This window comes from Cyanistes caeruleus, chromosome 15 (assembly GCF_971803275.1).
Source record: "Cyanistes caeruleus chromosome 15, bCyaCae1.hap1.1, whole genome shotgun sequence".
Lineage (NCBI taxonomy): Eukaryota > Metazoa > Chordata > Aves > Passeriformes > Paridae > Cyanistes > Cyanistes caeruleus.
In genome coordinates this window covers 9,636,797-9,925,154 of record NC_141715.1, presented here as the reverse complement: position 1 = coordinate 9,925,154, position 288,358 = coordinate 9,636,797, and the positions used below count along the sequence as shown (strand labels likewise).

The 288,358-nt window shown below is 43.0% G+C and overlaps 6 protein-coding genes and 6 long non-coding RNA genes across 22 annotated transcripts; 4 read left to right on the top strand and 8 right to left on the bottom strand.

The window, feature by feature from the left end:
* Nucleotides 1–11,695: 11,695 nt before the first annotated feature.
* Nucleotides 11,696–12,910, bottom strand: LOC147650369 (uncharacterized). The gene is made up of 2 exons (XR_015276643.1): nt 12,653–12,910; nt 11,696–12,575 (listed from the first exon to the last, which is right to left on the bottom strand). It is a non-coding gene; the product is annotated as an uncharacterized LOC147650369 (long non-coding RNA).
* A 21,695-nt stretch (nt 12,911–34,605) lies between these two features.
* Nucleotides 34,606–41,608, bottom strand: C15H5orf15 (chromosome 15 C5orf15 homolog). Its single transcript, XM_023936080.2, has 3 exons — nt 40,549–41,608; nt 37,253–37,836; nt 34,606–36,196 (listed from the first exon to the last, which is right to left on the bottom strand). The coding sequence occupies exons 1-3, from the start codon at nt 40,796–40,798 to the stop codon at nt 36,065–36,067; spliced, it is 966 nt and encodes a 321-aa protein (XP_023791848.2). The 5' UTR covers nt 40,799–41,608; the 3' UTR covers nt 34,606–36,064.
* On the top strand, nt 40,872–50,920 carry LOC147650368 (uncharacterized). Its single transcript, XR_015276642.1, has 2 exons — nt 40,872–40,959; nt 48,327–50,920. It is a non-coding gene; the product is annotated as an uncharacterized LOC147650368 (long non-coding RNA).
* Nucleotides 41,679–50,644, bottom strand: VDAC1 (voltage dependent anion channel 1). 2 transcript variants are annotated; one of them, XM_023936065.2, is made up of 8 exons: nt 50,575–50,644; nt 49,970–50,019; nt 49,602–49,754; nt 49,459–49,511; nt 47,075–47,302; nt 43,995–44,145; nt 43,457–43,514; nt 41,679–42,619 (listed from the first exon to the last, which is right to left on the bottom strand). In XM_023936065.2, exons 1-8 carry the CDS (start codon nt 50,639–50,641, stop codon nt 42,528–42,530), a joined length of 852 nt encoding a protein of 283 aa, XP_023791833.1. In that variant the 5' UTR covers nt 50,642–50,644; the 3' UTR covers nt 41,679–42,527. The 2 variants fall into 2 exon arrangements, with proteins under 2 accessions (XP_023791833.1, XP_086707665.1); XM_086851539.1 differs by having other exon boundaries at nt 43,453–43,514; nt 50,575–50,641.
* Nucleotides 50,921–60,343: 9,423 nt separating the features above from the next.
* LOC147650367 (uncharacterized) lies at nt 60,344–79,225 on the bottom strand. Its single transcript, XR_015276768.1, has 7 exons — nt 78,893–79,225; nt 75,982–76,350; nt 72,840–74,193; nt 71,718–71,869; nt 66,822–66,957; nt 66,513–66,631; nt 60,344–61,576 (listed from the first exon to the last, which is right to left on the bottom strand). It is a non-coding gene; the product is annotated as an uncharacterized LOC147650367 (long non-coding RNA).
* A 46,043-nt stretch (nt 79,226–125,268) lies between these two features.
* TCF7 (transcription factor 7) lies at nt 125,269–197,374 on the top strand. 7 transcript variants are annotated; one of them, XM_086852158.1, is made up of 12 exons: nt 125,539–125,806; nt 125,912–125,978; nt 126,351–126,457; nt 175,245–175,377; nt 178,384–178,474; nt 182,994–183,080; nt 184,760–184,870; nt 185,088–185,250; nt 185,458–185,565; nt 188,130–188,178; nt 189,661–189,733; nt 193,633–197,374. In XM_086852158.1, exons 1-12 carry the CDS (start codon nt 125,615–125,617, stop codon nt 193,931–193,933), a joined length of 1,482 nt encoding a protein of 493 aa, XP_086708284.1. In that variant the 5' UTR covers nt 125,539–125,614; the 3' UTR covers nt 193,934–197,374. The 7 variants fall into 7 exon arrangements, with proteins under 7 accessions (XP_086708287.1, XP_086708289.1, XP_086708288.1 ...); XM_086852157.1 differs by having other exon boundaries at nt 126,348–126,457; XM_086852161.1 differs by lacking the exon at nt 189,661–189,733 and having other exon boundaries at nt 125,269–125,806; nt 126,348–126,457.
* LOC147650366 (uncharacterized) lies at nt 187,357–194,022 on the bottom strand. Its single transcript, XR_015276822.1, has 6 exons — nt 193,910–194,022; nt 193,609–193,657; nt 191,708–191,829; nt 189,476–189,883; nt 189,202–189,381; nt 187,357–188,125 (listed from the first exon to the last, which is right to left on the bottom strand). It is a non-coding gene; the product is annotated as an uncharacterized LOC147650366 (long non-coding RNA).
* Nucleotides 197,375–199,051: 1,677 nt separating the features above from the next.
* On the bottom strand, nt 199,052–213,981 carry SKP1 (S-phase kinase associated protein 1). 4 transcript variants are annotated; one of them, XM_023936073.2, is made up of 6 exons: nt 213,873–213,981; nt 205,458–205,554; nt 203,141–203,214; nt 201,886–202,029; nt 201,106–201,246; nt 199,052–200,324 (listed from the first exon to the last, which is right to left on the bottom strand). In XM_023936073.2, the coding sequence occupies exons 2-6, from the start codon at nt 205,552–205,554 to the stop codon at nt 200,289–200,291; spliced, it is 492 nt and encodes a 163-aa protein (XP_023791841.1). In that variant the 5' UTR covers nt 213,873–213,981; the 3' UTR covers nt 199,052–200,288. The 4 variants fall into 4 exon arrangements, with proteins under 4 accessions (XP_023791841.1, XP_023791840.1, XP_023791839.1 ...); XM_023936072.2 differs by lacking the exon at nt 213,873–213,981 and adding an exon at nt 213,455–213,745; XM_023936071.2 differs by lacking the exon at nt 213,873–213,981 and adding an exon at nt 208,170–208,540.
* On the top strand, nt 208,509–212,378 carry LOC147650365 (uncharacterized). Its single transcript, XR_015276823.1, has 2 exons — nt 208,509–208,801; nt 210,539–212,378. It is a non-coding gene; the product is annotated as an uncharacterized LOC147650365 (long non-coding RNA).
* A 4,494-nt stretch (nt 213,982–218,475) lies between the features above and the next one.
* Nucleotides 218,476–234,002, bottom strand: PPP2CA (protein phosphatase 2 catalytic subunit alpha). Its single transcript, XM_086852164.1, has 7 exons — nt 233,464–234,002; nt 222,404–222,613; nt 221,724–221,897; nt 221,454–221,543; nt 221,003–221,164; nt 220,269–220,387; nt 218,476–219,525 (listed from the first exon to the last, which is right to left on the bottom strand). The coding sequence occupies exons 1-7, from the start codon at nt 233,563–233,565 to the stop codon at nt 219,453–219,455; spliced, it is 930 nt and encodes a 309-aa protein (XP_086708290.1). The 5' UTR covers nt 233,566–234,002; the 3' UTR covers nt 218,476–219,452.
* A 1,616-nt stretch (nt 234,003–235,618) lies between these two features.
* On the bottom strand, nt 235,619–239,171 carry LOC147650364 (uncharacterized). Its single transcript, XR_015276824.1, has 2 exons — nt 239,001–239,171; nt 235,619–238,895 (listed from the first exon to the last, which is right to left on the bottom strand). It is a non-coding gene; the product is annotated as an uncharacterized LOC147650364 (long non-coding RNA).
* Nucleotides 239,172–258,444: 19,273 nt separating this feature from the next.
* UBE2B (ubiquitin conjugating enzyme E2 B) lies at nt 258,445–267,460 on the top strand. The gene is made up of 6 exons (XM_086851537.1): nt 258,445–258,598; nt 261,598–261,678; nt 262,398–262,423; nt 263,478–263,567; nt 264,752–264,840; nt 265,617–267,460. The coding sequence occupies exons 1-6, from the start codon at nt 258,555–258,557 to the stop codon at nt 265,743–265,745; spliced, it is 459 nt and encodes a 152-aa protein (XP_086707663.1). The 5' UTR covers nt 258,445–258,554; the 3' UTR covers nt 265,746–267,460.
* The last annotated feature ends 20,898 nt before the right edge of the window (nt 267,461–288,358 follow it).

The following is a 288,358-nucleotide window of genomic DNA, read 5'->3' as shown; positions in this document are numbered from 1 at the left end:
GCACATGGCTCGACTTTGGCTCCCAAAACAATCATTAGTAATGATCCATCAAAAAGTTTTTTGATGAGTGAATGATAAAAGTAAACAGGACATGGTAATAATCAGACTTTATTTATAGCCAGGTAAAACACCGCTGTTGTCAATTTTACAAAGTGACTTTGAAGGAACTTTCTAAAGGGGATATTGGGAATGTTTCTCCCCCACACCTGCAAACAACCATAACCATTATTGATAGTGTTTCTGGAATGGCAGGTACAGGGAAACAGAGACTGTTATTTTGTGTCAAAATTGGTTTATGGTGCCATATTTTTCCCTTGTTTAAGGCAGCACCACTCATTCACAACATTAAACAATGTTATTTATGGACTTTAGCAGAGCTTACTACATTTAAATGTTTTAGGCATTTCATTTTTACAACATACCTTGTTCCAATATAATCAATGTGCTTTTTTCTCAGGCTGTGATAGGAATGCAGTTTGTGTTTTATAGCAAAATCAATATAAGAATTAATGGGTGACGAACAAAGTAAATTGTAAAAAGTGCAGCGAGGTTGTGAAATCTCTTTCGCTGTATTGATTCCATTAGCATGAGGTTACCCAGTTGTACACAGTTTCATATTTGATAAGCAAGCAGCAGACCTCATATTCTGTGGAAGACAAAATGGGTGAAGTTCAGCACTGGAATAACTATGCCAAAGTCATTGAGGTTAAAGCAAGAATGGAGACGAGCCAAGGTGGATGCTGAAACACAATGAACTTCAGAGGCAGCAGCCGTAAACATCAGATGGTCACAAATGGTGCCACTGACTTTTATTAAAGACTGTGATACTTGAGAGAGGACATTCTTGGCTGTTTTATTTTGCTGGGTTATATGTCTTTTAATTAATTCCAAAAAATTATGAGAGGGGAATGCTACTCCCAGGGGTCTTTTTGCTAGTAGATTAAAAGCAACATTTTTTTTTTTAATGCATGCAACCTAGATTTCTTGTCAGAGACAAGCAGGGAGGAGCTGTAGCAAGCTACTAGCACTGTAACCTGGAACAGATTATTTCTTCCATTTGATGTCTTTTCACTTCTGAATTTAATTCTTATTCTTGACAAGGGTACATGTGCTAAGGACTGGAAAGACTTCCCCTGAAATATCTCAAGAGTCTATCTCCCCACTCATAGCAAAGCTCATTCCATGCTCTCCTGTGAGCCAGGAGACAGAAAGCATCACAGCACCTCGTATCCCACGAGGACAGCAGCAGCACCCATGGCACAAGTGATGTGCCAGCCCCATCCCCGCTTTCCCTCTGCTCTCCATTGCCAGCAGCACAGGCACACTCCTACCAGGGCTTCCACCTCTGCAAAATACACTCAGGTCTGTGGAAAACTAACAGGGTGGGACCAAACATCTTTCCAAAGTGTCCGGTTGTCCTGGTTTCAGCTGGAGAAAAATTACTTCAATCCCAGCCAAGACCAGAACACAGTTAAGTCTGATTAGTACTTCACACTCCAAATCATATTTCTGTTTCACAATGTGTATCAACAAATTGAAGTGATGCCCTTCCACCCTGAAAAGCATCTATAATCATTCTTATTCCAAATAACAGATTAGATGCATCTGTTCATGTTGCTACATTACTTTTCAAAGCTGTGACCAAACAAAGCAATTACTGTTCAAATCAGACTTTGGATACCTTCCATAACAAACAGTAATGCATTCTGGGGTGCTGTAGCATCTGTTTCTATTCTCATCTTCTCCCTTTCCTTTGGGGAACCTCCTTTTCATTTCCATAACCATCAACAGGTTTTTATAGAGCCCAGCAAACAGGTCCAAGAATTGTAGCCATGACAAACATATTCTGCAAGAATATTATCCTCCAAATGTTCCAAATCATCCTTACATGACAAATTTTGTTCCCTCTTTGTCGTGAAAGTCTGAAAGTTTATTGCTCTTGGGGATGTACTTCGAGCAAAATAATTTAATTATATTCTATTTCAAAAGAAATTGTTGATACAGGCTTGAAGTGTCAGTAATTAGATAATTTCACAGTGCACATTCCATTGTCACTGTCATACCTAGTGACTGTTTATTTGAAGAGTCCTTCTAGCATTGCAGCTACCCCAGTATTAAATATAATACATGGTGTGATTGGGAAGGTTCACCCATTGCTCTCATATTTAAAGTAATGAGCTCTGCTACTCAGACATGGAGATTTAGATGGCAAGGAATAAAATGCTGACCTTAATGGAACTGGTAGAAATATACTCATTGGCTTCCCAGGGCTTAAATATAATCAGTTCCTTACAAATAAAGATGATTGGTAACATAAATTAAATATTAAATAGACAATTTTTATGAGCTCTATCCTGACTTTGAGTGTCAAGAAGGCTAATGTAGGAAGACCCTGTTTATTCACTCATGGACCCCTTAACCCAATTAAAAGCATGTTCTACACACACCAAATCTGCATGACAGCCCCTATTGAAAAGCTTAAACCAACACTCTCAGATCTCTGTGAGTCTTGACCACTCACACATGCCTGGAGATGGGATAAGATCCCTCAGCAGGGAATGGGAGCACAAGTCTTCAACCACATGCACCACATCTTCCTCGAATTCTGTAACAGGGAGAGGGAAAACCCTGGCACTGCTGTGGGAAGGGTGCTGATATCCCAACAAAACCTTCTGAAGGGATGCAGAGGGGTTGGGAAGGGGCCCCTCTTCTTGCTCCTGAGCTTACCACCTGCTGGGGTGCTAAAGTCACTGAGATTTTGTGTTGTTATGCCATGAACTTCCTCTGGGCCATTTCTGGAGCAAAGCACAGAAAAGTCTGCAGCACTTTCTAATTTAACAGAAGTCGCATTTTTAGAAACTTTCATTTTTTGTTTTGTTTTTTTTTTTTTTAAGAGAGCAAGATAGGCAGAAAATAGATTTTTTTTTTTAAAATTATTCAATTAAAATAATGAAAATTAACCATCTGTATTTTTGCCGTACCTGATTCTGGTTCCTTCTCAAGCTGTTGATTTTAAATACACAGTACTGCTTAAACCACACACAACCAAGCATAGTGATTGCCAATCTCATGGCATAGGATCTTGCAAGTCTAATGTTATTCAACAAGACATGGACTAAATTTAGGCTCACTTAGTGAGGCTGCTTTGAGGAAGCACCAGCTGAAGGATCTGTCAGAATGTGGTGATCTCAGCCTCGAGGAGCTGGAGCTTTCAAAGGAAAACACAAGCATCATTATGGGCTGGATATTAAAGATGGTTTATTTTCAACAGCCTTAGCTTAGCAAAGTGTTGGGTAAATAGAATTATCTATTTATAAAAAAGGCCCTGTTCTCTTGCTGAAGTCGTGCACTGCATCTGGAAATTAGAGGGAGCTCCATAAAAAGCTTTAGCTTGAGTCCACTTACCCTAATGGAGAAGGAGCCAAAGTCTTTATCTGAAATAGAGTGCTTCAAGAAATGTGTCACTGTTTATTAAAAGAAAGTTGCCTTTAATGACCACAAAGAAACACAAGCAAGGAAAACACACTCCATTTTCAGACACAGTTCTTCAAAATCCATTGGGAGATGTTTATGCCCTACATGCCTACAAGATTTATCCTTTTTATTTTAACTTAGGCATTCATTTGAGCAACTGAGCTAACTTGCTTATATTTCTGGTCAGCAAAATAATCTAATGCCAAGTTCTAGTGGCATGGGGGATAGAGGCTCAGCTCCTTAATATAGAGGTAAGCATTCACCAAACACAACCTCAGCATCACAACATGTTCAGAAATGTCCTTGCATTTTCCATGGCTTTTGGTTTTGCTTTGGTTTGCTGCATCAGAAAATTTCACAATAACCAAATTCACCCTGTTTTTACCTGAGCCAAATTTTCCTTCACTGCTTATTGGTGCAGCACTGTCAGAGATTTAATATCTCTGAGCCTTCAGCTTGTGATCGAATTCAGGTAAGGCTGGTCAAGGGATTCAGAAGGGCTTGGGTAGGAGGTGATGCAGGAAGGTACAAAACACACTCTCATAACTCTCATTTGTATTTAAAAAATAGGCCTGCAAGGGAAAAGAAATCAAAATATAAAATTCACCAATGTAGGTTACAATAACAGCTATCTGAATATGCAGGATGTCTCTGCAGCCTCTTTTTCCCTTAAAGTGAGTAAAGGAACTGTCAGATAATGGCCAGATAAATCAGTCAGTACTATCAGCCACAGCTGCTGCCCGTGCCTGTGAAGTGCAGCGTAAGCTCTGCTCCAAGACTTAAGAAGCACTCCAAAATTCAGATTGTTCTCCACGAGGCATGCTGAGATCTGGATATCATATTTCACTTTTTAATTAAAATATAATTTTCACTCCCTATCTGCATAAGGAAAAACAACATAAAAGTAATTGAGACTTCACATTTCACATGTCAAATCAAGATAGCTTTTCGTATTCACTGGCATGCCAAATAAATACTTATAAAAAGATTCACCATCAAAAAGCAAGCAACCTCCTTTCCAAGGATGACGGAATCAGGCTTAGCTAAAATAGGAATCAGATCATGCTCAAAATGAATCCTTATGTCAGGCTTCTGCACCTTTGCAAAGTCCTTCATCTCTCTAAAACCTGCCATACTTCATTATAATATATGGGAAAATGCAACAGCTTCTCCAGGCAGGTCACAAAAATTACTTACCAAAGCAGACAGTATTCAGAAATTAATGCCTTTAGTACCAATGAGCAGGACTGAGCCATATATTACAGGCTGTAATTTCAAGGTCTCATTTATCCCTCCTGGGTGTCAAGTATTTTGTTGTAGCCTTTTTGTGGAAAGCTTTTATTTCCGGGGCTTTTCTGACACTAATACACTGTTAAAAGGAAAAGCATAAAAAGGAAAGAAAATCATTTCCTGCACTTGGAAGACACTGCAGGTCAGAAGGGATATGAAACCTTGGAACAGTTGTTTGAGAGAGCTGGGGTTGTTCAGCCTGGAGAAGGCTCCTGGGGGACCTGAGAGCCCCGTCCTGTGCCCAAACAGGTTCCAAGAATGATGGAGAGGGACTTTGCACAGGGGTCTGAAGTGGCAGGGCGAGGAACAATGGCTTCACACTGACAGAGGCCAGGGTTAGATGGGGTATTAGAAAGAAATTCTTCACTGTGAGGCCCTGGCACAGGTTATCCAGAGAAGCTGTGGATGCCCCATCCCTGGAAGGCCAGCTTGGATGGAGCTCTGAGCAACCTGTGTTTCTGTCCTTGGCAGAAAGGTGGAACTGGATGAGATGATCTTTAAGGTCCCTTCCAACCCAAGGCATTCTGTGATGCTTCTGTGATGACACAGAAATGGTTCAGAGCTGAGAGGGTCTGACAGCACAGGGACTGTTCCTGCAGCACAGCAGGGGTGTGGTCCTCTAAGGGATGGATTTCACAGGGGTCTAGCCCAAAAACAAGCTTACTTTTTACACACATAAGTATGAAAAATATTAAAAATGAAGTTTCAACACGTGTTTATTCTTATGGGGATTTTTAACACCCCCTCTAGTGCTGAGGGTGGTGACTCCACTGCCCTAAGACAGTGATTTCTTTTAAACCAGTAAATGCAAAACTTACTATAATTTAAAATATACCTGCCTCTGCCATGATGCCTTGTCAACTGCAGAGGTAATTTGGCAATTTATGCTATGCAAACTTAGAAAATGCGGGCCTGAATGGTGCAGAAATAATTATTAGTGTAGTAAGATTTTGAAGAAAACCAATATCACTGTTGAGGAATGCTGAATCTGCCCATTACCTCAGCTTAATGGAGTGCTTTCAAGTCTAAACAATTAATTTTCTGGAGATTTTCCACAGCTTCCTGAAGATCAGAGCACAATCACAAACTCCCAACACCAACCCAATTTCCTCTCTGCAGCAGCTTTTCAATTAGTCTAGGTAGAGTAAGTGTAGAAAATATAGCACTTATATCAATCTATATACCTTTACAAAACTTCCCAAAAGCAAATGAGTGGTGTCAAGGTTGGATAAATCATAAAGGAGAGTTATTGTACTGGATCTAAGACATTAGAAACCTTTTCAATTACTGACATTTAATTTCCTTATTATTTTCATTTGTTAGTTCCACCTCATTTTGGATATATTCTTTTATTTCACCATTAAATCTGTTTGGTTCAGAGCCATGATCAGATCACATTTAAGGTCTGTGGATAACTGAGACATCAGACACAAAAGAAAAGTGATTAGAAACCCCATACTTAGCATGCTCTTTCTCATATCTTCTGACAGGTTGTTACCGTAAATGTAAAACCAATGTGGCCTGACACTGGTGAAAGTTGGAAGAGTAGGAGACATAAAATGCATGAGTTACTTTTTACATTAGGTAGCAAACTGAGTTCTTCTTTAACCACTTAATTACCTTTGCCTGTCAGGATAAAACATTGCTATGAAAATTAGTGTTATCTTTATTATGGACATGTCCCTGAAGATGTTGATGCACTGACATATCTCCACATATGAGGCCTGCAAGCAATGAAATAATTCTACCTTGTGAGCAGATGCAGGTTTTTCACTATCTCCAAGGATTTATTGTGTAGTTTAATGGTCGTTACTTAGCATCATCTGCTCTTTTTATATATTCTCTATCAGCACACCCATTTTCATCTTTCAGCCTTATTATCTTATGTATATGAACAAAGAATATGTGATGGGTAGTGGGAATATAAACCAGACCTAACTGGCCACAGGCAAGTCAAGCTCAGTTTCCCTGACTCAGGTAGAGCAGACTCAGCATAATGTGTATTGGGTACATGACAATGTTAGCACAGTGCCCAAGGGAAGGACAGCCTGATACTTTGAGCAGAACCTGCCTTATCTTACCAAGTTGTGGAGACTTTCAGACACCTGTATGCTTTTTGCAGTGCCTCAGTTCTCTCCTCAGTGAATAAGGACATTCAAAGAATCACAGAATGGTTTGAGTTGGAAGAGACCCTAGAGACCAGCTTGTCCCACCCTGTCCTCCACCAAGGGCAGGACATCTGGCACTAGACCATCCAAGCCCCATCCAGCCTGCCCTTGAACACTTCCAGGGATGGGGCAGCCACAGCTTCTCTGGGAAACCTGTGCCACCACCCTCACAGGGAAGAATGTCTTCCTCAGATCCAATTTAAGTGTACCCTCTTTCAGCTCTCTCCTTTCCTGAAAGCTCCACACTCCAGAGCTGACACTGCCAGACAGGAGTATGAAAAAACTTCAAACTTCCTTATTGCTGCTGAGACTGGAGATGCTCTGTGAGAGCTGAGTATGGCATGCAGGACATCTGCACCCAACAGGTTGTGTGCTCCAGCACCAAGATAAAGAAATGGTCAGAACCATCTCTGGTACCATCTGCTGCCATGCTACATAGAATAAATCATTCCTGTTTCAGAGGAGAAGAATATGTATCGCAGTGTTAGCAGCTACCTATACACACACAATATTTCCTCTTTCAATACTATTTTTTCCAGCATCCCCCTCCATCAAACACTGTGCAGTTAGTTCTAAAAGATTTGTTGCATTTTTCTATATATTTCAAGCTCCTACTCCAGATGGACTGTAATTTTTCCTTTGTGTAGATCAAAAGTACAAAGAAGATTCAGCTGAACTTCTTAAAAAATTTGGGGAGTTAGGGCAGCAGAAATAAAGACTCATTGTGAATTATCTATCACCAGGAGGGCTGAAATACAGAGAAGAGCTGCTGGACAGAGATGCCTCCACTCTCCCAAGTACATGGGAGATCTTACTCTGCCTTTTAGGCTCGGGTTCTCCAATTTCTGACCCAGGCCCTTCCTGCACTCCCTAAATCTTCTTAAATTCCCCTTTAAATCCCACATGGAGCAGCAACAGCTCTCCAGTAGCACAGCCTAAAAGCCTTCACATTACCCTTCCTCTGAAAAATATGTGGCTGTACACAGGACACCTTTTCCTTTTGCAATCCATTTGAATTCTTGAACCAGATGCTATTGTGGAAAAGCAAATGCAACCTCAGTTACCTATGGTGGCATTCCTATATTGCTTTTAGGATCCCTGGGACCTCCAAGTTTGTTTCTTTGTTACACCAGGTGCTGGTGCTCCTGTGAGCTGGTTGTTTCCCTGGCTCTGCCAGGCATCCTCCTCTCCAAAACCCGCAGGGACAGTCCCAGCTGAAGTTCAGCCTGTGACAGCAAGTTCTCTCACTGTGACCTGGGTCACTTTTGAGCCTATTGCATTATAGGCTCATGAAATGAAATAAAATTAGGAAATAAAAAAGGAAAAAAACAGAGATAATCTGAAATAAAAGCATAACTAAATGATGTGTGAAAACTAAATTGCCGTATCACAGCTTAGTGCCCAGCCCAGATCTGGGTATTATGGCACTTATGGTACAACAAGCCATTGACTCATCAGCAGCATGACAGTTAACTGCTCTGCTGACAAGCATAAATCTATTCCACCGCTATTTTGTGTTATTAATTAGGAGATGGGGGAGCAGTATTTGTAGCATATACTGGTGGCTCATCTACTGCCTAATGTGATAGGTTTTATTTGGCTTGAAAAATCATCTATTTAAATTGTGCATCAAGGTCATAACACAGGGGTAGTTTCACTCACCGTGGCACTTTGATGGTGGCTGTGCTAGGTGGGAGCTCATGTGCCATATCATTATTTCCCACACATCAACTGGAGAGGCAAATAAACTTTTGATTCATAATGGGAACACAATGGAGGCAAGCTGAAAGCCTGCCTCCAACAGCTTCAGTTAAAGGTATTAGGAGTTAAGGTATGAGCTTGCAGAAGGATAACAAGATAAATCTACTCACACTCTACAGAAATATCTATCACTATTCCCCAATATTGCTACCTGTGTTTGGATCTGATCAATATTCAGTATCACCTCCACTTTACCCAGAGGCTGTGCAATATGCTAAATTAGCTTTTTCTATTACCATATCAAAGGTATGCTTGAAATTGAACATCACTGTAATTTAACTGAAATTACAGGCAGACCAGGTCTGTCTTGATCAGTTTGCAAACCCTTCCACATTAATCATATTAAAGACACTGCAGATGAACAAATCAGCAATGCAGGCAGAAAACTGGCTTCCTTGAAGAAATGCCCTCAAATGCCCCTGACACTAGAGACACAGGGAGACCTGAATGTCACTGCAGATGTCTGTGGACCATGCCAGCACCATGGTGACCATGATGGTCCCACTCCCAGTCTCACATCAGTCAGCAGTGTTCCAGCATCATCACATTTCCCATCACCAAATCCTCACCCCAATGCTGGTTGCAGATACTCACTTGGGATGCATTGGCCCTATCAGAAAACACATCATTTCCCTCAGCTGCAGAAATCAATTTTTTCAATACTGCCCACAGCTGAAGATGATGGCACTGTGCAGGTGGCTTCAGCCATGCAGAGGGACTGGCTGGCTCAGACCATGCACCAGTGTCCCCAGCACAGGGGTGAGGGTAGCTGGAAGAGCAAGGGCAGGAGATCCCCTGCACCCAGTTGAGTTCAAGCAGCACCCACCCCTGAAGGATGAAGCAGACACATCTGGTGCCCTCCATGACCACAACAGGTGTTTGGCTCCTGGTTCTGTCCATTTCTAAGAACAGAGCTCCTGCCTTTAGCTTCTCCAGCCTTTGCTTCCCATCTCTTGCTTGGCCTCAGCCACTTCTTTTTTGGTAGAAATTTCTTTTTTCTTTCAGTGACTTTCATATGCTCGGGACCTCTCTGATTTTGACAATCTTCAAATTATGTCCTTAAAATAAACCTGACAATCAGCAATATATAAATTATAATTTCCTTCTCCCCATGCTTCAACTATTATCTTAATCAAGCAATCATGTCACTTCACTTATAGCCCCCAATTATCCAAGTCGTGCCCTGTTTGTATTATATCATCCTTATCTGATGGCACACCAAGCCATCTGCAAATCCTCTGGGGTAATGCAATCCTGAGTCATTTAAGATTTTCCCATTCTTTTGTGCTGCAAGGACTGATTTCTATGTAGGGCAATGACTATTAAATGATATGCAGGTCATGAGAGGGCTTTCTTTACACATCTACCATTTTATCTGACCTGTTAAACAAGACCTAACAGAAGGAAAGCACCACTCTGCTAAATACAAGTGGCCCAGGGTACCACTTAACCTTTAAAAGGAAACTCTCTCAAATGTCCTTTCTGGAATTACTTGTCCAAGTGAAGCTGACAACAGTCACATGCTTTTGGAGACATTTTAAAATGAAGATTTCTCTGTGGGATGGCCATATATTTGCCTGGGACATGATCCTTCAGCTCCTCAGTCCCCCTGCTCTTCATGGTCCTCAGCTTATCGAACTGCCCATGGGATGGACATGCATTTTCCTGGTCCTCAGTTTAGCTCCCCAGTACTCTGAGCACCAGGAACTTATCAATGAACACTTACTCCTGATTCTGCAATCACAGCTGACCACTCAGACCTGTAATTTCTCCATGATCTCTGCACAGGGAGAGAATTTCTAGCATGGAAAGATCCCATTTGTGTGATCAGAGCCAGCCTACTGCTCACCCAGCACCAGCCTCCCTCTATGCATTATTAATGAGCAATATCAGTCTCCAGTTTTCAGTCAGCTAATTTGTTCTCACAGTCATGATTACAAATATCACACAAGTAATTCATCAAGTTATTTTAACTGTAGTTAGATAATCCTGTTAGCCACCATGAATTTAAATAAATTATCCTTTTCTCACCCACTGAGGTGCAAGAGGCAGAACACCTTGGCAGGTGAGATATACCCCTCTGCATTTTTGGTGACATGTACAGTACTGGGTGACTCAAATCTGTGTGGAAGTGTGCCCCAAAGAGCCCCTCTCTGCTCTGCAGCAGGGAACAGGAGAGCCAGCCCTGGCCACTAGCCCTGGGTCACCATGTGCTCGCCAGATGGGAGCTCCCAGCCATGAGATCTCAGTATCAAAAATTTCCAGAGTTGAATGATGAACACACCCCAAAATGGAGAGGCTTTGCTTAGTCCTAACCCTCAGGAACTCTTGGTTTTCACTCAGACACCTTATTTCATTTACTGAAGCCAAACATCCTCTTCCCATACTTGCTCAAGTCCTTTGAAAGAGTGATTTTACAGCAGCTCAAGATTTTAGGTATACATCATCCCTTGGGCTTTGCATTGCAGGATCCCATTCAGTGCTTTGAAAGTCTTTCTTTTTCCCCCTATCTTTGAGAAACAAGGTTTATCAATGCCAGAGCCCTGGGCTACAAAGGAAGAGGTACAGCCAGGCAGTATCTGTCACCACCAGCACTTGCTTTGATCATGGGGACTCACTTTGCTCTAGGGAAGAGGAATATCTCCATGTGACCCCAAATTCCTCTGAGGCTTAGCCTCCCCCAGAAATCAACAGAAGGGGTAAGACACAGCAAAAAACCCAGCATGTCAGTTAAAAGCACTGATTTTCTTATATTTTCATGCAATCTGTGACATTTCACAGGTGTAAATCATTCCTGACTTTGAACACACCACGTGAGGAGCACTCTGTGCTGCCACATGGTTGTGTGAGGAGTTGTCACCAGAAGTTAGCAACTTCTGATTTTTGCTGAAAAGCCACAAAAGTATTGTATTTATTGCAGCAGGATGATGGTAAACAACTGTACATAATATAAAGGGAACCTAATTTTAGCAGGCAAAGAAATGAAATGACACTAGTCTTAGTTTAAGTTGCTGGGATGAGTTTTTTTTCCAAGGATTTTAGATGCAGGTGCAGAAAACCAAGAGAACTGACTGAGGTTTACAATTAAAAACAGGAGGAAACATTACAAAGAATATCAGACCTTGGGGTTTCAGATCTAAGACATCCACTGTCTGTCAGGGGTTAGGATCAGGTACCCAGAGGTAGAGGTAGATGATCTAACATCTACTTATTATAAGACTCTTTCAGCATTTAATATCCACCACCATGAAAGAGAGTTAACACAGCCTGGAGTGGAGTCACTCAGGCAATTTTTAACATCCTTGATTCTGCAAGGATGCTACTACCTATGTGGGAAAGGTGTTTCATTTCTTAATATCACAGATCTACACAAACAGTTTTAAATTAAATTCATGCAAGTACAGAAGGAGCTTACTTCCAAATATTGCTTAGGAAGCATAGAGAATAAAAAGGTCCTTTTCAGTCTAATTGTCCAATTTATTTTAAAAAATTTAAAAAAGGCAACAAAACATATGAAAACTCTGTGAAAGTGAATTAGCCTGTGGGTTTGTATTTTTCCCATTTCTGAAGCAAATGGAATTTTGGCTTTCTCGTATCTGTAGGCTACCCAGACAGATGCAATAATCTGAAATATTATGGAGCTCTTCCTTCCCATTCATCACATAATAGGCTGCAGATATGTATGGCAGTGATGTTCTTCAGCACATCTTTTCGGGAGGACAGTGAAGGACCTGCTTCTCATCACAGGAATTGATAGGGTCACTCTGTTGTCTTGGCTGGAGCTCCAAATGCCAAAGCAGGAGAGAACAGTCCTGGTGTTGGGTGATCTCAGACAGAGCCACCACCACACTTAATCTGTGTTGGAAAAACATCTACACCCCCCTAAAAATATGAAATGTTCAGGGACTGACTCAGCCACAATCACCCTGCAGACAAAGCAGCAGCACACGGGTACTTACAGGTGCTTTCTCATCCCTTCTGGTAACTCTCATTCTCTCAGGTCATTCTTTTTGTTAGCCTTCAAAAGTTTTTTTCCTGTGCCTCCTTCTTGTCACCTTCCAGGTCCTGCTTTTGCCATTCCCTTCTCACTTAGGTCTGTCCTTCCCTAAACTTTCCTGCTTAATCTCCTGTTCTCTTTCATCCATAACTTTCTGTCCCAGGATACTTCAGCTCCATCTGCCCCAGAAGAGCTGAGAAATAGGGCACAATTTTTGACCTTGTCCTCCATTTCTGCCCCTTTTATCCTTCCACCTGCACCAATCTCTGCTCACAGCTGTGTTTAATACTGCTTCCCCCTCCTTAGGGGTTGGATCCAGCTCTCCTTTCATTCCCACAGTGCTGGAGACTCCCAGAGGTGCTAGGAACTCTGTCAGCAAAACCCATAGCACCCTAAGGAGAGAAGTGGGGGTGAGATGTCCAAAACAGGGAACCTGTGTCCTTGCACAGCAATTAGCAGTGGAAACAGGAGCTGTCTGTGCCCACCCTGGCACAGACTCACTGCACAGCAACAGCCCCCCCAGATCTGAAATTAATGTCAGACCTCACCAGACTATCACAAGACTCAGTTAATAAATATTAGTGAAATGCAGAGATCACTGGATGAAAACTGGAGTAGAGTTGTAGACTGCCACGTTTCATTAATTTCTTATTATCTTATAAGGGCTTCACTGGAGCCCAGAGGACTGCATGAATAGTGCATGTATCTGAAGAGTTTTGTTGTCATCCTCACCTTCAGCTTGAAAATGTAGCTTGTGGGAAGCCAGACCTAAAGCATGCGTTGGCTGAGGATAGAAAACGTGCTCAGGAGCTGATCCTGGCTGTTGGGAGAGGGCTGGGCTCTCAAGTCTTTTGAAGTTCAGCACAGTGTAAAGAAAACACATTAAATTGAGTGGCAAACCCTTCCTGAAGTTGGAGTGAGCATGCTGGAGTGACACAGGAAAGTGTTGGGCTATGCAGATAAAGCAGGAATGGTCATGGACAAGATAGGAGGTGGCAGGAGTGGAAGAATGGTGGTTTTTAGAAGATCACACAATCATAGAATCATTAAGGTTGGAAAAGACCATCAAGAGGACATTCCAGTAGTCAGCAGAGCAGCCTCACCCAGCACCTCCAGTCATCCCAACTCCCATAAAAAATTTCTTCTCTCTTCTCACTGAGAAAGACAAGGTCCCAGCTACCACACAAAAACACTGAGGCTGGGATTTGCCTCTTCTAGGGAATCTGCTCTGCCTCCAGATCAGGTGGGATCTGGTAGGAAAGCAGCACTGCCACAACTGGCAGTGCATCACACTGAGAAAATAAGTCATCTCTTATTGCATTACAGGGGCTTCACAACTACTCCTCTAATCAGCACAAGGTAACTCTCATTCATTTATAAGCACTTTACCATGTTATTTTAAAGGAAAATTATCTCCCTCTCGTTTAGCTCAGCAGTCTGAAAGTTCATTTGCCTGAAAGATGGGAACATCTCTCACCAGGAGAGATAGCAGCAACCAAGTTCTGAAAACAGCATTTTAAATCACCACTGGCATTTATTTTCTACATATAATAGTACTGGTATCAGTTAATCTGCTTAAAACCACAGTGCTACTGCAACATTCACATGAAGAGTGTGAGGAGACAGCCAATAACTCTCACTTTCCTGTCAAATCCAGCATAGCTCTGGTACCCAAACCCACACTTACACACATTCTGTACTCTGTGTGTTTTACAGCTGAATCCCAACTACCTGGAGAGTGCTGGGTTCCAGCTGACCCAAGCAGGAATGCTGGGCAGTGTGAAAAACACCAAGTTACAGATCCTGGCTTTGGCTGTTCATGGCACTATATATTTTATCACCTGTATTCTTAAAACTTACTTTATTTCTAAATACAATCTGATTCTTACCCCTCTCTGTTCTCCGTCAGTGATCTCAGAGTCATGGGAACATAGAACTGTAGAATGGTTTGGCTTTGAATGGACCTTAAAGAGCATCTCACTTCAACCCCCTGCCATGGGCAGGAACAGCTTCCACCAGACCAGGCTGCTCCATGCCCCATCCAGCCTGGCCTTGAGCACTTCCAGGGATGGGGCAGCCACAGCTTCTCTGTGCAGGTTGTGTCAACACCTTCGTGCACAGTGAAAATCTTCCTAATATACAGTCTAACCCTGCCCTCTGTTAGTCTGAAGCCATTCCCTTCCCTTGCAGCTGCTGGGCTGCACAACCCACAGCTCATCTCCAGCTGCTTCCTGCTAAAACATACAACAGGAGATGAAAGCAAATACCAGCAACACAGACTCAGGGTCTGAAAGTATTTTTGAGGTTCTGGTGGCACTGGGTGGCACAGGGTGGCACTGACATCTCAGCTGGAGGTTTGGAGCAGGATCTGGGCACAAGGGTACAGCTGGAGGAGCAGGAGGTGCTGCCTCCTCGACAGATATCAATATGCTCTTTGTGTGCAATGTGCTAATTCCAGGCAGAAATACATGTATATCCTGATACACAAAGCCCTTTCAGATGTTAATGACTCAAGCATTCCAGGGCTGGTCTTGGTTAAGTCTTTTGATATTGCCTTCCCTCATTTCACTGCCTGTTCCTGCTCAGCATTGGGTTTTGTCTTGGCCCCCTATTTCAGGACAAAGCTTTTGCATTTTAATAAATACAGATGCTCTTCAGACTACAGCAATCCGTGAAATGCAGACTTTGATGAACTTAATATTAGTGACAAGGATAAACCTTTCATTTTTTTACAAGACCAGGGGATTTTACAACCCTAAAAGACCTGCTTGGAGTCAGCAGAGCAGGGCCAACAGCACACAGAAGAGCTGCTCCTCTTCCAGCTGGCAGAGAGCAGAAAACCCAAAAGAAAGCATCCCCTGACATCACTCATGAGCCTGGCTCTGATGCCACACAGAGGCCTGAGCCCACCTCAGTGACTTTGCAGTGACTTTGGCAATTGGCACAGTTTGCTTTCCCAGCTGACATTGAAATAACTTTGCAGCAAGCAACCCATAGACACCCCGTGCTCCATTTACCTCCCCCGAAACAGAAAGACTGTGCAAAGCACTTTTCTCCATCCAAACATATCATGGAGATGCAGTAAGCATCTTTGCTTCCTAATTGAAATCATACATCACTTACTTAAGTGATACTAAATCAGACGCAAACATCACTGGCAGTTCAAGCATTAATAACCAGTTCCCTGCTCCAAAGACAACAGGTCCTCTGCCAACATAACCCTCACAGCTTCCCACAAAGCCAGCCCCTACTCTGCTCCTGCCAACCTCTCCCCACACTGCTGCTGTGCACATTGACCCCACAGATGAGTCTTTCCCTCTGAAGTCATGTATTTTAATTTTAGATGCCAGGAGAAGGCTGCAGCTGAGCTGTGCCTCCTGTGGGACCAGGGAGATGGGCAATGACACATCCCTGATTACTCTTCCCAGGGCTGGAGGTTGCAAGACATTCTCCTGTCAGTCCCACAGTGGGGCAGGCTGAGGCCACCCCAGCCACTCATTTGGTAGAAGCAAACCACAGCCTGCCCCAACAACCTCTCACATGGGGGTCAGGGCCATCCCAACTCCCTGTCCTGTGCAAATCCCCATCCCACAAGTCACTGAATGGTTTGGATTGGCACTTTAAAGCTTATCTACTTCCAACCACCCTGCCATGGGCAGGGACACTTTCCATTAGACCAGGTCACATCACTGTAAGGTAACTTTGACTTGTGGAAGCCATCCAAGAGATTTTTTTCCAGGCTGTTCTGACCCACAGCTCTCAGAAACTGACTTTATTTCATTTTTTTAAAGTACTCCGAGAGATTTTATAATGGATTTTTAACTTCACTTGTGAAAGTATTCTTTTGTGAGAAGCAGAAACAAATTCTAATTCACCTTTTAATGTGTGGCTTTTGTGCACCTCATGGATCTCTCCCTTAATGATTCTCCCTCAATTCTGCTTTTGACAGATCATATTGTATCATATAGAATACATAGAATATAGATCATACAAAATATAGACCCTATAAAATCATAGAATGGTTTGGATTGAAAGGGACCTTAGAGATCACCTAGTTCCAGCCCATCTGCCATGGACAGGGATGCCATCCACTAGATAAAATTTCTCAGGCTCCCATCCAAAGCTCCATAGCTTTAAACATGGAGGAAATATCATCTCGTTCCCACAAGAAGATTTTGCATTGCTTTTTCCTTTAATCTGACTTTTTGTACCCCAGCAAAAAGGAAAGACCTACACATGGTTAAGAGCACAGCTGAGTTAATGTGCAGTTAGCAACTAATTTAACAAACTTTTCCTCTTCAAAGAGGTGCAGTCCCCTGCCCAGCCAGCCTCCTCTGACTGAAGCTGATGGAAGAGCTGCCAGTTGTATCAGCACAGCTGGTCTACAGCTAGGCAAATAAATTTGGCCATAAATGAGAAACCAAGTTGGCTCTCCTAGGTCAATAAACAAGTCCCTTGGTGGGCAATGATAGGATAGATCTGAACTCGAACAGAGCACCCCAACCAATCCTTTGCAACCCTGAATGCAAAACATATCACTGGTCAGGGAGCTGGACGTGCTGAGACCTCAACCCATCAGTTGTCCAGACATGGGAATTTTGAATCCTCTTTATAAGGGGGCAGCCATAACAAATCTTTGCTGTTTGTCTCATGATCATTGGACTCCAGTCACGAATCTGTCTCTGACCTATGACTGCATGTAAATGGGAAATGGAGAGCTGACATCACTCTCTCCTCCCCTACCTCTCTCTCTGCTAATAGAGTTTTACTATTTTACTATTTGCTATTTAGTTTACCTTTCCTGTGTCATTCTCCTCAGCTCAAGCCTCATATCAATAATATTAATAAAAGCTATTATGAATAATCTCTGTCAATTAACTAATTTACAAGACTATTCAAATGGTCTTTGAGCTGAAATGTAATTTGCTTGTTATTGAGCCCTCTTGACTGTCTTGTCCCTGTGCCAGAGGAAAACCACTGTCCAACTTCATCTGTGCTGCAGAGACAAAGCAGTTTTCCCCTAACTTTGATTTTCATTTCCCATTCAACTATTAGAAGAAATCCATTCATCACAGCTATAGGCTTTCCCTCTGAAAACCTTCAGCAATTTAAAGCTTTTGACTGAAATACAACATTAATGGAAGCCGTGATTACACAGCCCTCTGCTGACCTTCCATAGGCTGAAATTGCTTATTTTGCTAAATTTATTTGCTACCCATTTATCAGTCTAAATCTAAGGTGGTTTTAAAGGTCATAAACGAAACAGCTACTGAAATATGATTAAGGAATATGGAAATAAATTACAAACTCACAATGTTATCCCTTCCTGTGATTTAGTGGCAGAAACTTGGATAAAGTGTGGGAACTTTTTTAACATCTTTTGTATTTGAGGATTCATCTGCCTCCAGAGAGTTGCTCGATCTCTGTTAATTCATGATGTGGTGCTTTGTGCCTACTGAAAGGAGGATTAGAGGGGGCAAGCTCCAGGTCAGGAGCAGACTAAGAAAAGGCTTTAACTTTCCTTAGAGGGGAAAGTCTCTCCTTGATGACCAGACACATTGTGCTGAGAACTTCCTTCCCACTGAATGAGTAGTGCAGTTGTTACCATGTGCAGTTCCCAGACTGCCTCCAAAATAATTAATGGAGCATTAAACTGCCTTAACACTGCAGGATTAGCATGAAACATGCTGAAGGTTATAGGAAAAATGAGGAATTTTTTTCTGTCTGCACAACAGAAGTAAAGGGAAATCTTCACAGGAAGCTTTGAGGAATGCTGAGCAAAGTTGGTAATGGTAAAATAGCCAAAACAATTCAGTGGTGAGCACCAGGAGGTGCTGTGCAATTTAAGCTAGGGAGAAACAGCATGATCAAACTGCCCTGCATGAGCTGCCAGAGGAGCACTGGAGACAGCACTGGTGCCCAGACAGCACTTATTTGGAAGTAATTAGATATGAGCACAACAGCAGTGGTCTCACACCCTTGTCCAGCTGCCATCCAGCTGCTTTCCCTTGGGTGTTCCACAGCCCAGTGCCCTGGTTCTGCCCTGCCATTGGGTAGAGCTTCTTGAGAAGCTGTGAATGTCCTGTCCCTGGAGGTGCTCAAGCCTGGGTTGGGTGGGTGTTGGGCCAACCTGGTCTATGGAAGGTGTCCCTGCCCATGGGAGAGGGTCAGAACTGGATGATCCTTAAGGTTCCTTCCAACCCACACCATTCTGTGATTCCTCAGAGTGAGCTGGACCAAGGAAGCCTGTGCTCTCTCCAACATGTATCAAAAGCAACTGGTAAATCATACAGGCTAAAAGCAAACTGCCTGCTCAGAATTAGGCATTAATTCCTGCATGTCATAGAAACAATTTTGATTTCATTACCAGAAACTTCAGTGATATGAGTGTTCAGGCACTGGTGAATTTTAATTCTTGATGAACCTCTAATTCCCTATCCCAGCAGATATGGGTAAGCAAACACAATTATCTGCATCCCTACAAAAATCAAACACCGCCTCCAGAAACACAATGCCAATTTTGCTCAATACCACTTGATTTCTCAGAGAGCATAATTCCATGTGGCAGGAAAGAACTTTTGAGGGTTTTCTAAGCAGATCTACAAAGACAGAGCCCCAGTGCTATCTGGCAAGAGTATTGCAGGTAGCACTAGCAGCCTGAGGTGCAAAATAAGCACAGTGTTGTTCCTGAGCTGTGATCACTTTTAGCTGTTGGTTTTAGTGCCTTTTCTTTTCCCTCTAGTCTAAATTGTTTAATGAATTATTAATAAAAGAGACATGCATAGCAGACAGACACTGTTTCATAAAGACCTCTTTAGAGAACTATGGGGAATAAAATAGAGAGTACAATGGAACTGAAAGAAGAGCCTGGTATCTTAGGCCTGATTGAGCAGAAACTGAGAGACAGACACAGGTGACTCCCAATAAGTGACCAAGAAACATGTTGTGAAACTTTGTGGTAAGATAATACTACCAGGTGAAGTGATGTCATGAAGAATGTATACCCAAAGGGAAATTGTTATCAAAAGTAGAACCCTATATGAGTGCCATACAAGTAGCACCCTATATAAATGCCTTGTATACTCAATAAAATCGGCTTCTGATCTCTATTTGGATGTCCCCATCTCTCAATTGCTGATAGAGAACAGTGGGATGAAGACAAAAATAAGCAAAGCAGTAAAAAGGCAAGATGAAAGCAAGCAGCAGCAGCCTTGTGAATGTATTATATGTAACCATAAACCCAACAGAGGAACAGGAAGGCAAGTGTTGCCTGACACAGTCCCTGCAAGGGGCTGCTTAAATGGATTGTTGAAAGAAATTAGATGTACCAACGTACTACAGCAGCCAGAAATACAGCCTTGCACATCAGACCAGTAATATTAAGATTACACACAGCAAATCTTTCTGGTTGCTTTATTTCTGGATTGACAACAAGGCAAAGAACACAAAGATAACATAGACAGTATGAAAGATGTCTTACAGAAGTCAAGAAAAATAACAGGGCTTGTGACTGACTTGGAAAATCCAGCTGTTCTCCTATTGATCTAACAAAGCAGTTCTGCAAGAGCCAGGGCAGGTCCTGCTTGCATTTAAAAGCCTGGGCTTTGGGGAAGATTTCTGTTCACCTGCAGCACCCCAGCGAGAGGATCCCCGTCCTCTACTGATTCCCCACTGCTCAGCAAGGACTTGAGGTAATACTTTACCCTTTCCTTAGCCTCAATCTCTGAAAAGGATTTTCTCTGCTGCCTGTTTGTTTTACTAAATTTGCAGAAATATCGTCACTTCAAAGCCTCTACTATCAGAAAATAGGGTTAAAATGTATTAATTGGTCCAAGAGTGGCAAGAAGAAATTATACACCCCCCCACAAGCATGGACACTGCAAGTCTGATACCACAAATGTTGTTTCCTTAGGAAACCAAGCTGAGAAACTAAACTGGTGCTTTCTATGACCTGTATCACTTCTGTCACTTTTTGCCAGTTTTTATTCTGCTCTCTGCAGATCCAGACTATGTGGGGGCTATTCTGGGCAGAAGGAACTGGAAAGGGACCAGATGTCAGAAAATTGATTGCATTGGCACAGATCCAGAAGAATGTTTCTGTGGATCAGCCCCAACTTTCATACAATATTTTTAGTAATTTCTCCAAGTCCAATTAGCAACTGATGTGTAATGCATTGAGAAGCCTGTGGTTAAAGAGTGTATTCCTATTAACACACTTATTACCTGCAGAGTTTGACATGTTGTCAGCTTAAAATGAATCATAAAAAACTACATTTTAAATAAGGGTCAAGAAAATAAATGGATAGGCATAAACAGAATTTTACAGGTATCCATAACAGAGTTGCAGCAATAAAAGATGAGTTAAAAAGAATACGTAGCCATTCTGAATTATATGATCACAAAATTATGACTTGATTGACTCTTAGCTTTAATGCTTGCATTGGCTGGCACAGTTGGATCACAGAATTTCCTTTGCATATATTAACATTTATTTCAAAAATTATCAATTTTGAAGTTATGAAATGCCTTTCTAATTTACTACACTGCCATTTACTGCTAGGGAGCTGACCATTTTTCCAGACAAATGCCCTGGGAGTTCATTTTGGACTGTTATTCGTTTGAAGAAAATTAGTTGATTGAGTTTTAGACTAATGCTGCTGGAGGGCAGCTGGGGGAGATGGTACAAGTTGGGTAGCAACATCACACTGGCTGTTAAGGACAGCTTTGTTTCTTAACAGCACCTCTATTATGAAAATAAAGAGATTACTCCACTGTGAAAGTTGCAAATCAGAGAGAAAATATTCCCCAGAGAATCTGTGGATTCCTCATCCCTAGAAGTGTCCAAGGCCAGGTTGGATGGGGCTTAGAACAACCTGGTCCAGTGGAAGATATCCCTGCCCATGGAAGGGGTTTGGAATGAGATGAGCTTTAAAGACCCTTCCAACCCAAACTATTCTGTGATTCCATGAAATCAGAATGGAACAATTTTGAGACAAGCAGCCAGAAACTAGGGCTTAATCCTGACCTCATAGACATGAGTCAGTGAGACATCCAAAATAACCATGTTTTCATTTTGCTAAGCACCTGCTCATAAGCTGCACTGGACATGGAGCACACTGGGCCTCTGAGTCCTGTCCAACTTGCATAAAATAAATTAAAACCTATAGGTCTCCACCCTACCAGTCACCTGAGCCTCATCCTGTCACCAAGGAGATAAAGAGCTGGCCTCACATCCAAGACACCATTGGATGAACTATAAATCTCATAATGGTCCAGGAAGAATGGTCCCCATTCCCTGTGAGGCTGATGGACCTGAAGTAAGCATCACCACCATGAGTAGATGGAGACCCAGCTCACCCCTGCACCACAAGCACTTTGGGAATAACTTCCCTCCAGCACCAGAAGAAACTCAGGTTTGAATAAGCTGCTCCTAAAGCCCAGCCAAAGCCAGCAGTGCCCAACAGAACTGCCTAACCTGGCTTTTTTCCACCCAAAGCCTGCACACAGGCAGGTAGCTGGTCTGCAGAGAAGCAGCCCTCAAATGTGGGTTTGGGGCTTACCTCAATGAAAGATGCTTGTAAGTAAAGATCCACACAGTCCATGTTTCTTTTTACTTTTTAAGACTGGGGTTACAGGAATTCATAATGCTCCTGACTAAAGTGTGTTTATTTGATAATTCACCTTCCTCCAGGTGAAATAATAGCCACATCAATTAAACATAGAACTTCAGATAATACATGGTTCCAAGGCAAGAGGTCTCCTACCTCACTGCTGAGATTTTCCAGGCTGCCAGCAATTTGATTGCCAAGATCTCAGTCGGACATGAAATAATCAATTATTTACATTGCAATCCAGTGCCTACAACAAAGCTGTTCACTTTTCTGGAAATCTGGCAGTAGGAGAAAGCACTCAACAGCTCTGTAAAACATCTGAACAGGGAGCTCAGCCCACAGCACCCTGATTCCAAGAGCTGCTGTTCTGGGAGGCTCAACTCTTCCGAGTGGGAGGAACAGGGCATTTATAAGGGAGATATTCCAAACCACATGGTTTCAGTTTAATAATAGCAAGCAACTTGACACACATTTGGCTCCAAAATATGTATATCCTTTTTGTCTCAGGAAACATTTTGTGTAAGTTTGGAGACTGGGCTTTAGTGTATGTTATTACTAATTGCCTTACTCCTCAGCTGTGCAACAAACCACCCTGAAACACAGTTTTATATTAGCACCAGACAGGGATTAACTAATTAGCAAAAAAAAAACCCAAAAAAATCTTGATATAACATTCTAGATATATATTAGCTAATTAAAACTCAAAAGCTATGTCCAAGAACAACAACTTTTTTATTTGCTTTTTTTATCTTGGGTATTCCCCAGTCACACATTTTCTTTTCCTCTGCCATGTCTCAGGCGTAATAAATCACTAAAACTGGACATGTGTCCAATCAAGTAATGAGATATTATTTAGTCTCATCTTCAGGGGTCAAAAAGAAAACTTACCTAGTCCATTTACTGCTGAACAACAGCAGTTCAGTGATCACAAAATAGGACATGAGGCCATTTCTGTATCTGTTGGTTAAACTCAAGCAAAGGGCTTGAAAGCTTTGACCTGGGAGGGACCCATTGAGTTTGCCCAACAATAATTCCACAGTTCAATAACTCAGAGGTGAGAAGGGGGAAGGAAAAGGAGGAGGGGTGACAAGTGTGGTCCAGACAGGCACAAGCCATGAAGGAGGCAGCAATCCTGTCCTGGGGGAGAGCAGGATGGTTTAATGAGGCATGAAGGCATCCCTCCAAACATGGGAGCAAAAGGAGCCAGGAAAAGCCAAGGAGTTACACTCCAACCTAAAGGGGATTAGTCCACAGTGAATGAGAGTATGACTGGGTAGGACAATTAATAAGCATCAGTGAGTCTGAAACTGTCAGACCGCAAAGCCTGAAATCCTTGAGTGACTGTTCCCATACTCTGAGACCATTTGGGATTAGGCATGGCCTCTTCATGCATCCTTTCACATTGTTGAGCTGTGAATCCAATTTCACAGACCACACTGACTTTTTGAAAGGAACTTGTCCATATTTTCTTTACATCAACCTCTGCACAGATCCACTTGCAACAGCTGTCATTTTGTCTCCCAGATTCATGAGGTTCAGAAACTAGAGCTCAGGAAACAAACTAATCCAAATCAAATGTAAAGTCAGCTGGGTCAGTGGGGGCTACAGCAACCTCTGGCACCTCCACAGCCACTTTTGTGATTTCCACTCTTTATCCCTGAAAAGGACTGGTTGAGTGAAATCAGCTCTTCAGATGACACAGAAGAGATGGAGCCCTGTTGGAGTTCTCTTTGGGATGTTTTAATTCAGCTCTTTTCTCCCAGAGAACCCAGAAACAAGAGCTCCTGGGGTCAGGGAGAGCCAGCCTTTTATACACTGCAGGTCAAGGCGGGGCAAAGGAGTAACCAACGAGCAACACAGAATCTACATAAACTGAGAGGCACACTGGGCAGGCAGCTTTTTTACCTCAGCACACCTGCACAGGTGGCTAGCTAAGGTTTCTCCCCTAAGGAGAGGGTGACAAGCTACATCTTAAAGGCTGTCTTCTCTCTAAGGGAGAACAGCCACATTTCTGGCTAGATCCCCAGTACTACACAAATGGACCTAAAATGTCCTCCCAAATAGAAGATTTGTATCTTTTTCCTCCATGGAAATCACCAGTGCACATAAGTCCATAAGGACTGAACATCACACTTCCTTCACAGGAAGACAATTGAAAAGTTCTCCTGGCTGGCAGCAAACTCACCTCTTTGCTGTATTTGATAATACCTGTTCTTTATGCACAGACAGGAGAAGGGTAAAGAATGGTATTATCTCATTACTGACACCGATCACAGTTCAGGCACTAAATCCTACCTAAGAAAATATGCCTCCAAATATTCATAACTTATCCTTGCATGAAAAGAAACTATGATTAATCAGCAGCATAGAGAGCCACTGTCCTGTGACATACTGGAGGAGATCAGAGCATACCCTTCTGAACGAGACCAAAATTTTCCAGAATTTCACTGTGATCTTATTAACATTACGAGACCACAGGAAGTACATGGAAACAGACAGATTATTATTATTTTTATTATTGTTGTTGTTATTAATATTTCCATTATTATTATTTATTCAATGTACCCACAACAAATCAGCTCTCTGACATCCCAGAGCTTTCCCTTCCATTTCCTAATCTCATCATGAGTACACACTTGAGTCCTGTTCTTCTGGGAAGAGCACCAAACCAGTAAAACATACTGCACCTGTAAACTGAACCAGCAGACAACAGCAGCTTCTGTGGGACACATTCCTGAGATTCCTAATGTTTGGAAATCTGGTAGTTTGGGGGTGCATTTCCCCTAGGATTCAGTTCTCCATTGCTCTGTAACAATGTGCATCCATCTATATGCATGTCAAACACATGCAAGACAGAAGTGAGGAGTTGCTACTGCAGCAGCAAAGCCCCAAGATGAATTCAGTCCTTTGAAAGGTCCTTTGAGTGCTCACTAATATTCAAGTACCTGTTTAGCACCTGGATTTTGTTAAGTTTTCTGGTAGCATGGCTTTTGAAACTGTATTACTAGATGCTGGGGTATGATTAAAATGCTGGGCTTTCCATGGTAACATTACCCATCTATAATCTTGTTTCTTAGTGAGATCTGAGCCAACCATACCAGTAATTTCCTTTAATAGTCAGTCTTCAGTAATAATTCTGCCCTTTAAATGCAAAATCTGAGGCAACACATGATTGACAGAGATCATGGCTTTCAGCTAATTAAGTATTCTGAAGACTCAGTCACGGGAGATTTTTTAAATTGAAATAATTTTAGTTGCCAGACTCCCTGTGGCAGCTCTGCCATTACCAAAACCCCTGGCACAGCCCTGGGGTGATGCTGCCAAGCAGTGGAGCTCCTCTCCCTCTCTACAGTGGGGACTCACCAGGCTCCCTCCACCTATCTGGATGTAAATGGAACTCCACCCTCAATTGCACAAAGCACTTAAACGTGCTGGGTTAATTAGTTACAGCAAGGATGATCTAGGCAAGCAATGTGCCTTGTAAATGATGCTGCCACTGAAGTGTTAATTCCCTTTGAGGATTAAGCTGCCTTGGTATAAATCAGGTGCTGAAACTGCCCCAAAATACCAATTGCTGTGCAAAGATCATGGTCAAAAGAAGGAGAGCGAGGTGCTGAATGCTTTGCACAACCTGGATAGGCTTGGAACACTTGTGAGATGCATCACATGGATGGGCTAAGAGCAGTTTAACTTCGTTTTTTTTACAGTGCAACAGCACGTTCAGTTCATCACAGTTCTGAGTGGGGTTTGGGTCTTTGAACAGCACTGCAATAAAATTATTTGTAGTAAATTCTAGAGTAGCAAAGGCAAGGCACATGGCCACTTTGCAGGTGTCAGAAAGGATGAGCTCTGCTGGAGTTTGTCACAGCCTCAGCCCCACTGCTGTGACTGCTGCTCTTACACCACAAACACTTTTGTACACTTTCTCACATATCTGAGTGTTTGAAAGCCCCCTTCAGCAGAGATGATTTGCTATGATAAATCTCAACCAAATCAAGCATTTTGCCAACAGCAGTTGGAAAGTGTCCATCTTTTTATTGCCTGTACATTCTACATAACCCATTACTATTGTTCTGTAATAAATGTATTCATAGCTCATACCAGCTTCCTACCTCAGATTAAGAGTGCTGCAGCTGGAAAAGACACCTGGGTGGACTGGAAAACACATACCTAATTTAACAGTCTCCATCTCTAATACAGAACAAGTCAGGTGCAGTTCACAATTTAGCTGCAAAGCATTTCATCTAGAGCCTCCAGGATATCTGTAACCTGGAGTAGCCTAGGGCTCTGGAAATCCTTGGGCTGAGCTTTGAACAAAAGGCTCCCTGGATAGAGAAGTGAACAAAAGGGAAAAACCAAAACCAAAACAAATAAAACAAAACAAACAAACAAAAGAAAGGGACAAAAGCTGCATTGTTGGGGAAAAAAGGCTTTACAGCCTCTGCAAAACTAAAACTGCTCACTTGGCTATTGAGCTTCAGGAAAGTTTTAGCTGCTCTGAGTGCAGAAGTATTTAAATCCTTTAGTCACAGGATGCAGGAGGTGATATTCTGGAGACTACAAACAGATTGTAGGCATCTTACAGTTTTATTGCTCTGTTATTGCAAGGAGATGTAGGTACACAACAGCATACCTGAGCCCAGCTGGGGCACAGGAATCAGAAACAATCCCTGAAGGCAGCAGCAGCAGCAGCACTGTCAGGATGGAGCTGTGGTCCCAACCCCCCCAGGGATCAGGACAGGCTATGGCACATGCAGGGATCCTGCTGCTTCGTGAGGATGTGTGGATCAGCTGCACAGGCAAGGAAAGGCTCATCTTGAAGCTTGGCATCAAATAAAATACGTGTAGGATCATGCTGTTAATGAACACACATCACTGACAGGGCTGCTGAATAATTTATCACCACAAAACCCATCTTTCTCCAGAGTTTTCATAATTCTCATATCTTTTTTTTATAAAGCAGGAATCTGTCTAAAATAAGAAAAAAGGAAAAAGCAAAATTTCAAATGTAAGCCCTAAAATGTGGTGAAATAGTGAAAACTCTAAGTGGAGAAGAAGGGATTCAGCTACTTAATTTTGCAACTTTCAGATGCCAAGTATTCCTGAAATTCTGAGTTTGGGGCAGTTATACTCTGCACATGAAGTCTAAACCATGGCCTGAGCTTCAGTGATGTAGAAGAGCATGAGGATGCTCTGCTAGAAGCAACAGGCTTTCGGTGTTTTCAAAAGCAGAAAATATTTGAGGGCTTTGTTCTTTCTTTCTTTTTTTATTTTTAAGAGGATTGATGGTAATAGGAGGTACATTATGTAAATAATTTCTGTAGTGAAGACCTTTATCCAATCAGCAATTTCCACAATAAATTGCTGGTATAAAAACCTGTAAATGCCCCATGTAGGAAGTAGAAGAAATTGTGACATTCAAATATTTTCACCTGAAGCATAAAGACAATCTTTATTGTCTTTATTGCAGACCAGAAATGCAACAAGCAGATTATGTCCCCGGAGATAGAAGAATATATTTGGAAAAGCTTTTAAGTATCTCAAGAGCAAAGGGCTATTTGAAAACTAACATGTCCATCAGACATTTTAACATGAACATACTGGTTCCATCAGCCCCTCTATAGTAAATATTTCAAGATAATCTGTCCTGAAATAGAAAACTGTCTGCTTGGTTTGAATGCCCTGATCTCTGCTGGCCTCCTCACAGCAAACTAAGGCTCAGCAAGACCAAGCTGGTTGAGCTGTGCATTCCTGGGACTGGGGAGAGCATAACCAGGCTGAGGGAGCTGATGGCAGTGTGGAGTGGTTTGCTGGTACAGCAGAGAAACCCTCAGAGCCAAAGGCTTGTTAAGTGCCTTGTGCCTATTTCCAGCCCTGAACACTGATGTGGCTCCACCTTCCCAAGAAGATTTCCCTAATTTGACAGGGAATGTAGGCAACCCGTTTCCTCAATCAGCAGGGCATTTTGAGACATGCTTTGCAGCAAGTGCCATGAATAGAGGAAAAAGAACTGTTTAGTTTTAGAGAAGTGGCAGCTCCCACCCCCAGCAGGACATCCTTCCTCGAGCCAAGGTGTCAGCAGAGAGAGGAAGAAATCACATTCCCCCTGCTCTCAACCCAGGGCCGAGCAGCCAAACCTCCCCGTGATTTTCTACATTTGCTTTTCTTTACTTTCCTCACTCAGACAGAATGTTGCCCCTCTGCTCCTCACTCTCTGAGGAGCCTCCTGCAGAAACCACTGACATTAATCACAGAAGCAATTCAGACAGAGGGGGGAACAGCTCTGTAAACCCAAACAAGATTGAAACCATCTGGCAAAAAGAAGCAAACCCGTTAAGAGACCAGTTTGTCCTTCCTGCAACTTCAGCACAAGCTGTCAGAGGCATTTCAATAGGAAGTTTTCCTTTACAGCACAGCACACAGTGCTCAGTTTAGTTTAGGCTCTTTTTTCCCTTCAATATTGTTTCATTTATTGTACCAAAACTGGTGGATTGCTTTTGAAGTAGCTGTAATCCAGCCTAACAGCATCAGAGCCTGGACCATCATCTCTAAAGCCTCAGCCCTCAATTACCTAAACATCTGTTTGCAATTCATTGTAGGGAGGGAATTAAACAGCATTCAAACAAACAAACTGGAGAGAAATACATAGAAATTTTTTATCATTATCTCTGCTGATGCTGTTTCCACCTCTAGACCATGTTTTATGTTCTAGGACTGGCAAGTTACTGAGAAATAAAGCAGGAAGTTAACCTGAAGGCTTGGTGGGTGCTACCATGATAGTTTTCTTTTTCTTTTAGCGATTCTGATTAACATTTGTTAGGAAATCTATCACCTTAATCTTGGGTAAAGAGGTATGCTAATAGCTGTACCAATTTTAGTGACTGTTTTGGCTTTTATATTTTTTTTATTTTTTTTTTTGGAATGGAGCATAAAGAGGAATAGTATGAAGAACTACCAGACTTCAGAAGCACATCAGAGTCCTCTGAACGTTAGCAGAACTCTGCTCTGAGTGCTCCCTGGTGGGAGTTGTAATCAATTTTAACAGAAGTTAATTGCTGCTGTGAACATGAAAATGAATGAGCAATGCAGGATTGACTTGAGTTGCTCTGGGACTGGGGTTTCTGAGGACAGGGACAGGAGACCCTCTCCTGCTCTCAGCTGTTAGGCACACAATAACTCACCTGTGCATCTTCCACGGACCTCAGAGGGGTTCCCTTGACCCTTGGTGGCTTCAAGAGCCATTGCAGGACCCCTGTAGAGCATGTCAAGACTTCAAGGAGGGTGACAAATGGATACTGCAGATGATGCACTATTCCCAGTGTTGCTTGTTGGACTGGAGCCTTTTTCAGCACTGAGCACTTTCCCTTTAGCACTGGGGACGGAAGGAGACCTTTACTGGAGATCACCCAGATACAGCAGCTGCTGCAGAGCTGAGAATTTTTATTTTTCTCCCAAATTAAGAAATTCCTTCCCTGAGTTTCTAAGACATCTTTGCCCTTCACTGCAGCTCCACAAGCATTAGCAATTCCCATACAACAACTGCACATGTATGTAATTGGATGAAGAAATGGTTAAGCAAGTAATTAGGCAGGCAAACTATTTACAGACATAAAATAACTGATTTTCAGACAATGAGTTCAACAAGAACTAGGTATTATCAGTGTCCACGTAATTAATCTATTAACTGGTGTTTTGGTGATGTATTTCTAAATGTGTATTTACTCAAGCACGTAGCAATCATTTGTATGTTGCTCTGGAAAAGGTTAGGTGCTGTCAGGTAAAATTCATCATATTACAATTCTATAAATAGCAACATTTTTTCTTTCTAATAATTTCTGCTCCCATGCAGTAACATTTAGGGAGATTAGTGTCTTTGTTTTCCAATGTTTTCCTCTTGCACAACAATAGAAATTTATGTTAGATTGAGGAAACAGATTTATTTTTTCCCTGAGTTAGAGAAGAACTGTATGATTTCAAAGCTGTAGAATATTTTGCTGAGCCCCCCCCCGGAGTAAGGACAGTTTTTATTCTTATAAAATTACTGCAGCTGAGATGGATTAATACATAAGAGCTTCTGATGTTAGAGACATGCACTTTTCAGGACAAAACTAAAAAATAAAGGCCCAGGAATACAGTGCAAGAAGAAGATAGAATCATTTAGATTGGAAAATTGGAAAAGACAATGTAAGATCATTGAGGTCATTACTCCAAGGTAAAAAACTCTGTTTCTTGAAGATTTTTTTAATAAAATAAACTGGGGGTTTTTAGAAAGTAGGTAAACACCCCTTAAGATTCCTCCACATCTCAGTTGCTCTATGGACTCATGCTGTCTGTCTCACAGTGTCAGTTTTGTCCGAAGGAATTTATCCTAACTCATTCTTGGGAGTTTATTTTGCACTTTTCCAGCCCCTTGCTGCCTGCCAGGTGTCTTCTATGGCGCAGCCACACTCCCCCCTGCTGGCTGCTCCAAGGGCTGGTCAGCACCGGGGAAAGCTGTGAAAAATAAATTAATTTATTATCTAAAGTGAGTATTATTTTTCTTCTGGGTATTAAAGAAGTTGACCTCAGCAATGATGGTTTCACAGCCCCAGCAAGGTAAGCTTGCTTCCCAGATAAAATACCTTCCTCTACCTCACCACTGAGTTCTTTTTGCAATACAACTTCTATTTAATAGTTCTAATGCCTTCTTGCCCAGGCTCAGGCAGGAGCAGGCAGCACCCCAGGCAAGTGCCAGAGATGACAGAAGGATCCTTTTAATCTTACAGCCACTGCCCACCAGCAGCAAAATACATCTTGTTTGTGCTGTGATACCCAAAATATTCACACTGAAGGAAGAAAGGGTGAGCGTAGGGTTTTTCTGGGGTTGGAAGATAAAGAAACTGCCCAGTTTGCTGTCCTGGTTCTCTTTAACAAGCTTTTCCTGCTGATCAGTTCTATGCAGACCAAGGATGACAGCTCAGGAGAGGAGCTCTGCTGGGACACCCTACTACTTCCAGAGCAAGAATAGCTGCCAGGTAACAAGTCCCTCCTATCCTCCAACCCCAGGAGGCTTCACTGCCTCCAAATTTAGGCAGAAAATTGAAGCCTGAGCAAGTACCTGCTGCCAGCCAGGTTTCTCTTTGCTCAGCATGTCAGGTTTCCACCAACAATAAAAGCAAATAAAATCTCCCCCACTGTGGCTCATCACAGGTTTCCTAAACTGACCAATTCAATTTTCAACTTTCAATTTCCTAAACTGACCGATTTTCCACTTGGAAAACCCCTGACCAATGTTTTTTTTTTAATAAGAGTCTGTGTTAGAGACACAGAACTCTCTCTTTTCCCTTTCTATTATCTTTATAGCATTGAAATTCATTTAAGACATATGACATTTTTCATCTCCACCTTGCAAATTAATTTCCCGTAACTCAAAGCACCCTGCTCAGATAAACCCTTCTCTCTTCACCTTGTACACAAATGAGCAATAGCCAAGGACAGTTGACTTAGAGCTGAATAATATGCACTGGTGCTAAATGAAAATTAAACCATTAATATTTTAAAATACCTGATTTCCTGGATAGTAAAAGTGAAATGTATCATTTGTTTAAACTATCCTATTCATTATTTCTTTCCTCATTTCATAAACCCCAGCCACTAACAAGAACCTACATAAATAGAGCTTGAACTTTCATCTCGGAAACTTTAATCAGGAAGCTCTTCAGGAATATTTTATTCCTTTTATCAGAATATTGATGGAAGTCATAATTCACCTTAATGTGAGAAAGTTTCCTTTCTTCACTAAAGAAATTCATCACGACATTTCTTGTTGGTAAGACGTGACATAAATCCGATTGCTTTTTCCTCTGTTTGATCTCAGCACTTTATGAGTTTTTGATTGCCTGCTCTTAATTTTCCACAAGCAAATTCAGTTGAAGAAATTAAAACCCAGTAGTTCAACCCTGATCACCCCATCCACAAATGGCTCTTTTATTGCACAGCAGATGACATATGTCACGCTATCCTGGTGCTGCTGGAGCCCTTGTAAAACTGGATCAGGAAAAACCTGTTCCCTCTTTATTAGTGCTATTAGGCAACAGCTATTGACCACCCAAGCCAATTCAGCAAGCACTTCCCTTGCTCAGGCAATAGTCCAAAGGCTACTGAGGATGAAAAAATAGCCTTGGAAAAAAAAAAGTCAAAGTCACTGTGTGTATGAAACCTTTCACCAGCGGAAGGGCGAGGTCCCATCTCCAGGGGAGAATGACAGGTAAGTGTGCCACAGAAATAACCCGGCACAGCCCTGGCCACGGTGGAGCTGAGAGATCACCTTGCTACAAATGAAGTACACTTTTACACTGGCACACAGCAGGGACTGCAGGGCAGGGTGTCTCTCTGAGGATACAAATCACCGCTGCTAATTGGCACTGCAGCCTCTGTCACTGAACGCCGGGCATCAGCTGTGGACAGGGTTCAAGAAGACTGGCATTACCATGACTATCATTTGCTGTGATGCATCCACAAACATTGCTGACCAAACCATCTCCTGAGGCACCGTGCTGCAGTAACTGTCAACCTAACAGAGACACACTCACCACAAGTCCTTCAAATAAATCTGTATCCAAAAAGAGCACCTGTTTAGGTAACCCCCCAAACTAAACCCACTGTTTGAAGAACTTCAGTGATTTCAAATTCATATTCATTCCCTTTGAATTTAAAATGATTCTTATAAGCTGCCCTTATTATCATTAGTGAAGAACATAATTTTTAAAAATATATTTTTTAAGTTTTTCTTACTTCTGTGACAGAGGATGTGCACCACAGTAGAGCAAACAAAGAATAATTGCTCCTCTTGAGTGATTAAAGTACTTGAGTGAGGCAAAGCTGTACTTTGCTAGAGAAGACACATCATTTCATGATCTCAAACATCACTTACCCAACTCAAAAGGTTTCAGTCCTGGTATGCCTTCATGAGCAAAAGGCTCATAATGTGATTTTCTCCTCTAAGGTAACCTCATGAAGAGCATTTCAGAGGACAGCCACATGGGCAATTCAGCAGAGGATTGATTTAACAACTGCAGTCCAGTCCAGGGGAGCTGCAGGTCATTAGGCCTAAATACCTAATGAATATCCCACATCTGTGGGACAGGTATCGTCATGGCACAGCTAAACCTAGAAACATTTTTAAATGTGCTGACTGCAAAACAACCTGGTTTACTGAGCTAAACCAGGCCTTTGTCTTCTGTGAGCTTTTCAGGGAAAGCTGTCAATCATGCCATTAGCTGTGTGCATTCCTCCTCCAGAAGTTGGTTGGTTGTAAGGAACAGCTTAAAAGCTGTAAAGATTAATAAATATCTCTCCTTAGAGACAGCCTATCCACAAGGACAACTTGAAGAAAGCAGGACAAGGAAATGCAAGATTATTCCTCAAACATATATTCTTAAAGGAGACACTGTTAGTTGTTCAGAAAGCTGAAAGAACACATTTACATTGGTTTTATCCCACCAGTTGAACTGTGCTTCAAGAGCTTGGAAGACAGCCAACACGGATGAAGTTTATATCTATGAAGTCCAGAAAATAACAGAATATGCCTTATTTCTATTAATTTAGACTGATGTTAATTTTCTGTATTTTTAAACAGTATTGTATCTACTATAGTGAGGGAAGTGGCTACAAATGTAACATGTCTCAATGGCCTAATTCACTTTGTGGTTTGAGGAGAAAAATGAAACTTCTCACTGTACTTCTGCACAGTCAGGTTGTTCACTGTGGGTTCTGTGTAAGGCCTGTGGTACCAAGCTGAAAGGAACACAAGTTTCTGCCAAGGGTGAACGTACTATTTTCTACTGTCAAAATCACTACACTTTATAATCAGTAACTTTTTTTAAGGACAAAGTTACTGAATTTCTTGGGTGCAAAAAAATTAGCCACCTCCTCAAATTCCAATATTTAAAAATCCTAAAGATGCTTTGAGAAGTAACTTTTCCCTTTAGATACTGAGCACAGCAGTGTTACACTTCAAAGTAGGTATGCTCAGGTAAGAATTTGAAGTATCTTCCACAAGAATTATTTCACAAGACTAAACAACTTAAGCTAAACAAATCATGTTAAAGAATGAATTCATTCCCATAGCTTAAAATATTTACTGTAAGCCTTGCTATTTACCCTATACACCATTTAATAGATGCATATAACAAACCTGCATACACCCAGTATGGGCAACTGAGGAGATAGTTTTGAAATGGTTTCCAATTCCAAGCATAAGCAAGTTCTTTATTGGAAGTTACTGTATAAAAACAGTGAAACAGTTGAGATAAGAAACACAGGCTTATTACTGTAATTTATTTTAAAAACCTTATTCAAAATATTACGTGATACAAGTCCAAATACAATAAAAATTACTGCAAGAGAAGTGTTTTTGGATATTTTGTTTGTGCTTCACTTCCTGTGGTTATGAAAAGAATGAATTTAACAGTAGGATACAGATGTTTTAGCATTTCATTCTTAAGACAGTATCATGCCTTCAGACTCCTTATGCCAACAGGCATGAAGTTGATTTGTTTCCAAATGTTACATAACTACTTGAATACCAAGTCATTAATTATGGGGTTCTGATTCACCATTATTTACAAATGTATCAATCTGAAAACTAAATCACAAACAGAATGTACAGAAAACTAAAATTTTGTATTTTACAACTCAGGAAAACATAAATAATGGACATACAAAAGACAAAATAAAAAAAAACAACTAAACAAATAAAAATAAACAAAAAACCTACTGTAGCAGTAACTTGATTTACACTAATGCATAAATGTTTGTCAAAAATCAGAGTACCCTGTCCACAGACTGGTGGACCCCACACCCTTACTTTCACCTGTCTGTTACCTGGGTCAAAAAAACAACCAATAAATTATTCTTAGAGTTTCTCCCATTTATAATATAACAAATCACATAGCCATTTCCCAACTGTCTTAAAATTCAACAGAAAGCTTTGATGTATTGAAAGCCTGTCAGCTATCTATATTTTAGTAAGATTATTCAACAAGGTTTGTTTTCCACTCATTAATTACAAAGACAATGAAGTAGTCATAAATAGCCTCAGAGAAAAGGACAGTCAAGGAGCTGCCTTCACAAACACCTTAAATGTTTTAGGAAATATACAGTATAAAACTTCTGAAATCAAATGGGTTATACATTATTCTTTTTAAATTATTTACGGCATGAACACATACAGAAATTATTAAATTGCCATTCTAGCTATTTTGCCAAAATAGGATCAACTTATGCAACAAGAAAACAGAATCAGAAAAAAAAAAAAACGAGATGAAAGACTTGCAGCATCAGAATTTAAGCACAGAAAAAAGTAATTATATTCTAAGTTTGCAATACAGTGGAATTTATGAGCCAGGTAAGTGATTAGCAAAGAGATCATTAACTTGATTTAGTGATGCCAAAGTCATTAATTTATTAGACCTAAAATATTTTATGCTCTTTTTTTGTAGTATGACTATTAAGACTACTCCAGACAGAAGGGAATGATGCTTCTTGAATGGAAAGAGTGCTAATTTATTTAGCTATCTTTACAGTTGATATAAAACCCAACCAAAGCAGCAAACAGATGGATCATGCCCTTGATCTTCCACGAGATTTCATCTCCAAAACATCCAGGTCAAAGAGAGTACATCTTATTTCCATACAAGCAGCTTATTTAGAATACCTGAATATCATTACATGACTGGACAGGCAAAGAGTGATAAGTTCAGCAAACTCAAATCACGGTGCTTTCAAAACACGTAGTCATTGGTTATTTTCAGGGAAGGCATCGCTTCATTAACGTTTTGATCTAAGCGATGATATTCCACTGTCCTGGAGCACAGGCCATCCCTCCATCTTCGGCTCTGCACCAGTAAAAAGATCTGAAAGAAAAATGGGACAACTTACAGATGCTGTGCAGACACTTTCTGGGTTTGATAGACAGCTTCACAGTGCTACTGTCATCATGGTTTTACCTGCCATGCTGGCAAGGGCATTACTGTGGCAAAGACAACTCAGTCTTTAATCACTTACTTAACTGCTCTCAGATAAATTTTCAAAATGCAACAGCCTTCACATCTTCCCCTATAAGGAACTAGCAATGCACATTACAAATAGGCCACTGCACAGTAAAAAAGGTTTTGGGTTTTTTGCTGCTTTCTTTTCAGAGTCCTGCAAATCCTCACCCAAATTAATGTTCTCCCCCAAAGATAAACACCAAAACTTCACTCATATCTAAAAAGTAATCTGTGGTTCAATGCAAATTTGTGCATGCACCTCTATTGCGTGTGGTTGGGCTGAAGGTAATTTTTAATGCTAACAATGTATTTTGGAATAACAACAATCAGGCTATTTTTGAGACACAGAGAGTTACTTTGTACTGAAGAAACATTTACCTGAAAATAGTAACTTAGTAGCTTCTTTATGTAAAATTGGAAGCAGCATTAAACATTTTCTAAAAATTTGTAGTTACACTCTTAGAATGTCTATGATATAAAGACCATATTGAAGTGACTTTTAGAAGGATTATCACAATCATAACAAGAACATTCCCACACCATTTGAAATTAAAGCTCCCTTAATTTGTTGTTTTCCTGTGCAGAAAAAAAAATGAATCATTCACCCCCACTTGACTTGGCTCAGGCGTCCTTTACAGAACTTACATTGTGCACTGCAAGTGTCCATTACTGTACTGACTGATAACTGATGTTACCAATTAACTCATTTCCTTATAGTAAATGTATGACTCAAGCTCATTTTCATTGTGCAGATAAAAATGACACTAATGATCTGAATATTAGTATCACCACAAGACTACGTGGTCAAAGATTTCATTCTTCAAAAAGCTAAGTTCCTCTTCTTAAAAAACCTGTACAAGAGAATGCAACTCTATTTTGAACACTGCAGCTGTTTCTCTCAACCTTTCAGAGCACACCTACCTTCCTCTTATTGTGATAGGTGACATAAATAACAGCTACTAAGAAGGCAACTACAACCAGATGAAAAAAAAAATGGCTGTCTTCTTCCTCCTCCAGCCCTGAGACAGAAACAGCTTTTATCTTCTCATCAAGGGTCTTGATCTCCTCATTGTAATTACTGATGGTGTCAGAGTTGTCATCTGACATCTCTAGAAGGTCTGGATTGTATCTGGAATTCGGTGTCATTTCGTAAGCATAGTCATCTCCATCTGACTCCATAGCTTCTTTTATGATGGTTGGGGAACTACTTAGTGTATCTTTCAAATCTGTTAGAAGATCATCTTCCTCAATTTTAGTGTCTTCAGAACCATCAACATCCACCTGTGATACTGGACTAGCAGGGACAACAGGCGACAAAGAGTCACCATTTGCTGTAGGTGGCTTTCCTGCAGTCACCGAATTGATTTTGGCTGTTGTTAGGAATGCCTTCTTTCTTGCTGAGGTTAAACTCTGCAAGCTGTCTGTCAAATTTTGGGATTCACTTAGTGTTTCATTCTCACTTGTAGAAGAAATATTTCTTGTAAGCAGATCTGCTTCCACAGCACCTGAGAAAAGGATGAGAAACAATCAGCACTACGCACAAGGCACTGACTTCTCTTCTGACAGAAAACTACTGCCACAAGTTTCCTTCACAGACAAGAAATCACATGAAGAACACAGCATATGTCACTCAGCAAACATTTTAGCATTCATATGCAGAAATACACACTCCTGCACTTTGGCAAATTCCAAAGAGAAGCCTTGAGTGGGACAGGAACTAAAGGTTGGAAGCATATGCCTTCTACATTAGTGTGGCAAAGTGTCCCTGAAAAACTTAGCACACCGGTTTTCCAGAACTTCATAGAGATGTCATCCTTCCCTCTGTGGATTCATGACGTCTTGCAGAAACATACATACATGATTACCATTTTCTCCATCATCAAATTCTTCCACAGAATGATCTGAGGTCTACAAAGGAGGATGTTCTCAGCAAAGTGTTTCCTGCAGTTAAGTTTTTCATCCTTCACCACTGCATGTTTTACCAACAAAAAATGAGAAGACTCTGAGGTTCCCTTCAGTCAGGACACATGGTCCCAGCACCTCTTCCTAAGGACTAATTTTTATTGACTCTGTAGACCCTGAAACAGATTTCCAACCCTATATTAACTCAAATGAAACTACTGAACCATGGGTTAAATATAAATACTGCCCATGCTCCTGGAGGAAAGCCTTTTGTTGGCAGCAGTTATTGTAATGAAGTAAGTCAGAAAGAGCACTGTAACAATGCATACTCACACAAATTCAGCACCTCTCCAATGCTGGGAGAGCTTTGAAGAACTACATAAAAAACAAGGTGAGCATTAAATCCAGATGCAGAGACTGCTGTCTCTTTTCTCTATCCAAAGGACAGTAAAAGAAAGATGCAGAGTTTAATAGCCATTTTTTTTTTGAACCTAAAAATTAGCAAACTATTTATGTTTGCAGTACATCACTACCAGATTGAAATCCAGAGGCACCTTAAAAAAAATAGAACAAATTTTAGACTTTCAGCCTGCATTTTCATTTAAACTGGGAAACCATACCTGCCTTATATTCTGGCATGTCAAACTAATTTTTCATTTTACAAAAGCAAAAATACTTTCATTAAACACTTTTACAGGAAAGCTACAGACTCTAGAAATGAAGCATTCAACCAACTGCCTCTGTCAGTTACAGAGTAAGTAAAATATTATAGAGGGGACACCGAATCACGTTATTCATGGAACTTGTATATTTGCAGAGGTTGAGTTACAACAGAACTCTTGTTTACATGGCACACTTCTTGCTGCTGAAAAAACTACTTATCTGAATTATCTCATCAACATTAACTTGTTCAGTTCTTATCCAGGACAAGTTCAGGGAATTCTGATCTCAGGTTTAAGCCAGTTAGTTGCATATGCAGAGATAAATATGAGGAAAGGCAGTTGCAAGATAATTTCATATTTACAGCTAGCTGGCACATTGTCAGTGAGGTCAACCGTACTGCTACCCTCCCCAAACAGACAAAAACTATCAGAGAGTAATAGCTAAACTGTTTGAAATACAAACAAGCATATTTTGCCTATAAAACTACATTGCATCTGGCCTCACACATCAAATTATTCTTTAATTCATTTTAACACGGAAGTTTTAGAAGGATATATGCTCAAATGCAAGGGACTTCCAGTGGCTATTGCTGTTCCTTCAGACAAAGAGCAATTTCCTATTATTCCTACAATATGCTTGGGTTTTTTTGTTTTAATAGCAGTTGGAAGTACAGCAGCTAAACCACAAATGATTTAGGATATTTACACAATACTATTTGGCATTATAAAGAGTGGTTGCACTGTTTACAATTACACAACACTGTCAGATGATTTTAGATCCAGAGGTGCCTCAGTTTCAGGAATAGATACTAATGTTCAATCATGGTGACAGAATTAGCAAACACAAACACTGCATATAAAAAACACATCATGGTTTAAACTCACTTCCAGGAAAACTGCGTTTAGAAAGCAAGTTGTTTCATGATTCCTGAAGTTAAAAACTCTGTTTCCTACAGGTTTATATCCCAAATTCTTACTGCCTACCCATCAGAGCAGGTGAGGTACAACACAAATAGAACTGGTGTGGAGATACTGACTGACAAACACGGAAGGAACTGATGGATCAAACAGTTCCCTTTTTTTTCTTCACTAACTCCTTTTTCTTCATTGCCCAGCCAGTACTCCATCCAAAACAAAGAAACATGCCCCTGAAGCATGCCTTTAAAAAAGGCTTTTTTTATTAGCCTTTGATTACAGCTATCTGTAGGTAGGTTTAAGGGGGAGAAAGAAAACACTTAACGAGGAGTCAACTTGCAGAATAACATAAACTTAATTTCTAGGGGAGAGGAGACTAAAACCAGTACCAGCAGCCAGAGTACTTCCAAAAAAAATCTCAAGTCTGATGAACGAAGTAACCAGTTAAACTGCTCTTCACAGCAACAAAAGCGGTGTACACCTCGCAGCCCACCTCCTGCCCCCTACCCGGGCACTGCCCTTCCCCTGCGCCCGCTGACCCCAACCCACTCCCAAACTCGGGAGGCCGAGGCCAGGCCAGGCCCGGGGCCCGGTCACCTCAAGGCATGACCCGCGCCGGCCGAGGCCGCATAGCGCCCCAGGCCCAACCGAAAAGACCGGTAAGAGAGACCGGCGGGGCAGCCACGCAGCAGCCACAGCCCGCAGCCAGCCCCCCGCTCCTGGGCCCGCGGCGCTCACCGGGGGATTGCTGCCCGCGGGCCGCCAGGGCCCAGCCGCAGAGCAGCAGCAAGCACAGAGCGCGGCCCACCGGCCCCCGCCGCTCCCCGCCGCTCGCCGCCATCTTGGCGCTCTCCGCGGACGTGGCGATGGCTCCGCCCCTCGCGAGGCGGCCGCGCACGCGCACGCGCGGGAAGGCGCGGGGCGCGCGCAGGGGCTGAGGGCGGCGCGGCGGTGTCACAGAACGGGGGAACTGTGGAACGGTCGGCATGGAATCGTGGGTCACTGACTCGTGATACAGTCATGGAATCATCAGGGCTGAGGGACCTTTTAGAGCGTCCAGTCCAGCCCTGCACCAGCACCGCCACTGGAACCCCTAAACCGCCTCACCCAGCGCCAGATCCGGGCGCCTCTTACATCCCTCCAGGGATGGTGAGTGCACCACCGCCCTGGGCCGCGGGGCAGTGCTGACCACCCGGACAGTAAAAAGGTTTTTCCTAAAATCTCATCTGAATCCTCCAATCTCAGCTTTACGCCAGTTGTGATCCTCTCATTGCTTGCATCTGCCATGCTTCTGGGAGCTGCCTGCACCTGGTTCTTTGGGATCGGTGATGTCTGGAAGGGGTCCATTTGTCCCAGGAGTGCTGGGTTAAGTGTCTGAGATAGGAAATATTCGGGAATGGCTCTCGATAAGAGGGAAGTCAGCATTGCCCAATTCGTGCTCTGCAATGGCCTTGCCTCATCGGGCACATCCTCCTGCCCCGCAGCCCTTGCCATCTGCAGCCACCCACCACAATGGCCTAAAACGTGAAAAAATACAGATTTATACAATACAAAATACAAAAAAGCTAATGAACAGCCACTGAACATGATCCGAGCTCATATCTGTTCGTTGCCCACACTTACTTGCTTATAGAGAGGTAATTCACTCACTGAATTCTTTAATAAAAGATGAGTAATGTTATCTTCTTTTATCCATGGGATAAACACATGTAATGTGCAGTTGTCAGAGCTTAGACAGCACTAAGAACTATGCCACACCTAGAATTTAATTCTGCTAAGTACTTTTGGTTTGTGTTGCCAGTCTTCTGCTGGAGCCACAAATGTGGATGAAATTGTTTTCACAATTAATACAAAGACAGAGTAAAAGATGCCATTTCAGTATTTTATTCAAGTCAGGTTTAGAGTTTTTATCCATTTTTAGTAGTGTCAAGTACAGCATTTTGAGGTCTAGTTCCACACAAAATGGAAGACTCTCTAAAAATGTACCCACTTAGTCGCTAAAAAAAAGTGGTAATAAAAGAAAACTCCATTTTAGGATTAGTGATGCAACTATGTGATTGCAGTTGCAAAGACTCTTCCCTGATTATGTCCATTTTACAAGATTTTCCATCAGTGCAAGGGGGAGGAATCACAACACAGGACAGGCAGTATTCGCTGATTCACATCAAATCTCCTCCACAAAAACTTGGACAAGGTGAACAACCTAAAGCATTCTGGAGACAGCAGTAGGTGTGGGATAACCAAGTAAGACAAATCATTGATGAAACACATATCTAAAATAATTAATTTTAAAATCCCTTTTTCAGACAAGTGTGCACATTCCCTCATTGACTGAAACCTTCGATGACTGAACATTTTGCTTACACAATGAACAGTACAACACAGTGGTCTGCAATTCCCATGTTTTATAATACATTAACACATTCCTTTGTGCCATCAATATATTAGTAGAGGTAATCAACACCTTCCTTCTTCTTATCACATGGCAGTTGACAGATGTAATGAGCAATTACATAAAGGAAAAAAAGCTAGGATTTTTCATTTGTGATTTTGTCTCCACTTCTTTAACATCATTTTTAAAGCTTAGCTGTCTTTAACCAGGACTAGCAGGACAGATACGTAGCAACACTTGCACCCCAGACAAAACACTGAAAGGTACACTATTTTCTGAAGGTAGCTATGCTGTATTTTCAGATTAGCAATTGTGAAATCACTCCTTATGCTTCAAATTCCAATCCTAGACCAAGTTTGTGACCTCCTGCATTGACATTCTTGCCATCCAGCAAAGCTGACAACGTCAGTTTGATACCTGCAAAATAGAGAAAAGGGAGAGAAAAGTTAACTTAAAACTTGGAATGAGCTTTATGTTCACTAAGTGCCATGTCTGTTACTGCTTTAATTTATTTGGTAGCCAAGTTAAGGGGATTTGGCAGCTGGCCTTGGAAGGACTGGGCATCTTAAAACAATTTGCAGAAAAGAAATCTTTCTGAATTATGAACTTTATAATAAACCATGATGATAGATTCTGCTTTTTATCACTCCCAACTAATTAAAAACCTCTGAGCCAATTTGCTGCTGATGGTCTACTGATTAATCTAATTTTAGAGTTCAGAATTATAAAAACCTGGGACCTTGACACATACTCACCTTTCTAAACCAGTTTAAAATCTGGGTATGAAAAAGCCAAAGCCCCATCTGCTGTAAATATCTCATGTCTCAATCTGCTCAGTATTCTGGCAGCAGATTTATTACACTACATTAAAACCAATTTTGCAGCAGTAAGATTGTCCTCCTCCTGGACCAGGGGACCTTAAGAAAGTCACATTTTTAAGAAGAATAAACTCAGTAATAAGACCCACTGAAATATTAAAAATCTAGTTACTTATCTGTGACACAAATAATTATAGACATATTTTATATCAACATGAAAGACTATTTGACTGGTCAGTGGACAATGGTCTCTAATAATTCTGCTTCCAACAGATAGCCAAAATTAATAGAACAGTCCCTAGAAAAGTTCATCACTGGCTTGCCAAGCAAGAACAAGCTTACCAAAATCCATCATCCTTTATAACCAAAAAACTTCTGATATTTTAAGATTAAAGTATCACTTTATTGATTCTGACCTTTTTCTGCATAAACTTACCTGGCTTTAAAGTCTGAGTGTATCCTAACCCAATCAGACTGGAGTTGTTCACTTTAGCCTTAAAGGGAAACAATAAAGCATTCTTTAATAATAAAAAATAAATTTAGTAAATAATTTAGTATCTTTCTTCAAAGCCCTCTGTGCCTTAGAATTGTGCAACACCCTTTAAGCATTTAAAGATTTCAAGTTTTAAAATCAAAATAAATCTAGAGTTAATTTTTCTGTAACTTAAATCCAAAATCTCAAAGAATCTACAGTCACTGTAGAAAATAATGGGTTTATTAACATAATTTTGAATTTTTTCCAGACTGACACAAAAACAGTCTCAAAATAGTGCCTAGTAATACAATAAAACATTCTGTGTCTCTTTTAAGGAAAATCCAATAGCTGTGCTCTCAGGCTGCCAAAACCAAAACAAACAGATCCATGTGCCAACGACACAGCGCAGACCGTGCTCTGCTGATAGAAAGGCTACCTTCCATTTCCATTACAAGCACTTATTTTCAAATGCATATAAATGTACATGCACAGGACTCACAGAAAAAGAGGCATCTGAGTCAATCTGATACTTGGCTGCTATTCCAAAGCGAGTGTTGCTATTTCCAGCTGTCCAAGCAAGATTCACAGCAGTTTCCAGTTTATCATTCACCTTCTGGTAAATGGAGCCACCGAATTCTGTTCCATCATTCCTGGAAGGAATGCATTAGTGGACTTTTAAAAAGCAACCCAAAACAATCATCTTTTATTTTTCCAGTAAGTGCTGTATTTGCACAACATCCACTTACACCTCATTAACTATCCCTGTAGCAAGTAAGATAGAGACATTAGGCCAGATTGGTTAAGAAGGTATTTTTAGATGCTTCAATTCATTGCAGATTATTATATTTCAATAAGTTCTGAACCAAGAAAAACCCATGACAAACTATCAAAAATTAGGCCAACAATCACAGCTTCCAATTTTCCCCTCTCCTGTAGATGGGAATCTCTGTAGTAGAGATTTATTTTTCCCTGCATGTCTCTGAAATAATTCTTTTCCCTGGCAAATGTCTCCTTTTGCCCTGAGAGGGCTGTACCCCGGTCACAGAGCCCGAATCACCCCAAAACTGCCATGTCAGCAGGCTTTAGGAACTGTATCACAGGTGAAGATGCCAATTTACTGTGCAAGTCTATGGGCTTTTGCAAATGAATTCCATTTGCAACAGTCCTTATGGTACATCTGTGCTATGGTCTATGGACTAGAAACAGAAATTGAACTCATTTGGCTTTGCAGAGAGCACTGGCCCACAGCTGAAAGATGAGTAGCATAACTTCCAATTACTATTGCTCCCAATGTCACACAGGAATAAAGTTTGGTAAATAAAACACAAAACGTTAGAGCATGCAGATCATAAAAACAAGACCAAAAGACTCCTAAAGGCCTTGCACTCCTTATAAACCAGTGAGCATCTGAATTTCCATTTTTGCTTATTTTCTTAAATACAAACATATTGTAGAAAACAGTCTTTAAACCCCAGGAAGATCTGGGGTTATTTCTAAACTGTGAAATCATCTGGTTCCAATTATTAGAGTACACCAGACCTTTAGTGATTACAAAAAGGGGTAGATTTAGGATCTTTTCCCTTTTACCCCTTTGGTCTGATATTCTTCAGTTTGTAACAGTTGCACAAACAGCGGTGATAGGCCTATTTAAAAGTTCAAGCAATAGCAACAGCCTTTTAAATTGTTAGAGCAATTCTTCCAGAAAAACACTACAATACTTACTTCAGATAAGACTGAAGCTCACATTAACTGCATGTGCTTGGCTCTCAAGAAAAGGAGGGATTAAAAAGGACTGAGGAGAGCTGGTTATACAGGCAGATTTTGTGCAAGGTTCCCACACAGCTCTGTCTTGACCTGCAACATTAGGGGGGGGCGGTCTGAGCTATGCTTAAAAAATGAGGAAAGTCATATTTAAAACTAGAAATTATCCAGCCCTACCTCCCTTGTTTTTATTAGTAAAGAATAATAATAATAATAAAGTCTCTTTTAAACTCTAATAGTAATAATAGAACTTTTTAATGCAGATAACAGCGCCTTTTATGTAGATTAAAAAAACCCAAAACACTAACCCCCTATGAAAATCAATATATTAAGGCACCTTTAAGGCAAGTAACTTGTCAGAGTCGTCAGCTGGTTTGTGTAATGCCAGGAACAAAAAAAAACACGCTTCAAGCCCCACCTAGTTACATTATCTGCTCTGCCACAACATCCCAGTGAAATAGACCTGTGTAGATGTAAAAACCGAGCAGCCTAGTGAGGGGAGTTCCACACACAACTCTTTCTGGGATTATATAAAAGCTTTGACACCTTTTCAAAGATGAAATACATCAATCACCTAAATAATCTATTATTAACAATAAGTAAGATTTCTATTCTTACCATACATCTGTGGTTTTGTACAGTAACAGCAACCTGAGAAACAGACCCTCAGGAATAGCAGAAGGAGATCTGAGCCCCCGCTGCTGTTATGAGTTTCTGCTGTTGCTTTAATTAAGAGTAATAATAACCACAGCATTTTATAGCAAAAACCAATACAATGTTTAGAACTGCTACAGCACAACTAAGTTGAAAGTCATTGCACTTGAAGGAGTAACTTCTAACTCCTGAGTGGAAGGGGACCTCACATATTATTTTGATGGAAGTTTTCTGCCCACATTTTTGAGCTTTGGCAATCCTTCAAACACACTGTCTGGGCTGTGGGGGTTTGATTGTTCTGTGAGGCAGCAGAAGTTTCCTAAACCAGATCACTGCAAAACAGCATGAAACAGAACAGAAGGTCTTTGAAGATGTAGCTACAGGAAGGCAGAATGGTTGTTCAGCCCCCAGATGAAAACAGCCTGGAATAGCTCTGCTACATGCAAAATATCCAATTACCCAAGGGCACAGAAAGGGCGGGCCAGGAGAACGGATTAGGGATTGCCTAATCTCAAAAAACTGACTTCCCCAATGGTATAAATTGCCTTTTTAGGAGGAACAGGAGACAGAGAAATTAAGGTTTTCATGGAATTTGATCCTGGCTTCCCATTGTTGATACATTCAGAACGGACAAATATTTGTGTAAAAATTAGAAGTTGCAATACCAAATAAACTTTTACACCATATCCCTTCCAGTAGTAAAACAAACCCAGTTCCTGCCTCTTCCAGTCACTCCCTTTTTTCCTGCTTGTTCATCCTCTGATTAACTTTTTCATCTACACATCAAACCACCATTTTGTTTGATGCTGACAGGTGTAAAAGGAAAGCATTGCTTTTATTTCAGCTTTGACAAAGAGTATTTTTATAACTTACATTTTTTATTGTATCACTAATGGATTCTAATAGTCCTTATCTGCTAGACAGACACTGGACCCTTGGGTGCTCAGTGAGCTCCAGTTCCTTCCATCATGCACTCCCTCACCCACACAATTCAAAGAAAAGGTAATGCAGCTGAAAAAATACAGCTTGACATCTTTAATGAAGAATTAATTTCAAATTCACCATTCCTTTGTTCACCATTGCTGAACCTTTGACCCTTTCACTGTTTAGTAAGCGGCAAAATCCTTTCAAATTCCTTTTTAGTGCCTGTCTGACAGTACTTACACATTAGTATGAAGCTGGAATTCATCAGTCTTATAGCCAACAGCAAAGTTGCTCTGGGTTACTCTAGACTTTGCTGTCTCAAAAGTCATTTGGTAGCCTGCCAGCCACCCCTCGTAGCCAAGCACAAGAGCTCCACGTATTGAAGGACCCGCAATGTCAAAATCCATGTCGCAGCCAATGTTGATGTGTTCCCTTTTGTACCCCGACTTAATTTTAGCACTCTTTTTCCTAAAGAAAAAAGAAAGATATCATAACTTTGCAAAGATACATTGTAGGAAGCAATTCCATCATATCACTTTAAGTCAGTGTAATAGTTCCTGAAGTACAATGTGTACATCCCTGGAGAGCCACATGGTATGTCACCTTCTTAGTGTTCACCTTTACAAAATCTGAAGTCAGCTACAGTGAATTTGTAAAGGAGCAATAAAATGTGGTGTGGTACCCCACAAAGCACTTCTGGACTGTTTTCTGAAAAGCAGCTGCACACAGATGGGAAATGACAAAACCATATCCTCATCTCCAACTGATATGATGGTTTTGGAAATTTGGTACATAAAGGGAAGGAATGGAAACTGTAGAAGATTACAGGTTTGCCACCAGAAGTCCACAATAGTGGACTTGCTTGCCTGTCCCAAGCAAGTAACTTTTGCCTGTTCCAGGCAAACAATTTTTAGACAGTCCTAGTGAATTGGGTAATTTTATTTACTGTGACAGACATTAGGAAATCACTACTTTGCCGTTTCCTGAGGGAAAGTCTCTGCTGTGAAGCAAGCATGCTGTTTCAGTGGCCTTGATATCCCCATTTCTCCTTATGGTACTTTGTGAACATCAATGGCTGAAGCCATTTACAACCACCAGAAAGCTGCCAGGTCAAGGCAGAAATAAACTTTCCTGAGTCACCTGTTTATTTTTATACTATTGGCCAGAACAGTATTTTCTCATGTGTCCTAAGGTTGATTTACTTCAAGGGTGCAGACCTTCTCAAGGCAAGAGAGTTATGTCTAATATATTCAGCTACTCTTATTTAAGATTTTTTTCTTCTCTTTTCACAAGTGTCTTCTGTTTTTGACAAAATCTTTACTGAAATATTTCTGGAAAAATCAGGCTAATTTGAAATTTCAAATCAACTTTTCATGTCAGCTAACAAAAACAACCTCCAAGAACAGTATCGGTGCTGTATCAGACCCACACATAGACTCCTCTCTCTTTTATTATTATTAGGTCAGACACAGGAATTTCTTGTGTTTTGCAGAATCAGAAATAAAGTGCAGGAGTGCCAAAAGCACTCATCTACCACTTCTGTAAAAGTCAGCGGTACCTCTCCCACCAATGTCACAGGGAAAGAAGTAAGAACACAGAGTGCTCCAAAAAATTACTTTACCTGCTGAAAGATTCATCACAGTCAGTAAGTAATAAGGAGGGGGAGAAGAAGTCTCATATTCAGACATGGTGCATCACTGTCAAACTAAGCCAGGATTGAATCTCACCCCATATACCCATATTTAATAGTCCTCTCAAGGCACTGTGTCTGTGAAGTGCCCAAGAAATAGTTCTAGACCTGTAACATCATTCTCGAACAAGTTTTTCTTTTTAATTTCTCTAAGAATCATAGCAGTTAAGAAATAATTATCAAAAGCTACTTGCAATTATTCTGATTAACAAAAATGTCTTGTTAATCTAGAATTAGGAGTGGACTGAAAGTAGTCAACAAGGCAGAACACTAAATCTAAAACACAGGGTGCAAGCTCCCCTGGGACTATAGCCCTGAGAGCCTGCAGTGCAGTGTGCTGCTCTGGGAAACTGATGTGCAGAGTATTTTGACTCACTGACAGCACTGCTTGCACAAAGATAATCAGGGGAAAAAAATAAACCAACATTTAGACCTACAGCTGCTGCTTAATCCCTCTGGCCCACATAAAACATAGCATCCAATCACCATGTCAGAAATACCCATCCACCACCAAGGCACACTGTGGCCTGAAAGAATTCAGATGACAAATTCTGCTCGGGACAAGAGCCCAGTTCTGTGTCAGCCTATCAGAGCTGTGGCCAACTGGCCCCTGGAGCTTGTTAAGCTTTGCATTATAGCTGACATGTTTAGTGCTTTTATTAAGGCAGCAGCTCATCCTCTGACATGGCCAGAAATACAATATGGAGCAAAACCACAACTTTTTCTTCACTCTCTAATTCAAAGTATAATTTTCAAGCTATTGTGTTTAAGTTTGCTTGCTATAGTTAAGGATTAAAAAGGGATTATTAATACTGAGATTTAAGTGAGATGTAGATGATTTCATCCTATAAAGGCTGATTATTACCTGTCTCGAAATCTCAGGACAAAAAATTAAAAATGCCTTTTTTGTCATTTTAGCCTACTCACTTCTTACCCAGTGTTAGGAGAGAAGGTGGAGTCAAAGGTCAGCTTCAGGCCCCGTGCAAGCTGAACAGAAAAGAAATTCACTGGTTGGATTGCTAATTAGAGAGCAGTGTAGGGGAATTTGCAAATTGCTTTTTTGGAGCCAAAAATTACCTGATCTTCAAGAGTAATCTCAGTGCCTAGTGTGTTGTCAGTGTTCCACTTTTCTGTGAACATCAGTCCATATTCCACCCATTTGTATTTTGTTTCCAAACTACCACTGACTTTGCTTGTTTCCGAGTTTGCTGAACCGGAACTTGTAAATTCCTAAAAGAAAATAATTTATACATATAATATATGTACTTGTTGATATCTAATATATGCAATCAGGCAACTGCTTATACTTGTAGAACATATTAGTCATTATACTCTGTTAAATATTAGCTCATATAAATACAAATATATTTATTTTAAAAATAAATGTATAATAATCACAAAACCACCACATTTTTTTTTGGATTTCAATGTGCTTCCAAACTCACCAGTCCATTTTCAGATCTTGTTTTCAAATCAAGCTTTATTAACCCAAAACCTACAGAGTAAGTAAAAAATATGAATCACATATATGTTGATTTGAAAATAATTTCTGATTTATTTTTTAAAACTCTTTTCTAAACCACCAGTGAACTATTAAATGGTTAAACCAAGGACACAGTTATCAAATCATGTGTATTAAGAAGCAGCTCGTACTCACTTCAGATAGCACTTGACTGATGAATCCTATTAACCTCAGCTATATAATTGGGATGAAATTAAGTAATAATACTTTTACTCACAGTGAGCAACATTCTGTTCACAAGCAAACTACTGCCACCAGTGATCCTATTTATCAATACAAGGGTGCAGCCAAAATACAGCACACAATTTCCTCTCAAACAACAACAGTTCTATGGGGAACAGGAAGAACTTTATAAAAAGAAAAGTAAGTTGCCCTCCTTTTCCAAACAGCTAGGGCAATGTGAAGCTGTGATTCTGTGGGTTCTAATGGAAGTAACTGAAGTATTTCTCAGGGAAAAGTAATAAAATCCTAACAATTTCAGGAATCAGATAGACAGTAAAAGACCAAACTTATTTTGGCTTTATTTACCATATCCCTTGGTGAAAATATCTCTGGCAGATTTTCCCAGGTCAGCATAAGCAGGTGGAACAGCCATTTTCTGGAAAGGAAAATTTAAGAAATAAAAAAAGGAAACTACAGTGTTCAGAAACGTACTTAGTTAATTTAAGCAAGAAGAAACTTAAGCCCATTTCAGCCCCTTTCATTTTGTATCCTCCCACCCACCAATTAAACACAGCCTGAAGAAAAGGGCTGTTGCAAACAGTGTGATTTCATCTTGCTCAGGAGCCAGCAGCAGCAATGACCATGCAGTTGCCACTGAGGATGTGAAACAGGCTGCAGAGCAAATAGATATTAAAAGAAAAGGAACATTCTATGCCTTTCCAAAGAGTTAACTGTTGTTTTCTTATCAGTGTAACTGCATGAATGAACTTATGTTTTTTTCAGGAAAAGATTCCTGTTTCTCACATTGATCTCTGCATTCTGATGTAAAGCATTAGGGCCCCAGCTCATTCACTAAGGAAATGTAAACAGAACAAGCATCTACCATAAGGAACATCTCTCTTCCCCTAATTCAGAACAGCAAATGGATAACATTCATGTCAGCAAAATGAATAAGTGGTCATTCTTATGCTTCCGTTTTCTTTGACTTTGCTATCTCTATTAATGGGTTAAGGTGCCTCCTTAGACATTGACTTTCAAGGTTTTTTTCTGTGCACCTGATAAAAAATGAGCTTGCTGAGAAAAATTCAGGCTGCAGGGAGGCCACCTTGTGAAGTCAGGCCATCAGAAGGGCCCACAACCCTACTTCAGCAGCAAAATACAGACTGGAGCTCCCTGCAAAGGCACAGCCCAGTGGTGGGGACACTGCAGGGGCAGCTTTCTCCACTGTGTTTCGTTTCTTAGGGGTTCCCACACTGCCATGGAGCTCCTCACTTTCCCATCCTCAGCAGGCCCTGACATTCTTAGTTCAGCGGCCTCCTGCAAAAGAGATAAATACATCCCATTTTCTCAGCCACTGGGAAAACTGTCTCACCATACATGGAGGAGAAAATAGGATCCTGAGGGGAACAAACCAAGCAAATCTCCTTTCTTATTCAAGTACAATAATTTCTACTCCCTTATTCAAATAAAGTAATTTCTTTAGGGGAAACAAAATTAAGCTATCTGAAATGGTGCACATCTTCTGTCTTTGTAGACAAGATTTCCAAATTCTACACAGCAAAGGAGATAAATCGTACTTATAAAGCTATCAATATAAGATGTTCCACTAAATTCCACATTCACAAATGTTTTGGCTATTCAAAAGTAATTAGCAGTTTACTACATATGCATGCAAATGCTTAAAAAACTTCCAGACATTCTCACTCCAGATTATTCAATGTTAGCAGAAACTACACCTTTAAATCCCACACAAACTCACTAGCTCTGAACACGAGGGTGCTTTAATATCTCTGGCTGCAGACTGGGATGCAGTTCTCAGACAAGCTCACCACCCCATCAAGATCAGATAGGGACTTTCAGCAGTCACTCAGCACCTCAAGCACTCCAGACAACAAGCTGGTGCCTGTTAAAGCAGGATATTGCTATTGCATAAAGGAAGAATCCCTATCCTAGAGGGAACAAAACAGGGAGAAAAAGGGAAAAAAAAAAAAACCAAACCAAAAAACATAAGCAGAAAAAAACCCTAAGAAAGTATTACCATATTCATGTGAGTAATTCCTCTGCTCCTCATTGAAGTCAGTGGAAGCAGATACAATGCCCTGCTTGGAAATCACCCCCTAAAGTCAGGTACCACTCAGGAGAGGGACGTCAGGAGTCACTAAGAGCTGTCTGTGTACAGCAAATGCTTCTGCCTTGCAAGAGCAGCCCAGCCCCATGAGAACCCTCTGATGGATATTGCCATTTGGCATCATCAAAAATTAAAAATATTGCAAATCTCTATACTTGAAAAAGCAAATAAGGATTGCTTTGAAAGATAATGCACCGCTCTGCCAGCTGCATCTCGGAATCTATCAGATCTATTTTATCAACAGTCCCTTTGAGTCACTTCATAAAATCAAAATATTTTCTTCATAAACAAATGCTGTATGCTTTTGGGTTAGATTTTCTCAGTCATGTTTTTCCCTCCTCCAAACCCACAAAGCCAAGTTTTATTCCCTAACAAAACTGTGTATCCCCTGGATGTGGCCAGGTTTGTCAGGTGCACGAGCTGTGCCAGGCTGCTCCACTGCTGCAGTCTGTGCCCAGAACACTGGGAGACATGAGAGCTCCACTTAGACAATTACTATAATTAGGGGACAATACTGAAAGCCAAATCCCTGCTGGTTGTAAGGCAAACCATATATCACACACAGAGCAAGGTGTTTAAAATTGCTGAGTGTGGAAAACGCTAGGAGCTGTGTACTTGCTGGTTAACCTTGCTGTTGTCAGCAAGAACAAAACAAAAATAATTATTTCTGTTTGCACTGGCTAATAAGAAGCCTCTTGTTTAACAGATGGAAAACAAAACTGATTACATCCTATGAGAGTACAGGTTGTAAGACAAGCATGCTTAGCAGGGATTCAAACTCTTAAAGGATCAAGGAATGGCCATGGCCAAGTGCCCTTGCTTTTCACCAGCGGGATCCCTGCACATTAACTCAGATTAGGTTTGGACTGAAATGAATTCATTGCTTTTATCCTTGTCCAACAGTGCAAATAGCTCAGTGTGACTATGGACCTCAACGCCCCCACATAGCAGGCCAAGTAGAGCATCTGTAACGTGTTCTACATGGGAAAATATTTTGATTTTCTGGAGTAAGAAACACCATTGCACAAGTGATGACTGAAGAAAACCAGAACTGAGGAGGAGTAAGCACCAAGTGCTGCTGTGAGCATACCTCCAGGAATGCCTGATTTACAACTGCCACAGGGAAAAAAATCAGAGTTCCCTTTGGAGCTGCAGGACCCAAAAGGCAGCTTCAGTGAAGACTTCATCACAGCAGGCCAAATTTGAATATTTTCCAGGGTCAGAGATGGCAAAGTTTTCACTCTGTGATACAGTTTTGAACAATTAAATCAAATTCAGTCCAAAAAGTAGCAAACCCACAGGATGCCCTGGCAAATACACGAGTTGGCTGCAACCAAAGGAGAACTCATCACTGCTTGCTAACTGTCATACATGCCTAGATTAAACCTTCCCTGCACATATTTATCAGGTTTATGATATTTACATGAGGAAAGGAACAATCTAAAAAGTTAAGAATCAAACCCATTACAAGAATAAAATTCCCATAAAGACAATGGAAGTCAGATTCAAGGCTAAGAAAGTAAAAAGGTTGGATTTATCCTTATGTAGCCACATTTTTTCCCAATAAATCTGAACTCATGTAACATTTCTTGATAGTACCAGTAGTTCTGTATATTCTAGCTCCCTGTCTCCACAAGCATGAAAAGATGCTACTTGCAGGGTGGACACATTCCAGCTGCTGGGAACAGCTGGGAGGGACAGACAGCATGGGGTTATGCAATGAGGTACAGTCTGTCTGCATGGGGAAAAACCCACATGAGGGTCTTTTGCCTCAAGGTTAAAAAGAATACTAATTTACTTGGCATTTATCTCCCTCATTAAAGGAAAAATTATTCCTTGGAATTAAGCAGTTTTTAGGTGCCTTTCTGCACCTCCAGCCTGGGCAGTGTCATTTCACAGCCAATTTTTGTTGTGTCAATACACCACAAAGGATGGGGTTTTACTCTCAGACAGAGCAGGGCCCAGCTCCCTCCACATCCCATGGCTGGCTGGAGGCACCAGCATCCCTGTACAACATCCCAGGCTCCCCGGGGAGCTCAGTGCTGGCTCCACACTTTGGGTTTTATGGTCCCAATCCCAAATCCCTTCAAGTCATGTCCACAGTCTGCTTCAGATCAGGTTCGGCAGATTGTACAGAGACTTAAGAACACATTTACCCATAAATACATATACAGTCACACAGAAGTGAAACATCAGGTTGGGCACATTCCCTAGGCTTTTGAGAAGCCAGTAAAAGCATATGGTTTATAAATACTCAGCATTTTTAGACACGATACTTAACAACACTTTTTGTCCCAACTTGCTACTGTGTCAGTATCATATAATCCATGCACCATTATGACTCAAAATTTAAGATTGGGAGTCCACAATTTCTTTTGTTGCAGGCATTATATGGCTGTGCAGCATCCCTGTGATACTTGAAGGATCCCAGCCTTCCTGCTGGAGTTTTGCTCTGAAACTACATGCATGATGGAGCAGATTTAAAGAGTTTAGACAGTACCTCTGTAGCCCAATAAACAGATGAGCATAAAGGAAATAAACCCCGTAAAAGCAAATGTAAATATTATTATTTAGGCTATACTAATTACGGAATTAAAGGAAGAGACAGCCTTTTCCTCAATTGTATGGGTATACATAAAGAACTGCAGTGTTGCATGGCAACCCCTTATTAAACTATCACATGAAAGTATCAATTAAGTGAACCTGGGGGATGTCACAGCTTGCTGTAGCTACTAAACTGTAGCTAGTTCTAAACTACAAGGGAAGAACACAGAGCCACAGTCCCTACATGTTAAATTAAACTGTTTCTGTTAAATACCTGTGGAGGAGGAGAAGAGCAGCGCTGCTGTCCCACTGGGTGCCACCAGCCTGGCAGGGCCCAGGCCAGCACACGCCTCAGCAGCGCACTCAGGAAGGGACCTGTCCCTCTTCCCAGCCCCACTGCAGGAACACCCAGCACCAGATTAACGGGAATGAGTAATTAAAGTGGAATTTTGTCTTCCAGCACAATGTGATAGCTGACACAGAAGAGGAGCATCTGCTACATCGGTGGATGTGTTTTTCCCTACCTGCAGCAGATTCCAAGCCCACAAGGGCCTGAGCTGTGTGTCCCAACAGTGCCAGGGCTGAGGACATCCCCCTGCTGCTACAGCAGCCAACAGTGATGCTCCCCACACCTTCACACCCCCAAATGTGGGCAGGAACAAAAGGTGGATCAGTGCAAACCTTTGATGGAGAGTGCTGGGGGGAGGTATTAATCTGGAATGTCATTGCAATAGTGCAAAAGCCCATTTCTGACAAAAATTCATAGGTGGAATGCCATGAGAAAGGTGATTATTCAACCATCCACTGCACCCAACAAAACAAATTGGAACACACCTCTATTCTCACTAAGCCATCAGAGAAACAAGCTGGGATCTGTTTCTGCTGGAATCACTATAAATATTCCCCAGAGACACAACCCTGCATTGGTCACTGATGATGAGTCAGCTCCACTCCATTTTCTGAAATTTTTGTTACGTTTTTTTTGTGTGTGTGTTTGTTGGTTTTGGTTTTTCTTTTTTTTTTTTTTTTTTTTTTTGCAGATACCTAAAGACTGAATGACTCAAAGACTTTAACCCCTCCAGCAAGAGCTGTTTCCAGCAAGGGCTGTGACAAGGCAGAATGGAGGCAGCTCCTGCTGTGGCCCCACTGTGCTAGGTACAGGAGGGGAAAACAGAGACACGGGGATTTTTTTAATAGACATTATCCCCCACAAGTAAAAAGCTACATTCTGAGAATAAGCAGAATAAAATGGAAGAAGAAATCAGTTTGGCGGCTTGGCTTGAGGCTTGGGGTTTTGGTAACTATCAGAATGAATTTGCCAACCCGCCAGAAGGATCCCGGGGGTGCGGAGGAGCGAGGTGAAAGGGATGTCAGAGCCAAGACGGTGCTAAACCCGTGCAGGAACAGCCACCTTCGACCTTTGCTTCCCGAGCCGGAGCAGGGAGATGCCGCTTGCTGGAGCGCTCGTCAGGAGCCGCTCGCCCGCCGTGGCCCAGTGACCTTTCCGCTCCCGTCACGGGGCCGGCTCCCGGCTCTCTGGGCTCGGCCTCCGCGGCATCCCGGGATGCGGCGCCGGGACCGCCGCGCTCGCTGTCCCGCTACCCGCGCCTCCCCAGCGAGGCCCCCGTGTCGCAATGCCCGGCATTACGTAAGGGCACGGTTTTATCTCCGTTCCCACGGGCCGTGGGTGAGCAAACCCGCCCGGGGCGCTGCGGGCTACCCCCGCTCCCACGCGCGACCGGGTCCCGCCGCCCGCACCGCGGCTCGGGGGGGCCGGCCCGGGACCCCCGCCCGGCTCAGCCCTACCTGCCTCCGGCCCGGCGGCAGCTGCGCGCTCCGCTCCGCCTCGGCCTCCTCCGGCTGCCCCTGGCCGCTGCCTCCCGGGCGCTGCGGCGGCGGCGGCTGCGTGACGGCGGGCGGGGAGCGGCGGGGCGGGGCGGCCGCGGCGGGCGGGGCGGCCCGGGCTGCGGGGCCGCGCTCCGGACACCGCACCCTGGGCTCCCCGAGCTGCAGGGACCGCGCCGGCCCCCGGCTGCGGCATCCGCCAAATGCACCAGTGCCAGCCGCGGTACGAACCGAGACACCTGCAGCAGCCTGGCTACCAGAGTCCCCAGCTCTGGAGAGGTGACTTTTAAAGGGCACTTCCAACCCAAACTATACTGATTCGATGAAAGTCCCCATTTAGTCTGAATTAGCTAAATTAGAACTACCCAGAATTCAATTTAGAATTTTGTGCTAACTCCCCGTCTTGTTAAAATTTCAACTCCCCATATCCTGATTGAGGCAAAAGGGGTGGGAAGGGAAGGGAAAATTTGAAAGAGATCTGTGAGCAGGTGAGGCTGTGTGTGATAACTGGTGAGTGTCCGAAGGAGCTGTCAGAGGGCCAGGGCTCAGTGAAGCAGCAAGACTTCCCCCATAGGGACTGACTGCGGGGCATGGAGAGGCTCTCGTGAATCAGGGAGCTGACATCTTTCCTAACTCTCCCTCACACACACAAATTAGCCCTCACAGCTTCCAGGGAAGCTGGACTGAGTCCAGAGCTACGCTCTCCTGGTGACAAAAGGTCAGGCAGGGAGGACTCTGCTATCAGAGGGGAACAGAGATGGAGCTGAGCCATTTTCAGGGTGAGATATAAACTCAGTCGTGCACTGTTGGAGGTCCCTGGAACTCAGAGCATCACCCACAAGATAAATGGGAATCAGCCAGGAAACTGCTGATGGTCTGTCTGGTCACCCTTCTGCCCCCACCACGCAAGGGATCTCTCTGTTAAAAAAAGAATCATTGGTGAGGGTTTACATCCCACCCATGGGAGCGTTGGCTTGTTAATTTTTTTATTTTTTTTTTAACTGGTTCTTTCCCTCTCTTTTTCCCCTGCACAGCAGGAATGGATGGTGAGAGGAGGAAGTTTCCCTGCTTGTGCTCTTACCTGGCTCATGCCTTTGCTTTCCCAACAGCATTTTTCCGAAGGGCACCACTCCCACAGCCATGGCAGGGTTGTACCCCAAGTGGGTGAGCAGTGCCTGCCCCAGCACAGCCCAGGAACAAGGCTGGAGTCATCCAGCTGAGCACACACACAGCACTTGGGAATTTTGGTCAGGGTTCAAACTAAATAAACACTGCAAGGAACTTAATGTTGAACTGGAGTGTATAAATGAGGTGGCTTGTGGAATTCAGTGGGATCTCAGGAATTTTTTGGCATGACAGGGTGGTAGAGTGGAAAGGATTGTGTATAGCCACATATCAACCTTAGAAAGGCTGCTGAGGCAGCAAAGGCTGAAGGAATTGTGCTGGGTACCAAATCCACATTAAAATAAACTGTGCAGCCTGCCACCAGTGTAGAAACCCATGAAAAAAAAGAGGTCTCTGTCAAATTTGGGAAGTTCTTCTAACCACAGTTGTTATGTTGATCCAGGCACCACTATGAGTGTGAGTGTTGTAATTGGAGCACAGAGTGGCAGTCAGGGTGAAGTGGCAGCTCTCAACACCCTCTCGGTTCTCCCTCTGGTAGCAGCTGGTGCCTTCCCTCTTTTCCTGCATCCTGGGGCTTGTCAAAACCTGCCCTGGATTTCACTCACTGTCCCATGAATAAACGTAGGCCAGCAAAAAAAACTGTGGGCAGCTTTCTGCTGGGGTGCGTTGAACCTCCTCCAGGAGTCAGAGCAGCAAGGGATGCAAGGGGGCTGCCAGTGCAGAGGCAGGACTCCAGAGGGGAGCAGGGGTACAGGACATTCCCCATCACCCCTTTGGCTCAGTCACAAGGGTGCACTTTCACCCTGAGCAGCAGCTCCTCAACCTGCCCCTGCCAAAGTACAGCCTCAACTCTTTGCCCTCTGCAAAGGTAAACCCGGCAGTAATGAGTGTCATTTGTGGAGCACTGCCTCCCAGCCTTGCTCCCTTCCCTTGCATCATCCTGCTGCTGCTCCAGCTTATCAGACATATTCTTTTATTACCTCTGGGCATTGAGAAGTGTTTTATTTAAAACTTGCAGTCACGAAGAGATTGAAGTCTGTTCCCAACAGCTTTTCTCTGAGCAGCCAAACCATGAAGAAACCAGCCCAACCCCTGCCCCACATTAAGCCCTTCCAGCCCCACAGGCATCCACAGGTTTATTGGGAGCTCCTTGGAGTATCATTGGCTGAAATTAATTTTCACAGACTGCCTCTGCAGTTGAGGCTGAGTGCACAGAATCACAGAATTGTTTAGACTGGAAAACACCTTGATGATCATCAAGTCAAACTGTTAAACCAGCACAGCCAACTCCACCACTAAACCGTGTCCACAAGTGCCACATCTGCACAATTTTAAATCTCTCCAGGGGCTGATGCTGCAAGTGGGCTAAGACTGAGCAGAGGGAGAAAATGTTTAGTATCTGTGAGAGATAATTTTTCACTAATTTCTGGAACATGCATCTACCAAAAGATGGCAGCAAATCTCCTGATATGAAGCTGGCCATCAGTGTCATCTGCTCTCTTAGGCTCTATTTTTCCTGCAGGTTATGAACTGCAGATTATCCTGGAGAGTGCCAAAAGAACAGAAGGATTACACTAGATGGTCTCAACAGTGAAAAATCTGTGCTTGTGACTTCGGTTTAAATTTTACAAATTCCTTCTACAGTATAAGAAATCTCCAAAATGCTCTAAATGTCCATTCCCTCTTTTATTCTGACAGTTCTTAGTTTTTCGTAATGCTACAGCTTAATTTATTTGAACAGGTGAAAATGGAACATAAGGGAATGCATGATAATAGATATGACCAACAATAATTCCACAAACAGTTCATATACAGTCTCTAAATGTTCCTTTTCCATCACAGGCTTTAGGTCTTGAGGACTCAGAGCAGATTTTTTTAACACCAGTTTGCTGGAGAAATCTGGAATTGCCCCATCTTTCATGATATAAATCTGCATGTCAATCAGAGGATTATTTTTAAGCTCTGTTCTGCATCACTAATGGATGTAGCTGTGACCCTGGTTCTGATACTATTCATACCAAATTAGCTGGGAATAAATCAAAGTCAGTAGAGTTACTGCAGGTACCAAAATATGGGCTCTGCTCAGCTCAGGGGACAGTCCTGGGGCTGGGTTTGCAGCAGCTGAGCCCTGTGCTCCCCTGACAGGGCACAGCTTTACAAAGCAAACCACAATACAAGTGTTTTATTCAGGAGTTAATGGTGGGAGGCATGGAAGAAACAGCCCTTCTGCACTTCAAAGTATATTTTTGATTCAATTTCTTTATAAAATGGGACCTGTAATACTATTTTCATTAATCACTTTTACATAGCCAAATTGTGCAAAATTGTTATTTCCTCCAAAATTAACTTACCTGCCTAAAATAAAGCTGTGACAAAAAAATTGCAGCTTGTGGATTTTTCATTAACAGCTAAGTTTAATTCAACTGCAGTTTCATTCATATCACATAATGTTTGAACAGCAGAAAAACTCATTAGCCAGAGGTCCAAGATGTATTTGTTCAATAAAGTTTGACTTGGTTCTCTTTAATAACAAAAATATTTTCAGCTTGTTAACCTGCAAGGAATCCATTCATAATCAGTCAAGAACATGCTGATAGAACCATAAAATAAGCAAGGATGCCTCGCTGCTGGGTATCACACCGTGTAAACATATCTTCATGCCTCTTACACTTACAAACTCAAGCCAGGCTGTGTTGCTTAGAGCCAAACCCTCACTGCCTGCTGTGCCCATGTCAGACAGGTTGTTTCCACTGCAGAAAACCCTGCACTGGGGATGCTTACATAGTCTGATGCTCCACAGAGCGTCTCTGTGTTAGAATAAACAATTTTTACCTGGTCCAGTGTAAGTGGGCTGCTGTTGGTCTCTACAAATGAGCATTAGCATCTATTTACCACCAGCAGCACAGCCCTCTCACAGCCACCCATGTCACTGCTCCCTCCTTCCCCATTCTCTCAACGTGACACAAATATCTTAATAACTCTTTTAAATAGTTGTATAGTTTTAACTGATTATTTTCACAAAACACAGTATGGACCAACTAACCATGCAAGTAATCCTTGAGGATCCAGAACCTCTGGGCCAAGCAGCCAAGACAGTGGCTATGCCAGCCAGCCCAGCTGCAGCCAGGACAGGCTGAAGCTGCCACAGCTTCACACAGAGGGAGGGACACACTGGTCCAAACTGTGGGCTCAGCTCAGAAAGGTCATTGCTTTTTCCTATTCCCATTTGTCCACTCTAACACCTGCCTGGAGTTTCCAGGCATTGTTCAGCTACTTAATAAAGATGTGGCCCCACTGAAGGTTGTGTTCTGCCTAGCCAGATAAGCCTGGCTTTCCCCAGCACAACAGGCTCAGTCCTTCGTGATGCTGAAAAAACACTAGAGATGGTGCTGAAGGGAAGAGAGGTTATTAATGGAATTCTGTGGATGGATACTGATCAGCACATTTCTGGGGTGAGAGAGCCTTTTGTCCTGGCTGCACCCAAACATCCTTTATCCTCCATCAACACAGAGAGTAAACCCTGGTTCAGAACACTGATGAAGGGATTATTACCATGTATCTTCTGAAGCAGCACCCAGCAGGCTGAGCAGTGATGGGCACCCCTGACCCGTGTGCTACACCAGGACTGTGCCACACAGCCTGCAGTGGGCTTGGGGCTGGCAGGAGTGGGGGGCACACGGGTGTGAGGAGTCCAGAGAGGGCTGGACTGGTTTTTGAGGAAGAAAGCTGAAAAGTAGAAAACAAAAAAGGAAGGCAATAAAAGCTAAACTCCCACAGCTCCTTTTGATCTTGGAAAATAACAAAGAGATTGACCTGACATTATTACACCCCTTGCTCTCTCCCTCTGGATTTTGTTTTTATTTCCCCAAACCAGTAATGATCAAAGCCAAGAGCCCCTCCATCTTGCTGTATATTTTCCTTTTCACTCCAAACAAAAGTTGTGAAGGCTGCAACGCTTTCTCTCATGCCTTTCTTGGACCAGTGGTCTGCTTCAAACAGAGCTTTCTGCAGGAGCAGCAACTCCCATGGTCTCAGTAACTTCATCTTCACACTGCGGGGGCAAAAAAGCCCCACCCAGGCAGGGGAGAGGGAAAGTGATACACACCCTCCTTGTGGGGTGCAGGCTGTCAAAACAGATGTCACCACTTTTACAACTTGAATTGTCTGGGGAGAGGTGGAAATTTGATATGTCAGATAAGGCTGGAGTAGAATCCTCCTTGAGGCCAGAGTGTGGACAATATATACACAGGCAGATAGTGATAGGACAAGGCAGAATGGACTTAAACTAAAAGAGGGGAGTATTAGATTACATATTAGGAAGTAATTCTTCCCTGTGAGGGTGGTAAAGCACTGGCACAGGGTGCCCAGAGAAGCTGTGGCTGCCTCATCCCTGGGATTTTCCAAGGCCAGGTTGGACAGGGCTTGGAGCAGCCTGGGATAGTGAAAGGTGCTTTTGCCCATAGCAGGGAGTGTGAAGCCTTTAAGAGCCCTTCCAAGCCAAACCATTCTACAATTTTGTGACATCTGTAACCATAGGGAAGTGGTGAGTGACACAGGGGTATCCACTGTAACCACAGGGAAGTGGTGAGTGACAGAGGCAACTATGCCATCACTGCAAAAAGCTGTGCCTGCAGGTACCAAAGAGATCTTAGAATCATAGAATCAGTTAGGCTGGAAAAGACTCTTAAGATCATCAAGTCCAACTCTTTTTAACCCAGAACTTCCATGAATTCTTCTTCAGAGAAAAAAGAAGAAAGAGAGGAAAGAAGATGAAGTCATGACCTCCTAGCACACATTTTTCTGCATGTTGAAGAATGTGTCAGCCCTCTTCACTTCTCAGAAAAAAAATCAAACCCAAAATTATCACAGGGTATTTTCTAAATATCACAATTATGTTGTCTTGCAAGTAACACTAGTGAAGCGATGAAGATATGTTATGGCAGATAAATAAATGATAAATGCATGCCAAGCAAAACATTATCTGTAGACTATTTAAATTCAGGAAGCATTGGTATTAATCTGGAAGATAAGTTTTTATATTGTGGTTACAGAGCTGCAGACACAATTATTAGCTGTTATATAGTCTAACACATCTTTTACTTGTTCAGGACCAGACTGCTGAATAGAATTGGAAAAATAGTCATTGAGTCACTGGAACAAAAATTGAGCCAAGGTCAAGCAGTGAAAGCTGAGTGATAGGCAAGAGAACTCAGTGAAGGAAGAAGCTACCAGGGCTCATTGCTGACTGCCAGCATAATCATGGCAGGAAGATTCATGGCCATGTGAAATGGTCAAGGAAAATTCACCTTGGCAAACAAGAGCTGCTGGAGCTGAAGGCTTGCTTTCTGCCATCTTCACAAATGGAGTTTAAGTACTGGAATGCTTCTAGAAACAGAGACTTGGCAGCAAAATATTCACATTGGATTGATATTCAGATAAAAAAAAAAAAAAGTATGGTTCAGCTCTATTTAATTGATTATTTAATCAGGTCATATTTTGCTTGCCTGATCAAATAATCCTGCAAATACAGATGTGTAACACTCTTTTGTTTTTAAAACAAAACAAAACTAAGAACATCTGTTCTTCAGCTGCAGTATTTATTCTGTGCAGTTAAACTGAAGGCATGAGATCAAATCTAAATGTGGTTGGGTTATGTGTGAGCATCCCAGCCTGAAATGCAGCTGTAGCTGCAGTACCAAATAAAACAGGACATGGGGGTTTAGACCACAGTTCTTTAAATTCCTCCATTTAAAACTGAGTGTACAGAGAACTTTTCTAAACATTGTGACGACTTGTTTCTGCTGTTGTTGAGTGGATACAACTGGGATTAGCACTGAAGGAGACTGTGGAAATCACTGCACTTGGAAAATAGAATAATTTTACCTACTTACATAGTGTCTTAAATAGAATAGACACAGCCCTACAGCTTTTCCCTTTGAGCTGCTTCTTCCCATGGGAGCAAGGGGAATCTCTGGTTCAGGGAAGAACAGAATTGCCAATGAGCTGCATTCCCCCTCAAAACTGCAGAGAAGCAAAGCCCCCATGGAGAGGGACAAAGGAGGCCAGTGAGTCCTTCCCACCTCACTGAGGGTTTAGACCCATCCTTGGCATTAATGAATAGCCAGAGTTCTCCATTCCAAAACACATAGGTTTGCCTCTTCAAAAAAAAGTCAGAATATCAGAACTGGTCAACAACTGACTGATAAGAACAGTAGGGATGTGATAGCAGAAATTTGGAAGGAATGACAGCATGGTCAGGAGCCTGCAATAGAAAAGGTCTTTCACAGCTCCTCAAGCAAGTCCTGGCATCAGATTAAAGCTGGGTATGAGTGCACTTGTAACTCCATCCCTGGCAGGAATGGGAGGGCTGCGTTAGCACAAGAGAAATTGCTGGTTGCATAGAAGCTGGGGGCTGCTCTGGGAAAGAGGGATTGTTTTTTCTGGAAGAAAGAAAGAAGAAAATGGCTCATCTGTGGAGTGTTCCCTAGGGGGCACAGGTCCTGATGGGGGTGGGCAGGCTAGGCTGTGCTGCTGAGAACATCTGTCACCAGACTCTTAGGAAAGAGCCTCTGTATGATCCTTACAATTCACATTTTCCAGCCAAGGATCTCATGGAAAGTGCTGCCTGGGAGCTCCCCTTCAACCCTCTTTATGCTTATTGAAATGCCTAAAAATAGATTTATTCCTAAAGAAATATTTTCTAGAGCTGGTGATAAACATTGCTGGTTGCCTTGAGGTCATCCCACTGAGCCTTGCAGGGAGGAGAAGTGGGTGACTTGAGCCAAGAATCCTTATAATTTCTGGTCTGGTGTTTATACAAAAATAAAGACAGGTGCAGGGTAAAATTGGTGCAAAAGATCTTACAAATAAAGTCCATGTGGGAGCGGTGAGGAGGGCTTCCCTTCCAATTCAGAGGGAAGATCAGGGCAAAAATCTCCTCCTACTTGGCCAAACACAGGTGAGCAATAATTTAGATGCTTCACTGCAAATTTCCCAAATATAGTAGCAAGGCTTATGTTCAAAACCATATATTCTTTTGTGCACATGTACAAAAAATACACAAGGTAAAAGTAGTATAACTAAATAGGCAAGAACTAAACAATAACTAGATAACTAACTTGGAACTAAATAGCACCAGTAGAAAGCACCAGTAGAAGGCACCAATGCTTAAATCTGAAGAAAACCCAAGATTTTTAAAAACATGTTAATTGAAAATGTCCTGGCATCATGATCAGAGCAGATGGGCAGATCAAAGCCCTGGCATTGCATAGGCTTTATAAGGACAAAGTACCAGAGGCAGCAAATGAAGGGCAGACATTTACCATTTTAATTACTGGAAGTGGGTTTGAAGGGCACTGACTGAAGGAGGATGTGGGAACAGCCATTCAATTAAAAATGGAAATGCCTTTTGCCAATACGCTTACTGCTGCATTTGTCTCTGGATGAGGAACACGTTGTGTGGAGTTTCCCATCTGAGGTGGGGAGGAGATGGGCCCGGAGATGCCCCAGAGCCAAGAGCCTCTCCTATGCCAGTGGGCTTGAAGCCATTTCATGGCACATTGGTGAGGGCTGGAGAACCTCAGCACTCAGTGCTATGTGCTGGTGAGGAAGCGCTTCCTCGAGAGCTCAGTGGGGTGAGCAGCTCCAGAGCAGCTCCAGCAGAGAAAATGAGAGAAGGGCAAGATGGAGAGTGACCAAAGGCTGCAAATCCAGCTGTCTCCTATGGAGGTTTGCCCAGACTTGACTCCATGGCTGGGCTGGTGCTGTCACTCACAGCAGTAACACACTGAGGGCACAAGGACTGACAGCCCAGGCTCTGCTGACCCCAAACACTCATTAAAGCTGACACAAGTGTTTAGTGTCCAACTTGTCCAAAGAAGTTTCCATATTTACCAATAACATCTCCATCTTTCATGCTTCCATTTACCCTCCTTGATTACAGAATATTTTCAGCCTTTTTCGAGGCAATTACATCTCACACAGGATGGTTGTAGCCACCTCCTATCCCAAGAAGTATCTTTACAAAGTATGAGATACAGGGAGAGCAAGGGATTAGTGTTTGCCTTCACTGCAGGCAGTCATCCCTTGGAAATCTGCTCTCTCACTCCTGTTTTCAGCCTCTCTGAGGGGCTGGCTTTCAGGGATATTGAATCTCAGGGATGTGACCTGACTTTTCCCTTTGCTGTTTCAACTCCTGTATTGTGCAGATCTGCAATCTGAAAGACACCCCAAGATCCTTCCCAGACTGTTTGATCCCCTGCTTCTTCGTTAGTAAGACGAATGGTTCAGCTCACTTTCAACCCCCAAGTGATTGCCCTTTTCCCTGAAATAACTACTGATTTTATCTCTCATTTCCCTACACACCTACTCCCATATTTCTTTACGTTTATCCCTGAAAGCCCCAAGCTTTTCTTGCTCACTTTTCATGGCCTGCAGCTTTTCTTTTAACATTAAGAGCATTGTTTCTGGCAAGACATTAAGGTGCTCATTAAATGCCAACATAAAAGCCATAAATAATACCCCATTTGCATTCATATTTTGATAGTCCCTCCATCTCTGCTGCAATGGTGTGTCTCCCTGCCTGCATCCTCTTGGCCCAGGCTGTGTTCCTTCACCCAAGCTGGGATCATACCTTTCCTCTTTCCATCATGGGTTATCTCACCTGTGACAGTTGTCCATTCAATGCAGCAACAAGGAATATTCCTTCACTTGGAATTCAACCTCTCTTCTTCACTTTCAAAAATCTCATCTCCTGGAGAAGATCATGGAGGTTTTGGCAACCTGCAAACTCAGAAATTGTTCCTCTTTCACTTTGCATATTCCCATGGAAGGGTGCTGCTGGTCTCTAGCAGTGCCTTGTGTTCCTCCAGCAGCTGTGCTGCAGGGACATTCAGCACCACTCTGAGTTAAACACAGGGTTCTAAACGCACCAAATGCATTCCAGCCTGGCTCCATGTCCACTAACACTCACCAAGAGGATCATTGCTTGAATGTCTTCAGCTGCAGACCACATCTCTGTACAGATTTAGCTTCAGCAGAGCCTTTTTTCTCCCCCTTGACTTAAGATCTGTCCTCTCCTGGGTTTCCACCACCTGACATGTTCCAGCCTAGGATATGTCATGAGAGACAAGATCTTAGTCTGCCTTTGTTGCCGAGTTATAGGAAATGCTTTAAAGAAGGCAAAATCAGATCTCTGCTGGAGGGTAAAAAGGGGTGAATGAAATGGCTTTAAAAAAATTTTGATTACCAGCTGATTTAATTAGGTTTAGTTCCCTTTTAAATAAATTTCAGGACTTCAGCAACAAGACTTGAACTTTGAAGTGCAGGAATGGGATTAAGATCAGCCATAAAAATGAGAAAAGCCCTCAAAAGTTATAGCCAGCATCATGTGTCTTGCCAATTATCAGCTTCTTATGCACTAGGGAGAAAACATCATTCAGCTTTATCTTTTTTTGCCTTCCTTGGGGAAATAGGTTGCATAATTCTCAGCAGTTCTTAGTAAAAGAGACATGCGTTAAAGAAATTAAATCATTCTCATTTTAGGACCAGTAAGATTTGCACCACCAGCAGCACACATCTGATGAATATTCCTGTTGCTTCTCTAAATTAGCTCTTAATCAGAGATTACAACTTAGAAATTCCTCTAAGAGTGGAACTCCCATTCATCACTTCCAAAACCATGTATGGTGTTACCAGACTGCAAACTCTTCTTTCTTTGAGTCTGCAGTGTGCAGGGGAAGAAGGCAGAAGAAAAGAAAAACTTTACATCCATTTACTCTGTTATTACTATCTTACTTTCTGAGATTGGTTTTGGAGATGATACCAACATCAGCCCTCCTGCCCCAGCCTCCCTGGAAGGTGCCTTGTTCACAGGCTCTCTGTGGCAGTAGCATGGCCATGAATACATGCAGTGCACCTACATTATTCTTTGAACCCCAAATTGGAAACAGGTTGTGAACCCAGCACAGATCACACACGTGCTATGTGTATGGATCATTAACACTTGGTCCTTTGAATCCAAGTTTAACCCAGTTTAGGTCTGGCTTTCTCTTTAGTTCCTTTGGCATAAGCAAGTTCATCTGGAGCACCACAGCAATTCAGAGGTTGCCCTGTTCCTCCCACCCACCTACCCTTTCTGTCCAGCTCAAACACTCAAGGTACAGGGGACATTTTGAGCTCTGCCACTTCTCCACTTTTCACTCCTCTGCCCACACTCAGCCAGTACACAGCAGTGTTTAACCTGAGACTATGCCATGAGCACAGACCAGGCTGAGACTGAGCAGCTGAACAAAAATTCCCCAAATCTCTGTAAGCCATACAACCAGCAGAGCATAAAAGCCAAGTTGAAGAGCACTGCTCTGCACAGAGGTGCTCACACCCAAGTAGGTCACAGGAGACATAACACAAGGTTTTCCCCTTCATGAAAGAAGAATCACGTGCTCTTTATGTGGCAAGGAACACACAACGGAGGCAGCTCTTGCAGCCTACTGTGCAAAGTCACATTCACAACCTTTTTCAGAAACAGTCATATGAAAACAAAGGGGCTAAAGTCTTTTAGCTTTATGGAAAGGAGTTGGGGTGTTTGGGGGATTGTTTTTCATTTGTTTATCTAAGTCAGACTAGGAAAAAAGAATTTGTTTTAATGATGGCTGTTTAGTGGGTTTCCTGATCAAAGGCAGCAGTGTCTGTGCAGAGATTGCTTGTGAACATCAGGTCTCTCCAGCCCCCAAACAATGTTATTGCTTTGGTGATGTTTTCCTAAGCCTAAGCCTGCCAGCTCTAACCACATGAGCTGGCTGGCATGGTGTGACTAACCTGGATCCAAACCCCTGGTCCAGGACAAAGCAGGCAGATTGGTGCCAGCAAGACCAGAGATCTCAGTAGAGCTGAAACACTGCTGACCAGCACCCTTGCTGTTAGGGTTGGGATTTTTTTTTCTGGGTTAGTCTGATGGTCCTACAAGATTTAAAGACCCTTTAGCTCAGCCTCTCATCAAAAAATGACTTAGTGGAAGATTTTTCCCAGTCTCCCAAATTCCCTCAGTCTCCTACAGACTCCCAAACATCCTCTAATATCTCTAAAATCAGGGAAATCAGTCATAAAATCCTACTCCTTCACAGTATTAAAAAGGAAGGGACAGAAATTTCTGCCTCCAGCTCTTTGCTGGCCTCAGCTATTAAGGGTCCTATGAGCAGGAACAATGAACTGTTGAGATGGGCAGGGATGGAGAGGGTTCTGGAGGGTGGCACTGACAGCAGCTCATTCCAGGCTATGAGTACAGCACCATAAGAGGGCTTTCCAAAACAGGGACACCAACAAGCTGCACCCAAGTGCCCCCACATTGCCCAGCAGCACCCCTTTGTGTTACTTACTTTTTTAATATTTTTTTTTCATTTTCTTTTAATAGAGCTAAATTAATTCCATACCAACAGCCAAACTACATGCAGCTACCTCTGACACTGGTGAAAACTAACCTTGCAGTTCTTTGAACATTTGCTTGGCATCTTCCTGAAGACCTACATCTTCCTCCTATTCTTCCTTTTGCTTCTGTATATTCAAATTAACTACTTAAAGGAGTTATTTGTTTTTCTGTACTTAGCAGTAATACAAACTCTAATGATAGGGAGAAAAGCCTCATAGATCAGTCATGTTCAGTCTGTGACATCTGCCACACACCTTATTTATAAAACAAATCCTGCTTTCCCTTTAGAGTAGCTCATGGGCTGCTGAAGCCCTTTTATACTGTACTAGTCAGACTGGAGATCTTAATTGAAACTGAAATGGTTACTGCAGGCTGTAGGACTAATGAGCAATTTCCATTTCATTTGATCAAGAAATATTTAAGCAGAGGTGGACACATGTTTCATCAGATCTCTCCTCTGGACAAGGGTGGCAGCAGGTACCCACTTACCATCAGCTCCTGGGCTGTCCCTTCTCCCTTCTATCCCAAAAACACCCAACAAGCCAGGGAGGAGCAAGGCTTTGCAGCTCCAAGTAATGGATGGGGCATTGGATACCCCTCCAGCAGCAGCAGTATGGGATGCTGTGGACCTGATTTTCTCTGAGCCTGAGAGAATTACAGCCTGTCAGTGGCTGATCTGTTCCCAAGGGAAAGTTTCTTGGGAGATCTCTTGCTCAAGGACAATATTTGTGAATTATTTTTTTGTTTTAAATACTATATTTAAATAATATTTTAAATATTATTTGTAAAATATTTTACTTTCTCAAAGCAGTTCTGTATAACTGTAGATAGTGTGATTTTCTCTTATCCCACCAATGGGACAAGAGGTGGTGTTCCCTCTACCAATCATGTTAAACCTGTAGCATAAGAGCCTATAAAAGCTGAAAAGTTCAGAGAATAAAGGCCCCTTTTCCCAGCAACTCATTCTGGTGTTCTGCATAGAACCCACACTTTACATCGTGTCCAGCAGTGACAGGATGTCTCTGGTGGCCACCCAGCACTGCTGCCTTTGTCAACCACTGCACAACAGCAAAAGACACAGCTGCACCATGGCAAAACCTGCTTCCCACATGCTGCACAAGAGCAGCTTGTGCCAGACTCCCAGCCAGGAGCCTGCTGGTGCTCACAAGGTGGCCTCCCAGTGCTGTTTACTCCGTTACAAGTAAGCAGTTTGCACTCATGGCATGCATGGCCTTAAAGAGCCATTAAGTGTTATAGAAGCATTTGAGCTAATTAGCAAAATCCACATCAGAAAGTGCAAGTTCCTGGTATTCTTCCTGTTTCATTATGAATACAAGATCAAGAGGTTAAAGTCCAGCCTTTAAAAGGTGACCAACACCTAAACACCTCGGCAATCTGGCCCCAAGCAGTTTGTGTGGGGCTGTGCAGTTCCAGGGTCAGAGCAAGGATCCTTTCAGAAAGACATTTGCTGCAAATTCTATGTTTGTTCTTACAGACACAATCCTCCTGTGGCCTCAGTAGCAGCCCCATTTGCTGATACACAGAGAGGTGACTTTAGCAGATGGCAGAGCAGGGTCACAGAGTCTAAGAAAATAAGATTTGATCTTCAGAGCACACTTCTCAGAAGTCCAACCCATTTCCACTGCTCAAACGGTGTGACTCAAAGCTCAGCCAGGGACAGAGGAGGGATTTAGAACAAGAAGGGCATGATCTTTTTAGGTGTTTCTCCCAAAGTACTTCCACAAGATTGAAACACTCGATACCACAAAAGCCATGAAGAGCCTTTACGTACGATGGGAGAATGATTCCCATGAGAAGATCGTAGGTGTGGATATTGCCTGGCCCAGACACGTCTGCTAGGTCAAGCAGTGGGTGTCACTGCCTGTCCAGTAAAGGTATCCCAAATTCATACCAGCCTTCAGCTGTCTGCATGGCAATTCTGCCTATCCCATCAACTGACCACCTATGAAGAAAAGGTAGTTTTATCACCAGCACAGTTCACAGGACACTTTTGGACCCTCCTCTATTACACAGAAGTGGCAGAGGGGAAATTGAGCTGCTGTTTTTGCAGACAGGAGCAGGAGGTTGGATTTAGCCAAGAAAGAACTTTGCTATGCCAAGAACATTTTCATGTGAAATTGGTCATGTTAGTTTGAACTCAAAGCACAGTGCAAGGGATGTTGGTTTGGCCATGAACACCTTGTCAGGTCACTTAGTATTCAGAATCTTGGACAGGAGAGCAAAGTTATAAACTTTCTCTAAAAGAAAAATGTAAAGTGTTATTTTGATGTTTCAATAGGGTTTTTTTTTCAAGAGAAATAATGCACTCGGAAATACAAACTCTTCAGAATCTTTTTATACTTCACAATTTGCTGTTTTGTGCGAGAATTTTGGTTGTTACCCAACAAAACAGAAAAACTTCCTTGTGCCTCTTGATCACCTTACCAGAGCATAGGAGTTTCTATGGCTGTTAGCATAGAATCAGCATCCCTTGGGAAGTTCCTCTGGAGATTCTGACATTGTGGTGATTCACATTCAGTGCCCAACAGCCAGTTTGATCCTCATCCATTATTAAAGCTTGTACATATGGCTGAACACTGGATAAAGCAGAGGAGTGAAATTGCTATCATTTTAAGTAATTTTGCTTATGAAAGATTATTTCACAGGCATCCTTAAAACTGGAATTTAGGTAGTTCTCAATAAGACCTCTATAAATCCCCTGATTACTTGCTCTTCACTGACTTTCTCACTGCCAATAATTATTGTGGTTTACCCGTCTCCCAGCAGAACCTTTCTTACTTTCCTAATTAAAATTCAATTGTGGGAATCATCTAAGAACTTGCAATCCAAAAAACTCAGGCCATTGCACAAAACAGATCCAACTCATCCCTAATGTAAGCCCATTGCAATGAAGTCAATAGCTACACCCAAAACCAAAGAACCAAAGCCTGTGAATAGCTCCTGGGTTCCTCCAGCTTGCCTTTCTCCCACTGGGATTGCTCTCTACCAAAACTCCCTGGGATTTATAGCAATGTAGTTTTAGACAAAATAACCTGGGCTTTAAAAATCTTGTTTCAAGGGCACATCCTGATGTTTCATCTGCATTTTGCTTCTCCCCACCCTTAATGTACCAATAAATGGTGGCATCCCCAGTGCTGAGTCCCACCAGCATCACAAGCTATGACCACCTTCAGCATCTCTTGGCTAAGTTTGCCATATTTTGCTGGTTTAACCTTTCTTCTACAACACCCCAAATATTTCTGCCCTTCTCACAAGGCTTAATTAGCTAAGGAAAAGCTCCAAACCCCAATGATGCCCAAACCTGAGCACAGCGACTGATGAAGAATATGCAACATCACGTGGTAGTGGGTAATACCATTAAAATGCCCATTTGTCTGGGTAACTGAGATTCATTCCAAATTCATGCCTAACATGGAAACTAACACACCATCCTAATGCCAATTATTAGCTTCAAAGGCAGCAGCGCAGACTAATGCTGTAGACAGATAATATCAGACATCCCTATATTAAACAAACACAAATTATTCAATTTCATTTCAGATTCACCTGGAAAACTCTGTCTCTCCCATATTATTGTGCTGGTCCCCCTGGGAATGGCATCAGCTGTGTTCACCCATCCTTGTTCCATCTCAGATGTCATTGCTGTCCATTTGCAAACATGGGCTGGTGGCACCATGCCTTGACCCACAGTCAAGGCTGTCAATGCAATTAGAACATATTCTAATAGCAGTTCCTGATTGTATTAAGGCGAAAATAAATCTCTTGGGCAAAAGTTAATCCTTAGTTTCAGAGATTTAAAACCCCAAACCAGTCTCTCACCCAAGTTACAGTGGGTTCTCATCTGATTTTGTATTAATAAAATCAGCATCAAAGAGGTTTAAAGTGATTTGGGCAATAAAGCTTCAACATATCTTCTGGTTCAATCCAATTTTAACAAGGCATTTTACTTTTTTGTTTAAGAGCACTTCAGTAGCTCCCAGAGAGTTTTAACTAGCTTGTTTCATGGAATAGCTGGTTGCAACACGTGCTGGGTACCTTGTGGATGACAGGCAGTCTGTACTGACTAATTTGTGTAGGTCCTTTTGGAGAAACCACTCAGGCCAGTGGGAATTGTCCAAACTGAAACCAGCTGTTTGTGCAAGTTTTCATATGGGCCTGGCTGCTTTCGATCTAACTCACATTTGCTCTACTTCCTGTCAGAGGACCAGATCTTCTCAACTACTTGTGTTTCTGGATCTTTCTGTTCTGTGAACAAAATATCCAGGGAATCCACTCCCACGGCCAGTGTACCATGATGAGCTACACAGGGCGATGAGGAACCATGCTGGAGTCCTACATGAAGTCCAACTCCACATGGATTATGTGGAAATGCAAGGAAGGAGTTTAGTGCAGTTAAAAGAGAATATCTGCATAATGCATATTTACTTTTCATTGCCAAGAATAAATTCCATTAATACTTTTAGGTGCTTTTTCCAAGGTTTCTGGCTTGTGTTCTTTACAAAGTGACTTTCAACACAATCTTGTGCATCTGTTTTCATTCATTAAAGAGTTTGTTTCCTTATATGATAAAGACAAATCTGGCAGCTGAAATATCTATACAGAGCAATAGCAGTGCCAAGACATCATCAAGGCTTTTGCAGTTTGAGGCTGGATCTAGACCTCACAAAATATTCCGCAACATTTTCTCCTCTTTCTCACCTAAAACTTCATTGCAGCAGCTACAGCAGTGCCTTCAGTATCCAGAATCTGAGAAGAGAGTGCAAATTCATGGGCAATTCCAACAGGATGCAGGCAGAGGGGCAATACCTCCATAAACTCATGCATCAGCTATTCAGGTGCCCCATGCCAAAGCACTGGTTGTAGGAAACTCTCATGCTATGGGGATGACAGCAGTGCAGACCTATGAAAACATTACAAGTTATATATAAGTGCTTCAAAACCATGGAGTTTTGTTTATATTCTCTCCTGATGCATCCTGTAGAATTCTGCATGAGCCATATTTGTGCAGTGGTTATAAAGCCAGCAGAATATTTATAGTCACTTTCTACAATTCCCTCCAGTACTTGGATATCAGGGGTTGCAGAGTATATTAGGAGTGGCTAAAATCTCCAGATGCCTCTTTTCACATGATATAAATCTTTAGCTCCAAGGGCTAACTTGGACTGAAACTCACCATCAGACAGTCAACACAAGGGCTGCCTTCTTGCCTTGGCAAGAAATGCCAAGGGTATTTCTTGTGACTTTGGAAAAGCAGCAAATTTCACTCTGACGAAAGTAAAACCATCAACTAAGGCATGTACAACATATCACCTAGACCAGCCCATTGAATAACTGGGAAACGTTTCATGTCTTCTCCCAAACTGTGAATTCATATTTTCATTGCTAATCTAGTCTTTCCATCACTTACACAACCACTTATATTGGTTTTGTCCATATATTTTTTGCTGGAGTTTTTAGAGAACCCTCAAGGAACTGCTCAATCTTATCCCTTGGACTCATTCTAGAAGGGATGTGTAAGAGGAATATTTTCATTATGGGGAGTCTCCTGTATTAAGACCCCATGAAATGCCAAGCCTAAATGTATAAAGCCACCACTGGGAATAGTCACCACTCTTACCACGAGTAATTTCTTATTTCAGGAATCAAAGCAAAATGTGTATTTCCCAGTTGATGAAGTTGAACTTTATACCAGACACTGAAACCTAGAAATACCTGCTCCTAAAGAGAGAGCAGAGCATATTGTGCAACACAGACATCCAGTGGGAAACACATGAATTTACAGTCCAGAGACACCCACAAATTGCTCAGAAATAAATCATTCACAGAATTGATTCAGGGGACAGTATGGAATAAGGAATACCCTGCAAATAACTGCAAAGACCTTAGTTAGGCACAGGCAGGAACCTTCCAGACATGGAGAGGAGAGCACACATGGATCTGCCAGCCAGGGCACGCATTTCCTGGCCATGGCACCTCACCACAGGGCATGCTAGACCATGCTGGACCACACACAGCTGTGGCACAGCCCACTCGTTCCTTGGAGCCAGGGCAAGGAGAGGAGGCAGCTGCCCATTTTCAGGCAGGTTTCAGTGTAAGCACAGACATGCCCAAGCCCTGCCTCAGCACAGGGTCAAGCACCACAGGTCTGTGCCCAGTCTTGCAGCCACCTGGGTTGTGATCCTGGGCAGGACTGCTTCTTTCCAATCAGCCCACTATCTTTCCTGCCACCTCCTTTTTAATTTCCCAGTGAATTGCTGGGAAGTCTTTAAAATACATCAGTTCCATGGAGGTTATTTTTAAGCAAATAATTGGCAAAAAAGCTGGACTGCAGTTTAATTGGTAAGCCAGGATTTGGTCAGTATGAAATCCTATCTCCAAGTGTTGGAGATGATTTTTTTTCTCCTTTATTTAACAAGTGCTGTGGCAAGAAAGCTTTCTAAAGTCATAGAATAGTTTGTTTTGGAAGGTACCTTCAAATATTATCTTGTCTGGCCTCCTGCCATAGGCAGGGACACCTTCCAGGTTGCTCCAAGGCCCATCCAGCCTCCAGCCTCACCTTGTGGATCCACAGCCTCCCTGCACAACCTGTGCCAGGGCCTCAACACCCTCAAGAGGAAGAATTTCTTCCCAATCTAACTCTGCCCTCTGTCAGTTTGGCTCTGTCCCGGTGTGTCCTGTCACTCCATACCCTTGTCCAAAGTCCCTCTCCCGCTCTCTTGGAGTCCCTTTAGGCACTGGATGGGGCTCTAAGATCTCCTTGAAGCCTCCTCTTCTCCAGACTGAATAATCCCAGCTTTTCCAGCCTGTCTCCAGAGCAGAGCTGCTCAAGCCCTTGGAGCATCTTTGTGTCCTCTCTGGTCTCACAGGTCCACACATCCTTCTGATGCTGGGGGTCCCAAAGCTGGAAGCAGCGCAGCAGGTAGAGTCTCAGGGGAACAGAGTGGAGGGGTAGAATCACCTCCCTCAACCTGCTGGTCACACTTTTGATGCAACCCAGGGTACTGTTGGCTTTCCAGGCTGAAAAGGCACATTCCTAGGTCATGTCCAGCATTTCATCCTGCAGAATATGACAAGAAAAAAGTTATGTCTGATTTTCCTCGATCTCGAGCATCCAGAAATCAACAGGGAGAATGAATTGTGGTTTTCCTCCTTGGGTTTTGGGGTTTGTTGTTCTGGTTTTTTTTTCCCTCAGTCCTGTCTGATCAACAGAGCACCACTACACACAGCATTTTCTGTGGTCCAAACTTGAAAGTCCAACTTCTGCCAGTCCCAGAAAGCATCCCCTTATAACACCCTGCTGAAGACATGTCACAGCAAAATGCACCTCTTAACACATCTTTTGACAGAAAGGTTTGTTGTGTGAATTCCAGAGTACATGAAAACATTTTGCTTTCACAGATCGCAGCAGGAGTCACCTTATTTTTGTTTTCACATCATAAAGTTCTGCCAATTACTTTTAAACAGAAAATGAGCCCAATTAGGAGAATGAGAAAGGAGGAACCCAAAGACTGGCACATATAAGTTTGACCCACTCTGTCAGAACTTGCATTTAATGGTTGAGGTCCATTACCCATTTGTACAAGTCCTGACTGAGCCCTTTGTGCTCCAGCTCTCCCAGAGATGTACCCTGGCTCTGTGGTAATAACAGCTCAGATGAAACTGTGCCAAAGCCCCAAACTTCCTGCAAAAACAGATTCTACAGAACACCTGTGTAAAACACTTTACCCCTTTTTCTTTGCTTTTCTCATAGGGCGTGAAGGCAAAATTTAAGTTTTTGTTTCTCTACACATGAATTCAAAATGCACCAGTTGGAAGACTCATGAACTTAGAAGCAAGTATCAGAGTAGGCATCCAATTTCTCTTTTGGACAAAGTCAGCAGAAGGAGTTAGTGGATCTTTCCTTATGCACCAGACATGGTTTATTACACTGAGCATGAAGGATGGATGCGGAGAGAGATCAAAGCCCCAACATTATACAGAGACATTAGCTGAAGGTTTATCATACCTGTCATGGGATGCAAAACCATGTTCCTGTGGTCAGTGGAGACCTCATGACCTCTCACAAGAGTTGACCACAGAATCCTGGTCACATACCAAGAGCTAATTACATTTTGGCTTTAAGCACACGCTGCTGTGTGAACCAACCAAGGGAATCTCTCGGTGTTTGGTCTAGAAAGCCCTAAAAAACCTCACTGCACTTGGCTTTCAGTGAGGAATGGTGCAAGGGGAAGGGATCAGAATTTATTAGGTGATTACCAGCAATTCAGGTATTTAAGGCAAGTTGCAGGCAGATTTTGCCCTTCCAGGAACAAAGTTGCAATGGAGGGTGAACCTCGATTGCTGGGTGAGCATGAGCTCCCCTTCTGCACAGCACCCACAACACTTGCCATCACTCCTGTAGATAAACTGGCCTCCATTTGCTTCCTTTTAATCAGGACTGGGCTCACTAAATGTTTTGATTGGCAGTACCCCAGAAGTAAGTTTCCTGAGTACAATCACTTTCTTTTTTTAGCATGTCAATAAAGGGAAAATGAATAGCGAGTTGTTCCTTTGAAGCTGAGATTCTGAAGTGAATAAATATGAATGTGCTATCAATGCTGTTAAGACACATCCCTCCCAAATACCATGGCAACATGATAAAAAAGGCCATTTTCAAGGTCCCCCACACCTTCCCCAAGCACAGGTCTCATCCCCTCTGCACACACATGCACAGTGCCTCTCCAGGGCAGGACAGGAGACAGAAGGTGCCCCAGAGAAGCCAACAGCTTTACCACAGATTTCCATCAGGTTGTAGTTCCACCTAACATGCTGCAAAACCTCACCATTAACAGTACAATATAAAGCTAGTGAGCACCAAAACTCTTCCTATATTTGCACACATTCCACTGCAGCTGAAGAGAAATCTGTGTATATTCTGGAAAGAAAACCTGGCATTTACTGCTTTGGGCCATTAGAATAAACTTCCAACAACATATCCAACCCTGGCTCCAGAAAGACATCAGTAACACCATGAAAGATCTGGCTCTGTAAGTCATATATACAATATAGCCATAAATTCACAATAGTTCAGCTCTTATACCTTAACTCAAATTTTGACCAGAACTCACACAGTTCTTACAGCAGTTTATATCAAATGATTGGAGGAGCAGTACGTATCTACAAAGAAGCTATATGCTGTTTCACTGTGCTTCATTAGCTCCAAGCTCCAGCTAAGAACAAAACAACAAAAAACCCCAACAGTTAGCTTAATTGGTTGAAAAGCAGTCATTTTCATTTTCTGTTCTTTGTGAGGGTTGTGCTCCTGTGTTTTCAGATGTGGTTACCTTCATTTTTCTTAGACCAGCTCCTCATTTGCTCTCTCCCCTGCTCACAGAGAGCTTGTGAACTGGAGAGGCAGAGGGATAGGGAAAAGTATATTTTAAATCAAAAGGTAGGAAACTGAAAAACCACATGAAGTTTTGTTCAGTGCTATGGATGAGATATGAGCAGTGGCATTATTTGAGGTTGCAGGGCTGTTCTAAACCAAACCAGGGCAGCACACAGGCCCCTTGGTGGCATTTCATGGGGAGATGAGAATCTCCTCAGGATGATCCACTCACATCAGCTTTGCCTGCATAAAGCCAAGACCTTTCAGTCCTGCAGCTGCTCTGGTGGTGGTGGCAGGAAAAGTCACAGAGTGAAGCCCAAGTGCCTTTCTATTTTCTCAATATGTCTCCTACACTGAGCTTCACACACAAGGATGCACATCCAGGGCTCTGCTGAGGCTTCCAGGTAACCCAGATGACACCAAAGGGTCCCATTTTGCTTCTTTCATCACTGTTTTTAGGACTCCTTCCTTTCTTAAGCAAGAGAGTGCCTTGCAAGCAGCTCAGCTCCCCCAGGCTTTGCATGGTGTCTGTGGGGAAGGCAGAGACAGATGGCTCCACCAGCTCAGGCTTTGCTTTCACAATAGAATTTATGGATGGATTCCTTCATTGTGAACACACTGTGGCCCACCAGTGACTCACAGGCAAGGAAAACTCAAACCAAAGCTGCACATGGGGGAAAAAAAATGCCTTAAAGTTACATTATTATGTATAGTGAGTGGGTCTATAGAGCTGAAAATGATTTCCGAGAAACCCACAATGCCAGGCAGAGTGCCACAACCCTCTTCCTGCTTATTGTGCCTTCTCAGCCTCAGCACTGGGAAATTTCTGCTTTAATTAATGGGCCCATGCCTTGCTTTTCTGCAGGGAAACAATCCCTCTAAAATCAAGGCATCATCGCACAAGTGGCATTACCCTTCAGCAGCTCTGAACACATCAGCCCCCTGCTGGGGCATCCCAGAACCCGCTAAGGGCCTCAAGGACAGAGCAAGGGAGGGAAATCCGGGATAAACACACAGTATTGCTCATCTCATTTCTTTTAGCATTAGACAGAAGAGCAAGAGCTCGACTTTGATCCTGACACGTGAATGTTCACACTTGGGGGATGGCACAGAGACCTGAGCAGTAAGCAGGGCATGTCTTCACTCTACGTTTCCTTTGTAAACTGAATTAAAACACTAAATAACATAATCATGGCTGTGTGATTAGCAAACACACACACAACCCTGATGTGCTATTGCCAGTGATTATATCTTATCTATTCACAACTCACAACGTCTCCACTTTGCAATAGCCCGAGTGTTCAAGAGCACAAAAGTCTCCCACAAAAAGGTCTCTTTTCCTCCTGAGCTCAAACACCTTTAAACACAGCCCTCCAGTTAAAACCTTTCAAGTGGGGTGGCAGCTTTTTCTGGCAGATTGTCCCCCTGCTTCTGCTTGGGAGCAGCTCAGTCTGGTTCAACCAGATTTTAACTTGCCAATTGGCAAAGCCAAGGTGATAAGGGGAGAAATGAGTGACCACGGGGCAAGGCTTGCAGGAGGAGAATGCCTCAGTTGCCCCCACAAAGCAAGAGGGAGATGCCACTAGGTGGTGACAGTGCCCACAGAAACCAAACTACCCAGGAGAGATCCCTATCTCCAGTACCAGGGCACTGGCAACATGGGTTGGAAATAAATGGTTAGTGCTTCTTGTTTGTAAGGAATGACGACTAATGCAGTTGGTGTCGTGGACAAGAGCAGCACTACTGATGAACAGAGAAGTGAATGAATTCACCTGTTTGGTGTGAGTGTGAAGTGAGCTGTTTCTGCACCATCAATAGAAGTAGATAAACTCCATTTATCTTCATTTCCCCATGCCCTCTCCCTTGCACCTCCAGTGCCCTCAGGCTGGGATCAAATATAATCTGAGCTGTGAGATCCCCCTGACATTCCCAAATGGAGCTGACAATCTTCCATGGAGTGACTTCAGTTGCTCTGCTCCTTGTGCCAGCACAGGAGGGGCCAAGTTATTGGTTTACAGTACATTCCAAGTAACACCTCAGCAGCTTTATGGCACTCCACTAAATAACCTTGAATTCAGTAAAAACAGGTGGTTACAGATAATCCATAAAAACTTTAAGTGCTGATAAGCAGGAATTGGATTGTACCTGGTTACCTTGGTTTGTTTCCTGGGCAAATACTTGTGTAAGGGATGTTTTATCCTACAAAAGGCTTCTCTGCCACTTTCCTGAAATCAGAGGTTTATGAGAATGAACAGGTTCACTTACCTATTTCATCTAAGTGTGACACATCATCAGATACTGGATTTGTCTTTCATTTTTTATTAATCACCTAAAAGATGCATTCAAGAAAATGTAAATTTTTCAATAAATGGCAGCAGAGGAGAAACTTTTTCCTGGCATTTAATTATCTTTGTCTCAAAGATCTCAAAATGAAATCAAGAGCTCATTTACATTGCTTGTTTTGTTACTGTAGCGCTCTCATCTAAAACATGAGAAGGAGCCCAACTTGAAAAAACACTACAGTACCCAGATTCTTAAAAAATCCATATTCATGTTGTGACCTGCTCTTTATTAGACTTGTGCTTCCTCTTGACCTGCTTCAGAGCAGCATTTAACAAAGTTAAAGTGATCCCATCATTACCACAGAGCAGACAGCAAATCTACTGGGGTTTTTTTATGTTAAATATATCCATGGTATGATGAGAATTGGGGAATGTCTGGAAAGGACAGAGAACTTAAAGAAACAGTGATAATATTTGCAAAAGTACAAGAAAAATAATGTCCTTTCAGAGATGGATAGACAAAACACCTGCGGGTAGTTCTGAAAAAGAGGAAGGTTACTGATATGTAATTAATATCTGACTTGGGGCTTTGTTTAGCTCCTTCTTAATCCAGCACAAATGTTCTCCTCTCTCCCAAAGCACAGCCCCATCAGTCAGACCATGTGGGCACTGCAGGCTAGGGCCCTGCACTCAGGGAGATAAAAGGAAATGTAGGTGAGCTGTGCTCAGCCTCAAATCGGTGCAAATCAGAACAAATCCCATCTTTCAGGCCACTACCATAAACCCCACACCTGTACCCATGGCAGAATGGGATGCAAGGGAAGCATGGCAAGTGTTCCTGTAGTGATGGAGCATTCTTAGAATCACAGAATTGTTTAGGTTGGAAAGCCTTTCTAAGATCATCATATCCATCCATTAACCCAACACTGCCAAGCCCACCACTAAACCGTGTCCCTAAGTGCCACACATACACATTTTATAATCCTTCCACGGATGGTGACTCCACCACTGCCCTGGACTGCCTCTGCCATGGCTTGACCACCTTTTCAGTAAAAAATTTTCTTTGATATCCAGTCTAAAACTTCCCCTTTAACAATTCTGATTCTGTGAAATGTCTTTGTTGTAGTGAGGGGCCCTACTGCCCAACAAAAAAGCATTTATCAAACTGCAGTTCAAGAGCTGTAGAAAGGAAAAGATATCTTCTCTGACTTGGCAAACAGGTGTAACGTGCATCTGCAGAGCATTTTCACCTTCTCTTCATGAGTGATGCTCAAACACAGTTAGTGCTTAGCACCAAATGTGTGTTTTGTCAAGCCAAGTTCTCACATGGGAACACACACATGTATGTCAGCACAAACTGAGATATTCCAAATCCCCTTTGCTTAATGATAGCACAAATGTTACTCATTTCTAAACAAAGTCTCCTCTCTATATTCAAGTATCACTCATTTCTAAATAGGAAAAAAAAAAAAAAAGCCAGTGAATTTTTTAACCAAAAAAAATCAGGTTTCAATTTTACAGTGAGTGTGAAATACCCAATTCCGCCTGTTTTCACTTTTATTAAATACTGCATTTATTTGCACAGCTCTTCTCTTACCCAGGCTGGTAAGTGACTGGAAAATCAAGGGTTTGCCTCTTCCAAGGTCACATAGCCCCTGCCAACAGACATTGCCAATGCCCCAGTTCAGGACTGGGTTCCTTCTCTGGAATGAGGTAGGATGCTCTGAGAGGAACCTGTCCTGAGGGAACAGCCACCAAGGGGACACCTGCCATGGGTTCATCCTTGCACAGGGATGTAAGGTGCTCCAGAGGAGTCCCTCGGGATGGAGGTGTCCTCAGCTGCCAACAGTTCCTCTGGTGGAACCACAGACTCAGCTGTGGAAAGTATGGCTATGAAAAAATACTGTGTTAGAAGGTGTAAATAAAAGTATTTATTTTTATAGCTGTGCTCTTTTTTTTCTCAGCTGTACAGGCATTTTAGTGAAAACTGGAGACTAAAAGGCCACTCATCTATGGAGCCACCTGGAAACAAAGGCAGCAAAGAAGTGGAGACAGAAAAGGAAATTGCTTTCCTCATGTTCCAATCATGGGACACTGGCAGGGAAGGAGGGGGTTTCCTGCTATGATATATATTTTGTGTTCCCCACTTTGTGCCAGCTGTGGGTCGTGGGCTGTGAGCTGAGAGCCAACATGCATCCCAAGCTGTGGGGTTCTCTGAATCCACTCCTTTTTCTCACTGTGCTGCTTCTGCACAGCAGAAAGATGACCTTGACAAATCTCCTGATTGATGGAGGTGACACCCAAACTTGTCCACCATTAGAGCAAACATCACAAGGACTTTAAAAACTGATGGGAAAATATCATTAGTACTAATTTACAGGCAGTTAATTGGTGCTTGAGGTCAAGGCTGCATCACCCTTCTTGGGGAAGCTGGGGTGGGAAAGAGCTGGTGTCCCCCCTTTGGCAGCCAAGGTCAGGGCCAAACAAACTCCTCAAGGAGACAGTCAGAGGTTTGGGGAAAATACCTTCAGTGTTTCAAGATGAAAGGCAGGGTGTCAGCAAGAGCAAGCAGGTGCTCTCAGCATGTGCAGCTCCTGTCCTCATTTCCCAGCCAGCGCTGTGCTCTCAGCCCCAGAGCCCCCACGTGCCTCGGGTGTCAGGTGGGGACACAGCAATGGGAGCGATGTGCAGCCCATTCCTGCCACAGTGCAATAACAGAACTGCTTGAAAACAAACTGCCTGTGGTTAGTGCAATGGAAAATATGCAAGAACATTCTTTCTCCCAGTATACACTTGCCCTGAACCTGCCCCACAGCTGGTGCAGAGCTCCTCCTGTGCCCCATGCCTTCAGGTTCCAGCACTGTCCATCATCCATTCGTGTGCATCTCGTGAACAAGGAGACTTTGTGACTTTTATTCCAACCATTAATCCGTATCACCTACCTCATGGTACACTCCAAAACTCCCTTCAGGATCACCTTGATGCTGAGCAGATGTAGGAGAAGCCTTGTCCCCATACCATTCATAGTGTGGGAAAACATCTCTAGTTTGGAGAATACTGCTTTCCATCATGGTCCAAGGTCACCCACAACAAGAAGAGGGGTTCAATGTTATAACCAGTACCACCAAGATGACAATTACTTTTCCAGACTTATGAAAAACAAAAATAACTTAAATATTGCATCATATATGCAAGCTGATCCTTGAGCATAGTCTTTTACTCCTTCCCAAACCACGTGTGAAGTGGAAATGACAAAGCAAAGAGACCACCAAAGAGATGTTTTCTACAGACATGGAGTTTATCCAGCCTTCATTGAAGTAATCTGCTGTATCCCAGCAGTGAATGCTGCAAATTGACAATGATTTCCATGTTTCCCCGACTTTCTGGCATGCATATGGAAGTGTGTTGCTATAAAACATAGGCAAGAATTTCAGACTAATTAAAGGGATTTTATCTGGTTAAAATCATATCTTTCTTTTTTTTTTTTAGCAGACATCTCCTTGCCTGTGTGTTCTAAATAGCATCCTAGATTATTAAATTTTTACAAACTTAATTTACATCATGCTGTTTATTGTCTTCTGTTTATTTTTGCATGTCTCCCTGTATAGTCTAGTCAGCCCTACCTTTCTTCCCCAGAACTAGAAAGTGCAAATCAATGGCATTTTCAGCCTCTCTCGCCCGAAAGCAGGAGACAGGATGGATCAGTTGTTAGGGCACTAGACAGAAATACAGCTCCCTGCTGCCAACATCCCATGGGATCCCGGGCAAGACGCTCTTTGTCTCTCCTCCCCATCTGTAAAACACCATTTTCCTAACTCACAGGGCTGTCCCAAAGCACACAACATTTCTTTTGAGTGAGGTAATGAGGTGCAGACATAGCTCGTAGCCACCTCTGTGCCTGCCACCACTGTTTATCAAAAAAAAAGCTACAAAAGGACTGAAGGGAGCTGCCTACTGTAATTGCAGGCAGGAATGAAGCTGTAGGTGAAACATCTGACTTTGAAGAAAGGAGATACATGAAAGTGTGCAAGAGCGCTTCAATCCCTGGGGTGGAATGTAAATACAGCTTTCCCAGCAAACGCTCTGCTCCAAAATTGGAGTAACTTTATTCAGGCATAAATGCTGCACTTTAAATAGCACAGCAGTGCCTTATCTGCTTATCTTGGCTATTAAGGAACCCTTTGTTTTCAGCAGATTGCCACTGGCCTGAGTGATGAGCTTGTGACTCCTGTGATGGGTATTAACCAGAATGAGATTCTGCACATCAGCCAGGGGTGCTTGTTTTTCCCTAGTGAAACCCTCACACATTGCAGACAGCCTGGCCAGGTGTGGCTGGAGCTGCACGAAGTGGGGGGGTAGAAGGCAAGTCCTGATCCCTCCCTGAGCTCTGTTGGAGGCTTAGGTGTCCCAAATAAATCAATATTGTTACCTTAAATAGTCTAAGAATCCAAGGTTCTGGAGCAGAATCTATAAAACACTTTATTGAATTCAACCCGTTGTTCCCTCTGTCTTCCTATCATACTGTAAAACATGATAGGAAGAGACATAAAAGGATATTGTTAAAGAGTTTCCCATTTCAAACAGGTAAAGTCCAACACAGAATGCAAAAGAATTTACATCTAACAGTTGATATAAACAAGTCTGGGGCACCGGATTAGCTTCTTCTCTGACAAGGGCAGCATCAGGCAGGGCTGGCCCTGCTGCTAAAGGGAGCACAGGTAACCCATGCCAGACCCCCCAGGACTCACCTGGGAGAGCAGCACCCAGGCAGGCAGGGAGGCTGGGCCCAGGCAGCTCCAGCATGCAATGGCCCCGGTAAAAACACAAAATATAGTAACAGATTTTACAATGACTGAATTCCCAGAACTTGGCTGTGCTTTTAGGAGCCCCATTTACTGGCACATTTCAGGGAGTCAAGAGCTGCACTGCTGTTTGGGGCATGATGTTATATTCTCCACAGGCCCATTCAATCAGTTTAAAACCCTACATAAATACCAATGAACGTGTTCACCAGAACTGCAGTGGATGCTGGGTTGCACAAGCTCCTAATGCATGTGCCAATCTCTAACAGTGTGAACCATTTGTATTCTAAAGGTTACACAGTGATCAGGTCTCCTATTTGCAACAGAACCCTTCAAAAATAACTGAATTTATCTGTTTTTTCCTAGATACACAGGCTAGTAGCAATGATCTATCATTCAATTGCTAGTAAAATAAAAGTATATGCCACTGTACACACACTGGTAACAGCAACACCTACAATTACCAGGTAAAGCCCAGTTTGCCCTAGAACATTAGTTGATTGTAATTACTTATATTTACCCAATTTCAGCTCATCATACACCTGTCTATGCAGGGATCAGCAGCACTTTCATGAAGACCCCTCTGAACATGGAGCGCTGAGCTACCTTTGGGGAATGTGAGCAACAAGAACTGATCCATTCCATCAGTAACTCTGGTGACACCTGATGGCTCCCAGGATCAGCCCCTCTCTTGCCACCCTGAGGCAAGGGAAGCCCATCCAGACACATCTGCAGAACCACATTCATCACCAGCATCCTCTGAGCCAGGATCAGCCCCAGGGAATTGCAGGCAGTAAGTGCAGATCCCATGGGTGATGCAGATATCCTATTGGGAATATAGAAATAAAGAGATAAAGAGAAAACAATGCAGATTACTGAAATGGTCTGCATTATCTTAAGGGCAGCAGGTGGTTCCCAAAGGCTGCTTTACCTTTTAGCCTGGTATTCCTCGGGGCAGCTCAGGGGTACCCACTGTCACATGTGCCTCTGCCATGGCTCACCACCAAGAAATTCCATGACACCTCTTTGATTCTTCCTTCCAGGGAGCCTTTAACCATCATTCCACCATGTGTCACTCACAGTGAATATTACTATGAATTATAGTTATCCAGCTGTTTGCTTTGAGAGCTTTATTACAAGAAATAAAAAGAGAGAGAACAATCATATTTAGTTTCATGGACAATTTTCTGTAACAAAACTTTTCCAGATGTTCCACCCCTTGATGATGCAAGCCACAAAAGCATGTTTTATCATGACATGAATACAAAGCAAGATTAAAGTAATGGAAATGCCCATGTGTTCTTTTCTTAACACAGCTGTATTTGAATTGTGTTTTTTTGCATCTGTCAAGCATAAATCAAACGGGGGAAAACAATCCTCAAAAGTCATCCATTTCTTGACAGAATCAGTGTTTTCTGTCATAACTATTAGTCTTTGTCAGAAATTGTTCTCCACTGCAAACTTCTACTTCCCAGATTCATGGAGAGGTAAAGTTAAATGCTATTAAAGCATTTCTAAGCCTGGAGTGGAAAGTTCTGAAAGTTGGTGAAAGTTGCTACATTTATTGATCTGCACTGTGAAAGATTAAGTAATGAGTACTGTGCAAGGGGGAATGTGTGTCATGTCTGTAATTCCTAATTTCTATTCCAAAACATTAATGAGTGGCTATGGCCAAATCTCTGATCCAAGCATGAGGATTTTTTCATATTTTCTGGAGACATGATCATTAATCATTAGTTTAGGTGTTCAGATGAAGCTTCCTAATCAGTGAGTATGAATAATTATTCAGTTTAAACTTTTCACATGACATTGTTAGAGCCCTGGCAAGCAGGATATTGTATAAATGACAAACAGGCTGAAGTGATATAAAGTGTTACTGTGTAAGCACAAAATACAGCAGCACCAGGAGAAAGAGCAGCCAGTTCTTCTGACGTTTCCCAAGCAAAACACTACTTGCAGTGAGCCCTCAGCTGCAGATTACCTATATCCTGTATGAATGAATCCCTTTTTTGTGTGGTTGTTCAAAGGCAATGTGTCCGTTTCTACAGAAGCACCCACAGGATCACCGAAAACCACATATTCAGTTCTTGTTAATGTCAGCAATGACGTACCAGAGCACATACTTGTTTGTCCTGTAGAAATACAGGACTTCCACTGCTCGAGCGTGAGCCTGCTGCCAAATGCCTGTTCAGATAGAAAAAAAAAAAAAAAGAAAATAAGAAAAAAGTTGTTGACATGAGAGGAAAAACCAGGTTTCCTGTTTGAACTCTGACAAGTACTGGAAGATATGAGTAACATCAAATCTTGGTCTGCTCTAAAGGCAGTCTGTGGTCAGGGGGTTCTCACATTTGTTTGTGTGGAACAGCTTTGAATTGTTTGCAGATACCACGCAGAAGAAACTCAGAGATCCTTATCGGGGTGCAGGGCCTGTTATGAAATATGTGCGTTTGTGAGTAGGTTACAGGAGATCAAAACGGCTCCAGATGAGAAGCCTCACATGCTGTAAATGTGGTAGATGCTCCTGAGATACCTCCAAAAATATCACGTCACAGTGTTGTCGAGTACAGGCAGTGGCCACCCTTCTTTCCACTTGTCACTGTAGAGCAGGCAAATGGAGTTTGGGGGATTTTTTTCCAGATCATTCTTTGGGTTTTTGTGTGTGTGTATCTGTCTGACTGTTCAAATTAAAAACTTTCCCTGGTTATGATTTTCACTAACAGAACTATTCAAATGGTTTCTGAATGGGAAACCTGCAGCAATGACAGACAGGGGAGATTCTGTATGAGTGGTACAGAATATTCTGCAGCAGAAAGGAAGGTGAGTACACCTGGATGGGGAGGCAGCAGGCAGAGCCCTTGGTGAGCCAACAGGACAGGGCTGGACCATGGCACCCAGCCCAGCTCTGAGAGGAGCTGATTGGAATTGTACCATTTGTAACAGACTTCACAAAGAGCCCTGTCAAAGTGATCAGTCAAAACTGCAGCCAAAGCCCCTTCTCCCTCACAGCACAGCCAAAAGGATACTGCTTCCATGTCAAAAATCAACCCCTAAAAATTCCTCTTTCCTCACACCTTTGGGCAAAGCCCAGCCAGCTGACCAGACACTTTGCCAGGAGCTCAGCCATCCCTGGACCTGGAGCTTGCTGTCCAGCCCAGGACTCCAGATGTCAGGAGCTCAAAAGACCCTGCTTGGTCCCATCCTTGTGACAAGCAGCTCTCCAAGTCAGCATTCGTATCTGTGCTCAAACAATGCCTTCTCATTTTGACCACCCCAAAATCACAGTACAGTGCCTTTGTATACAAAAAACTAAGCCTCAATTTCCCCCACACTCTAACGCAAAAGTACCTCTTTCAAAAGCTATTGAAAGGTCTCCTAGAGCCCTGCTAATTCTAGGGTCATATCAGGGAACACAGCTCTTCCACAGCTGGTGTCAGCTTCATAAGTATTTTAGAGCTGCTTCAGCTCATTCATCGAGGCAAAGCTCTCCTCAAAACTGTGACTCACAAATTGATGGAATGGGAGCTCTCCCAGCCCAAACTGAGCCGGCACAAGGAGCTCCCAACAAACCAGAGGCAATTCTGCATATACCCCTGAGGAAGGGAACACGGCTCTCCAGGAGGAACACCCTCCTTGGAGAACATTAACACCTTAATCCACTACCAGGAGACAACCACATCCCTTCCAACCCAAACAATTCAGGGACTCAATTTTATTTTTTTATTTACTTTATTTATTTTTATTTCAATTTTTCCAGCTCACATGTGTGAGATGCTACTACTATAGCCAATGCCCACAGAAAGCAGGTTTTCACTTTGCAGGCTCTTATACACATGACAGTAAATAGAAAAACCACTGAAGCAAGGAACAGAACAATTCTGTAGAACAACTCCAGCCAGTTGTGGCTCAATAATGGGATTTACCTGGGCTAGCCATAAATCCACTTAGCTTGCAAATTACTTTCTTGAGCTACTTGTAGTAACTTCTAATAAGCTTAAAGCAGGAAAAAACCTACAAGTTCCTTACAAATTTCATGTACGGCTCAAACACTCAGAATACGCAACTGGAGGATCAGAAACTCAGTAAATAATTGTCCACTTAAAATACTGAGTACTGTGCTTGTCTTCATTTCCAAGCTAGAACCCTGTCAGATAAAATGAAGATTTTCTACACTTACTTTTGTAAACTTAATGGAATAGGAGCTTTTCCCCATGATCCTGGATGGATTTTGCCAGCTGGGTTTTAAGTGCTGGTTCTGGTGCAGAGGACACAAATGCAATATTATCAGTATGTTCCCAATGGTCTCATACTGAAATTCCCCTGGTTAACTTAATACCTGTGTTAAGAGTTTTCATGAACCACAGCTATAATGGCACCAAAACCATTGACCATTTACTACTTATTTGATGACATCTAGATTAAGCCATTAATTTTTTTGTAGTAATTCATACCAGTGTCATTCCAAATGGACTTATATAATTAAAAGCATATAACATGAAACCTAGCTCTATCAAGACTAGGAAAAAGCCTGTAGAATTATAACTAGAAGTAACATTGAATTAATTCAGTATTACATGATGGAAGTGAAAAATATTAAGAAATGGGAACCCTAGTAATTTATCTAGAGCACTTTAGCATTATAAATTTACAGGAGTGAAGAGTTTGTCTTAAATACTAATCTATGGCAATTTTTTTAACAACTTTTGAAGTATAACTCTTTGAAATAACACATTACAGAACTTTGTTCCTTTGAGTCTCCAAGTACTGATGTAAATTATTACATTCAAAGCGCTGTTCCCATCTACTCAGTCTTGTTTTAGCAAATAATAAAGCCAGGTGTGCTCATAATCTTTGTATATTTTGAATATTAATGGTAAATCAGGAAGATAATCAAATTTATCCAAGAGATAATCTTAATTCAATTATTAAACATAATTTCTGTTCATGTCATACTTTTAGTACAATCTCAATAAGGAATTTTCTCTTTTTAACTCTTCATGTTTAAATGCTGCTACCAAATGTTTTCTTATTTGAATAAAATAATTACAAAAGTTCCCTTCATCTTACTTAAATTTCTTCTTTTCAACTTGTCCTTTTATTTTGGATTTTGAGATAGCCAATAAGGTGCAAAAAGAATTCTGTATACTCTGAGCAGAAGCTTTATTTCTTATACCCAGACTTTCCTGGTAACAAACACACGATACAGTCCTGCTCTGCAAATCCCATCATATCACTCATATTCCAGCTCTCAACTTCCACATACTGTATCTGCCTCCAGCTGTGAATTAATATTCATTCATCAACAATATTATCTGATTTTGCATTATCAAAAACAACACGCAGAGGATGAGAAATGAAATAGTCTGTTGGCTTTTTAAAAATAAAAGAAACATTCAAAAACGTATTTTTAACAAAACAACTTATTTTCAAAGTGCCAAAAACTTTTTGTCCTTTCTTTTTTTTTTTTTAATTCTATACTTTCAGAATATCTAACCACAAGCATTTGAGCAAACTAGAGAAAAGAAACTGTTGGTAATGTTCTACACGTTTCAAAAGGCAGCAGGATATACACACAGTTTATGTTTCTATCTATAGAGAGCTGCAGGCAAACGTACAGTGGAACAAAGATAGACATCAAGATATATTTGTACCTGCCGCTTGTGTGCCTGCATGGAGATAGATTCTTAATGAGATAAGTAAACAATGGAAACTTTTAAAATTCGTAGTTTGATTGTTCTCAGCTCTGTATTTCTCTCTTACCTCTTCAGTAATAATTTTGTATGTGCTGTCTGTGAATTACAGCCAACCCCAACGCATCCAGCACTGCTGGGAGAGCAGCTGTGGGCTCTGCACCAAATATATAAAAGTGAAATAATTGTCTTTAATTCAAATATTTCTTTGAAATATTTTTCTGCGTTCCAGCAGAAAAACAATGGTTGAACCCCTGAGTGAAGCAGTTGTAACGTGGAAGATCCTAAGCAGAATTCACTCATCCATTTCACATCTCAGTGCTTGTCCCCATGGCTTTGTGTGCCCGCAGGACACCTGGGGTTTGTACCAGAGCCCAGAGCCCTGGCAGAACCTGCAGGGAAGCTCCTCTGACCCAGGTAATGCCTCATTTATAGTTTATAAAAAACTGAGCACATGTTTGGGGGGAAAAAGAGACTCCATCATCATCTAGTGCGAATGAGTAAAGCCCTGTGAGTTCAGCCCTGTGAGTGATAACTCACACAAGATTCAGTGCATGCCACAGGAATCGATCCAAAAGTTGACGAGATCCATTTGATCCATCGTGTCCCACCACTGCTGGAACAGCCATTCAAGTGTCCACAGAAATCAACTGCTGCTAGCAAACAGAAGAGCAATTTGCTTATTTTTTATTAAACTTTCTTCTTCCTTTTACTGGCAAGAAAGCAAAAGATATTAAAAAAATGCATTTAAGAGACCATGCATTATTTTGTAATAGCTATGACATGCTTCAAAGCCCCATCCCTGGGAATCCTGTATTAAATATTCATCCCAATACTTAATCAGTTCCAAAGAGGATATACATTTCTTTGCAATCAAACTTTAAAAATTAATTAAGTGAAATAACCAAATCCAGTAAAATTCAGATGATGACAATTTTGCTTTCTTACAGAAATCCAGTGGCTTCAAGAATCTTCTCCTCTTCTCATGGTTAACAGAGGTCAGTTGTAAACTGACGGTTTCTTTCTTGGTCTAAATACAGCTTTAATAGTAAAATTTGTCTGTAAAACCAGAATGTGAACCAGAAATCAAGCAATAGGCTGAAGGCTTTCCTGAATTTGTCATTCCAGTCTCCAGTAAATCTCCCCCCACTGTCCAAAACCAGGAAGAGCTCTGTAGCAGCAGGTTTGGGAAAGAATTTAAAAAAAGGTATTCTTGGAGAACACCAAAAAAAGGGCATGTGAACTGAAATAATGTAAAATCATTCATGTAGTGTAAGTTTAAAAAAATTTACCCTTGCTTGGGGGTTTAGAGCAGTACACTGGAACATCAGTTCTTCTTGGACATCTAAAATAGCCTCTGAGTGTAGGAGAAAATCTAACACACAGGCAGGGACACAAGTAAAAAGGTCAGATCCTTCAATATAACACATAGTTGTGTTTCATCTTGTGCAAAATCCAAATTTTGAGCGCTTTTTACAAATGCAAGTTGCCACTCGGATGAGGCCATCTTGGTATCTTCCATTTTATGTCTTTCTTCAAACTTCAGAGGAGCTATAAAAGATGGACAGATTTTGTGGCAATCCCTCATTTTATTTTATTCCAAGGTTGAGGGACAATATAAAGCAAGAAAGAGAAAAACAAAGCCATGATTAATTAAAAAACTTTGCTCTTAAAAGAAAAAGGTTACTCTCAAGTTACAAATGCCATTTTTCAGTTGATGAATTTCTCATTCCTAGTAAATGTTTCTGTGATTTTATTTGTTTTTTTGGTTTTTTTTTTCATTTTCAATGTCTGGGTTGTGTAAATATTTGATTTTTGGCCACAACAGAGGCTGCATATAATGCCTTGGTGTGTTACTGAGGCTCCTTTTGATGCCATTTCAGGATTCTCTATAGTAACACATTTTTGCTAATTTTACCAGCATCAATTTTATCCAGCCTATGTGTGGCTGGTATACTTGAAAGAACTGCACAGAATCCAACACTGGGAAATCACCATGGGATTTATAACCAGATTTCCACATTAACTCTTCAGTAGCTGGAAACCAAGGCAAAGAGCAGTAATTCTGTGTCTTCAATACAATACAAGCCTGTAAGTGTCAGGACAAAGCTTACACTTCCCCCCCAAAAAAGTAAAAGAAAAGGCATAAATTAACAAGAGTCATCAGCAAAGTGGGATGTTACAACCCTCCCTTAAATGCTTTGTGAGTGTCAGGATGATTCCACTTTTTGGGTAAAATCCACACCACCTTCATGATCCAGGGTGGTACAACTTCACCTTTTTTAGCTTTCTGGTTATGATCCTTCTTCCAGAGACATTTCTTTCTTGGGGTATCTGGAGTTGCATTGACTTTCTGCTCTCAATCCCAGTTCTCACCTGGCCACAACCACTGAACCAAGTGCCCAAACCCAGATCATGCCTTACCCATAAGATTTCCCATACAGTAATGTGCACAGGTACATGTGCATTAGCAAAAAAACTACTCTGAATGCAAACTTTCCTGAACCCTTTGATGACAGCAATAGAAAGTGGGATTGCAAGTGCTGGTGTGATGCTGCTTACTTGAATTTTCATTATTGTAACAAGCAGTCTACAGGCTCTGGAAACCAAGCAGCAGACAGGGACTTACTCTCCTGCAATTGCTACCTGCTGCTGATAAAACGTTACTGCACGGACAAATTCTGCCCTCAGACTTTATGTAAACACACAAACACTTGCAGGCTCACAAAAGACACTAACAGCACCGCTTTTAATAGTGATTAGAAGGACAAGGCAAAAGGCAGAGTAATTATCTGTCTGGGGAAAATGCTGCATTCAACCATCCACATCACACAGCGCCTTTAATTGAATGGCAGAAAAATGTACAGGTGAAAAGGAGAATGGAAAAGAACCTGCACTGAGCCCCAAAGGCAGCCAGAGCCTGTGGTTCCATCATCCCTGCTGCCCATGGAGCTGTTGCTCCTGCACTGAAAACAGTGGGCACTTTTCTCTGTGGAAACCATTCTGGGTTCTGTATGCAGACAGGAGAAAGTAAATTTTCAAAACAGAAACCCTAAAAGGGTGCAGGATAGCACATACTGCCTGGAGTTTCAGAAGCCAGAAGTTTGGTTTAGTTTTTCTAAATTTGTTGTATTTCTATTTTAGTTTTATTCTGTTCCACCTCCTCTTTCTCTCTTTCAAGCCCTGTGTTACCATTATTATTCAACTCCAAACGGATTTCTCTAAACATTTCCAAGCAACCTGTGGAAGGCTGTCTTTCCAGAGCCCTAGAAATTACTACAGAAGGGTATTTTCCTCTCCTATCTTTACAACCTTTTTGCTTCAACAGTACAGCTTTTCTTTCTGTGTCCCTCTTTAACAGTCCTCCACATGGCCACAAACTACCAGTCAGAGAGTTTCCATTGACTTCAACAAGCTTTGGTTCACACTTTCTGTTTGAAAGTTTTCTGCCCCTTCTTATCTTCAGATCCCTTTACCGCAGTGCTTCCTACCCACACAGAAACTACTTGGTACAAGCTGGAAATCTTGTGAGGCTGTGGCTCTCAGGCTGCTCTCAGTTCCCAAAGAAGGTAACGTTTTAGCCCTCAGAGGGGTTCAGTAAGTCCTGATCTGAACTGTCTATTAAAAAAGAAACAAATAAAAATTCAGCCATTAAAAGGCCTCATATTGTTCATATTTAGACAGAACTGTTGGGGGTACTTGGCCACTTTTTGCCCTATAAAACTGGAGTGATTCTTCAGCATGAGTGTCTAAGGGGCTACCCCCACTCCCCAGGACCTGGGTATCCAGGCATAGCTAGAGAGTCAGTCAACACTCATTATCATGCTGGTTCATCAAAGGTCTTCAGGAAACTCAATTTCCAGATAACGTGGATGTGGAAGCCTTTGCAAACACATCAGAGGACAAACAAGAAGAGCAACATGATCTTTACAACAGAAATAAAAATGGATGAAGTCCAGTACAGACAGGTATAAATAAAATTAATAAGAACAAATATGCCCCTGCAGATATACCCTGTGAAAGAGTAACACCAAACAGGAGTCAACAATTGTGGTTTGTTTAATAAATAATTAAATAATTAAATAATTAAATAAATAAATAAATAAATAAATGAATAAATTTTTATAAAAGGAATATGGAATATGCAGTGTTTTCTGTAGGATACACAAAATGCAACAGCTGTGTTCTGTGTCATTGTGGTCTCAGCTGTGCCACCATAAAGCCATTTTGGGTATTCAACCTCAAGAAAGATTTGTAACAGTTGGAGAGAGTGCAAGAATACAAAATCCAAAGAGAAGAATTATCAGAAACAACCCAAATATATGGCCCAAGAGAGGGCTAAGAAAACTGCGGTTGCTGAGCTCAATGAGTGGGCCTCCAGCAAGGGAATGACATGACCACAGTCTCTAAAAGACTTCCAAGCAGGAAAATATTTTATTGGGCATGTCCACAGAAAATTCAGTGAGGAAGATGGACTTAGATTCTGACAAGAAATATTCAGATTATACATCAAGAAAACCCTCTGAGAGGAAAGCATTGGAATCAGCTGACTAGGGAGGCTGTGGACCTCCCACATGGGGAGTCATTTAGAGCAGATTAAAGAGTTTTTCATCTGAATGAAGAAGGCAGATTTTCCTGTAGTGGTTCAGGGGATTGGCCAAAAGATGCGAGAGCTCCTTTCCCTGCTTATTAAGCAGCTAGCTATGGTTAGATTCTCCAGGCAGATCAAAGTGAACCCTAAACCTAGCACAAAGCAACTTCAGATCCATGGATGTTGTAATGACACCATTTTCTAAATTTTTTAAACCCTCAACAAGAGTTAGTGGCCAACCTTGCCCAGAAAGTCTACAGAGATGATGCAATTTCACTCTGCCGAGAGACATCTGTGGTGGGAACAGGGAAGAACCCACCTTGATTGCTTTTCACTTCCAGTTCAAGAGTTCTCTAGGAACAGGCTTGGCTTGTGTGAGGAGGATGGAGCAATTTTCCACAGGATGATCTGCATGGCACACTTGGGTTCATATTTTCTTTTGCAGTCTTTGTCTAACAACAATAACAACACAGGCACTGGCACAGCACTCAGATCTTACATCATCCTGTTCCCATTCCCACCAACCTTCTGGCTGTTCCTTACTCTCTCCCACCACCTTCTGAGCTCCTCAACCAATATAATATCTGAGCATTGACAGGGACATTAAGGGTTTGTCCCTCGTAGAGGTCATTTCTGAGATCAGCCTTTCCAAGCACGAGGAGAAAGGAAGAAAATAAGCAGCAGAAAAATCAGTAACAATAATTGCCAACCAAGCAGCAGATTTGGACATTCCTTGAGCAAAACAACTGCTGTCCCAGGAGCTCCTGCCTTGCATCCTGATCCTTCCCTTAGTCTTCTCAGAACTGGCCAAGGCAAAAGGTAAACATCCAACAGAACATCCTGCACCTCAAGCAGAAGCAGGACATTGTAATCATAAACCCTGGGCCAAATCCACACATTATGCTGATGATTTATCCCAAAGGAAGGTGTGGCCACCCATTTCAGCCATGGTCTGAATTATTGCTCACACACACTGTGTACATGAGGCCTACTGTGGCTTTCTTCCCTTAACTGGCTTGATATTTACTTACACAATTATTTCATGTAGACTTATTGTTCAAGCTTTTTCTTTTGTTCATTTAAAGATTAACTTCTTTAAAAGATGTTCTGATAAAAAAAATCCATATATAGTTCTCTTGGGGTCCATTTCAAGAAATTAAATACTTGGTGGTCACTATATTTCACTACTAGTAGTTAATGCTTTAGAACTTGGGGTTTGTTCTACAGATACACATAATTTATCATAAAAAGGCTCTTAAACATATATTTCTCCAAACCTGTCCATTACAGAATGAAATTTGAATGTTGTATCAAAGAGGTTAATGTAAAGCCAAGTCTCAAAATGTTCTTACCCAAAACTAGCTCCACTTTCAGACTTTAACTGCTTATTTTCTAGATAAATATAGAAGTCCTTAAAACAGCAACACAGGCTCATATATCACACCCAATCAGAAATCACAGAATCACAGAATGGCTTGCAATGGACAGGACATTAAATCCCATCTCATGCCAACCCCCTGCCATGGCAGGGTCACCTTTCACTATCCCAGGTTGCTCCAAGTTCCATCCAGCCTGGCCTTGAACACTACCAGGGATGGGGCAGCCACAGCTTCTCTGGGCACCCTGTGCCAGGGCCTCACCTCCCTCACAGGGAAGAACTTCTTCCTAAGATCCAATCTAAATCTACTGAATTTCAGTTTGAAGCCATTCCCCCTTGTCCTGTCACTATGTGTCACTGTAAAAAGTCCCTCACCAGCATTGCATTCCATTACAGTCACAAGAAGTACTATGGTACAAGAATCCCAGAACACAGGAGACAAGCACAGATTCTGGTCTTCTGCACTCAGCAGATAATATTGACAGAGATTAAATTGTGATTTAAAAAGCAAGTTACATAACTTACGACTATGTCTCAATGACCTTTCCTGCCTGTAAAAAAAAGTCAGGCAAGCAAAGATCTCAGACACTAGAGAAGTCCTCAGAAAAGGATTTCTAAGTCATCAGAAAAAAACTATCCTTTCCCCTGATCAGTCATGCTTGCCATCAATGCTTTATTCTGGGTGGATATTTAATTGCAGGAAGCATTTGATGTGCCATACTCCTGCTTGTAGAGCATATGGATACATGGTAGGACAAGGAACTCTCTGGCTGTGAAACTTCCCTTAGCTAAGACAGTAGGATCAGCCAGGTCTGTACCCAAAACACAAGCTCCATGCATTGTGTGGATTTGGGAAGGGGAGAGAGTGATGGCAGAATGAGCCATTCAGAACCCATTATAAATAATATTTATAAATGGAAAGCTCTCCAGAGCAGGGCTAGGATAATAATGAAGAGCCTGAGAGAACTGCTGATAGATGGAAGATTAGAGGAATTACATATGTTTATCTTTGACCAAAAGAAATAGTCCAGAAGCATCTGACATGTACCTGCTTCACATGGTGGGGAGGGAGAAGGTGGGGTGGGATAGGATGGATATCTGTGAGCAATTACAGAAAACTTTCTCTTAATAATTTCTCTTAAGTTCTCTTAATAAAGAGAAATTTAGACTCAACATGAGGAAAGAAAGTCAAAGAAGAAAACTGGAATATTAAATACTTTGTGGGTAACAAGGTAATTTGTAGAAACTTCCTCACTGGAGAATTCAAAAGCCAGCCCAATAAAGCACTAGCAAATATTCAGCAAGAAGAATCATCCTTTGTGAAGGAGGGGAATTGTCTTGGTGCCCCACCAATGCTTTGCCAGCTGTAAGATCCAGTGCTCTCTTTATACCTGACCACATCATGGGATGCAATGAGGTAAAGTTCAACACCTTCATTTTTAGGAGAGTCTTTTCTTGATATCTCTGTTTCCACATGAGCTGTGTTTGATGCAGCTCCATGGACCTGAGCTTTTGTTGTGCTCCATGACACGATCACCAGGACCAGCAGGAGCCAAGTACAAACAGCATCAGTCTGAATGGCAATCAGAGAGCAGGGAGAGATGCCATACGCTGCCCTCACCCTGGAAGAGTGAAACTCTAGAGCAGGGCATGCCATGGGGTTGTTCTCCTTGTTCCAAAGTTTACATCTACGGCACAAACACCGTGGGTTTCACCCCAGCATTCATTTCAATAAACACTGGGAGAGCTTCCAAAGGCCTGTTGTAGACGGTTATGAAAACTAACCATTGAGCCATTATATAAATGATCTTCCAGGCATTCATTATTATGGTTAGTGCTGGAAAATAACAAGACTCTGAGGGGCTTCCACAATAGTAGAGTCTTGTTTGTGATCCCAGAGGCTCTATTCAAGCACATCAGAACTAGTCTAAGCTCTGACTGAATTGTGAGACACTGTGGGGTTAAAACCATTACTGCTTCAAGATTAAATACATCTGTTAAGAAAAACATCTCTGCTTTGCATACATGATTCAATAAAGACTCTTAGAAGGATAATTGTTTTGCCCAGGTTATTAACTAGAATTTTCTTACTTTTTTTTTTTTTTATTATGCCTCAGAATAATTCTTAAGGTAAGCAACTCCTACTTGTGCAAGAATTGCGTTAAGTGGAATGCTCTATCTTGAGTCTCCATTCCCGGATATTCTATTACCAAATGTCATCCTTGCATTAGGAAGTTTATTTTATATTTCAATAAACTGAAGCTGACAGTTCATCTATGAAAACATTTTGTTAAAAAAAAAACCCTGAAAATTATGTTTTGAATATTTGAGATTATGTCAAAGTGTAAATCAGGTTTGTACAAGGCCAGAACTCGTTGAAAGCAGCATCAGAACCAGGGATTTGAGCTTTGCCCCTTGAGCAGCCACAGCTCCCTAGTTCAGAATTTAAATCACTTTGCAACTATTGTGTCTCGGGAGCGATGTTCTTCCTTTAAAGGTCCAAGACGAATAAACAGGAATGAGTCTTACCCTAGGCTAGCGGTGACTCGGAGCCCCCATTGGAGCCCTCGTGCCCTGTGGCCAGGACGGTGCGCGGGGAGCGCTCCCGAGGGAAGGCGTAGAGCCACCCACGGCCACCAGGGGGCACTGCCGGGAGAGGCCGGGCTGCCCCCGCAGCCAAGGCGAGCCCGGCCCGGGAGGGCGGAGCAATGGGAGCAATGGGAATGATGGGAGCAATGGGAACGATGGAAGTGATGGAGCTATGGGAGTGATGGAAGCAATGGGAGCGATGGGAACAATGGAAACGATGGGAGCCATGGGAGAGATGGGAGTGATGGGAGCAATGGAAGTGATGGAGCAATGGGAGCAATGGGAATGATGGGAGCAATGGGAATGATGGGAGCAATGGGAATGATGGGAACGATGGGAGTGATGGGAGCAATGGAAGTGATGGAGCAATGGGAATGATGGGAACGATGGAGCAATGAGGCAATGGGAACGATGGGAGCGATGGGAACGATGGAGCAATGGGAGCGATGGGAACGATGGAGCAATGGGAGCGATGGAAGTGACGGGAATGATGGAGTGATGGGAGCGATGGGAGCACCGCCTGGACCAGCCTTACACCAGCGTGGTCTAGTGGAAAGTGCTTATGGCAGACAACTGGGATGAGATGGGCTTTGAGTTCCCATCCAATACAAATCATTCTGTGATTTTAACCTAGCTTGAACCAGAGCCCTTGAAAGCCACATGACACTGATTATTATTTTTTTTTGAAGGCTTGATCCAGGAGAATCATTGGATTATACTTACCAGGGCAGGTAGTGGCATTATTCCTCATTTCTCCACACAAGAATTCAGAGTTAGGACGTGGTTTACGATTCCAGGAGCATAGGGCCTTACCTCTCCCCAGGTTCAGCATTTCAGGCACACAGGGCTACAGCCACCCCCTCCATAAACAGCATCCTGGCTCCCAAGCAACAGGCCGTGGGCAACAAAAGGCTGTGCATAAATCCTGCTCCTAATGCTTTTCCCTTGTATGGAATGATTCCAGACAGATTGGACTGGAGAAAGGGAACAAGTGTAGGATAAGACCTTCTTATTCCAGCTTATTCATCTTGGAGCTTTAGAGAAAGAACATCTCTCCCAAGGGAAAATAGCTGAAAAGTGATTTAATCTCTGAACTCTAAAGGGCTCCAGCACCCTTCCTTGTGTTCAGGGAAAACTTCTATTTTGCAAAAAGCCTGATCTGTCACAAGTGTTGGAGAAGTCCTACAAGTTTCAGCCCTTCCATAGGGGAAGAACTTTGCCTACTCAGCAAATCCAGCTAGGGCAGAGGTGTTAAAAAAAACCTCCAGTGTCGCAATACTCCTGTCCTTGCTCAATTGTCACTCAACCTTAGAGACTTCTGGAGCCTGCTGATGCCTTTCTTGTCAAATTTAGCCTGTCCTGTCCCAGAACTTGAGCAGCACAAGTTGCCCAGCACAAGCAGGGCTCTCAAGACTCCCATTTCTAACTTTTAAGAGTCGCTGGTTGAGTAGCCGTAAGGGATGAGACAGATAACTGGAGATGCCACTCTGGAAGCTCAGAGTGGCCAAGAGTCAGCACTGCAGCCTCTGACAGAAAACACATTGTTTCTGCTATGTGGACAAACGGGTTGGACTAATTACCACATACAATCATTATTATTTATGCTCTACAGACATCAGAGTTTTGTCTTTAAATGAATTTATAGAGGGGGAGAAAAAAAAAACACAAAGCTGAATAATCCTTATAATTATATGCTTAAAAATCCTGAATGGAAGAAATTAGGGGACTCGAAGGAACACATAAACTAATTATTCCTTGTTTTGCAGCTAACATATTTCTATGGTAACCACTATGGTCTTCGAAGAAATTAAATAATTTAAATCAGTTCACTGGATAAGTCACCCAGTAAAACCACAAAACAAAAAATCTCTCAAATAAATCTAAAGATGAAGGAAAAAAGCATGTATTTTCCCAGCTGTGGATTATTAGAGCTGTGAAACTGTAGTTTTATTAAAAGCACTAAATAGGTTCTCTTTTAAGTGCTATGTGGGAGCTTGGTGGGTATGAACATGGGCACACAGCTGCACATGAATATGTGGGTATAGAAGAGAGAATTTCACCTCTTCTATACACCATGTGTCAGTGTAGCCAAGTGAAGAGAGCACAAGAATGTATGGATTTTAATAGTTGCATTTTGTGCTTCTTTTTCTTTTTGCATTGAAAGCTTTGCCCTAATCTTTACAGGACCTCAGTTCCCCCTACACCTTTCGGCTAAGTATACATTTAAATGTGGAGTGTCCCAGCTCTGCCTCTCCCATATGTGATAAAGTACACTAGGTAGACAAAAAAGGCATACAGTTTTTGTAGACCCAAAACACGTGAAAAGCAGTGTAGAATTTAATAAAGACCAAGTTTACACATTTTTTTTCTCTTGAAATACAGCAAATTAATCAAAACCATGCACTTGAAGCCTAAACCAGTCTGTCACCAGCTTCATATTATTTAAGTTTAGCTCAGGGGGTACATTGCCAGAGGAATAATTCAATCAGAATGGCCCACAAAGCAGGCAGGGTTTGGCTCTGTGAGAGGTTCAATTCTTCAGGCTGTGTAGAGCTTGTAACCAAAAAAGTTCATGCACACAGGCCTCACTCTTCTTTTGACCACACCACCAAAACCAGTGGCTTCCCCTATCACATCTGTGGCCATGCTGGCAGCTACAGATAAAGGAGTTAACTGAACAGGCTCCTATGAAGGGATCCTCAGGGTTCAGTTAGGAGGAAAGTCCCTGCCGTGGCAGCTGAGGAGCAGGGTTCAGACCTTTTTCACAGAAGTCAGAATTCTCTTCCTCCCTTTCAGCTCTGCTTGGCACTTTCACTGTCACCTTCTCAGATGTCTGCCTGCCTACAGTGCTGTGACCAAAACAGGAACTTTACTGCAGAAAACTGAATTGAGTGCTGTACATGACCTGCCTCTCTCTGCTTGGATGAACTGTCACAAATATTAGAAATGCCAGGACACTTCAGTGTCTCAGGCACTAGAAGGCTGCACAGTTCCCTTTTGTATAACTTGTTACAGAACAGCCATCAACAGCTTTGCCATTTTTCTGGGATGGTTTTTTGCCACAGCTTTGCAAGGATATAAAGACATGGCACACATCCAGGCATAGTCCAGCAAGATTCATCCCTGCCTTTGGTTAACATAAGATTATTACTATTCTTAATAATAGCAATAACAGTTCCTATTAAAACATCCTGCTGGCTTTGGAGAACAGGTTTCTGTTTTTCTCAGGTTCTAATTTTAGAAGCTTCTGGGGACTATGTAAACATGTGAGCTGGGAACAAACAAAAGAACCATATAGATTATTTGCTGAAAGCTTGGGGTGGGTGGTCAGATCCAAGTATCCTGCTGTACTGAAGTCTCTGCCTTAGCTTCCACAGAAGAGTGTAGCACAGGGGTATCTGGGTCTATCTGGACTACTGCTGAAAAGAGGAGCTTTCCCTTCTGCTTCATTGGTAAAAGGCAAATCTGGGACAGATAAAGATGTGCTGAAAGCCACCAACACTGGGCAAATGCTATCAGAGTGGGGAAAGGCAATGAGGTTGTGCACAGCCCTGTCTAGAACCTCACCACGGTAAGAGAAACTCGCTCCCATTTTATGCAAAGCTCTCAGCTCTCTGTGCCTAGCTGGTTGTCACCCTGTTCTGTCAAATCTTTGTGCCCACTGTTATGCTTAGGAAAAAAATCTAGTGATAAAATGTTCATTTTTTATTTGTAGTAAGAGCTTTCTTCAAAAGATAAAACAGCTTTTCACACACCGAAGTGGATCTCTAAAGTGAAGCTTGTTCATATCTCATTCTTCTTTTTAATTAATCCAGAGGAAAAAGCCTGCATGACAGTTTGCATCACACTTCTAACAGACAGAAGATCTGAAATATCTCCAGTTATTTTTTTGTTTTGTTTTTTTATTTTGATTCTACAAAGCACTTAACAGGCTTCATTTACTGTGGGTAAGTAGTATGTGGTTCCAGTGGGACTATGTATCTGATTAAAGAATAAATGTAATTGTCTCTCCAGATCAATGCCATAATTTACTCCTCATTTAGTATCAGATAGATCTTTATAGTCTCTTCAATAAACTCATCCAGTGCAAAACACTAAGTGATCCAACTTACAAAACCAAGCACACACTACTGGAAACGTATACCTGGATATATATTAACATTGCTGTTTAAGTATTTAATTTCTATTAAATTTCCTAGTCAAATAAAATCCTTGCTTTTTTCCCCAGAACTCTATATAAAGAGCTCACAAAAACAAGCCTCAGCTTGTTCAACAACATCTCGACAAATTTCAGACACACACACAAAAAAAACCCACACCAAAAAAACAAACAAACAAACAAAACCAACCAAAGAAAACCCACTCACATATCAGGTCAGACCCTAAAATAGGGACAAATTTTCAAGACCATGGAGAATAACTTAAGATACTTAAAAGAATGTGAGAATTTTCTATGAGAAGCCAGCTATGGCACATGAAATTAGATATCGGGGTTGTTTTTGTTGAGAGTTGGTGCTTTGGACACGTGTTCCTTTATCTACACTTCAGGGACCCTTATTCACTCTGCTCTAAAAGTTAACACATCCATCAGAGGAATGATTTAATGGCCTTCACAGCCAACAGTGACCCTGCAGGAAGAATAAATGAGTATGTGCTGTTAGCTGAAGGCAAAGGCATGTTTTGCACACATGATGTCACTCTTGCAACTCAGGAAGAACTAATTGCTCAGCTTGTTGTAAAGTCTCCTGCTCCTTGGGTTCCCTTGCAAATTATAGTCGTCTGGAGAGCTGCAGCATGTCATCAGCACACAACAATGTTGTCTGAAGCGTAATTAATATCTGTCTTTCTTTTCAAGTTCCTTATTTACCCTCTTTCCCCCATGACAAATATGTTAATGACCTCTCCAAAACCCACAAGTTGTCATTTTCAAAGAGCCCCCGTCTTTCTGCCTTGAGCTGAACACTTTAGATTAAATCACGGTGAGCCTGTTCTTACCCCCATTAAAAGCTATTGAGGGTTTTGTCAGTGACTTCAGTGTAAGCAAACTCTCACAGTTTGTAATGCGAGCAGGACCACAGACCTATTTTGCTTCGCACCTTCAGCTAGAGGAAAAAAAACAACCAACACAACAAACAAGCAATAGGCAGGGATTGCCTTAACATTTCACAGGATTTGGGGTTGAATCAAGTGACCAGACCAACATAAGGATCACCAGACCATCCAGTCTCATGGGCTGAGACTTACAGGGTCTTAAAAGGCCACTTGTTCTGCCTTTGACTTAGATTTTGGGAATGTGTTCTATATTTTTTATATTATTTTCAGCAATTTTGACTGTTTCTTGTTCTCTGGTAGTACTTATCTGCAAAGGGTGAAATACTGCCCAGAGTTTAATACACTTGCATGTGAAAATAAACATATAGAAGATTATAGAAGATTTATTGACAGCAATAAATGTATTGGCAGCCCAGACCACTACTGGGGAACATTTTGACACCAGATTATGAAATACTGCTCACACTCATAAAGGGCTTGGAAAATTCTGAATGTGTGTCCATTTTTTGGGTGTGGGACTTTACAAATGAGTCAGGTTTACAAATAATAAATGCATTTACACTAAAGCCAGAAACAGGATCTTCTATATTCAGTTACCCACATCTGTATTCTACTTTTCTTTTTCATTAAAAAAATCCCCTGATTAAATCATCTGCCATACAGCAGAAAACTCCATACAACACAATAAAAAGGCCCTATTTCCACTACTACTTAGTTGTTAGTTTCAGATGTGAATAAAGCATTTCCCTTTCCAAGAGTTAAACACATAACAGATCCCCATGCTGCATTTATCAAGTTTTCACATGTTTCTATCCCTCCCCAGTTAGCACGGTAAAACTTCTGGAATTCTTAGTGTATTACTAATATGAATGTACTTGCAGGTAGGAACTACAAGATATGTTATAAATTTCTTCTTCTTTTGCACGTAGAGCTGAAAAATAGAGACTCAGACCCCTTTTTCTATTCCAAAACATGTGCTATAACCAGGTTTCAGCTGAAGTGCCCCTCTTCTATTGATCTAGAACTTTGCAGACCCTCTGAGGTCCATGACTGGGAGCAGATATTCATCTCTAGTTCCAGCTCTGCCTCAGTGGTGATGCATCTGAGGATGAACACTGTCCCCAAGGGACACTGTAAGGTCTTGTGCACTGCTGTTGTCTCAGCTAAGGAGGGACAAATTCTGTCTTGACTGGAGCACCTTTTTCCCAGCACCTTTCCCCAGTCAGGAGCATTATACCATCCTATGAGGTTGCCAGTGAGAGCACTGAGGTCACTACTGCAAGAGGGATTTGAAACCTCAGACTACCTTGTAAGCATGAAATACACAGAGCCCACACCTCCACCAGTGTTGCAGGCTGTGACAGAGTCTCTGTCCTGCTAAGCAGGGGAAGGAAGCCCAAGGTCTGTGAGCAATAAATTACAATATTCTAAAAGCCACCTGTCATTTACATTTGAAAAAAAATATTTTCTGTTACACAGGTAGAGTAGTGTAAACAGTATATAAACACTGCCAAATGACAGGCAAAATCCACTGCAGTGGAATGCTTATTTTTAATGACCTATATTGATTCTCATTCCATCATGGTTTAATGTGTTTCTTCAGCATTATGTAAAAAACCTCATTCATCATTTAATAATGATAACCCCCACTGCATTTAAAAGCATGCATAAGTTTATAAAGTCTGCCAGACAAGCCCAATGGATTTTAATGATCTTCTCTCCTAGCAATAAATGGAGAGCTCATAGAATAGGAGCTGTGATTCAGGATTCTTGGGTTCTGGTCTTGGTTTTGCGTTACCGTTGCTGCCAAACTCCACTTGACACCTCTGTGCCTCAGCTTGCCTAGTTCATAAATGGGCCCAGCAACACCTGTCACACACTGTTAAAAGGTTGAGTTAATTGCTGCTCATAAATCATATTGAGAGCCTTGGAAAAGAGAAATATATATATATGCAAAGCAGGTGAGATGTTGTAATAGAACTGCATTGCTTTCAGATACACTGTTTAAAATTAAATTCTTGGAGATTCATACCTCTGGTATCGCTTTACTACCCATTAGCATTAAAGATTGCTTCCAGAACATTCAAAACCTGCTTACAATGTTTGTGCAATTCAAGATGACATTACTATGACACTCACAGGGGAAGACACTGGAATAGGAACAATTTTCCCTATACCTCTCCTACTGGAAGGGAGTGAGTTTTGCATTCATTTTGAGGGCCATGGGACCCAACTTTATTCACTATTTCGAGTCAGCCAGCAAAAGCAACACTGCCACTTTATAAGACATAAATCCTACATTTAATAGCTCTGCCACAAAAAAAAAAAGCTTCCCCTCCCTCCTCTTAACAAGCACATTGGGTGCTGAAGGATTTAAAATTAGGCACCTTCACTTTGGGAAGCGTTTTGAGATCTGTCAAGTACAAAATACACTGTTAAGATTACCACTTTCACTTGGATTTATTTCCCCCCCACCCCACCCCTCCATGAATTACTTGCTATCAACTCCAGCTGCTTTGTGGACAAGAAGCAGATCAGGGGGTTAGGAATGAACACTATGCCTTTCAGGGTGTCATCTACAGAAATGGAGTTTGCAATAGCAAAACAAGATAAAGCTATGAAATTTGGAGTTGATGAGAAAATCGCTATTTAGACTTCAATGATTTTCAAGGCATCAGTTTTACTTCTTCCCACTAGAAAGACAAGGGAACATTACAAACTTTCAATCCATGCCCAGAATACCGCAGAATCCAGTACAGCTGTCTTTTCTTGGGCTTTTGGCTCAATGTCAGCTCTAAGATAGAGCCAAAGCAGATAATTTCTGTGCCTTTTCCGTGTTGCAGGGAAGTGCCACAAAAAGCAATAGAGTCAGGGATGGAGGTGCCTAGGGCAGTATGACTCCATTCCTACACATCTCTGCCACTGCTCCCGTGGGTTGAGCACTCCCTGTGCTCCAGGCTGTGTACGTGACCACAAGTGGACCTTCAGAGGAGAGAGGACTTGAATCCCTGCTGAGCTGTTCCCTCCTGGTATGATTTCCAACCACACAACTACAACAAAATCCCAGACAATGAGACTCATCCTTTAGCCCTTCCTGGGGTACCAGGGATCATCAGCTGCATTCCCAGAGCAGCTCCTTCACTCTGTCCCACAGCTCATTCCCAACAGGCACGTGACAGATTCGTCTTTCTTTAACCCTTTAAACTGAAGTATTTCTGGTTCTTTCACTGGGTGTCCTGGATCAGGGAAACCTGAGGTTTGCTGTGGTGTCCCTGGCCATAGCTGGGAGTTGAAACAAAAATGATCTTTAATGGTCCCTTCTCACCCAAACAATTTTGTGATTCAGTGGGGTTGATTGCCTTGAACCTTAGAAACAGAACCAATGTCAGAAAATTATGTGAAGGTCTCTTAACACCTTAACATTTTAGTAGCCACTTTCCACCAAATGAACAAATCAAGCTACAAGAATTCATTATATCTTATTTCATGCTTGAAATCAAAAAGAGGAGCAGTTACCTGGATTACCCAAATCTGAAGCAATCAGATTTTACAAGAAGGGGCCTGGACTCTGAATAGAGCCATCAGTGGGCTGGAGAATGTAAACAGGGAGACAGGTAATATAAATAATCTATTGCTGGAGGATTCAGCCTCTGTTTGGGGGCAGAACACTGAAACTATAATTGCTCTTGCAACTGATGAATGAAAACAATTACTCATTTTATTTATTATTAAGTTGTTAGTTCTACCAACACAAGTTTACGAAAGTCATTAGTCAGACTGCTCATAAAATGAAATAATAGAGAGATTTGATTTTAAAAAAATAATGAGATTATAAAAGAGCCCCAAAATGGATAAAGATGTTAAGGCATTCTCTTCCTATCTGTTTCAGACAATTGGGACCTTTTTTCCAAGACTTTCTTTGGAGTAATGAAAACCAGAATTTTTACTATGATTTTTTAATGAGATAGAGAGAAAGCCAAGTCTTTGGACTGTACAAGCAAGGACTTTATAGCTTCTCACATGGATGGGGATAAAATTTAGGATGCTGGAGCAGTGCAGACCTGGGAAGAGGCTGCTGGGAGTGAGGTTCAGTGCCTCGTGGGGCATGGCTATATGGAGATCCAAAGGCTGGCTGTAGAAGGAGGACAATTTGAGCACAGCAGGGGCAGGAGGAGTGGGAAAGACTGGCTCAGCTCATCCTGCAGCAGGGCTGGAGAGGCACAGCTGCCCCTGATCCTCCTCCTCTGCCAGAACTGCAGGGACAGGTGGCTCCTCAGCCAGAGCCAGATGCTCGGTGAGCGCCCACAGTTCTGCCAACCCCACAGCATCAAAACCAGTGAGAAACACTTTGAATCTGTGCATTTAACCTTCTCAGGCCTTGACAGGAGTCTCCTCAGCCACTAAGACAGAAGTTGCTTGCAAAGAGCAAACAGATATTTTATGTCCAGAACACTCAGTGCCTGAGGGGAAGAGGGGCAAGAGTGGGTCAGCAGGGCAAGACACGCAGGGAAATGGGACAGGACTTGGCATTGCCACTCTCCTCACTGCAAGAGGCTTTTGGCATCAGGAGTGACAAGTGGGGGGAAACTGTGATTTCCAATACCTTAAAACAAAAAGGATTTGTAAGACTTTTCCACTTCCTTGGTGACCTACAAGGAGCGGTCCCAGGTTTGCCTCACAATTATTTGTGGCATCAAGTGCACATTCAAGAGATCAGACAGAGCTACAGCAGGAGCAGCAGGTGAAGAAGAGCACATGCTTCTTACTATTACTTCTAGAGAAAGCCATAAATGTACCAATATTTTGGAGTGCTGAAATGAGACTGACAGAAAGATGAGAAACAAAGCACATAACCAGACTCTGGTGGAAGCTGGAAGGGGCCTCATCCCAGACCTTTTCTGCATTCAGATATGCATCATTTAACCACAAGAAAAGAAAACTTTTATGGCAGATATCTCTATTGCAATAAGCAAATTGATCTTGATGTAGTCTCTAGAGGGTCCAGGTAGTCTCTGTATGTGACCTATCATCAATATTATCTGGATGCTACAGTCTCTGCTCTTTTCACCCCTGTATTTAATTATCTGAAAGTCATCATGCTCTTATTTTCTTAAAGAATATGGTATATTGCTACAAAATGTAACAAGACAGAACAGTACTGACATTCACTGACCACAGCAATCCTTTTTCTCCTTTTTAACAAGGGTGCAGCACACCAGGAGCTGAGGCACACAGTGCTTACATCTGCTGTTGTAACTTCATTTGGATAAGTGGGATGTGCACACCTCAAGGGAAAACAGCCAAAGCTTTTATAAACCTCTTCTCTGTCTTGGCTTACAACACTTATGGTCACACTCCAGACAAGAAAGCACCAAACTCCTGCTGGTTTACAGCCCCTAAGAGGAGTCAGCACCCCAGACTGAGCCCAGAGGAGCAGTTAAACAGGGGCATAGCAAAATGGCACAGCATTAACACCTGTGAGCATACAAGCTCACTATAGCAGGTACATGTTCCACTCTGACAGATGCCAGGCACAAAGTGGACTGATGTGTTTTGAGGATCACAAATTTTACTGATAAACATAAACATGTCAATAATCTGGGGGGAAAATGGCCTTTGGAACAGAAGAATTTAGCTCAAGTTAAATTCTTGCTTCAGTTCACAGGTTAGAATTTTACTGTACTTCAAATACTACTTCATATGAACAAAAATACCCTGTACAGAGCCCAGGAAGGTTCACACTGAGCTCAGGAAATCCTCTGGCATTAGAGATGGATAAACTTAACTTTGCCTTGCTTTACAGTGGTGTGACCCAATATCAATATTGAAAGAGAGGCTAAGAAACTTTTAGTTTCTCTCTAACTTCGTACAAGCAACATCTAAGCTTCATTTTTCTAATATGTGAAATGAAAACACTTACTTCACTGCAAAGTACCTAAAGAGCAGTGGGTATGAAGAGCTTCATGGGTGTGAAATCAAGGGAAAAAACCAAGACTTAGACTGAAGCCTTATGCACCAGCTTGGCGTGTGGAGAAGACTGTGTAGTTCATTTATAAGAGGCGCAAAAACTGAGATCCAGTTGTTCATTCAGCAATTAAAATTGCTGCTGAGGAAGAGGCATTTCTTCAAAGCCATTAAAAGTTACAACATGTACAGAGTTTGCATTCAGCATAATATGAGGTGTTCCAGATCTCCTTGATCCCCATGCACACATTTTTTTGTGCTTCTGTTCAATGAGCCTCAAACCCTCATAACCTAGATATTTTTAATTCTTTCTAAGCAAAAGTTACAGTTAAACAGAGATTAATAGCATGAAAATTTTAATGTGTTTAATGATCATAGAGAGGAGTCTTTTACAGAGTCTAAACAGGACTAATTAATAAGTAAATGCAACTCAAAATTCTTTGCTTCAGCTAGGCAATCTCAGGTATCACAATAAATACCTTTAGGAAAGATGCTTCATATTGTTTCACCATTTCTAAATGGTGGGTACTGCTCAAGATAGTCACTCCATAAGTTATTTCCCCAGCTGGATTTCCATATGTCATATGCTTAGAAACAGAAAGGAGCATCTCTGCCATCCTTCAGTTTGAGTAAATCCCCGTGAATCTCTTTTGTCTGCTTGGATTGCCAGGAATAAGCACTGAATCTCCTCAGCAGTGTTTTAATTGGCTCTGTGAGAACATGCTCTCATCACTCCCCTTCATTCTCTAATGTATCTTTCCAAAATCATAATGCTTATTTCTCTAATTACTTTATTTGGCAGCCTGAAAATAAGGGTAATTACAGTGTTCTCTATTAGCTTGTAAGGAGGACAGAGAACGAGATGGTTTGGAGGAAGGAAAACTCAGACCGGTAGGTCCTGGTTATACCCAAACAGGAATTTCCAGAGGAAATGTGTGGTTGTCCATGAAGGACTTTAAGAGTAAATTACCTTTAAACCAATACTGAACCAATACAAGACAACAGAGGCACAGTGACAATGCCACGTTCCCAAATGAGATGTTGAACAAATGTCTTTAGCACATGCGGTCATTAAAGATCTGATGTCAAGATGAAAGGTGTTAACCTTGGGGAACCTGGCCAGACTCCAACATAGATAATTACATTCTGCCACCCTGAGCAGTTCTCTGTGGAGTTCCAGCTGGACATTTCAGCCCTTGAACCGTTACGTAGCCTTGCTGTGAGTGGCTCAAGAAAAAGGCTGTGCAACTCAACAATATTCTATGTTAACAACTTGTATTACAGAGATGTAAACCTTAGAGTGGCAGCAAATCATGCCACAGAAAAGTTATTTTATTTACTGTGCATCACTGCAGCCCTTTTGCACCCAAGCAGCCCTAGGAATGCCATGAAACCTACAATGCACATAACTTTAGTGGGACAGACCTTCTGAAAATGAAAAAAATATTGTACCTTCACTCACAGTGTCTTGCTTTGGAAGAAGCTCACAGAGACAGGAGAGGGTTGCTGTTCTGCTGGAATTGTTCAAGTTTGCATTATGTCCCTGTTTCTCATCCAAGCAGTCCTGCTTGGGTCTGTGAGTTGTGGGAAAATTTAGCTGTCTTGTAACACCAGAACCCACTGTGAACACAGCATTTGCAGCCTGATGCTACCAGCACATTAAATGCTGTGACACCGGGACCTGCTCTGCAAGCAGAGCATTTACAATTCCAGACACCCTTCCATGGGAGGATTCCCTAGAGGCAGATCTACCTGGCTGGGCAGATGCTCCCTTCCAGCCGTGTCCCTGGGTACACACCCTGGCCCCACACTGTCTCTGCTGCAGGAGGGATGTGCATGGACAGCCACCCCCTACACACACTGATTTCCTCTGCCAGGGTGTCAGGGCATGCCAGGGGGTGGGAGCTGGGCTGCACCCCGAGAGGGTTTGTTGTGGAACCGGGGCAGTGCTGAACTGCAGCCCCTGATACCATTTTCTGCTTTCAGAGGGCAGAAAGTAGCACTGAGGGTATTTTGCATGAGCTTCCCAAGTGTTGATGAGATTGTTATTACCATATGCATCTTTTTCTTACAAAAGGGAATCATATTTTAGCTCAAGCAGACAGGATTCCTGAGACTCCCATATTGAAAAATATAGGCTACATGCAAAAACCCCAATGCAGAGACTCACTGAAGTCTGTCACACATTGATTTAATTGCAAGTGACTTCAAGGACTGCACTCTCAAATGTGTCACAGGAAATTGTTGTAAAAGGAAAATTATTGACCATCCTACGAATACAGGAGTAGATAGAAATAAATCCTTATTTATGCAAAAACCCCTAAGCTTATCTGATCTCATATTGATGGCCATTCTACCTTAGATTCATTTTGTAAGACCTTTAATAAAACTGTGCAATAACCAGAGCTAGGGATGATAGCCTACATTAAGCTTCTGACACTGCCAAGAACAACGTGGATCATATTCAGAAATTTTCCCAGTGCTCAACATGCCACTTATCAAATTCCCTTCAAGCATTCATCACACCCATGCAAATAATTTATTCTTCCCCACAGAAGCTTTGTGTTTGATCACAATGACAACTTACTGCTTCTGCTCTGCATCACATACATTATGGAGCTTCACACCCCAGAGCAAGAGCTAAATCACATCGAGGAAACCTATTGAGGTGACCATCCATTCCTGCAGTCTTTGCACACAATTACATCTCATGAACTCACAAAGATTTAGTTATGTCAACAAGGTCTGCAGAACCAAGACCATGCTTTTGAAAAATGAGTTGTTAATCCTGAAAAGGATTAACACATTAGGAGATAAGCAAATAGCTAGCTCAAGATTACTGTTACAAGCTAGGCACTTTGATTATAAACTACATTTTTTATCATTTAGGAGTCACCTGTCCTGCAAATACACATGCACTAATAATTTGTCTGTGATATCCTTGAGAAACCACAAACAGGTTTTAGAATCTGCTGATCAGGGTTAGTCTGTCAGAATAGCTTTAGCAAATAAAAGAAATGCAAAATACCGAAACATACCTAGAGGACAGAGTCTCCTGGCTGAGTAGGGTTGTAGGCTGAGACCCAAAGAGCTGGTAATTTGGGATGGAATAGCTTTTACAAAGCAATCAGCGCAGAAAGCCAACATCACACAAGTTATGCATTTACCAGGCAATGTTTGACAGCAAGAAACAAGCTACAGCACAGAAAATTTCTGTGTATTTTAAGCCTCCATCCCAAACAGACTCTTCATACAATTCATCTGCAGGCTGTAATTTACTAAATCCATCTGTTGTTCCTACAGCTTGCTTTCTGGAAATTCTGCATTTCAAGGGTCTGCTTGTTAGAGAAGGTCAAAGAGTAAAGCAGACCCTTTCATTTTAAGTGACTTGAAAGAAAAGGAAAGGAAATTTATATTTAGAAATAGCAATGATTAACTAGGGGAAATATATTAGAGTATTAAAATAAACGACATAGAATGGCTCTTACTTCCAATTAGGCTGATTTTACTTCAAGAAAAATATTTATATATAAATATAAAAAGCTGGGGAATGCAAACCTATACTAAGATGAAAGCATCTCATAACATAATTCATGTTTAGCCATTAAAATGGGGGATCACATTTTTACATACTTTTTCTTCTTGTCCTTCTAAAGTCTCTGCTTCTGTGCTTTCTTCTCTAATCACCAAAACTTTTCACAGCTTCTTTTTGTTAGCAAACCGCCTATGGCAACTGCACACCTCCCACATCTCCATAGCCTTCAGAAAGGCATCATTCCATCTGATGCTACTGCATTATTCTGGATCAGAACAGATTCACCCCAGAATTAATGAAATAAACTCACATACAGTCTGGAATTGAAGGCCTCAAGAGCTAAAGTCTGGACCAGTCTCCACCAAGATGTACTCTGTAATCTTGACTGTATTCAGGGCTTCTGTTTTCAGTCCACTTATTGGACAGTATAAAGAACACCAAAGCCATTTAAAAAACCAGAGGAGAGCTGTGGGTATCTCCTGAGCACGCCCTATTGACAGTGAAGTGCTGTTTGTGCAGTTCAGAGCCATGCAAGACAGCTCCAGTCACCCCAAGAGCCCCAGGGAGTGTGTCCAGACCCTGGAGACAGCACTCAAGCTTGTTTAAATCACTGAACTCACCCACCACTGGTGCTATAGCCATTGTCAGAGGGAAGGGAGGGAGCCCTGAAACCCCTTCTTAAATACTGTGCAGATGATGCTGTAGGTGCCAGGTGTTCACTTCCACCTGATGAGTTCAAAGTGCAGCTCCAGATGTACTTCAGGGCTGTGGTGGGGACCATGGTCACAGCCTTAAAGGGTGCAATGACTAACACCATACAAAATAAGGGAAAAACACAATTCATACAGCTGTACTTCAACCAGGAGAATAAAATCACCCTCTGTACCAGTGCAAAAGTGTCCTAGGACCCTCACTGGCATGAGCAGTAGGCTGTCAGTGTAAAACACGTCCTAAGCTCGGGTGTGCTAACGTCATGCGAGAACACTGGTTCAATCCTGACTCAGAAGAATCCGTGTCACCCACTGAGTCACCAAAACCACCCCTTGCAGCATGGGTTTCCTTGGAGTCCCCTTTGTAAGCCCTGCTTAGACCTGACCTTGTTTTGCCTATAAGGTTTAACACGATGGGAGCCAAAATCATATGATGCAATGAGCTGCAGTTTGTTTGTTTTCTCAGGGGCTCTCCCTCCCTCCAACAGCAACCCTACCAAAAGGCCTTTGTCTCAGGAGTAGAATAAGGAGCAGAACACAGTGTTTGCATTTACTTATGGAAGAGCTACACCAGTGTTTCCTCTCAAGCCTCTGAAGTCAGCTCCAGTACAGTTACTTGGCCCAAGTTCATCTAAACTAAATGGGCTGACTTGGTTCAAATGTGTTGCACAACCACATGATAAAATTTGGGGGGAGGGAGGGAATGACTAGTGATGACACATGTATTTAACACTGGATGTCTCCTCTTTCCAGATTAGGAGGAGCTGGCAAGCTTCAGTCTGTACACATGCCAGCAGCGGATGTCGGCACATATACAACACTTTTCAGAACAACATACTGTTGAAACATGCAGTTCAACTCCAAGGCACCCCTTCTGTTCAGTTAGCCCAAAACAGCTATTAGAATTGTCTTGCTTAATATGGTAGGATTTGTTGTACAGCTTTTAATGCTGCTTTAATCTGGTTTCTTTATAGCCACTTTGGAAGCGCTGAGAAGTTGGTAGGAGCAGCCCTGCTGTGCTTTGCTCAAGGTCCTCCACATCCATTTGAGCTGGGGGAAGTGATGAATCTGTTGGCAAGAGGGAAATATCAAGGATAGAGGGAGTGTCATAAATGATACAGGAATATAATCCTCTCTTCCGCTTTCACATGTCCTCACTTTCCTTTCATTTTTCAGTCTGAAGGACAGAAAAGCACGATGCTGACAAGCTCACTCTGGTTCATTGTGTGTCTTGAGAAAGTCATCAGTAAAGATCTGAAAGAAATAATGTCTGCAAAATAAATAAAAATATATTCCAAGCCAGAAATGAAGTGTTCTCCATTCATTAACAGAAAGTCTTGATGACTTCAGATTTTAAAACAAGTTCAGTTCTTTCCTCCTTTTTCTTTCAATCATTCTGGTGTGAACATTTATAAATTCAGCATCCCCATAATCCCATATTCTTTTTCCTGCTTCATTTTCCCCTTCATCTCTTCAATTTTTTATTTTTCTTTTCACAACCAATTATTAACAATCATGAAAAAACAAAAACAAAAACCTGTGCAGAAAAAACTCATCTTTTGGTATGGGTCTGGAGTGATGCTGGATGTATCAGAAGGGGCCAATACACCCCACATCGCATGGATCAGTTTTAGACATTGTTCTGGCCACTCCATCCCACCGCCATTATCCTGACAATTTCCTTTTATTCTCACTTCCTAGAAGCTGCTTCCATTTCTCTCCCTTTCTTTCTTCATGGCTCTGGCACTGGGGAGGAGTTGGTCAGGCTGCAAAGGCTCAGGAAGGGCTTTCAGTCATGGGACTCAAACGGGTGTTGGTGTAAGGCAGGAGCTGCCAAAGCCTCCAGCCCTGTTCTGCAGAAGTTTGATGTGCTAATGTGGGGATCACAGAGAAAAATGCAGCCAACCCTTTCCCCTTTTCCTCAGAAGCACCAGTCCCTGCAGGTACTTGGTGAAGCAGCCTCTGGTTTGGGTCTTGTTCCTTTTACTGCCCTCTCAAGCACCCAGAAAGAGCAGTTCTCCATTCAGATGTCCCAGGTGACCACAACTAAAGCCAGTTTCACTGTCAGCCACTCACTTCAGCAGTTCATTGCTGCTATCCAGCCAATTGTCAGCAATGATTCTTGTTCTGATCTCCCTAAACCAGATTTTTCCAAATGAATCCTAAGATTTCCAAATGAATCATAGAATCACAGAATCATTAAGGTTAGAAAATACTTCCAGGATCATCAAGAACAACTTTCAATTGAATAGTGCCATGCACATGAAATCATACTCCAAAGTGTCACAATCACTTGGTTTTTGAACAGGAGGTGCCAGGAGTGGTGAATCCACCACTTCCCTCCACTCTTAACACCAGAGCTGTCCTTTAGAAATTAGCTCTTTCAGACAAAAGCAAGCCAGGGAGTGCCTATGTGGGAAATCACTGTCCTGTCTGATGAACACCTTTGCTGGGAGATACACAAGGGAAGAAGCAGTTGGAAGATGGGTCTGGCTCACCAGCACTTAGGCAGGCTCAGCTGCAGCCTGGACAGCAGGTCTGAGCAGAGACTGAACTAAAACAACAATATTTGGATTTCTCCTGTACTTTGTCCCATCCAGTGTTCAAACAGGAATCCCAGGACAAAGTGTACTTTATGTGAATTGCAGCAAATGCGCAGCTACTTCCAATGGGTTGTAAGGATTTGCTTAAAATGTGAAGGGCATTTTAAGAGAAAAAATGAGCCCTGTACCTTGGTTTGGTAAAAAAAATCAAGTTTTATAGACCCAAAAATCAATATAATTTTCCCTATGGTTTATATAAAAATAGGTGGAAGAAAGGAGTGTGATTCTGCAAACCCATCTTCATGGGTCCTTTTAATTTAGAGGCATGAGTCATTGGAGCAGGGACTCCTTGGATGATTGTGTGACCACAGGATGCAGCCCTGGAAAAGTGTTTTTGTAAACAAATAAACATGTTCCTTCCTGTTTGAAACTCAGATCTTTCAACATTGGGCAAGCGCCTGAGAACCTGACAGTGAGAGTAATAAGAAATATTAAATGCAATGCCAGTTGCCTGGTCCAGTTCCAACAGCAAGAGGTGAACAAAACACACAGAGTGAAAAATAGATTAGTCTTTTAAAATCCTTTAATAATCTGAAGTATTATGGGAATCAGGAACAAAGAAAAGACTTGTTAAGTGAAAATTGCCTGAAGAGATGGTCTGACAAAATCAGAATAGAGGGTAAAAATACAAAAACTGGGAGAGTTGATGATGGCTTGTGCCATGTTGTGCTGTACACACAGGGAGTGATCCAAAGATCACATGTTCCAAAATGGATTTCACACGAGGTTTTTAACATCTGATGAAGTCTTTTGAGGGAGATTATCCTCTTTCCTGGAGAAAGCAGGATGCTGGCCCAAGTCAGCAGTCTGCACTACCTTTGCTACTTGAATCCCAAAGGGGAAAAATGGAGTCTTCAGTCCCAACAGCTGGAAGCATTTCCAGAAAAGTGTGTAGATATTCGAAAGCAACCTAAATATTGCAGTGTCAGGGAGTCAATTTTCTGCTGGTAGTTTAAAAGCAAACTTCTGGCAGCTGGCAGGGAAGTACATTAAGTACATTTAGATCAATGCACAAAGTCAAATAAACACTTAAAATCCCTCAAGATCAAGAGTGAATCCAATCAGGAAATGGCTGAGCCACTGCTTGATCCTTTTTTTCTGTCACAGACCAACCAACCTGAAGGATGCTCCAGCCCAGCCCCAAATCTTGCTGTACCTGGGCACACACCAGTGGAGAAAAGGAGAACACGAGGCTTTCCCCTGGCCTCAGCTGGGTCGGGATGTTTCAGTCGCAAACGATAGATCTATTTTACGTATTAGAGCTTGTCTAGACTAAGGAAATGTTCCTGCCATAACTATGCTGAGGTAATTGCACCAATGTAAACCCCTTTGGGCAAAACAGAGCTTTCAGTGGCCTGATTTATGTTGGTTACTTGCCAGGATTAGTTCAGCTGGTACCAGCCTGTCCTCCAGGAGCTCCTGCTCCCAGCTGGAATCCCACACAGAAGTTTTCATCCGTCTCATCTGAAACGCTGGCACTGCCAATCTATCAATCAAGCCATCCTTATGGGATGGTTGTCTCCAAACGTGGCTCTCCAAAAGAATGGTAAATATTTAGAAGGCTCTTCTGTTAGTGGAGAATGATTAAGAGGCAAAAAAAAAAAAAAAAAAAAAGCTGAAATAAATCTGGGTTTGAATTAAAGCATATTTGGATTTGTATATGCATATCAGGGCAACATGTTTGCTGCAAATACAATGAAATAGGAAAGCTGATGTAGGATGTTTAACCTGCCAGGAGTAGATGTGTCCCTTACCCACATTGTGTGTGAGGACAAAATGTGTCCAAAGAGTAAAATGGGACTACTCCAAACTGATCAATTAAAATGAAAAAATAAAAAATAATATAAAAAAAACCAAACCCTAAATTAAATAAACCCAAGGAAGGCCCTTTTAAAGCACAGAAGTTGGAGCCCTAGACTCAGAGAAGTCAGTGGCAACATTTACATTGACTTTAAAGGAGAGGCTTCACTTTAACGTGTAAAACCACACAGTGCTGCTGTGCATAGCATGGTACAAAATACATGTGCTGAGTTTCACACACAGCGTTCAGGGAACATGTTGATAAAAGCAGGATGAGGTACAGGCGGACTCACAGACAGACTTGGTTATATTTTAATCTGGTTTACTGTTACCTGCAGGTGTTACAGTTAAAATGTTCTAAAAACTTACTATACACTCTTAATTCTAAACAGTTACTGGAAGGCCAGCTAGAAACTCTAACAGTAAAGTAAAAATGGTCCTTTAAAAGTTTCTTTATTAAAAAAAAAAAAATTAAAAGGAAGTGGGGAAAGTATGTCTGAAGCACAAAGATGACATCAGAAAAGCTCCTCAATTCACAGATGGCTGCACCTTTCAAAAAAAAATTTAAACAGGAACTGTAGATTGATTTAATCACCCATACAAGTGAAAAAACGTAATGAAGATATTTAGTGCCAAATTGGTTTCTTGGGACCTTTTCCATGTAAATAATACAAATCAAACCTTGAAGTTCAGTACAGATATGATCTGACAAGTAAGCCAGGCTTTTTGTTTTCCTTTGATCAAGCTCCAGAAATATTTTATCCAAGGTAAAGTTGGTTTTAAGTGTTTTCCATTTCAGTTTTTAATTTTGGATATTCATCATATAGGAAACTTGCTTATAATGCTTCAAACACCAGTCAGGCTGTGCTGACTCGCGGCACCAAACCTAAAGATTTCCTTGTATTTACTCGTAAGAAGGGGAATATCAAGAACTCCCCATGTGACACGGGATCAATTTCCATTGCTTAGTTATTTTTAAGGGTACAGGGAACATGGACAACACCAGCTGAATATTTCCAAATATCAAGTCAAGCCAGCTTCAGTATTTTTTGTACTTTTCCGCTTCTTCTACGTGTGTTGGGGAATAATACTTATGAAGATAATAATATAGACAGGCCTTTGCTTTCTAAGTGATTCCCCAAATTCCCCACGTACTGCCATTCCCTCAGGATGCCATCTGGGAGCAACAGGGCCTTCTCATCTTCTCATCAAGAAAATCTTCACATGTTAGATTTATCCTTTTTTTTTTTTTTTTTTTTTTTGTATTTTCCTCCTCTGATTATATTAAAAATAAAAATTAAAAAATAATAAAAAAATCTTTTTCTATTCCATTTTCAAACCAGGATGAAGATTCTGCAGTCCAGAAAAAAAAAAAATACATATATATATATATATATATATATATATATATATATATATATGTATATATATAAAAATGACCTTGTTAACAATTTTCAGTGTTGTGTGCCTAAATACAGATTTAGGCACGTTGCTGTAGGCATGCAGTTTTCAAAAATTCAGGTCTTGTCAATAATGTAAAATCCTGTGGATTCTCTTACTTCCACAAATTGGTATGTAGTATATTTAAAATTAACAGGGCCCGTTTTCTCTTTTGACTTGAATATGTGGTGTAAGGTTAATGAAAATAAGATGGATGTTTTATTTTGGGTCTTACATATAATATTATTAAATGTGCCCACCAGAAATGTAGGATAAAATATTTGCTCTGCTTGAAGATTATGTGATATTTGTATTCTAAGCCTCACCACAGTGGGTTTCTTTAAATAGAAGCTATACTTTACTCCTAAATTGCTTAAGGCAAAGGAAGCAGAGATGATGTTTTTATGAATGTTTAAATGCAAATGGAACTGAGAGTGAATGCTATGCTAGCTAACATCAAAGGCTCACCAAAGTCTCTGCATTAATGAGGCTCTTTGTTTCCTGGATCACAGATTACAACAGGTTTCCAACTCATTGCCAAGGCTTTATCTCCATTTGGGAGGGCTGTAAATCTCAGACGATTTTTTTCACATGCAAAACAAGAGGATCATCTGAAAGAAGGGGAAAAAAATCTTAAAGTAGCAAATATTTCATTCAAATGATTATTCCTCAAAGTGGCTGCATCTTATTTTATTTTTGGGATGTTTAAAAGAATGGAAATTTGCCGACGGAGTTTCCTATGGGGCAGCTCATTCATTTGGAGGAGAAAACTGAGCAGGAGAAAAGCAAACAGCATCCTTCCCCTCTCACATCTTCAGCCTGGCATCAACTGTGCCCCAAAATCAGAACAATAATTCTATGTCATGCAAAATCAGCAATTAGCAGAAAGACAGATTTTGCTGCATTTAAATATATTCAAGTACTTTTCAAAGTGGCTCCAGCTAGTTCTTCTCCTCCCCAAAAAGTAATGAGATTATATCCCTAGTAATAATACCCTAATTAACAAGAAAAATAGGGACCAAGATTTTTAGCTTCCTATTCAAGGGCTGAATGTGACAATATGTTGTATATTGGGTCATAAAAAACAATTTACATGGCGTCATTACAGTCTGTAGCAAAGTCTCCAGGACCCAGGGCTATCTTATGCAATCTTAATTAAGGAAAATAAATATCGGTGTGTTGTTTTAAGCTACTGGAGACATGCACAGGACCTGTCGTGTGTGATCAGAAGAGATGGGGAGTTTCCTTTTCCATGGGAACTGCTTAAAAAACCCTCCGACGCCGACACACAAGTGTCTAGTGCCTTCAAAACGGGCTGTGAAGATGGTAATTTCTTGTTTCCTGACCCTCGGGGCCAGGCAGGAAAACTAATAATTTTCTGCTACCCCACGTCATGTCTGTGCTCCCAAGGGGCCGAGGGTGCGGTGGCTGGAGCGTCACCTGTGCCAGGGGAGCGCAGCGGTGGCACCCACGGGTGACACGGGTGTGTCTGCAGCCACAGCTGGGAATGGACAGCTGGACAGCTGTGTGGGTGTGTGCACACACGTGTGCTGTGTGTGCCTGTGCTCGGACACACGAGTCTCAGTGGGTGTGTGAGGATGTTGGTGCCTGTCCATCCGCGCACACGCGCGTGTCCTGACGCTGCAGGTGTGTTTGTACACACACCACGAGGAGTTTCAGCACACAGCCACACGTGCTGAGGTGTGCCTGTGTGCACACACACGTCCTGCTGTCTCAGAGTGGGCACACGTGCCCAGTGTGTGTCCACAGCTCCACGTATGGCCTCCTGTCCTGTATGTTTAGTCATGTGCTGCTATCTGTGCTTGTCGATTCACAGGTGAATGTGAGACGTGTTTGTGTGTGCAGATGTGTGCATGCAGATGTCTGTGCATGCCAGATGTGGAGCTGTGCGTGCTGATGCGTACATGATGTGTTCTTTTGTGCTGGTGTGTCTGGAGCTGTGTGCGGATCCCACTGCCGTGTGCTGCCGTGTGAGTGCTGCCGTGTGTCGGATGTGCAGATGTGCACGCTGTGTGTACACACAGGGGTGTGTGTGTGTGTGCAGCTGTACACACACACCTGTGGAGACGTGTGTGGGGCCGTGCACACCCTGAGACGTGTTGATGTGTGTGAGCAGGCCGTGCACACGTGGATGTGTGCACACACACGGATGTGTGGATGGGTGTGAGATGTGCAGGTGCAGCTCTGGGCATGAGTGAGCACTGCGGTGTGCAGGTGCGTGCTCAGCTGTGGGCACGCACGCCTGGGTGCAGGTGAGCTTGTGCTAAGGTGTGTGTGTGCACAGAGGTGTGTGCAGGAGCGTGGATGGGCACAGATGTGCACGGGGCTCAGATGAGTGAGCAGGCACATCCACGTGTGCACACAGGTAGGCACAGGTGTGTGTGCAAAGGTGCGAGCAGAGATGCGTGTGCATACCCGTGTGTGTCACAGATGTGCACACACACCCGGGGCTGCACAAAGTGTGTGTGTGAGTCTGTCCGTGTGTCCGTGTGTCTGTGTGTCCCTCTGGATGTGTGTGTCTGTCCGTGTCTGTGTCTATGTGTCCCTGTGTGTGTGTCTGTCCATGTGTGTGTCTGTGTGTGTGTGTCAGTCCGTGTCTGTGTGTCCCTCTGTGTCCCCGTGTGTCTGTCCGTGTGTGTGTCTGTCCGTGTGTCCGTGTGTCTGTGTGTCCCTGTGTGTGTGTCCATGTGTCTGTGTGTCCCTGTGTGTGTGTCCGTGTGTCCGTGTGTCCCTCTGTGTGTATGTCTGTCCCTGTGTCCGTGTGTCCCTGTGTGTGTGTCTGTCCGTGTGTCTGTGTGTCCCTGTGTGTATGTCTGTCCGTGTGTCTGTGTGTCCATGTGTCTGTGTGTCCCTGTGTGTGTGTCCGTGTGTCTGTGTGTCCCTGTGTGTGTGTGTATGCCTGTCCGTGTGTCTGTGTGTCCCTGTGTGTGTCTGTCTGTCCGTGTGTCCGTGTGTCCCTGTGTGTATGTCTGTCCGTGTGTCTGTGTGTCCCTGTGTGTGTGTGTGTCTGTCTGTGTGTCTGTGTGTCCCTGTGTGTGTGTGTCCGTGTGTCCGTGTGTCTGTGTGTCCCTGTGTGTGTGTGTCCGTGTGTCCGTGTGTCCCTGTGTGTGTATGTCTGTCCGTGTGTCCGTGTCCCTGTGTCCGTGTGTCCGTGTGTCCCTGTGTGTGTATGTCTGTCCGTGTGTCTGTGTGTCCCTGTGTGTGTGTATGTCTGTCCGTGTGTCCGTGTGTCCCTGTGTGTGTCTGTCTGTCCGTGTGTCTGTGTGTCCCTGTGTGTGTGTATGCCTGTCCGTGTGTCCGTGTGTCCCTGTGTGTGTCTGTCTGTCCGTGTGTCTGTGTGTCCCTGTGTGTGTGTGTGTCTGTCCGTGTGTCTGTGTGTCCCTGTGTGTGTGTCTGTCTGTCCGTGTGTCTGTGTGTCCCTGTGTGTGTGTGTCTGTCCGTGTGTCCGTGTGTCCCTGTGTGTGTGTCTGTCTGTCCGTGTGTCTGTGTGTCCCTGTGTGTGTCTGTCCGTGTGTCTGTGTGTCCCTGTGTGTGTGTGTCTGTCCGTGTGTCTGTGTGTCCCTGTGTGTGTGTGTGTCTGTCCGTGTGTCTGTGTGTCCCTGTGTGTGTCCGTGTGTCCGTGTGTCCGTGTGTCCCTGTGTGTGTGTGTCTGTCTGTCCGTGTGTCCGTGTGTCCCTGTGTGTGTGTCTGTCTGTCCGTGTGTCTGTGTGTCCCTGTGTGTGTGTGTCTGTCCGTGTGTCCGTGTGTCCCTGTGTGTGTGTGTCTGTCTGTCCGTGTGTCTGTGTGTCCCTGTGTGTGTATGTCTGTCCGTGTGTCCGTGTGTCCCTGTGTGTGTGTGTCTGTCTGTCCGTGTGTCTGTGTGTCCCTGTGTGTGCCCGCCCCGGCCCCGCCCCGGCGCTGCCAATCACCCGGCGGCCGCTTTGATGTCGCAGCGCTCTCCCGCCGCGCCGCCGCGCTCGCAGTCGGACCGGGCGCTCCGAGCTCCGCCAGCCGCTGGCGCCCGCTGCTCCAGCCAAACTTGCCGGGGCTCGGAGGGCGGGGGGCGGCGGCGGCACGGGGGGGCCCGTGGAGCCCGGCATCCCGCGACCCCTGCCCGCCCGCCCGCAGCCGGCCGAGCCCCCCGCGACCGCCGGAGCGGGGAGGGAAGAAGGGGTGGGGGGGGGGCAAAGAAAAGAGTGACGAGGGAAAAACAATTCTCATTTTTTATTTTTTTTTTTCTAAAGGAAGGATTTAAAGGGAATTTGGAAAAGGGGAACAAAATTAAAGGAAAAAAAAAAAGTTTAAAAGTTCAAAGGAAAGGAGGAAAAAACTTTCAAAAGAAAAAAAATCAAGAGGGAGCTACTTTTTTATTTTTAATTTTTTTTTTTTTTAAGAGGAGGATAAAAAAAATAATTGAGGGAGAGAAAAAAAAAAAAATCATAATTGCGAAGGGCTTGATCCGGGAGAACAATACTCGCCGGGAAAGTTACTGCGCGGCGGGGAGGGAGCGGCGGGAGTAAAATGCCGCAGCTGGGCAGCGGCGGCGGGGACGACCTGGGCGCCACGGACGAGATGCTGGCCTTCAAGGACGAGGGCGAGCAGGAGGAGAAGATCCCCGAGAACGCCTTCACCGAGCGCGACCTGGCCGACCTCAAGTCCTCGCTGGTGAACGAGTCCGAGGGCAGCGGCAGCCCGGCCGCCGGCGATGGCGAGGTGAGGCGGGCCGGAGCGGCCCCGCACGGCGGCCCCGAGCCCCCCGCCCCACCGCCGCCCCCGCCCCACGCCCCCGCGCTGCCCCTCTCTCTCCTCCCCGTGCAGGCCCTCCGGAGAGCGCAGGATCCGCAGAGGGTGTACCAGGAGAAGCTCCCGGACCACATGGATGATGGTTAGTCACCGCAACCTCTGCATGTCTCTGTGTGTCCCCCGCTCCCGGTTCCCGCTGGCCTTCCCCGGTGCTCCCCGTCTAGTGCTTGACCCCCCGGTTCCCCAGCCCAGCACCCTGACACCTTTGGGAGGGAGGGATGCCAGTCTGGTCACCACAGCGGGAAAGCTACTCCTGACAGCACCGAGGCTTCCCAGTGTCCTCACTGTGGGAGTCGGCACCCATGGGGGACCCTGGCACTCGCCAACACCTCCTCTGAGGAGTATGGGACAAAAAGATTCCAACAACGTGCTGTAACCTCTTTGGGGACCCCCGACAGGCAGAGGAGTCACCTGTAATAAGACAAATTCTTACAGGGAACATTGATTTCAGCAGGTATGAAACATCAGGACCCAGGGATGTATAAAGGATCTGCCTATTCTGGTTACCCTTTCCTGATGCTCTCAGATCCGTATCTGCCCAATGGATCTATGTCACCTCTGGTAAGTTCCTCCTCTCCTTATGGAGAAGTTTTGTGGCCTCTCTCACTGCTGAAGTATGTTGCAGGTATTGTGCAGGCACCTACACTGGCTTTTTTCTTGATAAGTTGGAGCCCGGTTTCTGAAATACCTGGACACTGTTCTGTCCAAGCTGAAAGGAAAAGCAGTGGGAAGGGGGAGAGATGCTTGGCAGGAAGCGCCTGCCTCACTCTGAACTGGCTGGAGGAACTGTTTTTCCAGTCTCCTTGTCCTCTAGGTTTGGCTTCACTCTTACAGGAATCGAATCCTACTATCTCATGGAGGAGTGTCCCTTCCTTTTTCTGGGTCACGGGCTTTGGAGGGAGCAGCTCCTGGTCTTTGTGTTTGTGTTCAGGGATATGTCTTGCAGCTGAGCTTGAACCTGCCTGTAAAACAGCCAAGTTCTGGCATGCTGTGTGTTAGGGCTCTGTTGTGGATGATGGCCCAGGAAATGGATCTTGTGTTTCTAAAATGGCAATAGTGTTTTTTAGGAAGAGGCTTCGTGCTGGAGGACTATTCCCATCTTCTTCCTGTAAAGTTTTTCCCTCTCAGTTTAAATCAGCTTTAGTAATTCTGTATGTTCTCATGTTTCTAGGTTTTGCTATTTGAATGATTAACTAAAGTTTTCTATATAAAAGCTGCCTTTTCCCATCACCATCTTGATCAGAACTTGAGAAAATAATGTTCTGACATTGCAGCAGACAGTGAATGCTGGTGTCGCTCCTGGGAGCAGGCACTGCTGCATCTGTGGCAGACATTGTTCTGCATTAGCCATCAGCAGGTGAGGACAGAATGTAATTTGCTTTGTTTCAGGTTCAGGTTTTAACCTTTAAAAGGGATAAAGTTTAAAAGAATATATAAACCTGTCCTTAATTCTGGTCATTTGTTCACAGGAGGGGTAGGATGTAAACTGGTTTTATGAAAAATGGATGGATTGTGGAGTATGAAACTCAACAATTATACAAACAAGTATGAACACAAATAATTCTATTTGTGGAAGTCAGTGCTGTACCCTCACACCTGACCCAGATGGCCTGGGTAGCAGGAGACAGGTCCCTGCAAGAGCCTGCTTGTACCCCACACAGTTTTTCCTAGGGGATTCAGTTTTCCTGGCTGAATATTGCTGGAACTTTGCTGAAGTTTGCAGATATTGAGGATTTATCCCTAAATTTTTAAGTCTTCCTTCAGTTTACAGCAAGAAAATATGTGTTTGCAGGGCAAGGCCAACTTACATAGTTGTAACCCAAATAAGCATTTTTTCTGGTGCTTCCCACCTTATCCAGATACCAGATATCCCTCTTATTCCTCAAAATATTGCGCTGTTCTCTTCCTGATAAACTTTAAATGCTTTTAAATTTGTCTTATGTAAACACGCTTAATTTGCTACCTCAGATAGAATCTGGGTAAATCCACAGTTATATTAGTCCAGCATCTTTTTGCTCTGGTGGAATATTCTTTTAATCTTAAACTCTTCCTACATGGGCAGCAAAGTGCAATAGTCTATTTATTAGCAGCTAGGCTATAAAGTAGATTGTAGGTTAAGGAATCACCTTTTCCCTTCATAACAGAATAAAATCCAAGCAGTTGTTGTCAGAGCAGCAGACAGGAGTAAATAGACTGCAGAACTTGAAGGGGAGAGGACATAAGTAGAATAGAAGGAATGATCCCATCTCCAGCAAAATCACCCAGTGCCTCAAACAGCTTCCTTTAGGCCTGTCTGGATCCTGCTGTGGTTTATGAAGAGCTGATTTGATGTTTTCAGGTAAAAATCTGTTACCTAGCAGACAGCGAAGATTTCTTCCTCAGATGAAGGCTGGTCTTGCAGGTTTTAAATCTATTACAATAACTATTTCAGTATATTATTCTGAGCAATTTTGTCTTGTATTTCTATTGACTGTGCTGAGGTTATCATGGTAAATTATGGATTGCTCTCATATAGATTTATTGCTGCTGTGTACATTATATAAAGTGTGTGCTATAATCTGGTGTCTGCTTCCAATAATTGAGGAGGTCAGATCTGTGACCAAAGATTGCAGATACTTAACCATCCATAAAAGTGTTTTTAATTAACACTTTAGCATGAGAAGAGTCGGGGAGGAGGGTTGCCTGAGTGAATAGGATTACATATCACAATCATGCATGCACTTGATAGTGGAGATTGTATTTTGGTTAATGAGGCTTCCTGGAAACAGTTGTTTACAAGTAGGATTAATTTTAGAATCTTAAAAAAAAAAATCAATTAAAAAATTAAACCGGGAGTATTTTGGCAAACTGTCAGGGCTTTACATTGAAAACAGTAATTTACCTGATTGAAAATAGAGTGTAACTCCCTGAAAGACACTGAGCAGCTGGCACCAAGGCTGGGGTTGAACGCCTGCCCTGCAATGCTCGGTAAAACCACTTTTTTGTTTTTTGGTGGGCTCCCCATGAACCCTGTGAGGGAGCTGCAAGTGGCTCTGGACTGGCTCCAGCACCTGCCAGGCTGGGTATGTTGCTACCAGCAGCACCAGGGTGCTGTTTTCCTATTTTCTTTCTGATTTTGTCAGCAGCACCACTTTTGCATTGTTTCTCTCAAGGTGTTTGTAACACTACCTGTTATGCTGCTAATCCGAGCATCCTGCTCAGTCCCCACATCTCCCAGCCAAAATTGCCTCTTTTTACCAAAACACACCCAGCCATGTTATTTTACATGCTCTTCTGCTGCTTCAGAGGGATGCTCTGAAGATGGCTGGGTTCATCAGCAGCCACAGCGAGTCTGGCTGATGCTCCCTGGACAGCCAGTAGCAGAGGGGGTGGCAGGAGCGTGGGTGGCTCTCCTTGGCTGAAGGTGGCAAATGCCAGTGTGGGATGATTCAGCTGGAGTGCTGCTGGTATGGGCAGGCACAGGTTTCCTGCAGTGGCAGTGGAGCTGTTGCTGGGGGCATGGGCAGGGTGAGGGTGCCTCTGGAGCTGAGGACAAGGCAGAGGGCTGAGCCCAGGTCCCTTGTTCTGGGAGCTGTGAGCCCATCAGCTGCCAGGCTGGGGAGGGCACACAGTCAAGGGTTAAAGAGCATCTTGGCATAGCCTGTGTGTGCATCTGAAATCCTGACACTCTGCAAGGCCCCAGGAGAGCCTTTTCTCACCTGGCTCTCAATTGTTGTGTGTGTGGTGCTTCAAGGCTCCGGTTTATCCCATCTTATTCAAAGTCCAGCTTTTCCCAGAATGAAATACATAGAACTTATTGGTTAAAAATCTGCAAGAAACTTCCAAAGAATATGAACAAGTTGAGGAACTGTTTTTCTAAATTAAATATAAAATCATAAAACTATATCCTTTTTTAAATAGTACAAATGACTTTAAATCAAATTAAGGTACATCCTTAGTAAGAACAGCAGCCTTTTAGGTGGTTACAAACATTAGAGGTCAGACATGGTCAAACATGTTAACACTTTGATCAGATTAAAATATTTTTCTTGCTACAGTTGTATAATTGAGTTTAGACCTGAGGGGGTTTTCTGAACATTGTTATATCTTGTACTATGTGGTAGTTAAATGGTAAAAGGAGCTCTTATAAGTTCCTTTAAGTTCTTTTTGTAAATAGGTTTATAAAATAGGGGAATGAGCCATGCTGCCCTGTATATAGGGCATGAGGTCTCCCTGCTCCCATTGATGGGAGAGATCTGAGGGGAGCTCCTCACACCTCCTATGTACTTCAGATGCATTTGGTGAGTGTGTGAGTAGCGTAAAGGCAGGATTAAAATGTTTTATATGTACAGCTGAGGCACTGGACTTTCTGTCTGTGGGAGAAAAAGAAGTGCAAGAGCCTCTTTTTCTTTGGAAAATAGATACTACTTCATTTCCTTAATTACTAAGTTGTCAAACCGTAGCTTACATGAGATTAGAAGAGTGGGGGTACTCCACAGTCCTGCACAGCTGAAGTCCCCAAATAAGACAGCAGGACTCAAAAATAATGTTGCTTTTCAGAGCCTGGTTCCCGAGGTCCGCTGGACTCTTTGAGCTTGTTCAGAGGGTATGAAATGTCCCCTTGGGCAGGGCAAGATGAAAGTGCAGTTACTGCTGGCCTGGGGCCACGGGGCCCAAATGTCTAACACAAAGTCAGAAAGTATGGAGCTGCAGTGTAGGGCTGCTCTTGGCTGGACAGAAGCTGAAGCAGCAGTAGCTGAGCCCCAGGACGTGGCTGCTTCTGCTGCATCCCCTTCCCCAAGGCTGCTCCATCCCTCTGCTGGAGGAGACTGTGGCCCCCACAGCAGCTGGAAATCTGCAGCTCAGCTGCTTCTCTGCCTTTCTGTCCTGACTTGCACTGTCAGGGCAATAGTTTAATATTGCTTTTTCCTGTGTTGAGTTCTGATCTTGTTGAAACCAGTGGGAAAACTCACGTCACCGTGTGATGGGGATTTGCTGCTGTGAGAGGACTGCTGCATCTCTCTCCAGAGATGGTGTGTGGAGGGAGGAAGGAGGGCAGCTGGAAGCCAACAGTAGCTCTGTGTGTTCCCAGCAGTGCCTGCTGCTGTGGGAGAGCAGCATCCCAGCCAGGTTCCCTGGCAGCAGGGCTTGCAGTGCGAGACCTTGCCGGGATGGTTCCCTGTCCCCACGAATCGTTACGTTCCCAGCAGAAAGCGCTGGGAGTGCGATGGGTGTTGATGGACCTCCTGGCATTCAGACAGATGAGTAATTTGTTCCTGACCAAAGCAAATACACTTCTTTCAGCTCTTCTACCTAGCTTGAAACAAGATAATGGTGGAAATAATATTTTATGTTAAAGCACAGTTTTGGATACGTGGATGTACCAAGGCACAGAGCTTACGAGGTCATTTATTGCATGTCTGATTCAGTCTTGGTTCCCCCCAAGGAAAATTCTTGTGTTAATTTCTGAGTTCATATCACACCCTCAATTTTGAAGCAGAACTTCCCTTTGAAATAAATTAGAGAGTTCTGCTTAAGAAGCAGCGACATGATACAGCACTGGATGTGTGTGGTCTAATATAACTTTTTTTTTTAATTGTTTGGAATGAAAAAAAGATAAAGCAAAATGTCACAGGGAATCAAAAGCAAGTTTTATGTAAATCTGTGCGTGTGAATAAGTGTGCACATGATTCAGACAGTTCAACAATATCAGGTCTCCCACTGGGATTCCTTCACAGGCTACCCTGGAACGGCTTCCCAGGCATGGGATGCTTTGTTGGCAGGGAGTTGCTATGAGATATGTATGGTAGAGGAACTGTTCCTGCAAATTTCCAACCATTGCTGTTTGTGAAATTGTATGGGCTTGACTGGTTGAGAATCTGGAGAGAAAAGCGAAAACTTAGCATCAACTCAAGTTCCCAAAGCTCATCCATGTTAATGATTAGTGGCTTTGAAATTTTTAACTGTGGAGAACAAAGTGATTTGGGTTTAAGTGGCACATGGCATGTCCAAGATGAAAAGTGCAGAGCTGGTCTGGTATCCAAAGCTGTAACTAAGAGAAGGGGGAGCAAGAGCGGCTCTGCAGCGTGCTCACTTGTGTGTGTTGTCTCACAGCTTGTGGTCCCTCTCGTGCCATGATTCCATTGGCACCATTAAATTCCTGCACTGGGGTGAAAACCCTGGTTAATCCATGCAGTGGGATGTGCTGGCATTTGCTCTGCCGAGGCACCCGGTCCAGTAACACCGCGTGTGTTCCTGTGACTAAACAGACATTACTGGCTCCAGAGGCATGACTCTCTTGCCTGCTGTCAGAGATCTTCTGCATAGGCCCAGATCCTAATCACAGGCTGAACCCTCTCTATCTGTAGCGTGATCTGCAAGAGAAGCAGGATTTTGGGATATGGGGTGGTGTGAGCTGCGCACCTAAGATGGCAATCTGGTGTGGACTGTGTGTGTCTGTGTGTACATGGCATGATGGTTATGGGCAGAGCAGAGCCCTGTGCTGAGGAACATCAACAGTTTTGAGGAAGCATCTACAGCTTGCCAGTAATTTCACATCTGCAGTTCTTTATCTGCCTTTTGGCTGTGATTCATCAAGACCAAATTTTATCTTTCCTGTGGGATGGCCTTTGAGCCCCCTTGCCAGTTCACCATAGAGAAGGTGAGGAAGGACCTGGGCACTTCTGAGCATTGTTACTCTCATGGGTAGGCTGTGCTGGGCAGAGTGGGTTTGGGTGAACAATAGGTATGTGCTGGTCTTCACTTACTAAAATCTCCTGCACCATGTGTGAGTCACAATTTCCTCAACAAGGATTATCTTCCCCTGTCTGTTTCATTGATTTGAACTGGACTAGGTGCCAGAACTGTCTTCTTGAAGGCATGGCCACTGTGGGAGCTTCTCTTCATCCTACCCCTCTGAGGCTTTGGCCATGGTTGCTGCTGCAGCTCCTTTCCTGTTTCCTGCTCATTTCGTAGGAACAGAATGGTTTGAGTTGGAAGGGACCTTAACAGCTCATCACATTCCAACTCCTGCCACAGGCAGGGATACTAGCCACTAGACCAGGTTGCTCAGTGCCCTTGGTTTCCTGTGCCTTTGCCATTCCACCTCACTGCCCAGGGAGCCAGGAGATGGCTTATGTCAGCATCTCTGCCAGCCTGATGTACACATGCTCTTACATCATCATTTACCCGTAGTGGGTGGAGGGCACAGCAATAGGAGGGTAGGTACAAGTTGCTTCCTGAATTTTTTGCAGAGCCACTGCAGCAGGGAAAGCTTTTCAGCCTGATCAAATCCCAGGCTGGTGCCAAGTGGGGACATGTGAGTCCCTCCTCTAGGCTCTTTCATGTACTGTTCTTTGAATCTCTCTTTAAAAAAATAGGTTATAACAAGATACTTGCTCATTAGTTTCTGTGTCTGGAGGATGAAACAAAGGTTTGTTAGGCGAATGGGTGACTCAGAGGGTTGGATACAGGATACAGAGCTGTTCACTTCCTAGTTTCTAGTTTTAATACAGCTGAATCAGTAAAGACTGGGTGCCTGTTCTTTCTGCTGGCTTGTCCAGTGGTCTGTCCGAGAGGGCACAGCTCCCTTCAGGCCCCAGGCAGTGTGAGTGTTTCATGGGGTGAATGTCCAAAGAGCCTGCAAAGTCTGGACCAAACCCTCTGTGAACATCAACCAAGGTCTTGTTCTCACCATGAGACTGCCAGTTCAGCACATGCTGGTGGCTCACAAACCCACTGACTTTATTTCATAAAAGAAGGGTTTGCATCATGTCCCTCTAAGGCTTGATTACAGCAGGATCTTTTTCTTGGTTAGTTATCTTGGACAAAGAACTCTTACCTTCACCTCCTTACAGAGCAACTTAGCACTGCTTTGTCACTGTTTTTTGCCTTTGAGTCTTTATAATTTAGGATTATGAAGCCCTTTATGTTGGAAAATTAGTCCAGTCTTTAACCAAGCACTGACAAGGCTGCCACTAAAATGTGTCCCCACGTGCCACATCCACACATCTAAATCCCTTCAGGACCCCTCCACTTCCCTGAACAGACTATGCTAGGGCTTGTCAGCTTCTTCAGTGAAGAAGTTTTCCCTGTCTGAATGTCCCCCTGGTGCATCTTGAGGACATTTCCTCGTCCTATTGTCTCTTACTGGGAGAAGAGAGCGAAGCCCCCCCACACCTGGCTCTACCCTCCTTTCAAGTGGTTTTAGACAGCAAGGAGGTCCCCCCTGGGCCTCCCTTTCTCCAGGCTGAGCTCCCCCATCTCCCTCATCTGCTTCTCACCAGTCTTGTGCTCCAAAGCCTTCATCATCCCCATTGCCTTTCTCTGGACATGCTGTTTATGGCCATTCCCAATGAAGGACTCTTCTACCACCATTCTCTGTGTGAAGAGGGTTCATGGAGAAAGCAGGACATGTGGTCAGTAAAAGGGTTAGCAAATCCTGATGAAATCAGCTGTCCTCATCCAGAGCATCCTGCTGGCTGGAGGTGCTGGGCAAGAGGTCACCAAAATGGCTTTAAAGCACTGCTCCTTTTCCATTCTCCACCTCTGTGCTGAACACAGCTCAGCTGCCGTGAAAGGAATCTGCTTCATTGTGTTTCACGGGGTCCCGAAATTAGTATTTTGTGAAAGAAAACAATAAACTCAACAATGCTGTGGTAAGTTTTTGAAACCAAAGTAAAGCTGGATACTAGAATCTAGAGCACTTTTCCCCTCCGGTTATAACAACTTTACATTTGATTAAATGATAGGCAAAAAAAAAAGTCTCAACAGTATCTCCTTTGTTCCATTGAAAAATCTGGAACTGTAATATACAAAGTACATGTCTGCCTTGAAGAGCTACATAGTAATCACAGACTGACCAAAAAAAGACTTTTTTTTTTTTTTTTTTAAGTGATTCAGCTTGTCTGCTCTATGTTGAATTTGTTTTTTGCTGTGGTTTGCTCTGAGGTGTAGTATATATATGAGCATAAACTGAGGTTCTGCTCTGATGGGATCCACACAAAAGTAAAATATGAAAGCCCAAGGTCATAAAGTGTGTTTGACTGGGCATAAGGGGGATGTGATTATAAAGGCACTAGGGAAAAGACTCTTTTTGAATTGCTGGGAAGAGATTCTTTGCAGCAAAATGCTCAGAAAGGATAAGAAATGTGAAATTTTTATTCTGACACTGAGGATATGGCACTGTGGAGTTTGCTTTCATGTTTAGGAAATAAACCATTGTAAGATCTACCACATGAAAATTTGTTTTTCTTAGCATGGAGAGGCTGATGAGGTGATTCTTGTTACATGCTGCTGCCCTGGAATTACTGCTATGGGAGTCGGGATAGTGAGGAGGAGTTGTTGTCTTTGGATTCTAAGTGGGAGACACAGCACAACCCCTGACACCACCAAACCCCAGGTCAAAAATAGTCCTTTGAGCTTTATCTTCCTGCTGTAACTTACAGACTGTGGCATTGCCAGATTTGGAATCTCACCATCCAAAAAATATATGGATTTAGAAGTCCAAGTGATGTTTTGTTAAGATTGCATCATGTTGTGCTGAATATTCCTTGGAGTGCTTAGACAAATTAAATAAAGAGATAAATTGATTATGCGTGTTAACCCAAAATTGAAACCAAAAGCAATAACATAAGAAATAAAATTTTTAAAAAATTAAATAAACATTCAAACGTTTTTGTTTGACTTTCTCTGATACAAAGCAATTTCTCCAGGACTGTACACCATATGAAACACATTATAAATGCTCTTGTAAAATTCACATCATTATACCACATGAAAGGCCAGGTCCTAAAAATAGCCATTCAGAGAGGATGCAGGCTAGTAGCAATTTTGGTGATCATGAAATACTTGTGTTGACATCTGTATGCACACACACCCACAGAAAGCTTTGACTTTTAAATATTAGCAACATTTGTGCTTTATGGAATTTTATATATCATCCCATGGATAGCCCTTTACTCAGGGACATTCATTTCTGATCTTATTCCCATTTTTATAACCCTGATGTTATAGAGAAAATGGGTATATTACTTTTTTGTAGGGCTTTCTTGTTGGTTTTTTTGGGGTGGTTTATCTGGGAGGGTTTTGGTTTTTTCTGGTTGGTTGGTTGGTTTTGGGGGTTTTTGTGTGTTTGCTGTTGGGGTTTTTTTGGTATTTGTTTTGGGTTTTTTTTTTCATATTTTATGTGAAACTCTTTCCTTGCTATCAGTTTTACCGTGTTTAGCAATATCAGTTTTATTTCCCTGTCTCCCAGCAGGGAAATACATGTTTTTTTCCTTCAATAGTCACACACATCCCCAGTATTTTGGGGAACTAACTGTTAAAATGTAAACCTAGAGCATTAGATAACAACACAAAAAGCTGCCACATCTATGCAGCCTTTTTATCTGGTGTACTATTCAAAAGAAAGTAAATGAAATCTGCAGTAATTACACAGTAATGTATCCACAACAAAAAATTCTTCCTTGTCGCAGTGATCAGAACTTGGCTTTTATTTTGGAATATGAAAGGCTGCAGCCTCTTGCCTTTGGTGTGTTTGCAGCAAAGCCCTGGCTGGGATCAACTGCCGTAGCTCTGGGATAGACAACAAAGTCCTGCCAGCTGATATCGCTCGAGATCTTTTTGAAGAGCTCATCAGATTTGGTTTTATTGCTGTTGTGTTTCGGTTTTCGCTTGTTATTTGTTTGAAAGCATTACTATAGGGATAGTTTTCTGAAAAACGTTGGAATCTTCAGGGCTGATCTCTTGTGTGCTTTTCTCTTTTAGAAGTAACATGACAGTGCTAGAGATGCACACCTTCACTTGGGGGTGGCTGAAGTCTGTGGTTTAAGCCTGTCCTGGATTTTAAGTGTGTGGCCCTTTTAAAACCACTTGGAAACAGTCTATATCCTCAAAATAAGTTTGCTTCTGTAACTGGAGCAAAATCTGTGGAGATGGTGAGTGAAATAACAGGGTGTTGTAGAAAATGACATTGCTTCTGAAATAGTTGGCATGAAAATCATGAAGTCTGAAGTTTCATTCAAATCAGATGTAGCTCTGGCTGTTGTGAGGCAGGATGCAAACTCTCCCAGCAATACAACTCCGAGGAATTTACAGGGAGATGTCCAGTTGTTCCAGGTTGTTTTAGCTGCAGGGCAGCTCTTGTCCCTTGTCCAAGGCAGGAGTCCTGTTCTAAGGCAAACAGGCTCTCCTGTTCTTACCTTGCTCAGTTGATTTCTTGCAGGCTGTTAACAATTCTGAAGAATCAAATGTTGTAAAATTACATCACAGAAATGGGCTTGCTGTTGGTAATTTAGCTCCCTAGAACAGCTGGACTAGGGGACATAGGAACACCTTGACAAGGCAATAGTTCTATAGTGTAAATGCATTAATTTCTACATGAAATTATCAATAATTGAAGGATCTCTTTCCAACTAAGGGATGAGAAATTTTGACTCTTTTGGCATCCTGCTCTTTATAATGCAACAGACAGTGGTGTTTAGAAAAAGCTGAGAAGTTTTAATGCTTCTGGCTTGAAGCTGGCGTCATGCTAAAGCCCTTTTCTCTTTTCCATAATTATTTGGGTGGCTGAAATTGGGGTTCTATCTGGCAACATCAGTTTCTTACTATTCCAGTGAGCTCAAATTTTTCTGCTAGGAGCAGAATTCAGGTAAAAGCACCAAATGTCCCTGACTGGGACTTCTGATAGCACTTGAATGCAAGAGTTGTAGAGAAAATTTAATTTCTTGACTCAAGAGTACAGAAAATTACCCGGTAGTGCCAATTGTTTGGCTATTGACATTTACTGGAACTAGTGTATAACTACATGCATGTATTCAGACTTCACAAAATAGAATGTTTTTGTTTTACAATACGCGATTTGTACAGATCTACCACATGGATCTGCTTATAAATGCGTAGTGGTGGATGAGGCAGGCTGCAGTGAATCCCTGAAAGATCAGTTCCCATATCCAAAATTCATCCAAATTTCCTGGTGGAACCAGTGGTAAACGCCTGACTGTGGGGTGGGAGCGTTGCTGTTTCCGTGGGCAGGCGCTGCCTCTCTCCTGCCTGCGCACCCCGAGCTCATTTGATACGGGAGCTGAGCGATCCTCTTACCAGAGAGCACCAGGTGCTGTGGCAGACCATCTAAGTAGCCAAATAAACAGACATGAGTAGCACTAGTTGTTTATGTGTTAACACAGGATGTTCTCAAAATCGGGTAAGAAGTGAGGCATGTTACCAAGTTTTATAGCAGAGGAACCGGATAGTCTTGTAACTGCTGTGCACGGCCACGGCAGAGGAAGCGTGGTTTTATCCCAGCTTCAGCTCCCAGTCCCACAGGAGCTTGTTTTTCTGTGACTCAGTTTCCCCCAGGAGCAGTGTGGAACTTTATCATTTCATGTGTAAGCAACGTTTGGAGAGCACGGCAATGTTGATACCGAAACAAAACATGAAGTCCCACACAGGCTGCTGCAAGAGGGGATGTTTCAGAAACAATCAGAGGAGGACTAGCCTTAAAGAGTAAGTTGTGCTGCTTATTAGGCCATTTACTTAAAGATATTAAACAAATTGCAGTTTCATAATCTTTTAGGAAGTTGCAGGTGGCCCTAAGACCACAACTCCTTCAAGGTAACTGGCATCTTGCTTTAAAAACAAATCACCTTCTCAGCCTAAATTTCAAAGAGTGGTATTAGCTGGATGGCAGTGATGATGGCATGGTCCAACACATTGTCTGAAATACATATGACATACAAATCCTTGTTATTAAACCAGGAACAAATGTCATTTTTTTTATCCACATGTAATATGGTGATGAGTACAATCTCCAGGATCACACAGCGTAGCTTTTGAACACATGTACCAAACCTGTGGATGCATAATTAAAATTCTTTGTCATGAAGAATCAATCTATTTATCTTGGAAACTTTTTTACTGGAACAGTAATCTCTAGGAAATCGTTTAACAGTAGTTTGCTTCCAGTTTGTCAGTAATGGCTTGAGGCAAAGTCTGAAGTGGATGAAAGCTTGTCGAAGGAGATGCTACTGCTGTCGCATGAGGTGCAGAGAGGTTTATAGCAGAGAGCAAAAGAGGAGGCGGTCAGATGAGTTCAGTCCAACTTTTAGAATCATGAGGAAACTCGGTACAGCAGGGCAAAGATGGCTTCTGCAAGCACATCATGTGTAGAATGTGAAAGCCATCAATTGTGCCCATGTCAGCTTCTAAGCCTAAATTTTCCTTACTGGAGGTTCCATGTGTTGTGAGTGTGCGGAGGCCAAAACCATGCGTTGGTGGCAGTGGAGCTCTGCCTCGCTTCTTTGCATCCTGGGAATTTCTGCATCTCTGTATCCCAGGAATCTCTGTGTCTCTGCATACCAGGCATCTCTGGATGTGTGTCCTGGACATCTTTGCATCCTGGGCATCTCTGCATCTCACCATCCTGGGCATCTGCATCTCTGCATCCCAGCATCTCCCCATCCCAGGTGTGGAGGCAGCCAGGTGGGAGAGCCGGAGCGCAGCCCCCCCCCCTCAGCTGGGGTGCTGCAGGGTGTCTGCCAGGGCAGAAGAGTCCTCCAGCTCTCAGATGTTATCGCTTCTCTCTAAAAGTCTAGCAGCGAGTTTCAGTTAGGTAATGAGTTATCTGATTTCCCTTTAATCTGGGCAGCATCGCTCCAGCGCGATAACCTCGAATCGCTGTTTATCTCACGCTCAATGCTGCAGGAAGAAAATTGGCAAGACTAAGTGAAAATTCACTGGAAAAGGAGCTGAGAAAAGTTGCCCTGGTCTACACTAAATCTCTCCTTTTTGCAGCAGGTGCAGATGAGAAATAACTGCCCCGATTCGAAATTCTCCCAAGAGGCCACAAAATCCAGCTGAAGTAAATGCCACTTCCCTGCAGCATTACTTCCCACTCGGTGCTGTCTGCCCACAGAGGATGGTAGGGTGTATGAACTGGCAGGGGATTAATGGCAGCCTGGTTCATAAAAAACTCTGCTGCCAGAAGGACGTGGGACCCAGACAGAAGTAAAGAGGGGCTGGTTCTCTCTGCAGATGCCCCCAAGTGTTATTTGTCTGAGAGCAGATTTTCCCACAGATCTTTGGCCTTCATATTATTTGAAGAACCCCCTCTGCAGCTGCAATCCTTCCCTCCCCCGAGGGAAAAACAGGGTGGTAACTTTGTGAACTGAATGGTGTGGAGGTTTAGGAGTACTGCCATGGGAGGGGAAGATTTGGCTCATTAGCGTGGAACATTGTGTTGCCAGGAACAGAGTTTTGGGGCAGAACTAATAACATGGAAGCAGATGCAGTCAGCTTTTATTAAACTGGTTTGTAGATGACTTTAAATAGGCAACAGTTTTATCTGGGGCTTTCCTTGCAAGAGGTAGAATGGCAGACCCCAGCAGAAGCAAAGCCTGGCTTACATGCTGGATAAATGTACAGAGAAGCTAACTAAATTTCCCAGTGTTCTGAAACATTTCCCCCGAATATATTTTTAAAAGAAGGGAAAAAAAAAACCCCAAAAAAAACCCTGAAGACTTCATGATTGTGTTATAATCTATAAACTTTTAGAGTCCATGCATCTCAGTTTGAGGAAGGACCAGCTATAGAGCCACAGTGTTGGATAGTCTGAAGGACCCATCGTGATCTCATCTCTGCTTTATCCTGATGCACCATCTTCTCTAGGCCATGGACTCCCAAGCTGCACTCCGTTACCCCCACATCTGAACATACATTAACTTCTTGACAGTGTGTTAGAGGCAGGCATGGATTAATTAATTTCCAAGCCAAGTTTTGAAGCACTTCCCCCTTGAACCACCCTTTCTGTAGCACCAATTAACTCCATAGCGCTAATCAGCATCAGCGAAGGTCGGATGCCATTTCCTGACACATGGCATTCCAGGGCCACCAGTAATGATGGGTTGAACTCGCTCTGTAATTGCCTTACCCAGGTACACAGGTTGGAATGACCATCAGCCAAATACAACTCCGAGGAGTCACCATGAGGACCATCCATCCTCAGCCAAACCCAGCAATGACTATTTCTGTGTGTCCTTATAGTGTCCTCTTGGTCCTTCACCACCTCCATGCAGCCTGGACTAACTGCCTGGCTTTCATGAGGGCGTTGGGAATGCTCGGTCCCCAATAATGCAGCCAACCCTGCAAATCTCTGCAGAGGTGCCTGTTGGATTTCTGACATCCCCATAGATGTCTGTTCGCTCCTTCTATGCCAATTGGAGACACCATTTCATAGAGCAAAGAGAACCATCCAGAAACCCTTGCCCTGCTCCCTGCATCCAAGAGCAGCCTGGCATATCCATAATTTCTTCCTCGCTCTGCTCCACGCAGCCTCATTGTCCCAGTTGGATGCTGTGCTCCATCCTGCCTTGGTTGTGCAATGCTTTTTTTCTTGGGCAGTTTATAATCTGGAGATTTTCTGGGATCTGTAGATGGCATTAAAGGAAGTCTCCTCATCACCTCAGGTTCTGTCTTTCAGTACCAAGTGTTTAAGACATAATTCCAGGCGTCCAGGGCTTGCTTTCTCTTTGTGTCTCCTTTGCTGTTGCTTTCATTTGCTAACATGTTGAACTTCAAAGTCTATTCTTTCTGATTCCTAATTTTTATGGAAAAAATGGTCTGAACTCCATTTGCATTTCCTCCCTGAGGATACTGGCAATCCTTAATCCTATATATTAAAGAATCTTAGTTTTCTCAGCAGCTCTTTATTCTGGGACTGCTCTTCCACTCTGTTTTCTCCTTGAAATGCTCTTCTGTGGTTCAAAATTGCTCTTCACAGTGCCCCTGACCACTGTCACTTGCTGTTATGAGCTATTTCCACAGATGTTTGATCACTTTTTAAGCCCGTTTCCCTTCCCATCCTGTCCCTTGCAGGTAATTTGTGAAGGTTTCATGCCCATGGCAGTAGATGCCTGTTTGCTCTCAGAGATTGCAGCATGTGTGTTCTGCAACTGGCAATATCCAGGACCTGCTGGAATAACTATTTATAAAGCCAAGAGAGAGGAGGATGAAAGTAAATAGGGTACTATTTTATTCAGGCTGATTTTAATTTCACACTGATGGTCACCATGTTCCAGTTGAGTCCCAGTGACCACTGCCATTTGCCTGCTTGAGAGGCAATTGCTATCTGTGCTTCCCCTGCTGTGATGCAGGATGGTACAGGGACCCTCTGACTCTCGGTCCCTTGTCCCTCTTCCTGCTTCCACACAGGAATCACAGCAATTCCCTGTGTTCCCCAGCTCCTGGGAGCTGTGGGAAGTAGGTAGAACGCCGACTGCGCTGGCTGTGCAGATCCAGGGATTTAGATCACGCAAACCCAGTGTTCTTTCCTACAAGCCATTCTCAGCGATGTGCTCGGGTAATTAGCATGTTCATAAACACTTCGTAATCTTGTGATCATGGCTTACAGATTAGCTCTTTTGCCAGCTTTGCGATTTCTTTGCCAGTTTTAGTTTTAATTGCAAATCCATTACTGCCAGCTCCCTTGCATATTGTAGCAATAGGCAAATTAAAACACTTGGATACAGTTGGGCGGGTTTCAGTTAAGAAATTAATTGTTACTGCCAACCAGTGCTTTTTAATGTGAGGGTGGCATTTGAGTTTGTTTTTGAGGGTATAATCTCCAAGACTTTCTTTTTTCCCTTCTCCTTCCCCCTCCCCAGACTGCGTTGCCCTGTCGAGCAGCTCCCCAGATGGCATGAAGCAAATGCTTGCCTCTTTGATCTCCTAGTCAAGAAATTTGGAAGTCGTTCTGAATTTATGAGAATCCTGTCTGAAATAAATCTGTCTGTGCACAGGCCTACACTAAGGCAACCCAGAGCTGCAGGCACAGCTCACCTGAACCTCCCAGGGAAGCACAGGATTACATCCCACAAGAGCATGGTGTGATGCTGTAGCGATAAAAAGAAACTTCATGCATATTGTTGAACATGAAGAAGTCTAGACAATCTACAATTTACCAGTCGGGATAATTGGCTAAAGGCTTAATCCGCCCTGATAATCCAGTAATGGTATTGTTGGCAGGACATTGATGTAAATATCACTCAGCAGTGCTGGCAGCTGCTGTCTCCTGTGATTGCTGCCATTCCCAATTCCTCTTCCACAGTCATTAGGGCTGATGGGGAATTTTCAGAGTTCTGTGATCTTCTTGTATTTTTCAAAAACTCTTTGGGCTCTGTGGTTGTTTTTCACTCTGTTGAGTAAGTAACATTTTTCACCAGGTTAGAATTTTCACAGGCCCATTCCTCAAGAATATCTTTGTTACTTGATGTACTTTTTTTCCCCTCGTGTATTTCTCCCGTAGCTCTCTCCAGCCTCCTGATGCTGCTGTCACACAGTTTGCCATTGCCCTTCAATACAAACAACATCTGGTCCTGCAGTGGACCTGTGCCAGCACTGCAAACCACTTGGTACAATGTCCAAACCTGGTAGCATTCATTGAGACTTCGGTGGCATCACTCTGCACAAGCCCTGACGTGCCACCAGCTTGGCTGGGGCTGCAAGCACTGGTGGGGCACTGTGGAAGGCAATGAGCTGAGCAGGGTTCTAGAAATCCATCACCCTCCCCATTTTGCAGGGGTGTTTTTAATGCATTTCTGTGTGCCCTGTGGAAACAAGGAAGGGGATTGTATTAGCACAGATGCAGGGAAGGATGGACAGACTTAGTCCAGCCTCCAAACATGAGTCTCCCACCACTGCAGTGCTTGTCCCCACATGCTGCCTTCCATGGCCTGTTGATGTGTTGGAGCATGGCTGGCTGAAATCTTTGTTTAACTGTGCATGAGGCCAGGTCTAAAAACACCTGTCCCATTCTTGTTACTTTATTCTCTTTCATTCATTCACTCCATTTGCCTTGGTAAATGTGGTTGTTTCCAGCTGCCTTTACAGCTGAAAGACACTACTCCTGTAAGCAGAGTACCAAGCACAAATGGATCCTGCCTGACTGAAGTCACAGAATCCCAGAACGGTTTGGGTCAGAAAGGACCTTAAAAGACCTCATTCCATCCTCCCTGCCATGGGGAGGGATGCCACCCAGGAGATGAAGTTGCTCAGGGCTCCATCCAACTGCTCTGTACAACTCCTCTGCCTTCAGAGAGCTTGGGGTTGTGTGATGGATTTGATCTCAGCAGAGGATTCCCTGATGGCCCAAGCAGAACCACTCTGGGAATTCCTTTTCTGCAGCAACATTGAGTCCACGCTGCCAGCTGGAGTATTAAAAACCCTATATGTAATAATATATAAACTTATTTTGGTCAATCACCCAGCTGAGACGGCTGTGAATCCTTGACACCATTCTTAAGGCAGCCTGTAATGGTTTTTTTAACATTGCTTTTTTTTTTCTGCTCAGAAAACAATAGAAGCAGCACAGTTCCGCTGCAAACAAAACCTGAACATGCTCTAACTTACATGTGAAATATCAAAGAGCGCTTATTCAGTACACATCACCACCCTTCCGTTTCACAGCAAACACCTTGTCACAGCCCAGAGACCTTGGGAAAATTATATATAGTGTATTCGGGCAAATGTCACCCTGGTAATTATCCCGTAGCTCTGGCTCCACAATGTTGTGGCTAACAAATCCAACTTTAATTTTTCATGATCTCTATCAGAGCAGACACTGGGTTTGACTTCAGTTGGTACAGTCAGGAGGAATAAACACAAACCTACAGTAAGATCAAAGCAGCAGAGAGGTGCACATGTGCTAATAATAATAGTTTATGAAAGCTCATATTTTCCTTCAAAAACATCCTGTCATTTATGTATCAGCTTTGAAAAGGGTAAAAAAAAAAAAAAAATTCAGTGTAATTTACTTCAGAAAAAAAAAAAAATAGATAAGGCAGATACTTGATTGCAGCAGCTCGTGTGTGGTTTGCTGCGAGGGTTGTACATGCATCGTGTCCTCCAGTGCATGTGTGAAAGGAAGGTGCAGGGGCTGAGCTGGCTGTGACCGAAGTACCATCATTATCTGATTTCTGCATACAGCTGGTGACAATGTGATGCAGAAGGGAGGATGAGGTAAACAGTCTCAAAGTTGGTAACCGCATCCACACCTGGTGCACCTCGATAAAATGTCTGTAAACAGTCTGCACAGGGTGAGGTTACAGCGAGGCTGAGGACAGCTAACGGCTGCAGGAGATGCAGGAAGAGACACACTGAGGTTTGGGGATGGTGTTTTGGGTGGGTGGAATTACCCAGGGGATTAAAATGGGGATTTTGCCCTTCCATGGCTGTAGGCAGCTTTGCAGGTCGGCTTTCCCGGCAGTGTGTGGGACAAGCAGAGTGTGGCTGGGTAACTGTACCCAGGAAGCTCTGTGGGGTCAGGCAGCTGTGATTTCAGCTCCACACAATGTGACCTACTTAGGAAGGTCAGCCCTCAAAACTGGGCACGATGCTGACCATTTCCTCTGTTGCTTTACATCAAATTTTTGCTATCAGCTTTTTAAATTTAGCACAGTGGCTTAAGCTTCCATCGGGGGTTTGTCCTGCCTGGCGCTGAGATGCCTGGGGGCTGGAACACGAGGCACTGCAGGAAGAGTGATGCTCCCAAAGGGTGATGTGTGCGTGGGGAAGGAGTCCCGGTGTGTTGTCTGTCTTTCACATTGCATGCTGTGGTTGTTAACGTTCGGTTATGCCTGTAGTTCTCTCTGCAAGCAGGAAAGGGTTTGGGGTTTTGGTGAAGGGAGGAAGGCTGACAATAAAAGGTGACAAAATGTCCCACTGAGTACTGAAGATGGGCTGGCTGATGAAGGAGAAGGTTGTTTAGAAAGAGAACCAGGGAGAAGAGCACAAACAGGAGCAGGTACAAGGAAAGTCACACTTTCTGCTCTTTCTGCACAGGCTCCTTGGGCAGAGTGTGATGATGACCATGGGGTGACGGTAGCAGAGAGCAATCCTTGTGCTGGGAAGGTGTTTGTCAGGGCTGTGAAACTGAGCTGGAGTCTGTTCAGAGTCTGCAGCGCCTGAATCACAGCAAACAGGGACTCGTTAAGAAACTGGAGCAAATAATAATGATCCATATGTTTAATGCAGCTGAAAGGCGTACTTCAAAGATACTGTTATCCTAAAAAAGCCCAAGTATAGAGGGGAATATACTTGATCACAGCTTCCAAGTTTTGATGGTAGCATTGTAAGTAGGTCAGCAAACGGTAATATTTAAATTAACTCCTCTTTCCAGCAACTAGATGGGAATGTAGGTCTAGAAATTGGTAAATGTAGATTCCCTTCCCAGCTCTGCCACTTTGACAAGTCACTTCATCTCCTCGCGCCTAAGGGAAAAATACACCTTTGGGCTCTGCCCAGTAATCATCAGCCAAATGCTTCCCCACCTATCTAAAGGGTTTTAGAATATGTGATTGAAAAGTGCAAAGTGTTATTAACATTGAATTAATGTCTGCCATTACAATATGTAATGGAGTATTTCTGCACACACCCCATTTCCTCCTGCTCGAATGTTTTGTCAGACAAGTCCAAGTGTTTACCAGCTTTATAGCTGGCCTAAAAAGAGCCAGCAAGAGCTGGAGCTGCTGGTCACTAGTGCAGCTGCTGGGCTTGTTTGATGGCAGGATAGCTGGGGTGCAGAAACTGGCAGCAGAGCTATCAGCACACAGCCATGGACCCGGTTTGTGGCAGCAGGGTTGGGGTTGCTGGGCTGCCCCCTCAGCAGCCAACCCGGAGCTGTAGACACATCTCCAGGGATGCCTGCACACTGTGACTCGGTACCAGACAGCCAGTTCTCCCTGCCACAGCGTGCATGGTGCAAATGCACACTTCCTGACAGGGATGGAGAGGGCCAGGCTGGTCTGAAAATGGGGAATGTGCTACTGGAATACCTCACTTCCCTTTTCTGGGAGATGAGAGGCACAGCCCTCCCACCGCCTGCACCTCAACTGATGGCTGAATTCAACTTACTTGGGCAGCACTGATTGCTTTAATTTCTACCTCCTTTAAATATATTGATTTTCTCTGTGCAAATAACAGCTGCATGTTTATTGATTCACAGCTGTATTTAAGGACTCCCAGCCCTGGAAATGTTCAAGGTGAGGTTGAATGGGGCTTGGAGCAATCTTGTCTTGTGGAAGGTGTCCCTGCCCATGGCAGGAGGCTTTGATCAGTCAGAGTTTTAAGGTCCCTTCTAACCCAAACCATTCTATGATTCTGCAATATCAACCCAGATCTTTCAGAGCAGCATTACACCTTTATGGTTGTCTTCTCATCCCATCAGACTGACCTTCCCTGCCTGCCTTGGGTTTGCCCACCACCATGCACAACCCTGCCTTTTTCTCATTATCATGCTGTGCACAAATATTTCCCTTCTTTTCTAAAATATTGCAGCACATGGTGTGGGTTACTGTCTAGACTGCATCACCTGAACCAAATACATTCACTAATATGACATATTATTAGAGCTCACTAAGAGTAACAAACAAAGTACATTTCTTTGTTCACTCTGTAATTGTTTGTTCATTAGCTCGCTTGCTGATTCATAAAATATGAAAAGCACCAATAGGGTATCTAGTCACTAGTGCAAATTAGCTAGTTTCTAATGTACATAAATAAATTATAACCCTGCATTTACAATTTGCCTTTACTATAAGGGCTGTGCAGAAATGCTTTATCTCTGCATACAAAATGACAAGTAAAGGCAGAAGCTGGGAGTGCTGTATCCTACACTTGCAGAACACGCTAGTAGCAAAAATTATCTCTTTGCTGGTGGGTAATTTGTTTTCTTTAGCTCTGAATGTGCAATATGACAATATTGGGTAGCTATCCTTGTAGCTAGGGCTGGATGTTCAGCTGGTGAGTTGGCAGGGCCATGCTCTGTGTGCTGTTGGTAGCTGGGAAAGCCCTGAAGCTTTTGTTATCCTGGGGCTTTGCGTTTTCCTCTGGTTTTTGTCTGATCCACTGCTGTGCTCTCTCTCTAGGAGTGGGTCCTACTACTTTTTGGCTATTCTTTTTGTTTATGAATTATTCCCAAAAAACAGCCATGTTCTCATATTCCTAGGAAACTTCCAGGTATTGTGTGCCCATGTGCAAGACTCCCAGAGGATGTAACATCATCTTAGGGTGTTTTTTTCTATGGATTTATGTGGTAGGGAGTGTAATTCTCCAATAAATATCAGAGATAGAATTCTTCAGAGATAGACTCCTTTCCTTTTCCTTTTTTTTCAACATGCTCATGACTAAATGAATCATTCTCTTAAAGTTCTGTAGGTTTCTAGATAAAATTCTGCTGGCAGCTGTTTAATACCTGCATGTTACATTAATTTAATCCCTTCTCAGTTCTGTAATTCTATTAAATGAGGATTTCAGGCTATGAGAGTCCAAAAGAGAGTACCAAAGTCATAGAATCACAGAATGGTTTGGGCTGGAAGGGACCTAAAAGACTGCCTGGTTCCAACCTCCTGCCATGGGCAGGGACACCTTCCACCAGACCAGGTTGCTCCCAGCCCCTTCCAACTGGCCAACAGCTTCTCTGGGCAGCCTGTGCCAGTGCCAAGCAGCACAGTAAACTTATTAATTTTAAAAAACTTGTGTCTCATCTGATTTGTGTGGATACCAAAGATTTATGGTCATAAATGCCTTGTTTTGCTAAATTCATGGGTACTGCCTCTTCCATGAGCAGCGTTCCCAAATTCTTTGCTGGGTGTTAAGCTTGGACCTGCAGATGCTCATGTAGGGAAATTATTTCACATGGTCTTGTCAAAACCAGCCTAACAGTTGGTGCATAAAATTATTTGTATATATTTGTATTTGCAAGTGTTGGATTTATACATGCAAGATCAAGGACTTAAGTGGTAATTTTTTTTTTTGTTTTGCTACATGAAAGCTTTGCTGACTGTGTACCCAGAGGTCTCTGCTGCATAAATCCTGTTGAATTCCAATAAAAACCACTTGCACACTTTTCTTGAGCAAACCTAGGTACTTACAAAATTTTCAATTTTATTAGAAACTGAAGGATATTTCATCAGGTCAGCTCACTGTAGGATGCCACATTTGCAGTGATGTGTTACCAGCAATCAAGGCCCAGAAATGTTTGGTTTTGACAGAATGAAATACAATTATTTTTTTTCTCAGCCTCTTTCAATGGCATTGATTAAACAGAGATTAGGATAATGTGGGGTTTGTATCTTCAGTTATTTTACCTCAGTACTATACCATTGCTTTAACTGACTTTACCACAAAGCCTCTCAAACTTCCTTTTCTTTGCTAAATTAGCTTGTGAATTCTCTGCTTCCTCACATGTTAAAACACCTCCACCTCTGACAGATGTGGAAAAAGCCTTTTATTTTTACACATCCAGAAGGTTCCCAGGCAGTGACCCTGGTGCACCCCATTGCTGTGATGCGACACGGTTTTCCAGACATTGCAGACTGGCTCTTGGGAGGGGACCTCACCCACGGACAGAGTGGTGAAAGCTAAATCCCAGTCCCAAAGACATTTTAGGACCTTTGTGGTATCAAAAGGGAGCATTTTTCTTGCATGTTTTGAATTTAAGAATCCTAAGGCATGATTCATGTGGTCTGGGAGCTGGCAGGGCTTGTGGTGCATTCTCCAGATGCACCATGAGCCTGGAGTCTGCTGTGCCCCAAGTGTGGGCAGTTAGGCTGTCACACCAAGTGAAATCTTGCTTTGGAAAGTTGGAGGCACCTTTGCCCCCCAGTTTGACTCCATCTGCGTTTCACAAGGCTTTTCTTGCCTGATCACTCGTGGATTTCTGTCATTTTTGTCAGTATTGAGCTTCAACAATAAAAGCAAATTAGTTCTGCTTAATCAACCCACAAATCTATAATCTCTAGTTTATGAAGGAAAAATACGGAAGTGGTAAAATCTCTTGCCCTGCTGTTGGAGCCAACCAGGCTGCTGTGAAGGCCTGCAAGCAACTCTTGACAACATCATTCAGAAAGTCTTTCATCTTCATCTCATTCTGCTTGAATTTTTTCATTTACTTGTTGGAATCATTGGCTGCATTTGGCTTTCCACCTTTTTGTTTTGCCATGTGTGTCATGCTACCCATGTCTTTTTGCAGATGACCAGATTAGGTGAAAGAAAATGAGTTATACTTATTTCTGTGCTTTAGGTGTTTTTTTATAAGCACTGCCCTATGCAAAACAAGAAATATGATTCTTTAATGTTTTCTTTAATCCTGACTCTAATCCAGTCTCCCTAGTTCCACCTGAGTACCATGTGAACATAATTTTCTTCAATGTACATTTTTTTATTTCGTTGTTGAAAAAAAGGTTTCTTACTAAAGAGGTAGACAGTTCTAGATCAACATCTCCTTTTTTAGGTTTCTCACTCTACACTTTTGAATCCAGGCCAGCTATGGTGATGAGGACCTCACCCCCAGCGACAAGCTGCCATTAGGGTTAGGGTTACACTTCAGAGAGCAGCAGAGCCCAAACTGCAGGGACAAAGGTGCTTAAAAAGGCACTGCTGCTGTTAGGATTGAGACTGTCAAAGAGCCTACAGCTCCAGGAACAGTGGGGCAGGGAAAGGTATGCAAGGGCAATCCTGGCGAGGCCCCAGTATTGCTGCTTCTCCTTCTTTCTCATCTGGGAAACCCATAATATTTGGTTAGGGTTAGGGTTAGGGTCAGGGTTAGGGTCAGGGTTAGGGTTAGGGTTGGATTTGAGATAGTCAAAGAGCCTACAGCTCCAGGAATACTGGGGCTGGGAAAGGCCTGCCAGGGTGATCGTGGCAGGGCCACAACATTGCTGCTCCTGCACCCTTCTGATCTGGACGTGGTGATGCAGACCTCAGCCCCCACAACCAAATCCCATCAGGCCTAGAGTTAGAGCTGAGAGAGGGAAATAGCCTAGAGCTCCTTGGACACTTGGCTTGGAAAACACATGCCAAGAGGATCATAGGAGAGCCACAGCATTGCTGCCTCAGCATCTTCCAGATTAGGGCCATGCATGAGGGTGGGCATCTCAGCTGCAGCCCTGTGGTCACTGAAAGTTTGGTGTGAAGAAAAAAGAAAATTCTGAAATGAAGCAAAAACAATTAAATGGAATAAAATTAAATCAAATTAAGTGCAGTGAAATGAGCCAAAACTTAATGAAATTATTTTCATTGAAATATTGATATTCCATTCCTTTTCATGAATTAAAGAATTTTTATTTAATGAAAAGAATTGAAATGAGAAATTGTGAGGAATGAAGTGAAATGAAAAGTCAGGAAAGGAAATACAATGAAATGTATTTTCTGTCAATTCAGTTCTCTGCCTTCCCCTTGGTGTTACAGGCAATGGTGGGGCTGTGATTCTCTGAGATCTCTGAGATTCTCTGGCCAATCCTGGCCATCAGGGTTTGACTCTGAAGGCCACCATACAATTCCTTGAAGAAGACAACTTCCATTCTCTGCTGGTCCTGTCTGATTTCAGGACAGCAACTCTAAGGCAAAATACTTTACTGCAGGTACCAAGAGTTTTAAAGTCATGAAACTAGCTTGCCTTTAAAAGGAAGAGTTGCTAAATTCGACACATATAATTGACATATAATTTGAAGTAATAGCTTTGCAGGAGTGTCTGCGTAGAATCTGACCTATATATTCCTTAGAATTGGTGACCATGTGGAGGAAGGAGAGAGCTTGACCCAGCTTGACATTCAGATCCCAGAGAGAGGCTGCATGACTAACACTGAAAAAACAGCCATATAATTTCAGTCTTGGAATTGCATCATGAACTCACAGGCTGACAACCATGGAACCCAATATGGGCATTTTCCAGAGTCACTTCCTGATGCTCGTCCACCTGAATTAAGACAGACTTAATTACTTTCTTTTGGAAAGCAGCTCTCCTCTTAAGCACTTTGCCATGTTAAGAGCACCCCTTCTGCAGCTGAGGAGGATTTCAGATGTACCTTTGACTCACACTTGCCAGGTGGTGGTGATCCAGCCTTTTCAGAATTCCTCTACATAAAATTATCCCAATCCCACAAACCACTCAGTATTATTTCATTGATGTTCTGCTGGCAAAGAGGCCTCTAAGGCTTTAGAGACTTGAATGGAGCAGGTGCCTTTTTTATCCTCCAGCCTTCCCAGAAAATCTAGTGATGCTGTGGGATTTCCCCAGTCCTCAAAGGAATTCCCTCCTTCGGGGAAGATAGAGGTTAGAGTGGCAGTGTGGGTATTTGTTTGAATCTTCCTGGGGCAGAGGACTGTGTTTCCAATGCATCTTCTGCATTCTTCTCCCTGTGCCACCTGGGTACTGAGTCCTCACTCCCCAGGAACATCTCTGGGCCACTCTGTCCTCTGCATGTTCCCATTCCTGGCTCTGACAGCAGACAGATCACACATGGAGGGAGGAGGTGCAGCAGTGCAGTGAGTGCCTGTGAAACAGGGAATTACTCCACTGACCCCAGTGTGCTGGGTACCAAACTCCCAAGGGAGCCCATGAGGTTGGTGCCTCAGGACAGCATCCTTGGGTACCGTGCTGGGGCTCCATTATTCCCACAGCACTGCCTGCTGCCCTGCCTTGTAGCTCAGCATATTCTTGATCAGCTTTTTTCACTGTTCTTTATCAACTGTGTCCGTCTCTGTTTCACATGTGTGGAAATGTCCTGACTTCCCTATGCAGCATAAGTTGGGTTCATCACTTCAGCTGTAGCATGGACAGTGCTATTTAGGGTGACTCAGGGATGCACTGCTCTGGCCCTTGGGGTGTTTGGCTAAGACAGTCTTACACATGCTGGGAACACTGGGTCAGGAGACAATAGGAAAGGAGAAAAGTGTTGCTACTCTGATACGTTTTTTAAAACTCAGCTTTTTAAATGAAGAGCAGATCATGCCAAGAGCTGCTGGGTGTTGATCTCTGCTTTCCTGCTCCCTTAGCAGGCTCACAGAGATTTGGATTTCCCCTTGCAACAAGGATGGGTGGAATGAGCTGAAAAAGAGGGAGTCAGCTCTGCTGCCTGATGGAGAGAGCATGGGTGAAGTGTTGTCCTCCAGTGCTGGGGCCACCAGCAGCAGAGGAGATCCAAGCAGCTGCTGGGTAACCCAAAAACACACCCAGAGAGAGGGAGGGGAGAAGCTTGAGCTGCTGTAATCACAGGTAGAAGTGGAAATGTCTGGAACTGATCCATCAGTGAGCAGTGGGCCATTCCTTGGAAATGCTGGGAATGACCCCTGTCCCCTCACAGCACGTGGGTGCTGATCTGGTCTTGGTAGTACTTTCTTTTTCAGTCTGGCCAATATATTCAGTAGCATGTTTAGAAAGAAATTTATATAAAAATCTCTCTTCATGTTTCATTTCCAAGCCACCACACATGGATTTACTTGTGAATAATGGATGAATCAGCAGGGTATAATGCTCATTACTCACAGTGAGTACACAGGGAGGTACTTGGAGCAGTGGCGAGGGCTGGGTGAATCCCAAATTCATCCTGTCCCTGGATGCTGGGCATTGTTGCCTGGAGCTGCCACACTGCTGATGCTGCAGAAGCTGGGACAAAGAATTCAAATCATTTTCTCCTAATTTTTCAGTTGAGGTAAACTAAGCCTGTGACCTGTCATGGAGTACAAGCCAGTGACAAAGTCCAATTTCTGCATCTTCTGCCTTCCCCTGCTGTTTGTGGAAGGGAGGTAACAAGTGACCTTGGACAGCCACAAACTTTTAAATGAGGATTACATTACCTACAAAGAATGTAGGCAAGCAAGATTCAGTGGTGCAACTTTCCTAAGAAGAAAAGCCTGTCAGCCAGTGCTAATGAGGGTATCTGGTCATTCACAACTGGATTAATCTTCTTTTCCCCTAGTGAAAAGTTTCTGTTTAAAGCACCTGCTAAAAAGGGAGCCATATAATGAAGTGTCTGGGTGGTAAAAAGGGTTCTTACAGCCCTGTGTTTGCTTCCCATTCTTCAGGTAATGTATAGAGTAAAGAAAAGGCTCCCATACCTTAGGAAACCAGGAACAGGAATAAGGAATTAGGATATGGAGAGCTGGAAATACCCAGCCTGCAAAATCTCATGCTGCTGTTTGCATGGAAGAGTGATAATTGAAGCAGAGAGACTGAATTTAGGAACAGAGCAGAATAAATTCATGTGTGGTCCTGCAGGATGATTATCCCTGCTCCTGTGCCTGAGAACACCTGGGCTTGTCCTGTATCACAGGGAGGCACAGGGGCAGGGTGATGAAGGATTAGCTTCTCCTTCTGCTCAGAATACAGTTTAGACCAACCCTAGCCAGACCAGAATGACAACATGGCATGGAAATCAAAACACAGGCTCCTATGTCTCTAGTGGTGTACACAGGGTACAGTGGGGCCTGCATGAGGTTGTTTTGTTTGTGGTCAAGAATTTAACTTTCTTTTTTCTAACGTCAGACACTTCGGGGCTGAGGGTTTCAAGTGAAACAGAATTCAGCTCATGCAGAAGTTGCATGTTTGCAAATACAGTGGTGTGATTTTAAACCCTGTGTGGTTTACCATGGAAAATACAGACATGGTGTTTTTCACCTGAACTTGGCTACACACAGACCAAAGACAGAGGGGACTGTGTAGCTAAAGCAGTGAAGAATTTTGGACGTGAAACTAAAATTAACTTCCTCGTTGTGCACACAAATACAGATAAAAGCACACATCCGCCCAGGCTGCTGTAGGGTGATGTCCTCGTGCCATTTTGGCTTGCAGAGCAGTCAGGTTGTAGTGAGCAGCTGTGTCTGTGTCAGCAGAGGCTGAGCACAGCTCCAGCCCCCCGAGCCACGGAAGGAAGGTTCTGTGCGGAGAAGGACGCTGTGCTGGGAGGCAGTCAACACTCAGGACATGACCTCAGCAATATTCCATACGTACCTGGACACACATTTAGTCTCTATTTAGCCCTGAGGATGCAGGCACTGGCACAGGTTGTCCAGAGAAACTGTGGATGCTGCATCCCCAGAAGTGTTCAAGGCCAGGTTGGACAGGACTTGGAGTAACCTGGTCTAGGGGAAGGTGTCCCTGCCCTTTGGGACTGGTTGAGCTTTAACGTCTCTTCCAACCCCAGCCTTTCTAGGATTTTACAAATCTTTGTAAGCAAGTTCAAGGCTTTGTTTTATTTTTAAGTGCATGAAAATCTCTCTTGCTTTTGCTCATACAAGACCCACATGCTTCAGCATCTCATATGGATGACACATCTTTCCAGCTTGGAGGTGGTGGGGTATGGCCCTTCCACTGGAGCTGAGGGCGACAGGAAGAATTACTTGTGCAGAGAACTCATTTAGGCTGCCCCTGCTCTACTTCCAAGCAGGGTGGAGGATTAAGATGCAAGTAGCAACACCCAAAAATGCAAGGAGACGCAGGAGTCCTTTCATGCCTTGTTTCTTCGCAGCACAGTTAAAGCTGGTGCCTGTTTTCCAGTGACTCGTGCCTGTGAAAGGAAAGCCAGGATGTGAATCTTCATGTTTTTGTTTGTTTACTACTCAAAAAGTCAGGGGGAAAGGTATGGTACACCATATTTATAATGCATCATCTGAAATGGATCGTTTCCACCTTTGGACTGGGAAAAAAAAGAGACTTCCCAGTACAGATCTCTGCAAAGGACGCTTGTATGTGTTTATCATCATGCATTAATGGCATGGGTGAGGGCCTTCCACATCCATAATTCCTTTTACTTTTGATTTCTCCTGAAGTGTTGAAGGTTTACAGTCTGTAACACAAAACATGTGGGTTTCACAGGTCAGTCAGCCTGCCCTGGAGGAAACAGATTTTGGGTGTAGTTTCTAATTCTCATTTACTCCTTGTATTCTTCATTAACACTATGGCCCAGAACAAGCTGACTGCAGAACACCAGCTGGGAAGGGGAAGCCAAGATGTGATCATCTTTCACATGACAATAATTTTGTGAGGAATTAGCTTGAATGTACAGTTTAGCAAAAAAATGTAATCTGTTTTTTGAGTTAGAGTAAGATTTGTATTAGGGTGAAGGTTTGGGCTGGTGGAGACCTAAAGCTGGAACAAGGACAGAGCAATGACCTGCGTGGGGCTTAGTGCTGTTGGGAGACACTGGATAGGAGGGGAAAATTGTAGGACTAAGTTTTGGCTGAGAAAAGCCCTGAGACAGTATAGCTGCTTGTGAACTCATGATCTGCACATGATACACTGTTCAATTGGCACTTAGCTACTGAGATTTACCTACTGCCTTGAGCCTTGGCCATCAGTGCCTTGCTGGCTGTGGTTGGAAGCATGGCCCAGGGGCACTCAGCAGTTCTCATGTTGTTTTAGTGATGCCTGTAGTACAATCTCAGTGGTATCTCCTGGTTCAAGCCCTAATCCTACATTCAATGTCAGCCCAGCCCTAGAAATCTCTCCCAGTTCCCAGACTAAATGAAATGGCTGCAGAGGTGGCAGGAAGAGTCCACCACATAATCTACTGGATTCAAACTCTAGCCTTGACCTCAACCTCAAGCCTATTCACTGCTCCAGTGACTCCTCTGACCCCAGATTTCAAAGGAGGCACACATTCACCCACCATGAGCTTTCCATTTTGGTGCTGTCTCCCCCAAATCCCTTTATTATCCCAGCTCATCAATGTCTTTTGGACCTTCCAAAGCCATGCAGCCCACACCAGTTCCAGAAGAAAATTACCTCAAAGAGCTCCATGTCCTCTCCCCATACTTTGCTCATCTGCCTCCACTGAATCCTCTCATGACCCAAATTTATCTGTTCTTCCTGACCTGACTTATGATCCTAACACCCACTTCAGCCTCATTGCCATTGTTTTCCCCTTGCCTAATACTAATCCTATCCAAAACTCTCGCCCAAGTCATAAAGATGGAAGCTATATACAGCCTGCCTTAAATCCAGATGGACCTGCTAGAATGCTTTTTTTGGTAGAAACTACACTGAGATCCAGAGTCCCCTGAGTTGGGACTGGGGTTGGGGCCAAGATTAATATTTCTCCCCAAATGAACTTCAGGATTTAGTTTAGGCTCATGCTTCACAGGAGCCATAAACTAGGAAAAAATGGGAAAGTGATGACACTGTGGCACTGTGGCATGTCTCCAGTCACTAGTGTTGGTTTCACAAGTGAGTAGGTCAGGAGTGCCCTGTCCCAGATTTCCCTGCTGGCTCTCACATGGGTAAAATAAACACTGGTACTGTAGGTGCATGGTCTGACAAAAGTCTTCCTTGGAAAAAAGAGACTTCAAGGAAGAGTGTCTGATGTCATCACTGAGAGATGACTGGGCTGGAACAGTTTCCTTAATTAACATGTAAATAAAATGTTTGATGGACTGCAGCCCCACAGTGGTGCAAGGATCTCTTTCTGAGGAAGTTCTTAATTCCAGAAGAGATCAAGATACTTTGACTGAGAAGGGACTACAATAATTCTCAAATTCACAAATAATTCTCTCCAATAATAACTCTCAAGTTCACAAATAAGTCTTTGATCTCTTCTGTTTCATGACTCCACATTAGTTTTGAAAGACAGCTGAAACTTAAAGCACAGTAAAATTCAGCTGTTTGTTTGTTTGTTTGTTTGTTTTATCCTGTTTACACCAAACACAGGCATGTGGCAGGTCCCAGTGGTGTGATGAGTGTAAAGGAGTGACCTTCCTTCATTGCAGCTCAGTGACAAATGGGAGGAATGGAATAGAATAGAATAGAATAGAATAGAATAGAATAGAATAGAATAGAATAGAATAGAATAGAATAGAATAGAATAGAAAAGAAATTTCAGTTGGAAGGACAGTTGCTACTCCTGTTTTACATATAACAAGAGGCCTTGGGATTTATGTGATCAACAGTTCAAAAGCTATCAGAAGAAGAGAAGCTCCAGGCTATTTGCATGCTTGCTCACAACTGAATGCAAAGCAACTTGAGGCCAAAGTCCATCCCAAATGCATCCCCCTGTGTTGCAGACCACCCCTGTCAAAGCTGTGTGAGGATGAACTGCTCCATTCCGGCCCCATGCTGAGTGACAGTCACCCAGTGGCACGGGGACAGCTGGCCATCTGTGCACCTCTCCAGGGAGGAGCACACAGCTGTGAGCACATCATTTCTCATTTGATGCATCACGTGTGAAAGGATGAGGCTGGAATTCCAAGCTGGCCCCACTGTGCCCGTGGCCACAGGGGGGCAAAGCCACATACCCAAAAGTTAGTTCGGTGAAACAGTCACAGGTTTTTCTTTTGATTTCCATTCAGACTTCCAAAGGTACTTTTCTTTTCTCTGTGTTTTATGAAGCGCTACATACACCTACTTTCAGCTATAAATAAGAAATAATCGTGTGCATTTAACACTTATTAAAATTCTTTTTAAATTTATATGCAAACGAGGAGCAGCCACAGGCTCCTGGCAGGTTGCCGATAAAGCCCTTTGTTCTGCAAAGATTCTACACCACTGATGAGGCAGATAAATTTGTCTTCAGTGCCATAGTCTTGTCTTTGCTCTGAATCTTTTTTATAACCACTGGAAGGTGTAGGTTGAGAAATGCTGGTTTGATTAGCTAGGCTTGTGGTTGGTCCCTTTTCATGCCAAAATCATTTAAGTGTTCCAGACATGGCATACACCCATGGAATCTACAAATATATCTCTCCCCAGTGCGTCATAATTCCTGGGGTAGTAAGTGATGAATCATCAGGATCTAATGTGAAGATAACCTAATTAGCATTAATCAGAGCTCCTGCCCGAGGTGGAAAAATGCTAGGTGAGCAGTCTGTTAGCTGCCATCTGACTTATTTTATTATTTTATTTTTATTTATTTCGATTTTACAAATCAGAATCTTTAAAGCTTCCAAGCTCATAGACTGGTACTCTTTGTTGAGATGAAAAATTTGCCAGCCTTTTCATGTCCCTCGGTCTCCATCCTGCCCTGATCTCACCCATCATCTTATTTCTTGCATTGCCTGGAAGTCCACAGACTGTGGCTGGGTTGTGCTGTGGCATGGGACGGTTGCTGGGCTTAGAGGTTTCTCCCTGCAAGGAATCTGCCTCTAGCCCCCTTCTGCTAAAATAGTTAAGTGACTATCTCCAGAATTTAAATTAACTCTTGCCTTGTTTCAATATGACAGAACAGAGAGCCCATCAGGTATAGTAAGTGGTAATGAGAAATATTTCCCTTATGTAGAGTAGCTGAGGTGTCAGGCTATGTTCCCTTCTTTCTACTCAGAGCAATAACTTTTTCTTCGAAATCTTTAAAATTATTTTGCAGCATTTTTCTTCTAGTAATGTGCCTTCTAATAAAAAATCCCAAGCAGCAGGGACGACTGTAAATACTTCCCAACGTGTCCTCACCCTGGTTGGGGCAGGGCTGTTGCAATCAGAGTTCAAGTCTGTGGTGCAGGAACATGAGGAATTCAGTCTCAGCAGAAAGATGCCATCAAACACCACCCTTCATGAGTGCTGGCCCATTTCTTTATGGATTGTTTATGGCAAAGTCTCTTACCTATTGGCATCTGCAGCATGCCTCTGGATTTGGAAATGCATTGTGTCTCCTCACGCCCCGGGTTTGGTAGTGGGAATCCCAGTACAAAGGGAACCAGCATTCTGAGTTAGCCATTAGCATAAAGATAGATAGCTTTCAGTGAGACCCATGAAGAATTATTTTGAAGATGCTTATTATTTTAAAGGACACCCAATGTGCAGCATGGCACCTTGGGGAACCTGGGACTGTCCTGTGGCACTCACAGTCCATCATGGTCACTGAACACAAAATGGTTTGGGTAGGAAGGGAGCTTAAAAATCCTCTCGTTCCAACCCTCCTGCCATGGGCAAAACCACCTTCCACCTAGACCAGGTTGCTCCAAGCTCCATCCTACCTGGCACTGACGTGAACCTGATGTGGAATAGCCTCTCCTCCATGGAACAGCCTGTGGTCTCCATGGGGAACAGCACCCAGAGCAGTGGCAGCCCTGCTGGGACGTGAAGAATGTGTGTCAGCTGCCCCCCAGGGCAGCAAAAAGGGAAGTATTTGCCAGTTTGTGGGCTCAGAGTCCTACAGTACTCCAGTCGTGTGGTCCTTTGCTGTGGTGGCCAATGCATTTCTTTGCCACCCAGACAGAACTGAGGTTATCTTTCCTTGAAACTGCTGGAGATCTGCCATGGGAAATGCCTTTCTTTGATCTGGATTTTGCCCTGATCCCGTAACTTATAATTACACCAGCTCTTCCATTCCAGTGAAACCCACCTCTTCATTTTTAACCCTCAGCACATGGGATTTTTAGAGAAACCACTGAGACTTGTCAGAGCAGCATTGTGCTCCATGGGCTGCTGGGGTGGGTTTTACCTCTTGAGTTTGCTCAGACATAGCAGAATTACTCCTTTTCACCTAAATACTGTTCCACAGCTCTGTACTGAGGTGGAAGAAAAAATTCCATAACAAAGCCAGAAGTGCAGGAGCACATAGCTGCTTCTTTTATTATGCTGAATAAAAAGTCACCTAGACCAGCTGAGAAGGTTTGTAGCTACCAGCAGATGTCATTGCAGCCAGCACAGCGTGGTACATGTCAGGTGAGAATGGAAGCACTGCAGGTATTCTGATAATACTCAATAGAGAATGAAAATAAAAAAATAAATCATGTAATTGCTGACTTCCAGGTAGCTCATTCTTAGATCACTAGTAGCTCATTTGTAGTAGATAGAGTAGACAAGAGGGATTAAATCCCATACTACAATTTGTTTCCTGCTGAATAATTAAGATTTATTAGTCCCAAGCCCAAATAATAGTAATTTAAAATACTAATACTTTTTTATTTAAATGGAACATGCAGGTGGATTTTTTTTAGTGGGGGTAATTGGGTCCTGATAACCTAATCAGCCTGAGGATTAATGAGGAGGGCTGGTCGGGGGCTGATGATGCTCCAGTGCTGCCTCCCACGCTGGGCCCTCTGAGGAGAGTGGAGCCTGGCAGCCTGTGGGGCTGGGGGCTCAGGTGTTGATTGCAGCAGTGACCCTGTGCTGTTATCTTGGCTTCCCTCCTTTGTTTTCCCTGCCATGTCCTGATTATTAAACTCCTGATCTGAATATAGCCTTGTACAAGGCTATACAAGACAGTCAAGCCGGGGCAAATGGATATGATGATAAGAGAGATGGACTAAAGGCAGAGTTTTATGGCTGGTCTCTCAACACAACAAACAAGTATTTATCTTGTGGGAAACTCTGGCACTTCCTACTTCTACAGTCACTGATAGGCTGCACCTCAGATTCTGTTTTGTGTTGAGTTTTGGGCCCCTTACTCCAAGACAGACATTGAGATGCTGGAGAGTTTGCAGAGAAGGGCAGTGGAGCTGGGGAAGGGTCTGGAGCACAAGTCTGATGAGGAGAGGGGCGAGGGGGGCTCATCCTGAACAAAAGGAGAAACCTTCTTGCTCTCTGCAGCTCCCTGACAGGAGGGCAGAGCCTGGTAGGGATCCATCTCTTCTCCAAATAAAAGTCATAGGACAAGAGGAAGCAGCCTCAAGTTGTGGCAGGGAATATTCAAATTTAATATTGGAAAAAAATACTCACCAAAATGGTTGTAAAGCCCTGGAAGAGGCTGCCCAAGGCACTCAGGGTGGAGTCACCATCCCTGGAGGGATTTAGCAAACACGTAAATGTAGCACTTGGGGACATGGTTTAGTGGTGGCCTTGGCAGTGCTGGGTTAACATTTGAACTTGATGATCTTAGGAGGCTTTTCCAACCTAAATGATTCTGTGATTCAAGACCTGAATGCACACCTGCCAGCACTGGAGATAAAGTCGTGTTCTTGGCCTTAGATGAGATAAATCAGTGGGAAAACTTCATTGACTTTGGCACGGGTTGTATCTTATTTTCAATTCCATTAATCTAAATTGTTAATCTTTTGCTAAAAGTGCTTGGAGATGCCCCAAACACTTCAGCTGGGGACATACAGAGTCACCTGTTCTGGGATGGTGTTTCCTTATGAATCCCATTGGCTGGGGCTCAGCTCAGCCTGGGGATTTATTTCTTCAGAAAGTCCCAAGTTGCTTTATGTCCTGAAATAGAGGAGAGAATCAGCCAAAGAATTAAAGGGAAGATGTTATATTAAGCATGTGTTTTAAGAAGAAATTGCTATATCTGTGTAGCACTTCACTTAAAACTGAGAGGTATAAAAAAGTGTGATTCTCTGTAATCAAAAGGATTTCTACCTTTTGCATTCTAAGGAGCTTAGGTGATGACCAGGAGGGCTTATTTTTTAATTGCAAAGAATGTAAATCCTAACCCAATGGCAGTAGTGTTGTAATTGGTTTTTTCAACAAATATACAATCCATGGGTAATGAAGAGAACTTTTACTGTAAAAAATGTAATACCAATATAGTATTTAATCATGTGATAATGTCCTGAAGCAAGGACTCTTTTGCCTCTGTATCATTGTCCTGGTGACAAGGTAAGCTTTTCATTCCCAGATTCTCTCAAAAGCAGATATGGGACACATGGCCTTCAGCTCAAGCCCTAAATAATACCTAAACTTAAAAATGTCACTATAGGCATGTGGAGGTTGTATCCATACATGTGTGGTAGATGTTTTGGGGTTTTTTAGTATAATCAATGTTCTCTGTAACTTCAGTTCCATCATTCAGAAAGTACAGCTGTCAGTTACTGTGATAGATCAGAGACCACTACAGAGTTAGTAAGTCTGTGTTTCTGAATGACCTGCAGTTAAATAGCTGATCTCTGGTGCTGGGTTGAGTTAGTTAATTATCTGGTTGGGAAAAAATCTGTGCCAGAAGCTTCACGTTATCATCCATTCTTCCTTCTTGAAAGTTTTTTCTTCTTCTTTTCATCTAAATGAGTGTAAATTCTGGGGCAGTTGTGGGTCTGTTTGCATTTCATGGAACCAGCTGGAATTTTGGTGGCATCGTGGTGGCATCACTGGGGGCTCCTGGTGCAGGCAGACCTGGCAGAAGTACCTGTGCACCAGTGACATACTGGGATGTGCTGGGACACAGTGACTGCTTGTACATCAGCCAGCCTTGTCCCTGCCTCCCAAAGGACTGACTCTATACACACCCTTCTGTTTGCTTAGTTCTGCTTTGTTTAACTTTTCTGGAAAACCTTTTCCATGGAGTGCCGTGTTGCAGCTGGCCACAGGGCAGGGCGAGCTCCCAGGGCAAGCTGTGTTGGAAAACAAGTCTGACTTCAGCCAGCAAAGTGGTACTTGAACGTTTTTGCCCTTCACCACCTCTGTGAAATGATGACATCTCACACTGGGGTGATGGGAACAGACACTTCCCTGGGGCTGCTTTCCCCGGACAGGGTCAGGCCAGCAGGACCCTCTCTGTGGTCAGCCAGGGGTACAGCCCAGGAGAAGATTGTTCTTGCAAATGTCACCAGAGATGATAATCAGAGCATAAAAATACAAAGAAAGGTTTGGGGTGAACGTGGCTTTTATCTGGATCTTCTGTCTCCTGGGACGGTGAGCGCATCAACCAGGGCTCTGTCATGCACTTAAACTTCTCCTAGCAAAACCGTGGTGCACCCTATGAAGAGTTGTGGATTTTCTGAGAAAAGTAAATAATGTGGCTTAAAATTCCTGGCCCTGTGCAGTCCTAAGCTCCCCAATAAGGTCATAAGCTCCCCAATAAGAGCTGCATCATTAGAACCGTACTAAGCCCTTGCAGGTTTGCGCCTGTTGATTCTCGTATTCCCATGAACCCCGAACTCAAAGCAAAGCCAAGTTGAAAGAGAAAAGTTTCATCAATTATTTTTCTCATCAAAACCATATGAAATTTTGACTTTCTTATTTTTTTCAGTGTGAAGCCTTTGATCAGTCCTGCCTTGTGAATGTATGATTAGCTGGGGTTAAAATCAAATCCAAGACTGGGAACATTTTGTGTGGTATCTGGTTTTGAAGTGACCATTTTTCACGTCTGACCAAACCAGGTTATCCCTGGGCCATTGCTGACAGTGACTTTCATAAATCTGTAGCCAAAAACTGATGGGAGCTCTTGGTAAAAATATGCTGAAAAGCCAGCCTAACTTTAGCAGGATTCATTTATTATTTTTATTTTAGCATAAAAAATAAAGTTTGCTGCATTTATTAATAGGCCAAGTCATAATCCTGCATTATGGCACCTCCTGGCACTGTGTTTGGAAAATGAGACTTTCATCCAGGCCCTGAAGTTTGGAAACCAGCTCTCTCCAAGCTGCTTTCCATACTGAGACACAAAGATGAAAATAATCTCATGACCATCCACTCTTGTAGTAAAATCTTGTGCAATTAAATTTATGAATCTCAATACCTGAAAAACAGGATTTGATGACACACATGACAAGAGCTGAGTTAAAATATGTATGACTTAGTACCGGCACGGTGGGTAATCTTGATCATCACGAGTCTGGAGAAGATGAAATCGAGGCGTAGGGTGGGGATGCACAGCACCAGAGTTACCTCATATATTCCCACCCTTTACCTGAACTTCAGTTCTGAAAATGAGCCCCAGAAGTATTTTTGAATAGACAATATTTTTTTTTAAGACATGGAAAAAGATCTGTGAAGATGCTTTGTGAGGACTCAGGGTTTGCTGAGGTGCTCAGTGCATCGCGTCTCTCTTGGTTTGCTCACTCATTACCTAGTTTATTGTGAGGAATTATGAGATTGAGGCAGCAAATCTGCTTGTTCCCCTTCAGTCTGAGTCCAGCTCACAGGCTCAGACCTCTCCATCCTAAATTTCACCCAGGAGTCTCTGCCCCATGCTGCTGGGGCCTCCAGGATTAGCTGTCGAGTATTTAAACTGCTCCTTGTTTTACGTCTCATAGGAGGTAACATTTAAGGAACTTCTAGAAGTCGAGTGGCAGGACAAGATTAATTAGGATTCCTTTCTAATCCTAATTAAAATGATATTTGCTTCCCACGATAGGAGTTGTTCATTATCATATGTATAAGTTTGTTTCTTTAGTCTGTCTGCTTCCCTCTCCCCAACAAAAAATGGCTAAATAATATTTAATACATTTTTGCAGTCATTAAAAAAAATCAACTCTTTTTAATCTGGTAAAAACATCAGATGGGCAGAGGAGAAACCCATTCAATTCCCTATTAATTTCCCTTGCTCTCTAATTATATGCAAATCCACCAAGCCCAGGTTTTAATTCAGCTGCTCGCATTAAGAGATCAGAGGAAGATTCAAAATGGGAAAGCAGAGTTTGACGTGTCATTGGGGGCTCGTACGAATTTGACTGGAAGATAAATTCCACATTTTAATTAAAATGTTTATTCCGCTCTGCACAATAATGCTTGCTTGCTTTCAGAGGAAAAAATGGGTATTAAGCATTAAAGGAACTAATTCCTCCTATCAAGAAAATTAGGATTTCTCTCAGGCAGACACAGGGTATCATCCAGGATTAGCGGCTGTAGCATTCTTTGTAAACATGTCACCCTTGAAAGTGAGCAACAAGGAAAGCTGCTATCGCCTTACTGCTGCAGGGTGTCCACAGACCATCCCTTTGGCTCCAGAGGCGATTAACTTCCCTCCATGGCCTCCACAGAGCCATTTATCACGGAAACTGGGAACTAAATGTGAGTCAGATTAGGATAATGTAGGGGTGGCAGCAGGCAGCTGGCCTCTCTCCATGCTGGGATCACCAGGGGGATTTGGGGGTCCCTGTGGGGAGGGGTGTCCCTTGCCACAGCCCTCACCCATCAGGCTTCATTGCTTGGCAAAGCCAGTGCTGGGGAGGGTGTGACTTTCTGTGACTTTTGTCCCCACGCTGGGCTGGGGTGATGCTGTAGAGGGGTCTGGGAGAGACCCTGGGGAAGGCTCAGAGCAGCTGTGGTTCACTCATTCCTGGCCATCCATGCTGGAAATGTGCTTGACATTTGTATAAATTTGAAGGTGTTTCACCATAGTGGAGAAATGCGCATTCAAGGAGGATAATATGTAATATTGTCATCCCTGGTTGTTTTGACTTATCTGTTACTGGATTGTGGCATGGGCTTGGACATGGCCACGTCTGATGTGGTAAAACACCTTTCCTTGGTGTCGTCTGACATGGTGTGAGTGCGTGATGTGCCTTGGCCATCAGGTGCCGTGGGAGAAAGCTCCCTCTGGATAAGTCAGCAGCATTACAGCACCATTTTTGGTTTTATTTATTATTCCTGTTACTACTATTATTTTTTCCCAGCATTGTCAGTAAGTTGGGGGTTTCAGACAGGGTGAGAAAATGGGTTTGTTGGAGAGGAGAGGAGAGGAGAGGAGAGGAGAGGAGAGGAGAGGAGAGGAGAGGAGAGGAGAGGAGAGGAGAGGAGAGGAGAGGAGAGGAGAGGAGAGGAGAGGAGAGGAGAGGAGAGGAGAGGAGAGGAGAGGAGAGGAGAGGAGAGGAGAGGAGAGGAGAGGAGAGGAGAGGAGAGGAGAGGAGAGGAGAGGAGAGGAGAGGAGAGGAGAGGAGAGGAGAGGAGAGGAGAGGAGAGGAGAGGAGAGGAGAGGAGAGGAGAGGAGAGGAGAGGAGAGGAGAGGAGAGGGAAAAAGGTGAAAATAGGGACCATAGTGCTTGCCAGGAGGCGCTGATGACTGTCCCTTCCCTATAGACAAGGGACAGATGTCCTGTGATAAGTCTCCTGTCCAGGTCCTGGTGTGACAGGGGTGACACCAGCAAGATGGTGACGCCCATGGTGGCCTTGCACCCTGGCACCACTGTGAGGTGGAGGGGCAGGTTTCACCCCTTCAATGTTACATTAATTGAAACATCTTAAATCACATCAGTGTTTTTGAGGGGTTGTGTTTTGTAAATTCCCTCACAATCTTTCAAGTACATGGGCTAGTTTTGTATTTGTTATAAATGGAAAGAAAAAAACACAGCCAGCAGCCAGGCCTCCTCTCCTAATGCCCAGGGATTCTGTAAGCAAACATTTGCCTCCAGAAAACTGCACAGCACTGGCACCTGCAGAGTTCATGTTGCTGGTAGATGGCCCCAGAACTCTTGCAGGTTTTTCCATTTGCTGCTGCAGCCACATCCTTGGAGACGAGGGATCTTAGAATCACAGAATGGTTTGGGCTAGAAGGGACCTTAAAGACCATCTTGTTCCACCCCCACTGCCATGGGCAGGGACACTGTCCACTAGACCAGGTTGCTGCAAGCCCCAACCTGGCTTGGAACATTTCTGGGGTATGGGCCAGCCACCATTTCTCTGGGAAACCAGTGCCAGTGCCTCGCCACTCTCAGAGGAAATAAATTTCTTCCCAGTGTCTAGGGATGTGACATCCGGAGGCCAAAGGCATCTCAGTTCAGATCCAGCACACAGCTGTGGCTGGGGTTTGCAAACAGCTTCTCAAAGCAGGTGAAAATCCTTGAAACTAGCAGCAACAGGGATCATGACATGGTTCTCAGAGTGCAAACCCTCAGTGTTTCACCAAACTTTCACACCCTGAGGTTTGGCTGGAGCTGGTGCTGCCAAGGCACATGGAGGGCAGCATCCCTGGTCCTTCGGGAAACAATGTCTCGAGCCTGGCCACAAGGAAAGCCTTGCCTCTGTGACATGTTTTTGTTTTGTTTTCCTCCCTTGCCATCTTGGACGTTTTCCTGATTAATTCTGGGTAGTGGACCGACTGCTTGCCTTCAAGAATTGGAGTGACATAAAGGAGGTCAGATGCTATCAGCCTCCCCAGGTCAAATGGGAGCCTTTGCATTCACAGCTTCAAGTGTTACCAGTAACTCCAGGGCTTGCAGGTTTTTATTCAAATTCTCAGAACCACAAGGCGCGATGGGGACAGAGATTTTATTTTTTTTATTTTTTTTTTTTTCTTCTCTGTAGCCCAGAACATGAGAGAGCCAAAAACCAGGGATGGATGTTGCAGAACAAGCTGGGGGTTGATGCAGCCCCAGAATTAAATTTCCCTGTTCCTGGGGAGAGATTAGCAGGGGTTTGATGCTGCAGTGTAGCCCCTGGATTATATTGCCCCCACATTTTGGTTCCATGAAGCCAAATGTGCCTTTTGTGGCAGTGGCACATGGGGGCTGGAGGGAGGGTTGCTATCCCCTCTTGATCAGATGCTTTGAGCATCACAGCAGGAGGGTTTCCCAAGCAAGGCAAGCACTGCACGAGGACACTTTCTGCAGGTTTGAGGAGGCATCCAGAGTGAGGTGGCTCTTCTGCTGAATGGAACTGTAAACATTTGGTGGTGATGTCTGAATTTCATTTTTTGGGGGTTCTCCACTCTGGTATGGGGGGGTGTAGCTGCCTCCACACTTGCCCCCTGTCACCCCAAGAGAGCAGCCTCTGAGAGGGACTTTTATTTTTCCATGACTTTTTTTTTTTTCTAATTTTCAGGAAGAGCCACCTACCTCTTTCTCTTAGAATATAAATACTTGAGAAGTGAAACAGCTCTTCCTGTGCCCGTAAATGGTGAAAAACACAGTTTATTTCCCCTGCAGAGTTTGACTGAAAAATAATAACCATTATTGCTTAAAACCAGAAAGCAGCAGCAGCATAGAAGGTCACTGAAAAATTTTGGAAGGTTTTTAAGTTCTTTCCCTGTATTTCCCCTATTGCTGTAAGTGTTCAAGGCCAGGTTGGGGCCCTGAGCAAGATGGTCTAGTGGGTGGTAATATATGTGCTTGTGGCAGGAAGTTGTAACTGTATTATCTTTAAGGTCCCTTCCAACCCAACCTCTTCTGTGATTTGTCCCCACTGTGTCTGGAGCTTGGTCACCCCTCTGAGTGCTGGGACATAGGAGGTGTGAAATGCCAGGGAACTTGTTCTCTGATGCACATCCCAGTTTCAGGGGAATCGGGATCAGGGGAGATGAGTTTGGCCACTAAGTCAAGCACAAAGCACAGAGAAGATCAGGGCTACCCAGGTGCCTCATCAGCATTTTCAAAGCAGAGATGGATTTTAAAGAAACTGAAAGAAATCAGGGGGAAAGGGAAAAGTTGAAGAAATCAATGCTCTATCAACCACAAAATGTAGAGTGCAGGGATAAAAACCAGAGTGTAGGCAATGTTTGGATGAAAACTTGAGCAAAAACAATTTTTTCCTGTGTGTGTGATATGTCTCTTAAACCAGTCAGCTCCTTGCTGCAATTCATAAGCACAGTTAATGCAAGAATTAATAACTGCAAATTATTCCTTTCCTCTCCCACCTGACTGCTGCTCCTAAGCACGTCATGGCCAGCCAGAGGTGGGGTGCACGGGGCAGTGGGACTCTTCTGATCTTGAGGATGAGGTCTCTGGAGGAGCCCTTGGTGGTGCTGAGGGTACAAACCAGGTCCAGTTCTCAGTGCCACAGCCACGCTGGTTGACCTGGGCAGTGGCTGGGAAGATGCTGCTGCTGCTGCAGCCAAAATATAGCTCTGGAGGGGTTCACAGCTGGATGAGGGCAGTGCCTGAGCATGGGTGGCTTTAACTTTCCCTGTTTCCTCTGTGGCAGCGGGCTGGGGTGCTGGGACTGCAGCAAAAGTGAGAAAAGAGAAAAAAGCGTGCTGAGATGAGAAATGAGTCAATGCTGCCTTTGCCCGCAGGCTGCCGAGGGCTCCAGCCCCAGCACATGCTGTCAGTGCCAAAAACCGTCTGCAGTGGGTACTTGGGGTCACCTTTCATCACAGCATCTCCTGGTGTAACACCACGGGGAAATGAGGGGTGAAGGTGTCTGCTGACACAGTCTGGGGCCCTGAGCTGTTACCAGAACTTAGAGTGTCAGAGCTGGCTTTGAGTCACGGGCTCTGGGTCCCCAATGCCCCAAAAGGCAGCATCCCCTGGGAGTCCTCCTGGAAGCCTTCCTGACATCTGCTGCTGTGGGATGTGCCTAATAATGTTTTAATCATTTCATAGAATCACAGGATGGTTTGGGTTGGAAGGAACCTTAGAGATCATCCAGTTCTAACCCACCTGTCATGGGCAGAGACACCTTCCACTAGACCAGGTTGCACAGGGCCTCATCCAAGCTGGATTAATGTCCCCTATACATCCCTAATCTTTTGCTAATTTGGATTGATTGGAGAATAAAGAGCAAAAGGCACAGTGCCTCCAGTCACAGGTAGCTTCACCAGCAGCGGTGCATGCTTGGTGCAGCCTGACTTTATACCTTTCTTTCTGTGGCATGATGACTAATTTTGCAGTGAAGAGGAATTAATTCCTCATTGAATCAGCAACAGCAAACCTTGGTAGGTTTTGTTTTTCATAGCCGACACTTCGACTCATCTCACTCTCTCTGAGAAGTGATGTCAAAGCAAACACATATGGGGCAACTCAGGGCTGGACTGCAACCTGCAGCTCCTGTGCTGCACCCAGGCACCCACGCAGGGCAGAGGAGCACAGAGACCTGCTCAGAGCTCAGCCCAGCATCTGAGCTGAGAACAGCCTTGAGGGATGCTCCCAGCAGCCAGACACACAGGGTTCTGGAACTCCCAAAACCCCGCTCTGCCGCGGTGGTGATGGCCACCAGCGCTGCACAGCTGCCAGCCACACTTCCCTTCCCTTGGCCAGGCCCCTGCTACACACAGGCCACTGCTGGGCTGGCCCACAGCTTTTCATTTCTCTGTCTTTGGGGCTGGCAGTGTGGGAAAATTTGAAAGTGATGTGAGTAATTTCACCTGACTGCGGCTCGGCTCCCCGGCAAGGCTGGAAACCACAGCACTCGCCCTGGCCACCAGCTCCTGCACCCAGACACCCTGTGCTGAGGGGGATGGATCCTGCTCCCTCCCAGCCTTCCCTCCTCCTGGCTGGGGTCCTGGGGACACCTGGCTCCAAGGGTCACACAGGGGTTATGGGACTTTCCCCTCCCTTCAGGCTCCTCTGCATCCATGGATGGGCAGGGGCTCCCACACTGCAGGGTTTCCAGCAGTTTTGGCTCTCAGGATGTTGGCTGATGTTCTGGGAGCTGTGGTTTGTGCAAGGCAGGCAGTACCCTGTTATCCTCCATGGGGAGCACGGCATCCCTTGAAGTCACATCCCCAAAGAAAATTTAACAGCATGAAATCTAATATTTTTCACTATTGCAAGGGGCAGTAGATTTAAACTACTTTATTTTAGTTCTGAATTGTCTTCTACCAGAAGATTAATTAAAGTCATTCCTATGCACAAAAGCAGCTGTGGAGCCTAGCACTGGTGGGATGTTGGGATCCTCAGCAGTCCCACAGGCAGCGTGGTGTGACCCCTGCTGCTTTTAATAGCTGTGTTCAGTTGTAGCAAGGAATACTTTTCACAGGTTACAAAACATCCTCTTTTTTTTTCATTTGTTTCTTTTCCTAAACTGATACAAGCAGGAAAAAAAAAAAAAAACCACTTTTTTTTTTTTCTACAGTATTTTCAGAGTTAAAAACTCAAAAGAGTTTTACCAGCCATGGGAATTCTTTAGTTTGATCACTTCCCCTCGTGTCAATTCAATATTCTTGGGAGAAAACATTTACATCAGGTTAATTTTATGGAATAAAACATTGTCAGTTTTGAATAGCCTCTTCAGGGTTCAGATACTGCAGCTGATTTGCAGGAATGTAATCTAGATCTTGCAAAAAACAGGGAATTGACCCCATTTCTCTAGCATATGGGTGTGTATAAGGTATGGTTTCATACTGCAGCTGGAGCTGCAGTCACAGCTCTGGGCCACAACCATTGGCATCTGCAGCCTTTGAAACAGGATCAACAGAATTTTCTCTATTTCTCCATACTTTTGTAGCATTTCCTTCTTCCTTTAATTTTGAGAGATGGGTTCCTGTAATAAACTCCATAATGGAGGAAGTGGAAAGGGGAATAAATAGCCCCTTGCAGAAGTTATTCTTGTCTCCTTGATGGTCATCCTTCCCCACCAGATCTTTATGGCTTTAGAGAGTAGAGAAGTTTTTGAGTGAGGCAAATGTAGAAGGGTCATGGGGAAGGCAGCTCTTCTTACTGGTGCAGTGTGTTGTTTTCCACCTGAACTCACTGGAAAACTTTGAGTGATTGACCTGCAAGTCTTGTTGTACCACAGGTTACCATTGAACCACAGAATGGTTTGGGTTGGGAGGGACCTTAAAAATCATCTCCTTTCAATCTCCTGTCATGGGCAGGGACACCTTCCACTAGCTCTAAGCCTAGTCCAACCTGGCCTTGAACACTTCCATGTTTAGCTTTGTTGGGGAGGAGGACAGCCCATGCTGTACTCTAACCACATAGACTTCCTGCTTTTCCCTGGGGAGGCATCCTGCAGATCAGCATCAGAACAGTTCATCTGCCTTTGGAGTGCTCTGTGTCTTCTGTCATTGCCCTGGAAGCTGTTCTCAGTCGTCAGGCAGTGAGGCTGGCTGGTGAATGGTGCTGTGCCTTGGGTCAGGCATGAGGCAAATGGTGAAGAAACATCTGCCCTACTTTGAACAGAAGAAATGCTTGAGTTGAGGTTTTCAAAACAGCTCAACATTGAGCTTGTTCTGCTCCAGTGTCATGTTAGAATGTACATGTGGAACTGCATGGCCCTCATTTAGGCTTTGTTGCGCTTAAATAAGCTAAACCATAGCTAATTTTAGAAATATCACTGAAAAGCTCTTCTTCATCTCATTTCATGGCTAAGAATAGGAAGAGCTCAGAGCTCCAAACGTGTTCAACTAAGCAGGAGCCAGCCCAGTGCTGCTCTCAGTGGGAAAAACCACATAACCCATGGTCCTGCTGCAGGACAGGAATGCCTGTACCACACCAGTTTGTGCTGGGAAGGGGGGGTTACATTCCCAGTAACCCAGCATATGCAGTAAATCTAACCTGTTAAACATCAGGAATTATGGTTTTCATTCATTCTCCAATGCAAACCTGCATGCCTCTTGGTTTTTATTTGCATGAGCAAACTTTTGTGGGCAAGGCAGATGTAAAGCAGTGTCTCCATCAGTCTATTTTCCTTTCTGCTTCATGGGTTTCCTCCTCAGAGAAGGGGTACAAAACACAGGACCTGTGCAGGGCTCCCAGTTCACTTGGAGCAGCTGGGATAGATCCAGGACAGGTTGATCAGAGCCACTCGCTGTGTCTCTGCCTCCTTCACCAAAGCCAACTGGAGCTTTGTGCCCATTCTGCCTAAGCAAAATCATTACCAAAGTGAAAGGCACCTGTGGATTGAGTCCAGGGATCCTAAATGACTTGTCAAAAGTCACACAGCAAATCATCTGTGCACATCCCAGTGAGGCTGATGAAAACTGGCTGGCATGCCCAGCTCCCAGCCCCTGGAGAGCTGTCTGACCTGCTCTGTTCCCAAATTCACCCTTTTTGGAGTGCTGTTGCTCCTGTTTCTTTTTGTGGATATATCTGGGACAAATCCTAACATTCCACCACCAAGATGAAGTCAGTTTGGATTTAAAGGCAGCCATGGGCGAAACTGGGCATGTCGGAATCAGCACGAGACGCTTGAGGCAAGGAGGCTGCGTGGATGGCAACGAGTGTGTGTGTGTCTCTGTGTCTGTGTCTGTGTGTGTGTGTGTGTCTGTCTCTGTGTGTCTGTGTGTGTGTGTGTGTCTGTGTTTGTGTGTGTGTGTGTGTCTGTGTGTCTGTGTGTCTGTGTGTCTGTGTGTGTGTCTCTGTGTGTCTGTGTGTGTGTGTCTGTGTGTGTCTGTGTGTGTGTCTGTGTGTGTGTGTGTGTGTGTGTCTGTGTGTGTGTGTGTGTGTGTGTGTGTGTGTGTGTGTGTGTGTGTCTGTGTCTGTGTGTGTGTGTGTGTGTCTGTGTGTGTGTGTGTCTGTGTGTGTGTGTGTGTGTCTGTGTGTGTGTCTGTGTGTGTGTGTGTGTGTGTGTCTGTGTGTGTGTGTCTGTGTGTGTCTCTGTGTGTGTGTGTCTGTGTGTGTGTGTCTGTGTGTGTGTGTTTGTGTGTGTGTGTGTCTGTGTGTCTGTGTGTGTGTCTCTGTGTGTCTGTGTGTGTGTCTGTGTGTGTGTGTGTGTGTGTCTGTGTGTGTGTGTGTGTGTGTCTGTGTGTGTGTGTGTGTGTCTGTGTGTGTGTGTGTGTGTGTGTCTGTGTGTGTGTGTGTGTGTGTGTCTGTGTCTGTGTCTGTGTCTGTGTGTCTGTGTGTGTCTGTGTCTGTGTGTCTGTGTGTCTGTGTCTCTGTGTGTGTGTGTGTGTGTGTGTCTCTGTGTCTGTGTGTGTGTGTCTGTCTGTGTGTGTCTGTGTGTGTGTGTGTGTCTGTGTCTGTGTGTCTGTGTGTCTGTGTCTCTGTGTCTGTGTGTGTGTGTCTGTGTGTGTCTGTGTGTGTGTGTGTCTGTGTCTGTGTGTGTGTGTGTGTCAGTGTGTGTCTGTGTCTCTGTGTGTGTATGTCAGTGTGTGTGTGTGTCTGTGTCTGTGTGTGTCTGTGTCTGTGTGTCTGTGTGTCTGTGTCTCTGTGTGTGTGTGTGTGTGTGTGTCTCTGTGTCTGTCTGTGTGTGTCTGTGTGTGTGTGTGTGTCTGTGTCTGTGTGTGTGTGTGTGTCTGTGTCTGTGTGTGTGTGTGTCTGTGTCTCTGTGTGTGTGTGTGTGTGTCTGTCTGTGTGTGTCTGTGTGTGTGTGTGTCTGTGTCTGTGTGTGTGTGTCAGTGTGTGTCTGTGTCTCTGTGTGTGTGTGTCAGTGTGTGTGTGTGTCTGTGTCTGTGTTTCTGTGTGTGTGTGTGTGTGTGTGTCTCTGTGTCTGTGTGTCTGTCTGTGTGTGTCTGTCTGTGTGTGTCTGTGTGTCTCTGTGTGTCTCTATGTGTGTCTGTGTGTTCCTTGCAGCTCTGCAGCCCTTCCAAACAGCTTCCCCTCTCTCTGCTCCCACACACACGAGGAACTTCCTGTTGCTTTCACCAAAAGTGCCTTTTCCGAGGTGCTCTGACAGCCATGCTGTGCAGAACCAGGAGAAGCTACAAGAGGAAACAGATTTTTATTTGCTTACTTTTCCTGGATTTTTTTGCATCTCCAGCATTACCTCAGCTCCCTCTGGTCCTCCTCCAGCCCTGGAGCTGGGTCCAACAGGGATTTCAGCCCAAGGGCTAGCTGGTGACCACGTCCAATTTTCAAAGGCATTACCCTCAGCATTAATGGTGGCCTTGGCAGAGCTGGGTTAATGGTTGGACTTGATGATCTCTATAAAGTCTTTTCCAACCTAAATGATTCTGTGATCCTGTATCTGTCTCTCCATGACAGCCCTGATTAATAAAGCCCAAACATGACTTTCACAGGGAATATGAAAGATTCACTGTTAAAATCCAGATTTAGACCCTGTGGTAGTCCAGGATAAAGAACTACAGCTCTGCATTGGATAACACACTTGAAGCATTCATCCTGGAATAAAAGATACTGGAAATGAATGGGAAAAAAGTTCTGAACTTTGAAAACTTCATGCTGGTGATCTGTTTTCCACTTATCCAAGAAATCATCTCCAGCTGGTTTTCCTGCTTGGTTTATAGATTTTTTTTGTAGGATGCTGCAGTGTTTGTTCAGTAATTTGTTTAGTGTTTATGTAGTGTAATTTTAGTTATTCCCAGCCTTGCTGGCAACAGCAGGACTGCAGAGGGCACTGGCCCTCCTTGCTGGTGGATCTTGATGACTTCTGAGCCGTGTCCATCCCTGTGTCTTGCAGTCCAACAAAGTTCCCGTCGTGCAGCCGTCGCACGGAGTGCACCCGCTCACCCCGCTCATCCCGTACAGCAACGACCATTTCAGCCACGGCTCCCACTCACCCCACTTGCCCGCTGACATCAACCAGAAACAAGGTAATGGCAGGGCTGGGACCTGTGTGCTGGGAGGGGGACAGAGCTGGAGGTGCTGAGGCTGGCACCTTCCTGGTCCCAAATCAATGAGAAAAATCCGGGCCTTTGGTCAGCTGGGACATTTCGTAGTGGTAGGAGGTTATTTAGCTTATTGGGAATGATTTGTGATCTGATATGAGCAGTTTGATACCAAAAGTGCCAGCCCTGCTGATGGAGTGTGCTCAGTTCCCTGTACAAGCTGACCTGAACCCTGAGACCAGACCAGAGCCTGCATGATAATGCACAAGAGTCAACCAGAAAATGGAAAGTAATATTTCCTTTGACTCATACCCAAACTCTTGTCAGGTTGTCATTTTGAGAAAATGCTTGAAACAGGAAATATTTTGACTAAACAGGATTGGTGTCTGATAGTTGACTGGATTGTGACACGTGTGTCCCCATAGCCACAAGATATGTGGTTGTCACCTGGTTTGGCTTTTTGTGCTCCTGTGTGAGCCCAGGCTGTGTCAATTGGCTCATGGGGCTATGGAGGAAAGTACAATACTCTAAAATAAAGATGTAAATACAAGTATGTGTTGAGGAATTCAGCCCAGTCCATCATTTCATCATTCTTCATGGCTTCCTGGCAAACTGAGTGTAAAATCAAACTTTCCTCAACCTTACATTAGTGCAGAACATCTGTTCTGATTACCCAGGCTTCTACACAAACCTGGGCTTGATTTCATGGGAAAGCAAGCAAACTGGCAGTTTTGTGTCAAACTGCATTCAGGAAGGAGGTCAGTGTCCACCAGAGCCCAAAAACCAGTGCCAAAACAGAGGCACAAAACCAACTGCTGTGATTTGGGCAAGGGCCTCCACCCAGGAGTGATCCAAACTGTCCCAGAGACATCAGCTTCACCAAGTTAACATCATTGATAAAACAATGGGTTATTGAGGATACTCTTGGCTGGAGGACTCACTGAATAATCCCTGGTCTGAACCTGGAGGCCACATTCTGGACTCATCAGGGATGCTGATGGTTTAGGTCTGGTATAAGAGATACCCAGGCACATCCTGGTTGAATTCAGGCAGCATGTTGCTTGTCAGCCATCAAAGCATAATGAACTCAGCAGAAAAATAGGAAGAGTTAACAAAATAAACCTACTGAAATCTCATGTAGTGGCTGAGAAACACTGAGACAGTGTGCAAGAAAGCAGCCCAGCACACCTTCCCCACACTGCCTTTGCTGTACCTGGCAGAGCTCTGCCCCTCCAGGAGCCACTCACCGTGAGCTGCCTCCTGGGACTCCTGGGAAACCTTAAGTGATACAAGAGCACTTGCCCAAGGGCAGAGCTGGTTATTATATCCCTCTGTGGAGGCTACAACTGGCACTGGAGCAGTCCCTGAGCATTCACCTCTGTGGTGGGTCATTCTAGGACACTGTTGTTGGGCTGCCCACCTGCAGCCTCTGTGCAGGCACTGACCAGTCTTCCCTGCCCGTTTCGCCTGTACTTCTACAGACACAGGGAGTTTGTCCCAGAGACTGCCCCATGTGCTATTCAAGGAAAGGTTCAGCCTTGATCCTCAGCTGGTCTTGCCTTTGTGGTGCAGCTGTGATCATACACACCCTGCACTGCTGGGGTGAGAGTTTTCTTTCTGTATTCCCCCTGGATGTGCCCCATCTGTGTTTTCATCACTGAAATAGCTGCCATTATCACCCACTGTAAGTGCTTGAGACTCACTCTCATACTCATTCTCACAGCATCCCTTTAAAGTTTCTCACAGTAGCCCAAGGACACAAATGAGGAAATACAAGCAGGAATTCTGAGTCAATGGCTGGTGCCCCAACCACTGGGCCAGCAAGAATAACTTGTGCTCTGACTTACGCAACTCACAACTCATATTGTTGGGGGTGCAAATCTGAGGATGTTCCATCAACTGCCTTGTGCAGGGCTGGTTTTGTTTGACCCTCCATGGACCACTGAGTCCCACTTGAAGCAAATCTCATACTGGGTTACATATTCCTGTCAGGTCAGTTATACATTTATTTTAGCTGACTCCTAATAGAATGCTTAGAATCTGTTGGCGTAATTCCTAATTAATAAGGTACCATTCATATACCTAGGAGAAAAATCCAATTGCAATTGCTTGCAGCTCATCACCAAATTAGTCCATGTGTTTCTCATCTGGGGCAGCCACTCAACAATCCCTGTTCCTGTGTTTGTCTGAGGGTCGATAGCAGCCATCACTACACCACACTGTTCCAGAGCTCAGCCCCAGCACCTCTCCAGTTTCCCAGTGCAGGGGTCAGCTGGAGGCTGTTTTTGCCAGTAGCACTGTGGTTGTCTGAGTCCCACCCGCAGCCCCAGGCAGCACAGGATGTTTTCCAGCCCAGATAGGAACGGAGTGGAGCGATGCTGCAGCTGTGTCCCCTGGCCATGCTGCCCATGCCAGCAGCTTTGAAGATCACACAGGGATTCCCCATACAAAGGGTGAATTCCCAGCTGGCACCATACCCACCTCCACAGTTCCTTGGCACCAGCAAAGCCGCAGAACACTTGTTTTGAACTCAAATTGCTTAAAATGAAGTTGGAAGTGTTGCCTGCTGGAGCATCCCCACTGCCTGCTCATGGGGGGTCCTGCAGATGACTGATGGAGAGGGAGCATAGGAATGGCCTTGACTGAGCACTGGGGTGGACTCGCTCTCTGGGAAGGGCAGAGAGGTGCCTGGAGTCAGCCAAATCCTTACCAAAGCACGGTCCTGCTCGGCCTCAGGTGGCATGGGGCAGCTATGATGCTTGTGCAAGAGCAAGATGCCTCCTCCACCCCCTCCTTATGTTTGTGATTTTGCAGCAGTGTGGATGACCCACCACACCCCCACAGGGAGAACCACAGGAAACACCATCCTGCCACTTGCAGATAGCTATTTCATATGGCTGTCCGCAGGAGTTCATAGATGGAGCAGTCAGGGGGTTGGGAGCCAGGGAATGCAGGTCCAGGTTCAACTCCTCTCTTTCTCCCTTCTTGCAGGAGTGCACCGTCCTTCCCAGACCTCAGACATCCCTGGTTTCTACCCCCTGCCCCCCGGAGGAGTCGGCCAGATCACGCCGTCGATGGGCTGGTGAGTGAGGAGGGCTCGGTTCTGTGCAGCCCCAGCCCCACTGGATGTGTGGGTTGGGGATGGGTCACTGAGCCAGCCACTGCAGCCGCTCTCCGTGACCTCCACGGTGCTTTCCTCCAGCTTCATGCCTCCTGTGTGCTGTGTGAAGAGGGAGGAGAATTTAGCCCTGTCTTGGAGGTGGGAGCAGACCTGTGGAGAGGCTGAAGGCTTCGTCCTGGCTGAGGCATCCCTGGAGAGGGGTTACAACCTGCCCAGTTCAGAAGTGACTTCTGCTTTACATCTGTCCATGTGGATTAGGGAGCCCAGAGAGAGCTTCCTACCCACCCCTCCTAATCACAGCAAAAGCCTCTTTTTTGAGTAGGAGGTAATTTTCTCCCTCCCTGGACTTTTCAGCACAAACAGTGCTTTTCCTGAGCATGCCACCAGCATGGAGTAATCCCGTGGGATGCTCCATCTGCCAGGCCATGGTGTTTCTTGGGATCTGACACACAGGAAAAAAGTACATCATGGCAGAGACCTGCCAGATAGCAGCCTGGGTACCTACAGCCTGGCTACAGCTTAGTAGGTTACAGGTGGTAACCACTGCTCCAGCAGCCATGGGAAGGAGAGACCATGAGCTGGAGCACTCACAAAATGTACCCCCTGCATGCACCATCCCTGCAGAGCATCTTGCAAAGCACAGCCTGCTGGTAAACCTGCCCCAGGGACACAAGTTAAAAATACACCATTGTGTTCTCTGTGGTCATTGCCACTGGCTTTTGTCCCTGTGACCATGAGCACACTGAGAGAGCGTGTCTGGCAGGTGCTGCCATGTGGGCATCATCACTCCTCAGATTAATATATAATCCCCAGTGATGAAGTAGGAACATGGCAGAGGCTGACAGGGAGACTGGTGGCTGCAGGTGGCAGTTCAGGGTTGCTGGGATGAGGAGAGAGTGCAGGGCAGGTGATGACAGGGACAGTTTCCTGCAGTCCTGGTGGATAAAACCCTGGCAAAGCCTGGCAGAGAGCTTCACGTACAAGAACCTATTGCAGAGTGGGAAAGGGGAAGCTGCTTAAAGCACAAAGGAAAATGTTAGCTTTTGCTTTGTTTTGTTTATGAATTTCATGTTCCAGATATTTAACCACAAGGAAACAGAGGATGAGGCCTTTGATACAAGGTCTGGCTTCAAAGAGATTACATTTTGCCTTCTGTGCTAAATCTGCTACTCTTGGGTGATGATTTAACTTCTCATATGATGTGATTCATCCTCAGGAAAAACAAGGACTAGGGTGACTGTGCTGTAACATGAAAGAAATAGTTGGAGCAAGGAGAAAGGAGCCTGTTTGTCAAATGGAATGTCCACTCCTGGGTTAGAATGATGCTGTTCAGACAGCCCTGGGCTCATGAAGGGAGAGCAGTCTGGTTTTTTATGGAGATTTTGTGGGGCAGTTGGTGGTAGAGAGAACTTTGTTGGTTGAGAGCTGCTCCAGCTTTGGTAGGGTTTGGCAGCCTCCTGCAGCCTCATCAGATGCCTTCATTAATGGCAAATAGAGCAGATACAGTAAAGCAACAAACGGCCTGACATGCAGAGAGGAGCACCTTGAGGCACATGTGTCTAATAGAGCTTTTGCTCATTCTTTTCCTTGCCCAAAATGTGTGGAAAGAGCCCCAAACCCACTTGTGGAGTGCCCAGTCCTCAGCTGAGGCTCAGCACACCACTGTGGGTGGGTGCAGAAGCACTGAAGTTCACGGCAGCAGCAGGCAGCAGGGGCTGTGTGCCAGGGGTGGATGTGCTGGGGATGATCATGCCGGGGATGTATCCCAGAGAAGCTGTGGCTGCCCCATCCCTGGATGGATCAAGGCCAGGATCTTGAGCAGCCTGGTCTAGAGGAAGGTGTCCCTGCACACAGCTGGGGATTGGAACTGGATAATCTTTAAAGTTCCTCCCAACCCAAACCATTACAGGATTCCGTGGCTGTGCTGGTGCCACCAAGTCAGCTGCCAGGCCAGGGCAGCTACACATGGGAAACAACTTTTCCTCCACAAGCTGGCAGCAGGAGCTGGGCAGAAACTGGTTTTGTTCTCACTGAGCGTTTCAGGAGGAGGAGCTGCAATCACTCTCTGTAATTAAGCTGGGATGACAGTCAGATAAAAGCTTTCAAAAGTCCAGTCAAGTGAGTTTTGCTTCTGGGAGCCTGGCAGTTAACATTAGCCAGGAACCTGCAAATTGTGTCACTCACCTGTGCCCGGGGCCAAGCAGTGGTGCCATGGCAGCCTCTCCTCCACCATCCCACAGCCTGTATTCTGAACCACCCTCCCATCACCAGCTGATCCTCTGGAAACAGGCTGAGAGAGCTGGGATGTTCAGCATGGAGGAGTTTCCAGGGAGGCCTCAGAGCCCCTTCCCACACCTAGAAGGAGTTTATAAAAAAGAGGGAGATGGACTTGATATATGGGCAGATAGTGATAGGACAAGGGGGAACAGTTTTGAACTAAAAGAGGAGAGTTGGATCAGATGTTAGGAAAAATTTCTTTACAACAGAGGGTAGTGAGGCCCTGGCACAGGTTGCTCAGAGACACTGCAGCTGCCCCATCCCTGGAGGTGTTGATGGTCAGGTCAGACAGGGCTTGGAGCATCTGGATCTCATGAAAGGTATCCCTGCCCCTGGCAGGAGCTTGGAATGAGACAAACTTTAAGGTCCCTTCCAACCCAAACCAGTAATTCCTTGATAGGGGCTGTAATCGTGCACTCCCAACCATCAGGGACTGATTTTGCAGTTGCTTTAATTCACATGTCAGAGGGACTTCAGATGAAGCTGCAAGTGCCCAGCTCCATTCCTATACCAATATCCTGGCCTCTGGAGTAACACAAGTCACTTCTGGATTAGCTACAAGTGTTTTCTCAGCCCTGGGGCAGTCGCCTCCAACTTCAGAAGTTGTTTCAGTTTCCCGGTGAGCAGCAGCACTTGCCTGTTTGTTGGTGTGTTTATACCCTCCAACATCTGAGGGCTTGGAGAGGGCTTCTGCCTGCCAGGGTGTAAACAGCCCCAGCTGCCTTTCCTGCAGACAGATCCCACAGATTTCAGTCAAACCAATACACAGCAGCAGGAACAGGAGCCTCCTTCCTGCCCAGCATAGCTCAGGGGTCTGACTGCTGCCCTGCTGTCATTATTCCTCTTCAGGGCAGAAACCTGTTTTTAGCCCCAAAAAATCTGAGGCATCCAGAAGCTTGGGTCCTTCACAGTGCATCATACTTAATGATAATGGAGTTTTTGTGGATTTTTTCATCATTAGAGCTGAAAATAGCTGGTCCTGGGTTTAGGTACAGCTCTGTGCAGCCTGGCCAGAGGAGTGTGAGTACCAGCACAGTTGTAAGCACCCCATTGTGCCCCATTCCTGGAAGTGTTCAAGGCCTGGTGGGATGGCATTTGGAGCAACCTGGTATAGTGGAAGATGTCCTTGCTCATGGCAGGGTGGGTTGGAATGAGATGAGCTTTAAGGTCCCTTCCAACCTAAAGCATTCGTTTATTTTAAGGTCCCTTCCCAGCTAAACCATTCTGTAATTCTATAATCTTGGTTTCCATGTGCAGTTTGAAGCTAGAAGCATCTTTTGGCAGGTTTGCAGAACAAGCCAAGGTATTTTTGAGCTATTTCCATATGAAAATGTGAGGGTTCCCTTGCTGGGAACAGCAAGGAACTTCCTGCATAGTTATTTTACTATCTCAAAAATAATTTCCAGCCCCAGGTCTGATACATGCCTGGTCCCCAGTATGAAACAACTTTCAAAAAAGAATGCAGGACTGAGCTTTTGTCTTCTTTGAAACTGATAGGTGTCCTTAAAAGGATGTGCTGGGGAAACCAGAGCGTTCCTGAGGCACAAAGGCAGGGTATGTACTTTCTCTCCAGACTGCGGGAGTCTCCTGTGCTTGGGGCATCACAAAGTAGATGAAGTTGGAAGTGACCACAGTGGTCATCTGGTCCAACCTCCCTGCTCAAGCAGAGCTGTTCCAGAGCACATGGCCCAGGATTGCATCCAGACAGTCCTGGGATATCTCCAGTAAGGGAGGCTCCACACCCTCTCTGGGTCACCTGTTCCAGTGCTTGGTCACTGCACAGTAAGGAAGTTTCCTCATATTTATCCTCCTGGTGCAGCTTCTTATGCACCACACAGAGATTCTCAGCAGGCTTTAATTTTTTTTTTGGTCCCACTGTGCTCTTTTGAGCAACTTCTTCTGTGCAATAGCAACATCTGATTTTTCATCATGCCTCTGCACTTTGCATTGTTAGCAGGTTAACTCAAAGCTGCAGTGTTAGTCAGTACCAGGGGCAGAAGGGGGTCAGAATTGTATCCAAGCTTTTAGGAAGGCCCAGGTTCTCTCTAAATAACATCCAAAGCCCACACTGCTCCTCAAGCCTAAGGGACACCGAGTGTCTGCCCAACAGGGGCATCAGTGCTGAGTCCCATTAGCAAAGGGTATCTTTAGGAAATACCACGTAGCTGTGGATACTTTATAGACTCTTTCTTCCTGATCCCAGGCAGAGCCAGTCTGTCTATCCGCTCCCGTCATGTGGATTTAGACAGCCGTATTCGTCAGCGCTTTCTGCTGGGGCTTCTTTCTCCAGGTGAGTATGAGCTGTGTGAGACAGGGCAGCTCGGCTGGTCACGCAGCTTGCAGTTTGTGCAGCAGGAGCTTGCAGCAGACCACAGCCACCCAGGGACAGCCACACACCCTGCCCAGGGCAGCCGTGGGAAGAGAAGGCACTTTGAGGCAGTGTCTGGTTCAAAGGGTGCTCAGGGGAATGTTGAGGATGAAGGATGCACAGCGGTTGGGTTTTATTCAGCAGAACTCTAAAGAGAGTCAGAAACTCCAGCCTTCAGCTCAGTTTTGGGAAAATGGGGTGGAATTCATGGCTCAGGATTTTTCTCCGTGTCACTTCCCTAATCCTGTTGTGTCCCTGCTGCCGTCACCGCTTTGCTCTGCAGAGATGGATCTGGTTTATTTGTCTCAGCTTTAAAAGCAGGACAGGAGGGGGCAGTGATTTGCTGCCCTCCCATCAGCACAAGTCATTTCTGTGAGATGTAAATACAGCTTCTGCCTTCAGGTGAGCAAAATGCATTCCCTGTGGATGGGAATCACAGAGCCCAGCTCTTCCAGGTGTGCTGCTGGCCAAAGCCCCTGTGGCTCCATAGGGATGCCAGGGCCACACCAGCTTTTGCTTCTGCTTCATGTTGTCCTGAAGAGCTGTTAGTGGAGATTTCCCACAGGAAGACCATACAAACCCTTGCTCATGCAAACGCTGCTTAGCCATGCAGAAACCTCAATCCATACAACACTTGATCCATGCATCCCTTGATCCATGGAGCCCCTTAGCTCTGCAGAAGAGGGGAGGGAGTGCTGCCAGCCCTCCTTTCTCGCAAGGTATCACTTGTGCACAGCCTCAAAAGTGAAGGCAAACAGAGATAATGGTTCCCTGTGGAGCCCCAGTAGCCTTCCTGAGCTCCTGCTGCAGGATTTTGGGCTGGATTTTGCAGCATTGCTGCAGCCGAGAAAGTACACCTGGTCAGATAAGGATCAGACTGTGCTGGAGTATTAAATTAAACAGCTTTTCTTTTCGTGCCAGCATATCTAATGAACAGTTCATCTCCCATGGGCAATTCTGCCATCTCAAGCTGCAGTCATAAAGTGGCAAGCTTGGCAAAGCTGACTTTGCTGGCTTTATCCTCCAAAACTCTGAAGAGAGCTAATGAAGCCTGAGAGCTAATGAGACCTCTCGTGATCTCAGCCCATATTGTGGGAGAGCATTGCTTAGGCAAGGTGCACCTCCTAGAGTTGCACTTGGGTTCATGTTCAGACTTAGACTATTTCTGTTAAAAGAAAGATGCGGGGTGGTCCTAATCTCTCCCATCCAAACCCCAGGTTGAGTTTGTTGTTCCTGTCTGCAGTGCTAATGAGATACTGCGACAACAGAGATCTGAGTAGCTGAAACTGCTGAGTGAAAGTGCCCTTGATCTCGGCCAGGCTGGTTCCTGTTGCAGGCAAGTTCCCTCACTGTGGCACCGGATCCTTTCCATCCACACGCCCAGGGCTTCACCAGCCGTGCCACAAGGGTGACCAAGGGTGGTGGGCACTGCCTGCTCCCCGCCAGCCTGGCAGCTCCTGCGTGCTTTCCGTGTCCTTGCTTCCATCTGCTTCCGCACAGCAGAGCGCGCTCCGAGGGACGCCGCCCTGGCTGCTCGGCACCCGCAGTGTCCCCAGCCCGGCTCTGCCCTCCTGGCACGGCTCACCCGCTCTCTGTTGCAGGTTCACCCACCCACTGATGCTGGGCTCTGGCATGCACACCACTGGCATCCCGCACCCCGCCATCGTGCCCCACTCCGGCAAGCAAGAGATGGAGCACTACGACCGAAACATGTGAGTGGGAAGTGCTGGCTCAGCAGCACCAGCAGCTCAACACCCATTTCATTTATCACTCTCAGTGCTCAAATGGCAGGAGGATGGGTAAACATGGAGCTGTGCATCTGAGGAGCAAATCTCAGGCCACCCCTACCTGCTCGTGCTGTTGGGTTGTTTTGGGGTCAAGTCTTCTGGTGGCTCTGATGCTGACAGCCCCTCCTTTTGTCCCACCAAGGAAACCTCAACCAGAACCAAAGAGAGAGAAGGAAGCCAAGAAGCCCACTATTAAGAAGCCCCTGAACGCTTTCATGTTGTATATGAAAGAAATGCGGGCAAAAGTCATCGCTGAGTGCACCCTGAAAGAGAGTGCTGCCATCAACCAGATCTTGGGAAGGAGGGTAAGAGCTCACGGGGCCCGGTGTCATCACCTAGTGCCACATCCCTGTCCCTTGCAGCTGCTATTAAGTACATAACAAGCACCTGCTTCAAATCTGGGTGCTCTTATCCCATAAACATCGGGTGCTGGATGTGCCCTGGGGCGGGGTGGCCTCGGTGGGCTGGGCTGGGACAGCAGAGCCATGCTTCACTGCTGTTTGTCCTTGCAGTGGCACGCACTGTCCCGCGAGGAACAAGCCAAGTACTACGAACTGGCTCGCAAGGAACGGCAGCTCCACATGCAGCTCTACCCCGGCTGGTCTGCCAGAGACAACTACGTGAGTGCCACCGTACTCAGACCCCCACCCTATGGCATGGCCCACAATTGGCTGGGGGGCTGGCTGGTGTTCATCAAGCACCTGGTCCTGGCAATGCCTTTCCTGGAAGCACAAGAGCCATAGAAATTCACATTTCAGGAGTATTTTGAACACCCTATTGCCTGTCCAAAGCGTGAACGATACAGCCCCCAGCAACCACAAGCATTTATTTGCTTATTGTCCAAGCAAATAGAAATAGGAAGGGAAGCTTTTAAGTGCTGTGGATATATCTTTGGAAATACAATTCCATGGAAGCAAACTGCTCTGTGCATCTTGGACAGCAGCTGAGGTATCTGTGAGGGTGGGGAGGCCCTGGCACAGGTTGCCCAGAGCAGCTGTGGCTGCCCCATCCCTGGGAGTGTTCAAGGTCAAGTTGGACAGGGCTTGGAGCAACCAGGTCTAGTGGAAAGTGTCCCTGCTCTTGTCAGGGTGTTAGAACAGGATGTGTTTGAGGTTCCTTTCAACCCAAATAATTCTATGATTCTGTGATTTAAAATAGTGGCTCTTTTTGTAGGGGGTCTTTTTTTGCGACTTTCATGTCTGTTTTGGTATTAAATGTCTAACAAGCTCATTAGTGAACTGAAGCAAAGCATATATAAGTCTTCAGATGTCTGTCCATCCACATATCTCCATCATTTCTCTCATAGATACTTTCTTACCTCTGGGAACTATGCAGTGAGTGCCCTTCCTTCCCACACTGACTCCAGCCCTTGTCCTTCCAGAATGACAAAACTCCACCAAGGGCAATGCAACGCCCCTAAACAGACCCAAACCACCCCAAACTCCCCCCAAAAACAGAGGGCAGAGATAATTCAGAAACAGCAGATGTGATGGGAAGCCCCCAGCCCACACTTTGATGGGCACACATCTGGAGGGCATCAGCATTGCTGAGAGCATGGCACCATCTTCCTCCAAGAGCAAGCACATCCTCCATGGAAATCCCAGTCCTGTAACATTTTTATCTGGTTCCTTGGGGAACCAAGGGCTGATTCCTTTCTACAGAAGATAGATGACATGCTCCAAAAGTGCATATTGGTCCTCCCAGCACTGTAAACTAGCTGGTTTGGGTGTTGAGGTTGTTGGTAGAGATGCTTTTCTCTCCAAAGTTGAGCAGGGTTGAGGAGGAGGAGGAAAGTAGGTCTCTTGTGCAGCACATGATGCAGATATCAGGCAGGAAATACAGTTGCTCCCTCACTGAAGAAAAAGCTTACTGCAGCTCAGAGCTTTCCACCTTCACTCAAACCACAAGAAGTCATATAAGAAGTCACAGGTCAAAGGCAGCCCTGGGAGCTGCCTGTACCACACAACCAAATTTTCCCCCATGCTGCTGTGCCCTCATTAAACAGGGGCTTTATTAGGGGACGAGGGGAGCTGCTGCATCTTGTGAATCAGAGAGGCAGTTTGGGATAAAATAGGACTTTTTTATTAGTGAAAGAAGAATGAGAGATGTGTCCAGAATTGCAAAAGCACTGAAATAGATTAGTATTATTGAAAAATAAATTTCTGGGGATTTCCTAAAACTCTCTTTCCCATTTGGAGTCAGGGAATATCAAGCACCAGTTTCAGTTTGGGTATAAAGCACCACATTAAAGCACGTTTTGGAAATAGGAAAGGTTCTAAAATGGATCAAGTGCTTTTTAGAAACATAAGGAGGAGAAATAAGAATATGACAGGAGCACATGAGCTATTAATCATACTCTCTCCACTGCATGCAGCAAATCTTGTTTCATTCTATTAACGTCATTAAACTTATTAATTAAATTATCACTTCATTAATTAAAGCAATAATGGGTAGGATCCCCAGGTGAGATGCATCAGAGTTTTGAGGAGTTTTGGTGGGAGCTGGCACAGGTGCTGAGCAGCACAGGCACAGGCTTTATTTCAGCTGGTTTACATCCACTAACGTTTTCCCTTACACTTTCTGACACAGCCTGCAGCATAAATCCGGGTCTTAGCTGTGTGTGCAGCGTAGTCCTGGACTCAAAAACCAGAGCATGGAGCAGTGTGTTGGGAAGAAGATGGAGCAGACATGGGGGTAGGAGTGGGGACATGGCTGCCACCGCCTCTTGAGTTTATTGCAGTTTCTAAATATGCACAGATCTCATGCAAAGTGCTGAGCCAAAATGCCTGTGGTGCTGGATCTGGGGGTATTGGAAATGAGGGTTAATCCCTGAGAAAAGGCACAAGCCCAAATGAATTTGTGCTGTGCAAAAGCCATAGCAAGTGCGCAAAAACACGCTTGGGTTTCACTTTGAGAGTTCCTCCTGGGTTTCTGTTTAGGAGCGTTGGAATGGGAAAAAGGGAAAGGAAGGGGACACCCTCACAGATAAACCTGAATAGTCCCTTTGCAGCCTTTCCCAGTTTGTCTCCTCCTGGAATGGGCTGAGCCAGCAGCACCATGGCTCTTACCGGATTTTACCTGGGAGGCAGCAGCCATCCCCAGCATCTAGTCCAGCCCCAAAAGCTCTACACAGCACCCTCAGGTTTCTGGAGCACAGGTGACAGCTTTTCCTTTGATTTCCTAGGGGAAAAAGAAGAGACGAACACGGGAAAAGCAGCAAGATTCCAACTCAGGTAAGTGCGTGCAGCCTGGCAGCTGTTCCTGCTTTCCTGCTCAGATGGGAGAATCCAAAGCAGTTGTTGTGTTTTCATTTATTCTCCTGAGCTTAACTAGAGAAATACACACTCTTTATTTTTTTAAGCTATGGTAAATTAACATTTCTCTGACTTTTTAATAGACATGTTGGATTTAGAACATGGGCAGTATGTGAAAACTGAAAAGATTAGATTTTGGCAAATGTATAACTTCATATAAACTATCAGACCTACAGATGTTATTAACTAAAGAAAACTCCTCTCAAATACATCCATATTGTGTGTGGTATGAAATGCACCAGTGGTTGGACTGAAGATCACTCATGGGACTACTCCAGGTTTGGTTGTCATTTCAAAGCAATGTGGAGTTGAAGCAGTCATACTAAACCCCACCTCCCTGTTCCACCCTGCTGATTAGAAAAGGCCATTTTGACAGATTGCAGCTGGTCACAGGCACATTCCCATCATCCAAGTCTATTCATGTGCTGATTTCTGAAGCATTTCAGCCATATCAGGAATAAATATTATCTGTACCAATAAACATTCATTAAAAAGGGAATCATTATCAAGAGATGCATCCCAGTAATACCTTCAGTTTAATTAACACTGTTTATCTCATTCAGTGCCGAGTCTGATAAGAGAAATACAAGCTTTTAGGCTTTTATGTAGAGTGCATTGTATATTTTTATATATCCATATATATGTCTTGTCTGTGTGATGCAAAAATGATAATTTCACCTGTTACAGATTGAGAGCTAACTACTCAACACAACAAGACACTGATGGTGGTTCAGAGAGAGAGGCTGAATCCAGAACAGAATTGTGCTGTTCCAATCTCATTTACAACACCAGAGAAAAACATGATGTGCCTGAAATCAAACTGGGCTTCACCCTAATGAGTCCTGTAATTATACAGTAAAATAGCAATGGTTTAGGAAAGGCCATGGAGAACAGCTTTTCCATTAAAACTGGAAGGGGTATGATGGGGGCAGAGTGGAATACCTGGGCCTTGGTCTCCTTGGTGCTAACTCTGCTTTCAGCCTGCTTCTGCAACATTTCCTCCTCTTTCCTCCGTGCACAGTCCGAGCTTGCTGGCAGCCTGCATAGTGCTGCTGGAGAGGCAGGGAGCAGGTAAGGATGCAGATACAGGAGTCACCTCCGGGATTTAGCAGCTTTTCCAGACTTAAGAAATTTGAAGAGCTGTGAATTTCCCTTGAATTGTCCACCTTTCCCAAACCACCTCCAGTGCCAGCAGTGATCACTGATGCTTGCCTACCGATCACTTTTTTCCAGGTGGTGCCAGCGTCATTCTGTAGCAGAAAATAATGGGATTGTAGTCTGTTAGTGGTGTGTTCAAGTGGCTAAAATGATGTTGCCTCTTTTCTTCCTCGTGCTCCTCCTCCTCTTTGTGCCTCTGCCTTGCCCATTCTCCGCCGCGTGCTTCTGTGCTTCTGTGTTCAGATCCTGCCTCTCCTAAGAAATGCAGAGCTCGCTTTGGCCTCAACCAACAAATGGACTGGTGCGGCCCGTGCAGGTGTGTATTGGCATCTCGTCACTGCTGGGTGTTCCTGGGACAGTGGGTTCAGCTCCAGGTGTTGTTCTGCAGCCATCCCAGCACCAGCGAGGGCTGCTCCATCCAGGCAGGGATGGGGTGTGATCTGGGCATCCTCAGGAGTTTTCTGAGCTGCAAAGGACAGGCTGTACTCTGGGATTTTTATCCCTTCCAGGGCAGTGTTGGTTTAGTGCTGTACATCTTCCCCAGCTGATGGACTTCCCTGGTCTTAAAAGCTTATTTCCAGGATGGAGACCTCTGTGACCCTGACATGAGGGGTTTTTTTTCCCTCCATTAGTGCTTTCCAATCACATTAGTGGCACCCTAGGGCCAGCAGTGAGGATTTAATGTGTTTCTTTCTTCTGTTTATACTGGGCTAACAATGTATTTCAAGATCCAGCTCTTCCTGAGCCTTAAATTTTGCAGTATCCACCATGGGTGGGGTGGGACAGCCTCAAGCAGCAAAACAGAGCAGTGCTGTGCTCCTCGGGCTCCCAGAGATGGATTTGGCCATGCAATAGTAAAGTTCCCATCAACCAAGTGCTGCTTAGCTCAGATGGGCTGCAAAGGCAGCCAGGCAGAGAAAGCTCCTGAGAGCTTCTGGATCTGGGTGCCATAGCAGAGAGACTTCAGCTTGGACAGAGGTCTGCAATTTGCAGTTTTACACCAATACATTGAGGAAAAAGGTGGAAGTAAAGTACTGCTTGATGTCTTCACTTCAGCTTGAAGTGACTAAAATAATTTAGTCAACTCAAATCTGGCCCAGACCTTGCTGCACCCCAACCTCCAATCCGTGTGGCTGAGCCCCATGTGAGCTCCCCTCCTGCACCTCAGTGTGCCACAACAGCCACAAACCCTGATTGTTTTTTACTCCCTGAGTAGTGTCATCAAGCACTGTTTTTTAATTAAGAATTCAGACAGAGCTCCCGTGGTGTCTCATTAATACTGGACTGTCCAGAGGGGACTGCTGGCGCGCCCCATGCCTCCTGCAGCTGTGCCACCAGGCTGAGTGCCCATTCTTACATGGACACTTCTTCCACCTTCCCTCTGCCTCCATTCCAGCTCTGAACTCAGCTTCTTCTCTGCACGGCTTCCCAATTAACACAGGCTGCTGGAGTGCCCAAACCTTGGCATGTTCTTCTTGTGTCCCCTGTGTAACCTTGCCCTGGTCAGCCAGAGCTGCTCTGCAATTCCCATACTAACGTGCTGCTGCCACTCAGGGGCTCCTGTCCAACGTACTCTGCTCACCTGTAGAGAGAACAACTTCCTCAGGAGGATTTCTATGCCACAGGAGAAGTTAACTCCTTAAGACTGGGTGTTCCTGCTCTAGAGCTTTCACACGCCTCCCCCATACCCTGGACAAACACTCCAAGGTGCTGTAGTTTCCAAAGGGAGAGGGATAAATTCCCTTAAACAGAGAGGAATAAACCCCTTTAGCTGTGTAACACCCACCTCAGCATAACCCATGGACTGGGCCATTATCAGCAGTCCTGTAGTATCACATCTGCTTTTTTTCTCCCTGTTATTTTAAATCCAATGAATCAATGGGCACATTTCTGTAATCTTAAACAGGTCATTGAAACTATCCTGCAGCTACTCCCAAGATGTCTCTGGGAAACACAGCTCCTCCTCAGGCTTGTCTCTGGGGAATTACTACCCATGGAAAATACCCTTGAGTTAAATACTCAGTTCAGCTGAACTGTCATGTTTCCTATCGCATTAATTGGGTCAGCATGGCTAACGATGGAACTGACAGCAGTAATAGCACTGCTCTTGTTCACATCCAGTGCAAGTCATGTTTAATACTGGACTAGTTAATGCAGTCTCACCCTATCTGGTTTTTCATTAGGAAGATCAAAGAAAGGTGTGTGCCTGCATTAGTGAGTTCTCCATTTGATCCATTTTCTTCAAATGAGACAGCTGAGGCAGGGAGCCAGGTGGGAGATGTTCTTTTACCTGTTTTTAGCTGTAAAGGCTCCAGCAGATGAATTGTCCCTTCAATACTATTAAGGTGACATCTTTTGTTTGAGGATCTACACTGAGGTGCTCAAGGACCCAAGGCAGGTGGCATGAGGGATCTGTCATGTGGAGAGAAGGAAAAGCAGCTCAACAAAGAGTGAACACAAGATAGTGTGAGGGATTAACTCTGGACAACCAGGGGTAGTTAAAATAATCTGAATGTACAAGACAACACCTGGAACTCAGGATAAATACTGAACAGGATGTGAAGGAATCATGGCAAAACCCAGCTACAGGAAGAGTGATGTGTGACTTGTATTTTTGATACCCCCAAATCGTAACATCCAAACAAGTGGGGAACCTGAATGCTTCTTCCAGGAGGGATGAAGGGAGGCTGGTCCTTGCCCCCTCAGGCAGGTGCTGCTCAGTCCCAGCAGATTTCTTGCTAGAAGAGCAGGAGTGGGTGAGGGAGCTGCCCCCAATGGGTACTGTCCTGTAAAAGCTCCTTTGGGTCAGTAAAGCCATCCCTAGATGATGAGCTCTGTCACATTTCACAGAATGGAAGCATGAGTCTGTCACCACTGCAAGACCATTCCTATACCCTTCTGGCAAATCTTTCTCCCTAGTGACTGCCCATCTTGCATTTTGTACCAATACTCCACTTCCCAAGGGAGAGGCCATGGCAAACATTTCCTCTCCAGGAACCCTGTGGGCTGAAATGTAATTGGTAACTCTCTCAAGGCTCATTTCCCCGTAGCTCAGTGAGCAAGTTAAAGATGATCTGCCCTCCAAGGAATAACAAGTCCTCTGAAGACCTCAGGACTATTCCAACTTTCAAGTCAGGCCCTCAGACACCCTCAGACCGTCTCCCTCCAACCATTCCCAGGCCATTTCCTTCCCTTTTCCTGAATGGTTGCTGAGCACATTTCTGCTCAGCTGTACCATTAAGTTGTCCTTGGAGGTAAGGATGAATGGGAAGTACACTGAGATGCAGAGACAGAGTAGAAAAGAAGAGCTGAGAGCTAAGGCTAGGTTGGATGATACTTGGAGCAACCTCTGTCTAGTGGGAGATGTCCCTGCATGTGACTGGGACATTGAAATGGGATAAGCTTTAAGGATGCTTCCAACCCAAACCAGTCCATGGTTCCAGGTAGATTATACTGTGCACAGGGCTAGGAAAGTGCCGGGAAATGGCTCTTGGAACCTTCAGATTTTGGGATGAGAAAAGCAGAGACTGGTGTGAAGGGCAGTGTCCTAGCAGAGCACAACCTGGTGCTGCTGCTAAGCACAGTGGTGCTGACATGCCCTTGTGACACCAGTGCACACAACTGTCCCTGGGCCCTGCGTGGGCTCTGCAGCAGGTGGGGAGGGGACCCATGGTGGGGAATGCTTTAGTCCTGAACATGTGAGATCCAGGCATCCACACAGAAATCGAGCAGTTGGGGTGCTGGCTGGTGAGGAATGACCTCACGGGTTGGATTTTTACTATTATTTTCATTTTTATTTTAAATTGTTTGGGGTGTTTATTATTATTTATATTGTTATTTTAAATTTCTATTGTCTCACTTTGTATTATTATTTTCATCTTTGTATTATTATTTTCATAGAAATGAAAACAGCAAAAAAGGAAAAAAAAAGCTTTGATAATTATTATTATTTTGGGGTTGTTTTGTTGGGGTTTTTTTTCCTTTTTTGTTGTTTTTATTTCTATTCCTGCATTTTGGTTTTTACTCCTGTTTGATGCCCTCCTGCTGCTCTCTCCCGTTGCGGCCGAGCCCCTTCCCGCGGGCCCCGCTCCCGGCGCGCCGGCGCCGCCTGGCGGTGTCCCCGCAGCGCTGCAGCGCCATCCCGGCCCTGCGGATCCGCGGGGGTGCCCGGGGGGCTCTCCCGTTACTTACAGAGGCCTCTCTCCGCTGTTCCAGGAGGAAAAAGAAGTGCATTCGGTACCTACAAGGAGAAGGACGCTGTGCCAGCCCAGTTTCTTCCGATGGAAGTGCTATAGACTCCCCTCCATCCCCACCGGACGCACTCCGATGCATCCCCTCTGCCTTCCCGTCAGAGCAGCTCGCAGCCCCCGCCAACCCCGCACACCGCGACCAGCCCGACCCCTGCCCCATGTCCGCACACCTCCCGCCCGCCTCCGGCCCCTCCAGACCCGGCGCCCGGCGCTCCCCGGCTCCAGCCGCGCCCCCCGCTTACAGCCGCGCCTCCTCGGGGACATAGTCCCTCGCCACCGCTGGCCACACCGGGCACTCCGCTCGCCCACCTGGTTCCGCTGCCCCTGGACGAGGACCAGAGGCCCAGCCAAATCCCCACTTCACTGTAAAATATGCAAAGTTTGGCGACAGGATGACTTAAGAATGATGGAAAACTCACTTGGTTGTGGTTTTTTGGAGGGGAGGGGTGATAAAGATAGTAAAGCAATTCTTAAAAAAAACAGGTAAAAGAATAAGCACTTGCCAAAATTTAAAGTGCTGATGAGTAAACAAGCCTTTTGTCCCTGCCCTGTGATGGTTTTTTTTTTGCATTTTATTTTTCCTGTTGTTACTGTTTGTTTGGGGTTTTGTTTTCTTTTTTACTGCATTATCTCCAAGGGTAGCAGAGAGCAGAGCCACATCCCCAGCTTGCTGCTGTAGGTGGTAGGTGCTATCAGTCTAACCTTGGCTTCCACTCCCTGCCATCCAAGCTACTTCAAACTGTAGTCACTCACAGATCTCTCATATCCATTACACCACGGAGCTGGAAAAGCTGGAATAGGAGTATTTTTTAAAAGCCCATATGTCTGAAAAGGAAACATAGTGATGCCAGCATTCTGATCTGACCAGGTAAAAGTGAAATTAAATATTTAAACCAATGAGGTTTTTTGAACTTGTTTGAGAAGAGGAGGATGATGCTTGAAGGTAATGGGTCTGTGTGCAGACATATCCCATTCCCCGGTTGTACAAGGCAGAAGAAAAGGGAGCACCAGCTGAGCAAAGGAGCGAGCACGGACTGGAAGGCTGCTGGAAGGGCTGGTGGTTGCTCAGGGCATTGGTCAGGTGCAGGGTCTGCCCTGCTGTTAGGAATTGTCCTCTGCAGCTGGGGATGGTCAGAAATGCCACCAGACTAACTGGCCAAAGCCTCAGAAATCAGTCTGTTGGTTTTGTAGGCTGTGATGGAGCTCTGCACCTCCACAGCAGGAGCAGGGAAGGGCATGTGGGGAGCCAGCAGCCCAGGATCACACCGGCCCAGGGCTGAGGAACACGCTGGCCCAGCGGGGCCTTTGAGCAGATGGGGAGAGGTGTGAGCTCTCCCATCACGGGGCAGTGTGGCAGCAGAGCAGCACTCACTACCCTGATCTGGGCCCTGGCGAGATAAGAAACCTCTTTTTCATGATTCAGTGTAGAACTTTTAAAAAAAAACTTATTCTAGCTTTTTCTAAAAGATTCTCCCTCCATTCCAATGATGATGCCAAATGTTAATGTATTCTCTTCAGCTTTAAAATGTTTACCAGTTTCTGGTATTGTATTTATATTTTGAGTTTGATAAAAAACACTGTGGATGGATTATGATCTCCATGAACTGATGTAAATCCCAAATAATTCCAAGTTCTGGATTTACTTCAGGTTTACAGTCTTCTGAGAGACCACAATCTAGTCCAGTGCAGACTTTTTTTCCTGTTTGAAAGAAATATATTCCAGACTGCTGAAGAGAAAAATGACACCACACAGAGGTAGAGGGGGCACTATTTTTTTCCTACTTGATAGATGGGTACTGAATACAAATTACATAGTAATATTATTGTAGAACTGCAAGAAATTTAAGATGAACTTTATAATGTACAAACTATTTTTATATTTTTTTCTTAATGCAAAAAACACAAACCATAATTTTTTACATTGGATTAAACGTAACTTTTTAACAAAGTTTATGCCTCAAAGATTTAAAATTAAAAAAAAAAAAAGCCAAACCTAACTAGTCTGTAGAGCAGCTTTGGGTTTAGTCCCCTTAGATAGTTTTGCTTATAGTAGTGTAGATTTTTTATTTCTGGTTTTAGCTTAGAAGATCTCAACCTATTTCTTTATTCCTCTCCTGTGTAAATGTAGCCTCAGAAGCACTGACAGAAAGCTATGTGCATAAACCTGACAAGTTTGCAAAAAGCCATGTTGAAGTTTGAATCACTTTAACCCTTGGAGAAGTAGCATTGCCTGATCCAACGCCAACTGTACACTTGTGTACTGACTGCTCTCAGAGGGTTAATTACATAGCACTAGATCAATATGCAATCTGCTCATTTTAAATTATTTTAGCAAGCTTAGCCAACAGCATTTTCCAGTGTTGAACAGAGGAACTCAGTAGACTTGCCAGACCTGACATGGTCTCTTTAATCATTTGATTTTCAAACAAACAAAAAAAACCCCAGCTTTAAAAAATGGCTATGTCTCAGCTCTTCATTTGTCACTCTGAGACTCTCTGCTGTAAAAGTGTCACCTACTGGAAACACCGCAGATGACAGACCAACCACCACAGCCTGGTGTATCCCATACTGGCTGCAAGGCTGGTGTAACAACACCCAACTGGCACTGTGTGGCTGGATGAAAGATGTAACTTAGCAGCAAAGCAAAGGCAGGTAGAAAACAAAAAGCAGATGTGTCTAAATAACATCAGAGAAAATTTCAGGGAAAGTCCTGATCAGTATTAAACTGGCCGAGGCATCCAGACCAGCCCTCATTCATTTCATGCCCCAGGACTTTCACCCACTTATTTCAAGGCTCCTCTGGCCCCTCCATGGTGTTGTGAGTCCCTGCCTCGACCAGCAAAAGGCTCATCTGCACTACAGCCTCCTCTCACTATTGTTATTCCAACTGATTCCTGCAAAAGCTCCTTAGTGACACCTAACACCTCCTTTCCAGGGGCCCTTCTCCAGGCCCTCATGCCAGGGAAGCATTTTCAGAGCCCCAGAGCTGGAACAGTCACACCCACAGTGTTGTTCTGCCTGTGCTCTGCTCTATACATACAGGTTTATGGCCAGACTTTACCCTGTGCTTCCAGCTACTGCAGAATAAACTCAGAATATCCACTTGTCATATACTATACTCGGTTTATACTGGGGTAACTGAGAAAATTCCATTATTTTTATTCCAAAACACAGAAAAAGCATCTTTAGGCTGCCCCTTTCCAAGACAAAACAGCATGACTGACTTCTGTTCCATGGCCCCACAGCTGATAACTAATGCCAAAACAAAGGTATTAATACCAAAAAAGTGTCTTTAGACCTGCCATATCAAGTGTTGCTATTTTGTGTTAATATTCTTTTTTAATAGAAGGAAGACTTTGCTCTGAAGTTTTTATCTCAACAAGATTTTTTTTTTTCCTAGTTATTTTACAGCAGTTTTAACTCTTCCTGAAGTACATATTTGAATTCCTGGAATCAGTATGAATGTAGAAATCATGGAAGTACCACTTCATTAAAACAAGTAAAACCACTGTATGTATGTAGCAGGGATAAATGTTTTGCAGCTGTACCTTCATTTGTCCAATGACTATCCATCATTTGTTGTAATTTTTTTACTTCACTGAGTTTGTATTTTTTGGCTTCTATGTTCAAAGTATGTTTATAGCTTTATAAATAAAGTAATTGCCAGACTGGCTGTTCAAAAGAGGCCACTGGACATTATAATGCTATCAAACTCTCAAGTAACTATTTCTCAGCATTCAAGAGGATTCTTGCTTGCTTTTGTTTTTTCCCTTCAGCATTTGTATGTTTGAACAATTTTTAGAATAACCGCCTTTAACCTTCAATGGGTAAGACTGAGATAGTAAGCCACGGTATACAAAGAAAATAGTTTTTGTACAATTCCTACTAACACCTAGCCTTCTCTCCCTCTGCTCCCACACTTAATCCCTTTATCCAAGAGAAGCCTGATCATGCACTGAACTTGGGAAAAAAAAAAAAAGTTAGGGTAGCACCATACAAGTTAAAAAGCAACAGAAAGTTTAACAGTGGGAAATCAGTCTCTCCTGCTTTCTGGAATTTCAGAGCACACAGCCAGCGCCTGTTACAGCAGCAAGGAGCAGGTTCAGCTGAAGCATGGAACACAGACAGCAGCCACATGACAGCACAAACTCTCAGCATCTCCCCAGTGTCCTTCTCTACAGCTGAGCACTAGTATTACTGGAGTGGGTAAGATAACTTGATAAAAAAAAAAAAAAAAAAAAAAAGTTTTTCCTGCTGACATCCCTGCCAGGCAGCTACAGAATTTGAATCTGGCTGAAGTCTGAGTCAGTACTACAGGGGAATTTCAATTAGAGAAAGTAAGTTGTATGAAATCCTAACTACCAAAAGTAGTGAGAGTATTACAAATCTGCCAAAGCTACACAACACCTTGAGCACAGAGACCAGCCCTCCCTTACACATCCACAGGTGCCTCAGTGCCAACAGCCAAGTGTCACAACCTGGAGCTTCAGCAGAGGCTCCAGCACTGCACATTTGACCAGGTTTTGGGCCAGCTGCTCTCACTATAATCTCAGGTGTGGTTATGCAGGCACAGCACAGTTGGAGCAGTGCAATGAGGAAGATAAACTCTCTTCATTTCTCCCTCACCTTAAAGCAGCACAAGGCATCATGCAAGGCAGTATCTGCTGACAGACATGGACATTGGGCTCATGACAAGCACCCAAAGGAATTTACACAGGCTGCTGCCACCAAACACAATTACACCAGGCTTCTGCATTAGCTACAGCACTCAAGGGGGAAACAAGTGTACTGTGGAACACTGCACACAGAGATGGATTTATTTCTTGTAAGAATCCAGCCTAAGTTGAACATTAACTACAAACATAGCCACAGAAATGACATCACATTTTCCTCTAGTAGCACTTTTAAACTAATGTGCATTATTTGCAATACAGGCTGCTAGAAAGGCTTCAGCATGTCCAAGCATAGCAGTGGAGTACTTTATGCCCACTGACAATGTCTAATACACCCAGTATAATGCACAGCAGCACAAAGGCAGGCCCTGCAACCTCCTGAGCAACCAGATATGAGGAGCAGTATCCAAAGCATGGGTTGAAAGGCTGCTTTAGAGGAAATTCTGAATGCTTTCATAATGGCTACATCCAAAATTTAGGTAAATCTTGGTAAGCCATCAAAAAAATCTCTCTCTAAATTTAACCATCACCCAACATCATCGCAAAGTTCCCCACTGTGTCTGACTAGTACCCTATATTAGTCTTTAAAAAAAAAAACTCTACATTTGTTTTATTTCAATAAATCACTGCCTCAGTGCTATTATTTCTACACTCAGTAATTAGTGACAGTAAAATTATCTAGTTCCAAATAACTAGAACCATTTGCAAACAAAAGTTTAAAAGCCCTTTATTAATTCAGAAGTGAAACACCAATATTTCAAGTGAGATAAGTATGTTTATTAAGGTTCATTCTACTCTAAGGTTTATACAGAGAATGGAATGCAATACAAGCTAAGAGCACACCTCAAAGATCTACCACACAACCATCCCCTACTCCCTATAAGGGAACTGTAAAAAAAAAAAAAATCAAAATAAAAATCAGAAAACCAGTTACTGCCTAACTAGTTGCAAGTGGCTTTGTCCAAAGAAGTTAAGATTGATATTGCATTAGCTTTGTATGCAATAATTAAGTCCCTAAAAGCTGAAGTATCACAGAGGCATAAGATTTCCTGTGGACACATGAAACCATGTTTCCAAGAGCTACATCACAAGGGTCTTTAAAACTGCCTAAAAACCAGCCACTAATGGCATGCAGAGATCAATAATATTTACTTTGGTAATGTCAGTCATTTTTGGTCAAATCTGGATTCCACTTTAAACAGTAACATGTATAAAAACACACCCATCCTGTGCATAAAGCAACACACTTTATTTGCTATCACCTAGAGGCAGGTCTTCAAGACATGGCTGAAGTATTCAAATTTAACTGTCAGGAGCTTGTTTAGTTCTAAATCACATTTTCACTAGTCTATAAGGCAAGACTAAAAGAACAAGAAAGTGGTCAAATATTTAATTGGTTTTTTAAATGCAGGACAAGAACCATCTTGAAAATTATATAGCTTTAAGTAACACTAACTTTTTTTCCACAATGTTTTTGTAAGAAATCCAGTAACTTTTTTACATTATTTAGTTCCCCAAGACACATTCTGGTTTGTTTTTCTTTCTGAAGTTATCAATACCCTGTGTTTTGCCCATCTTGATGAAGAAGTCATAGATGTTTTTATTTACAACAGTCAATCCTTAGCACTATAACTGGACTTCAACAGTTTAAAAGTAATGCAAGTGAGTGCTACTTCCCATACAGAATCCTTAAGTGCTACTTCCCATACAGAATCCACACTTAGTTCAGTTTTATTCATTGCAAAATAAAAAGACATCCAATTACACTAGTAAAAACTCAGATTTAGATCTGTACTCAAAAAAAACACTACACATGCAAAGGGAACAACATCCTGCTAACACAACTTCATTTGCTGCTGCATTTGTCTAATATTAACAATTATGAACAGGGCAGTGCAACTAGTATTTGGAACAATCCTTACAGTGTTCGAGTGTCAGGCACAATACTTCATTTCTCTTCACACCACTGGTTCTCTTTACGTACCTGGAAGAGCATTTTAACTGTTAGTATGTTGCAGTGAAATTCTAAATTGTAAAGATCCATAAGCATCCAGGATTATTCACTGCAGGGAGACAAACTTGGAGCAGCTTTAATTTTTCACACAGATTTTGCAATTATAAAGTCTATCTTCTGAACTGGCCTGTTTTTCAAGGTAAGACAGGTTTTTCATAACTAGGTTTGATCATATCTGAAATTCTCCAACCAAGTAAAGGAGAAGTAAATGGAATATCTTAAGTCTACGTTGTTTGTTTCAGGACACAGCATCGAAAAATACCCAAGTCCACAACTCATTCCCTTGTATTGAAACCAGGCATCTTGTTCTGCTTTTTCCCAGCTCTGCCATTTTTGTAGTTGGTTAGTTAGTCAACTTTTAAGATCAGTGAGTTTGCTACTTAGAGAACCCAAACTTACCTTTCCAGCCACATGCAGCAATACATCTTCAGCATTCCTACTACAAACCCAAACCATCAAACTGTCACACAGTCCTACATGCTTTCTTACCAGACATGTTGGAGCTAGAAAAATCAATACACTTTGTTTTGACCTTTTCAGGTAATGGCATGCAAGTGTGGTAGACACCAAAAAGTCTTCTGCTAGTAGCACCCCAACTATGAGGAGTTGAAGCATTCATTTACGTTTCTTGGGAACAAATCTGTTGCATCACAAATTGTGTTACAAAGCACCACACAGTAAAACAAATTGATTTATGAAGCACCACAGCACAAACAGCCAGCTAGATTATAATTAAACTTAGACCAAGTACCTGTGCTTCTTCCTCTTCAGTGAAGTCATTCTTAATATTGAATGTCTTGCGAATTTCTTCTGGAGTTTTTCCCTTGATCATGTTTGCCACTGTCTTGCATGTGACATCCAGCAAACCTTTGATGTCCAAGTAATTTGCAGCCTGTAAAAGAGTTTTCAGATTTAAAGCTTCCATATCAATCTTCTGCCTCTGTAGATGCACTACCAAAGTTAAGTTTACTCTGAAATTTTAGAATATGTATGCAAACAGATCATCTCCACTTTGAGAAGCTTCTAGCTAGAACCCTCAAGGGACAGTACCTAAAACTTGCTTGGCAAACAAGGTTTTGTACCATGAAAAACACTCCTTCTGCTCCGCCTTTTACAAATAGCTTTCAGAAGTCTGCAAACATCCAAGACTTTCAGTGTGGCAGTACTGTTAACTAGCCAAGGCAGGTAATGTTGGCTCACAGGTAAAAATTTACAAAGTTAGATTTTCATTTTTATGCAGATCTCCAGAACTCTATAACTAGTAATAAGCTCTCAACTTGGACTTGAGAACCACAGAAAAGACAGTGCTACTTAAAAAAGTATACTGATTGATGAGCGAGTATAGATTAATGCCAGAATTAAACTAACAAGCATTCCAACATCCTCAGCAATTTCAGCCAATACTTACCAGAACCACCTGCCCTCCCCACATCCCCGCTTCCAATGAAGTAGTAACTCAAGAATCATGAAGGCTTTATTTCTCAAGTGCATAGCAGAGCTTCACAGGCACAGCTTTCCTGAGGACACTCACCAGGATAAGTTCAAAAAGTGTTCCTTGGTCTACTTTCAGAAACTCTTGATCCCACACAGGGATGTCATCTGTTCTCTTTTCTTTGTTCTCATCATCCTCAGGAGGAGGTGGATCATCCTTGTGATGGGTGCACCACTGAATCACCTAATTATGGTTTTAATATTAAAAGTTTTATCCAAGTGATTCTCCCAATTAAACCCCAATTGTAACTTAACTTCATTTTGGAAGAAATGAACTTTTTTCTCAAGACTAATACTAAATTCCTGTATGAACATGCTCAAATCCCCAATATTTTCATTTTAGAACAACTCATCTCCAATTCTAGAATACAACAGCTTTCAGAAATCCCAACTGAGTTAGGAGCATGTTAATTCCTTAATCTTAAAAGCCAGCTGCTGGTGCTATATAGTTATTAGTCTGTGCTAAGATACATGGGCTGTACAAAGAAAACTGAAACCTCATTTTGCTGTATTTAATCTGTTTGCAGAAACATACTTTGTATTATTAAGCAGACCACTACACAAGGGAAGAGTGCAGAGTGGTAATAGCTACCAGCAGGTCATGTTCACCCCAGTACAAAGTTCAGCCAGCAAGTTTGCCATTAGTGTTGGTTTGGGGTTTGTTTTGTTTTTTTATTTGGGAACATGCAATCTCGTGACCCAGACAAATAAAATGAGCAGGGACCTACTGCAAGCAAAATCCTGTTCCATTTCACCAACCCAAGAGACTTCACAAGTTTAAGTTGAATCTTGGACACCACATGACTACACTCTTCTCCCTTGACCCAATGACCATGGTCTATTAATGAATTTAATACCACCAAGCACACAATGTCTCAAGCACTGTCACTGCCACCCAGACACAGCAACTGCCACTGCCAGTCACTCTCATCACTGCCTGTCCCTTAATCTTTTCTCCAAACATTTGCATCTCATGAACAGCCACCTCACTTCACATAATCCAATTAAAATCAGTGCTTTAACACCATGAAATGCCAGTGTGCACAGATGCCCAGCAACACTTCCTTAGGAAGCCTATCTGGCCTCCAGCTGCTGTGCCAGGTCAACTCGTATATGTATTCTGCCATTACCCACCTGCCAGCCTCAGCCCACATACCTCTGTTCATGCACCTTGATTTGGTTAAATTTGTAGCACATGAAAAATATTTTTCAACTAATAGTTCATAATTCCCAACCCCAAGAAGAATTTCATTTTTCTTTACTGCCATGCAGCACAACCTCTTTCATCAACTTACCTTTTTTAAGATGGCTGCATTAACATTTGGAAGAGGGACTGGGTCATCATCACCTTCATCATCCATTCCCAAATCTAAAAATGGAAAGGTGACTGAGTGATTGGCAGACAAAAGCACTAACTGAATTGGAATGCTTCATCAGTTCTTCACTATTTTGACAACACTGAGGTTGAATGATTGGTAGCAAAGGACCTCTAAACTGTGAAGTCAGGAGCTTTTGTAAGGCTTTGAGGAGCTATGGCTGCATTATACATCCTAGGTTGTAACCAAGTTGAGGTTAAGTGGTTGATAAGGCTCCCCCATCAAATGAGAGCATCTACAAACCATCAACTAAGCAGTAGTGTTCTGAATCTGAATTCAGCTGCTGAACTATCTGACAAACCTTTGTGTATTTTTACCACTCACACAGTTTCAACCCAAAAGTCCTCACTGAGGGCTCCCATTCAATATATGATTAAATAAGAATTCAAATCTACTGTGATAAATAGACACCATGTCTCGTCCCCTGCATGATCAGGAAATACTGTAGCCACAGAAGTGCTGCTCTCAAGCTCTGAATCACTTGTACCAACCCTGCACCAGCTGAAAAACTTCACAGAGTAAGACAGCAGCACAAATCCTTCCATCAAAAAAAGCACTTATAAAGCATGCTTCCAACACTCCTTGTTTTAAGAGCTTGTCAGCACTCTCCAGAGAGATTTGGATTTGTCCCCTTGATATGATCAAGGAAATCAGTGTAAAAATTAGGAGAAAAACATAACTATAGTTTTAACTTGATACACAAAACAAATACCACATTTGCCATCTTTGATTAGAGAAGGTGCTTTTTTTCTTACCCAAATGCTAACAGTTGGATGACACCCCAAATGTCAAAGACATCTTGTAATCAGTTATGTAACTGAGTAATGATGCAGACCTTCACTCATTACATGCACAGATGAGCCAATTCTCTACCACCAAGGAACCTAATTTCTAATAACATATGACCATCATCACTCCTCAAATTTGTACGTGATAAATACCCTGTACTTCTATATTTAGACAAATCTGCTACTGTTGTTATCAGTGGGATCCTAGTTAACACTACTTTTTTGTTTGAAATGACTCCACAGATTCAGAACTGAAACACTGTCATTAAAAGATGCCGAAATATTTCAAGCAATATCTGAAGTTTAGTCAACTCTGCCTGACTTGTCACCATCACCTCTGAAGCAGCAATTTCACCTGTTAGCAGAAAATTGATTATTTCATTGGTGGTCCTGTGGTGCTCAGTAAAACCCAAACTTCCAGCTCCCCCCCTCTCAGCTGAAGCACCCATCACACAAAACATTAACTGATGCTCAGCCATGTGCACTGAAAACGCACTTCACCTGTACTAAAAGACTGGTACCATAAACTGGTGTCTTTCTAACCTGGGAGAGAACCAAACTTACAACACTTCACCTGAGTAACTTCCCTCCATCTCCAGCTGAGTGTCACTAAACACCAGCAGTGACACAGCTCCTGCAGGACAAAACTGAGAACTGTGCAACCTAATGCATTCAATTTCCTGCTTGTGTTGCCAACCATGTTCAACAGCAGCTTATTAACAGAAGTGTTCAATGCCTGACATAATTCAACCTTATTTTTTCTGTTCTAAAAAGGTGTCACAACAAAACAAAGATTTATATGCAAGAGCAATATATTAACTACATGTTCAGAAATAATTGCTTCTAAGTTAATTCATGAATACATCCAAAAACTAGAAAAAAATACCAGTAAACAATGAGGATTTGCACTAGAGGGATTAGACAGTTTGCTCTGTATCCCAGCCATCTGGCAAATTTCCCCTCCCCCACCATGAGTTCTTTTGTTTCAAATTTATGTCAGCAGGCGATCAGACCTAAGTATTTATCCCAAATAATTGAACAGCATTCACAAGATCACAATACAGGTTTAACTTCAGCTCTTTATTGCATTGATTTATTATCTCCCCCTCCATACAAGTGATATTTACATTCTAAGACTGGTCTGTGTGATTAAATGAAGTTTTAAATATTATTAATATTCTATTTGCTTAACTCTCACAAAACTGAAGTAGACTGTAGGCAAGGCAGTGGGTTGCTTGTATTTTACTAACCTCCTGACAAGTATTCTTAATCAAGGCTTTTTACAAGAGCATGTGCACCCTAAACACTTTCAGCCACAACAGCAGGAGTTCCAGCTGTTTCAGCAGGAGATAGCAAGCTGCTCCACAGACCTGGGAGCCTTTCTCAGCACAGTACCAGCTTGTCTCAATTCCTGTCCAAGAGACTTCCTCAGGGTCTCACATTCTTACCTTCCAGCATAGTCTTTATAGTCACAGACTGTTTTGCAATTTCCACATCAACTTCGAAGATTTCTCCATCTGAGCTCTGCAGTTTAATTGAAGGCATCTACAAGAGAAAGACAGTTATTTCCACACAATATTCAGCAGATGTTACAAGTTTAGCTGGTTCAAAGATATGCATCACCTTTACTGCTGAAATTGTTTCTTCCCAACAGCAGATAGCCCAATGCCACTTAAGATACACTAAGATTATTCTCTTCTGGAATCAACAACCCTAAATTCATTAATCCTCATACTTAAAAACAAGGACTGATTAAAGTCAAACACTAATTTATGAGCCTTTTCCTTAATTTGAAAGCATAAAATACTCAGATTAGGCAATAGTGCTTTTCTTTTCCAGTACAACACTAGAGCTACCCTTCTCTTGAAATAAATTTTCAATGCTTCCAAAACACACTTGCCTTCAAATCCAAACAACTGCTCTTCACTTCAACTACTCAAACAATGTCAGATCTAAAAAGCAGCTTTCAAATGATAGCCTTTGGAACAGAATCATAACAATGAGGTTGGAAGGAATTCCCCTAGACAGGTTCCAGTCCAGCCTCCCTTGCTCCAAACAGAGTTAAACAGACCAGGTTACTCGGGATAAAAGGCTTTCTTCCAGAAAAGTGTTTGGTTTTCTGAAGAGATTAGAAAGCAATAAACTCTTACAAGGAAGGCCTTCAAAGCAGGAAGCAAGATCAGTACTTCATTAGTATCTGAGATGACCATGCATTTTAACAAAGTTCCTCAAACAAACTGTAGTAAGACTTACAATAAAGAGGCAGCAGCCTTGAAAGATGTCATTAACAGAAACACAATCAAATTTTACAAAAAAGCATCACTTCAGATAGGTAACAACTCAAAGCCAGAAGAAAAGCACATGACACAGTAGCGAAGAGATTACAACTTCTGTCTGAAACTACACATGCAGACTGTGTGGTGTATCACTACGCTTGAGCCAAGCAAAAGACACTATAAACACAACTGTCTGGCCAAATAAATTTTATAAATTTACTCTCAAACAGCTAGTAGGATGTGTTCTAAGTTACTTTACCACTCAAAATATTTGTTAGCAGCAAACCATTGCAACAGTTTCCTTTTTTTTTTGGTCCTCAAGTTACCTGCTTCAAGATCACTAAAGCATGTGTTTGCACAGCCTGCAACTACTGTAAACAGCTCTGGGAACAAAGAATTTCAATTAAATTTTGAATGTTCTTCCCCCACCAAACTCACAAGCTTCACACACTAGTTCCTCACAGTAGTAGCTGAGCTATCAACAGTTAACTAACTGGACCACTTGCAGCAAACTTGAATTACCTCTCTCTGAAAGCTCATCAGTGTAGTGTGACTGAGCCTGACAGCCCTGTGCAAACCTAGGCCAAGGGAGGCTCGGCCAACACGTGTTATTAAGCAGCTCACACCAGCCCCAAGTCCTCATTGCTTTAATTTCCATTTGGCAGTGAACAGCCAGTTAATGTTTACACAGCAACGTAACCCTATATAACAGTGCTACTTCTAATTAAGATGGGTGTTCTGGAGGAACATGATTATTCCAAAGGTGCAAGTGTGCATGTGTGTATAAGTATATGTGTATATATATATATATATATATATATATATAAAACCAAAATCTTTGATTAAATCACAGTTCTGGGTTAGCAGTTTGAATGATGTTCTGGGGAAAGTGCTGTAGGCACACATTTTAAATTTAATGCATCTGTTCTTGCAGTGACTGCCTGGGAGCACTCCAGAACAAACCCAGCTCCATTGCCAGCCTCTCTGTGCCTGGGCTTACATAATGCTGCACAGCAGAGCCGGCCAGGCAGGGTTGCTGCCTTAGCCAGGGGAGACCCTGCAAGGATATTTCCCTCCCATCACCCAGACCCACTTTTAACATGAGCTTTAGTCATTGCTGAGAGTCTGAAACAGGTAGAATGAAGTTAAACTACTACCTTATCATTAACAACCCATCAGAATACCACAGAACACAGTTTCCTAGAAAACAGGGGGGGTGTAAAATTGATTTCTAGCAAGCTGCAGTACAGCTCTGGCAGGTGACAGTCTCTGGGCAGCAGCACCACAGGGTGACTAAGCAAACCAGTCCTAAAAGCTTTATTCGACAACAGCACAACAGGCTGGGCGCCGGGCTGAAGCCAAACCTGAATTACAGCGGTAATTTACATGTCTAAGCCTGAAACGCCGAGCTCAGCCACCTACAGCTGCGCCTCCCAGCGCCATGCCGGATGGATGCCCGCTGCTTCCCCCTCACCTCCCGCGTCAGCGCCGGTAACCAGGAGCCAGGTAACGAATTCACACCTGAGGCGCGGCCTCTCCGAGACACGGGGGGGCAGAGGGAGGCGGGAGGGGGAGGTACAGCTGCCAGGGAGCCGCGGGGGGGAGGCTCGGTCTGCTCGAAAGCTTCACTCGCCACCCCCGCGGGCAACGCTCCCCACACCGCCCCCGCGGGAGTTTCATTCCCGCACAGCTCGGGAAGGCTCGGCCCCAATGAACCCTGGCAGCTCCATCCCTGCACGGCCCAGAACCGCCCATCTTTCCGCCCGCCCCGGCCCCCGCAATCACCCCACGGCCTCCCGGCCTTCCGGCGGGGAGGCCGGGCCCGCCACCTCCACACAGTTCCTATTACTGGCCCCGCGCCTCCCCGCCCCGCTCGGGCCTCACCGTGAGGCAGCAGTGGCTCCGCGAACGGACCGTGAGGAGGCGGTGGCGGCTCTCGGCCCGACTGCGGCTGCGCTCTTATACTGAGGGGGGGCGGGGGAAGGACCCGCCTCTCACCGCCTCGCAACACCCGGGCTGCCCCGTGCGAACGCCTGAGCAAAACGCCGGACAGCGGCTCCCAAACGCTAAAAACCCACACTCGCTCCGCCTTCCGTGAGGGGCGGAGGGGGCAGCGGACCGAAACGAATTTGAGGGGACGAGCGGCCGGTAGAGAGTTTTTCAGGCAGCGTCGTAGTCGCGCCAGAAACCGCACAATAGACGGAGGCCAGGGCCCCTCCCTGCGGCCTGAGGGGCCCGGCCGGCCGCCGTGAGGAGGGAGCGGGCCCTCTGGGGTCTGGGTCACCCCCTGAGGGCAGCGTGGGGCTCTCGTGACGGCGGAGGGCGCCGGTGTCCGGGGCTGGCTTTGTGCCTTCCTGCGGGCCCGGCTGGCAGATCGTGTGGTGAAATCGGTCATTCAGGGTAACCCGAGCTCGCCCCAGAACGCCCACGCTGCGGGTTTTCCTTCACGGGGAGAAAGGCCGAGGCCCGGGGATAAGCGGGGTCATGGTGCGAGTATCTGTGGATGCTTCCCGCAGGTAAATACGGTGGAAACCCCATCGTCAGGGGTTGCTCCAGCGGCGGAAGTAATTTTAGTGGAAAAACAGCATTGAAAACTGGCTGCTTCAAAATTGTTCCAACATCAGACAACTTTCCTCAAATGAAGTGCGTGCGGAACCTTTAATGGAGCCGGAAATTGATTCAGCTCTGAGTGGTGCTCACAGACCCATCTGCCCTAGATATTGCCAGGAACTTCAGGCAGCTCAAACTCAGCCTTTTAATGCATCTCCAGACACCAGCTTTGCAAGCAGGCCCCGAGCCGAGGAGGAGAGCAGAGCTGGGCACCCAAACTACTTTGTGTTAGCACAGCCCCACCTGAGCACTGTGCCCAGTACGGGTGACCGCTGAAAGGTCACCAGTGTGTGCTAGAAAGCAACAAGTACTGGGTTTTCAGGGAAAAAAAAGGGTATGTGAAGGGTTTTCCTTTGTGAGGAAGGGCAGGGTATGACCCCTCATGTTGCTGTGCAGTGTCCAGGACACTGTTGCGGTGTCACAGCACACACTCCATGCTCTGCTGCTGAGCCCAGTTTTGCATCAGCTCTTTATGGCAAAATGACTTTTAAGTAGGCAAGATACTGACACAGTAGGATTCTGAGCACAGGATTCTGACCATTTGCTCTACTTTCACTGCTAAACAAAAATGTCTTAAGAACCAAAAAGCATGTTTTCGCATCTCTCCAATGCAGACACAGCTAGGGTGCCTGTAAGCACACTGATACCTGCAACAGCACTACACTGCAGAGTACAGCATCATTTATAGCCTCAGGCAGCACTAGGGGAGGTTCAGGTTGGACATCAGCAAGGATTTCTTCCCTGAAAGGGTTGTCAAGCATTGGCATGGTGGTGGAGTCACCATCCGTGGAGGTGTTCAAGAAACAACTGAACACAGCACTGAGTACTCTGCTCTTGTTGACAAGGTGCTGATCAATTGAGGATTGGACTTCATAATCTTGGAGATGTTATCCAATCTTAATGGTTCTGTGATAAGTCACAGGTTTTGCTTCCCTTGGGTCCCAGAGAGTCCCAGGCTTTGCACCCCACATGTTAGGGAACAAATGACAGCCAGACCGCTGGAAAATATCTTCTAATATGAAAAATTTTCCCAGGATTCAGAATTTCTTAGTTGAGAAGCTTGTTTTGCTCAGTTCAGTAGCCAAGCCTATGAAGTGTCAAGTAGTCCTTACTCCCTTCCCTCATTTTCTTCCTTCCCTTCCATCTGAGAGTAGGCATAGAATCATAGAATATTATGGGTTGGAAGAGACCTTAAAGCTCATCTGGTCCCACCTACCCCTGCCATGGGCAGGGACACCCACAGGTTGCTCAGGGTCCTGTCCAACCTGGCCTTGGACACTTCTGGAGTGGGGCAGCCATAACTTCTCTGGGCAGCCTTTGCCAGTATTTATCTCACATAACAAGTGAAACTACAATTAGAAAAGTATGTAATATTAAATACCTTGTTTATTTGGGCTGATTCTCTGGAGAGGTGTAAGACTCAGATTCTCAGCCAGGAAGGACCTCCTAGAGGTCAGCTGATAGCCAAGCTGTTCTACATCAGCACAGATCACTTAGAACAGACTTCTCTATAAATTCCAAAGAACTGTCGGAGGTGACTACCTGACTTGTGAAGCTTGTTTCATGGGCTTTAGGATGCTGAGCAGCTTGTTAGTCAGAGCAGACTTGAATACAACTCTGAGCAACCTGATCTGACTTTGCAGGTAGATCCAGGTCACCTCTGTGGTCCCATGCAGCCTGGATTACTGTGTGCTTCTGTAAGGTGTACTTCTCTGGAACTCTTCCTAACAGCTGAGTGAGTAGACAGGGGCCAGGTGATGCTTGGCAGCAGACTTGGACACTAACAGAAGTTCCTCAGAGATCCTGGTATTGATAACCACATAAGCTCTTTGTTCACCATTGAATGGGACCTAATTTTAATTTTTATGTACCTCTATATATAGAATATGAAGCCTCCAGACTACATCTAAGGTGACTTTTTGATTGTACCAGCATCACATTTACCTCTTTCTTCCTCAATCACACCATCTCATACTCCAGTGCTGAGAACCACATTCAGTGCACTAAAAACCAGTGCCTTTATTTTCCTTAAATTATTGTTTTTTATTTATATTAAAACTCACTGGTTTAGGGAATCAGACAATAACAGAAGGTGGCCAAAGGCAAACATATCTAGAAATTCTAAATCTCCTTTCCTAATGTTGCCAAAGACCAAGGTTTCTGATTTGGTTTGTGACTAGCAAGCACAAGCTCAAAGACTGTAAATCAGGCTCAGCAAAGGGAGAATGAGGTTTTCTCTCAACACAATCTAATGCAATCTAGGGACAGGCAGAAAGCTAAATTCCATGCTAATTTATAGTTGTAGATAAATTTAATTCAGAATTATACTGCTGATGAGCTTTATACTTGGTACAGTTCTCTACAGCTCTCCAAAGAGAAAATTCTATCCACGGTGGACTTTGAATTTTACTAATTTGTTGAATTAGAAGTCTGTGAAAGTTAAAACAGCAAAAACACCCCACACCCCAAAAAGAGGCAGATGGCTGTCACAGATATGCTATAATCACATGATAGCACCTCCCACTGTGCCCTACATATAGTACAATCAACCTCCCCAGCCACTCCAGCTGCTTCCCGTTATCTGTTGTGAAAAAGCAGCTGCTGCAGCGGTGATAGCCCAAGTCCTGTGAGTCAGTCAATATTAATGGCACAGAGCCCCCATCCCTGGCTAAAGCTGCAAGGTAAAGAACGAGATTGCTTTAAAAAGGGGTGGCTCAATTTCAATTGTTCTGCACATAGATAATGACTGCACTGCAAATAATCCTAAAACTGAGCATTGCTTCCCTGAGTGCAGAGAATCACACCATGTATCAGCAACAGGTAAATTACAATTAAGGGCCTTTGACCACTGAGAACATGGAGGAGAAAGGGAGCAGCTTAACACCAAAGCAAATACCTGAAAAGATTTGAGCAACTGAGCTTGATTTAATGCTTAATCAGATCCAGAAGAGCTCTGACCTACATAATCACAGCATCCCTAGGCTGCAGGCACAGCCAGTTGAACAGCCACACGGTAAGAGGGTTTAATGTGCTGAACACGAGGGAGCAGCATCCTGGACACAGCCCTGCATCTGCTCCACAGCCTGAGATTCCTTTCTTGCTTGCTTCTCTTGGGCAAAAATTAATATGTCCCCCCCTCTTTAGAGCACCTCGCATTCTACTTTGACAGAGAAACAGGAATTTTTTTTTTATGCTGCTAGTGGTGATTTAGAGACTATGGAGATAACACACTGATTGTTTTTCTATACAAATGTGATGTGGGGTTGTCAAAGTCTAATGACAATCAGGATTGAAAGAGCTCAGCTTTGCTCCATCAACAAGTTGGAAAAATCCACAGAACTCATCTTGGATTCAGTGAACCAGGGAGAGCAAGCCAGGGAAAGAGCCAGGTAGGACCATGGAATCTGAAAAAGAACCTCATCTACATGTAGAGGAAAATGAGACTTGCTGCAAAAATAAACCTTTTTTTTCAGGAATACAAAAGATGAGGAACATTTTTTAAAACAAGCAGCCACATCAAATTTGAAAATAATTGAACTGACTGGTGTAAAACCAGGGAACATCAGAATTATTCATATGAGATGGTAGAAAGACCCTGGCAAGTTCAAAGGCCTGGGCCACTGGTTTTTAGAGCAGTCTTGGAACAATGCAGCAGCAGAAGAGGAAAATTCTTGTTCTCAGTAAAAGTCTGAAAAAGCTAATTATATGAAAAAGCTAATTACATAAAAAAACTTAATTATTGCATTTCCTCTTAATCAAAATTTGTATTAAAGCAGCATCCTTGAGAAGCTGTCACTTTTCATACAAGTTGTACCCCAGCAATGCAAAATGGTGGGTAGCAAAACCCAGCAGTGAGAGTCTAGGTCAGAGAATCAGATTCCTAGAATAGTTTGGGTTGGCAGGGACATTAAAGCTCTTCCAGTTCCAATGCTCTGCTGTGGACTAGACCAGATTGCTCAAGGTCACATCCAACCTGGCCGTGAACTCTTGCAGGGATGGGGCAGCCACAGCTTCTCCAGGCAACCTGTGCCAGGGCCTCTCCATGCTCATAGGCAAGAATTTCTTCTCAATATCCAGTCTAGTCCTGCTCTGTTTAAAGCCATTCTCTCTTGTCCTGTCACTCCAGGCCCCTGTCCCAAGGCCCTTTCCAGTTCTTTTGTAGTCCCTTTAGGCACTGGAAGGGGCTCTCAGGTCTCCTTGGAGCCTTCTCCAGGTGAACACCCCCACCCTGGCTCCAGAGCAGAGGGGCTCCAGCCCTCAGAGCATCTCTCCATGTCTTCTTCTGATCTTGCTCCAGCAGATCCACACCCTTCTTATATTGGGGATCCCAGACCTAGACGCAGCATGGCAGGTGGGGACTCAGAGCAGAGAAGACACCAGTGGACTGACAAAGCCCAACAACTAAATCCTGTCAAGCTGACACCAAGTGAGATTTTTTTATCAGCTTCTATTTCTTCCTCTAACAGCACTCCCATTGCCCTTACATAACAGCAGGTATTTGAGATCATTTAAAAAAACCGAAGATGAAGAGGAGGAAGATTGAAAATAGAAATACCTACCTCAAGCCTATTTGCAGCAGTTATTTGCTAATCAAACCGTCACTCCACCTCCCCATATTTAAACAGTGATTTTTGTATCAGTTCTGCCCTGGCATCCTCTGACATCATCTGGAGCGCTCTGGAGGAGCCAAGCCCGGATCCTCTGGCTGCTGAGGGTGAGGGTCACCCACCTCCGGCCACATTAGAGCCAGTGCACGCCAGCCTTGCCGACACCAGAGGCGGGCCCGGCCGGGTCACGACGCGCCGGTCCCGACAGACGTGGCAGTGCCACGCGGTGGCGCCGGGACTCGCTCCGAGGGACGGGAGCCGCCAGCGAGCTCAGCCCCGCAGAGATACGCTCCCGAGCAGTCCAAGAAAAGCGCAGACTTTCTGTAGGTGGCCTTGAGAACGACCTTCAGTCTCACCGTATAAAACTTACCGTATAAATATCCTTGATATAAGAACGAGGGGAAGGGAACTGGGTTAGCTTCACAGGGCTGCCTGGCTCTGGTCTCCAACGCTGGAGCCGTTCAAAGTCCAAAAAGCAGATTCTGGGCTGGTTCTGACGCCACAGATGATAATGAGCACTTGCTTTGAGGTTTCAAAGTCCATGGGAATAAATACAGTGTGTTTCAGAAGTCAGCATTTTAAAATGCATTCAAAGCATTTTAAAAAGAGATTCCAGTGGCAAAAAGGACAGTCCAGTAAAATTTTGAGATGTCTGAGCTAACGCTGGATAAACTCATGAGCAGACAAACAGAACCCATCACCAGCCTCTCTCTCTCCTAGGAAGCTGTGGCACCCCCTCCCCTGGGCATTGTCCGCGCTCCAGTAGCAGCCGGCTGTCTTCCTCTTCCCCGAGGACAAACACAGCAGCGGAAAAGGAGCAGAGCTGCCTGAAAAGTGGGTCAAGTGCGGTATGAAACACCCACCATAGGATACTCCCAGGCAGGGCTTCTTCAGCCGCACCCCTTGGCCCCCATTTTCCTTAAAAAAGAAAGAAGCAAATAGAGTAGCCATCACTGCCGACTCCTGCGCTGATGGCCACGATAAAGAAGATTTTTCACAGCAAGGTTTAGGATTAGGCTGGATGTGGGGGGTGTTTTCTCAAACTCCTGAAAAATCAAGGCAGTTGGGAGCCAAGCTAAAGCCTTTCAGCCCAATCGATCGTGCAATTATCAATATAAACAGGACACTCCTCTTTTACAGTTCAGCACTTTCAGTTTTAAATGCATCATCTGGGAAAAAACGTAGCAAGTTATTGAAATTAAAAACCAAGTAAACTAAAGCAACAAAAACAAACAAAAAAAACCCTAAACTCCAAAAACCCAGATGTGTTTGGGAGAAATCTACTAAGGAAGATGTATACAGAAGTCAAGACAACCAAAAGCAAAGATTTAGTTTAATTTATACAACCTTGTGCAATGATATGAGTAGCTGCAAAATGGAGTGTTCTCAAAATCACTTTCCTGCAAGTTCTCATGCAGGATGCTCACCCTGATCACACTGCACCTCTTCCATCACCAGTTCCAGGTACTATTAGTGACTAATATTTTATACATTGTTTATACCAGCAGCAATCATTTCAGTCTTCATCCCAAAATTCTGTTCACCAGAGAGTAATTAGGAGATCAATATTCAACCCATCTTTAAGAATAAAGCTTTTAAGCTGCAGCATAGGTTTTAAAAGGCTAAAACATGCAGTACTGCCTAATTTAACATCAAAAGTGTTGTTTCAGCCTTTCTTTGTTGTCCACGTGCCAAAGCACTCTGGTCCCTTGCTCAAGAAAGCAGCCTGCCTTCATTCTCATCCAAAAGGAGTACAGCCAAATGAATTAGAGCACCAAAATAACTTTTCGTAAAACCACAGAAGGCTGACTCTTGAACTGCTGACTCTGCAGGGCTTTGTTGGTGTGTTCATGGGTACTGAAAGATTGCTACACAGTCCAGTGTGATTTTTACTTAACACTTTACCTGTTTCCCACTTTCTCCCAGAACACTTTGCAGAACACCAGCACTCTGTGTTATGATTGCTGTGGCACACAGAAGGCATCCAACACCTTATACAAGGCTTCAAAAATCACTGCTTGCAGACATTTTGCTCCAAAAATCCAAGCTCATACAAACCATGGTTTGGTTGCAAAAAACATGGAACACGTAAAAGCCATTTCTCAGGCAAAGTTTGCTCTAACCTACACAGCAACCCTTAAAACACATTAAGGGTTTCCAGGAGTGATCTGTATCCAGACAAAACCACCAGTAATTAGAGCAGTAAATGAGTATGGAACAGGTGCATAAGGAGGTAATGAGAGTGGAGGCACACCTTCAACTCCCTAAATTTGGAGCAGCATTTAATATGAAATTCAAAGTTGTGATCACACTTGCATTTTCATACAACCATTTTTCCTGAAAGAACAAGAGTACTTGTTCTTCAGCCCCCTCCCAAAGTCACAGCACCTCCAAGAGCAGGAACTGCACTCCAGTATTATTAAAGAAACAAAGAGGTGAGAGGGGAAAAAGAACGTGTTTATTGGAAAGGCCCAAAATAAACCCAGCACTACCATAGCAGGTTCGGTTTCATCTTGTACAGGAGGAAATCCTTTATGCTTAAGAGTCAGGATAAATTTTTAAATTGTCAGAGCAAAGACTTTGTCCCAAGGCCCTTGAAACACAATTGCTTTCTAGAAAGGACTCAAGTGCTTCAGTTTACTATAAAATCAAAATCCATGCAACATGGATTGGTAGGTATTGGCACCTCTCAGCAGGTTTTTCTGTTACTAGAAGAGCTTTTGACAGGAACCAGACTAAGGCACGGGCAGGTAAAATTTCACAGCTTCCACTGGCAGGATGTCCCCTCACCACCTTTTTCACAGGGCAGAATGTGCTGTTTCCATCCAGACACATGGGCAAGGAAGTAATGCTCTATTTACACTCTCACATGCACCCAGTATCTTGCCAGGGTACTATCAGAAGACCTAAATGAGGTAACATTGCCCAAGCACTTGGAGCAGGGATACTGAGTGTGAATGGAAGTGTTAGCAGCTAGAAACGACCCGAAATGAGCACCAGGTGACAGTCACACACACTGATTACCTTGGACAAACATCCATCTACAGTGGCAGCTTCAGCGATGGAGCAGGGACTGGGACAGCAACCAGCCCCAAGCTCCAGGGATCTGTGAAGAGGGGGCCATAAGCACAGGAACAAAGCACACAATGGAAAGAGGCAGAAGAAAGGTGTAGAAAGAGGGTAAAGGGGGAAAAAAATCTGGCAAATTCATATACCTCTGTATGTATGCAATACATATTTTGTCACTTGTTTTTGATTTAATGGATCCTCAGTTCAAGACAGGCCTGCCACAGTTTAGGGTGCTCACTTTGATATGATATGGCCAATGACTTATGCAAAACAAAATATGGAAAGCTCAAAACTGTCCCCATTTGTCCATCAATATCCTCCTGCGTCTATACAAGTTCTGAGAAAGAAGAAAAAAAGAAAAAGAACAGCTCATGGAAAAGTGTAATTTCATTCCCAACTACCTTCTCATAACCTAAACCCCAATGTCAGCCCTCCTCACTAGGAGTGGGGTGTGACATTTCCACTTAAACACTGAACCACCACACTATGGGAGTTCCAGCTCTGCCTCTATTTTGTATTTCATGGAATGCACCAGGCATTGTAGAAATGGAGGAATTACCAGTGATCTCCAAAACCTGCTCATTTCTCTGCAGCCACCAGGCTCACAGGCTGAAGTAAAGGAAGTTTAGTGCAGGTGAACTAATCAATCAGCCATTAATAAATCAAACCCCAACTATCTTTGTTTCTTTTCTTGCATCTTCCAAAGATGGGTTCAGCTGGTTAGTGCTCCATGACGGCAATAAATTTTTTCTTCCCAATGTGTTTTTTTTTTCACAATGTGGAATCTTCACACAGACCATCACAACATAATTACAGAGGAAAGCACAAAAACTGGAGTGACTCCAACATTGTCCATGGACTTTACTAACAACCACTTGGATTTGTGTACAGAAACTGAAGCAAGGACTGCTCCCTACCAGAGCAGATGAGTCATGCCAATTAAAGCAGCAAGGAAAGCAGAAAATAGGGCAAAGTCATTCCTCTTGAAGGAATAGTGTCAATGAAAGCACAAAATCCCATCTACACAAACACAGAGAAAGACAAGCAACAGGAATGGAACGTGAACTACTCTCAGCAAAGGATTTTTTTAATAGCGATCAAAGCAAAAGCTCCCAATATACTAAAAAAAGCCACTTCAGATGCACTTATTTTTAGCATGCACTTCTTCCTGTAAGAGATCAAACTACAGCAGACTGAGCTCTCCAGAAGCCATTTGAAACCCAACCTACAGGACAAAGCTCAAATTCTGCTGAAGGAAAAGCAACCACTTGAACCCTTTCTGAAAGGGGATGAAGTAATGCTTGATGAAATGCAGCATCTTCTTTGCAAGTTAAAGAATTAAGTGGTCCTCCAGCTTTTTAGAAAAGCAAGAAAGCACCAAAAAGCATGCCTAGGACTAAACCTCCAGGTGAGTTGGACATTTGCAAAATTTCTGTGTGTTCCCTTAGAAACAAGCAGAGTAAAAAACAAACTTCCATGTTATTACAGAATCTACATTGTGCCCAAGAAAGTTAAAGTCTCAAACAATATGAATATTAAGAGTCCTATTAAGTCAGCAGCCAGGTACACCATTTAGATGTACCCAAGAAGTTTCACACACAAGCCTTAAGAAGGCTAACATTTGAATTTTGGCTTTGAACCAAATCATCAAATTTGGGTTCAAATCTTGAAGAAGTTAGTAGAAAGAAAATATTTAAACAGAAGTTAACATAAACCACATACCACCGTTTTTCAGAATGGAAGCTTGGGCAAATACACGTAGCACTAAACTTCAAGTTGTTTCCTTTAATATTTACAAAACTGGTTTTATTCTTAGTTTTTCAGAAAAATGGTTTTAAGTATTAGCACCTACATTGTAAATGACTCGAACTTCGATTTACACTTGAAATAAAGCCACAACGCGATTAGTTAAGTGAACCTATATTCTTTCATTTCTGAGTATTTTAGTAGAGCACCAAGAGGGAAAGAGCAACATGTGAATAACCAGCAAGCTGTTCTCAGCTGTGAGACAAAGGCCCAGGCACCTTCCTGGGACAGGATTCAAAAGGTCAGAGTTTTCCAGCACACTCCAAATCAGCTCAGTTTTAGTTATTTCTAAGGTGGAAATTTCTATCCAAGTTTATAAAACCCATCCAGCTACATGTTAGTTTATTAAACCACAGTTGACCTGAGATGCAATTAGAATTTTGACATTTTTCCATACTTAGTTCACAAGTTTATTATGAAAAACACTGCAGCTCTGTCCTGCAGTAACATTGTTTTACAGAAAAAAACAATTCTGTTCAATGTAATTCACTATCCTTGGACAATTACAAGGGACAATATGGTAGGGCAGAGTGGAAAAGGGAACTGAGTGCAGACAAAAAAAAAAAAAAAAAAAAATCAATACAATTAAATTAAACAGTATTCCCTGAAAATAAAACAAACGAACAGTTTCAGAACAAATATGAGGCCTTGGTACTTATTTTAAAAATGTTCTTTAAGCTTCAATGATTGTTTGCTGCTACCCTTATCTACAGTCATGCGGAATAAAGCTATAGCTAAATGGAAAGTTTAATGTATTCACGAGGTGTTAATGTCTACATCTTATTATTTGCAGTCTCTCAGAGAAAGCAAAAGTAACTACAAATAGCGCTATGCCAGAAACTGGTTTCTTGACCAACAATGTTGCTTCAGCATGCAATGAACTGGTTCATTCTAAAGTGGTCACAGTTGTTGATGACAAGAGGCTTTGTATTGAATATGGCACGTCTTTTGGTCCATGTGAAAACAAAGTTTGAATGTTAAATATTTTCTGACACTTTGGAGTTACTGTTGCTCTTCCCATTTTCTTTAGGTCAACATATGGTTCATGGCAATACTGTACAGGTCTAAAATCTCTTTACAGGAAGTAGTCTGGGGTGCGACGAGTAACATGCGGTTCACCTCTACGCGGTGCTGGGTCAAACTGCAAACTGAAGAGCACAGACATCAATGAAAACACAGGAGCTCAGCTCACACTCACGTATGTTCTAGCCATGAATTACAGGAGCAATGGTTTAAACACAGGTGAGTCTTTGCAAATTAAATACTCTAGAACAACTGTTCCAGTTCTTCCACTTCTATCAGTATGCACTTTTAACCATCACATTTTAAATACTCCTCTTACCATGAAGGTCTGGAGAGAAATTAATTTTAGCTTTAAGACTGAAACTGCCGAACATTAGTATCTATTAGAAAGTTAAAGTCTCCAGTTATTATCAAAGAGGGCAGTTTGCACAGTGCTTTTGCCTCATTTACTAGTAAAGTTGCTGCTGCAGTACTTAATTAGAAATCTCATTCAAAAAGCTGATAACCCAACAGCTGAAGAATTCAAAGATTCCAAGTCTCCTGCCTGAGACCAACAGGAAGGCATTACCTTAGATGTGACAGACTACTCCTGCTCTCAAATCACATCCCTACACACAATAAGTCATTAAAATCCACGTAGTCATGCAAAACAAAATTGAGGAGTCTCACTTTAATCTGACAGAGATGATCTCAACAGCAGCTGTTCAGAGGCTTGACTTCAAGACTTTATATGTGACTAACCCAACAATTCCACACTCACTCCATCTCCTAAAAGCTTAGAGGGGGGGAAAAAACCCCATACTTGAACACAAGTAAGTGGTACCTTAAAATCACAGGCAATGTAATTCTCATTTTTAAACATACTTACAAGGAGTATTTTAGAGTATCATCAAGTTCCATAATTGCAGCCTGGTTGCCACAACGGTAACAATAATTTGGAGCACTGAAAATTGTTACTACATTCCGATCATGGCACCAGTTGTACCCCTGGAGAGGAAGGAAAAAATAATTATGACAATCAAGTTAATGTACCCTATGTAACAGCCTGACTACAAACCAACCTTTTACTTCTCCATTTTTTAATTCTAATTTTTTAATTCTCCATGCAAGATTTCTTCATTGCATTAAATATTTAAAATGGTAATTCTGAAGTCCACACAGTACAACTACTCTGAACTTTCAACTGTGATCACCAAAACCAGTGTCCAGACATACATTTAAAAATCTGAACTGCCAGGAGTAACTAAAGATCAAGAAAAAAAACACACATCCAAGCTAAAAAGAAAAATTACACATTTTTTTTCCATGGGACACATATTTAAAAACCTTTTTATCTACACAGAAATGCAATACCACATCTAGTACCAAAGCCTGATTTGGGATATTACTGTAAGTTTTCAGGAAAATAAGGCAAAAATAAAGGTTATTCCACTGTCAAACTCATTTAGTAGCACATGAATACTGTCTAGGTCAAGTTTCTGGAAGACTCTCAGCTGGATCATCACATGTCAGCAGCATATGCACATCTCTAACACAAAGAGCATGGAATAAATGGACCAAGAACACAATCCAAAGTTTAAACACACAGGCTGTCCTGCTCACCTCCATTACCAACTGATGAGCTCTTGAAACCAACGTAAGGCCATTAGCATGGTTAAAGGTTTCTGAAATATCCTGTCCGAATGTGTAACCTGCACCTCGAGGAGAAATTCCCCAGCCACCACGATCATCTGGATCTGACCATAGCAAGTCACACATTGGACCCTGTAAGATGTAAATGATGTTTCAGAGGTGAAGTGGAAAGAACCAAAACCAAACAAAACCCACAAAACTTGAACTCGCACTACCCCTGCACAGCTCTTTGAGACTTAATATGTTTCTTTCTTTAAGCAAGGGCGTGCCCCTCATTTTTCCTTTAAAAAATCCAGAACAGGAAGACAGGCACTTTAATATTGCCAAGCTGATTTGAATTTCATTTTCAGCCTGTGAGCTTAACCCCCCAATACATGCTGAATCATCAATCTCATTGGCTTATAAAATTATTTTTCAGTACCTCATGGGGAACTTCCTGCAAGCGATCAAGTGCTCTGATGTGATCCAGTGTATCTATAGATGGAGAGAGGCCACCATGTAGACAAAAAATCTGCAAGAATTAAGAAACATGAAGTTTACTTGCATTAATCAGTGCAGTTAGAACAGTTTAAAATAAGTGATTTTGAGAAAACCTGCATGAAATTCCTTTAAAGATGAGAGCTGACAGAATGCAGTGTTAAGAGCTCCCCTTACAATCAAAAACATTCAGCTTTGTCAAATGTCAACATACCTGGCCATCCACCAAGGCAGTTAGAGGCAGGTAATCAAAAAGGTCTGTAAAATATTTCCAAACATTTGCATTTCCGTATTTCCTTAAACATTCATCATAGAAACCATAAACTTGTGTGATTTGCCTGCTTTCATGGTTCCCTCGAAGAATTGTGATACGTTCACGGTAACGGACCTAAACAGAACAGTTTATTTTAGCACATCAGTGAGCAACTCTTCCCCAGAACAGAATTTGCACTCCTCAATCCCTGCCATAGATCAATAAAGCAATTAAAACCAAACCATTCTGAAGATTCAATTATAACTTTTGAGGTGAAAAAAAGGAATAATTTATTCAAATCTTCAACTCCCAATTACTTTTGGGATTAATTACAAGTTGTATTTATTATTCTAGTGGACTTCACTACACCTGTGCATTAAGCTGATTTCTCCAAGCAAATTCTTTAAGATTGCTATTTAGGCAAGTAAAAAATCACTCATTTTAGATAAAGCTTAGGCTTACACCTGAACATTTTTATAGCAATTTTTTTTTAAGAAGTGATTTAGAAAACCAAGACAACCAAGAAGTCAGTTTCAGTACATCTAATACCAATTCAGTGAAAATCATTATACACAGTGAGTGCAGTCAGGACAGTAATGATATATTTTATACATAACTGTAAAGCAGAGAAGGAAAGTTACCTTAAGAGCTACAAGCAATGTGACTGTTTCAACTGAATAATATCCTCTGTCAACATAGTCCCCCATAAACAAATAGTTTGTGTCTGGTGATTTGCCTCCAATTCTGAAAAGTTCCATGAGGTCGTGAAATTGTCCATGGACATCTCCACAGACTGTGACTGGACATCGCACTTCTTGTACGTTGGATTCTTTTGTCAAAATTTCTTTAGCCTATAAAACAAAAAAGCACATAAATTGTGAGTCTGTGAAGAGCCATTTTATTCAAAGCATGCTCTACCACTTCCAATTCTGCTACCTGCTCTCTTTAGGAGCTCTTCTCTGAAGCACTTGAGGTAAAAGCTTATCTTTACTTAAATGCCATTTATCTTTAAACAGTTTATGAACACTTTCACTTTATGAAACCCCATATTAGTAATTAGTAGTTGTGTGGCTTTTTTTCCTTCTTGAGGATGGTATCTTAAGTAAAACTTCAGCCTTTCTACAAAAATGGTTCTGTGAAGCATAGAACAATGATCATCACTACTGCAACTTAAAAAGTTTTTAAGTATTTCGAAAAATTAAATCTAAAAATCCTGCCAACATCTTACCTCCAAAAGCCCAAATAAAACACGGTCAAAACACTACCAACACTGGTACCAGCAAGTACAGAGCAGAAACCTGCCCAAGTTTTCTCAACAACTTCTGTGATTAAACACAGCCTAGTAACATCAAGCTGTATCTTCATAAACAAAAGATGGGCAAGATCTTCTCACCACCATTTTTTCACAAAAAATTGTATATATAAAAGTTACAGACAAAGGTAACTTGTCTGAAGAAGCACAGGCTAAATATGGCACCAGAAAGGTAATTTTGAAATAATGCAACACAGTTGTTACAGTTTGTTCTAAGAACAGTCATCAGACACATGCCACAATGATTTGCTAAATCAAGAAGGTATTAGAAATATAAATAGTAACAAGTTTACTAGTTACCATCTACCAAGATTTTCCTGTTTTTCAAGAGTCAATGCTCCTATTCAAAAAGGATCCTTTTTTACCTCATTACCTCAATTACATGGGAATATATAAAAACTATATTCTATTCTATAACCCAAGTTATCTACAAGACAGTGGCTGACACTCCCACCCAAAAGTGGTGTCACTGTCCCACACATCATCCTGGCTGACCACCAGGGTCACCACTTCAAACAGAAGCAACCTAAGTTTAATGATGAAGATTCATGAAATTTAATGTTTCACTGCAAAGAAATGCAAAAATACAGCAGGGCTAAGCACCCTGCACAACACAAAGCTTTAGGTGTCACTCTGCAGATATATTTACATCTAAAGTCAGTTTCACATGGGAGTTTCCACTTGTGTTGTGCCCAGTACTAAAGATAGGTCATTCCTGGCTTGTGGTCAATGCTAAAAGTGCAGATTTATTTTAAGATAGCCTGACTTGAGTTAATTTTAATGCAGTGACAGTCACCGGATATTTTGAAGGTGTTTTAACAGCCTTAGCCTCTTCTAATACTCTCTTACATTCAAAAGCATTAGCCAGCTTAGTTCTTCTTTTGAAAGAGAATGTCACAGATGCTTACAGCACTTCGATATTAAAAAAAACTACTCTTTAATGAGAAAGTTTCTACCACTGGATTTTCTTAACACACTTGAAGCACTGCACTCAGTGCAGCATTCATTTTTCATCAAAGGTATGCAGCCTTTGTGCTGAGAATGGTAGAGTTCTCAGCAACTGAGTTGTTGCTTCCTCAGTTTCTGAAATATTAAATCATTCAGATATGCACATGACCAAACACACAGAGAAGTCAGACAGCTACTCTGATGGGAAAAGACTGTTCCAGGTCAACCTGCAAAACAGCAACCTCTGTTTAAATCCTGAAGTGGAGGAATGCTGGTGCACAGATGCCAACATTTCCATGTTCTAAAACCAGTTTCACGCAACACTGTTACAAACTGTTTAGCTCACTTACAGTCTTATGTCCCACAGTATTAAAAGTGGCACATAAACACTCTACATGGTTCGATAAAAGAGCTTCAGCAGAGATGAAGGTACAAAAAATAACATCCTGAAAACAAGCCGCCAACAAGTAGTCTACTACATCTCAACTTTTACAATAAATGAATTCCTATAAAAAGTCACTTTTTTATTAGAAAAAACCAAACACTAATCACCAATCCTACCCCTGCAGTATCTGTGCCCCATACCTTGTACTGGCTCTCACACAGCCCTGTGCAACTCCACCTGGTACCACTCCCTCTTTTTATTGATTCTTGATGGTGCTGCTTACTCACCGGGTCACACACTCTCCCCCTAAGCATCCTCCCCTCCAACAAATGGACTACCCACCAGCAGCTCTACTACACTTCCTCATGGAAGGGAAAGCAGTAGAGCACTCTTCAGCAGAAGGCAGAAAACTCCTTGATCCAACCATCTGACAAAGGAGAACTAGGGAAGACACACACACGCCACCCCCTGAACTTCAAACACCCCAGGACCTATTGCCACAAAGGATAATACTGCAACACTGCAGTATTTTGACATCAACATTTTGAAACATCCAGGCTTCACTGCCTATCATCAGGACAAACAATAAAATTCAGAGACAGATTTTCTTGAGCACCTATTAATTATTTTTTATCTCTGCCTTTTTTCAGTTCCTAACAATTCTTATTATTAGACAGCCCTGAACTTCTCTACACCTCCAACATGTAATTAATTTTTATTACATAGCAGAATACCACCACAAATGAAACTTCCATGGCGTAGAGTACTTAAGCAAAAATTTCTTGTCAACAACCTACTCTGTTACAGTTGTAAAACTCTGCCTCTGAATCAGTTTAATTGCTTTTTCAGCATTACACACTCAGACTTCAACATAAAGTGTAAACACATACAGAATAAGCCTGCAAAGAACACGTTACTTCAAGTTGATAAATGCTAATTTTACAGCCAATTACAAATGAAGTCTAAGACAGAAACAACACAGCTGTGAGACAGTTACACAAGAAGAGTATAAGAAGAACCAAGTGTAATGCTGTCATAAACACTACTGCTGAGGTGGAAGGTCACGTATTTTACTCGGAACAATCTCAAACAATAAGCACATATCAAATACATTTCAGCTTAGTCATAGTGACTAAAATTCATTCTGACTTGATACTGGCTTACTCAGTCATTTCACCGTAAAGAGAAAACTTTTGCAATCCCAAAATTCAACCAGAATAAAACCAGTATTGGTTTAAATACACAAGAAAACAACCAGTTTTCACTTTACTATAAAAAGAGTAGCACTGCATAAAAACACAACCTAATAACTGAGAATTAAACCATTCCTGGCCTGCTGCACATCATCTAAAGGCCCAGCTGAACAATACCAAGCTGCTTTGGTGGCTCTGTTTGCAAAGAACATCTCTGCAAAATGCTATTCCTAAAACATAAAGATCAGCTTTGTTGTTTTAAGACAGTACAGAATCCAACAGTATGAACTGTCATGGATAAGAATTTTGAAAACATGACTGTTAAAGTCACTACCATATGACTTTCAGATCCTCAGTTTATTTAATTAGATGCACGGGTTTTATGCATGCAGATGTATATCTTATTTCCCCTGCTCCCTCAAATATTTTTATCCTGTATGCCGCAAACTAAGGCTCAGAGTTGAGTGCCATAAAAGCTGTAATCCATCCATTTTACTTCCTCAACTCACTCTGTGCTGAGGATAACCAAGTTTTCCCTCATGAGCAGTGTACATTATCAACCTTATCTCACATAAATAATTTCCATTGGTCTATTCCTGCAAAATCCTCTGAATTAATCTGTACCCAAGTTCCTCTCTGTTTCCAGAATATACCAGGTGTTTCTTCCGAAACACCTCCGACCCATTCTTAGGTCCCTACATTCTAGCATGAGCTCTGACAACTCAGCCCTATTATCTACCCTGAAAAACTCTGGGGTGCGTAAAAGAAAGGAACAAGACACAAACCTCACTGTGTCTGTGTAGAATTATACATCAATGCTTGAAGCAGCACTATGAAGCACTCATCAAAAGATTACTACTACTAACTCAGTAAAGAAAATACAATCATTATTTTAATTAGACAACACAGCCCCAAAGTCATGGTTGCAGATGGTAATGTGTCATCCTAGGCTGACCAGAATCCACACCTGAAGCCCACCATGCCGTCTAGTAAAGTTTGTAATGAGAAACATCCACCTGAACCAAGAAATAGCTATTTGTAGTTACCATAAAGATACTTTGATGAGATTGAAGGCTTCAACCACACCCATAATTTCCTGTCACCAAGGTGCACAGGATGTGACTAAAGGAACAATGATCAGCTAATTGGGATGAATACTGGTTTTAGCTGTTCACACATCATGACCTGGAAGAGAGTCCAGTTCCAAGCAAAGTCATCCATTACAGTCAGCAATTCTTCTGCAGAGTTAATGCTTTTCAATTTAAAGGTTTCCCCCACTCTTTACATGGGTAGGAAAGAGAGCAAGTTCAGACAAAAGATGAGGTTACTATTTAAAGCAAAAGGTGTTTTCATTTACTGTCTAACATCTGAAACAAAAATAGATAAATGAAGTCCCCAAAAACACCTTTCTGCAAAGGAGGCAAGGCAGTCAGATTACACGTGACACAAATGGGAAACCGATTTATGCTGAATTTTGCAATCCACTAAGGAGTTCAGTGTGAATGTAGAAGTAGGAACAAAATTAAAATACAAAGCTCCCCAATGACATTTAATTATTTAGTATTCCAAAGTAAGTAAAAGCAGGATTTCCATCCACATAGAAACACTGACCAGCACAATACTCTTTCGCCAGGACAAAAGATGATGGATGCATCTGCTTTCTCTCTGGATTTGTGAGTAGCACCTACACCTTCATTTCTAATCTCTTCTGTTCGGTAAGAAGAGAGACCAGTTTAAATACAAGATCTTAGCCAACCAAAAGAGCAAGCCCAATGCCAGGACTGCTCTAAGATTAAAATAAGACAATCACTTTCCTTTATCGCCTGTAAATTCTAGAAGGTCTATAAGAAAATATGCAAGGTGAAAACTTCTGTTAAGTAACACTCTCTTCCTTTGTATTACAAAAGTAAGGACTGACACCATTTGAAACTTTGATAGTCCACTCAACATTTCCATTTGAAAAGATCAGTAGCAGTCTTACACACTCAGAGTAACTGATGTGTTCTTGCCCTCAGAGGCAAATCTGGAAGGGGAAAGGCTATTTATCAACCAGCAGTTGACAAGAACAGTGGAGATAGGAAGAGGGCCTTCTGGAAGAACTCAGTGTCATTATTTTGCTGCATACAAAAGATATTAGTATCTTAAATTTTAAATTGAAAAATAATCTAGAAAAAAACTTTTTCTAAAAACGTAAGCCAAGTAAGTCAGGAACCCTTATTAAGCCTTCCTTGCCTCATGGCAAGCTCCAAGAAACAGCAATGACAGCAATGCAAGAAGCTGACCACTTACGGGGATGTTTTTCAGCCCTCTCTTTAGAACAAGCTGTATTCATTTTGAATCATTCAAGTTGTTAAAAAAATAAATAGGGTAAACCTATTCCCAAACTAGCTGTGCCTGATACCACCAAGTCCAGCTTCATGGAAAGAACTCAAAAAGTTCTCAACCCTTTTGTTCCAGTAACTCCAATACAGCTTTGCAGAGTCATGTTACAGGTAAGGACACCAGTTGGAGGATGGCATATCAAATCTCAAGAAACAGCAGCAAGCAAGAAACACCTGTATTGGAAAGCATGTTCAAAATATTCAGTGGAAATATTGGAGACCTGACTACTGAGTAACTGAGCTCCAGTATTCATTCTTTAGCCAGGAATAAACATTTTCCAGCTTAATATATACTACCTGAAGAAAAAGAACCTAACCACAGCATTATTGAATACAGGTGGTATTTAAGGGTCCCTAAGCAAGTGTGAAAATTCACTCCCTGCTCCTGTGAATTCCCCTCACAGATCTGTTGCACAAAGCCTTGTGTACTCCTGAAAGACACAGGGAGGTTCGGGTTTTGTGCTGGGAAAGGCAACGCAGGTTGATTTAACCCAGTAACTGAAAATGGCTCAGAAGCAATCACAAGCAGCACTGTCATCACATCTGAGCAGGCCTCAGCACAGGTAGATTTGGAAGAGGACATCAGTCTTGCAGCCTCATCCATGTCTTTAGCCTCAAACTTGCAGAACTCAAGTAGGAGCTTGCTCTGATTTAGGAGTGCTTCCTGCTGTTAGCTTAAGCTATACCCAAAACAACACAAGTATCTTTCACTCCTACTTGATCACAACTAATATTGCAACTAAAAGTAAAAACCCAAAACCAAACACCTCACTGCTAGCACAATTCCATTTTTACAGAATTTACTAGAATGGGAAAAAAAAAAAAAAACAACCAGAAAGCTGCTGATGCTACAATCACTGGCACACTCAAGACTAAATTTTTATATGCACATTAAGATGTTGTATGTAAATCCGGACTAGGTTAGAAGGCTGGCAAGGTTGACACTTCAAATGCTTTCTGTGGAAAGAGACAATTTCCATTTTTCATTATCAACCATAACAAAAACCAACCAAACAAAAGAAAACAAACAAAAGAAAACAAACCACCACCAAAAAAATCCCACAACAAATCAGAACACTGGGCATGAAATGATTAATTTTTTTAAGTGTTCCAGAATAATCTAAAACACAGTCATTTAAATGTTACTAAAAGCTTTGTACACTACACTTGTAACTCTTCAGAGACAGAAGGTGTAACTACATGAGCCTGTCAATGACTTGATCCCTGGGTATGTTCAACAAAGCAGCAAAGGAGCCCTAAAACACCCTCTGGTCTCCCAGAGCCCCTTGAACAGCTCCTGAGGGGCCCTCCCACCACTGGCAGCAGAGTTCCCTTGCTACAGAATCCAGAAGCCTGTGCAGTGGGGCAAGGCAGAACTGCAATGCTGCACATTCCTCTCCTGCCAGGGCCAAGTGTGAAGGGACACAGAACCTGCCCACCACACAGGGCACACCATACTCTCATTACCTGGGAATTCTGTTGGGGCAGGTTTCTTGCCTAATTTACAGCAAGTTCAGACAGGAACATTTATTTTCACTATCATCTTAGTCTGAAGAATGGTTAGTTATACAAGATGGATATGGGAACGCAAAAGCTAGCTAATGGAAAAGCCCTTGCAAATGCAGCTGGAAACAGTTTAAAACATTCACTTCTGGCCAAAAATAATCAGCTAAGAAAAGCAACTCCTGAACAGCCCAGGAAGCAGAAGGGAAAATGTGTCTCTGTCTGAAAAAAAAAATTGGGCAGACAGCTCAGCTTAAAACACAGGTATGAGATCCACAGAACATGTAAGTTCTACACATTACAGGAACAGAACTTTGCACAGGCTTTTTTGAGGAAAAAGAAAGCTTCATCAGAAACATACTTGTCCTCTCAGAATTAAGTCACTTAACATAAGCTAAATGAGTTTGCACAACTCCAACAGCTGCCATGGGTATAAGCATGTTTCATTAGAGAACATCTAGCTTGAAAGAGATCAGGTGTTAAAGTGAAAATTCTACAGCAGGAAAAGAAATTAGAAAAATACATCATGAACAAGGTACATACCAGAGAACGGCAGGCCCAGAAACACATTTACACAACAGAAATTAGCAATGGTGACAAATCAAAAAGTAAATGTAACCAACATCATTGATACAGATCAAAAACTTCAGGAGTCAAATCTTGAATCAAGGTTTCTCAAATGCCTTTATCAGAATCAGTCCTTCACATAGTTTAAAATATTTTGGCTAGCAGCACTATCCATTGAAAGGTATTTTACTAGCAAGTCAAAAACCTTGAACACTCTACACAGTATATATGACCAAGTACTCCTTTCTCTCTACAAAAACTAGAGATGCCACACTCAAACTTAGCTAATTATGGAGTAGTGTTTTCAAGGGAGTGGCTGTGACACCTCTGCCTCCACCTGCACTAGAAACCTTCTGCAATAACCAAAGCAAACTCTATCCAGAAATTCACCTTATTCCTTTGTGCAATTTTAGCTTGTCATCCCACCTTCCTGAGCAATGTACCACACACTCAGCTCCTGTGATAAAGGGCATTTATAAACAGAGGAGACAAGACCATTTCCCTTCACCCTCACAATGTATGGGAAAGAAACTAAAGCAGTATCCTTTCATTCAAAATGGCCAGTGGAAAAACTCTCACCTGGCAATAAAGAATTTCCTTTCACCTCTGCCAATAAACAATTCATCACTAACAGGACAAACACTGCTGACATGTAACAGTAACTGGACTGGGTATATTATGACCACTTCTTTAGAACTTGCACTTCTCAAATGCTGAAGCAAAGCATACACAATCGGTCACTCGACTGATGTAACATTAAACACGCAGCACATACTAAGCCTAGAATAATTTAACTGCCACTCAGAGGTTGATTATTTCAAATCATTTGTGAAAGTATAATGCATTATTCATGGTTACAAATTACTTCTAGATTTCAAAGATGTTTCTGCCCAGTTTCCATCACCACCATCACCCAGGTAATCAGGCTCAGTGAAAGACACACCAAGAAAGTAACTGGGACACACCGACCGCCACACAATTATCACATTTGTAAAAAGCTGTTATGTTCTTCAGGTATCAATACTGAAATACAAGACAGCCCTTAGGCTTATTCTTACTAGACAGATACCAGTCTGCACACAAGCAGCCCCAGCAGATCAAGAAATACTTGTCAGGGAGATCATCCAATCAAACAGTGTTATAAGGGAAAAGCCCTCAATTTTTTTTCAGTTGTTTATTTTAACTAGCCCTATTGCAATTCAATGTGGTGAAAATCAACAGTTTATACCTAGTTGGGTCTTTATCTGTCCTTTGGAATGATAGCTATATTTGACACTGCCTTTAAACTCTTCATGGAAAAACAGCCTTTTGATGCATTTACATCCACAAAACGACAGTCCAAACAAAGCACAATCCAGTGAGGTTTCTGAGAGTCATTGGCAGTAACATGGAGACACATTAAAGCAAGTGCTGTACCTCAGTGGAAGGTGCAGGACCGAGCTCTCACTCCACTTCCATGAACACAGCAGAGACAAGAAGATGGAAAACTCAGACTTCAAGGGCCTACTTCCAATTCCTTGCATCAGCAACCGTGAAGAAACTTAACTACTCTCAGCAGAAAGTCCAAGTAAATCCACCTGTAGTTATTAGCAACAAATCAACTTTCTCTAACATCACCAGACCTGTGGCTGAACTCTGCACAGTGCTGATCACACAGCCGGCACGCTGAGAGAACTGTCAACCTACCCAAACCTCACAGCCACCCAACCCAGCCAACATGAAGGCTGCTGCTAAATAATACCGTGATTGGCAGATTTCTCTTCCACATTCTCACGGTCTCTCATCTCAACACAGAGTAGTCAGACACAAGGTTTTCTTTTCTTTTTCCCTTCACCATTATCTTGGTGATAAGCATTGCACATTTATCCATAAATACAGCTCATTTTTATCCTTCACTGGGAAAAAACAAAAAAGTCATCTTGTGCAACACTGATGACTGGAACTACTGTTTCTTCTGTAAGGAATCTCTAGTGATATGCCTGCTTCTCACTGAACCAAAACCACCAGTACACTGAAAGCTTTTTGTACATTATACATCACTCATGGTCCTGCAAGTTACCATAGAAGCCCACAAAATAGGCCATATGCACCCACTCCGGTGGGATTCAGGACTCAGTACCCACCAGTTTATAAACGATGGCAAGTGAAATATTTGCCTCTCACATAAAACAATACAAGGAAGATGCTAGACCACTGTCATTGGAGATGCACATGGAAATAGCCAGGTGGTGACACTGCCACTTGCTTGCAACACCCTTTGAAATGAACAGCCTGGATCAAATGGAAACAACACTGACTTGCTGAAATACAAGTGAACTAAAATCTGTACTAGAGCAAGAGCCAGTCTGGCCAAAATCACTGCAAGTTCTTTATTAAGTTCATAGACAGTCCTTTCCAAACAATTTGCTTCCAAAACAACCTGATTCAGTATTTGAAAGCATCGTTCCAATTTTAAAATATTCTAGGTACTTTCTGTGGCAAGTACATGAGCTCCTTTAGAAGCCAATACATCCATAACTTCATGTGATCCTTAATAACCATTTCCGAAAAAATTCACAAATACTGCATCTTTCAGTCCAGAAATACTGGAATACATAAAACCATCAGTAATTAAAAAAAAAAACCAAAAAAAACCCCAAACACCCAAAAATCTCCCAAAAAAACCACCACCACCAACCCACAACTATAAAGTTACACCCAGAATTAGAATTCAACTGGAAAATGCATCTAGATACTACCAGAACAAAATTTTCCTAAATTTCCAAAACACAATCTATCCTAGGCTGGCTGTACAACCTTTCTGAGCTGTGAAAGTCTCAATCAACACAGTGCTCTGTAACATCCGCGTCTCAACATTTTCAAATCATCACCTTAAGAATATGGAGTTATATAGGATCTCGACTGTTTATTCTGTGAATTTCGTGAAATTCCGATCCTTATTGAGGGAAACCAAAACCCCAAAGCTAATTTATCCTTCAATTAGTTATAAACGTGTCTATGCTTATTCATATAATGAAAAATACTGAAATTAAATCAAAGCAGCAGCTCTTTACCGCGCATAATTTCCAAGCGCTTACCACAAGGTTTTACTTCCATTGTAATAACTCACGCTTTTGGGGGCCGATTTATCATTTTAACCGGAGGGGGAGGGGGGTGGGGGTCTCTCGGGGTCTCTCCCGAGGATCCATCGCGGCCGCGGCGCCATTTTAGGAGGCGCTGAGCGGGCGGGAGGCGGAGTCGAGGCTCCAGCACAGGCGAGGGGCCGCGGCTCCCCCGGCCCGCTCCCCCCGCCGGGCCACGCCGAGCCCCCGGCCCGCCCAAGGGCCCCGCGCCCGCCCGACCGAGCAGCGCCGCCCCCGCCAGCAGCTCCCTGCCCGGCCCCGCCGCCTCCCCGCAGCCCCTCGCTCCTCACCTTCTCGCAAAGGCTCTTCACCTGCCCCTCGGACAGCTGCTTGCACTCGTTGAGCTGCTCCACCCACTGATCGAGCTCCTTGGTGAAGACCTTCTCCTCCATCCCGCTCTCCCTCTCCCCCTCCCCCTCCTCCTCTTCACCGGCTGCTGCTGCCGCACCGCCCCGCGGGCCCCTGCAATCCGCGCTCCCCACAGCGGCGGCGGCCGCGACGCGTCAGGGCAGGCGGGCGGGAGCGGGGAGAGGGCGGCCCGGGGCTCTCCGGCTGCGGCAGCGCTGCCGCTCCTCGCTCCGCACCGTGTAATGGCCGCCGCTGCTGACGTCACCGCCCCGGCCCCACCGCGGGGAGGGGGACGCCACGGGAGTCGACAGCGCGTGCGCGGGCCCCGGGCGGGGCCGCGAGTGCGCTCTGAGGGGAGGGGGCGGGTGAGGGCAATGACCGCGCGCTCGCTCCCGCCCGGCCGGACAGCGGCGGTGGCTCTGCTTCGGCCCGGGCGCCGTGCCCGGTTCTGCTCCTGGGCCCCCGGGGCTGGCGCTCTCCCGGTGGGGCTCCGTTTGAGGGGCGCGGCGCAGCCCCGCCCAGTCGCAGCCCTGACGCGGGAGCCGGGACACTGCTGTGAGGGGTCGCCGGCATGGCGGTGCCAGCCCCTCTTGTACCCGGGTGTTGAGCGCCGGCTCCACGCGAGGCACAGGCTGGGCAGGGTCCCCGCCTGCCAGGCGCCTGCAGCGGGGTCAGGAGGCGATGTTTCCCAGGGTTTTGTGCGGATGGTTCCGCAGTGTTTGTGGTTCTCCCTGCAATTAATCCATGCAGGTATCTCGGAAGCGGGTGCTAAGAGGCTGGTGCTAGGGTCTTTGGAGTGACAGGGCGAGGAGCACTCGCCGTAAACTAAAACACAGAAAGTTCCACCTCCGCACGAAAAAGAACTTTATCTTGTGGGTAGCAGAGCGCTGGAGCGAGCTGCCCGGGGAGGGTGTGGAGTCTTCCTCCCTAGAGACTTTCAAAACCCCCTCGGACACTCCTGTGTCCCCTGCTCCAGGTGACACGGCCCCGGCCGATGGGTCGGACTGGGTGATACCCAGAGGGCACTTGCAACCCCAACAATTCTGTGACGCTAAGGGCTGAGCCCGGTTACCGGTGTCTGTCAGAGGAGAGGCAAGTGGAGGATGCTTGCTGGTGTTTGGTACTTGGAAATAAAGCTTTTCTGTTCTAAGTCATGAGCATTAAATACCATCTTAATTGTACCACCAGGTAGTGCTTAGGCTAAAAAGGCTGTGCTGCGTTTCTTTAAAAAAATTTATTCCGAAAGAGATCTTGGAAGTCCGGAGTTTATTGTGACCTTTTTAGACAGAAGTAATACATGAAGTGCAGTGTAAGTGCTTAGTAAAGGAAATTAGTGGTGGACCTCTAAGGAAACTTTCAGGAAGGTAGTATTTTTTCAGGAAACTTGTGGTGGCCTCAGCTACCGTATTGTACTCAGACATTTGCTACCTAAGGGAAAATATGTCAGTAAGACACAGATAAGTTTCAATAAAAAAGAATATAGGAAATATGCAAAAGCAATTTCTAATGAATTATTTATTTTATTACAATCTGCATCTTAAATTATAGGGGAATATTTCCCTTTAATAACTTACAAAAGGTATGAAATGACCAGTTTAAAAATAAGTAATATTTTTTTCACTTCAATGGGTCAAAATGTTGACAAAATATTGATTTGTTAATTTCAAGAGGGCACAATGACTTTTCCTAGTTAATGTGTGTTAATTGTCATGGTCATCTCTTGCCTAATATGGAGTCTGACTTGTTAAATTCTTTGCCTACTGTTGAAGGAAATTAAGAATTCTATAGTGAGCAAGGGGTAAAGAATGTTTGCTTTCACGGGTCAGTCTCGCTTTCTTGGTGTCATACTCTCCTGCTAGAGATAACTTGGTTTGATTTGCCTGACTTAGGTTTTGTTTATCTTCCAAGATATTTTTTCCGTTCTTACACAGGTTGCCATCTTTAGATGACCTTAGTTTTGTGCTTAAAGTTGTAGAAGGAAAAGTACCATTCATTGAGAATGATAAGTTTCAAGAATTCACTCTGTAGTACATCTTCCCAAAATAGTCTTGAGCAAATACACGCAAAGAATATAAATCAATAACATCAACTCTTGTGTAATTTGCCTAGCTAAAGTTAATTTTCTTTAATAACTGTTGACTTTCTGGCATGGTTACAAGTCTGAGGACCACACTGCAAACCATCCACACAACCTGTGCTTTCCTCACAGCTACCAGATAAAACATGGTAGGATTTCAGTTGCAGTTTTGTAGGCAAACAAGCCAGGTTAATAGTTTCTTCCTGGTAGTGTGCATCAGACTGGACAGCTCACAGATTAATAATCCCTGCTGTCTTTAGAGCAATTGTGATGGTTCCCAACCCCACCATTGGTTCCCAGGAGTGTAGTGATAAAGAAAGGAACACTTGTTTGAAAAGGCTCAGTCACAGCTCTTTTTGCTCCAGTCTCCAGTTGGGAAGGGGTAGATGATTCAGCGCTCCCTGCTTGCCACTGAAAGCTTAAGCTGTGCCACTCACTATAGGAGAATTCAGTACTCTGCAAAGGAAATTTAGGATTTGTTTATCTGGACACTCACAGAGAAGGGGAAAGCTTTGGTTTCTGTCTCCATTCCAAGCATTAGCTCTGGATTGTATCCTCATACTCTTGAATTGTCTATATGTAGATCAGAAATCAGATCCTTCCTTCCCCTGACTTGAGCATGACAATCAATAGTTTAGAGAATCACAGTTGCTTTTCTCAGATATTTATCTGAGCCTTTTAAGTACAATAATGTAATAATTAAGGGATGTGTGCTGTGTTGCATAAGTTGGCTGTTTGTCAGGGCTTCAGATACGCAGTAAGATTAAACTGTAACCTGTGAGATGGCAGTAATAAGTTGTATTTAGTATGTGAATATATGCCAGGCATGTGTGTGGTTTGTACCTAAGGAGCTGTCTGGGTGTGGCTGCCCCAGTGAGTCAGGGGTGTGGAGGCCACACTGCTGTGATGACACCTGAGTCAGGGACCCACATGTCACATGTGTGGCATTCTGGAGAGAGCTGAACTGCTCAGGCTGACTGCACTTATATTTACACACATCCAGCTGTAGGTTGCTCACTTGTTAGCCTATAGTGCCAACTAATCCTGTACTAGTCTGAAATTAATCTCAAACTCATGGACAAGGCTGTTAGCAACTGCAGTAATCTTATCAGTAACATCAACATTTCCATTGCACTATGAGACATCAGTGTTTAAATGCAGATTTATATCACACATCCAACTATACAACGTATTTTCAACTTAGCATTGTAGAGTAAGGAACACATAAATTAGTTTTCTTCACACTTGACTCTCAACATTTTAGTGATTCTAAATTATCCATCAATGTGTGTCCAAAATGTCTGTTGCTATGGTGTTTTAATACTAAATGCAGAATTAAAGGGCTAGGCAATACAATCTAAAGACTGAACTATACAATTTAAAGGCTATACAATAGTGTAACAATGATCTGCCACCTTTAGATGTAGAGCTGCCAACCTTGATTAATACATGTATTTCTGCAAGCAAAGAATATAGACACTGGTACATTAGTGTGGAAGTCAACTGCCTCTATGAGGAGAGGGACTTCTGATCAAATAAATTCAGAAGTACACATCATGTAATCTCTTGCATGTTCAGGTACTGGCACTACTGGATGAAATATATGTTTTGTGTCTTAAATAAATCAGGTAAGCCTGTCATCTTAAGCAGAACTATTACAAAAGACCAAAAGAAAACCAGAATACATTTATATCAGATATGTTACATCACCACAAACAAATACTATTTCTGTATATTTGACTAATTTCAGAGTCCAGATAGTATATGACAAAATCAGTGACATCAGTAATACCACTATCAACAGAGGCCCACTCACTTTAACTGAATGGCTTCTTTAAAGTATGGAATCTCATTATTAATCATCTTGTATACCACAAAACATATTACTCAAATCTGCTATTTCATCGTTCACACTTGTGTTGTAGATAAAGCAGGAAGTGCAGTGTCTTACTGAAAGAAGAAGTTACAGAGTAACCATGAAAATCACATTTTCAAATCACTATGGTTACAGATATTTCATAGTCAAGAGTCTTTTAAAAGCTAGGAATAGAGTGCTGATTCTCCAATGTTAGGGGCTTAATATTTAGCAAATATTTTATGTCCTGTTCTCTCCCCGTGAGCGTGGCACTGAACTCTGTGTCCAGCCTGGGTAGGAGCACTGGGGCAGTAGGTACATCCTTGTGCACCTGAGCAGAGCCACGTTCCTCCTACCTATCATCTACTAGTTTTAATCTCTAGAATATTTGATACACACCACCTCTGCCAGGACAAATATTATCACTTTTTCACCAGATGGACAAATACATGATTTCAGCCTGATGAGGAAACAGATGCTGAAATTAACTCCCTTTCCAAACATGACAGAAGCATTGAGAGTCGAGAGTAGAGACCCCAGTTCAATAGATACTTGGACCCATCCTTAAATTCTTTACTTTTAAACAGGTAACATAATCATCTGTGAAATGTCCTGCTAAGCTCATGCTGGAGGCTTTAGGCTTGCTGATTGCTGGTGTGACACTCTGATCAGCACAGCTTGTGTTACAAGCGCTTTCTTTGGAAAAACTCATGTTTTTCAGTCCTTTCCATAAGCTATGTTTAAGTACACAACAAATTATTAATATGTACAAGCAGTTGTCATGGAGATAATGTGATTCCCAAGTGTGTTTTTTGTAAGTGGCACAAACCTGGCACATCCCACATGCCTTGTATGGACAATTCCTACACAATGTTTCCTGTGTTAGATATGGGATAGATGTATATCTTTGCTTTTTGTGCCAACGCCCAATGGAGAAACCACTGATTCTGGCTTTCAGATGGCTGGCTTGAGGAATATGAAAAATGCAGGACTTGAAAGATGTGGGGTTTTTTAAGCTGCAACATCTTAACAAGGGGCTGAACTGCCCACTTCTGTGAAATCTCAAACACTGTGCAACATCCAGATTATGGCTAAAACCTCTCAGGATGTATTTTCTCCCCTCATCTTGGTGCACAGAATTATGCCAAATGTAGTAATTAAACCAAAAAAAAGCAGCTAAGTAGCTGGGGAGGCTTCATGGCCATAATGAGGATAGTTTTCCTTAGAATGAGACTGCTATCCTATTAAATGTCTATAAATCCAGGTGGCGTTTTGTTTAGGATTATTATAACATTTCTACTCTAACTGTGCCCTTGCAAAGTAGTTCACTGTGGACTTCAGCCATTCTTACCTTTATTCTGCCCCTCTTGTCTGGTCTTGGGGATTCTGTTACACTTCAGCCAGGCAACATCTGACTGTTGGAGCCATTCTGTACCTGTTTACTTGGGTGAATGAAGGAGATTCTCTGCATATTATAGATGTTAATTTTTTTTTTCCAGATATTTACTCATCAGTTGATACAACATTACAGTTACTGTCATAATCACCTTGAGCTGGGCCAAGCAGTTAAGCTACAAAAAGGCTGCAAAAAAGAATTGCAGCAAGAAAATTTGAGTTGTTGCTCTCTCACTTTCCTGCCCAGTGAATGTATGTTTGTTTCATAGCACTACCACTGTCTTGCAGTGATGGAAGCATAAACACAGTTGGGGATTACCTGTGACTTCTAGTGTATGCTAGTATGATATCCATGTTGGTTTGGAGATGTCACAGGTGTCTTGTGTGACAAAACAGGTCCACACAACTTGCTAAGGATGGCTTGGCTGAACTGCTGCCTTGCCCTCCAGCTCAGCATCAGCTCTCAAGCCCAGTTCCAAGCAGTGCTGGCTGCTGCTTGAATGCTTCCTCTGAAGAGAGAGTCTGGGGAAGGAAATTTTCTTCCGGAATGTCTTTGTGTATGTGCTAAAGGACAAAGGAGAAGTTCACTGCACAGGCACACTTAGATCCTGATTTCTCTTCACTGTGATTAACAAGTGTATTATTAGTAATAGCTAGTTACAAATAAGAACCTGACCTTATTTTTAACCTAATATTGAATCAGATCTAATTGTAATAGGTGGGTTCACTGCTGTGCTTTGAATATTCTCATTCAGAATTTCTGTGCCTTCCATCTTAGGTATTAAAAATAGGTGGAAAGTTGGATAATTCTTATTGTTCCAAATCTTGTTTGCAGCCTTACATAACAGTGTTCTCACCAAAAATTTATTTTAAGTGTGGAGTGGAAGAACATGCTGTAGCAACCTGAAATTATTTGTAATACTGTAGCTGGGTTATACAGAGTCTACATAGAATTGTCTCTTCTTTTTTTGATGAGCCATTTTAATATTAATCAAAACAAAATTATTAATTAATATCAAAATGTGTAGACTGCCTTTGGAGCTTTGGAATTACAAAGTCCTGTCAGTCACAAGCATCCTAAGCAGATTTTTAACAGTAAATTGCCTAAGCAGAAACTGCTGGTCATTCCAACTCAATGACAGTCCCAATATTTGTGAGTATAACAATAGTAAATATATAAACATGCAAAATATAATAACAATGGTAAAGTACTTAGAAAGATAATAACTTCAGGTGGATAGAACTGCACTTGATAAACCTGAGCTTTCTCGTTAGTAACACTGTGTTCATTCTCAAGGTACTGTCTCCATTTTTAGTAGCTAAGACCATTTATCCCTCCAGTCATGAGCTATGTCACCTTTCCTCACCTTTCTTAATCATATCTATTAAACATATGTGCCTTGGGAAGGATGAAAAATGTTGGGAAGAGGTAGTGGTCAATCCTGAGAATATTAGATATCTCCCTTCAGCTGTAATAAGCTCCCCTGCTCTCCATGTGATCACAACAACAAAACTTAATTTATTCAATTTGAACAATACATTTTATTTTTTCATCTTCTATTTCATTGCATGCTGTGACCTCCCTTCTTGATCAACATCCTTTTCACATCAAAGACAACATTTATTCTTCCTGATTACAGTTCTTCTCCTCTATACCTTTTCCTGTCCATAACTTCCTTTCTTCCTCCTTTTCAGCCTCACTGCATTGGATCACATCAAATGATTTGCAGTACCTCATGAGCTCTGAAAATGTAATATTAAACTGGTTTTTCTCCCTGGAGTTCTGCATAAGATAAATATAATGAAAAATAAATTTTAAAAAACACTGTTATAAATTTGACTAACAAAAATCTCAGATTTGGCAAAAGAATGTGAATTGGCCATGAAGAGTGACACATTAATCTCACTCACAAAAATTCTTGGCATTTCAGCTGGAACTGGGAACTTACTGAGGAAAGCACCTGACAGCCTTAGTGGCAAAGTAACATTCCCCATTATCCCCTTGCCACTATTGAGCTGCAGGTTTGTCATGCAGGTGCTACTCACACCTGGCTGTTGGATGCCCAAACCAACAAATCCACAAAGTTCTCAGGTTAAAAGCTGGGTTTGTGCTGGGGCTGCCCAAGTGCATACTCAGCTTTAGCTGAGTAACATCTGAGTCCCTCCCTGGCACTAAGGGTGTCCAGAGCTCAGTCTTGCTGTACTCAAAGGCAGCAACCAGTACTAACCTGCTGCTGCTGCTGGGGCATGCAGAGATTTACTCTCAGGTGTACATATCTAGCACATAACAATGTTATTTTGTACACTTAACCAGTGTGGTTTTCCTCCTCAGATTACAAACTGAAAAGATCAATGAAGTTATGACTGTCGTTTTCACTGGATGAATAATTTCTCCATAGTTAAATAAAGTTATCAGGTGTATTATCAGAGAGATGAACTGGTTTCAGGAAACTGTCATTAACTTAAGCAATTATAATTTTTCAGTTCAACATCTGTATCAGGACTGAATGAGTGAGAATCAGGGCCTGTTACAGCAGTGATTGATCTCAGCCATGCAGAATGAGAGGGAGTTTCCAGCTTCTCAAGAGAGACTCCCCAGCACAGGATTGCTGAGTCATGCTGTGGGACACTGCCCAGCAAGTTTAATTTTGATTCAAATTTTACTATCAAAAATAATCGTAAAAAAATCCATCTGAACCTTCTCAGAAGAACATTCACTCCAGAAACATCACCTTCCAGACATCAGATACAGTATAAATTATTCTCAACATCACAATAGTTAAATTGACCATTCTTGCAATGGAGCTGTTCCTACATGAAGTCCCTTAATGTAACTTTTCATAAATGGTATTCTCTGTCCTGTTGGTAGTTAGATCTTTCTTTTAACAAATCTTATCTATTACAGCAGAAAATCACTCATATTTTTTTCTTCCAGTAGGCAGAAAAATATCACTGGCATAGTTCCTACAGCTCTATTTTTTTGACAGTGTCCCACTGAAAACAGTCAGGAAATGTACCAAAATCTACCAAGAATTATTCATGTGTAATTAGTATACCAAGTGAAAGAATTTCCACAATAAAGGTGTGTACATTACAGTAGCCTTGAGATAGGGCTGACTTCTTCCAAAACAAGTTCTTCTGGTTTTATGGGACTATTTAATGAACTTCTGTGTTAAAGAAAATAACTCTTGTTCTCACTCTGTGCTATAAAACCAGTATTGCAGGAGACACCATGGGCTGGAAAACAGATCAGGAGACAGGAGATGTCTCTTGTATCTGTTTAAAGATCTTCAAGCCCATTTCAACTCCCACTTTCTCTTCTGTGAAGAGTTACACCTACCATTAATTTTGCTAGTTATGTGAGCAGATCTTCTAAACTGAAATACACTTTCTTCAAAGTATAAATTATCTTAAAAAGTCATATTTGGAAAACAAATTCATTACTATGTCTGTGAAAAAGCTTCTGGGCAGTGCCACTGAATACAAATATTTGCATTTTGTCCATCTGTCTTAATGCTTTCTACATATAATCCAGAAGAAATGTGTATACACATATATACATTCCTTGTAGAGACAGTAGCCTCTCTAAAAAATACTGACAGAGGGTATGTGTAACATGGCTTTTCACTTGTCTCAGGAGATTCTGCAGTGTTCAATGTCTTGCAGACACAAAGGTGTGTCTAATTTCACTTAGTCTGAAAAGCAGCTCTGTGCCAGATGTCAGAACCACAGCACTGGACAGTAAGATTTCTAGGTAAGGGAGTGACTGAATGTATCCACCTGAAACTACTAATACATACTATTAAAGCAGGGATGCTATCAGCAAAATACAGCTTATTGTGAAGTGAGACCATGTATGTAGCAGATGCTGGTAGTTCCTATGCATCCAAATGCCTTCTACTGCCCTTTTTTATCATGGGATTGTGAACTGTGCTTTTTTGGTTTTTTAATTAAAGGGTAGAACAGATGGAGAGAACTTGAAGAGCTGCATCCATTAATTTAATGTAGAGAATGTCTCCATGTTATAATTTAATATAATGGGATTTTACTTGAGTGAAATAAAACTCTACAGTCTAGTGCTTGGGAATGTTTACTATATGAGCAGCTTCACTGTTGAAAAGATTTCACTGAGTCATGCTATGACTCTCTGCCAAATACCAATCACATGACCAACCCAGCTAGAAAAGAGTATTTCTTCATGCCAGTACATTTCACATGCCACCCTACACTGAACCTTTTTTTGGCTGTTCACCTGTGGATTTTATGTGGCATCAAAGGGGGACAATATAATCTGATTGCATGTATTTAAAAAAAGAGCAGATACCAAGAAGCACAGGCCAGCTGGTCTAGTATTAAGAATGGTGTAACAAGAGTGGTTGGGTTTGACATGATTCCAGAGGCAGACAATCCAAACCAAACATTGATACTGGTAAGAAGCAGTGAATATCTTGCCAGTTCCAGGAATCAAGATGCTACCCAGGAGATAACAAACAATTTCAAAAGTTCAGAGAACAAACTTCTTTATTTCTGTTGAGACAGGGGTTTTAATTTCTATAGTTAAGACAGAAAAAGAAAATCCAGAAGTAGACAAATGATTTTTATATGCAGCAGCGGACACTGCTAAATTTCCCTAAATCTCATAAAATGTTTGTACTTAACTGTAAATATTTGAGTGAAACTTATGTTAGATACACTTGGGGAAAATTCTATTTTATTCCTGAAATGTTTTTATCTATGGAAAGCTACAGCAAATGCCTTGTGCTAGTGATTCTTTACTCAGCAAGCTCCAGCTGTAGATACATAATAACCATATCCCACACAGCTCACCACAGCTAGCAATCAATACATTGTCTCCTGCATACAAAGGCTACTCGTTTGATAATCAGTCACTAGGACAGGGATGAAATCATCAGGATAAATAGTACTGGAAAGAACACAAAGGCTCACAATGGGCTCAAGTGTCTCTGCTGCAACCCTTAACTCCAGCTGAAATATCCTGCAGATTAACTTGCCTTGGTGACAACTGAGTTAGGAAGTTAAAGGAACGAGCACACACAGTACAGAACTAAACTAAACTAAACTTTTATAGAATACACATAATACAGTAAGTTTAAATTATATTTCCTATCAGTGAAATCACTGTTACACTGCATGGGAATAATTGAGAGGTCACAGGGGATTAGATGAACATTTATGTTACATGGCTTAAGTGTGTTCGTCTCCAGTGATATCAACCAAATTGTTTCCATCTTCAGTAATGCTGCATTTGCCCCTAGGGCTTAAAAGAATAATAAGTTTATTGACTGTACATATTTATCTGTCACCAAGATCTCAGGTTTTCAAATTTTCAGTATTCAACTACTGAATGTACTGAAGCTTCTCTGCCTGGTGTAAGGAAATGAAAAACAGGATGGTTAAAGGTTTCAGGACAGAACACACCTCACCTCCCTCAGAACAAATCAGAGCATTGCTTTAAATGGCAGCAGGCTTTGCCAGGGAATCTGATATATGTTGCTCAAATCTTCACCTACCACTGGATGAGATGGGTCACTCCCTTTTCCCTGTTTTCCTTTGTCTTCCCTGTACTTCTCCTGTAGCTCTCAGCTGAAGAATGGCTCTTGCTCTGGCTGTGTCCCACTTCCCTACTTTGACTATAACATCATCTTTCCTCCCCTTGGAAAGGACTTCTGGTTTGGAGAAATAGTGACACCATTTAAGCAAATCTATGGTTTTAGTGAGCAGTCTCTCCTTTGGCATCACTTTGGTGCTCTTCACACTGCAGCAGAACACATTCCATGAGATAATTAGTGGCTGTATTCAAGGGACTCCAGGGGAGATATGAGTTCTGAATTTCGAGAGGATGTTTGTATAGCTGATGTAATTTTGTCTCATCACAGCCTGTGTAAGCTCCCTATGCAACAGAACAAAAGACAGAAATAACCAATGAGTCCAAAAAAATTACATGAAGTAAAGAACTATTTTCTTTCCAACAGCTGGTGCAGCTTTTCCCCTGTTGGATCTGTCTGTAACATCCCAAAACAACTAGAAGGAAATGTTAGAAACCCTCTGAAATAATGCTTGGTGCAGGTAGGGTAAGGTGCTCTTTGCCTGACATAGTGACTGAAAATCAGGTGTTTCGTTTGGAAAATACACTTCTGCAGTCATGCAACTGTGATATTTTTCTTAAACATTTACCCCTATATGCAATAAAATACTTCATAATTATCAGCTCCTCTGCAGAAAATAGTGAAAACTAAGTAGATACAAAATTGTGGCAAAGAGCAGAACTCCCAGAGCTGCATGGTGGGTGTGACTATGCTAAAGCATGGTGACTCTGTTATCTGGGTATGGCTTCACAGAATCACTGAGTGCAACAGATATTTCTGTATTGGATAGTTATTTCCATCTCACTAACAAAGGAACTTTTTTCCCCTCCAGTTTCCTTCCAGCAAAGAGGTTCCTGATTGTGTTAGACTTTCCTCTTTCATAGTGTCCTATTGCTAACTCTGCAGAGTGGTGAGAAGCATACAGTGTACAGGAAAGAATTTCTAATTTCCCAGGCCAAAGAATTTAATAGCAGAGATTAGCTGATTATCTGGTCTTCTTTGACCACCCTTCTAAAACCTGATAATTGCTTAGATCTGAAAATGAGCACATTTCTAAAATCATTCAGATACTGATATTTTGTATGAAAAGCATCATATATTATTACCAACTGTAGAATAGCATTTTCTATCAGTAGTTCTCAGTGGGCTTTGTAAAGTGAATACCACTTCACAGGTGCGAATCAGTGTTCAACTATGAGATTATTTACCCCAAACCATCTCAGCCAGCAGCTTCAACAAGGAAGGAACATGATCCAGACAGTTAGGCTGCCATCAGATCCAGATGATCATTTAAAATGGAAAAGATATTATTATTTATTTCTGCAGGATTTGCTAGCTCCCTTTCACTTTTTTTTTTTCTTTTAACCTCAGAGATACTGTTTTTCTTTCTGGGATTTTTAAAATACATTCTTCCTTCTTCTGAGCTGAGATCCAGTGAATGAAATCTGTTTTTCTGAGCTCTAACTCTAACCTCAAGCCCAAGGAAGCTTCTTCTGGATTTGGTGACATTAAGCCCCCAGTTCCCTACTTACCCTAGAACCTCAAAATAAAATTTTAGATAGGATTATACAGGAAAATGCATTAGGAGAGGAAGAGCATTTAAAAATAGCCTGGCATCTAAATCTGGATGTAATCTTCTCTAATTCTCCCAGTATCTGAGCACAGGGCATGGGGCTGTACTAGCCTGGTGTTGGTAAATTCAAGCCATGTGCAGGATATACACTTCACAAATAGTAACAGCTCAAAGCTAATCACAAGCCAGGGCAGCACTATCCTAGTGCTTATGTTTAATCAACAATGCAAGAATAAAGAGGAACAAATTAAGCTGCACCAAAATTGTCCTAATTTTGATGGTGTGAGTTTCAGTTGCCATGAAATACGCAAAACTGGTAATATTTCAAAATGTTATATTGTAATGGCTGAATTTAAATAGTTACTGTGTTTTAAAGACACAAAATAAAATAAATATTTGTTTTAAATTTAAATGTAACAACAGGGCTCTTTATTTTTTAACATTAATTTTTTTAACATTCCAGATTTTTCATAGCTTTTTACTATGTCCTAACTATTCAGCTTGGGTTGCTTGTACTTTTTTTTTCCTAGCAGTATCAGTGACCAGCTGGAGAATTCAACAGGGGAATGCTAATGAAAAATTTTAAATATGTGACAATAAATAGGAAAATTGATTGCAAGAGTTACTGGAACTGGCATCCTAATTCCTGTGATAAACAAAGACTTCTAGATTTCACAACTTATTAACTCTTCCAGTGTCCTTATTGCATGAACTTTGCTGCTCAGCAAGATTCTTTAAATACTTTACAGACACCTCATGATACCAGAAATCACAGTCAAGCAGAAATTGCTTTCCCTCAAAAATACAGGATGGACAAGAGAGCCCCCACAACACAGACAGTCTCAATAATGCATTTTCAGTACAACCAAACTCCTTTCAGTTTCTGTTAAACATGTGGAACAGCAGTTTAACTCATCCCCACTAACTATTTTCTTAGTTCCAGTTTATTTTACTGCCTCTATAGGTAACTTAGCTCAGTTATAATCTTGGGTCATGCTTTGGTGACTCAGCAGTTAATGTGTAACTGCTCCTCTTGCTGCAGATCCACCATCACTCTGGGCTGGTAGCAGAAAACAACAAAGATAACTATAAAATACCTACTCATTTTCTGTTAGCTTTTTTGTTTGTTTGCAATTTATGCTCTCCAATTAGATCTTCCTCCCAGAAATGCATGTTTGCATGCTTTCCCTACTCTTACGTTATTGTGCCGATTCCTCATGTGTTTTCTGTGTGTACTAATCCCTGTAGCATGCCATTAATTCATGGTACACTCAGTTATTTTAGGTAAGGATATTGGAGAAACAGAAATAAAACAAGACTGCAGTATCAGCTATGTAATTACTTTTTGTTTGGTTGGTTTTTTTTCTTTAGATATTGAATGAGCCAAAGTCAGTGTTGGGGTTTCAGTTTGAAAAACCAAGGCTGTGGTTCCGTGTCCTGGGTGAAGCTGCCCCTCTTTTCAGTGTATCCCTCCCCAGGCCACAATCCCAGTGGTGCCAGAACATCTCCATTAGAGTTCTTGCAGGAGGAGGATCCAAGCTCAAAGCACCCATCTTTGGTCAGGTTATTTTAATTCAGATCAGGTCTTTGACTGGGTTCACCGTGCAAACCCACATGCAATTATGCCAGCACAGCTTAGGGAAAGATGTGGGACTGGAGAGAAACAACGGGACTCTGGGCTGCAGCAGGCAGGGCTGCTGCCAAGAGAAACATTGATCAAGCTGTACCAAATATTTGTTTTAAAATAATTTTGAAATACAGTTTAGAACACTTGCAAATGAAATGTGTTTAGTTGTTGGGATAAAAGGCTACAGCCAAAGTTAAATCTGCCCTCTAATTATACAGAATAAACAGATACAAAACTAGACTAAGGAGTCTAAAAGGTAATTTCACTGTTCATATTTAAACATCAGCTATTTAGCAACAAAAAATATTAAATAAATATTTTTGATTACTCATGTCTGTTACCCTGCTCACTAAACTATAGCTCATAGTCAGTGTTTAGCAGTGAAGAGGCTTTCTGGGCAATGCTGGACCCCTGACTCAAACATGTCCTCACCTCTCTATAAAACTACACCAAAACCAGCTTTTGGCTAAAATGTCCTGTCTCACTTTTTCACATTAGCTTTATTTTTGTTAATGAAGCTGGGACTGGAAAACTTCAGAAACAGAGGTAGTTGAGAAACCATACCCTGTAAAAATTTGTTGTTTAAAGATTAGCATGTAAGAAAATACCTTTTGTTGAAACTAGATAGAATGTTTTTCATCTGGCAATTGTTTTCCCTTTAAATAATAAAACATTAAAACCTGAACTAAAAATAATCTTGTTGACTGTTCCAGTTCAGGAAATTTCTATGAGCCAAGTTTTGTTGTTTTTTTCAGTGGCTGTTATTTCAAGTTAAGTCAGCTCAGCAACTGCTGACTCCACAATCACAACTGCTTTCATACAACCTTCATTTACTTTCTTTTATTTTTGGAAACTATGACAAAACATCAGGTGGAACACTCAGTCCAGCATTATCTTAACATATCTGGAATAAAACGGCAGATGATTGTCTGCAAGAGAAATATTCTATAACAGTGCACAGCCCCCTAAAGGGTGTCTCATATCCCTACCTGGAAGGTCCTTCAACAAGTGAAGATGCTGCTGCTTAAAATCACCAGTGGGTTGTAATTACAATAACAATTTTATGCAGCAATAAATATTTAAGAAGAGCAGTTCTCACCTTCCCAAATCCTGCACCATTCTGACAGGCATTAAAATCAGCATTTCTCATCTTTCAGTGGTTCTACATCTCTGCTGTTACTCTGTGCTTTGAAGGAGAATTTGATTTTGTTTCTTGTGAGAAGTTGGCTCTCAGGTCTGGTAAGAATCTGATAGCAAATGATGATGTTTTAAGTTATATTAAATAACATTTTCTCTTGAACCATATGCCAGCATCTAAAGTAAATTTGCTATTAAACAACTCAGAGAGACAAATTCCTCATGAGTAGTTGAAAGGATAATGGCAATTGTGTGCATTAGAAATGGAGCTTGTCAGCAAAAGACACAACCAATAGTTTGCAGCAAAAATCCCGACACTGTGTCAGTGTAAAAGACGTGGCCAAACACACTGGTGTTTACAGTTCCCTGGGATTTCCCAGGGAGAAGGCAGAGCCGCAGCTTTTGGAGTATCCTCGCTAGAAGGGAGTACAGAGATGTCATCGCAGCCTCGGGACTGATGGAAGAAATCCCTGGATTTCGAAAGGCTCCACAGCCACACCTGCTGGCTTGGCGAGCTCTGCACAACACGGGGGAAACCGAGGAGTTTTTAGAGAAATCACTCCACAACAATGCTTAATGCTGTATCACACCGCGGTGCCCTCCGGGTGTCAGAAAAATGGTCAACATTTTAAAATAGTCACACCAAGTGCTGTATAGGTGTTCTTGTAAAAACCTCTTTGTGGCCAAGCCAAGCATTAAACAAGCTAAAAGACAGAAATTACATTTCCTAAGCTCCCACAACCTTTATACGTGTGTGTCTTTATACATTAAAAGGTGATTGCATGGTATCTGCTATTCAACTGGAGAGTTTTCTTTAGCCTCTGTTTGGGTGAGTAAACAAAATGGGTTTTTTTCCCTGCTCACTGTGTGATTTCTGCACTCTGCAGAGAGCCAAATCTGTTGCTTTTCCATGATAAAATTATGGCTTTTGAAGAGCAGGCTCAGAAAAGTGAAGATGTGGCCACTGTGTCTGAGTCTACTCTTGTGTAGGAGAACAAATAATCGATGTTTTTGAAAGATCTTATGGAACTGCAGAGAAATACAGGCTTTGGGGGATCTTTTAGGACATTCTTGGGCTCCTCTGAATATCTCTCCATTACTGCACACACACACAAAACAAACCAAGGACAGTTTGCTCTATGGGAACAGTTTACCAGTGTGTACATAGACTGATATCTGTTCACATCATTAGATAATCCATAAATTAATATCATCAGGTTATTAAAAGTCTTCTCATCTAGTGCTATTCAGCGTCTGTTCTCTACTTATATTATCTCATATTTTTTTGTCATTGCACCTACTTCAGTAACATCTGGGATGTCTAGGCCTTATTCTGTTGCTGTGTAACCTAGTTCACAGTTTTTGGCTCATCGTTCTGAATTGATACAGTGGGTGGGTGGAAGGTGAGTTATTATTTTAGCTCCTAGTTCTAGGGTAGGTAAGGGCCCCAGAGTCTTATCTAAATTATACCAGAGAAATTATTCCCTCTAGGAGGACTCTGCTGGCTGAGGACTTTCCCAAAATACTCTTCTAATTTGCTAGATAGAGGTTATGAATGGACTGTCAGGATTGCTGAGGCTGTTTCACCTCTCTTTAACCAGTCGTATCTTTATTTCCAAATTGCATTTACATGTGCTGCCCTACCCTTTATGTTTCTGTGGATGTGATTCACACTCATGAACAGAGCCTGGAGTTCTTAGAGTCATGCAGTTTTTGAGCATGGAGTAGGAAATAAGACACATAAGACCATCAGCTTAAAACTTCTGTGCAGCCAGGAAAGTGCAGCAACTCTGACTAGAGATTCTCCCTTCAACGTGCAAGATCTTCTCTGAGTGTGTCAGAAGATACAGTGGGTTTTCAGCCCAGTTCACGTGGGTTCAGACTCCCTGCCAGCAGTGTTTCCAGAGCTGATTTTACCATATCCACATCCATACATTCCTCTTCTTCATACCTGAGGGATATTGTCAAACTTTAAGACTATCAGTCTAGAGTTTCTTACACTAAATGGCCCACGTGAGAAAGGTAGAATCCCTATCTTCCACAAATAGTTTGAAACATCTGATTAAATAGTTTAATTATTGCCTAATTTGAGTCATATGAAGGATTTTCTGAGAATCTCTGCTTCTCTTCCTTGGCTGTTCAAATGAAAAACAGATGCTTCCAACATAAATAAATCTGATGGCTGAAATAGATGGACTAATACCCCTCTAAAATCAGAGGAAGAAACTAACTTCTTGCATCATGTCCTTATTCTGAAAGAACATCCTCCATCCCTCCGTTTCTATTTAGCTTCCAGCTACCACAGCTGGATGGCAGTGGCCACTTCTGAAGGGGGACACTTTATAATGTCCCTTTATGCTGTCTCTGTGGGATTCATCTTACATGGAAAAGAAAAACCCAAAAAAGCATACTAAGAGAAAATAAAATTAATCCTCCTGAAAGCTCTCAAAATATTTGTGAAGGATTTTGAAGGGTTACAAAAACTTCTGAGGAAACTAAATAGCCTAATGGATAAACTGCTTTCCCTTCCTTCTCTCCAAAGCTCCATTTCATTTCAAGAGTTAAATACATTACAGTTGTTATAACTCAACACCTTCTGAAAACGTATCTGTCTAAGTCAATCCATCATCAACAAAATCAATGAGTCTGGAGATTTTAACACATCCCACTACAACTATCAAAGATTTGGAGTGACAGAATGAGAGAGAGAAGGAATAACCCCTTCTGTATTTGAACTGTGGGAAGAAAATTTGGCCTCTGGTTTTTCCTTTTCCCTGTCCCCTAGAAATGAATGAGATCCTTCATTCCTCTGCAGCAACTGCATTTTCTATTGCAATAGAAAGAATGAGTCAGAAGAGCCTGCTACTGGTGAAAGCTTCACTGGGTTGTCTTCAACAGAGTGCTTCACCCATTTTGTTTGAGTTTTTGTGGTGTAAATCAGTTATTAAAAATGTCTGGTATAACCATTAGCATTCTGGATTTGTAAAAAAGCTTTTTGCTTGTCTTATATTTTAAGACTTAATGAACAAGCTCTCTTTTTGGAAGAAGACATTTTAGGTATGTTCTTAAAAATGAAATAGAGCAAGCTAGTAAAAAAGAAAATGCATCTCCATTAGATTTCTCTTCCTCCATCTGTTCTCTCTAATCTTTTTATGGAAAGAAATTGCCTACTGGATTTTTGATTTTGCTTAATGGAAATGGTGAAACTTAAATCCATTCCCAATCTCACTAACATCAGGGGAAACAAAATTCGGTGTCTAAACAGAACAGTTTTTTTTAACCATTAGCATCTGCAACTGCATCTCAGTGAGTATAGTAATTATAACATCAGTGAATTTAAATTAACTGAAATACTTAGAAAACTGTGGACTGGCACTTACACTTCTGAATCTCTTTGGCATTCATGAAATTCCCAACTTCTCTAATTAACAATTTCTGATATGCCACATTCTTCCTGTGTGGACAACCCAATTAAACCCTGTAAACTCCCCATATGACTTTGTGGCAACAGACTGTAACTGGCTGGGATTTCTAATAGGAAGCTGGTTTCTAATAGGAAATGGCATTTCCAGTAAGGCAGTGAGCTGGGGGAGAAAGGGGAAACCTTATCATTGTATTTTTTAGGATGCTGAACTTCAGGAAGTACCGTCCCTGAAAATCCTGGGTTCTATAAAAACCTCCAAGGTTTTTTTGGAAGTATCCTATCCAGCAGCTTGACAAACAAGACCTTACAAAAAGAAAATAAATCAGATGGTTAAAAGAGATATAAAAATTGTATACCATATTATTTTTTTGCATCCATGTGGGGATTGGTAAAACACATTCCAAATCTCTAATCAAAAAGCCTACTATCTTCAAAAATTAAATGAATCCAAATGTCCAACACTGCTGTGTTCCTCCCTGTGCTTCCTCTTAGAAAAGAAGGATATGTAAAAGCAGATCCTTCCTGCTGACTTCTTCTGCTCTATAAACTGTATCTGAGGTTTGAGACTAAGGGAATTATCCTGGCTTGTCATTTACCTCCATGTTTATAGTTCAGCACTGCCAGATTAACTACTGCAGGGTACTGTTGTTATAGCTATTACTACTACTACTACTACTACTACTACTATTACTAATCAATATCTAAAGCATGAGTGAGAGCATGACTTAGGACTTTTCTCTACACAGTTCCAAACCTCTACAGAATTTCATAATAGTAGGTGGACAATACCAGAAATTTACAAAATGCAGAATAAAGTCTTTAGTGGAAATTAAATACACACTGGGAAAAACTTCCAAGTCACCACATTGTTAACCACGTGTGCTATGTCTCCAAAGTTCCATATTGTTGTTTCCTCACTTTTCCAGCATTTTCTCTTGCATTGCTCCATAGAAAGCCCTTGTTAGTGATCATCCAGCGGCTCAGTGCCAGCACTGATGGATGTTTTTGATATGGACAATATGGAAAACCATCTGCAGGGCAAACAGGCACAGGTTACCTGGGAATAACATAGATTACCATCTTCTACACATTTATAAAACAACTCTGCTGTTTGGTTTATACAATAACAGTGCAATTTTTAAAGATAAACTTTGCACTGCTTTGACTAAACTGGAACCAGAACATAATGGTAACTCTGACCTTAAATGTAGGCACACTACATGTCACCATTTTAATTCAGCTTTTATATGATTATTTTCCTTTTGCTAATGTGTCCAGAAATTCATGTACAGGAAACTGCTTTTTCTATATCAGTTGAATTAGAGGTGCCATCCCCCTCCAAAAAACTTCACACACATATATTTTTCATGCATAGGGACTTTTGAAGTCAGTTAAGGAGCTCTGTACCATTGTATAACCACATAACTTGTATAAACATAACCGGGGCACCTCATGTTTAATCAAAACTCAAATCAAAAAGTTTAGTAATTCCACTTTGTGTTAGCAAAATATTCTCAGATGAAATAATGGGGTAAAACAAAGGAAGGGGAAAAAAATAAGAAGGAAAAAAAACCCCAACAAAACCAAACAATACAGTTTAATAAGAAGCAGATTCTGTTTGTTTTAAAAGTACTCAAGGCATGAAAGCATGGACTGCAAAAACTCTCCTGCTACATCAGAACTGACTCCAAGGCACAGAACGCCCTCATTTCCCAAAGTCATCAATGTCCTAATCCTACTGCAATTAGCAACTGCTAATGTAGGTGATGAGCAAAAGAGAGCAGGATTTTGGCACAGTGCAGTACAGACTTCAGCACAGTACACAACCCATCAGCAGCAGGACAAACCAAAAGTGATTAAAAGAGGAGACAGAGTGAAGGAGAAGGACAATGTGGGAATGCAAAGTACTGAATACTTTTAGCTCTTCTGAATTTCAGAGAAGGGTCCAAATTCTCTGGAGTAGCTCTGCAGCTACCCAAGTTCTCCTTCAATCATCCAGTCCAATTTTCCAATTCTGCAGAAAATTTCATACCAGCTGGAAGCCTTAAACTACAAAACTAACCCTTGTTCTTAATAAAGAATTAACACAATTGATATCTGTATGACAAATCACAACAATAAAGAAAAGGTGTGCTCTAGAAGCAATAACATTTTATTTATGATTAATATTTCCATGATTTCTTTCATGATTGTTGTGAAGGTACTCAATTGCTTGTTCTAACTGGAAAATGTATTTTTAAGCTCTTTGTTATGCAATACATGGAAATAACATTGAATACTTCCAATACTAAGTGAAGTCTTTTCTTTCTGCTTAAATACATGAATCAGGTTAACAATAAGTTTATGATAAAATCATTGTTGGTAAAAGAAGAAAAACGCTTTCCACCATGGCTTTTTATTTCAGTTCATAGAGAATTCCTCTAAAAGGCTGATAACAAAAACTGTAATTTGCTTAACTAAAGATTGTCATTAATTTGAAAACACACTAAAAGTCTTTGTTCCTGCTCCCTCAGCCTTCCTCCAATATTCAAACACACTTTACCACATTAGTTCTCATGGTGCATCTTCAGGCTCTAAACCAATACTGCTGCACCACGAATACAGCAAAGAAAGGAGAAGCTCCTTTCATCAGCTTAAAAATACCCTTTTGAATGTGTTTCATTTAAGCTAATAAATAAAAAATAAATTAATAAAAATAAATAAATAGAAAAGAACTCCCTTATTAAAAGAATCACAGTAAAGACATACTTTTTCATATTGAGGTCCATTTACCATTTAATTTTTACATTATTAGTTGCTGATTATTTGAAGCAGTTTTAGGTTAACTACAAATCTGTTTTTAACTCAATATAAAAGTATCTGTTATTTTAATTACCCTCCCTCTCCCCCACCCCCTTTTTTTGGAGGGCTACACTCTCACTGGTGCCAGGTCTCCTTAGTGCCACCAAGAGCCAGGACATCAGTCTGTATTTAGAGGGAACTTGGAGGAAAGCTGAGGAACCCATATGGCAAAATGTGCCATTACCCCTAATTAAAAATTGGTAAGAACTGAATTTTTTAAACATTTTAAACATTTTAAACTGTGAAGAGTGAAAATGGGATGGATATAAAGTATAGAAGTAAGAATACAAACAAGAATCTAAATTTATAACCTTGTAATCTGACTACAATTCATTGTTTCTGTAATTTGCACAAGTTCAGTTAAATCACAGTGGGCTGGTGTGTCTGGCAAGAAGAAAATCTAACCTGGTCTATGTCCAGACTAAAATTCTTGTGGGCTTTTTACAAGCAGAGGTCTAAAAGCTCAAACTGAGCTTTTAGGGGAAATCTCTCTCTACTGCACCCCCACAATGCTGAAATGTCTTTGAGAGGAAATACTTGTGGATAATCCCCATTGTGTTTGGGGATGGCACAGAACAATAAATACATAATAATAAATACACTGCCCATTCCATGGCAAATGTGCACGGGGGATCTGGGGAGGGAAGCAGAGCCAGGTGATGCAATCCTCTGCTGGCTAAAAGGCCACCTGGGGAAGCTGGGACAGGGCACTGTGAGCTCCAAGGACAGCCCAGGAATTGCAGAGCTGGGAGAAGCCTCTCAGCCAGCTCTGCTTTCCCTTTCCCATGGCCTGATGGGGCTGAGCACAGGCAAGAGCTGTGGGATGGAAGCACCACAGAAACACCCAGGCAGGACACCAGGAGCTCACCCAGCTCACACACATCATCTTCTGATGGATCAAAGTTACCTTAGAAGTAGTTTGGTTTTGTGAAATGCTGCATGAGCATCTAGTACTTACTCAACATTAATATAGGATGTGCTGTAAAATATTGCCTTTAACTTAATGTAATGCCATATCAAATGACATTTTTTTAAAAAATAGAAAAAAAATTGAACTTGAAACAGCTTTCTGATCAGGAAGTTGTTATATCCATCTCAGTATTATTCAAGAAGGAATGAATTACTTTCTGTTCTAAACCACAGACTGTGTAAGGATTTTTTCCAAGTGTTTGAAGGACTGTTATAGTGGATAGCTATAATGGTTGCACAGAAAAAAAACTCTCCAGGCAGCAAATGACAAAGTTAGTGTTGAAATTGTTGCTTCCACTCATCTCTGGAAGTCAATGGGTTACAACTACATGAAAAATTGAAAACATTTGAACTAAAATGCCCATAGTGACATTATAATGGGAGTGATGCATTTAAGTTCATTAAGCAAGAGAAGTACTGGAAATAATTATCAGCAGATACAAATCTAAAGTGGATATTTAGTGCAGATTTCGTTCTGAGACATATTAAACTACCATTGCAAGGCCAGAGCCTCTCTTTTATTGTTAGTTGGGACTGATTTTTTTTGAAAGCAGCCTGGGATATATTAATTTTAAAACATATATGCGCCATGCAATCAACAGAACAGAAATTGCATCTGGTTCTTCAGAGGAAAAAAAAAAAAAGCTTTTCATTTATTATTAAACTACCAACTACACACTACTGCCAGGTAGGATTAAAATATTCCATTAGCTAACATCAATACTCTGTTTCCCAGTGGTGTCAGAGGACAAGAAATATTGTCCCTGATGAGATATTGCTGAAAAAGTTCCCAAGCCAGGTGGAAACAACAAAGGGTTTCAGATTCAGCTCCAGCTTGGTGCTGGTGTTTGGTTTTTGTTGATTTCCCTGCACAGGCTGAGCGTGACTTGGGCTTCAAAGGGCAGAGAGCTGCCCTGGGGACAGGGGATGCCTGGTCTGGGCTCTGAAGCAGTGCCCAGATATAATATAATACTGAATTAATATATAATACTGAATTAATTAATGTTGTTAAGCGACCTTCATTTTGTGTACAGGCCCAAGCTTGCATTGTTTTTTACAGATAGCCTTCTCCCTTCCAAGATAGCAGGAGCTAAATGTAAGGCAGATAGAGAAGCAGCAGTGGAAGGAAAAATGGAAACGTGTGATGGAAGGAGGAAAAGGAAAGTCCAGAGGAGGGGATTGCTTGAGGAACCATTCCTCACTAGTGTGGTGAATAATGTTTTAGTGGCTGGGGTATTACAGTTTTCTATCACCAAGCTTTTTGGAAAAGCTTGCTCCCCTGCAGTACCAGGCCTTGTGTGAATTCCTCGCTTTTGGCATCTGACTATTTTCACTAAGGTGGGACACTGGATTAAAGTGTTCTGAGTAAATCTTTGCAGAGCTAAATCCCACCCTGTGTGAGATACAAATTCCTCTTCTAAATAAGACAGTCAGTGGTGCTGCTGCAGCAGGGCCTGGCACTAACTTGGTGAGAAAGCAGAACTGAGCTTTGTGCTGTTAAACCCTGGGCTGATGCTGTTCCACCAGCCGGATGGCTGGAGGCAAAGGGAATGGACACGGGGAGCAGACAGTGTTTATTTCTGTCATTTCATTATGAGTCCCATGCTGTTTTGACCTCCTTAAACCATCGGAAAGAAAAGCAGGGAGGAACACGCAACCACACAAATCCTAGTTCAGGGATAACTTCCAAGACTCCATGTGAGAACTGGGTCACGACTTCAAGGAGACCTGCTCTGTCTGTTGGAGTAATGGGATTTTAAACAAGGGCTGAGAAGGAATCAGCCTGTATTTAGAGGGAACTTCAAGAGATGCTGAGGAACCCATATGGCAAAATGAACCATTATCGCTAATTAAAATTTGATAAGAACTAAATTTTTTAAACATCCACTTATTGCAGAGAGTGGGAGTGGGCTGAATACACTGCATAGAAGAATCTGAATGCATAACCTTGTAGTCTGACCACGAGTAATTGTTTCTGTACTTTGCAGAAGTTCACTTAAATCACAGCGAGCTGGTGTGTCTGGGAAGGAGAAATTCCCACCCGACCCAAAAATCCCACCTCACGAAACAGCGCTGCTGTTTGCCCGGCCGGACCCGGGGTGCGGCACTCCCGGGCCCTCTCCCGGGCTCTCTCCCGGCCGGACCCGGGGTGCGGCACTCCCGGGCCCTCTCCCGGCCGGACCCGGGGTGCGGCACTCCTGGGCCCTCTCCCGGGCCCTCTCCCGGCCGGACCCGGGGTGCGGCACTCCCGGGCCCTCTCCCGGGCTCTCTCCCGGCCGGACCCGGGTCCCGGGCCCTCTCCCGGGCCCTTTCCCGCCGCCTCTTCCCAAACTCCGCCGAGCGCGGAGCCGCGCGCACGCCCCTCCCCGCGCCCCCCGCGCGGCAGGATGGTGCGGTCCGCCCCCCCCTCCCCCGCTGTCGCGATGGTGCGCGCGGCGCCGGCCCCGCCCCGCGCACGGAGCCGCCATTGCGGGTTGTTTGTGCGGGCGCGCAGCGGGCGCCGGCGGGAGGCGGCGCCGCGGCTCCGCCATGTCCACCCCGGCGCGCCGCCGCCTGATGCGCGACTTCAAGAGGTGAGCGGGGCCCGGACCCAGCGCTGCCCCGCGCCTTTGTGCCGGACCCGGGGCTAGCACTGAGCCCCCCGGGGCAGGGGCGCGCCCCGCGGGGAGCGGCGGTGCCGGGGGGAGCGGGGACACCGCCGGCTTTGTTCGAGCCGCCTCGCCCGGGCGCCGACGGCTGGGGGCGTGTGAGGATAAAAGTTGGAGCGGTGGCCGCGGAGCAGGGCGGCTGGGAGTGCCCGCGGGGTCCCGGGGAGCCGGGCGGGTGCGGGCGCGGCCGGGGGCCGGGGTCCGGCCCGCTCCCCACCGCCGCCAGCTGCCTCCGGGAGCCGCAGGCTCCGGCTTGAATGGCTCCGGCAGAATTCACAAGTGTGCCGGCCTTCTTGGGTCGGAGGGTCGCTCTGAAAATAAGTTTTTTTGTGATAGGTACCTGAAAAAGAAGCGCATAGAATTAGCGAACGCTTCGTTTGTGTGTAATAAGAGCCAAAATGGCCTTTAATGTTGTTATGCACGTGATACTGTGTTTAAAGTTTGCAGTCGTGAGGAATCTTGTGTAATATATGCCAGCTGCTAAAGGAGCAGTTATTAGTTGCACGCTTTTAAATGTTAATGACTGAACCACTGACTCTGGAATAAATGATTTTCACTTTGACACGTAAACACATTTGGAGTGTGGAAAAGGGTGGGGGGTTCCCTTGTAATATTTTCAGTAAGAGTTCTCCAGACTAGGTCGCTCAGGAGTAGTTGGAGGTGAGTCAGCTTTTATATTGTCACTTTTTTTAGCATAGCTATGTTATACTAGCCCTTGAAAACACATCAGTAAACACTTGACGTGTATTTTAGTTGCTTAACGTGGCTGCACGTAAAGCAACAGCGACGAAAGCCTGATTCGTGAATCTAGAAGCAGTAGGAGGTTTTTGGGAAGTGGAGCCCTCCCCTGCTGTTATGTGAGTGTTGGTGTTTGTTAAGTGGGTGTTGCTTGATTCCCATTCAAATCAAAACAGGATATTCAGACTTTTTATTGTATTTGGTTACACAGATGAATCAGTGAATTTTTTCAGGCTGACTAATTAATTTTTCAATATTGCAGTCAGATGTGGGTTTTATGCCTTTATATTCCTACAAGGAGTGGTTTAATAATTTTGAAGTTAAGACTGGAGAGAAGACTCTAAAGCTGTGAAAAAATATAACCAAGTAGACAAAGTAAATCAAATCTGTTTCTCATATTTATTGCAACTCTGATATTCCAAAATTTATGTAACTTTTTCATGTCAGTTTTTGTTTTAATATGCTCTTCTGTGCTGCAAGTTATATATTTGTTTCTTATATTATTTTACTTTACACTGAAATAACAGACAGTGAGCTGTGAACTCTGATTCCCTTCATTAAATATAAACTGCTTTTGCATACTGTGATTGTCAGGAGCAATGAAGAGAGAACAGTTCAGCAGATTTCTTACCCCCTCCAGTTTGTTTGAATAAACCAAAAGAAAAAAAAAAAGGTTATTTATTTATTTTGCTGATAAAAAGGGAGTACTAATACCCGCTGTTTAGGACTTTCAGGATTAGTCCTATTTGCAGTCCTTGCCAGATCCTTTCTGTAGTTAGACCCTGTGACAGGTAGGGTGCACATGTGCTTTGAAGTTGATCTAAAAACCAAAGTCATCTCCCAGATGCATTTGTCAGGCTAATGCTCAGGTACTGCTGCTGGCCTGCAGCCTGGCTGTCACATAGGAAGAAGTCCTGTTCCTGCTTTCCCTGACCAAAATAGAAGGTGGTTTATGCTGTTGATACTCAGCTGTCTGGACTGTGTGTGCTCAAAGAGCAGAGATGTAAACACAGAGTTCAGAGGGGCTCTGAGCAGCTTCTGTGCTGCTCTGCAGGGCAGTGCCACTACTCAGCATCCTTGGACAGCATGTGGTGTTACCCCAGGCTGAGGCAGTGCGAGTGCAGGGAGGATTGCCTGGCTGTGCTGCTGACAGTCCTCAATAAATCTGCATTTGTACATGGCATTTAGTTAGAATTTGTCCCTTGGTCTGCAGAGCTTGTTGTAGTGACTTGTTTATAAGTGTGCTGTGATACTATCAAACCTCATGGTAACACTCAAAATTTTTTTGTGAGACAAGGATAGTCACTGCATTTTCCTTATTCTTGCGTAGTTCTGGAGGCAAAATAGGTGAGGGGAGTAGGAGCTGTCACTGAGGGGGTTTAATGAGGTTGGGGCCCACCGGTGTACATTCTTCAGGGTCTTGTGATCCTTAATACGGATCCAATGATGGGCAGAGCGGGGCATTTGGATCCTGCCCTTTGGCTGCAGTATGTATTTCTGGTTCCAGTTTGTGAAGCTTTGAGTAAGTAACATGCTTTTCCCTAGTCCAAGGATTAAGGAACTAAAAATAATGTAAAATGTTCCCATGATTGCTTTAGAGATAAACAAATTTGTGGGACTGTAAGAGGGAGGACCAGCAAACAGGTTTCCCCTTTGCTCCCTTTTGAAGCAATTAGCTTGTCAGTCAAAATAGCCTTATACCAAATTTAGCCACTTCTTACAGATCTGGGTGTGCAGGAAAAGCTTCACAGACAGTCCCTTACCTCGAGTCCCAGCAAGATTGCTCTGTGTGTGTCACTGCTTGGATTTCAGCTCTTGGTTGTGGCTGCAGCTTGTTCTTCACTGTGGCTGCCAGAAGCAGTTGCTCTCTCATGGTTCAGTGTAGCACCATAAATCCCAGCTCTCCATGGTGCTATAAGTAATTCTTAGTTAGTCCTTTGCTCCCTGAACACTTAATCAGATCTGTTGTGCCTTTGTGTCTTGGTATAAAACATGAGAAAATCTTGATGTGTGTTGCCTTGTAGGTCTGTATTTCAGAGCGTTGCTAACCTGCATGTAATGCTTTCTGTGTTCTCTGATCTGGAATGAGAAAATATTTACAAAGTGTGGATATTACTGGTAAATTATATCTGCAGATGGAACTATTTCATGTATATGACTTCTCATTCTATGTTTGTAATTCTTAGATTGCAAGAGGACCCTCCTGTGGGTGTCAGTGGTGCACCATCTGAGAATAATATAATGCAATGGAATGCAGTTATATTTGGGTAAGAGTTTTTGGTCACTATGAAATTCAGTATCAGAGGGCTAAATATAACAACCTGTTTGTACAGTTATTCTCTTTTTTCATGTATGTAACACCTTAAACTTAAAAATTGGCTAAGTGTTATGGTAAAAATCTCTTTTCCCAGATAACTGAGAATGGTTAGGAAGACAAAAATTTAAACTTTAAATTTGTTCAGCTTTTTTATTGAATACAGCTTGCATGTGGCTTAATGAATAGGTTATACTGTGTTATAAAAAAGCAGGATTCCTCTTCAAAGTACATAAATGCCACATGTTCTCAGCCATTATATCCAGATGTATTAGTGATTGGATTGAATCCTAGTAGAACAAAGGTCCGGGATCTCTCTGGGAAGTTACATTGCATATCCTGTGGAAGAGGAAGTGGCTTAGTATCCTGACATAAAACTGAAGTGTGCTTGCTAATAATCTAGTCATTTGTTCCCATCTAGTCACTTAAAGGCATACATTAATGTTTGGGATGATGATGATGTAGATATCCCCAATAGCAGAGTAACTATGGGAAGTGTCTTAGATACAACAAAGCTCTCAGAGGCTGCCTATGGATGCTTCTCTAAGCATTTAAATTCTTGATTCTACCTATATCTTGGGGAGGATGAGAAAGAAGGTGTACTTTTATTGTGCCTATGTGGAAGTAGGTAATGATCACTTTTAACTGGAGTTTGTTTTTAAAACCTTTCAGACCAGAAGGGACACCTTTTGAAGATGGTAAGTTGCTAACTTTTGTATCCTTTGTCATTCTAATAAATGTTGGCAGTACTAACATTGTTCTGCTTTTGAAAAATAATAGATGCTTTTCTATTATTAATAATATTAATAATAGATGCTGTGTTTCATTTGAAACAAACTAAGTAAGTGAAGGAGTAAGGCTTGTTGGCTGTAAAAATGTGTATCATGATCTAAGCAGTGTCTTGTCACACTGGCCCATGGTTGGTTAGAAAGCTACAAAGCAATGCTTCTGTCAAGGCTTTTTCATACATACACACAAGAGCTTTTAGCAGAGGTTATTGGCCTGACACCACCAGGTGTGTTCACACATCTCTAGCTGAGCTCAACAAAAGCTTTTCTCTTTCATCTTTTTTGCATGTTTGATTCATCACTGTTCTCCTAATGAAGAACAGGTGAAAAACGTTGAGTTGTTCTCAATATTGAACTCAGTAAGGTTGAGGGAATCCCAAATTTGTGGATAAACATGAAAGCTAGTGTGTAATGAGCTTCCCTTAGGCATATGAGGAATAATGAGTTTAATAATTATAGTATTATTGCAGTAATTGGCAGCAGATGGGTTTTTCTCTGTGTTAGGTTGGAGGAGTTACAGTAAATTATTCACTGATCCATAACAAAGGTTTTCAGTGAATCAGCTGCGAGCTCCAAAGACTGAGATTGCAGATTATGAAATTCCAGTGTTTCTTTGCTAGGACCACAATATCTTCTTAAAGAAATGCCTTAAAGTCACTCAAGTCCATGGACCCAACATACTGGGTCATGGAAAAGTGGGATAATGTTGGATATGGCTGCCTTTGCCATGTATACAGTGAGTCTCCAAGGTCTTACCCAACCTATGCTGCTGGGTTTATCACTCTAAACATAGTTCCCAAATCACTTGAAATATATGAAAAGCAATCAGATTCAGTGTTCTTTGTTTATATAATGGTGAGGAGAAATACTGATCATGGAGCACATAAATTAATTTGCTGTCTGTGTTTGTGGATATGTTCTTTTGTTATTGATTGTGTGATTGTATTTATCTTTGTTTGGACAGGTACTTTTAAACTAGTAATAGAATTTTCTGAAGAATATCCAAATAAGCCTCCAACTGTTAGGTTTTTATCAAAAATGTTCCATCCAAATGGTGAGTAAACCATCTTTATTTAGCTGTAATACTCATTAAATACTACAGTGTGATCATGCATTCTCTGAAGCTCCAGAATGCTTAATCTCTCGTCCCCTAAGTATTTCCATCCCCTACGAAGATGTCTAGGACAGAAACTGATGAAAAATTAAGAGTTATGATGCTATTAAGAAACAGCTATGTGCCTCTTACTAATCAATATGTAGCCTCAGTAGCAAAGCCTGTGAGTATTTTCAGCAGCAGCTGCACTTAGGTTGGTTTGAAGAGGCAGTTCTGGCTGCAGATTCCTGCCCCCTTTCATTTAACTGCAGCCGTGTCTTGCAGCCACATGATGAGCTGCAGGGAACTGATGGAGCCAAGTGTTACTTACTTCTGCCAGGTGAAAAGGTGAAAGTCTCTGCTTTTGTCTGGTGCTGTGCCAGCCAGGACTAGCACAGGGAAGAAAATTCAGATGCTGTCATAGAGGAGGCATCTGACCCAAACTCAGTATGAGGGCAGCTATGAGTGTGCACTGTGCACTGATAGGTTTTGCTGAGTACATGCATGCAGAAGAAACCCTGCCTGCTGCTCCTCTGTAGAAATTATGCTTCACATAGTGTGCAGGCCACTTTATCTCTGCCATATGGTTTGTAATTTGTTGGGAACAAGCTGGAGGACAAGGGTGTAGAAGTTTGAACAGTGAGTCTTGGATTCATGTGAACTCCATTAAGACTGATAGGTATCCAGACAGAGGTAGGATTTCAGGCACTTTCCCATATATTTTACTGTCTGCCTTGGTGCCTCTCACAGTGTGTGTAAGATGTGTGAAAATGGGGCAGGAGCTGCTCAGGGTGTGATGGCTGTGAGTGGTTCCACTCCTGCAGTGAAGGCCTCACTGCTCTCTGGGAGACCTCTCCACTGTGACAAGATTGGTCAGTCACACTGGAGGAGCAGGACACCAAGTCTGCCCCTTCCTGTGCTAATGCCATAATCTTCAGACCTTTCTTGTTTCCCTCTTAGGTGTTCTGTTAATTTCAGTAATAAATCTTCAAAGTATATGTCAAGCCCCAGAAGCTGGTGAGACAAATGCTGTCCTCTTTCCTAAAGCATTAATCTAAGCACAGACTGAATTGGAAAAATAAATCTGACTTGAATAGTGCCATCAATCTGACAGTTTCTAAGTGATATCTGTGTTGTATTTACAGTATATGCAGATGGCAGCATATGTTTAGATATTCTTCAGAATCGCTGGAGTCCAACATACGATGTTTCATCTATTTTAACTTCAATTCAGGTAACTTTGCATCTGTTTTACCAAATAATTTTGTTACTGTTGGTCTGTATTCCAGAATTCACAACTCAGTGATGGGGATAGCCAGGTATCAAGGGGAACTTCAAATCCTTATGAGCTAAGCAGTTCGTTTTAGATCAAATAAAGGCAAAGGTGCTACATAATTACTAATTCTGAGCTACAAAACTGCCATTATATATTTTGCACAGGAAAGCAGTTACTTTCTGGTTTGTGTTCATTTTTAACTGGTTTTACTCAAGATAGGATACCAGATGCAGAAATTTGCCTCACTGTTTGAAATACTTAACTTTACTGTGAAGCCCTCAAAGGGACAATATTGCTGAAACGCACTACTTGGAATAAGTAAAAATGCCCTGGCACAGTGGAAATGCACAATTCCTTTGCTCCTTGTGATTGCTCTAATTTTTCAACAGTGATGTTTTGTAGGAGACATCTTAAACCCCTCTTCAGTCCTGAATGACAGTAGTAATGTAATTACCAAATAGTCAGTTAGCTCCATAGTGCTGACTAGTGCAAACTGTCTCTGTTTGGTTTGTGAAGCTACAAGTGTGTGCAGCACTGATGCTTAGGCAGGGTGTAATTTGAGGTTCAGCAGTATAATTAGGGGTGCCTAACCATGAGTTTAACTAGGTTTTTTTTCATCTGGGCCATTCTGAGTCGTGTCTGCCTCTGAAACACATTTGACTTGAAAATAAATTTATTTTTTCCTGATTTAAACGTGTTGGTTTGTCTCACATTATGTTTTCCCCTTTTTCCAGTCTCTGCTTGATGAACCCAATCCAAACAGTCCAGCAAACAGTCAGGCAGCACAGCTTTACCAGGAGAACAAACGTGAATATGAGAAAAGAGTTTCAGCTATTGTCGAACAAAGTTGGAATGATTCGTAACAGCGCTGTGTTACTCTCCATCCTCATAATCATTATGTACAATTTAACTCTCAATAGAAAGGCTACCAGAAATTTCAAGTGCCACAGTTCTATGAATTTGCATAAAAACTCATTTGCAAACAAAATTAAGCCCTCCAGTTTAGGGAAAGCTAAAAGCTTGTGTATCTCAATTAACATCCTTTTTATTGCATGGTAAGAACTAAGTTATTGCTACATAAATTTGTAATATATCCTGTTTGTATTTTTTTTTTCCAAGTGTATGTTGGTGTGGAGTTTTCATGACAAGAATATACACATTTTGTAAATCTGTACTTTTTCAAATATTGAATGCCTTATTTTTGAATTCTTTAGATTTTTAAATTGGAGAAAAGCACTTAAAAAAGTTTTTATATATGAATATTTAATGTAAAACTGTTAAATACATAACCTTAGTGCAAGACATTCTGCTCTCACTCTATCTTTTTCCAAGGGCTCATTTTTTGTCCATGCTATTGATAGCCTGCACTTTACAAACAGAAAAGTTAATCCACAATGCAACTGTCTTCATGGCATGTCTTTGCTTCTGCACCATGGCTTGCCTTGATTCTGTGTGTCCTCAGTTGTATGAGGAAGAGACGTTTTGGTAGTTGTCAATTACAAATGGGGAAACAGATGTAATGATTTTGCTAGAAGTCCCACCTTAAACCAGCAGCAGACTTGCAAACATAACTTGGATGACCAGGCTTGGTGATAAAATTATCTTTATTTTTCTGAAATATTGTACTTTACCAACCTGGAAAACGTCATCTAAATCTGTCCTATATTCACATAGTGATACTGTAATATAGTTTTGAGTATCTTCTAATAATTAAAGGTTTCCCCTTAGGTTCCCTTGGGGCTAGGGAAAAAAATCAGCAGAAGAAAACATCTACAGATCTAACAGAGTTTGGCTGTGTACCATGTGGTCCAGTCTCATGTCTGTATCACACAGGCTCCACATATTCTTAAACTGACAGTTTAAAGAACTTTGGCTTTGTTTTTGTAAGTGTTGATTTGGTAATTTCTTACTGTATCCTGTAAACCACATTAGCTGACTAAAGAAAATAATTAAGCCACTTTTTTTCTTCCAGCATTAAAATATTAACAACTTTGTTACAATTCCAGCCAGCGTTACATATATATTAAACTCCCCAAATCCCATACCAAAATACAGCTCAGTGGTACCTAAGAAGCAATGGAAACTGATTTCACCTAGAAAATAAAATGTTTATTTGCAGCAGTCATTACTAAAAGTTACTCTCAATGCACTGGAGAAAGAATGTCAATTTATACCTCACACCTGCTTGTAAAGGTCTGTGGTTTCTAGGAGCAGTACTCAGGTTCAGAAATGGCACTCGGAATACTGTCAAACCAGACTCTGTTAGTAGCTTCTGGAGTAAAACTACTCTGCCTTGGAGAAGCATTAGTGTGCAAAGGCTCAGAAAACATCAATGCTATGTAATAACTTTGTTCTCATTAAGTCAGTTTGCTTTCCTTGAACTGCTAAACTTGTGTTTAAGAATTTTTCAATGTATGATTAATAACAGAAACTCCCAAGGATCCAATTTGCTTTTCGTTTCAGTGAAGTTACAGTAACACTGACAAAGTGGTGCTATGTGGCTTAAAACAACATCAATGCAAAGATTTTTTTTGTTCATAAATACAAAATGGAAAAGCTTCCTCGTTCTAAGAATTAATCTAAACTTTGAAGATTTTTTTTTTTTAAATTTGCCCCCTCTTTCAGAATTTTTTTTCCTTTGACGTGAGCATGAGCTGAGATTTGCTATTCATTAGCATTCACATTAATTTAATTATTCCTGAACAGCCAGTTTGGCCCAGTTACAGTTTGATGACCGTCAGAACGTGTTTTTGTGTCTCTGGGATGGAGGCAGTGCATATGTGAGAAACAGAAGTGGAGCAGAAGGGGGTTTAATTAACGCTGTGCCCTGCAGGCTGCCTGTGCTGGGACCCACATTGCTCAGGGACAGGTGTGTCTGAAGGTGCCTAAGAGCATTCTCTGTGGAGGGCACAACTTGAAGCCTACCCTTAGTGCTAAGTCTGGCTGGAACATGTCCTGCTGTCCCTCAGACAAAGGCAAGGTGCTGTATCCCAGGGTGTGGTGGGGAGGAGCATTCCCTTGCAGACCAGGTTTCCCACCTTAGCACTGGGTGATGGCTCTGCAGAGGGGAATGTGAGAATCCAGGCTCTGTGATGACCTGTGGGGAGACACTGGTGCTTCTGGAGGTGGGATCCTGGAGCAGCTGGGGGCTGTGTGCTGCATCCCCAGGAGCTGTGGGGGAAACGGTGACTTCTGTGAGCCCTCCACCAATACACACGAAAAACAATCACGGAGCATAGGTTAAAATCTGCTAAAACTTGCTGGAAAACATTTATTACTAGGCAGAAGGAAGCACACCAGAGGTCATGGTGTAAAAGACACAATGTCCTGCTCAGTCCAACTGAGGTGAGCTGTCAGCACTTGTCGCAGTTTCAGAGACAGGCACACAACAGAATACACTGAGTTTTGTGCAACAACAGCCCAAGTTTATTGTTGGGCACCCCCTTTTATACAGATTTCAAATTTCTGGTGCTTACAGCCATGGTTGGTTGGGTTCTCAGCACCGCCCCAGTCCCTGGCCAGTGATATATCTGCATTCACAGTTCAATGGGATTGGCTGGGGTCCCGTGTTTGAATTCAAGTCCAACCTATCATTATCATACCTGGGTCCTTCTTTACTTGTAGGCTGGTTGGATTTGGTTCAGTTGTGGCTGTCTATTTGTGCAGTTTCAGACTGGTTTCAGCTGTCACGAACGCTCACTGGTGCAGCTCTGGGCCCATAGATTCCTCTTGCCACCTTCACATGCCTGTGTTCAGCATCTCCAGTGGGTTTAGATGTGCTGACTGTTCAGGCCTGTGTGTTCCTTACTACTCCCTGCTCCCACCACCCTCCTTTTGGGACCATCTGGTTCCCTGGGCTGAGCCCTGCAGGCTGCCTGAAAGCTGTGTATGGGTGCTGAAACAGCAGGTCAGGAGTGTGGATAAAGGACAGATAAAAGTCCTTTCCCTCTAAGCTGCAAAGAACAGGAGTGATGGCAAAGACAAAGGTTCAAGTGCACTGATTCACAAAAGCACTCAGTAGTCACAATAAACTTTTTGGCACAGTTACCTCATTGAATAGTGTACAGGGATGCTTGATTTTTAATGTATTAGGAGATGTAATGCACTAAGTTTGCTAGGACAGTGGGATTAATTAAGGAAGGACTGATGTGTTGACAGTTTTGGATTTATAGCTTCTCAAGGGGCTTTCATTCATTGGTATTAAGCAGCTCATAATCACTGCTTTTGATTTTGGTTATATGAAACATTGATTTCATATAAAGATTGAAAATCACAGTGAGATGTCTTTAAATCATTCACCCCAGAGTTTTTGTCCTATATATGCATGTCACAGGTGGACAGACAGAGGCATCCAGTGTTCTCGTGTCAGTCAGGAAGCCAGTGGTGGGGCTGTGGGCGTGAACCATTCCTGGGCATTCCCCAGTCTGAGTTTCAGATACAAGAACACCTTTGCCTTCAGGTTTATCACACTAATATTATTCATAGAAACACTGCACTGCTGGTGCTGCTTTCTTCAGATCTCAGTTCCCTAAAGATGTCTCATCCAAATACAGTCCCAAGCCAGAACTACGGGACTTGGATCTTCACAAATGTGATTAACTTCCCAAGTGTGAGTCGTCCCATTGGGATTCTTCACCATAGTACAGATAAATGTGTGTAATTGAAGAATTGAGGCCTTAGGCTGTGAGAAGTGAAGTCAGAGCTTGAGGTACTATATTTGCAGCTTCTTTGTGGGAGGTTTTGTATTAATAGTCAATTAATTCAGTATGTCAAACAAATAAAGCTTTAAATATTTAGAGATTAGGATTAGCCTAATAAAAAATTTACAGGAAAAAAGGAAGATTCTCTGATCATTACAGCGGCATTGAGATATTCAAAATAAAATATATAGGATAGTAGACATATGTAGGATATGAAATATGTAGGGTAATGTGGACAGTTGAGCACTTCACATTTAACATGTCAAGGGTCATGATAATAGCTTTTGATGTATATAAAAATGCACCAGGAGGGGAAGAGACTTCCCATCCAGCCAGACTTCCCAACCTGTGTTTTTATTTAAGGTTTTTACTGTTTGTGGAAGCTGTCCCAGGCAAATACTATGCCTTATTTGTTTGGAATTGTTTTCTGGAAGGAGAGAGGTGTAATCAGCAGGCAATCTGTTGTAATGTGTGAGTTGGCAAGGCAGGTTTTCCACCTCTGCTTCGGATGGGGCTCCATGGTGAGTAGCTGGCTGGACTGAAAGTGGGAAACAGTGACCAGAGACTCTGGGTGAGTGGGCAGCATTTGTGTGAGCAATGCCAGCTCCAGCACTCTATTTAATTTGTTGTTTAAGTATTAAAACAATTATCTGACCTCCTCTCCCTGATTTTGTTAATCTTTCTAATGGAAGAGCTTCAGCAGAGTACAGAATGTGCGTGTCCTGTGTTGTCACACTGACAATGGATCACAGACCCTCCTGAGCACACCCAACTTCCTTAGAAGCATAAACTGGTACAAACCCTTGCATCCAGCCTTGGGCCATATGCACACCGTGTAGCCAGAGCAGTGAGTGATTTAGGAGGCATTCTTTTTATTTCATTAAAGTTTTTGGGGAAAAAAACAGTCCAAAACTAGAAGACCAGGAAAGAATTATATGTTATTGCAGGCAAGTGGACAGTTTTGTTGAGCATGAATCTTCACAGGTAATCTCTGGAAATCTCTTCAAATTAATGATGGTGAAAGAGGTAAGAGGAAAAGGAGTTAAATCTAAACAAAAATTAAATATGTAGAATCAATGAACAAACCCCATTAACAGAATGCTGCTCTGCTTTTGCTGTGCATTCAAAGGATGTTTTCTAGAAAATAATGTGTCTTGGATTATGTTGTGTGTATGTACACAGGACAGGGATTTTTGAGGTATTATAGAAACTTTAGGTAGTAATGTTTGAAAATAAATGGGCTTTAGGATTTGAGGAGCTTTTTTGCCTAGCATTGTTGCTGCATCTCAAGTTCATCTCATGGCTCAGCCAGCATGAGCAGAGAACAAAAAATAGGCAGAACTTTTTTAGACTTTCTGGTAATGACTGTAATTAGCATCACAAGCTATAGAAATAGTGATATTTCCTAAAGGTTTCTTGTCATTATCCCCTGTTTCTGCACTGAAAAGACCGATTTTTAAGACAGGGTATCTTCTGTATTTGGTACTGTCCCACTAATGGCAACATTGAGCCTCTGTGAGGTGAATCCATTCTTAATGCTTGTGTCTGCTGTGGTCTGTGTGAAGGCTGTATCCTGCCAGAAAGCAAACATGCTTCTCTCAAACAGGGGATGTTTTTCAGTATCCAGAGCGAACCCTTTTTCGTGATGTGGTCAAAATACATAGTGTGGGATTTTCTGAGGTGCTGCAAATGTTACTAGAAGAAAGTTTGTTTTAAAATCCCACTATGTCAGTGCTTCAATTGGAAGTTCAGTGAGGTCATAAAATAAATTATTTTTGCCCTTAAACAAGTGCCAGAGCTGGGTCACACTGCTGCAATGAGGGAGACATGGTTTGATGGCACTGATAAGAGACCTGGCTGTAGAGGCTGTTAGTGGTGAAGGTGGGCAGATGTCCCTGCCCAAGCCTCCACCTGTAGCACAGGATATTCAGCCCTCATCCTCTAGAACTGAAAAGATCTTGTGTTTCTTCCCTTGTTTTTCAGTTTGGGTCATTAACCACCGTGTCTGATGCATTTCTAAGCTGAATAATTTTGACAGCTGCCAATTTGGTACACATACCATGGGCTGAGCTGGGAGCCACCAAGCTGGGGAGAATTCTGAAGCCTGAGCAGGGGCTCTACCTGGCACAGCAACAACCACAAGCATAAAGGGTGCCCTAAATACGTATTCACCAGGGAACAAGTTGGTCAGAGAAAGGTCACCTCAAGCATCTGAGACCCACAGAAGTTTTTATTCTGGATAAACCTCTGCTTGCAAAAATCAGTGAATACATTCACATTGTTTTCAAAACCCTGTTGAACTTTTAACTGCTCAGTATCAGTGTTAGATTATTAATTACACTGTTCATTATCATCACCATTTATTTATTCTGTTTTTTAATATTTTCTGGGTTTTTTAATATTTCTGTCATATATTTGAAATTGATTTGGGTATGACTAGAAGGTTATGGGTACAGAGGCTTGTCTAAAATTCTGCCAGACAACTGCAATGTCCAGTAAATGTAAATATCTTTATTTTTTTACTTCATGTTAGTGCTATCATGATGGGACTTGAAGGATTTCATTCTGAAATATGATACTTCACACAGGCTGAGGCAAATTGTCTTCAATGACTGACCAAAGTGGGAAGAAGGCAGAAATACCATCTCCTCTGAATTAATTATGAACCACACAGCTCTTGCTGTTATCTGTTTACACATTATTGGCCTTGTGATGTGCTGGTGAGAGATTTTCTTTCACTGTCTGGTTCAAACGTACATTAAGTCCAATTTCACTAAGAAGGCTGCTCGCCTGCCTGGTTGAAAGGGTCATTGTGTTAGTTATTACAGTGTTTTCTTTGTGCTCACTTCCCCCAAATTCCAGTAACTATTTTGTAGAAAAGTTTGGAAGTGAACTTTTGATGCCTGTGAAAGCTGCTTCATTGACTTTATTGACTTCAGATCCTGAGGTTCTTTATCCACAGAGATCTTTAAAAGGACACTAAAAAGTTTCAGCCAAAGCTTATAGAATTTGGTACTTATAGTTAAGTATTATACACCCAATGCTGTTCCCACGGAGATCTAAAGGAATTTTTCCATTGAATTAAGTGGTAGCAAAGCATACCCTTTATTAAGTGAGAAAAGGACTGGACTGGAGAACTCCATCTGTTGTTCCCAGTTTTGTTTGTGTGTTTGTTCTTCTGTATAAAATAGCAAAATTAAATGTTAGGTATTTTCAGTGAAATTTTCAGTATTTGCATTTTGATCATCTGCTTCAAGCTTGTGTTTGGGGATAAGGGGGTGTGTTGTTCTAGGGTGCTAACCCATGAGGCAAAGGCAGAGCTCTCCTTTCACTCGCTGCTGGTGTCTTTCCCTGCACTCTGGGATGTGAAGAGAGTTTCAGTCTCCCACGTCCCCTGCTTGGGAGAGGTCAGAGGTACAGCTGGTGCTGTTGGCAGGTGGTGCCAGCGTGCCTCTCTCGTGGGTTCTGTGCCACATATTCTTGAGGACACTTTTAATGTCAGTTTGTGGAAACACCAACTTGTTATAGATAAATTCCAATTATTTACTAATACTCAAAGAAATCCCAGGTAGACTCATTTAGAGTTTGGGATATTGCTCAAAGGGTTGTTGAAAGTCCCTGATGAGCTCTGCTCCAGCCATGGCTTTGAGTGAGGGCTCTGCTGCAGGCACATGGCCAGATCCTGCAGTTCTGGCGTATAAACTTACAGAAAAAAATTAAACTGAGGCCTCAAATTGTACATTATGGTGCTAAAAAGTGTTTTTGGTTTAAGCTGTGTCATTAAATCCTTGGCGATTGAAGTCAACAGATTTATGATTGATTTAACCAGAGTGAGGGTCTTGTCTATAATGAAGTCCTTTCATTTTGTCTCACTGAGATTCCTCTTGTTCTTTCTTAGTGCTTCATGACACATTCACTCCATCCTTGCCTCAAACAAAGAGAAATTATACTATCATGATCACCCTTTAAATATTTTCTATTTGGGGACTTACTGAAAAGGCTCCAGAGGCAAATTCTTGGTTTAGAAGTTGCTATTTATGTCTAGACACATCTGAATGTTGTTAGGCTTTGAATGTCCTGGATTGCTTGCTACTTTCTTTGTAGAGATGGATGAGTCAAGAGAGAGAGCACATTCTTTTAAATTAACTTGAAATAAGCTTTATTAGGGTTCTATTTGTTGCAACTGGCTTCCTTGACAAAAACACATAACAAAATAAGTGACACCACAAGGAAAATCCTTATTTACTGGTGTTTTAAAGCAGAGCAGAAACAGGTTCCTCAATACATGACATTGGATTCTGTTTGCATGTTATAATTTGAATTATTATAATGTCTCAGACTCCTGGTCATGGCAAGGAGCCTACATGGGCTCTACACAAACAAATCCACTGCCTTGTCTGTACTCCAAAAGTTTGGAGTAAAGACCCTCAAAAGGGTTTCCAGCACAGCTGTAAGGCAAGCACAGGGAACAATCAGGCACAGAAAGGAAGAAAATAACAAAATCACAATTAGTGCCAAGAGAACTACTGGTCTCTTTTTGCTAATCAATTATCAAACATCATAATAAATCAATAGTTAAGCTTGGAAATTTATATATTTCATTAAAAACATGCACCTGAAGTAGGAAGCCAAATTGTCCTCAGTGTATTTCAGCTCCAAAAGCAGGTTACACAATTCTCATAAACCCAGTGATCTCCACCTCTGTTTTTCTGCAGTTCTGCATTTTTATACCACCACATGTTAAATTGCTGCTTGTTTCTGTTCTTTCCTGCAAAGTGTATTTGCTTACCAAGCAGGTGAGAGTTATGAGGGTCAACATGAAGAGCAGTCTGGCTCTCCAGCTGTGCTGGTGCACATCCATCTAAAAAGGGATGGACTCACAGCCCTTACAATTACACCTTCCTTGCTCTTGGTTAAGTATTCATGTCACAGCATTCCTGGGTGAGAAAATACTCAGTTCTCTAGGATTTTTACTTTATGAGAAACAGTTCTTCTGGGTCAATCACAAGACTTCTTGTTTCTGAATTTGGTACAGACAGGGCAGGACTCACTGCAATATTTGTAGGTAAAATGTTAGGCATGTACAGGTACAGACATAGAACAGAACCATAGAATCATTTAGGTTAGAAAACACCTTTAAAATCATTGAGTCAAACTGTTAAAATCTCCATATCTGCCCTGGACCTCAAGGGTGGAGCTGCACAAACACTGAGTGTCTGTGCTGGCTCTAGCATCCACACTTAGCTCAAATGGAATGTTTGGGCAGCATCTCCAGCAATATTTCATCCTTAAACCTGGCAAGATAGAGGTCAGATGTATACAGGAGAAGAGTGAAACTCTGGGTTTATATTGCTTGAAAGACCACAAAATATCATTAAATCTCTGTATATTAATTTATCCAGCTTAATTTTCTCACTGCTGACTGCATGCTGGGTTACATTCATTTTCAAAGGATGAAGCAAATATTTCAAACAAATGATCAAAAGAATATTTTACTCTTTTCACATTCTGAGTGTGCAGTCTATGAAACATTTATTCAGGAAATGAAGTGTTAGGACCTGACAGATATCTCTAGTGTCACTGAGGAAGCAGGTTATCTGGAGATTTCTAGTGCAAACAATCCCATACTTTGATGACTACACGAGTAATTGCCATTACAGGGGGTTGAAAGCAGTATTAGACTGAAGTTACAGTCATTTCAGTAATTACAAATAAACTCTGAAAATTAAGTAGATTATAATGAGAAATATCTTTCTTCATCTGTGCATTTCTTAAGCAAAGAATAACAGAATTTTGCTTTAGAGTGTAAATAATAATATTTTTGTTGAGCAGGGGGCTGAATGTAAGGGAAATAGATTGATGCCTGGTGTCTTAGGGAATTCTGCAGGAGAGTCTGTGAAATCCTGCAGTCCTACATGGTCATAGCTAATTTTTGTCCTTGATTTTGTGTATGACATTCGTCTGGGATTTTGACACTTTATTTTCACTCAGTGTTGTCATTTAAATGATGCAGACTCTCTCTGTTAACTTAAATGTTTAGGAGCTCTGAGTCCTTAAATTGTAATTACATTGCTTCAAATGTCAGGTTCTTCAACATCATATCACTGCTGGTGATAGAAAGCTAAGCAGCTTAGGTGATATAAACCTAAGGAGCTTAATAGCTTCACGATGCCATATAATGTATGGGGAATCTCCCTGCACAAGGAATCTGATAGGGGACATCTGAGTCACGGTGACAGCTTCAACAAGCAGGCAGGAGGGGAAGGCAGAGAGGGTGTGATGAGCTCAGAGGAGGTGAGCTGATGATTTGCTATTTATAGATGCATGAAGAGGCTCAGAGACAGGAACTCCAGGCAGGGCCACTCTTCTCTTCGCTACGAAAATGATTCCTCGTCAGAGCTGCAAGCAAAACACAATTTGTAGCTGGCAGAGTCTCAGGGTGCCCTGGTTGTATGAACACATGGGCAAGCCACAGCAGCAGCTTTTAATGAGAGCCTGAAATACAGCACATTCTAGCAATGTGCTGCTAAATTTTATCTTTCTGTTCCTTGGTATGTTTTGCTTTTACAGGGAAAGAATAAAATGATTCTGTGTATCCTTTACACCAAAAGCAGTCTCCTCTCATTATTTTAAACTGAAGGAGAGCTAATTTAGATTAAATATAAAGAAGTTGTTTTTTACAATGAGGGTGGTAAAATACTAGCACAGGATGCCCAGAGAAGTGGTGGATCCATTGAAACATTTAAGGCAAGCTTGGACAGGCCTCCGAGTAACCCAATGTCATTGATGTCCCTGCTCACTGAGGGGGACTGGAAGACCTTTACAGGTCTCTTCCAATTCAAACTGTTCTATGATTATGATAGGATGCTATTCAGGAATTAATTATTCCAGTTGATTAACTGGAAGACTCTCTTCTCAGCCAGTTCTGGAAACTGGAGTTGTAGTACTTAAATCCAGTAATCTTCAGAAGAGGCATTGATGGTTACAAAAACCAGTTGTACCTAACATCCCCATCACCTTCAATCAAAGCCAAAGAGACTGTATTTGTTTCAGTTACTTGGTAAAAGGATGTCATGGTTTAATTATTTCCTTTAAAGAAAAAGGGCAGAAAGGTCAGGCTGAGCTCAGAGTTCCAGCTAGAAGCCTCACAATCATGGCTTGGAGACCATAAGCTGTAGTTGTGACACTTTCCTAGACCATTCATGTCCTAGACAGGGCTAAAGAGTAGTTTAGGCCATTTTCAAGCCATGGTTTGACCATGCCTCCTCTGCACCAGGAATACTAAAGGTGACAGTGACCCTGTCCTAGCTACTTCCAGTTCCAGAGAGGCACCTTCTGTCCAGTCAGGGAGACACCCCCTTTTTTCCTTGAGAAAGGAAAACATTTAAATAGATGAAGCTATAAACCAACAGACATGATAATTTTACAAGCAGGTTGGAAGTTTTGTCATAAAGTATTTTCTCAAAACACACAGAATCATAAAATTATTTGGTTTGGCAAATATCTCATTTACTCCTCATCCCATTGCAATCCCCCTGCCATGGACAGGGACTCCTTCCTCTAGACCAGGTTGCTCCAAACCCAATCTAACCTGGCCTTGGACACTTCCAGGGATGGGGCATGCCACGTACTGGGGCTGCAGGAGCAAATCCAGGGGGGTTATGGATTCTGGTGACCAACATGGGACTCAACAAGATGGGCTTCTGCTTGGTTAATCTCAGGAAGCCATTTATTCAACACAGGAACAAACTCAGCTTAAATCCAGAGACAGAAAGCCCAGAACAGAGGCTGGGTGATGGGTTTTATGGGACAGAGCCAGGGTGGAGTTTAAGGTTGTGGGCTAATAGGGGCACAGCAAGGGAGAAACCCCAGGGGTACAAACCAACCAGAACCCCTGGCTGATACCCCAAGAGGGTCTGGGGTTGGGACAATTCTTTCCGGGTTCACAGGACACATCCCCCCAGGCAGAGGGATGGAATTTACTCTTCCCGGGCTTTAAAGCCACTCCTCTCACTTTAACAATGCTTATCTGAAACTAAATCTTTGCCTCCCTGGGCAGAGGCACCTCACAGCTTCTCTGGGGAACCTGTGGCAGGGCCTCGACACTCTCACAGGGAAGAACATCTTCCTAACATTTAATCTAAATATCTCCTCTTTTAGTTTAAAACTGTTCCCCCTTTTCCCATTACTGTCTGCCAGTATAAAAAATCCCTCTCCCTCCTTTTTATAAGCTCCTTTTATGTACTGGAAGGTGTTGTAAGATCTCCCTGGAGCCTTCCCTTCTCCAGACTGAACAACCCCAACTCTCTCAACCTGTCTTTATAGGAGAGGTGCTCCAGCCCTCAGAGCATCTTCATGGCCCTCCTTTGGATCTGCTCTAATAGAATATTTTCTTCCTTTCTGCTGCAAGAAAAAAACACTTCTCTCCTACATGACTGAATGTAGCTCTGCTTCTGCTCTGCCTTAGACCCATCCAAGTCCAGGATCAATGTCATGGCTGTTTCACAGATGCTGAACCAAGTGCTCAGGGCTGAGCTCAGAGCCTGCCCACTGTTCAGTCCCGATGAGCTCAGTGAGCGCAGGAGGAGCTCATCACCTCGGCGGATCAGGCGGATATTGAAGCCAGCAAAGCCCATGTCACATGCTTATAAAGGTCAGTCCCATATTTACAAAAGCCCATCAGAGTTGAATTGTGCCCTGATTGAGATTATACTGGAAGGAAGACCTGGCTGTGCTGATGTTGACATGATTTCCTGAGAAGGTAAAATTCAGGCATTTATTTCTGATGGTTTTGTACAGCACAGAGCTCACAGCCTGATTTGTATTCAGCTGCTGCATATTAAAGCTGGTCATTGCTCTTGTAAATGGTAGATAGGAAGAATTGCTATACAGAGAAATATTTCCGCTGTTTTAGGGTAGATTTTAGCTGTAGCCCTCTGACTCCTGATAACCAAAGCCAGAGTGATGTGTCTGGCATTCTCTGCCCTGCACTCCTGGTTATTTATTCTGTGATGTGCAGGAAGGAAGGAGACGTGTGCAATCTCCATTCTTGTTACCAGGAATTGTGCACTTAATTCTCTGTGCATTGTACTGAAAATGAACTAGTAAGATGTGTTCTGCATCAGCAAAAAGGCTCCCTTATTCAGCTGGAATGAGAACATGCACACTTTAACTTAGGAGTAAAGAAAATCGCTGTAAACGATTTCTTTAAACAGAATCTGTTGGGTTTTGCCTTCAATTTTTGCTGAGAGCGAAGATTCTGCAGAGGTTTTTTTCTCCTTTTTCCTACCCAATTGCTAACCTTGCTGTTGCATGTGTTTCTGCTGCTTCTAGCACTTTTCATTCTGATGGCAGTTTTTCATCTCTTCGCTAGCTTATGGCTAAAACAGTCCTTGTAACAGGAATTTCAGTTACTCACTCTCCAGAATAATTATTTCCATTTGTTCCTGCTCTGATCCTGGGGCAAAGGGCTTCCTCGTGTCTTGCCTTGATGGATCTGTCCTCCCAGTTCCTCTGCTTTGTACAAATGTCTTTTCTGCAGGTGTTAACACCAGGTGACAGCACATCCCTGAGATGTATTTTAAGTCATTCTTAGCTAATATGTGGTCTTTGCATATTAGGACTCATTACTAGGACTGGAATTTCCCAGCTGGCTACTCAATTAATAAAAATGTATTAGCATACACATGCACAATTATGGAAATGTAGATGATTCTATGACTTACTCAGTCTGAAAACTTTGCAGAACGCTTCACAGACAGGCTGTGAAGTATCACTAATCACAGCGCAGACTCCAAACACACACAGGGAATGGAGTGGGTTCTCCTCACACTGTTACTCAACAAGTCCCTAAAATAACCAGGGAAACACATTCAAATTGGGATCTCCTCACCCACTCTTCTTTGTGATAGCTACTACCTAGATCCAAGGTGTTGTTTCTGTAGCAAAAGAGAGAATAGAAAATTTCAACTCAGAGTTTTTTACTGAAGCAAAGTCATTTGTATACTGTGATTGTCTAACAGCACAGACCTACTGCTTTGTATGGTGCCTAGAGCTTTTAAAATTACATCTATTAATGAGTCTGAAGGATCTGAAGCAGATAGATATCAACTAATGAAAGAATCACTAAAATTAGAGAAAGAGTAGTGTCTTATCTGCTCCTTCCACCTAACAGCTGTACTGTTCTGTACAATCTTTTTTCCCATCAAGGTGTGTAGGGTGAAGGTAAAAGCTCTGCAGTTCTGTAAAGGCAGATGTTGGGGTACAGCATGAGCACCTCCACACCAACCAAACAGCCACGTACCAAGGAAAGGACCAACATCTGGAGCACTGGACAAGGCACAGCAGGGATGGCAGAGAATCCCTCTGGAGACAGAGCTCCCTGTGCTGGCACCTCACTGTGCTGTCCTCAGCCACACAGCTCAGAGATCATCTGCAGGAGAAAGCCACCTGCTACACCTAATCTCTAAATTTCAATCAGCACAAGTTAGTATAAATTTTTCCTGGTTTGGTTGGGACCACATTTGACTAACCTATAATAAGCCACTTTATATGGAAATCAGTGTCAGTGCAGTCCTCGCTCCAGTCAAACTGTATCAGTTTATGGATTCACATTAAGTTCTGCAGCAATACAACTTTCTTCTGTAGCAAAGCCCTCGGAGAGTCATCAGCTTCCTATGGCATGAAGGCATGGAAATATAAAGTGAAGGCTTAGGACATTTCAGCTGTATCAAAGTTATGAATTCTGCCTGAATTCATGAGGCTGCTGTATTATTTGATGCCTCACTGTATAAAAACTCAGAGCTTTGTTTCAAAATTTATGTTGTCTGCTTCAGGTCTGAGCTTAAAGAGTTTTGAGAGGAACAACCCAGTGTCACTTACTGTAATGATCTGCTGCAGGGACATGAGGATGCTGACCTGGGCAAAAGGCAGAGGAAATCTGGGCTCTGCAAGAAACTGACAGCAGTGGAAAAGCCCCAGCAGAAAGGAGTAAAGGCAGATGTGTACCTTAAAGGCTGTGAAGAGGGGATATATCTGGTGATGGGAGGAGTGGTTACAAACTGTAGGTGTAGAAGAAGGGATTACAGGCGATCCCATTCCTGGAAAATCACTGTTGAACTTTTACCAAATTACCAAAGAAGAGGAACAGCCTTGCCCTTAATGCCCTTGATGCTGACTAATAAAGATAAGTGTGATAAAAGGGGTGGGTTGGGTGGTGAGGGGGTACCTGGAAGAAGACGATCTTCATGAAGTAGAGAAGCCCTGAGGAAGAAGGAATGATCCAGAGAGACATTAAGAAGAACAAAATGAGAGAGCTGCTGCTGTAGAAGATCTGCTGTGAGGTTAGTCTGGGCCTGATGGAGCTGCAGCCTGCTGTTGGAGCCTGCAGTCATAGCTGAGCTAGGTAAAACCCTGTGGTCAGAGTCTGCAAATTAATACTTGCAGACAGAGTCCAGCAGGAAATAACCAGCAGTCAGAGTCTGCAGTTGGACCCTACAGTAAGACCTTGTTGTAATCAGAGTCAGGATGGCTAAGCTGTAAAGAAGAATAAACTGGGACCCTTTTCATGTTGTTAAATGGGAGTCTGTGTCTTGGCTCATTTCTACCCCTAACGAGAGGTCTGCTGCAACAACAAACACGTTGCAGGCAGGAATCGTGAAGCAGCCAGTGCCCACGAAGGCCAGGAGGCAAATGACAAAATTAAAGCAGAAACCAAGTGATGATGTGGGTTCTAAAGGGCTTGGAATTGCCTGGAGATGTTTAATATGCCACTTAAATTTGTGTGCATGCTCAGCCTGTGAGTGAGTAAATGCCTTGTGAGCCTTTCTGCCTTCCTGTGAGAGCACTGTGCACAGCGCTGGCTCGGGCTTTATTCCTCAATGGTTAAACTAGAAACTGAAGTACCCTTGACTCAGAGCTTAAGTGAGGGTGGTTTTGAGTATCCAGCAGTCTTATAGCAGCTGGAATGTGGAGTCTCATTCCTGAGCAGTCATGCCCGTTCACAGAAACCATGTCTGCAGAGACCCATTTACAGCAGCTCCTGGGTTTATGTTGGTTGTAAGCCCTCCAGTATTGATCAGAGGGGTTTCAAGGGTACTAACCTGCATAAAAGGAAAAGTGGTCTTTAAATACTAAATAAAATAGCTATTTAGAGTTTCACCACTACGAGGATTTTTTGCTTGCTGGGAGCAATGTCTTGGCACGTGGACTGCAGAGCTGCTTGAGGAATGGACCATGATGGATGAGCACACACAAATAAAATACTGACCCCAGCCCAGAGCTTCTAAATTCTACCAAAATCCCTCTGGCTGGTGTTTCACACTGGTCAGGCTTTGCTGAGAATAGGCACAGGGACCAGAGCAGACATTTCACTTTGAAAAGAAGAATTTACTTATCAGAAGTAACCGTGTGAAGTCAGAGCATTCCAAATGCAGAGGCCTCCTTTGGCCATTTCCAGCCAATTAACATTGTACAAGTCAGCACAGACATCTTGGGTGGGACATCTTCCTGGGATGCAGGAGCTGGGACACTGACCTCTCCACACCCATCAGGAGCCAGGGCTCCCCACAGCCTCAGAGCTCGCCTTGTATGGCCTCCATAAGACACTAATACAGAGGTACCCATAAAACTGTCTTTCAGGTTATATTCAGTGAAAGGATAGTTTTCCTTCACCCCCCAGGGTTTACAGTGGGGATTTACACACCTAGACTTGAGAACAGCAGGTTGTGTGGCCCTGTTCACTAACACATCCACACATATGGGTTTGATTTCTTTATTTTTGGCTGCCTTGTAGCAATTTTTGTCATCAGTCTGGTGACTCTATCCTGCAAAGGAAGTGTATTTAGGGAGGTATGTCTATAGTTGCAGCCTTTTCATCATGTTCACTTTCCCCTATAAAAAAAATATTTAACTGCTACTGCTGGAATGATTCTCCAGTGGTTCACATTACTAATTATTGAACACCCATTGCAATTAAACTACACTCTTCTTTGCAACCCTGGGGATAAATTTTAGAGTATTAAGACTTATTTTCTTTTTTTCAAAACCAGTGCAAAGCTGAACTTTCTGTATTGCCCCTGGGTTTCACACTGCAAACTTGGTCAGTCAAGCATGCAAAAATCTGGTGAAATAAGCCCTGGAGACCAGGTTTAAATGGCCTTTTCACCATCCAGAATTCTCTTCTGCTGAAAGTGGTTACCCAAACTCAGCACACAAGGTTTAATAATAATTACTCTAAGCCAGATAATGAGAAAAGTGGTATGGACAGACTCCATGGACACATACCAGTTGAAAGCATTAAATTTATTTTCTTCTGGTGCAAAACATCAGTAATCAAATTTCCATTACCCAGCGCTGGGTATGAATGGTCAAGAAGAACACTTAGTCAACAGAATTCCAATCAGAGATCTGTGAGTATCCTGTTTTAAATATGGCAGAGTAAGGAACTATTTTCCCAAGAGGATGGTTCTCTGATGAGTAAGTGTGGTTCTGAGTATTTCACTGTAGCAAGTATTTGGCAGGAACAAGATCAGTGAAATGAGCCTCTCTTAAGTGCCTGAAGAGAGAAGTGGTTACCTTTGTAAATGAGTCAGCCCTGCACTGAAATTGTTCTATAAAACATGGAAAAGCTTAAAATTATGGTGAGACTGTCTCCCAAATGTGACTTTTCATGTTGTATTTACAACACAATACTATTTATTCCATTTCTTCTGGTTTGGAGGTACAGCTCAGCTTCACTTGTGCCAGGTGAAGGACGCTATGAGAAGCTACAGAGCACAATAATTCCTTGGGAAAACATGAGCATCAATCCTTGCAGCTGGGGAGGAGGCAGGATTGGGTTTGGTCCCAGAGATGAAGGTGTCAGGGGAGGGGGAGTAATTCTGACTTCACTACAATCTTCATGCCTTTCACAATCATGTAACTGGGGTTTGCCTCAAAACTGTATGTCTTAGCTACATCACACATGAGTTTGAGACATTATTAATATTAATAAAGCCCATTATGTAAAATTAGCCATAGACAGGAGAGTCTTTAAAAGGTGAAATCATAATAGTCATGATCGGAGTGTCTGTGTTGCTGGGAAACTGGGAGCTGTCCTGGGCTGCTCCTCAGTATTTGTCTTTCATTACAGATCTTTCCTCCCTACTTGTGGAAAAGGAGTTTTATAGGAGAGAAATGAAGATGACTACAAAGAAAAGTCTTCCTCTGAGCTTTGGGATTTTTTGCAGTTGGGTCTCAGGTCTGGCAGGTAAAAAATGTGGAGATTCCTTAGCAACTGTGCCCTGCAAGGAAAACCAGCAGCAGCACAAGTGGCTGTAGGGCATGATGCTTGTTTGTTTGGAAGCATTTTTTGGGGATCCTCATTACTCATTTTTCCATTTTGTCTTCAGAAACTGGGGGTTGTTTCCCAATCAGGTGTTATGTCTGCAAATCCCTTCGTTTCCCAGCACAGACTTTGGCCATTGACCTGTGAACACATCCTTCAGCCACTCCAGCATCTGTGGATCTGCCATGACCATACAGGTGCAGCCTTCAAATAAAGCAGCTACACACTCCTGAAAAATCTGCAGCAAAAATACATAAGCTTAAAAATAATCACACAAGTGGAGTATTCAGCTAATCAGGAGTTCCGATTGTCTCTGCATTTCTGCGCACAAATCAGTTGTGTTTCGGAGGCTGAAGCAGGGAGTCACCACTGGAGCCTGATTACATATTTTAAGTGCTGCCTGATTAAATTAAGCTTGGTGCTGTTTATGGCTGATTTTGAGCAAATGGGGGAAATCAGAGATGCAATTCAGGCACTTTAAACTGATCCAGATTTTGAGAATGAAAAATTCAGGGCTCAGACCTAGATCCAAGTTTTATCCTGAGGCCCCTGTCTTCAGAGTGGACTGATTCAAAATCTTGCAAGGAAAGTCTCTGGGCTATTCCCCTGTAGTAGACTTGTATTTGCTTAGAAATAAGTGACTTAATTCTTAAGGACTCTTGGAGGCTTGTGTCCTCAGCACTGAGTTCACCATAACGAAGTGCTAAACCACCGAGTGGTTTACTCAGACACAGAAATAAGCATCAGAAGGTATTTCACCAGTTCCTACTGTACAATCCAACCTCTGCAGGTTGGCACATGTATTCTCTTTCAGCTTTTTGATTAACTGCATAGTACCAAAACCATACATATTTATAGCCCACAGAATTAGATAAATTCTCCAGATGTGGCTTCCTTTTAGTTATGGTGAGATGACTGGAGATCAAAGCCTTTGATCTTTAGCCTGACTGAAACCTGCTGCTGATATAAGTCTAGAAAATGATGCAGTGAGGGGAACTGGCCATTCTCAACTTGCCCCAGAAATATCTCAAACAAAATATATGGGAAGAAACTTTGTGAAGGGTATTTCTATACAAACCATTGAGTCTCTACTCCTGAAAGTACCAGGCAGATTTCAATGAACCTTTTACTTTTAGCAACATATTTAAATAGATTGATTTTCAGTTCCAGCTCAGAAATTATTTAAGACTTTTCAGTGCATGTAGACCCTCTATGATCCACAGAACTGGCAGGAAATGTCATCATGAGCTAGTTTATAACCTCAATTAAGGCCTTTTCCATTGCTCCAGATGTGTAAAGCAGACTTACAGCTGAGTTCCTGGTATAGTGAACTCCCTGATGCATCCTAGGCTCAGCACTGCCAGTTCAGTGATATCTTCTGACCCTTGGAAAAAAACGATGATCCAGGGAACTGCAAATTCAGACTGAATTCTGGCAACATGAACACTTTATACAAGTCCTAGCTGGTTAGGCAGATAGCACAGCTCGAAAACCCCTATCTGGTACCACAGGCTCTTCTAGCAGCCCCAGCTGCAGAGCAATGCAAAGTTCTGCTGGCCACTTCTGTCTCTGCATCTTCATAAGCCACAGCAAGGCCATAAACCCTCAGCTCTTTGGCTGATACTGCCAAGAGAGTTCTGACACCCCTGGCCTCTTTCATGAGCTGTTTGCTGTAAAAGAAGCTGATAACAAAACAAAGCACACACAAAACAAACCTCAACCAACCAACTACAACCAAAAAAAAAGCACTCAAAAACCTTCTTTCAGACTTCAGTAAAATTAAAGAATGGACAAATTTTCATTGGAGAGAAAAGGCAGAAATGTACTATCCTAGAGAGCACACAAGAAATGCAATTTATTTACTAAATCATAAATTCTTTATCAACATCAGAAGAAAGACCTATAATTTCATAGTTATCATTTATATGATAACTATAAAATAACATATATAACTATATATTGATATGAAAATTATCATAAAGGATTAGCTCAAAAAGGTAGAAAACCAAATTCAGCCAGCAAGAGACATCAGGGTGAACAAGAAATAGTCCTTAAGCCCATTAATAACATGAGGAAGAGCAAATGAAAATTTGTCCTCCTGAAGGGTATGGACTAAATGATCCTTAAGGTCCATTCCAATCCATTCTGTGATTCTATGCTTCTATGATTCTATTAATTAATGTATATTTCAAAATATCCAGTAAAATGTCAATAGTGAACAAGAGTTTACTAAATTAATACTAAGGAAAAGAAATTTCAGCACAGATTAGGGTAAAATCAGGTTAAAGAATACTTAGATAAGTTAGAGATTTTGAAATTGACTGGGGCTGACTTAATCCTGCAGTCCTTGAAAAACTGTAATCTCACAACTATTAATGGTATCTCTGAATTCCTGGATGGGCTGGGGTGATACCAGAAGGCTGATGTATTGCCTGTCTTTAAAAGGTGGGAGAGATGAGAGCAAAAAGAACAGGAGAATTGTACAGCAGCCAGCTTACCTTCAAAATCCAGAAAATGCTAGAGCAAATAGGCACATACCTGGAAAATAAGATGAGCAACATCCAGTACAATTTGCCAAGCACAAGTCATGTCACAGTGCTTTAATTTAGAAGAAAAAGAGGAGATATCAAACATATTGCCCTCAGTAAGGGTTTTGACACACTGATGGTGTTCTGCTTTTTGTCCCTTGCAGAATTTCCCTTTCTTATATAATTTCTTTAAAAAATAATCTAGAGGAAAATGAAAATCTCATATTAACCAATTTAAAAGACCCTTTTAAGTTTAATGATTCAATATTACGTATAAAACAGAGGATAAAGATTAGAATTTGTGAAGGGTGACAGGACAAACTTCCCCACACCTCTCAAGAACTCTTATGGGGGCTCACACCCTTTTAGGTGGTGAATTGTTTGTGTCTGTGCCATCCATGAACACAAGGAAAGATGTCAGGAATGAGATTCTCTTCCCATTGCAGGCTCACCTTAGGTAAGGAGACACAGACACACTCTTCTCCCTTTTTTTCTGGTGTGGGTGTTTGGCTGTTGGGTTTTTTGTTGTTGTTGTTGTTGTTTTGGGGTTTTTGTTTTGTTTGTGGGGTTTGTTTGCTTGTTTGTTTGTTTTTCCCTTTTTTTTCTGTAAGTCTGCTGTTCTCAACTGCTCTGTTACAAACTTACCTAATGGAGACCACTGGAAATGGAAAAGGGTGAGACTGTGGAGAATGAACAATCATCTTGTTTTTGAAATAAGCACAATGCAATAGTGTGGGGGAAGCAAAGATGAGAACAGTAGAAAGAGTCAGCAGTAATCAGAAAGACAAATGACAAATGCACAGCTTACAAGCCAAAATATGTCCCTCTGGAGCTGTGCAGAGAGAGTAATGGGCACTTGCACAAGGTATAATGTGTGGTGTGAGCCCTCTAACCTCTCTGGACTGCTCAGCTGAACTGAAGCCAAGAGCAAGAATGGTTTGTTGTCTTCTGCAGAGCTCAGGTACTGCCCTCAGACTGCTGTTCAGCCTCTGAATGGAGCAGACTTTGCCTGTCAGCCTTTATGTGATGTCCTGCTGTCATGCCAGACCCAGCAGCACACAATCACCTCCTGCAATTTTATCTCCCTATATATTTTTATGGCATCACCCTCCATCCCACTCCACCTGCCTGTCCTCATCTCCCTTAGCCTGCAGCTCTGGAGCACACAGCTGCCTCATCATTACCTCTACCTATAATGAAAAAAGTTTACAGTCTCAAAAAGCCCCAAACCCATATGGTTCAACATCTGATTTCTTTCAAATCACATAAGTCACAAGCTGAAAACCCTCCCTTGTGCATATGCCTAGGAGAGAGGGTGTGGATTTCTCCAGAAAAAAGTCTCCTGTCTGCCTTTGAAGGGAGCAGCTTTGCCTTTGATGTAGCCATAAGTGAAGAGCTGGCCTTGTCTCACCGTGTGTTTTCTTCCCAGATACCTTGACTGTTGGGCATTATTTACAGTTCATATAGAAAACTAGAAGCAGAGCCTTACAGTACACTGCTAACCCTGCCCAGGCTGGATTTAGTAACATCTGAAGCATGGTACAGATGCAGGTTTGGGTATTGTCACATTCCAGGTACAGATATTGTTACATATTCACTTCTGAGGAAAGTGAATGTTCTCACAGGCTCAGATGTGGGCACTAACAGACATTAATGACCTGGAGAAGCTGGGGCCTCTCAGCTGGGGACACCCCTCACCCTGTGCCCAGCACCTCCATCTGTCCCTGAGCTGTGTCAGGGAGGTGCTGGGCTCCAGCTCAGCCACAGACTGTGCTGGCTGCACATCCCCAAACTCTGCCCCAGGTCTGTGGACCTTCTGCCATCATGGACTTGGTGGGAATTGCTGGATGGTGTCTGACCTGGACTACCTTCACTGAATCTCACCCTGATCCGTGGCATGTCCTGTGAGCTGCCCCATCTCC

Bases quoted from the DNA above. Each gene is read 5' to 3' on its own strand.
- C15H5orf15 (XM_023936080.2), bottom strand. From the start codon at position 40,798: ATGCCGACCGTTCCACAGTTCCCCCGTTCTGTGACACCGCCGCGCCGC. The intron at 37,837-40,548 runs GTGAGCGCCGCG...TCCTTTTCTCAG, and splicing joins CCGCGGGCAGCAATCCCCCG to GTGCTGTGGAAGCAGATCTG. The intron at 36,197-37,252 runs GTAGGTGTGCTC...TTTTTCTTTCAG, and splicing joins CCTATCACAATAAGAGGAAG to ATCTTTTTACTGGTGCAGAG.
- TCF7 (XM_086852157.1), top strand. From the start codon at position 125,615: ATGCCGCAGCTGGGCAGCGGCGGCGGGGACGACCTGGGCGCCACGGAC. The intron at 126,458-175,244 runs GTAAGTTCCTCC...TGTGTCTTGCAG, and splicing joins ATGGATCTATGTCACCTCTG to TCCAACAAAGTTCCCGTCGT. The intron at 188,179-189,660 runs GTAAGTGCGTGC...TTCTGTGTTCAG, and splicing joins GCAGCAAGATTCCAACTCAG to ATCCTGCCTCTCCTAAGAAA.
- PPP2CA (XM_086852164.1), bottom strand. From the start codon at position 233,565: ATGGAGGAGAAGGTCTTCACCAAGGAGCTCGATCAGTGGGTGGAGCAG. The intron at 220,388-221,002 runs GTGAGCAGGACA...CTTCCTCTCCAG, and splicing joins CTCATCAGTTGGTAATGGAG to GGGTACAACTGGTGCCATGA. The intron at 219,526-220,268 runs GTAAGTATGTTT...TGTGCTCTTCAG, and splicing joins GATACTCTAAAATACTCCTT to TTTGCAGTTTGACCCAGCAC.
- UBE2B (XM_086851537.1), top strand. From the start codon at position 258,555: ATGTCCACCCCGGCGCGCCGCCGCCTGATGCGCGACTTCAAGAG. The intron at 258,599-261,597 runs GTGAGCGGGGCC...TGTAATTCTTAG, and splicing joins CTGATGCGCGACTTCAAGAG to ATTGCAAGAGGACCCTCCTG. The intron at 261,679-262,397 runs GTAAGAGTTTTT...AAAACCTTTCAG, and splicing joins TGGAATGCAGTTATATTTGG to ACCAGAAGGGACACCTTTTG.
- VDAC1 (XM_023936065.2), bottom strand. From the start codon at position 50,641: ATGGCTGTTCCACCTGCTTATGCTGACCTGGGAAAATCTGCCAGAGAT. The intron at 50,020-50,574 runs GTAAATAAAGCC...CTTACTCTGTAG, and splicing joins TATTTTCACCAAGGGATATG to GTTTTGGGTTAATAAAGCTT. The intron at 43,515-43,994 runs GTGAGTCCTGTG...TTTCCCTTTAAG, and splicing joins ACTCAGATGCCTCTTTTTCT to GCTAAAGTGAACAACTCCAG.
- SKP1 (XM_023936073.2), bottom strand. From the start codon at position 205,554: ATGCCTTCAATTAAACTGCAGAGCTCAGATGGAGAAATCTTCGAAGTT. The intron at 203,215-205,457 runs GTAAGAATGTGA...TTCCATTTTTAG, and splicing joins TATAAAGACTATGCTGGAAG to ATTTGGGAATGGATGATGAA. The intron at 202,030-203,140 runs GTAAGTTGATGA...AACCATAATTAG, and splicing joins ATGCAGCCATCTTAAAAAAG to GTGATTCAGTGGTGCACCCA.